Below are 224,160 nucleotides of genomic sequence, written 5' to 3' on the forward strand. Positions count from 1 at the left end.
ATTTCCGCCTCCAGGCGTGCAGACGAAGGGGGGACCCCCGGGTACTCCTGTGACCCCTCTCTCGGGACCTACCCGTCTCCTGCTCAGAGTTACCCTGATCCTCACTGATGGCAGAGTCTGCCAGACCCAGAGCTCCAGGAAGCACGTGTTCCTTATCTCTTTCCTCCCAGCCTCTGCTTTGTCTTAAAAGAGGGATATATATAAGACTAATGTATTCTCCAGGTCAAAATGCTTGGTGGATTGAATCAATGTTAGAGGAGCAGTGGCAAAGAGGGTGGATTCGGAGCCGGGCCTGGCAACTAAAAAAATTGTCACAGCCTAAAAGTCGTGGGCTTCCTCTGTGGCTCAGACTGTAAAGAATCTGCCTGCAATGCAGGAGACCCAGGTTCGATCCCTGGGTCTGGAAGATCCCCTGGAGAAGGAAATAGCAACCCACTCCAGTATTTTTATCTGGAGAATCCCAAGGACAGAGGAGCCTGGTGGGCTACATACAGTCCATGGGGTCACAAAGAGACAGATATGACTGGGCAGCTAACAAAAGTTGAGAGTTAATGTTTTATTTGGTGGGAGTTTTTAGGACTTCGAGTCTGGGAGACAGCATCTCAAATGACCCTGAGAGAACTGCTCAGAGGAGGCGGGGGAGGAGTCAATTTACATAGAAGTTTGCAGCAAAGGGCAGGGTGTCTGAACATCAAAAGTATTTTGTGAATTAAAGAAAACCAGATATCTCAAGTTGAGGAATTTAGTGCTTTTCTACGTATGGGAAGATGCAAGAGTCTAGGCTCAGTGAAATCGGTCGTCTCATATGCATCTTCCCTGATGGCTGAGGTGGTAAAGAATCCGCCTGCAATGCAGGAGACCTGGGTTTGATCCCTGGGTTGGGAACATCCCCTGGAGGAGGAAATGGCAACCCTCTCCAGTATGCTTGCCTGGAGAATTCCATGGACAGAGGAGCCTGGCGGATTACAGTCCATGTGATCACAAAGAGCTGGACATGAATGAGTGGCTAACATTCACACAAGCATATGCATCTCGGCTACCTGGGGCCAGTATCCTGTGTTTTGACATCCTGAGTTCCTCAGGGCTCACCATAGGGAGTGGCTACAGCCCGAGAGCTGGCTGTCAGATAGCGCAGGTATTCTCCTTCCAGAGTGCCCTTTGGGCTCAGGAATTCACATTTGGAGGGCTGGAGTCACTGATGACTGTGACATCCTTGTCTACTGATATGGCAGGAAATAGCTCCTTTTCACAACTTCCTGGGTTCAAACCCTGGCTCAGGCACTTCTGAGCGCTGGGCCCTGCAACCAGCTGCCCTCTCTGGTCCTCAGTGTCCTCATCTGTAAAATGGGGGTTATAGTACTAACTATTAATACCTCATAGGCCAAAAAAAAAAAAAAAAAATTGGAGAAGGAAATGGCAACCCCCTCCAGTATTCTTGCCTGGAGAATCCCATGGACAGAGGAGCCTTGCGGGCTACAGTCCATGGGGTCACAAGAGTCAGACACGACTGAGTAACTTTCACTTCACTTCACTAGGCCAAAAATGGGTTAAGATTGCTAAAGTGCTTAGAATAGGGCAGGGCACACGTTAACGCTATCCAAGCAGTTGCTAAATCAGTGACACTTTCCTCTTTCCCTCCTGAGTTCAAGACCAAGTGAGAAAGACACTGGAGATTCAAATAGCAGGTTTATTATGAATAACACTGAACATGAGTAGAAGGCTTGACTCACGGCCACCATTATACACCCTGGTACGAATTACACTTGGTCACGCCCCAGGCTTCCCAGGACCTGTCCTATAACCCTGCATTGTCCACTCCTCCGTCTCCTGTGACCAGAGGGCAGGGTGGGCCAGGCAGAGAAGGAGAGTGGGAAGCAAGCCTGCTCAAGGCAGCGGCCAGCCTCCTCGCTCCTCGCTCAATGGGAAAGGCTGCGGAGAGGCCAGAGTTGCCCCAGCCCTTGTTTCAAATGCCCGGATGAAGGGCGGGGGGTAGGAGGCAGACGGTCGGGGAGTTTTCCCATTTGCCGAGGACCAGTCATGGCTGTCATTTGTCAAACGCCTTCTGTGCACCTCATGTGACCTTGCTCCCTCCTCATAACTGTCTTAAAAGAAAGTTCCACTAATTTTTCATGGGACTCAGAAACCTTAGGTGACTGTCCAAGGTCACACAGTTAAGAAGCAGCGAAAAAAAAAAAGAAGAAGCAGCGGAGACAAGATGCACTCTTCCCCTTTGCCAGGCTGGCTGACTCTGGCTCCCCGGACAGTTGCGCACGGCTGGTTAGCTATGGTTCTAGGGGAGGTAGTGGCTTCAGTAACTGGTACCCCCCGGCAGCAAGGACTGTCTATTTCCTTGGGAGAATCTGCCTGGGCACTGACGCTTTGTGAGGCATGAGGTGGGTGCAGGTGACGGTTTTATCTACTGCCATCGTGCCTTAGGCATGTCTGGGCACAGACTGATGGGAGGGGTGCTCGTAGGGCCCTGAGGGGCTCCTGAGAGGCAGAGTCCCCCACTGAGTTGACCAGACTGAGTCACAGAAGCCTTTCTGCCTTTGAGATCTGGACACGGAGTGACTGTCGCTGTCCTAAGGAAGCAGGAGGAAGAGTGAGGCAAAGAGTGAGAACCCTGAGTCTGCCAAGAGACACAACGACTTGCCAGGTGGCCAAGCTTGGTGAGGGCTCGCTGTGCAGGGGGCCTGAGAGGGAGCTGATTCTGGTCATCTGGGCACAGGCAACAGAAAGGGACTCTGGATGACTTTAGTGCAAAAGGAGTGTACTGGACGGATACAGATTAGCCCCCATGTCAGGGGACGATGCAGAGACCCAGGCCAGGAACCACACTGGCCCTGGGGAATCCAGGTGGGTGACCACCTAGGGATGAAGACAGCGGGATGGATGAGAAAAGATTCTGGGGGTAAAAGAGACAGAGACTGGTAATGGGTTGGGTGGAGGGAACTGGGGCAGAGGGAGGAGTTGAGGATGCAGGACAGAGGCTTTGAAGAGAGGCTGTTCCAGGAGCAAGGACCACCTGGTGCGAGAGGAGGGCTTCCTTTTGGGATACGTCAAGTTTGATATGCCCCTTGGCCTCTCAGCTAGGCATTCTGGCCAAGAGCCTGGTCCAAGGTGTCGATATGAGGGTCGCCCCGCAGAGTGACCATGGAGGCTGAGTGAGAACCCACAAGGAGCCACAGAATGGAAGGGGAGGGGCTGGGCCGAGGACCGCGCCGCTAGGAGCGGCTCCCGCCTGCCCCATCCCACCAGCTGGTGCCCCTGGGGTCCGCACAGGCCTTGGGCACTGCAGGTGGCGGACTTCCTTGTCCTTCCACGGCACTCGGCCTAGCGTCTCACACCTGGCAGGTGTTCAATGAATGTTTGTAGCTCAGTTTAACAGTTGGAAGGAGAGCTGGAAGCAGAAGTTGCCCCAGGTTTGACAGGCCTCAAGGATGACACAGAAGGCGGCGTCTCAGTGGTGCCTGGGGTCCTCGGAGGTCACAGCTTCTGCTTCCCGACCCTTCAAGGCAAACGACCAAGCTTCTGTGAACGGGAGCCCTTGACTTGGGTATCGGTGCCCAGAGAGGAGACAATGGATGACACATCCCTCCAGCTCCAAAGCCTCTGTTCTCTTGAGGAATGCAAACAAATCCCCATATTTAAATACAGGCCACCCACTTGCATCAAAGTGGGTGGATCCCCTGGGAGATAAGTACACACGGTTCTGCCTGGGTTTACATCAAAGTCCTTCCCACAATCCCTCATTCACGGCCGCGTTGGCCTGCCACGGTCCTAATTCAGCATCCTTTGTTCCAGATGCCCGTGTCAAGGTTGCCTTCTCATGGGCCGATTTGGGGCTCTGGTCTAATCTGCATAAGACCTCAGCTGGTTTGTAACATCAAGTGCCTCGTGATTTGTTTGTCCTCGAAATCTGCCCGCTGCCGCAAGTCAGTCCGGTGGAGGTGTGGGAATTTTCTTAGAGCATTGTTTTCAAGCAGGCAAAATGGCTTATTTATGGAGCACTCACTGCCGGCTTTGTGATTTGTGTGAGAACAAGGCTGTCCTTGCCCCCGGAGAGCTCCCTGTGGGGGACTGCTAATGCCTGTCACAGACTAAATGTCACCCTTTTGTGAATTCACAGGATTTCAGAGCTCAAGGCCTCCCCCCCTCCCCACCGCCCTGGAGCTCACGGAAGTCCATGGACAGAGGGGGGCTGAGGGACCGCTGGGCGGGAGAAGCAGCTGGCGGCTTCCATGCTGTGCTCTTTCCTGCAAAGCACGGGGAATCCGCGTTGACATCCCCAGGGCGCTGCCTCCAAGGTCCCAGCTCTTTTCCTGTCCCCGAGGCATAGGTGGCATCTCCACCCAGCTGAGTCACCAGGGTTTTTTCCAGGTGGAGATGGTAATTACCAACCCAGGCCAGCCTGGATGTCCTCAGCCCCTAGTGGAGGCATCTCTGGGTTGCCAAACGAGTCTCTCCGTGTCAAAATGTATCTTCAGAGCCCATTTGTAGGTGGTCAGAGTCCTGGGCGCTGTGGATGAATCACAAACTATGGACACAGTAAAGCAAAAATGATGATTGCTAACATAGCATTCCTGTGTCCATCCAACAGGAATTTTAGGTGCCTCCTATCAGAGGGCTTCCCTCATAGCTCAGTCAGCAAAGAATCTGCCTGCAATGCAGGAGACCTGGGTTTGATTCCTGGGTCGGGAAGATCAACCCAGGGGGATGATCCCTTGGAGAAGGAAATGGCACCCCACTCCAATATCTTTGCTTGGAAAATCCCATGGACAGAGGAGCCTGGTGGGCTACAATCCATGGGGTCGCAAGAGTCGGACACAACTTAATGACTAAACCGCCACCTATCAGAGGATGTCATGCAAGCGAGAGGTACCATGAGGAAGCCAGGAGTTCTTTCCCACGCACATGTGGTCCACTCGTTACAACACCCCTCGGAGGCGGCTGGGACAATGGTCTCCATTGTGAAGACAGAGGAACTCCCTTTTCTTTTTAGGAAGTTCAAGTCACTTTGTTTCTCCTCCTAAGGAGTTTACAGCTTAGGCAAGTTGAGAAATACAAAGTCAGAGCACCTAAGTTCAGTCATTCAGGAAACACTGGGTTCAGCATGAAGTGATCCCTGTTCTTGGTTGGGTTTTGCCCATTTCTCTTATCCCCCTCGTATCTCTGGTGCTAATTTGCTGATGCCCTCAGGGAGCCACGGGCCTTGCCCGGCCTCAGCCTCTGCTCAGAGTGACCTCACTACCAGCTATACTGTTGACAAGGAGGCTGTAAGAACCAGGGGATGGCGTTTGTGGTATGCATCTTCCGAGGGTGGGGGCAGGCCTTTCTCCTGTTACTTAGCTTTCGCTCTGATACTTGTGAATACCTTCCAACCCCGCTGCTGAAGTGTGTGCAGGGCCTGTGGGTTGTCACGCACATTCATTATCCATTGAAGGTTAGAGAATACCACTGACTTTGGCTTGATAACTTTACAGAAAAAGCCGTTATCGCTGTCACAGTTAAATGCAAGAGCACAAAGCTGGAGCCGATGAAAAGGAAAAGAGCCTCAACCAAAGGATAAATGACATTTCAGGAAAAGCAGAAGCGGTAGATGCGAAGACCCATTGTAATTCAAAGCAGTAACATGTCCGATGACTTTTAGGTGGTTTCGGGTTAGAAAGGGGCAAGTACACGCCCAGCCACATGGGGGGCCCTGTGGCAGGAGCAGATTTGACCTTGGGCAGTCTCGCAACCTCTCTGTGCCTGTTCTCTCCTCCATAAACCGGGATAATAATAACATCTAACTTGAAAGTGATGATAAGAGATTATGGATTCATATGCCTAGTATCTAACAGATGCTTAAAACTGTAGCATGATTATTAAGAGGCTCACTAAGAGAAAGCAAAAAGTGGGTACAGAATTGACAGGTGCTTAGAATGAATTTTGTTTTGTCAGACTAAAAAGAAGCTTTGTTTTTTACATCCTCGTGTTATTTGTTTCCAAATCCTGACAATATCATCTCATCAGATGGAACAGCGTATACACAGAGAGTGGTGTGCTACCAAGTGTTCAGCTACAGGCTCCTGGGAAGGGGAGAACCCTGACTGGCAGGGTTTGCCAGTTTTCACGGTGTAACTATTCCCACCATGGCCGAATTCAAGTTTCCAGTGTAGTGTCAGGAGACGATAACTAAATGCAACGTGGGTTCCCACAGGGGACCCTGGAACAGAAAAATGGAGAAAACAAAGGAAGTCTGAATGATTATGGACTTCAGTTAATAACAATGCATCAGTGCTGGTTAACGAATTACGACAAATATACTAATGTAAGATGCTAATAACAGGGGAAACTGGGCGCAGGGCATATGGGAACTCTGTTCTATTGTTCTGTAAATCTAAAACTGTTCTAAAAATCAGACCCGAAGAAGAAACGATGTCAAAAGACACTTTGGGAAGAGACAGTAGTGTTAATATTTATTTTTAATTGAGGGCTTGCTGTGTGTCCGTAATTTTACATGCTGACTCTGGCTCACGTAAGGGAGGCATGAGCAGCACATCCCCAAAACTGAAAGAGGAACGGCAGGCTGGTCAGCAGTGAGCTGTCTCCTAGGCTGGGCCTGCTTCCCACTCTGTTGGATGCCAGGGCTATATCCTGGGAGACAGCCACCCGCCTGGGGAAGAGGGGACCACAGTCCCCGGACCATGTGAAATGTGGGCAGTGCGTGTCCTGAGGGGCAAGCGGGGTCCTATGACCAGAGGAGAGGGGTGAGGAGGAACGGTTGCTGTTCTGCCTGCTCACAGCCCTTCCCTTCGCACCACCTCTAGGTCTGGTTTGAGCGAGGCTGCTTGCTCTCCGTTCCGTGGTGGGCATGGGACCTGGCAAAGCCTGGCCAGCCAGACCCATTGAGACTTGGGTTGAAACTACAGGAAAAGGGGCTGGCTCTCCTCCAGAGTTTGCTGAGGGGACAGGAGGGGACCACTTTGCTATTACAACAGAAAACCTATGTGAGACCAGAACCTGGAGCTGCAAGGCATAGTCAGGCCTCGTCACCCTGAAGCTGCAGTTTCAGGACCTGAAGTGAGTCGGATCCCTCTTTTTTTCATGAAAAAGTATAATTCAATGTCTTTTAGTGCCTTCAGAGTTGTGCGATCATCTCCCCATCTCAGTGTGGTATTCACAATGGTTCACAAAGAGGTTGAAGAATACTTTGCCATATTCCATCATTTCTGGTACTCTAACTGTGTAGATGTGTGTATATGCAGATATCACACATGTTGAATGGATGCAGAAGCACCGCATATCAAAAGAGATACCAATTGTTTATACTGGTGACTGGAAGAACAGGGAAAATGTACATATTCTTTTTTGGATTCTTTGCCATTACACGTTATTACAAGATATTGAATATAGTGTTTGGTGCTATACAGTAGGTCTTGTTGTTTATTTTATATACAGTAGTATATGTCTATTAATTGGGCTTCCTAGGTGGCACAGTGGAAAAGAATTTGCCTGCCAATGCAGGAAACACAAGAGATGTGGGTTGGATCACTCAGTCAGGATGATCCCCTCGAGTAAGAAATGGCAGCCCACTCCAGTATTCTTGCCTGGAGAATCCCATGGACAGAGGAGCCTTGTGGGCTACAGTCCATGGGGTTGCAAAGAGTCAGATATGACTGAGCATGCACACGCATTTATCTGTTAATCACTTATTTCTAATAATTTATTTTTGTTGCATTTTACAAAAGTATCAGTTCACATGGATTGGAAGAAAAAAAAGCTGATCTTTTACTTGAGGTAGTTTTCCCAAACTATTGCTCTGGATCACTGAGAATTAGCATAAGTCAAGATCTTGATGGAAATGGAAAATATGAGCATGGAGCTGGGAACTCAGTGCCTGAGAGCAGCTTCAGAGCCACACAAGCTGGTTTGGGTCCTGTGTCTGTCACTTACTTGCTGGGTAGACTTGAGCTGGGTAGCCGTCCCCTTCTAGCCTCAGTTTATTCATCTATAAAATGCACTTACTGGGATGTAGCCAAGGTGGTTGTGAGAATTAAATGAGATGATAGACAGTCTGGGAGCAGAATTTCCCAGGAAATATGGCCCCCTTTCTTCTGTGGAGGCTGGTGAGGGGCAGTAGCTGGGGCATGGGAGCTCTGGACACTCTGATTTGAGCTTTAACTGCCAATTCTGGGCCAAAGGGCTATCTCAGGTCAGGAGGGGCAAGGGGTTGTCCCTGGCCTGGACCTGTTCAGCACCGTACAGGGGAAGGGTGTCCCCTCTGTGTGTGTGTGTGTGTGTGTGTGTGTGTGTGCCGTGGGGGTGGGGGTTGGGAAGTGAGCAGGGGGCCCAGGCCTGAGAGCAGACGCCCTGGGATTCGGCACCACACCTGTGTCCGCTGCTGGACGCAGGGTCCCTTCACTTTCACTAACAGGGGAGGCTGAGGGTGTGGAGTGGAGGCGGCGCCTGGAAGAGGTCCCGCTAGAGCTCCTTGTATCAGAGGAACCAGGAACAGCCTGAGGGTGGGGTGGGGCGGGTGATCTGTATGAGCAGGGGGGCTGGGGCGCCCCTAACTTCAGCTGGGGACACTCCTCCCACCTGGGATGAATTGCTCCCAGATGCTCACAGGAGACACGTGCCCACTGCAGGCACTGCTGGGGGGCATGACCCTTTCTCCCCACCCTAGTGGTCGAGAAGAACCCCACATGCCTACTTCCTACATTAAATTCCCTAGGGAAGTGAAACCTCAAACATGTAGTAAAACATGCGTACACTGTCTAGGTGTCCCGTGAGCCCAAAAGTTTCCTGGCAGGAGAGCCACACCCTGTGGTGGGGGCCCATCTCGTCTCTACTTCGGTCAGAGCGTGGAGGACGGACTCTGCCTTCTGGCCACTCGTGTTGCCTCTCCTTTGGCCTGCTTCCCTTCGGGACGTCTTTCCTAGGGATACCCCCGACCCTTTCCTTCTGGTCTTGCAGTTGCCTCCCCTCCCCATTTTACAGATGAAGAGGTTGAGGCAAAGAGGTTGAGTGGCTACTTTAGGACCATTGGGTAGTCATGTGGGGGAGCTGGAATTTGAACCCAGGTTTCCTGGCCTCGTCTCTTCTTCCCCTGCTTCCTGCTGCCTGGTCCCTGAGTAGTCTCCGATCCTTGGCACTCCAGGGCCAGGCCCACAGCTCCCAGGGGCACATCTTAATGGGCCTAGTGGTGGGCCAGACACCTGTCTTCCGGGTCCCACTTTTTGTCACCGCAGCCTCTTTAGGCAGATGGCAGGCTGGTCAATGCCACGAAGTGGGCAGAAACCTGGGACTCGGTCATCAGCTTGTGTGCTCTTGTTACCATGCATCCACCTTCTGACCTTAAATCTGTTTCTGCTTCCCTGTGGTGAGCGAGTCCCTCCTGGGGGCAAGCGCCCTCCAGATGAGAGAACCGAGGGGCTTCTCCAGGGAGACCTGCTCCCAGGGTCGGTGCAGCTGCTCTGCCACCACACAGGAAGCCCTTACTGAAAGCTTCCCACACAAGGTCAGCGCTTGGCCCATCTGGCACAGTGCAGAAAGGGAGAAGCCAAATGGCATTCTGTATTTTGTTTTTTGTACAGGGCCGAGTGCAGCAGAGGCTCGCGGGGCGAGGGAGGAGCACAGACTTCACAGTTGGACAGATTGGGGCTTTGAATTCCAGCCGTGCTGTTTGTCTGATGGCTTCGCTTTTTTTCTGAGCCACAGTTTTCACATCAATAAAATGGGGATGATGATCACAGCATCCATGGGGCAGAGTTGCTAGGAGGTTTGGAGAGTGTCTACAGGATCTGACTCACAGAGCCCAAGTACAGTTGACCTTTGGCAACATTATGCTCTGTGGGGTCCTTTGGGTATCCTGTCTGTGATCAAGATTGGTAATCTGTACATTGATGCTGCAGCTAAGCAAGAACACTCGCTGAGGGTATACAATGCCAAGCACTTTGCTGAATGTTTTACAGGATGGTCCATTTGCTCCCCATCCTTTGTAAGCCCCGGTTACAGAGGAGTGAGGCTCAGAGATGCTATGCAACCTACGGCATCAGACGCTGGTGAACTTGAGCCTGGGTCAGCTCTGTTGTTCCTCCATCTCCAGAGGTTGAGCACTTAGGCACCGCAGGTATGCTCCAGGGATAAGAAGCGTCTGTTAGACAGTGCGTTCCTCACTATTTACCTTCCTCCTTTTGTACCTCTTTGCCCTTCTTATTTGCATTGCTTCTTCCTCTCACCCTTTCCCTATTTTCTTTATTAAGTGAGAGTTAAACATCAAGTTCAAACATATCATGATAAAGTTGAGGAAACAAAGTATCAGTTGTCTATGGCTGTGTAACAAAATGAGAGACTTAAAACCACAATATTTTATTTTATTGGCTTATAACTGTCTGGCTAGGCAGTCTGGGTGCAGCTGGAAGTTCTAGGTTTCTCTGGGTCTCAGGTGGCTGCAGTTGTCAGACAGCTTCTCTGGGGCTGGGTGGCCCAGTGCAGCGTCATTCATCTTCCTGGTGGTTGGCAGCCTGTTGGCCTGGGTGCCTCAGTCACCACTCAGTAGGCACACTTGGGCTTAAGACAGTGAAAACTGCATGGCCCCTTGAGGCTTCAGCTCAGAAATCATACATCACCTGTGACACATTTTAGTGGTCAAAGCAAGTTAACAAGATCGGTCCAAATGCATGCATGCTCAGTCGCTTGTCGTGTCCGACTCTTTGCGACCCTATGGATTGTATCTTGCTGTGCTCCTCTGTCCAGGGGATTCTCCAGGTAAGAATACTGGAATGAGTTGCCATGCCTTCCTCCAGTGGATCTTCCTGACCCAGGGATCGAACCCGTGTCTCTTATGTCTCCTACATCGGTAGGCGGGTTCTTTACCACTAGTACCACCTGAAAAAGTAGATTCCACTTCTTTCAGGGAGAAGTATAAAAAATTTGGTGCCCATTTTTAGTCTACACACTAAGCACAATCCCCCAAAGATATCATTAATATAACTCCTTTTTGTCCTTCAGTCCTCTTCTATTCTCATTCCATCCTTATACTTCTGAAAATAATTCCTTACTTCACACCACGCAAAGCTTCATTCACCACTCAACAAATATTTTATTATGTGCCAGGGTCCCAGAAGTGAACAAAACAAATCCGCTCTAGAGAATCTACTATTCTAGTGGAGGGAGGAGACAATGCAGAAATAAGTAAGCACACACTGTAGGGCTGTGATGTCCAAAGCACAGAGCACATGAGGCGGTAGAGCCTGTGTGTCAAAGGGTGGGGGGTGGTGGGTGGTTCCTATTACAGAGAGAGAGGGTTGACATCTAATGAGGTGACATCTGAGCCTAAAGGAAGTGAGGGAGTAAGATCCAAGCAGAGGGGAAGATTTCCAAGTAGAGCAAACAGCCAGTGCAAAGGCCCTGGGGCTAACATCAAGAGACACCATTTCTTAAGATCTTAAATGTAGTTTTAAAAAAACCTTACATATTCACGAAAGAACGATAAAAGGAAACGTTTAAAAATTGCAGAACTCTTGCTAAGCGAAAGCATTTTATTCTACCTGATTTAGTGATAACGGGATTACAGCTTCTCAGAAGGGAACAGAGGGTCACCTCTCTGAGCTTCAGGGAGTTCACCTTTCAAAAGGAGAACTGTGTGCCTATCCCGCCTCTCGCCTTGTGGCGGGGATCAAAGGGACACTATGAAAAATGAAAGTTGCTCTGCTTCTGGTTTCGTTTCCTACCGCAAGGGTGCCCGTGATTTTTTTTTTTTTAAAGAACACAAATCAGATTATCACTTCCGCTTAAAATCTTCCAAAGGATCCCTGCTGCCTAAAGTATAGGAGATCCAGGTACCTGAGCAAGATTGCGAGGCTCCTAGCCATCTGCATTTCTTACCCAGCACCCCCACCCCGCCACTCCACACCCCCGTCGTACTCCTGGCAAAACCTGCTCTCATCGCAGCTGCCTCCCTGCCATCCCCTCGTGAGTCTCAAGCCTCAGCCCCTCGGGGACCCGCGCCATCGGGGTTCCGGGCCCAGGTCAGCGCCCCGCGGGTGCTCAGGCAGAGGTCCACCTTCCAAGATCAAACCTGGGTCCGCCCAGCACTAGCTCTGACGCCCCTGAACCCGCTCCCTCTCTGCAAAGGGTCCCCAGTAGGGTGGGCGTGAAGCCTGGAGGGGACCCGGGCCGGCGCGGGCACACAGCGGGGCTCCACACCCGTGCCTCGGCCCCTGGGGACCGGCTGTGGGGCTGCCGACCGGGGGAGCGGTGCCTCCAGAAGGGCTGCGTCTGGGGCTCCGGGCAGGGAAAGGGTGCGAGGGCTCCCCCGTAGTCCCCTCAACTCCGTCGGCCCAGAGCTGCTGCCTCGGGGCGTCCGCTTGGCCGGGTGCCGCTCCCGCCCCCAGCCAGGGCTTCCCCCGGGGCTGCCGTTCGGGGCCGCAGCCACGCCCGCGGCCGCCCGCAGCCCGGCTCCGGCGTCTCCCCAGCGCGAGCCCGGTGGGTCGAGCCCGGCCGCGCGCTGGGCATGCGCGGGCCGCGGCGCGCATGCGCGGTACTCCCGGGAGGCGGAAGCTCGGGGCAGGGACGCGGCCGAGCGCGCGCAGCGGCGGGGGTGGGGCGGGGGCGCGCCTCAGCCGGCCGCCGCGCACGCGCGGCCCGCGCCGACGCAGCACGGCCCCGAGGGCGCGAGCCCGCCGCCGCCGCCGCCGCCGCCGGGCCGGGACCGCTGTGCGCCCGCGGCGTGAGGCGTGGGAGGGAGCGCGGCCCGTCAGCCGCGGCGCCGCCCGGTCGTCGTCCGCTTTCGCCTGCCGGCACCGCCGCGGTCGGAGTGAGTGAGGGGCCCGGGCCGGGGCCGGGGCGTGGGGCCGACTCGCGGAGCTGCTGGTTGGCAGGGCGGCGGCCCCAGGGCTGAGGGGCCGAGCGGGGCCGGACCGCCCTGTCCCGGCGGCGGGTGCGGCGGGGACAGGCCCCTCCCGCGCCGGCCAAGGCCCGGGGAGGCAGGGGCGTGAGGGAAGCCGGGGCGCCCCGGCGGGCCGAGGGGTGCGGGGCCCGGACAGTCTGAGGGTCTCCAGGCCAGGGGCTGGTGGGGGAGGCCGGGGGCTCCGGGAAGCATGGGCTCTGGGGGGGCGCAAGGAGGCCGGGGGTCCGCGGGCTCGAGAGTCCGAGGGTCTGGAGGCCGTGCGGGCTCGGGAAGGGAGGCCGGCTGGCCTGTGCCGGAGCGGGCCGAGGGCCTCCACAACAAAAGGGCCGGGAGAGGACTCGGCCGGGGCCGGGCCGGGCGGGCCTCGAGCCCGCGTGCGGGGCGGCCGGCCGCCCGCGGCCCCGCGGCCCGCGCTCAAGTTTTCTGCCGCCCGGAGCTTTTCCGGCGGCCGCCGTAGACCTGGCCGGACTCGCTGCGCTTCCCAAGTTTCCTCCTCTTCCCGCCCCAGCCCCCAACTCCGCTGCGAGCTGGCTCTGTCTCTGTGTCTCTCTCCGGGTCCTTCCCTAGCACCTCTTTCTTCCTCAGAGGAGGATGGATGTGTGTGTGTGTGTACGTGTACGCTGCTATTAATACTTGGTTTTATTTGACTGCAGCATTTTGTAGCTTAATGCACTAAGGGTAAAGGTTTTTTCCTGTTGTTGATGTTGTTTTTTGAGCCATTTCAGCAGTCTTCTTGTTCAGTTAGCCTGCAGCTGGGTTTTTGGCAGTGAGACTAACATAATAGTAATATTGTGGTAATATGGGAACCGCTTGAAATACGGTCAAGTTGAAGGCTGTGTCAGAGTTTGAGAATCTGCACTTATCTGAATCTGCACGACCATCATTGGGATTCTTACTTAGGATGTAAACTTCTTCGTGGTTGGAAAAACAGGCCATCACTGTTCGAGATGAAATACCAGAGCCTCACCCTTAAAACTTTTTGTCAAACGGGTAATGAAAATAAGTCTCTTCTTTGAAATGACGCAGCCAAGCCCTCAGGTTAGTCGTCCTGTCTTTTGACAACCTCTGAAAAGCGGGAGGAAAGTATGTGGATGACGTGATTTAAGGTTCACAGTAAGTTAGCATTCAGCTTACTTTGTTGAGCTGTAGTCTGGATAATATTTTGGTCCAATTGTGCTGTTCAGTTAATTTTTAAAACCCTGTAGTATTTAAACACATGAAACTTTGAAAGGAAGTTTGTGTTTCAACTTTCAATTCATAAAAATACTGTCTCAGTATCTTTATGAGTATATAGTTTCATGTTTTTGGCTGTCTTTGGAGGGGAAAAGCTAGGCAAGTTTACCATTAGCATCTTCTGAACACTCATGTACTAAAGATAAATATTATAGATTCTTCTCGAGAATTTTTCAGGTCATTATCAAATAATCCAGTTTAATGATGAGCACCGGAAAATACTGTTTAAAACACATGTTCCATTTTAAACGCGCCCGCACATAACACTTAAGGAAAGGACTAAACAGAAGGACTTGTACATCATTCAGAGGTGATGCATTGAGGAGCAAGTGCTTGGCTAAATAAAGACCCTGCATCCAAAACTTAGTATTTATGAAGCTGAGGCCGTGGGTCCCCGAAAGTGAGTCATGAAGTGTTAGATCAGGAGTGATGTTCCACTAGTGTAATGGTCTAAAGTGTCTGGGAAAGGTGGGAGTTAGGAGTAGCAGTAAGGGTCATGAAAATGTTATTAGTGAGTAGTGAAAGTCGCTCAGTTGCGACCCCACGGGCTATACAGCCCATGAAATTCTCCAGGCCAGAACACTGGAGTGGTGGCCTTTTCCTTCTCTAGGGGATCTTCCCTACCCAGGGATTGAACCCCAGTCTTCTGCATTGTGGGTGGATTCTTTACCAGCTGAGCCACAAGGGAAGCCCAAGAACACTGGAATGGGTAGCCTGTCCTTTCTCCAGCAGATCTTCTTGATCCAGGAATCGCACCAAGGTCTTCTGCATTGCAAGTGGATTCTTTACCAACTGAGCTATCAGGGAAGCCCAGTTTAGTTTTTAACGAAACTCATTTCTGTAACGCTGTGTCCTTTGTTGGAAAGTACAGACATTAATGTTCCAATTCTCAAAACTAGGTTCTTCAGCTAGATAACTTTTCTTACTAGAAGGTTGGCAAAATTGTCTAAATAACAAAATTGTATTGTTAAAGCCTACCCTTTTAAGAGAAATACTGGTGAGTTCCCTCAGAAGAAATTACTCTGTTGTATTTTGTGATACATATGTAGTCTGTGATGTAATAAAGTGGTATGGATAGTAAAAGAAAACTTTGAAAGTTACTGTCTTTGCATGTTATTTTGAATTAGGGAGGTGGGATCTTAGCTCATATCTCTAAAGGTTTTATGGAAACCTTTTTTCATGTACTTTGAGGTGTCTTAATTTTCAAAAAAATAATTAAATATTGTTTTAAGGATAACAAAAGATGCAATTCAAGTAGCTAATACAATATATAAATCTTTAACTTTTAAAATAAAACATTTTCAGTTTAGATATATTTTCATCTAGAATAAATCTGGTTTTAAATTTCAGTGGCATGAAAAGTTCTATTATTTTTTATTACTGTAGCTTTATAGTATAGTCTGAAGTCAGGAAGCCTGATTCCTCCAACTCTGTTTTTCTTTCTCAAGATTGCTTTGGCTACTTGAGGTCTTTTGTATTTCCATACAGATTTTTAGAATTTTTGTTGTTATTTTTGTTCTAGATCTGCAAAAAATGCCATTGGTAAAACGTTCTGTTATTTTTATCATATTTGTGAAATGAGGTTTTTTTTTTTTTTTCTGGCTAGTAAATCAGAAAAATTTAGTTTCTGAAGTACTTTACTTTGCCTTAATGCTCTAGTTTAAGAACATATTTTCATTAGTTTTCCCCTTACTAAAATCCCTTAAATAATTAGCAAGAAATTACTGTAGGAATCTTTGAGAATTTTCAATGCCATCTGTATAGATTATTTAAAATGTTCGCGTAAGAAAGTTTGGGCAAAGCAAATGGCCTTACTTGAGTCGATAGTACTAAGCTCCAAGAAGTTTATGTACGCACAGAAAGCTTCAGATGCTGCATTGCTCACCCGTCCTCAGAAGGACCCTGGGTGAGGGAGGTGGGGGGAGAGCAGGTGTGGGTCCCCTTGGGCCACCTGTGTTTTTCTCGCTCACCCAGCCACGTTCAGGAGTTAGGGTTTTTTTCCCCCTTCTTTTCAGTGTTTGCTGCTGCTGCTGTGTTGCTTCAGCCGTGTCCAACTCTGTGTGACCCCGTAGACGGTAGCCCACCAGGCTCCCCCATCCCTAGGATTCTCCAGGCAAGAAAACTGGAGTGGGTTGCCATTTCCTTCTCCAATGCGTGAAAGTGAAGTCCCTCAGTCATGTCTGACTCTTCGAGACCCCATGGACTGAAGCCTACCAGGCTCCTCCGTCCATGGGATTTTCCAGGCAAGAGTACTGGAGTGGGGTGCCGTTGCCTTCTCCATTTTCAGTGTTTACTAGTGGATTTATTTGAGTCTTTTATTGCTTTTTCTCTCTACTGACATTTTGGCAGATTTTTTTTTTCCCCTTTTTTTCATGACTACCAAAAGACAACTCAATGCAAGAGAAATGAAATTCATGTCTACCAGTTTCTGGTATTAATTTCTAGGAATTCTGCCAAATCTTACCATTTAGAATTACACAAGTGTGTTTCTGATTGGAAATCTGTAGAGGAACCCCCTCTGTTCATAGCTATAACAATTGCATTTTTTTTTTTTTTGATTAGGCTCAATGATGGAAATAAAATTCAGATGCACAAATACAGTTACAATTTCAGTTTAAATAGAATTTTTAGGGAGTTGCCTAGTGGTCTAGTGGTTAGGACTCCATGCTTTCACTGCAGAATACCTGGGTTCAGTCCCTGGTCAGGGAACTAAGATACTGCAAGCTACATGGTGTGGCCAAAAAAAAAAAAAAGGAATATTTTAGCAAAACTGTTAAGTCTAGTGTGCTTTGCGTAAACACTAATGAAGTGATTTATAGACAGAAGTAGGAAGTGTTTCCCCAAGTGGCACCGTCGCCACTCTTCAGCAGTTGGAAACCTCAGAGGGAAACGCTAGTGGCATCACCACAAGGACATGAAGGATGTGCAGGCTTTTGCTTACACACTTTGCATTTAACTGAAGCGGCCCTACCTAAATCTTACTTACATACCTTGCCGTGTACTGTAAACTCATTTTTCAGATCCAGAAGAATGACTTAAGTTATATATTTGAATATTATCAGTGAGAGGGGGAGAACATCTCTGGGCACCTGGTGGGTGCCCATGTTGTTGGTGGGTGTCACTGCCTTTTTATAGATGAGTTAAGTACTGGAGAAGCTCTGCCCTGTAAGCTGCACGTGTTAGATGCCGTGTGCCAGGGCAGAGCCAAGTGCTGTAGTGCTCTATCTGCTTTATTCCTTGAGAAAACTAGAGCGGTACTTGGGTCTGCAGCTTCCTTTTGCAGATGAAACAGTGGAAGCCTAGAGGTACAGTCGCTCATTGTGGGTCTTCAGCCCACAGGGGTGGACCCAGCTTGGCTGGACCTGGGGGACTGCAGTGTGAGCTCCTGACAGCCTGCGTGCAGCCTCCCTGGTGGGAAGAGCAGCAGCCAGTAAAACTCTAACCCGGTCTCCTGCGGTGGGAGTAAATAGAGTGCTAGTGTAATGACCACGTCTGGGAAAGTCTAGGTAATTATATTTTCACTTGAACCTGACACTTTGGATTATGAAGTGCTCATCTGGTTAACATAGTGTAAGTAACCATTTTGATGAATATACCAAGATTGTTTCATTATTTGACATCTGTTTAGAATCTGGTAGATAAAATGTATAATGCATGATGCAGTGACCGATCCTTCTTATTTATCAAAGGATGTGCGTTAGTAACCTCCACGTTTACAGTTTTTTCACTGGTGACTTTTTTGAAGGGTGGGTGTTGTTTGAAGACAGTTTTGTGGGAAGCAAGGGGTATGTAAGGGAAAAACAAATTGCACATTTCTCACACAGGTATGAGCCCCTTGTGGTAATCCTGGTATTTATAATCTCTGACACACTGCTGCTCTATAAATGTTTCTGAAATTAATGTGCTCATTCTCACCAACTTAGAATTTTCCATTCTTCTTTTAAGAGTCGGCACATACTCTGCTCCTTTATTTGGGGCCTGTGAACCAAAACCAAGGGTTAGAAGGACCTAAGCTTTCCTGTCTGTGGGCTCTCTGTGCCTGGAATCTCCTTTCTGCCTCCATTGTCGATACTGAAAGTCCTGTAGCTTGGATTCTGCTGTGAGCCGTGGTGCTTGTGTCTACTGGTAACCAAAGCACCGTGTAATTGTCTTTGCTGGCCTGAAGGAAGAGCTTACAGTTGTACACATTATATATATTTAGTGGCTTGTGTGTCTTCTCATGAGAATTGAAGCACCATGAAGGCAGACACTTGGTTTTTCACACTGTTGGGTCACCAGTGCTCAGCACAATATTTATTGAGAAGAACTGAAACTTGTTAATAGTTGTGTGTGTGTGTTAGTCACTCAGTTGTGTCCCACTCTTTGCGACCCCATGGACTATACCTTGCCAGGCTTCTCTGTGCATGGAATTCTCCAGTCAAGAATGCTGGCGTGGGTTGCCATTCGGTTCTCCAGGGGATCTTCCCATCCTAGGGATCAAACCTGGGTCCTCCACATTGCAGGCGTATTCTTCACCACTGAGCCACCTGGGTTGGAGGACAGCTATTACATCAGCCAGTCATCTGTGGCTTTGCTTGCCTTGGTGAAGGACCTCCCTTTAAAACCATGTAAAACTCGATACTAGGGAAGAATTGGATTATCTTTGTTTCACTTCCGTCTGCTTTATTTTAGATTACTGCTATCATCATACTTGGACTAGGGAAAACATACTGCTGTTCCCCTTTACGTTTTTGAAGTGTTCTTTTATAGAAACTGATCCTGTATTAATTGATCTTGTGTTCATTAGGAGGCATCCTAAATTCTGCAGGCGTAGAAGACTACTCAAGGTGACACAGAATGAGTGGGGTTTATAAAAGCTCCTTGATTACTGGTCCAGAAGCTCTAGTGTGTCTTTTACTAATCAGCTGGATTCATTGGCTGCCGTACAAGAGTTTTACATTATGCCCTGAAACCATTTTTAAAAACCCATTTCCTGTTGCTGCCTGCCGGTTATATAGTATGCCAGCTTTTGCTTGCCATGACAGGTCCCTTACCTTTCGGTCATTTGGGGTGTCAGCATTTGGATAGCAGAGAGTAGTTTGTTCTGCTTCATCGAGTTCCCCCTTAGTCCCGCTGTACCGTGGGGGGAAACACACACTTGCAGGGTCTGGGGAGCTCCAGGTTGTTGGCAGTGCTTCTCAGGGTTGTCCCAGGTCAGAAGTGCAGAGGCTCCAGCCTGATTTCTGACCCACTGACTCCGGCTCTGGGGGCAGGGCCGGCTGTCAGTTCCAGCTTGCTGTGCTTTCGGTGCGTGCTGTTTGTGAACCACTGCCTTAGAGGGCTTAAGAGAAACACAAGTTGTAGCAGGCAAACATAAGCCATAAATGGCAGAGGTATGTATGAGTATGGTCTCTTTGACCTCTTTAGATTTGCTAACAAGGTTGTTTTCCGAACAGTACTCTTATATATGTTTTTGGAGTCTTGAGAAGACCTCATAGTTCCTTTTGTGTAGAGATTTTGAAGGTTTTCTGCTGAGCCCACTCAGTTCTTTTGAATCCTTGTGTGGATTTTAAATGAACAATCTCGTGTTGCAGTAGCAGTTTGTATGGCTCCTGGACTTGTGGCTTTTGGCAAATAGCAGGGGAGTGTGTGCATGTGAGTGTGAAGGCTCACGTTCCTTGGTGGTTTTGTTTTGGTGCTGAAGAACTGGCTAGCTTTTGCTAGAATCAGGGTGATTGCCAAGTCTTGGGGTGACTGATGAAGTGGTATTGTGTGAATTGATTCTATGCCTAGCATTACATTTGTACCTGAATTTCATGAATTTGGTTTTGCCTCTCTTTTTTCTTGAGAGGCAGCCTGAGTAAAAGTTAGTGTACCACCGTGGGATCGACCCTGGGCCTTGTGCAGAGTTAGATGCATGTGTTGGTAAATAGCATATTGTCAGCCTGGGAACAAGGATTCTCTGTTGTCTTTTCTCGTGCTACGTGGTCGGTCAGTAATTGTGTAATGATGGAAGGAGGGTACCTCCTGCTGGGGTCCTGGGAGGAGTCAGTCACCCAGACTAAACCAAGTAGCTCTGTTGTGGGGGCTTTGTGGGAAGGGGGTCTGTAACTGTGAAAGTTGTTACAGAGGTAGAGAAGCACTTATCAAAGGCGATGGAATTAAATGTAGTCTCAGAACACTGAGGAGGTTGTTTGCATGTGAGTTCTGTCCCCTCCCTGATCTTTCAGTCAGCTGTGCAGCTCCATGAAGGCAAAAATAATAGAAATGAGCTGGTGGAGAGAGCTCTTTGGAACAATCTCTGTCTCCTTAAAATTGGCCAAGTGAAATTAAAGTTCTCGTTAGTAGTCTCCCATTAATGTGACTCTGGTTAAATGTACAGCTGCCCGCTCCTGGGTATCCGAGGGGTTGGGAGCAGGACCTTCCTTGGATACCAGGTTCCTTGGGTGCTCAAGTCCCGTATATACAACTGTGCACACCGTCCTGTGTACTTTATAAACGTCTCTAGATGACTTACAGTACCTGGCACAGTGGAATGCTGTGTAAATTGCTGCCAGTGCGGCAAGTTCAAGTTTCCCTGTTTGGAACTTTCTGGGCTTTTCCCCAGTGTTTTCAGCCTCACATGGAGGACCTGAGGTTGTGGAGAGCTGACTGCCCTTGGCATGCCTGGCTGAGAGCAGCTTCTCAGTGGGTGTCCGTGGATGGCCCTCCTGGGCCCCTGAGCAGCCTCCCCTCTGATGACAGCGTGGGCTCCTGCCGGCTCCCCTACCCGCCTCTCCTGGTGGCTTCTGCAATATTACCGCCTTGTGGTTTTAAACAGCCTTTTCCTGGTTATAATGAGGTTACACATCTTTCTATACATTTACCGGCCATTTGGATTCACTGTTTTGTGAAGTGCCTGTATTTTTATATTAGTTTTAAAAAATTTATTCATAGACTTTTTTATATGTTCAGGACACAGGTCCTTTGTTGGTTATATATTTTTCCACTTTCTCTCCCCACTTTGTTGTGCAGTTTCACTGACACAGTGGGTTTTCTTTCTTTTTTTCTTTTTGTCTTTTGAATGAAGAGAAGTTCTTTTTACTTTTATTTTTTGGCCGCACCACACGACTTGTGGAATCTTAGTTCCCCGACCAGGACTTGAACCCCGGCCTTTGGCATTGAAATCGCAGAGTCCTAACTACTGGACTGCTGGGAAAGTCCTCAGACATTCTTAAGTTTATTGTGGTTAAGTTTATTACTGGGAATTATACTTAATTCCCAGTGATCAAGTTAAAATGTGAGTTTTCAATTTTATTTTAAAAACTTTGTGGAAGTTTTCAGACATATGCAAAAACAATGTTGTAATGATCTCTCCATGTTCATTACCACGTTTAATGATGGTCTTCATTAAGATTGTTAACTCGATCGGTGGTACTGGTTTACATTTAAAAGACATGAAGGAACTTGCTTTGAACACATATGCTTATGTTGGCCAGATATCATGGCTCTTGCTGAAATGTGACATAACAATTTATGACACATTTCTTTTGGAACAGAAAGGGATCAAGTGTCACTGTACAGCTTTTTAAAGTTGGTGATGCTCAGAGGCATCTAATAGTCCTAACCAGCTGGGTGTTAAGCAAGGCCGTGGATCTCTCCACAGCCTCAGAACCTGGGGTGGAATGGCCCCTCCTTCTTTCTTCCCTCCCTCCCTTTCTCTCTTTCTTTCTGTTTTTCTTGTACTTGAGTCAAAATACACGTCGCTTGCTTTGCAGTGTTCGTTTAATGCTCCTGATGGCAGTGTGTCTTTTTTTTTTTTTTAAAACTTAGTCATTAGGATCGAGAAGCAGCATGAAGCTTTAATAGAGCAAAACTCATCAGAGAAATGCGCTTAGTATGTTAGTCCTTTTCAGGAGATGCTTTTGTTAAACATTGAAGAGATAGAGAAGAACATGTGTGAGGTGTGAGTAAGCTGTAGACTAAGAGTGCTCTGACCTCCCAGAGAAAGGCGCCCGAGGCCACAGAGGTGCCGGCCGCTCTGGGGGAAGAGGCCGAGGCAGGAACATGTAGGCTCTGAGGGCATCTAGGCTTCTGTCTGTGCCCAGGACTCGGCCCTGCTGTTGTGGTGCGAAAGCAGTCGTGAACTCTGGGCAAAGGGGTGAATGGTCTGTTTTCCAGTACAGTTTTATTTCTGGACCCTGAAATTTGAATTTCATGTCATTTCACATGCAACAAAATGTTATTACTCTTTTTTTAAAATTTAAGTTTACTTTTGGCTGTGTTGGGTTTTTGTTGCTGTGCAGGTTTTTCTGTTGTAGAGTGTGGGCTCTAGAGAACAGGCTCAGCGGTGTGACTCCCGGGCTCTAGGGTGCAGGCTCAGCGGTGTGACTCCCGGGCTCTAGGGTGCAGGCTCAGCGGTGTGACTCCCGGGCTCTAGAGAACAGGCTCAGTGGTGTGACTCCCGGGCTCTAGAGTGCAGGTTCAGTGGTTGTCACTCCTGGGCTTAGTTGCTCTGAAGTATGTGGGATCTTCCTGAATCAGGGATTGAACCCCCATCTCCTGCATTGGCAGGAGGATTCTTTACCACTTAGCTACTACGGAAGCCCGTTATTATTTTAATAATTTATTTAATCATACGCAGTTAAAAACCGTTCTTAACTCATGGGCCGTACAAAAACAAACGATGCAGCCACCCTGGTTTAGAGAAGAAAGCTAGCCTGGCAGCTGTGGGCCAGCTGCAACAATGGAGAATCCCCTCCCGCCCTGAGCCCACCTGTTCCCTACCACGGCCCCCTCTTTGTAAGCCTGTGTAGCCGTCTTCCTTCAGCCTCCTGAGCTACCACCTCCTTCTTCAAGCCCTGCTACCACTGTTATTTTACTCACCTTTATTTTCTTTGTCACTTGACCGTGACAGAAGATCTGAGAGCAAAATGTTCACTACTGTATCCCCAACGTTTAAAACAGCGGTCACTGAATGAATATTGCATTTATCATTTCTTTGTGTCAGTTTTGTTTGTGTTGAACTCTCTACTAGGGAATCACACTGCATTTGTTTTTCTGCGACTGGCCTTCTTTCCGCTCAGCACTGTGGTTAAGACCTGTTGGAGGGCTGTCCGTGGTCAGTGTTGGTTCACTTTCTCTGTTGTGTAATGTGGTCTCCAGTTGATGGGCATTTGGATTGTTTCCAGCCTCTACTGCCCACGTGCGTGGATGTCTCGCCTGCCCACGTGGGGTGTGATGCCGGTTCTGGCTGGCCAGCCTTCAGCTTGCCTGCTTCCTGCCAGATTGCTCTCAGGGTACCCTGCCAACTCGCATCCCACTGATGCAGGGAGGTGACTCCTGGCTGCTCTGCATTCTTGGCAGTGCGCTGTAGCTGATTCTGCCTTCTTCAGTTTTGCCGTTCTGGTAGTTATGTAATAGTGTCTGTTTGTGGCTTTACATTAAATTTCTCTTTGTACTAATTAGGTTAATAATCTTTTAATATATTGGTTATATCTCTTTCTTATGAAGAGAAGACATTGGCCTGATTTTCTTCTTACGTTTTTCTTATTGACTAGTAGCTGTTTTACATGTGTGGATTACTGTCCTTTGTCACTGTAAGTTGTGAATATATTTTTCCAGTTTGTGTTTTATCCTTTTGAGATGTCTTGGAACTAAGGTTCTTAATTTTAACATCGTTGATTCTATCAGTCTTTTTCTTTATGATTAGTTTTTTTGTCTTATTTAAGGAATTTTTCTTTACTGAAGGGTTACAGTTTGATATGAGATATTTTTATTATTTATTCATAAAGCATGTATTGTTCCATTCAGTAAATATGTTTGATATTTAGGTGTTTTTTCTTTTTTTTTTTTTGGCCATGCCACACGTCTTGTGGGATGTTAGCTCCTCCACCAAGGATGCAGCCGAGGCCCTTGGCAGTGAAGGTGCCAAGTCCTAGCTGCTGGACCACCAGGGAAGTCCCTGTGTTTTCTGACTTCCATAAAGATTCCTTTGATAACTTATAATTTATTTTAGTGTTTGATAAATTCCAAATGAATGACTGTTCTTTGATGTACCTTGCTGTGATTTATTTCTAAAATGGGACTGTAGTAAGAAAATGTGTTCTGTATGGAACCATGTCTTTGAAATTAATGTTATCTTTAATAGATCCATGTGTGCGCTCAGTTGCTTAAATCATGTCTGACTCTCGGTGACCCCGTGGATTGTAGCCCCCAGGCCCCTCTGTCCATGGGATTCTCCAGGCAAGAACACTTGCGTGGTTGCCATGCCCTCCTCCAGGGGGGTCTTCCCCACCCAGGGGTCGAACCTGTGTCTCCTGTCTCCCACTCACGCCACCTGGGAAGCCCAAAATCCTAGTTCAGTTTGGCTGTATCTTGACCCTAACTCTCAAAGTTCTGGACACTTAGGTACATCTCACTTTTGAAAACTCTGGAAACACTTGTTTTATTTCCAGCCTGAAGTCGAGGTGTTAGTGCACGGTAGCAGCTCTTGGACTCTGAAGCTTGAGGACAGGTGACTGCCTCGACTGCCAGTTTGTTTCAGCTTAGCCGAGCGGCGGGGGTTCACGCTGTGCCTGCAGCTGCTTCCTTTCAGTGGCATTTGTTAATTAAGCTGTTTAATTTTACCTTCTCAAGACTGAAAGAAAGAAAAGGAAGAAAATTTTAGTTTGTGGTTATAGCAGGGTCTTTTAGCCAAGTGCTTACTTTGGGTATTCATTTCATTTTTGTTTACAAAAAGTAGCATTGACTTGAAAAGTATCAAAATTAAATAATAGGTCAGAAGTTAAATTTTATTCCTCCCCTAATGTCTCAGGTATTGGCAGCTGAGAGGTTTAGGCATCATGGTTTGTGTAGAGAGGCAGCTCTTTTAGCAGGAGTCTCTCATCTGGGAAGCAGAAAGGCCTGGGTTCAAATGTTACCCCTATGCCTTTTGTCCTGTGACTTTTGACTAGTTGTTTAGTTTGTCAGAGTCTCAGTTTCAGATAGCCCTTATCTATAAAGTCTAGTGTCTATAATCTCTGCCTTTGCGGGTATGTGTGCGGCTACTTTGTAAAGTGAGGCAAATGTCAAGTGCCAGGATCAGGGTCTTTTTCAGACTTACATAGTGCTGGATCACTACAGGCCTAGCCTTTCCACTCACATGTTTCCCTGGCTGCTTCTTGAACGGGTCAGTTGAACTCATTCATTTGTTTAGCATTTGTGAACCCCTGCCTGTGCCTCGTGCAGCACTGAGCCCTGGTGATGCAGGCGGGTGGCGTGGGGCGGGCTCAGGTCAGCGATGGGCACGGCCGGTGCTCCGAGGGTCGAGGATGCGGCCCCAGTGCCGGTGAGGCTCCGGTGTCGGCAGACTTCTCTGTTCAAGGCCAGGCAGTGGATGCCTCAGGCTTTGCAGGCCACAGATGGCCTGCCACATATTTCTTGAATTTTCCTCTTACAAAGGTAAAAAATACATTCTTAGCGCAGGGACCTTACAAAACCTGGCTGTGGACCAGATGCATTGGCCTCTGCAGGTGTCTGAAAGGATCTGTAGGAGTTCAGTGGAAAGTGGGAAGCAGGAGCGCCCTGTGCAGAGGCGTGGAGGTGTGAGGGCCGCAGGGGTGGAGTGGGCTGTTCCTGTCAGATCTGGAGCTCAGCACGGGCTGGGGAGGAGGGCGGTGAGCTTGGTGTGGAAGGCAGGATGTTTGCACTTGCTTCTGATCCAGAGCAGATGTGTGGGGCCGGAGGAGGCTGGGACGGGATGAGCGCTGTGGCCCTACAGAGATGTGCTCTGGAGGGGAGGCAGGAAGCAGGCGCTTGTCACTCAGGAAATGGCTGCCCAGCTGGCTCACTTGGAGGGGAACCGGCGGAGGGCAGGGTTCAGTTTCAGTCTGCGCTCCTTTGATCATATAATGATGTGGTACAAATAAGTGAGGAAAGCCTCGATCAAGGGTGCAGCTGAGTAGCTGGAGAGAAGGGGGTGATTTGAAGCCGTTTTCTGAGTTAATCTCTGGGTCCTGACCAGGCGCATGGCGTGGCCGGGCGGCAAGAGGGGTCCCAGGTAACTCTCCTGAGGTGACCCGCTCATGAAGCTCTGTTTGCTCTGAAATACGAGCAGCCGCGGTAGCTTTGAGGAGGAAACATTCTTTCCTGGGTCCATGAGCCCCAGAAATTAAGTTGTAAGCAGAATTGTGTGTTTTTCCCTGCAGAGAGAACTTCAGGGCTCTTGGATTACTGAGGAGGAGCCCAGCACCCAGGGGAGCCACTTCTTAATAGATTGTGTACATCTGGCGCTCCTCAAAGGTTTAGGCTAATCATCCGAATCATGGTTTTACTTTCCATGTAATGCATCGCAAACTGCCAGGTAAACCCCAAATGCATGCAGTCCCATTAGACTCCATATAGACCCATCTCAACTGGCTGTTAGAATGTTCCCCCACCTCTCCTCTCCTCCAGAGACAGACAGCAAGACATGTATTTGGTACATAGGAGGCCGACCAGGTGTGTGGGACTCTGACAGGCACAGAATGTTTTCAGCACGCTGTTGTAAGGTGGGCAGAGCTGAAGTTTACAGTTAGGCTTCTCTTCATAGTCACATGCCTGTGAGAGGTGGGCACGTGTCCCTTTTAAGTAGGATTTGCCATTACCAAAATTGAGGGTAGTTTCTACCTAGGAATGTGTGACCTCAGGCCCAGCTAAACTGCGGCAGCCTCATCAGGCAGGAGGTGCCGGGGCGCAGAGGTGACTTCCTGGGAGCTGTGTGTGGCCCTGGCCTTTCCTCTGGTGAAGTTCACCCTTTACTGTGTGAAGCCTAATTATCGTTAGACAAGTTAATTATTTCTGTCATGACTAGGGAGTTCAAGAAATTACTGCTTTTAGGGATACGATATATGTTGCAACCACATGTGGTATAATTTACCACAAAACTAGAAAATCAGAATTTCTGCTCCTAAGTGAAGATGTCTCCAAAAGTGTGCCACACTTGACACCTGTCCTAATGTTTTCCTTTGGAACTTGAATAAAGATCAGGAGTCATGCTGGGAGATAGCTCATTTTTAGAATCAGAATTTTAAAATATTTTGACAGGTTGTAATGAAGTGCTAAAATCATTAAGGTAAAATTAAAATTTATTAGGAATAAATGTAAAATGGTAGACTTAAATCAAAAAGAAAATCAACGGAGAAGGTTGAGGGTGGGTGAAATATGTCCTAACTGTTCCTGTGTGCAGAAGACGGGGTGGTGGAGGATGTTGGTTGACTAAAACCGGGATTGTCAAGCTTTTATGTGAATGGGCACATGAGAAATAGTTTAGGTTTTCCAGACTAATAGACAAAATCAAGGATATTATGTAAATACTTCTATAACAAGAGAGAACACAGAATTTTTTTCTTGGACAGAATCCAAATTATAAGTGCGCATGATTTTTTATGATATCGGTCCCCTGATGAGAGAATGGGATTCTCTTTCAGGGGCGGAAGTGGAGGGGGGGGGGGTAACACTTTTTTAAATTGAGTTTTAAAGCTAGTGCTGCCTGTCATCAGAGTCAGTCACACATGTTCGTCTCCTAATGCTGATCTAACAAGGAGGTATTTCATCTTTGAAAATGTCTTTATGCCGATCGGTGCTCTCAGATCCTGATACCGTGCAGGAGTATATCATTTTAATTGAGCATATTCATTACTTGGAAGGCATTTATAGAATTCTCTTAGATTCTTCTTGATATTTGCCTTTTAGCGTGTCGTCGTATTGCAGATTAATCACTTCCGGTTGATGGTTGGAAGGGGGGGCCTCAACTGCATAGTTAAATGGATTTTGAAATATGTAAATTTTCATTATACTTGCATCAAGGTTCAAAAAATGCTGCTGGAACTGTAGCTTAAACTCAGAAAATACATCTGCTGTGAATTTGTGTGGGAATGGAAATCTCACTTCTCATAACTTCTGGTAGCTTGGGGAGTGTGTAAAGAAGCGTGGTGTTCCTTGTGATTCAGATGTTGGCTGTCATTGAAATGACTTTACTGCAGTAGAAGGGCCTCATATAAGCAGCCTTGGAATTTTAGGTTGGGTTCATTAAGAAATGTTATCAAGTCTTTTGTGCATGCTAAATAGCTTCAGTCGTGTCCAACTCTGCGACCCCATGGCCTGTAGCCTGCCAGGCTTCTCTCTTCGTGGGATTCTCCAGGCAAGAATACTGGAGTGGGTTGCCATGCCCTCCTCCAGGGGATCTTCCTGATGCAGACATAACCTGTCTCTTAGGTTTCCTGCATTAGCAGGTGAGTTCTTTACCACTAGCGCCACCTGGGAAGCCCTTAGCCAGTCTTTAGTTAAAGCTAATTTCATTGACTGCAGTGTTCAGTAACAGTAGTAGTCGACGGAGGGTCTCTTTCAGAGCAATTTCAGTCATGCTTCTGAGGTCAACAAGTCACAACAAAACCTACCCCAAACTGCTAAACTGCTGTGTGGAAGGACAAGTCAGACTATTTCAGTGAACTTTGCTGTTGATGCTGCTGGTTCAGCAACACACAAGAGATTAGAAAACTTTGCACAGGGTACCTGCAGATGAAGAACCCAGTGAATAACTGTAGTTGAAATAACCATGTTTAAATGCTTTAAACATCCTAACGTTTTCACGATCTTTGTAAATTTGTCCAGCCAGCCCTTTTCCTGCTTCCCATGTACTTTCAGTCAGCATTTGTATTCTGCTTCAGGTAATACTAAATTTAGTGTTTTGTCCAGTTCTTTGAAAATATTCTCCCTTGTAGTCCACATACATTGTTCTTGGAAGCCAGTTCCTCAGGACCATCGACTCCTTGAGTAACATTTGTTGACAAGCAGCCAAGGAAAGCCCCCAGAGTTGTTTGCCTTGTTCTGTGACTGACTGTTGTTGCTGTTTCCTGCACCCTCAACTCTGAGCATCTGTTCTTACTGATAGTCCTGAGCAGGTTTTTTCTCAACACATTTCTCTGACCGTGCGAACATCGGTGTAAACCGAGGAGCCATCTAGGATTGTGAGCAGAGGCGTAGTGTGTCTGACTGAGATGCCGAGTCACCTACTGTGTTGAGAACAACCGCTGGGGTGGCTGGGGCAGGCGCAGGGGTCCTCTGTTCCGCGCTGTTCCTGCTCGGGTGAGTGATGACGGCAGCTCAGGTCGGCATAGTGCTGGTGGCCATGGCACCAAGGGCAGTTTCTGGGCATGTTCTGCAGGAAAAGCCGACAAGATTGGGTGGGGAGTGTGGGAGGAAGGGTCAGGGGTGGTGTCCACTGTTTGTGGCCTTGGCCGTTGGAAGGCAGGGCTCATAAACGTGGAGGACTGCACATGAGGTTCGTGAGGGAAGATCAGGCCTGAGCTCTGTTGGGCATTTTGAGCAGTTCCCTTGGGCAACCTTTCGCTTCTCTGAGCAGGCTTGCAGCTGGTCCCAGATCCAGTATATCTGTCAGGGTTTGGTCAGGAACTCAGAAGCCACTGTAGATGTTTTTTCAACATAGGAATTAGAAGCCATCACTTGTGTTGGAAGGGCTGGCAGGGTCAAAGGTCAGGGAAGCAGCCCTCACACTGAGTGCGTCCCCGGGTTCCTCCGGGCTCCGCGGTGATATGGACAGTTGGTGCTGCTGCCACTGAACTCAGTGTGTTGAGGCAGGTGGTTCTTGGGGTCTCTCTCTGGGGCAGCTGAAATTCTCCTTGGAACGTACCTGAGGTCTTGGCTGCCATATCAACCTGCAGCTATGCTCCTGCCCACAGCTGCCTCTGGGGAGTACTTTTCTCCTTCATCTTATCAGTCTTGCAAGAGTTTCCTCCAGCCCTGAATTGGGGCAGGAAGCAGTTCTGGCTTCTCTGTGGTGCTGGGATGCAGGGTGACAGCAGTCAGTCCAGGACGACAGCCAGGCAGCGGGTCTGAGCGAGAAACACACATTGTAGAGCTGTTGGCAGGAGACAGCACTTCTGTTCAGCTTGCCTGAGAGGTAAGCTCGGCCAGGAGGAGAAAGGACAGCGCCTTGGGGGCTCTAGAATGGACTGGTTAGAGTGAGCAGGAGCCATCTGAGCACTGAGAGGAAAGTGGGGCAGTCTGTTGGTGGTGTTGTGAGTGTTGGTTTTTCAGAACTTAGTAACTTCGCCTCTTATTTCCTGTTACTGTGTTCACTTAGTGCTTAGTACAGATGGATGGCAAACCCTGTGTTCAGCCCTGGCGCAGATGCCCGAGACATGGCATGCCCACCTGTGAGCAGCGCCACCGTGCAGTATTAGAGTATTTTTGGCTAGAAAATTAGTTTGAAGCGTAAAGAAGCTTTTGTTTGCCCAGATGATTTTCATAATATATTCACATTCTTTATATATTTTTGGTTTTTAGAAAGTTGGTTCTGACCTTTTTTTTTTTTTTTTTTTTTTTAAGAATACAGGTTCCAGCTTGCCTAAGTATGAAACTGTTGGTAGACTGAGCTTAGAGGAAGGGCGATGCACATGAAGAGGTTGTGTATTTTGGACATTGGAGACCTTCACAGTTAACTCACATTATTGCAGTGTTGTGGGTTAAGAAATGGTGGGTTTGGGCCTTATTTAACACTTAGCATCAAAAAGACCAATTCTCCTCCAGGGGTGCAGCCTATATGTTCGATTCGAGCCAACTAGAATTTGTCAGTGTCGTGTTGAATGTTACTGAGCTTTAGGAAGAATTCTCTGTCGTGGTTGCTTTGGAAAGCCCAGATCTTGTTCATTGTTTTAACAGTAAATTAATCTGATTACTTTGGGAAAGCACAATAGCACCATCAGTTTTAAGAGTGCTGGTAAGCTAGTTTTGAGCTTCCCTTGTGGCTCAAACGGTAAAGAACCTGCCTGAAGTGTAGGAGACCCAGGTTTGATCCCTGGGTCGGGAAGATCCCCTGGAGAAGGGAATGGCAACCCACGCCTGTATTCTTGCCTGGAGAATCCCACTGACAGAGGAACCTGGTGGGCTACAGTCCATGGGGTGGCAAAAAGTCAGACACGACTGAGTGACTAACACTTTCAAGCCAGCTAACGCTTGAATCCTGATTGCTCCCTTGCTTGCTGTGTGACCTGGAGAATTTAATTCGTTAAGACTTAGCTTTCTTATGTGTAAAATGGGAACACTGATAGTAACCAGTTAGGACTGTGAGGAGCTGGTACTTGCAAAATGCTCAGGAGAAAGGCTGAAACTAACTGTATGATGATCAGGCTTGATTCTGAGGCTTAGTGAGAGGTGGGTGTCAGAAAGCTGGCCAGGTTGGATTGTGCGTTGAAATGAGAACAAGATGAGCAGGGTGGTAGAAGGAAATATTTTACCTGTTATTGAAACGTAGGTTTAGAGTGTGTGACTGGTGGAAAATTTTAGTTCACATTGTTAGAAAGGGAAAGGGGTTCAGAGTATCCCAGGTGTCTGTTTATACCCATCTTAAAACACCTGTTCGTGCCAGAAAGGTGTAGCTTATCCACCTTACAGCCATCTTCAGGGACCTGGTAGTATATTTTATTATATAATGAGGCAAGTTTAGTTTCTCTTTATCTGTCTGGAGCAAAAGATTTTACTTATGCATTTTAATTATACAGCTTGGGAAATGTTTGATTTTCTGCTCTTATTGAACTAGTTCAATTTTTATGCTTATATTTTATCAGTTTTGTATGTTTGCTAAGATGCAGAGCTTCATATTCTTAATAAAGATAGATTAGCTCATGGGATAAATAGGAGTGGGGGCACACAGCGGGCGCTGAGTCGCTCACTACTAACATGACAAGTGAACAGCCCTCCGGTGATAAAATGGAATGTTGTTACCTACTTGAATTCTCCTTACAATGAAACAAAGAGCAGTTGTAAAGCACTCAAAAGTCAGTGCATCCATTCATTTATTCATGCATTGTCACTCAGGCATCAAGCATATGTTTATTGATTAAGTGCTCTAGGTGTTTGATACAGTGTATATTATCGGGGTATACAGTCGGGAACAAAAACCAGACCTACGGAGTAACTGGGATGTTTTGCCTTTCACAGCAAGGAGAAGAAAGACAGTTGCAGGAGACTTGCATTTTAATGAATGATGTTTTCAGGTTTGTACTCCTTTAACAGAAAAGAAGCACGCCCCACCCCACCCCGCCTCCCCACCCCGCAAAAAAAAAGAAAAAAAAAAAGCAGAGAGCTTCTAAAGAGCACATGGGTTTTTTTACCTCTTGCAACCAACTGGAATCAGAACTTCACTCTGGCTTTATTTAATAGTGCGTAGGTCCTGAGGCTGCAGAGTTGAAGGAGGCTGTGTTGCTCCTAGAATCTCGTATTTGAGTGGAGGGAGGGGCCGACACGTGGGGTCGGATTTGACATCCACACTAGTGGGTGACCCCTTGTGGCTCAGATGGTAAAGGGTCTGCCTGGGGTTCAATGCCTGGGTCAGGAAGATCCCCTGGAGAAGGGAATGCCAACCCACTCCAGTATCCTTGCCTGGACAATTCCATGGACAGAGGATCCTGGCAGGCTACAGTCCATCAGACTGTAGAGAAATCAGACACGACTGAGTGACTAACACACACGTGTTAAACCAGAAGCTACACCCCAAGGGTGCTTGGGCGCAGAACCGTGTCTCTGCTGTTCACTGATGTGTGCTCCAGTGCCTGGTGCTGTGCACGGCCCGTCAGTGACTCCAGAGGCCCCTCTGGTGAGTGACAGGACTGGGGGAGCGCAAGAGAGGGGCGTGGCCCCCTCCAGACACGCTCCTGTTCAGTGCGGGCAGGAAGGCCCTGGTGGACGGACTGCCGGTGGCACAGAGGTGTGAGGGAGGGCGCACGTGCTCTGTAAACTGAAGTAGCTTAACTTCGCCCGAATGTAGGCTTCTTCAGAGACACCGATGAAAGATGTTAGACTCTGGAGAGTTAGACTGGGCTTGATCCAGAAGGGTCTCAGGCCCTAAATACAGGAAGCACGTTCCCACTTGAGGTCGACACTTCATATTACACGGCACATGCCGTGTCAGAAAAGCTCCATTGTGTCTTGGGGTCCCATTCTGTTAGTGGTAGCTGGAGTACTGAAATTCTGTGAGCCACTGGTGAACTTTTCATCTTTGGGGGAAGATGAGGATATAGGATAAATAATTGTTTTCTCAGGAATAAAAATAGTCTAAACTCTTGAAGGACAGGAGTCTTCTATTTCTATGTCTTGAGTTCTAGTTCCGTGGAGGAATGCCAGGTGTGTTGAGTAGATTCTCAGTATGTGAATAAACGAAGAACACCCTTGGCTCTTGTGTGCACTGTTGTAGCGAGCGTTGTGGTGGGTTCTGGAAGGTGACAGCTGAGAGATGGCCTTTGGCAGGTCTCCAGGTGAGCGCGGGGCAGAGGAGTGTGGGTCACTGACGACAGGACGAGGGTGAGTGCTGTGGACAGACCACAGGGAGTGCGAGGGGTTATCGCCCCCCTCGGAGCACTCAGTCCCGGGCTCTTAGTTCTCTTTATACCTGCTGCTTATTTCCACATCCTCTGTGGCAGCCTTTTAGTAAACCTTCCACAGAGTCAGGCGCACGGACTCTCCATGTCCTCTTTCTGGGCTCGGCTTCCTGGAGGTCTCTGTTCTCCCGTGTTCTCAGCTGGCTGTTCTCGTGCCTTCCCTGCAGTGTTGCCCCGGTCGTCCTTTGCTCTTGCCCTTCGGCTTCTCTCCAGGGTTGGGTTTCATGTTTGGGGTACCCTTTGTCTTCGTCTTCCTTGACTGACTTCTTTGTCTTGGTCGACCACTGCGTCCAGAGGTGAACCACTTGAGAAGGATGATCGGGGTCTTGGGGGGGGCCGGGCCGCCTCCCACCTTCCCTCCTCCTGAGCCTCTCTGCTCCGACTGTCCTCCTCTCCTGGCCCACAGGAGCTCCTGTTCTGGAAGCTCCTTCCACCGTCAGGTCCTTGCTGAAGCTCCTCTTCTCCTGTGATTGCCTCCTACTTCGTTATGCTTACATTTTGGGGGAGGACCTTCTCCAGTGGCCTCCTGAGGTAGGACGCTTGGGGCAGAAGGTTAGGGCGTGAGCGTGATTGAGGAGGGTGATTAAGGTGTGGCTGGTGTGGAGTTCTGTTGGCATCGCTCTGATCCATTGCTTCCTGTGCTCCATGTTACTGGTTTTCAGTTCAGAAGCTTATTCTAATTTCTTATTCAATGTAACTTTTTCCCCTCCCATCTTTAGAAGCTTGTAGGAATTTAAAAATTCGGCCAGCTCTTTTAAAATGCCATGAAGTGTGGGTTTCTTTCCATCTACTGTTCTGCTCATTCACTGGGGACCTTCATTCTGGTAACTTCATTCCTCAGTTCTGGGAATTTCAAGTGATTGTGCTGATGCTTTTCTCCTTTCTGTTTCCTTGTTCTTTTTTTCTGGAAGTGTTGTTATCCACGAAACTGTCTTGGCTGATGTATTTTTCTTATTCTTTCTCTCTAGTATACTTCTGTCCCACCGTCCTTCCCTTTCTTCCTTCATTTTTTTATCCTGCTCTCAGGGAGCTGTCTTGAATTTAACTTAACCTTCTTTTTAGTTTTTTGCTTCTGTGTTCAGGTTCTTGAATATTCATGAGTATCCTATTTTTGTTTATTGATTGCAGCATCTTCTTACCTCTAGGTTTTTGATTGTAGAGTTTCTGTTTCTCTCAAGTATTTCCTTACCTCCCAATCCTCCAGAACCCTTTCCTTCTGTTTGCCATGGGGAGGGCCTTTTGACTTTTACATCAGGGTATTAGGGGTGGACGATTTGTTGGGGGATCCCCAGTGTATTTTCAGGTCTTTCTTCTTGGTCTGATTATATTCCCCAAGAATATTCTCTAGTCTCTTTCGTGTGGAATTCTGACTACAGAAATCTGGGGGCTGGGTGGGTGTGTGAGGGGTGGGGAGCGCGAGGACCCACCGTTGAGTTTTGTATGGTGATGAAGTTCCCCTGTGTGTAGTCCAGCTGGGCAGGGGGCCTTCAGTTGAGAGCCACTCTGCTTTTCCTGGGAGCGGCCATCAGGGATGGGGCAGCACTCGGACGCCTGGGGCTGAGCTTCTGGCTGCGGCTTGAGCAGACTTGCTGCTCCCTGTGGCCAGGCCCTGGAGAACGCAATGGCAACCCACCCCAGTACTCTTGCCTGGAAAATCCCATGGACAGAGGAGCCTGGTGGGCTGAAGTCCATGGGGTCGCTAAGAGTCGGATAAGACTGAGCGACTTCACTTTCACTTTTTACTTTCATGCATTGGAGAAGGACATGGCAACCCGCTCCAGTGTTCTTGCCTGGAGAATCCCAGGGACGGTGGAGCCTGGTGGGCTGCTGTCTATGGGGTCACACAGAGTTGGACACGACTGAAGCGACTTAGCAGCAGTAGCAGTGGCCAGGCCCTGTCCTGCCCGCCCCGGTGCTGCCCGCTCTGAGCCTTCTGGGACACCCCTGTGGAAGTGGAATCGGGTCTTAGTTTTTCCACTGCTGGCTTAGAACCTGGCTTTCTTGGCCTGCTGAGTCATTTACTATGCTTCCAAACTTTCATAGTTTCTGTTTCCTCCAAGTTTTTTTTTTTCCCCGTTTTTAAAAAATTTGTTTTCGTCTTTATCTTCCGTGTGAGAAGCTTTTCTCACAGGCTCCAGAATTCTCTTTTTCCCCTGTCAGTTCTGCCTGAGCTGTGTTTTGTTATTCAATTTTTTTTTAATACCTCTTTAGTATAATTTTAGTGGGAGAGGGTGAAGTAGATGTATATATTGTTGGTGATCTTTCCCTGAGCTTACTAGCTAACTCTGTGTCATATTAATGCGTGCTTGTTGATACGTTTTAGTAGTCTCCAGGTTTTCACATGTATTTTCTTGACTGAAATGTAGGTTTGAAGACAGGGACTTGATGGCGTGTTTTTACCCTCATGTGTCGTAGGTGATGAGACTGGCTCTGAGAGGGGTGAACACAGTGGCTCTTTGAAAAAGTGGTGGAGAGGTGGTTTTGTAAATGCATGTTGTCTCTCCTTGTCAGGTTCTCGGTGACTGCTATGGAAAGAGGAAGGAGAAAGGAGGAGTGTTTGTAAGTCATCGTGCGACTTCCTCACGGAGTTTTGGTGGCCTTCTGAACTGTGAGTGATTCTCTTGCTACACTTGTGTCTTGGTGTTTTGTTTTGTTTTGATTTTTCTTTCCCCTGTCATAGGGTTTTTTTGACACACAGTGGAAACAAGCAAGAGGTAGTGAATTTTGCAGAGAAGGTGGGAGGAAAAATAGAAGTCATTTAGTCCCTTCTATATGTGTACCTTCTGTACTTTATATACCTTTTTGTATATATGGTTAACAACTACAGTAACATCACATGGTTTAGAATAGGGCCAACTCTTTGCAAACCCATGAACTGTAGCCCACCAGGCTCCTCTGTCCATGGGATTCTCCAGGTAAGAATACCGGAGTGGGTTGCCATGCCCTCCTCCAGGGGATCTTCCTGATCCAGGGATCGAACCCATGTCTCTTATGTCTCCTGCAAGTTCTTTAGCACTAGCGTCACTTGGGAAGCCCGGAATGGGGTCTGGTACCTTATAATACCAGGATATGCCTGCTGATGGGTCCTCTCCCCTCTCACATTTGCGTCACTGAGGGACAGTGAGGCTACAGGTCCCAGTGCAGAGCTGGGATGCACACTGTGTCTGACTCAGCCTGTGCCCTGTCCTCTGATACCTGGTTCTCAGGGGCTCTGGATTCAGATGGCAGCTTAGCTACTTACGCTTTACTAACTGCCTACACCTGGCTTTCCCATCCAGCAGGGCGTGATGATAGCCCTTCCCCAGGCACAGGAGGTGAGAGGTATGTGACGTGCTCACAGATGTCAGCAGTGGTCACTCCCTGGGAGGGAAGCTGGGCCCGAGAAACTGGGCTCTTTATGATGTGGCCGTTTGTAGCTGTGGGGTTTGTTTCATGCCCCACAGTGGGGAAGTGGTAGAGTTGAGGTTCTATCCCAGTTTGTCTGATGTCTGAGGACTGCTCTCTGGTGAGTCTGGTGGTGAATTGAGGACAGGCAGCCAGAGAAAATGAATGTGTGTCTCCTGGGGTGCTGGCGTTGGTCAGCACTCTGTTGTACCAATATGTTGTGTTGGTAAAAGCCTCATGAACTTGAACTTGATGGATTCAGACCTCATGACAGTTTATAACTGTGTTGAATTCCACTTTGGCCAGTGTCCTTGTGTTGGATGTCCAGGTGGCAGGGCCCTGGTTAAAGTTTTTCCACTTTCTTCTGAGGGTCGGTTCACTTTCCTGCTTTGTTCTCTTTTCCCCCAAGCAGCTTCTGTCTCTACAGAGGCTAGGTATTAGGGAAGGGAAATTATGTCATGCAGTTTCAATTTCCGAGCAAGGCCCGGAAGTCTTAGTCCTGTTTTTCCAATTCGCCCCGCTCTTTACTGGCTGTGGGAGGAGCCTGAGCTGCGTGCTGTGATGGTGTTGCAGGTCATGAGGTCACAGCCCAGCTCTTTGCATCCCCCTCCATCCAGATGATACGTTTGTTCCTGTGACTGTAACGTCCATTTGGGTGCAAATCTGTTTCTGAGAGTCTTGGAAATAAAAAATTTATTTCACTTCTGCATCTTTTGTTTGATTCATAGGTGGTTTGTACTAAATGCTGAATGAAGGAATGTTTAATGCTTGCCACAAAATAACTTCTTTTAGTAGATCCAAATAAGGCAGAATATCAAGTGTAGCTTTTCAGCAACATTAGAGCTTAAAAATACCTCATCTTGGTACAGGTACAGCACAGGGGACAATATTTACATGAGGGCGCAATATTTAGTAGAAGGCACTCAGAATTCTTCTTGAAATACGATGGAGCGGAAGAAAGGCCTGGTGGGAGGGCAGTGAGACGTCAGGCAGGCCCCTGATGAGCCAGGGGCCTCTTCCCCAGCTCATTGGAGCTTTTAGCACCAGGACTGCTGATAATCTACTGATTCTGGCTTGTCCCCTCCCCACCAGTATTTGAAAATACTTAAGCCCAGAAAGATAACCGTCTAACTGGTGTTGCTCCAGACAGATGGTCAGACAGTAGGAGTCCGTCTTGCCTCCCCCAAAGTCAGCCTGGAGCTGCGATGCTAAGAGCCAGACCCCCATCCCCCTGAGTGTTCCATCGTGAGCTCCTGGTCTTCCTGGGCCCTGCAGAGCAGCTCTGCTTCTGGAGCTGCTTTGCCAGAGTTGGTTCTTGGTTCTTGTTTGATTTGGTGTGTGTGTTGGAGGGCAGGAACTTGGGATGGAGGTGTTTTGCAACCTTAATTCTAGGAAGGTGCAGAAAAGTTTTGGAGGAGTTGAATCACTGAAATATGTGTGGAGATCATTTTCAGGGTTAACGTTTGTGGGAAGGTGGTAGACAGGAAGGAAGGCTGCCTCAAGACCCTCTGAAGACCCCCATTTTGTTAATAAAGATGTCTTTTAAGCATCAGGACAAGTGAGTACAACTAAGATAGATTGGACTCTGAGTTCTTGGGGCCGTTTACTCAAAAAACCTGTTTTTTAGTGTCTGGAATTCCAGATATCGTCCTGAGACTTCCCTAGGTGCTAAGCAGGATGGACATGGTTCGTGTTCTTGTGTGACACCGGTTTTGTTGGGGTGCTGACCTCTGCCATGGGGGGAGAGTGTGCAGAGAGCGCGGGGGTCCGTGCTCACAGGCCCGGGACCAGCCTGGTCGGCACAGGCCCCCAGGGGCTGCAGTGCCCACGTGGACCCCGGAGGATGAGAGTGTGTGGCCCAGCACACAAGTGTTCAAGGAGCGAAAACGTCTCATGCAAAGGCCCAGGCGAGAGAGCTTGGTCTTTGCGGATATGTGAGTGTAGCTTACTTAGAGCAGTGATTGCAGGTGTTGACAGGTGAAGTGTGTGCAGGTGAGGCTGGAGGGTAGTCAGCAGCCTGACTGTGAAGGAGGGTGCGGAACCCAGGTAAGGAGCTGGAGCTTTATCCTCAGGGCTGTGGGGAAGGACGGCAGGGTGGATTTTTGTTAATTCATGTAATTACCAAGATGGTAGCAGGCGAGATCATGCTGGAAGCAGTGGTTCCCTAGCCTCCCCAGCCCCCAGCTCCACTCTGCATCACCCCCCTTTGTAACTGTCTTCCCTTGTGGACTTTCTGGAAGTTACCTCCGAGACGCCGCATTCCATGTGGAACCGTGTCATCTGCGGCTTCAGCGTTGGGTGGTTTGTTCGTTTTCTGATGTGGGGTGTGTGACTGAGCCTAGTGGTGCTGTGCGGAGCACGGGAGAGTGCCTTCCCAGAGGGGCCTGCAGGAGGATAGGAATGGCTGGCTGTAGCAGGGGTGGGTGCTCGAGGGAAGAAAGTGCACAGAGGTGGAGCTGGACGGTGTGGAGACTGCACCCTTCAGAGATGGAAGCAGGCTTCATGGGAAATGTGGCATTCTGATTGTTTAACATTTGTTATACATTTTTAATGTCCCCAAATCTGAGCCTAGGAGACACCAGAACTCCTGAATCCAAGTGATAATCTGAAACTGTTGATTTTGTGTATTGACTCCTGGGGAAAAAATCCTTATAGAACACCTGTCACAAAAACTTAATACAGTTGGCATCTGTCTGGCTGTACAGAGCAGTCATTGGAGCCAGGCTGTGCTATTGAGCTGCTCTGGTTGTCAGGCATGAACAGGGCATTTAAGAAGCTGCTCCGTGTTTGGCTTCACCAGGGCGTGTGGGCATCAGAGAGGTTGGAGATATCGCCAAGGTGTGTGAGCACCAGTCCCACCTGTGTGGCATAGTCGTAGCATCCTGGAGGGAAGGAAGCGTTCATGACGAGGCCATGCAAGACCCAGGGTGGTTAGATTGGAGCCTTTTGAAAGAAGTATCACTGCATTTGAAGTGCTGAGGCAAAATCTTGACAAATAAGGTCCACAAAGACTCTCAGTGATTGCCAGCTCCAGGGCAGCTCTTCTGAAAATGCCTGGCGGTTCTCGTGTATGATCAGGACCCTGCGTTGAGTTCAGTGGGTCCTCTGCGTGCACGTTACCTGCTGTGTGAGGCCTCAGTTTAATGCTCATACCTCTGTGAAGAGTGTGTCTTTATGTTTCCAGTCTTACATTGTGATTCAGAACTTTGGGTGAAGGAAATAGTCATAATCATAATAGCTGCCCTTTATGTGTCAGTCATTGTGTCAGATTAGTATTTAATTTTTTATAATAGTTCAGTAAGGTAGCACTTACTGTTCCCATTTTATAGAGAAACTGGACTTGGAGACGTTAAGAAACTTTTTGCCCAAGGTTTCATATGGTGGTCATCAAGTTTTCAAGTTCCCATGCCCTGATGGTCCTGCGGTGGGTCTTGCTTTCGTAGCGGAGAGTCGCAGACCCTTCCCTAAGCGCCGCGCCTCCTTTCTGTGCTGTCAACCGCGCATCGACCGTGGTGCGTGTTTTCGGCGTGTCTGTGTCGCCTGTGCTGACCTGCATCACCGCTGTTTGTACAGAGCTCTGCAGGTGGTTCATAGTCCGGGGTTCCCGGCTCAGACTGAGCAGAGAGGTGGTTTCATCAAATACTGGGAAAACTAGGGAAATGGGTCCGTTCCTATCCCTAGAAGTGGGGAGACAACTTTTCCTGTGGAAATTTTTATAGACTTTGGTCTGCTGCTGCTGCTGCTTCTGCTAAGTCGCTTCAGTCGTGTCCGACTCTTTGCGACCCCATAGACGGCAGCCCACCAGGCTCCCCTGTCCCTGGGATTCTCCAGGCAAGAATACTGGAGTGGGTTGCCATGTCCTTCTCCAATGCTTGAAAATGAAAAGTGAAAGGGAAGTCGCTCAGTCCTGTCCGACTCTTAGCGACCCCATGGACTTCGGCCCAACAGGCTCCCCCGTCCCTGGGATTTTCCAGGCAAGAACACTGGAGTGGGGTGCCATTGCCTTCTCTGAGACTTTGGTCTACTCCTCATGAATTCTGAAGTCAAAATATACAAACTCCTCAGCATTTCTTCTTTAATTGTCTATTAGAAAGGGTAGACGGAGAAGGCAATGGCACCCCACTCCAGCACTCTTGGCTGGAAAATCCCATGGACGGAGGAGCCTGGTGGGCTGCAGTCCATGGGGTCGCTAAGAGTTGGACACGACTGAGCGACTTGACTTTCACTTTTCACTTTCATGCATTGGAGAAGGAAATGGCAACCCTCTGCAGTGTTCTTTCTTGACTGGAGAATCCCAGGGATGGGGGAGCCTGGTGGGCTGCCACCTGTGGGGTCGCACAGAGTCAGACACGACTGAAGTGACTTAGCATCAGCAGCAGAAAGGGTAGATGTCTCTTAAAAGAACATTTGCAGCAAGGTGGATGAACTTGGGAAGTATTATGCTAAATGAAATAAGTCAAAGAAAGACAAGTGCTGTATGTTATTACTTATAGGTGAAACCTAAAAGTACAACAAAGTAGTGAATACAGCAACAAAAAAAGCAGACTTACAGAGAACAAGCTGGTGGTTACCACTGGAGAGAGAGGGTATTGGGGAGGGACAGTTGAGGGCTGGGGGTGTAAGAGGTACAAACTATTAGGTATAAAGTAAGTTGCAAAATGAGCAATGTAGCCACTGCTTTATAATAACTATAAATGGAGCATAACCTTTAAAAATTGTGAATCACTGTATTGTACACCTGTAACTTAGATAGTATTGTACAGCAACTATACTTCAGTTTTTTTAAAAAGTTCTATTTTTTGACCATATGACATGTGGGCTCTTTGTTCCCCAACCAGGGATTGAACCTGCACTCCCTGCTTGGCACGCACGAGTCTTAACTGGTGGACAACCAGGGAAGTCCCTATAATTCAGTTTTAAAGAAAAGATCTCAGTGAAAATTTCAATTGAAAATATGGCCAAAAGGTTTGAGTAGGTATTTCGTTCATTTCATAGGATAAGAATAAGCACACAGAAAGATGCTCAGCACCGTTACTCACTGGGGAAGGGCAGACAGCAACTACGTTGAGGGGCCATTGCAACGCAGTTAGAGTGGTTAACAGTAAAACTAGACGGCACGAGGTGACAGTGTCCAGTGACAAAGATGTGAAACAGGACTCTTGCCTTGCTGGTGGAATGCAAAGTATAACCACTTTGGAAAATAATTTGGCAGTTTCTTATAAAGTTGAATATATACTTATCATACAATCCAGTAATCCTATTTTGAGGTATTTATCCAAGAGAAATGAAAATTTATGTCCGTGTGCCTGAATGTTTATAGCAGCTTTATTCATAATCGTTTAAAATGGAAAACAACTTGAATGCCCATCAGCTGGAAAACGGATGAGCAGATTGGGGTCCACCCCTGCAGTGGAATCCTATCCAGCAGCAGCAACAGGAAGGAACTAACTACCAACATAGGAGCAAAGTGGTGCGTCTCCAAAGCATTTTGCCCGTTGAGAACATGAAGCGCTCGTGTTGCTGGGGTTCCATTGATGTAACATTCTGGTTAAGGCAGAGCTCTGAGAGCAGAGATGAGGTGAGTGGCTGCCTGGGGCTGCCAGAGAGAGACTTGTTTTCCGGGGACATGAGGACACTCCTCTGGGCGACAGAAAGCGGCCGTTCCTCCGCCTGGCGGTGGCCACGCCACAGAGGACGTTCGTCAGACCTCCTGAGCCGGAGGTTTTCCTGTATGGAAATTATACCCCAGGCTTCAAAGATAGGTGACTTCTGTGTGTATACACACAGATACTGTACGCACCTGAGCTCAGGTTTTCTTTCAGGCTGGATTAAACTTTATTTTTCTGGACAAGGTATCCTGGAAGTTTAAGTGAAGTAGATTTTAGCCATAGACACAGCTTCTGAAACCATGTAACCTTGAAGTCCTTGGCTGAGTTTTGTATGCTAAAGCCTTTGTGTGTAGTTTATCTTCATGTAACATGATTGTCTATTACAGATGTGGTGTAATTAGCATAAGTTAAAAGTGTTTTAAAAGTTAAATTATTTTAGGGGATTTCAAAGTTCTTGTAGCTCTGGAGAAAAATAGTTTTACCAGTGTTTACAATTAATAAATAATGTTTTCTCTGGTTAATGAGACAAATTTATGTAGTCTTCAGCTGTTTTGTTCGGTCAACTGTAATTGTAGGATACAGGTATATTTTACACTGCTAGAAATACCAAGAATGCACACAGAAAATGATACACATAGGCTTCGTTGAGCTTAAGACTTGCAATTGAAGTACAGTTTTTAGAAGCACGCAGGAGAGTTGCTTGTTACTGCTCTGTGGTGCTTTCTGATGTCCTCCAGAGCAGTTATTCAGCACTTTTTCCCAGTAGGCCCTTGTTTATGTATAGAGTGGGGAGGGAAATTAAAGTGGAAGTTGGTGTGTGAGGGTTTTAATTTTTATTTACAAATCAAAATTTGTTTGATTTTGGAAAGTAAGAAGGCCACTATTTTAAATGATGACTTCATGGTTTTATGACGGGAGGTGCCGCTCTGTGTGGTCACAGCAGAGTCAGTGGTACAGCGGAGCTGGCTTCTGCCCCTTGTTGCACGTGCCCCTCTGTGTTTGCGGCCCTCCTTGCTCTCCCCTGGACACGTGAAGCTTCCCACCGTGTGTGTCCAGCCCCGCTCACCGCAGCTCCCGCCTGCCGCCCTCTGTACAGTGAGCACATGGCCCAGATCCGCTAGTGGCCTCTTGGCAGCACACTGAGAGACAGAGAAGAGAGTGGAGTTGTCCTGCTTACTTTTTGCTGTCTGGCTCCATCCTTGTGTCTTCCTCTGGATCCCGCGGTAACTTAATCCTGGTCCAGAGGCCGAGGAGAAGGCTGGGGTGTTTGCTTCAGTTGATGGCATTTCCAGGTGCTGTGGGGCTCCTGTTGCATGAGCTCGGGGATGGTTTGCGGGGTGTTTGCTTTGATTTGGCTCGTGTTGTTGCTGCACACGTTTGGGGTGTACCATGCAGTGTCTCCTGAGAGGTTTTGGTATGATTTGCTTAAAGTTACTGTATATGCAGAATAGGAAAAAAATAGTGGATTATACACTTAAAAAATATGTAACCGTGTTTATTTTCCTATGTATTTCAAAGGATACTTACAGGTCTTCTTAAACAATGTACTGAAAGTCATCAGACTCACTTTTAGCCTTTCTGGGTGACTTGGGATCTGCAGTGTGAACGCTTGTCGCCTTCAGTGTGCGGTAGCACAGCTTTTGCCTTTCTGTCTGCGGTAAACCTGTTTCTCTCCCTCGGATTCCAGTGTTCTGGTTTGCTGGGCCTCCCTGTGCTATGGGCGCGTGAACTGGGCTCAACAGCAAAGTGACAGTGGTCTGCGCTGGGCTGACTGCCTCAGAAACCCTCCAGCACCCTTTCTAGTTTGCTGCTCCTTGGGTTTTGGTTTTTAATTGTTTAAAATTGCAGTATAGTTGCTTTACAGTGTTTCAAGTGTACAGTGTGTTTTGTTTTTTTAGATGAAAAAATTTTTTTCTTTTATAGACAAGTTATAAGATGTAGTAGTATAGGGAACTCCTGAATATGGCACTTCACCTAGATTCACCAGATGTTAAACTAACGTTCTGTTGCCTTTGCCTGCAGGCCCTCCCCAACCCTGTTTTCCTCTTCTCTCCCTTCCCCCACCCCACCCTCTCTTTCCGTCTTTCCAGGTACGTGCACACGTGTATTTACTGTGAGAGTAGGTTGCTGCGCTCACTCCCTTTACCGCTTAGATACTGCGATGAGTCGGGACTGGGGAGACAGAGACGTGGGAGGGCACAAACAAAACCTTGTGTGCACCAGGAGAAAGGAGCAGTGGCCCCACAGGAGACTGAGCCAGCCTTGCCTGTGAGTGTTCCGGAGTCTCCGGTGGAGGCGTGGGTCCACAGTACCTGCCGCGGGGCCAGGGACACTGACTGCAGCAGGCCTGGGAGGTACAGGGTGCTGGCATAGGCCCTTTTTTAGGAGGTCACCGTTACCTCTGCCAAAGCAGGGCTATAGGGAGGGAACAGCCCCACCCGTCAGCAGAAGATTAAAGATTTACTGAGCATGGACTTGTCCACCAGAGCAAGACCCAGTTTTCCCCACAACTAGTCCCTCCCATCCGGAAGCTTCCACCAGCCCCTTATCCTCATCCATCAGAGGGCAGACACAATGAAAACCACAATCACAGATAACTGACCAAACTGATCACGTGGATCACAGCCTTGTCCAACTCAGTGAAACTGTGAGCCGTGTCACGTGGTCGCCCAAGATGGATGGATTGTGGTGGAGAGTTCTGCCAAAACGTGGTCCACTGGAGAAGGGAATGGCAAACCACTTCAGCCTTCTTGCCTTGAGAACCCCATGAACAGTATGAAAAGAACAGAATGACCACGATGTAATTCATGGAATTATCAAATTACCAAATTTACAAAAGTTAACATTGCCTTTGCAGCTCATACACTTACCAAAATGTAGACACCATTGTCATTTTCTTGTTGAACCCAAGTTTTTGTGCCTGACGCACACGGAGGCCAAACAAACTAAAATGCTGGAATTTGAAGGAGAGAAAAGTTATTGCAGGGCCAAGCAAGGAGAATGCTCAAAAGACCTGAATCCTGGGTGGTTCTTGGGGCAAAATTCCAGGGGAGAAGGCGACTGCAGGGTGTGTGGCCCTCCTCTCATTGGCTGGCGAGAGGTAACAGGTTGTGTTCAAGGAATCTGAATCATCAGTCTTCCGCTTCCATGCAGTTTGGGTTCTGCTCAGCCTGAAGTTACAGTCCTCTACCTGGGTGGGGCCCTTAGTTGCTGTAGAAGACCTGTGTCAGATGTTACGTGTTATCTACCCTTTGAGGAGGAACCAGGACCCTGCTTTATTCACACACTGATCTTTCTACTGCTCCTCCTCTAGTTCTGCATTCCCCTAATTAGTAACTGTTTGAATCTGCCCTTTGCAACTCAGGGAAGGTTTTGGAGGCTGAAACAAGAAATGGAGGACACAGCAAGGCTTTATAGTGCCTGGGAAGGGCCCCAGGGCCCCAGAAAGTTCCTTCATGCCCCTCCATGGTCACAGTCCCTGCCCCAACCACTCGCTGCTCCCCTCCCCCCATAACTTCTGTGTTCCTTCCACTTCAGGTCACTTTTGCCTGTTCTAGGAGCTCATGTCAGCAGAGTGGTACGCTGTGTATAACTGTGAAAGGTGATTTTTAGCCCCATGTAGTAGAGATTCATCTATATTGCTGTGTGGTTGGTTCCTTTCTGTTGCTGAGTATAGTGTTCCCTTGCAAGAGTCTATCCTGTTTTGTCTATCCATTCTTTCTCCATCAGTTCAGTTCTGTTGCTCACTTGTGTCTGACTCTTTGTGACCCCATGGACTGCAGCACGCCAGGCTTCCTTGTCCATCACCAACTCCCAGAGTTTGTACTCAGACTCATGTCCATTGAGTCGGTGATGTCATCCAGCCATCTCATCCTCTGTCTTCCCCTTCTCCTCCCACCTCCACCTTCAATCTTTCCCAGCATTAGGGTCTTTTAATTTTTTTTTTTTTTAGGGTCTTTTCAAATGAGTCACTTCCTCGAATCAGGTGACCAGAGTATTGGAGTTTCTGCTTCAGCATCAGTCCTTCCAATGAATATTCAGGACTGATTTCCTTTAGGATGGACTGGTTGAATCTCCTTGCAGTCTAAAAGACTCTCAAGAGTCTTCTCCAACACCACAGTTCAAAAGCATCAATTCTTCGGTGCTCAGCTTTCTGTATAGTCCAACTCTCACATCCATACATGACCACTGGAAAAACCATAGCTTTGACTAGATGGATCTTTGTTGACAAAGTAATGTCTCTGCTTTTTAATATGCTGTCTAGGTTGGTCATAACTTTTCTTCCAAGGAGCAAGAGTCTTTTAACTTCATGGCTGTAGTCACCATCTGCAATGATTTTGGAGCCAAAAAAAATAAAGTCTGTTATTATTTCCATTGTTTCCCCGTCTGTTTGCCATGAAGTGATGGGACCAGATGCCATGATCTTCATTTTTTGAATGTTGAGTTTTAAGTCAACTTTTTCACTCTCCTCTTTCACTTTCATTAAGAGGCTCTTTAGTTCCTCTTTGCTTTTGGCCACAAGGGTGGTGTCATCTGCATATCTGAGGTTACTGATATTTCTCCCGGCAATCTTGATTGCAGCTTGAGCTTCATCCAGTCCAGCATCTTGCATAATGTACTCTTTCCATACAAGTTAAATAAGCAGGGTGACAGTATACAGCATTGATGTGCTCCTAGCTACTGACTTTACTATCTACAGAATCTCAGGCAATTTCCATTTTGACAGAGGGAAGCTTTCTTTTTTTTGGTTTAATTTCCATTTTGTTTTGTTACTGTACTGATATGGGATATTTGGTGTATTCTGCATTGTGTTTCATGCGAAATAGCTTTTCCTGCCTGACTTAACACACGCTGTGTTGTTTGTCCTGAACATAACCGTTAATCCCAGCTCCTTCAAGCAGAGGTCATTTTCTTCCCGCCACTTGCCCATCCGTCAGTGATGTGTTAGTGTAGTGAGCAGTGAGTGTATCGGGGCCTGGTGAATGAGCGTGAGAAGGGAGATGCCTGAGATCTTCATTGGCCAGCAGAGTGCCCAGCACCTGCGTGACCCCAGTCCTGTGCTCTGCACCGCTGAAGGAGAGGTTTTCCCCCAGTCTTGCAGATGATTGGTTGAAAATTTGGAATCATTTTTGGCTCTTCTTACAGTTTTTGATGTACATTTGAGTAACAATGTCGCCCTTAAAAAATATCTTTGTTAGTTTATGAAATTGAGATTAGTACAGCGTAAATACTGATTTTTCATTATGTGAGCCTTATGAAGTGACGCGTCATAAGATGGAGTGTGTGCCTACTGCGTAGCTTCTGCCTGCTGGTGACAGTGGTTTTGAAATAGAAAAGCTTGATAGAATAGTGGTGTTTGGGTGTATGTATGGCATTTTCTCATAACCTCTGTATCACAGTAGACATATCCTGGAACAGACTCATTCTTTAGATTTAAATGGGAAAGATTGGGGGGTCTTCCAGTGGTAGTTTTCTTCTGGACCTGCAGCATTGATGCAGGCTGCCTGTTGCGTTTACGTGGAAACTCTGTCACGCGAGTGTACGTTCCTCGGTTCTTTGTCTGGTCACAACAAAGATTTGGAGCTCTCAGGTCTTGGACAAACCGTGTTATAGCTCTTAGGCAAATCAGTGTTACAGCTCTATTTTATTTAGAAGATAGCAGGAGAGAGAGAGAGAGAGAGAGAAAGAGAGTGCACGCACGCGGGAGAGAGTCCGTGAGAAAGCGCTTTGGCTCCTCCTTTTATATGTTTTTTCCTCCACCTGGGCCTACCCTATGCAAATTGGGCTTAGCCAGGAGTGCTGTTTGTTCTGCCTGAAGTCTTCACTCTGGTCCTCGGACCTTCCTTTGACCTTCCTTGTCTTTTAGCCACCGCCATTTTGGACTCCTTTTCCCTATTCTACCTACCTAACACTCTTGATCCTAAATTGATCCTCTTTTGGTAGCTGAGGGCAAGTGAGACTTGGTCAGTCTTGGAGCTGCATTTTCACTGTTCAAAGCTGAACTTCACTGCCTTGTATGTCAGTAACAGGGATATTTAACATGTTTGAGAAAACGGATCACATATGTGCTTAATTTTGTCATAATTTATAAAAGATTTAAAAAATTACTAAAAATGTACTTGTTCACTTGAGTGTGACTTTTAATCTTCAGAGTAAATCTTTAGTTTGGGCTTCCCTTGTGGCTCAGCTGGTAAAGAATCCTCCTGCAATGCAGGAGACCTGGGTTCAATCCCTGGGTTGGGAAGATTCCCTGGAGAAGGGAATGGCTACCCACTCCAGTTTTCTGGCCTGGAGAATTCCATGGACTGTATAGTCCATGGGTCACAAAGAGTCGGACACGACTGAGCAACTTTGACTTGACCTGACGTAGGTGCGAAGTTCAGCATAAACTTGCACTCATTGGGCACTGAGGAGTTTTCCATGTGACGCATACTTCTAGATGGCTGAAGAAAACGTATCTGCCTTTCTTTTTTATCCCAACCCCACCGGTTCCCCAGACCTTACTTTTATTCAGGTAAGAAGATGGGAAAGGGAGCAGGGTGTAGCTTTTCTTGCAGGATATTCTGATTGTGAAAGTGGTGTCAGTTCTTAAGTGGATTTTATCTGGAAGAGGGTAGAAAGCATGGTGTTTGCATGGCATTTGTGCAGTGATCATGATGGTGGTGTTACTCCAGGACACGTTGCGGCTGCTGTCAGGAGCTTTCCCAGACGGCAGAGCAGAGTGGTTTCCTTAGCTGTGCAGCAGACGCCAAGGGTGCCTTCTTTTTGCAGTGCCTGACTCTGTAAAGGAGACAAAAATGGGTTTACTGTGGATTGTGATAGATGTACAGAGAGGAGATTGTGTACAGAAAGGAGACTTGGGTTTCTTAGACAACTGTGAGAGTGAGGTGGAGATTGACTAAGTTTGTGGAATGAGATTGTCCTGAGTATAGTTTTCAGCAGAAGAAAGAATTTCAGTCAGCAACTGTGTGTAGAGATCATATTGTAGCAAGTATAGGTGGTAACTTCGAGGTCACATGGAAAGAGCTGTAAATGCCCTGGAAATCTTGGGACTAGGAATGTGTAATTACATTTTACAGGAAACGCTGCAGGTGGTGATGCTGTTATTTTTGTGTTCTCTTTTGTTCTTGTTAGATGAATTCATACTTCTATTTTTTACTTAAAGATAATATTTGATTTCCATTTAAGGCTTGGGACATATACATTAGGAAATTCCTGTACTCTGAGTTCTTAGGTGGTAATTCAAGGATCCCAGTGAGAGGACTGTGCTTTAAGCCACCTGTAATCATATCCAGACTGTGTATGTAGAGCAAAAAATAAATGCATGTTCTTTCATAAATTCTTTAAGTGCATTTTATACAGACATATTTATTTCATAACTTTTTTTTTTTTAAAGCAAAATCAGATTTGGAGTTACTTACAGGCACAACTCGGAGAAGGCGATGGCACCCCACTCCAGTACTCTTGATTGGAAAATCCCATGGACGGAGGAGCCTGGTGGGCTGCAGTCCATGGGGTTGCTGAGGGTCGGACACGACTGAGCGACTTCACTTTCACTTTTCACTTTCATGCACTGGAGAAGGACATGGCAACCCACTCCAGTGTTCTTGCCTGGAGAATCCCAGGGACGGGGTATCCTCGTGGGCTGCCATCTACGGGGTCACACAGAGTCGGACACGACTGAAGCGACTTAGCAGCAGCAAAGGCACAACTGAAGTAATTAAAATCTCCCCAGGAAATAACTATAGAAGTATGCAGTAATGATTATAAAAAGAAAATTTAAAGTATTTTTGCAGATTTTTGGCCCTTCTTCTCCCAATTGCATAATGGGAAGCAAAATAGATTTTTTTAAAATGTGTAAATTTGATATATATATATTTTAAGTAACTGTTTTATTATAGGAGACCCGTGTTCCTATGTTTTATAATTAGATCTCATGTTTCCCCTACAGTCAGAACTCGAATGTCTTCAATTGTTCTTGTTAGATACCTTTTCATCTGTTTCTGATGTTTAGCTTTCTGCTTTTGAGTGAACCACTTAATATTAGTTAAAGATGTGTGCACAGGGCATATTCCCAAAGAAGAATAAGCTGTATAATGGCTTTATTTAACTGAAGAAATTTCTTCTCTAAAAGATGATCTTTCTAGGAAGTTTTTTTAAAATGTTCTCTAGAATATCTTATGGATTGAAGAGCTGTAGGTAAAGGTAAAATGTTTAAATCATTTTTTAGATTTAAAACTTGCGTGGGACTTACGTTGAAAATTTTATACAGTGTTCAGTATGCACGTTAAACACTTTTACGCTGGGCTTCTTTCACTGAGCATGATGTTTTCTGATTTCGTCCACGTTGTAGCCTGTGTCAGTACCTTCCTTTCATTGCCGAGTGATGTGCGGCAGGAAAGACATGTTTGCTTGTAGGTTGTTAGCTTGCCAAAGCCTCTCATGCTTCTCTGACCCCTGGCGGCAGTTTTCTGTGGATGCTGAGCCAGGGTTCTCAGCCTCCTCCTTGTTCACAGGATTGGCAGATAAACACCAAAGTTCAAAGGAGCTGCAGGAGACCCGCTCAGCTTTGTGGTTCTTCGCCCTCTGAAGTCTTAGCCCCCCTTGTTCTCACTCCCCAGCATCTCTCTGATTACTGTACTTTATGCACTTTTCCTGTTTTTCTAGGGGACACACTGTTGCACCTCCCTTGGATTCAGACATCTCAAAAAAAGGGGGAAGGAGGAATCTTTGAATAAGTGAGTTGTTACAGACTCTCCTCTCCTGTGAAGCCGTCATGCTCTGCCCATGTGGCTTGTGAATTTGAGCGGTTGCTGTTCTTATTCCAGCTCTTAGGACCTAAATAAGAAGGGTTTCTGCTGTTTCTTAAGAGGTGCAAACAGCCTTAAGCAAGCATGGATTTTGCTTACTCATTTTTAGGGCTTGCCTCCTCCTTTTAAGGTCAGACATTAATGAATTCAGGAGTTTGTTGGTTCAGTGTAAAAAATGGCATCGCAACTGTTTCCAGAAAATAGATATGCTTTTACAGTTTAGTTACTGTCATTCTCGTGTTTAAAAAGAAGTATTGAATCCTTTTATTGTTCTCAGAGGGAACTTTTAAAGTCAAGTGACTGTACTTAACACGCCTTGGGCAGAAATGTTTCTAGTTTCACGAAGCTCTAGGTGATTGCGCTAGATGTGGGGAGCCTTGGGATTATGGCGGGTGGGCCAGTGGGCGGAAGTGGAGCGTGGGAATGGGAAGGTGTGGGCAGGACTCTGGTAAGGCATTTCTCAGGGACCCCAAAACTCTCAGTCATCAAGATAAGTGATGTTTTAGCAGTATTTTTAGAAGTCAAGAATCAATGCAAAAGGTCCCTGATGGATAGAACCAAACTTTTAATGAAGACAGGGTCATTATTACTCATTTTTCCTTTTGCCCCAGCGCTGCTTCTTGTTCTGTCTTAACGTCTACTTACTTTGGGTTTAATTTGCTAATGCTTTTTCTCATTTAAGGTAAAAAAAAAAACCCAGAGAACTCATGTTTTCGCCCTTTAAATATAAATGCTTAAAGTTAAAAAGTTCCTCTGTATACTCTTTCAACTCCATCCTAAAGATTTTGATCTTCTGTTTTTAATTGTCAATCCTGTGCTGAACATTTTTTCAATTTCTCTTTTGATGTGTTGTTTGACTGTGTGTTATTTAGAAAAATAATGGGAATTTTACTAGATATCATTTCTTTAAAATAGTTATTTTTTGTGTTAATTTTTTATTTTTATTACTTAAAATATATATCTTGAAAATCCTTGCAGTTTAGAACTGGGAATTAACTTAATTCTCTATAGAACATGTTCGTTTTTTTAAAAAATTAATGAGTATTTTCGGTATCAATGAAAAATTTTCAGCAAACACCGTTTTTTTAAACACATGTATGTAGTCACTCATCTTTATTTGCTCATTCCCCTTCTGTCAGCATGGAGGCAGTTCCCAGTTGTTTGAGTTTTTCAGATAAACCTCTGAATTGTTTAAGCCTGGAATGGCACAGGAAGTTCACTGGGGGTTTCCCCAACCAGCCTGCCGGGGGCGTGCTTACTGGGACCTGTGTGTCTGTCCTCTGGGAGCTCTCAGCTCCCTGGGGACCCGGGCTCTGTCCTAGGCATTCTTGGGTTCCTGGCGATTCTTAAGTCACTGTGCCAGCCCAGAAGATGCAAAGGAATGCCCTGATGATGTCAAAGCCCTTTATGTGATGGTATTTAATTCTCCTAACAGCTGTGAATGGTAGATGCCATTTTAAAGTTCGTTTAACTGATGAGAAAACCAAGTCAAAGAGAAGTTAAAAAAGAAAAACAGTGCCCCAGGTCACATATCTACTGTGTGGCAAGGTCAGAATTCAAGGAATATTTCAAACAAACTGAATGGACAGCTTGGGGTTTCAGGCTTAAGGAGATGGAAAGGTGACTGTCTTGGCTTTGGAGTCACGTGTGGCCTTACTTTTACAAAGTCTCATCGGATCCTCTGTCCTGCACCTCTGTAAGCCCGTTTCCTCGTTCTTGCAAATGGCAACACTAGTGGTGATCCCAGGTTTTCTTCACGGGTGTTTTGTGAGCCGCGCAAAGCCCGCGTCCCGTGCCGCACCAGTGTCAGCACTGCTGGGCCTGTCTCCAGCCTGGTCCAGGATAGGCTGTTGTGTCTCTTTTTCCTTCCTCTTGCGCTTCAGGCTCGTTCTAATGTCTCCATACTTTCCCCCTTGTCCATACTGCTGCTGCTAAGTCGTTTCAGTCGTGTCCGACCCTGTGCGACCCCATGGACTGCAGCCCACCAGGCTCCTCCGTCCATGGGATTTTCCAGGCAAGAGTACTAGAGTGGGGTGCCATTGCCTTCTCCGTCGACAGGTAGACGTAATTGTGTCACGTTTGCGGATTTGTTGTAAAACGTGAGATGCGTTCTTTTAAAGTGGTTTTAACATTTTAAGTTTTTTATTGGGATAGGCAAAAAATACAGAACATAAAATTTGCCATCTTAGCTGTTTTTAAGTGTGCGGGTCAGTGGTGTTAAGTGTATGAACATCTTGTGAAACAGATCTCTAGGCTTATCTTGCAAATCTGAAGCTCTGTACCCCTTTTCCCCTCTTCCCCGCTTCCTGGTAGTCACTGTTCTACTTTCTGTTCCTATGAGCTTGGCTACTTTAGGTGCCTCGCATGAGTGGAAGCATACAGCACACACACAGGCCCTGTGCTCATGTCCCAGGTCACAGGGTTTCCTTCCTTTCAGAGGCTGAGTGATGCGCCGCTGTAATCACACTGCACTTCTGCGTCCCGCCATCGATGAACACGGCGGGTGCTTCCTGCTTCTTGACTGTTGTGGATACTTGCTGTGAACAGAGGGGTGCGGTCTCTTCAGGACCCTGCCTTCAGTTCTTTTGGATGTAGGGCTCCCCATGTGGAGCTGCTCGATCATGTGGTAGTTCTAGTTTTGACTCCTTTGAAGAACCTCCATTCTTTTCTGTAGCAGTTTCACCATTTACGTTCCCACTGATGTATGCAAGAGTTTCTGTCTCTCCACATCTCTGCCAACACTTGTTATTTTCATATTTTTTTAAAAAAATAGTAATAATCATCCTGATAAGGGTGGCGTTGGTTTTAATAACTTTTAAAAAACTGAAGTATGGTTGATTTATAATGTGCCAATCTCTACTGTACAGAAAAGTGACTCAGTTACACACATACATACATTCTTTTTTTAGTAGTCTCTTCCATTATGGTTTACATGGGATATTGAAGATAGTTCTGTGTGCTGTACACTAGGACCTTGTTTATCATTCTAAATGTAACAGTCTGCATCTGCCAACCCAGACCCCCCGCGGCTCCTCCCTCTCCCCTTCCTTCTGGCAACCACAAGTCTGTTCCCTGTGAGCCTTTTCTTTAGTAGATGGTTCATTTGTGCCATATGTCAGACTCCACGTGGAAGGGGTATCGTGTGGTATTTGTCTTTCTCTTTCTGACTTCACTTGGTATGGTCATCTCTAGTTGCATCCATGTTGCTGCAAATGGCATTGTTTCTTTCTTTTTTATGGCTGAGTTTAATAACTTTTTAATGATAAAAAATTTTAGGTAGAATTGAAAAAGTGACTCTCTGTGCTTCTGCTGAGTTGGAATAGTGTCTGTTGACACCAGTGTGACAAGACCAGAGGCATGGAGGCGGGAGATGGACAAAGGAAGCCAGCCACTGTGCAGCTGTGTTTGGATGGAGAGAAGCCTCAGTGATGCCTCTTACTCAGTATGACTGGAGGAATGACTGGATCCGTGCTGGGTGCTTCTGTTGGATTACACTGTAGAAACACCTTCTTTTTCCAGGCCACTGTGAGGGATAATTTAAAATGTCGGTGGTTGATGTGTCCCTCTTTATAGCTGAGGAATGTAGGTTGTAGAAGAGGCTCATTTACCACCAGGGGTCCCCCTGGCCCCAGCGCCCCCTTTAGCTACAGCCGTCTGCTCACAACCTGCAGCCGCACGGCCTGATTTCTAACCAGACGCCAGAGGTTCTCTTGGGCTCTTTCTGCTTCAGTTACCTAATTCGGGAGCCAGTGCTTTGATACTGTCACTGTTTGCTAAATAAGGTGAGTGGTCAAACTATGGATAAATTGGATTTGTAGGGTAAAAAACACATGGTGATGAAATGATGAGGTGATTTGGATATGCATATGCCTGTTCAATAAAAGTTTCACAGTTGAACAGTTTCAACATTTTAACTACTTGATTGCCTTTGATTATTCGTGTCTTTTTGGTCAGCATACACAAAAACTGCCCTCTACTTCATAACATGTTAAATATATTTAGGTCGAAAATTTCGGTTCGGTGAATGTCTTCTCTCATCCTGTGTTACTGTGCCTCTGCTGCCCATTGTATTTTGAAAAACTATAGCAGCATCTTCTCACACATTGCAGGGTCCTTTTTTTCCCTCATAAACTCTCAACTGATTCTTAACCTGGAATTTAGTGCTGATGTTTGATGTGGGAAAATAAATAAGGAATGGCTATGAACTAGTGTCTCTGGGAACTCTCTAGTTCAGAATTATTTAGATTAATAATAGGTTCAGGGCTTTCTGCCCTTTTAGAAGACATTTTCCCTCTGTCTCATCTCTTGAGTGTGGGTTCATCCATTAGGATGGGTGGGTGTCTCCTGGTGGTTTGGATGCGTCTCTCAGGTACCAGCTGCAGGCTCAGCATCTCGTCTGAGTGTGTTCTGGGCAGGATTGCTGACACCAGGGACCACTGTGGGGTGCTGTGTCGGGGAGAGAGGGGCCTGTCTGTCTGGTGTTCTGCCCCCAGGCACATTTCTTCTCCTCCTGCTTGTCCCTTTGGTCTTCACCGTGACCCAGTAGTCATCCTCCGGAGGCCAGGTGGGGCCTGCCTCCCGCCCCTCTCTGGAACGCTTTGCAGCCTCTGCAGGTAGCATCCCTGGGGTAGTGATTGAAGGGTGTGGTCTGGCTGGTATCCGAGAGCTGGTGCTATCCCAGCTCCACCCAGCTAGCCTGATGTTAGGTATGCTACTTCCTTTCTCTGCTCCTCAGTTTGTTCACGTGTCACTTGTGGATTTAAACATCACCTACATCATTGGTTGTGTTAATTGAGAAAATAGGTGTAAAGCACTTAGCCAGTTGGGCTCCCCAGATGGCACAGTGGTAATGAATCCACCTGCCAGTACAGGAGACGCCAGAGAAGCGGGTTCAATCCCTGGGTCAGGAAGGTCCCTTGGAGAAGGAAATGACAACCCACTCCAGTATTCTTGTCTGGAAAATTCCATGGACAGAGGAGCCTGGTGGACTACAGTCCATGAGATCATAGAGAGTTGGACATAACTGAGCAACTGAGCACGCATGCACACTGAGCAGATCGGCAGGGAACACAGACTGTGGGCCTAGCTGCCGAGTTTGATTTCCAGCTCTGCTCCTAGAAGCCCTGTGACCTGGAACAAGTTCTCTCTCTGTGCTCCAGTTTCTTCATCTGTGCAGTGGAGGTGATAGAGTCTGCCTCGTGGGAGTGGTTTTTAATAACTAAATAAGTCAGTATTTTAAAAGTACTTGGAACTGGGCTTGGTGCATAGTAGGCATTAACTTGGCATCCTTATTATCATATTTTCATTACTATTCGTGTTGCTGCTCTGCTGTTTTGTGACTGACATTTTCACGCTTCAGTAAGTGATAGTCGTTGTCCTTGTTTTTCAGGTGAACACACTGAGGTTCAGGATGGTGAAATGACTCTTTCTTTGTCCCACGGGTAGAACTGGGGCTCCTTTGCATCTTCCAGTGGCAAGTCAGTGCCTTCCTCAACTTCCCCAGAGCTCCTCCAGGGTATCGGAAGGGAGGTATGGTAATTGTCATGAAACTTGGCTGGGAAAACAAGTAATACCAGTACCATCACCTTTTGGAGTATGTTGTGTTTTGAGACCTATTGTCTGTTTGTCTTCAGAAGGTAATTATATCCATTGTTAAGACTAAGTTTCTTTAGTTCTTACCAAGTCATAATTTTTATTGATATTAAAACTTTAAGAAAAAATTTTTTCTGTGTTTGTGATGGAGACAGTGAGTCACAGTGACATTGAACAGATAATTCTCTGAGTCTGAATGGAAGTAAGCTTAGAACAGGCACCCAACTGACGGAAGTTGGGTATATTGTACTTATCAGTCGCTAATGGACGTACCATGTGGTAAAAGTGTTGATTTTATTTAAATCTGTAACTTTTGATTAATGAGGCATAAAGAAAGGCAAGAGAAGATAAATTTTGAATTGTGTATATAATGTGAATTACATTATATGTTTTTACAAATTCTTCTTGTTGGTTGACATAAAACCATTTACCAGTGCTTTACTCTTCTAAGAAGTACTGCCGAGGAGTTTTGGTCTAACCTAAGGCAAACTGTGGAAACTGTGAGAAGTGTATGAGAACTTGAACGTCAGGGTTGCATCTTTGTGAGCTGCTGTTGTGACGTTTGTAAGCTGTTTGTTTCTTAATAGTTCTTTCCCAGTGACTTTCTTTTCTTTCTTATTTTAAAGATTGTTTATTTCTTAAAAATTTTTTTTAAATCTTTTTTTGGCTGCACCATGGGTCATGTGGAATCTTGGTTCCCTGACCAGGATCGGACAATAACGCCCCCTCCCCGGCATGGAAAGAGCAGAGTCTTAACCACTGGGCCATCAGGGAAGTCCCCCCTGGTGACTTTCTTATTTCAGGCCAGGTTTCTGTAGGGAAGCCAGAGTGGGCAGACCTACACAGTATGTGAAGTGTTGTTTTGCTCACTAACTTTGTTTATAGCATTCTTTGCTAGCCTTCCGGTGGTTTTATCTAATCTTACGCACTAGTATCATTTGGTTCTATTAACAGCTGCAGTGGAAGTTCTGTTCAGAGTATCAGAATACTTCAGTTGTGTGGTTTATTTTTTATGTCAGATGGGGAAGGACATTTCCATATGGTTTTCCTAAAATTCATATCAGTTTTTCTTTTTCCATTCTTATTGGGAGGAAAAGCAAGGTTTGCAACAAGTATGATGCACGTATTCATTCTGTGGATATTTTTCAAACCCCTGTGCTGGGTCTTGGAGGTGAAGCAGTGCCCAGGACCAAGGCTGGCCATGCTGTCACGGAGCTTAGTGTTGGGCTCTGACACCTAGAACCTAGACTGCCCCTCTGCCATCTCCTCCTTACCTACGGGGTGAGAAGGTGTGGAGTGTGGCCTATACATTGTACTGACCGTATTAGCAGTGAGGCCCTGGGGACAGTGCACAGACTCAGTGATGTCCTTCCCCCTGTGGAGAGCACGTTGTGGTGGGGTAGCTGGGCAGGGGACAAAGGGCAGGAACAAGTCACGGGGGGCTGTAGGAGGTGTGTATGCTTTGGGGCAGATGGAACTGGAGTTAAGAGTATGGCTGTGGACTTTTAGACGAGGTGAGTGGAGTGAGTAACATTTGAGCCTTGTGGTTATCTGAGACAGGAGTGTCCCACCTAGAGGGACAGGCCGTGTAAAGGCCCTGAGGTCGTGCACGCCTGGTGTGGGCTCAAGGCAGAGTGGAGGTCAGTGTGGTTGGAGCTGAGAAGACCCTGGTGGTGGGCTTGGTGAGGACCCCAGGTGTGGGTGGGAGGGCAGCCTTCAGGGTTTTGAAGACCATGCTCAGTGTGTAGGCTACCTGCTTGGGGATCTGGAGAACTTTTGGTGAGTTTTAGCAAAGGAGTGAGAGAAGGCAATGGCACCCCACTCCAGTACTCTTGCCTGGCAAATCCCATGGATGGAGGAGCCTGGTGGGCTGCAGTCCATGGGGTTGCTAGGAGTCGGACACGACTGAGCGACTTCACTTTGACTTTTCACTTTCATGCATTGGAGAAGGAAATGGCAACCCACTCCAGTGTTCTTGCCTGGAGAATCCCAGGGATGGTGGAGCCATAAGACGACTGAAGCAATTTAGCAGCAGCAGCAGCAGCAGCAAAGGAGTGAAATGGTGTGCTTGATTGTTTTGAAAGGAAGGGTCAGTTGCAGCTGCTGGGTTGAGAGTGGAGTATGGGGCAGCCGGATTGGAGATGGGGGAGCGGGGTTGGCCTGTGGCTTTGACCCGTGTGCAGGTCGGCAGCAGACATAGGGCAGTGGGCAGGGAGAGGTCATGGCCCAGGTATAGTGTTAAGGCAAGGATAATGGGTTTTGCTGATGGATTGCTTTGATCCTCAGAGACAGAGAGAGGAGTCGGGGTGACTAAGGCTTGGGGCCTGAGCAAATAGTAATCTTTCTTGTAAATTTTAATTAAGAGTTTACTTGTTAAGTGGACTTACACTTAACTAGTTGTTCTTAGCTGGACAGATACTACAAAGAAGTTGTTTTAAATATCAAAGAACTTTCTGTATTAACATGTAGAATTTCATAAATAAATCAGAGCTTAAAGGGATTGCTTACTTTTTTCACTTCTGTTGCCATGAACTATAGGCCTTTCCTGTTCTTTTCAAGATGTCACTGATTGGGAGTTTAAAAGCAGGAGTTGTTTTAATGTTTAGCAAAAAGAAGACAGGAGTAGAGATATCACCAACCTGGCTAGGACTCGTCCTTTTTCAGCTCTTCGGCCTGAGGCAGGTCCACCTGGACCTCAGGATCCCCTTCTGTAGACACGGGGGAGGAAATGCATTGTTGGGGTTGTGTTCAGGATTGAAGTCAGGCGTTTCCTGTGAGAGCAGCTGGCACAGGCCTGACTCACAGGTGCTGCCCTGCTGTTCCCAGAGCACCTGCAGCCTTCTCTGCTTTCATACCCTCGGCTTTTTCTTTTTCTTTTCAGCAGCCCTGAGGCTGCTGAGAACTTCCCTTGTAGCTCAGTTGGTCTGCCTGCAAGACAGGAGACCCTGGTTCAGTTCTTGGCTTTGGAAAATCCCCTGGAGGAAGAAATGGCAACCCACTCCAGTATTCTTGCCTGGAGAATTCCATGGACAGAGGAGCCTGGCCGGCTACAAGCCCATGGGGTCTCAGAGTTGGACACAACTTAGCGACTGCCCCCCCACCAGAGGCCGGAACTTCCTTGTAGCTGCTGCTTCGTCAGGCTGCCTCTGGTCCTGTCCTGGAGAAGTTTTGCTCCTCTGTATCTTTCCAGCTTTTAGACCTTGCACCCCAGAAGGTGACATTCGGATACTGAAATAAAGTATCAGTTAGCTTGGTTGGAGGGAGAGAAAGCCGCTGCCGCTGGTTGTCTCATCTGGACCATAGGCTCCCCCCTCACGCCCTCTCTCCCTGGGCGCCATGTCCGCCCCCCCCCCTCCCCCCGGCTCTGGACAGCTGCTGCCTCGCCTTCTGGGCTGTGGGTGGAGACCCTGTTCCGGGACGGCGGGTGGGCTCAGTGGCCGTGCCTCTGCCTGGTTGAAAGGCCCTGTCTTTACTCATCTTTTGAAGCAGTGGTGGCACTGTTTTTGCTTCGATGTGAAAATTAGATGTGATCAGTATCTGCTGTGTGGAATACAATTGGTGACAAGGAAAGGTAGCTTTGAGTTGTTTTTGACATTTTTGAGAATCTTACGTTCCAAGAGAGACTCCCAGTTTGCTCGGGCCATTTGTAGTCTGTTGGTTGATGGTTCAGATTAAGCCCTGAGCCCTGCTTGTGGGGCTGAACCGGACGCCCAGATACCTGGGATGTGCCTCGACGCACCCGTGGCGGCAGTGGGCCTTTCTGTCCTCGGCTCGCCTCAGTAGCGGGGCAGGCTGGGCTGGTTTTCAGGACAAACCCTGGATCTGTCCGCCTCTTTCTTCTGCTCTCTTTCTGGCTAGCTTGCTTGTGTTTCCTGGAGCCCCCTTTCTTCCCACTGTTGCTTGAGTTCAGAGTTTTCTGTGGTAAATGATAGTTTTCACTGTGGAGTAGGGGCAGTCACTTGAGTTAGGCCTGCAGTTAGGAGCCTGAAGGTAAAGCCTGCAGACAGAACAGCATCTCGAGCTGTTGAAGCCCAGCACCCGGCCCTGAGGCATCCCTGGACACAGCCTTTGTTCAGTAACACCGCCACCCCCAGAAGTTAGTGAAGTCATAAGATCCTGTTCACAGTTAAGTAGAGTACTTGTCTTTTTATTAGCCTGTGGGGTTGTCTACTAACAAAATTACCCATATATTAAGAGGGCTAAACTGTGCTCAGGCAAGGTTCTAGGAGCCTAGTTACTTATTATCTTCCTGCTAAGATAATATTATCTCACTGCTCAGATACTAAGTGTGGCATGTGTTCAAATAGCTGGCTTTTTTAGATGACCTTGATTATCTCTCAGTTTGAATGAAGAAAGTAAGTAGCTTTGCATTTTTAAAGAAAGTTGCTCTTACAGGTTATTAGAGTGTTTTTCTCTCCTGCTTGTTCAGTATGAGTTTACCATTATATTTTAAAGCTAAAAAAAGAAATGCATCTTGGATCCCTCAATATTCCATTAAACTAATTTTGAAAGTACCTAGCAACCTCACATTCTTGTTTTTATGTGTTTTCTAGATAGTTTTTATAAATTTACAAACTTACTTTTCAAGTATCAATCTGAAGAAATACCTTAATCTCAAATATATTTGGGTTCCTATGGACATAGTTTTTACAGACTTGTTTTAGTGTTGATCAGGATTTTATTTTCAGAATTATTCTTACTTCATTAAGGTAATTATTTTTAACTGTAAGGTCAGAATTAGGCTGGTAAAATGCCAGAAGCACTACTTTGAAAACAAAAATGGTTTGCACAGGCACCTGAAGACCTGATCTGGGTCAGACTTGATTTGCAGCTTACCCAGTTTTAGAATCGCCTGTCAGTTCTGTAAACAGAAGTCAGCCAGATGAATTGAACAGAAGGGTGAGATTAGCATATTAATAAGGCGCAGGCTCCCGGCTGCCCGGGGCTCCTCCCTCTGTCCCTCCTCCTTCTGTCCCCTCCTCCCCGCCCTCTCGCCCTCCTTCCCTGAATGAATCTAGGAACTGAGATCCTTGGGGTCACGTTACTTGCTGGTTTCTTTCTGTTTAGGAGCTTAATCCGGCCAGGACGGTCTGTATTTCAGATTGCAGAAGCTTGAGAAGATTCTGTAACTGAGAGGCATTCTTCAAGCTGCTGGAAAATATTACAGAAGGAACACCTCCTAAATTTTGCCTCAAGCTCTGACAAAAGGAGCACAGAGGGGAAGCTTAGTCTTGAATGTGGATCGAAGCAAGTCCAGTGGGAGTGATGAGCCGGGACTTGGTGTGCGGACTCCTGGCATGGTCTCTCTAGGACCGAGCTTATGTTGTTGGGAGTGGCGGGACGAGGGGCCCTGGAACCCCAGGCGCTGTCTATGGAGAAGAGCGGCTGTAGTCCGTTTCCAGTGTGTTGGGCTAAAGGTATAAATAACTTAAAGATCTGTTCAGTTTAAGTTTTATTTAGATACATGCTTTTGCACTAAAAAGGTGGATAAGAGTTTATCAGGACTTATTTCAAATAGATTTACAGTTAAATTTAAGGAAAAATGGAAATTATTTGTTATGGGTTTGCAACTATTGCATAAAACCATTTAGAGAGCATTTCAAATAGTAAATAAAATTGTTTTTATGAAAATGCATTTAAGTGAGTAAAATATTTTTTTTCTATAGCCTGTCCTATGTCTCTTAAAGTTTCATGTTTTATTTTGAGTTTTAATTAAGATGTCCTCATTCATTCTTCCATGTGGAAGTTTTTAAAGGATAGAGACTAATTTTTAGTTTAAACAGGACTATAGGAAAAGGAATAACATAGATTTTCCTATTTCAAAAATTGGTTTCCTTTACTCACTGTAAAGATTGTATATTTATTTGGAAACTCCTTGTTGTTGCAAGGTGGGCTTGTCTCTAAGGATTGGCAGGGCTGTGAATAACTAGCTTTCCCTTGTAATGTGGTTAGAGGCTTCAGTTATATAAAAATCAAAACACAAAATGTAGCATTTCATTGTAACACGTGTTTGAGGAACACGTTTAGAAGTTAAGAATGCATATAATTCACATATGAATAAGACCAAAATGGGTACGCTGCTTTACTTTACTAGTGAATATTTTATTATTGAAAAAAAAAATCTAAATATCTTACTAGAAGTATGAACTTTGGAAGAGATTATAGTGTTTTTGCTTGTCCCAGAGCAATCGATTGCAGGCAGTTATTTTTCCATTATGTTTGCTGACTGCAGAGTAAATAAATAGAGGTGTTTTTATTGGAATATCATTCTGATAGAGGTGGGCTGTGGGTGTGAGAAAAGAGCTCACCTATACACAAGAGGGAAAAGGTAGAGAGGGTGTTGAGGTCAGGTCCGCCTGCCTGTAGGGCTGGAACAGGCATCTTCTCAGGTGGATCATTGCAGAGCAGGTTTTAACAGCGCGGGGGGCGGGGGCGGTGGGGGGGTTGTGCCCTGTCCACTCCTGGGACCGAGTCCAGGGCCCCGTGGGTATCAGCGCGAAGGCGCGGTCTCAGGACAGGCCACTCTGCCTTCTCTCCTTACTCTCTCACCCGTAGGTGTTCATCCCGATTATTTTTTGCTGTGTGATACAGACAGCAGTGTTCCTATGCAGGAATTGGCTGCATTGGTTATTTTCAAGTGTAAAATCACTACTTTTAGATAGAGACAGACCTCAAACCCAGAGACTGTGTATCCAAAGCTCGGTCTGCAGTTGGATGTCCTGAAGCTCACACTGGCTCTGATCGGTCACATTAACTTCATAGAACAGCCATGGCCAGATATAAGATGGGTGAGATCCTTACTAGAACAGGCTAAGAGTAATAGGACCCATATTCGTGTACTTTGACCTGAAACCTTTATCCTTAAAAGAGTCTGGAGTCTTTTCTGTAATAACATTATTGTACTGATGAAGTTAATGTTAGGGAACCCGCCTTAGATTGCACCCGAGGAAGAGTGTATTTTAACATGTTTTAACATATTTAAGAAGACGTTGTTATAAATTGTATTCAACTATGTCATAATTTCCTACGCTTGAAGACAGTTTGAATTCAGACTATTGAAGTAAGTGTAAATGTTTACAGTGCCGTGTAATTGGCTGCAAGGCTACTAAGCACAGAAAGTCCTCCTTGGAAAGTTCTTTGATTCGCTCAGTGTGTGCATTGTTTGTTTTGTCTTTTTGAAAGACTAGGAAGGATTGAGAGGTGTCAGATTTGGTTGTCAGGAACAAATGTGCTGTTGATTCCCCCCCACCCCTGTCTTTCAGTGGGAGATTGAAATTGAATATACTATTAATAGTTCCTTTGTGTGATTCTGGATCCTGTGGTTAAAATCATGTTTTTTCTATATCAGTATTTTAAACATCCATCTGTCCATCTCTGGGAATAACCCTTCTTCTCTTCTGTGTCTCAGAGTCCAGGGGTCAGCTGTCTCTTGATATCTACATGTTTTTCATAAGCATCTGATACCAGCCACAGAGGAACTTCTTATTTGTTGCCACTGAAATCAGTTCCTCCCCAGATCCTCTGTCTAATAAACGTGTCAAAGCTCCGTCCACTCAGTTCATCATGCCACCAGACCCAGGGTGCCTCTCTGATACCTTCCTCCGTGTATAATGGATCCATCTTTTTATCCTGACGGTTCCTCACCTTCCCCCGCTCTGGGCTGTGGAAGTTGCTTCCTGTCTGTCTTCCTATGTCCTCACATGTTCAGCCTTCACATACCTGCTGGAGGGATTTTGTAGAAACATAAATCTGGTGATATTATTAAAACTGCCTGGTGGCTTCTCTCTAGAATGAGGTGAAGCTGCAGCCCCTTCACCTGGCCTGCAGGGCGCCTCGTCTGGCTCTGCCCTCGTCTCCAGCTCTGGACCATTGGCCGCTCATCCCTGTTGACTGTTCAGCGCCCAGGACACCCAGAGTCTTTGCTCTCGTGCCTCCTGCACCTGCCATTGCCTCTTCTCTCGCCCCTCTGCCCAGCCAGCTCCAGCCTGCCCTCAGGTCTCCGCTAAACCAGCTTCTCTCTGATGCTGCCTCCTGAGTCTTTGCTTCCGTCTTGTGTTTACTGTTATTGATCATAGTGTATTGCACTTGTTTGATCTTTTTGCTGGCTGGTAAACTTCACAAAGTCAGGGGTTGTGTCAAGTTTCTTTGTGCTTGGCAAGTAATTGGCATACATAAATATTACCTAATGAATGAGCAAATTCTATGTAGAGTCAGCTAATCCACTTGCCTTAGAAGTTGCTCAACAAAAGCAGTGAATTGGTCTCTGCGTTTCCTCTTGTAGCAGCACACGTGCTGCATTCTAGTTCTCTCAACAGATGGGTCTGGGTCGGCTCCCAGGGTCTGATGGTTGCTCTGGGAATTACCTCCTGATCCTCTGCCATGCCTGTGGGACCACAGCCATGTGGTCTGACAGCTTGAGGAGCTAATTGACTTGTGGGGGAGATAGGTTAAAAGTATATTTTTATATAACTGTATAAACCATTTTATAGTTACAGTGTAACTATCTAGATATCTGCATGTTTACAGTCAAAGAAATCAGGTGCTTTCCAGAGGACACCTGAGTTTCTGAGTGCCCAGCACAGGGAGCGGTGCCCCCATGTAGCAGCCCCCAGTGCACATTGACCGCAGTGGGTCCCGTCCACCCTGCACATGCAGGAGGCCCTGCCCGCCTCTCCTCCGCTCTCTCTTCCCCTCCCCAGCTCCTGCAGGCCCCAGCCTCTCGCTCTGTGCGCACCTAGCTTTCTGAGAGGCCCCTGCTGGGCTGGCCTTGGTGGCCTCTTGTGCTGTTGCTGTTCCTGCTGGAACTTTCCTTCTTCACCCGTGATGCCTTCAGGCCTCTGCTCCGCGTGTGGCCCTCTGTCTCTCGCTGGGCCCTGCCCTCACACAGGGTGAGAGCTGGTGACTCACACAGCTCTGCCTAGTTGCTTGTCTCCTGTTACCTGGTTCTTGCAGCCAGGCTCAGGTCTCGTTATTTTTTGATTCTCCATGGTGGGACATATTAACAGCACTCAGCAGTTGTTTGCTTAGTGAAAAAGAAAGCTGAACTGGTAGAGTCTGGGGCATCTTTGATTCCAGCTGAGAGTGTGGGGAGGGTCCTCCGTGCTGTAGGGATCGCACACAGAGGCACTGAGAATGATGTGGGCGTGTTCTGGAGAGCCTGGGCTTCTCCACTGACGGTAGTTTGAGCTGCGCAAGGCCATTGGAGGGGGTGAGGAGGGAAGCCTTGCCCTGCACCATGTTTCTCTGAGGGCTCTCCTTGCTAATTCTCTGCCCACCTCTGAAGCCCAGGACTCCGTGGCCGGGCCTCAGGCCTTGTCGCCTCCTCCCCAGGCACCGTCCTCCCCTTACCCCACCCCACGGGAGGCACACACCGTCTGCCTCTGCCCCCTCACCCTCGGGCGCCATCCGCCAGTTCTTTGAACTCCTCCTCAGGTGTGGATGCGAGTCCCCCTCCTGGGACACGTCTCCGGTCACAGTTCCCTCTGTGAAGCCCCAGCCACCCGGCTCCGATTCCCTGAGTGTCTCCCTGGTGCTGGTCCCTTTCCTCGCTTCGTAGGGACTTCACTGTGTAAGTGTCGGTGCAGTTGTTTGTGTCCCCCGCAGGGAGCAGGTGTGTCTGGTGTATGGGTTTATGGTAAACCAGGAACATGACAGTAACAGGTTTCTGCTGCTGCAGGGAGGGCAGGGAGGGAGGGGACGGTGAGGAGCAGGGGTGCGTTCCGTGTCCAGGATTCTGATGTCGTGGCCGGAGCATCGCCGTGAACCCTCTTCACTCCCGTTTAGAGTCCTGTTGGCACTGCTTCCCTCACCCACAGGGCTGGTCCAGTGGGGATTCAGACCCTTCACTCATCCTCATTGTGTTTGGGGAAGGGGCCGCTCGTTCTTCCCAGGATTTTCTCCACACGTGGCTCTAGAGCTTTAGCAGGACATGGGGTTTTGGCTTAGATACGCCCTTCTCGGTAAGGTGGGGAAAGTGTGTGCCCCGGTTTATCTGTTTAACACTCACCACCCCCAGCCCTGCCAGTTCTCCTGGTTTGGGCAGTAAGACATGAGTGTACCCCCTTGACCACCTTGTGTGAAATGGGACCCTCCTGCTACTCCCCTGCTTGCCCTTTCACTCTCCTCACCAGCGCATGCTCCCCTGCCCCCCTGCGGTGAAATGCACACCTAGGAGGGAACCGGTCTGTCCTGCTCTCGGCCTCCTCCTCGCTCAGGAGGTCAGGAGCCTCCTGGGCAGGTGACTGTCTGCCTGCAGCAGCCGAGGTCTGCGTGGCCAGAAGCCTTGAGAAGGGTGGTGCAGAGTTTTTGAAAACTAAATAACTACTGAGTTCTTTCTAGTGGCTTTATGGTTAGTGATACTGATCTTTAAAAATAGTGTTTACAATTAATTTTTAAATAATACTTGTTATAGCGGTCATTAGCCACATGTGTGAGACAGAGTGTGTGTGTGTGTGTGTGTGTGTGTGTGTGTGTGTGTGTGTGTGCAGCTCTCCTAACTAGACTGAATGCTCTTCAGGTTAGAGTTATGGCTTTTTAAATCCATACTAGAGGAGAAGGCAATGGCAACCCACTCCAGTACTCTTGCCTGGAAAATCCCATGGACAGAGGACCCTGGTAGGCTGCAGTCCATGGGGTCGCACAGAGTCAGACACGACTGAAGCGACTTAGCAGCAGCAGCAGAAGTTGGCTCAGTAAATGTTTGTGCAGAACCCGTTACTCTCAGGGAAATGTGTCCCCTGCGTTTGCCCACAGGGGCCCGGCAGGAACAAGTGGCCGGGGCAGCTGGCTGTGAGAGAGCAGGCAGGAGCAGCAGCCCCCTGCGGCTGGCTCTCGGCAGAGCCTGCATGGGGGCGTGGGGGTGGCAGCGACGGAGGGTGAGGACGGCTGCTCGGCTGTGTGCTGCTGTGTTGCCAGGCAGCGCTGCGGCCTGCTAGTGACCGAGTTGTCAAGCGAGGGTGCGGACTCAGCACACCTGGGCGGCAGGCCTTGCTGAGCAAAGGCTTGGCCTCTGCAGCTCTCCTGCCTGGTTGAGCCCTGTTCACCAGGCCTGTGGGCTTGGGCAAATTGCTTCTCTCTTCCCACATCCAGAAAGTGGGGAATAGAAGGTTATTAAGAGGATTAAATGATTTAATTTTTAAGTGCATAGAACAGTCCTGGCATAAATGCGGCATGAATAATAATTGAAGTAAACCTCTGAGCCCTGGCCCCTGTCTCATGAGTGACCTTTACAATAGCATGTTTCAAATCAGACAGTCGAGATCAATCTCTGCATGTTATGACAGTCGCTCTTCATTTGTGAACAGCAGGTCAGCTCTAGACGGGGAGTGCTCGCCTCATGCTGTTTAGATTTGCCCAGTGCTGCGCCGCCCCCCCGCCCCCCACCGCCGCCGTGGGAGAGAGCGCACCAGCGGGAGTGTTTTCCCCAGGCAGGTTCACTCCTCTTCCTTAGGAGTGCAGCTGGGAAATCTGTTTGTGTTTTAGACGGCTTAGAGAACCCACATCACGATGTCCGAGGCGTGTGTCAGGCCCCCTTTCCCCAGCCTGTGAGCAGCTGTGGTGGCCCTCCCCTCATCCCGCTTCCAGAGGAAACGTCCACAAGTCCCGGCTCCCTGGTTCCCTCCTGTAACAGGAGGCATGAAGTGCCTCCTTCATCTGGCTTGTTGTTCCCAGTAACAAATACCAAGCGGAATTGAACTTTTCCTTCCTGCCCAGCCCCTCCACCAACAGGTCTGCCCCTCTTATGTTCCTTATCTCGGTGGAATGCTATCACCTTCCCACTTAGCTGCCCAAGCCAGAAAAATGGCCACTGTCTCCTTCAGTCTTAGAAATGCAGTTTGATCAATCCTGTCCTCTTGGATTTTTTTTATAGCTTTCAAATCTTTGGTCTCAGGCCATAGTCAGTCCTGTCTGGGTTATAACAGAAGCCTTCAGATTGGTCCGAACAGACTTGAATGCCTGCCCAGGTGCAAATCCTAACAGCGGCCAGGCTCTGAACCTGCCTCTGCAACCGGGCCTTGTCCTGCTCCCCTGCTGATTGAATTTGAAGCCTCTCTGGCCCCGTGTTGGCTCCCGGGGCGCTCTCGCCACACCAGCCACCTTGTCTTTTGTCAGGTTTAGGTTTTGATGCCCGCTCTCAGGACCCCAGCTTGGAACTCACCTTGTGTAGGAACCCTGACCATGTACCAGGTCTGAGCTGGACCTTTCCTTTCCCTGGCCTCTCCCCAGCACCGTGTGCTCAGTGCACTTGTCTGTGGTGGCTTTTCTCAGAGGACCTCTCGTCAGGGGTTCCTGGAAGAGTGCATTACATGTAGGGCCAGGGAAGGCCGAGTTCGTAGGTGGAAAGTACATGATACATTAAATAAAATTAGAAGGTAGTTCAGTGCTTTTGATGCAAGCAACCTAGCTGACCGAACTTGCCTAGGGATCGCATGGTGATACTGGTTGGCGTGGGGTCCATTTGGGCAGGGGCTTGCACACCCTCTGTGTGCTGTGCTGAGGCTCTGTGGCTCGCCCCTGGACCGGCTGGGATCTGGTGTGGAAGTGAGCATGCACACTCGCAGCTGTGTGACTTGGGCAGTTGCCTAACCTCTGTGCCTTAGTGACCACACATGTAAGTGAGGTGACTGATGGGCGCCACCGTGTAGGGCTGCCGTGCGAAAGAGACAAGTCAACTGTGTGAGAGGGGCGATCGGGTCATGGCGGTCCTGCTGTGTGAAGGACTCCTTGAGGGAATCTTTTCCTAAACAGGCGAAGCTTTTTGATGCTGTATGTGGTGTATTAGACGTGAACTTAGAAGTGCTGAAGGAATAATTTAATGTATGTTTTCTACATTGATTTTGATCATCTGCTTTGATGAATTCTACTTTAATTTACATCATTAAGTATTTTAATTATAAAATAATACAGAAAAACATTTTAACCATGTTTCTTTCATCTGGGAGATTTAGTGACAAAGAAGTGTTTGAGAAAGTCTGTCATGTTTAATGTGTTCAGTGGTAATTGGGAGTCACCTGGCTCCAGGGCGACAGGCTCAGCGTTGCTGTTCCCAGGAGACCTGCGGGGGGTTGTGTCGTGTGGCACGGGTTCACCCAGGCACCCATTCTGTCCAGCGCTCCAGCCAGCCACACTGCCGTCCGTTCTTTTCATCCCAGTAGCTGCTTATGGAATGCCACTGGCAACGTTGGGGAGATGGCCCTCCTCCTGTCGTGTGACTCCACCATGGCCAGTCGACACCAGAGAAGTTGTGGCAGACGTGTGCCTGTGACAGGAAGTGCAGTTCACAGGCTTTCTCCCTGACAGTCCTGTGCAGGCTGGGGTCCTGCTTCACACAACATTCTCCCTGTCATTCGTGATCCGTCGTATACATTCGGTGCTTGCCAGTGTTGTTGGGACGCAGTGGTGAAGAGCTGTGTGTCCGTGCCTGCTGAGAGCAGTGGACTGTGTCACTGAGCTTTAGGATTTTAGGGGCAGAGAATGTCGTTAGGCCACTTGATGGGCCCCTACAGCGTACCTGAACTGAAAGAGTTTTTCAGAGCTTCAGTCTCAGACAGTCACAACCCAATCACTGAGTAGCTTTGTGTTCCTGGACTATGGTGACTTTTATTTTAGGCTTTATACCTGCTAATGGAGCTAGGACTGTGCGCCTCCAACAGTTGTGGTGAAAATGAAATTAAATGAGACTCTGTGTTTATGCCTTGCATGTAGAGCCACTCAGTAAGTGGCAGTTTTAATTGTTTGTAATGAATGTTGGTACTGGCTAGACTGTTAATCTTAGAGCTAGGTTTCATGTGTCAGTTTTAAGGAAAAATGAATTTTGCAGCCACGTGTAAAAATTTGTGCTTATAAGTATCTTTGCATTTTTTGGCGATAGTGTCCCATATTTTTCAATAGAGTCTTAAAGACATCTGTCTTGAGTATGCGTACATGTGTATATGTAGGGCCATATATCATAAATGCAGTTAAAAACTCCTTTCATAAAAAGATGGTAAATGAGTATTTTCATATTTGCAAACATCACATATTTTACTTGTATTTCAAAATAGCACATTCATGTGCCAGTAAGAGAGTGGCAGAGGCAGAAATGCAGATATCGAGAACAGTTGGCATTTATAAAATGTGTCCATGTGAATTGCTTCTGTGCTGGATTTGTGACTGTGGCTCGAGCAATTAATTTTAACTAGTGTGCTTTGGCACTGCATGTTTCTTTTGGTCAGTTGTTGGATAAGAGTCTTCTGACAAACCTTTTTTGTTCTCATATTTGTAAATAAAGATGTGTAATTGAAGTTACAGCATCCATACAGTAAAGTACATAAATCCTACATAGCCTGGCCCAGGTTTTCTGCCCCCTTCCGAATCCGTGTTGGAAGGTTATCAGCTCCCCGCAGCCTCCCTTCTGGCCCCTTGCAGTCGGTGCCCCCGGAAAGGAAACCTGAGTTGATTTCTGTCACCACGACAGGTCACAGTTAAAATATAAACAAATAGGTTACCATACTCTGAATGCTTTTAATTTTCAATCTGAAATACATTTATCTTATCAGCACTCTATTAATTTGGATTTTACATATATGTTATATTTTGCCATTCTTGATTTCCTTAGGATTTTTTTTTTTAAGTCTCCAATATTCAGTTACCTTTAAGGTTTCTAACTAATTAGGGATCTTAGAAATTAAGTACACAGTATGGCAAAAACTTTAACTACCTGGTGGAAATAACTTGGTAGAACTCTAATCGAACATACGTGAAGTTACAGGAAAAATAGCCAACTCTAGGAATGTTGACTTTGCTTTTGAGCCAGACGTTCTGGATTTGCAGCCAAAAGAACTTAGTAAAGGTAGGTGTCTTTTATGTCTTATTGACTTAAGTGAAGAAAATAATTGTGACAGGAACAGATGTCACTGAGGAAGTGACATGGCAAAAAGTTTGCATTAGAGAAGCACTCAGGTGTTTCATGACATTGAAATTACAAAGAATAAAATGTAGAAGGAAGGTGACCCAAACTTAGGAAGGCATGTGAGATTTGTCCAGGCACTGAAAAGACGCTCACTCTGTATCTTTAACAGTGCAAAGAAGGAGGCAGGCATTCTGGTTGTCGTTTTATGTCCCACACTTCCAGGTGAAGGAAGAATCACTGCTGCATACGCTAGTTGAACATACACCGTATCACTTGTCTGTTGCTGAAAACAAGACTTCTGACACGTGATGGCTTCAGATGATGTGAGCTTTTTGTTCTGTTCAGGTCTGCAGTCTGGGCAGGGCTCAGCAGGGCCGGCTCGTCTCTACTGTATGGTGTTGTCTGCGGCAGCACAGCTGGGAGCCCGTGGGTCTTTCGAGGGGGCTCTGTCTCAGTTTTCCAGAGGTGATGCCGCCCATCAGTGGGAAGCTCAGTGGAGCTGTGGTTCTTGGAGCTCTGATCTTGGGTTGCTTGAACTTCTGTCTAGTGTGGTGGTGGACTTTGTGAGTGAGCATCCCAGGGCCACCGTGGGAACCTCGGTTCCTTCTTTCCTTTTTTTTTTTTTTTGGTGTTGCCTTTAATGACCTAGCTTAGGGTGTATCTTAGCCTAGTCTTAAGCCAGTTCAAGTTTGAGGGGAAGGAACATAGACTGTGCCTCTTGAAAGAGGCGTCAGAGTCACATTGGAAGAAGAGCACTGGGAAAGGGGCGAGTTTGAAAATACACAGTGTAACACACTGACATAATACCAAGTTCCGTTCAGTCCAGTCGCTCACTTGTGTCCAACTCTTTGTGACCCCATGGACTGCAGCACGCCAGGCTTCCCTGTCCATCACCAACTCCCAGAGCTTGCTCAAACTCATGTCCATTGAGTCAGTGATGCCATCCAACCATCTCATCCTCTGTTGTCCCCTTCTCCTCCTGCCTTCAATCTTTCCCAGCATCAGGGTCTTTTCCAATGAGTCAGTTCTTCGCATTAGGTGGCCAAAGTACTAGAGTTTCATATATATCCTTCCATGTTACAATATCAAACATTTAAATAATGTTAGCTTCTCTGTCTAGTAAAATCACTGTGGGACATTTAGGATACCCAGGTTAGTCATTTTATGAGAAAACAAACCCCAATCATGGGTGAAAGAACAAAATTAAGGAGAAAACTTTCACACTTGTCTAGGTTGTTTAAGGATTTACTTTAGGGTTATTATCAAATTCTTAAAACTTTTCAAGCTAGTTGATGTCATTAATTAAAAAAAAAAAATTTAGCTGTAGCAATTTGCGTTCTTCACTTCTCATAATTTGGCAAGCATCTCCAGCTTTATTAAAGGGCCAGCTCATCACAAGCTTACTGACATTACTCTCTTGGTGGGATCTTAGTATGTACAGTGAATGTAAGCCAGGCAGCTCCGGAGTAAGACTTGTTGTGGTCCTCGTCCTTTTCTTTCTTTTTCTAATGTGCTGTCTCACAGAGCGTTCATACTGGATTGTGCAATGAGCCTTGGGGTCAGTGCCAAGGCTTGTCAGCTCCTGTGTCCTCACACCTACCTGCCTTGGGATTGCCTTGGTTCTCCCAAGAAAGAAGTTAGTGTGTGAGTGAAAGGGAGTCCTGAAGCTGGAAGGTCGGCAGCCGCCACTGACAGGCCGTCCGCTTTCCCGTTTCCTAGTCCAGCGGGCGCTGGCCTCTTGCTGCCCCAGGCAGCCTGGTGCCTGAGCGGGGAATCGACTGATGGTGGCCCACAGACTGGGGCTCTGCTGGGACTGTCCACAGTGTAGGACCAAGTACGGGCAGAATCTGGCACAGGCGTCTGGAAACCATAGCAACTGGATGGTAGTTTTATGTTCACTGACTCTAATGATAGAAGTTTTGTTCTTGGCTTTTGTATGTCTTCTATTTTTAAATTTCATTTTTCTAGAAATTCCTCTCCATTGTATTTTACAAAGTATGGTTTGTGACAGGTTGGAAATGAAAACAAAGCTGGTCATTTACCACTGATGGTTTGAAGAATAGGGGTCTAAATTACACAAGTAAACCAACTTTAAAAACCTTTTCATTTCCTCTTTGATAGTTTTTTGAAAAAGATATTCAAAAGATATTAACCAGTTACAGGTGCCTGTAACAGGTTAATCTTGAAAAGGTCAAAAAAATGCAGCCAGCCACAGATTGCAGAGGGCTGCAGCTACAAACTCCAGTTGGAGCCCACCTCTCTGGTGAAGGAGGGTGAAGGCTCTTCTCACTTAGAGACAGAGAGTTGGCAGCCCCAGTTGTATGTCTTCAGCCATGGGCCAAAACCAAGTAGAGAACCACACCAACAGCAGAGAATTCTCTTACTTGTTTGGAAGCAGAGGAGTCAGTATAGCAGAGAACAGCACTTGGGACTGCTCTTTCCGTAGTGGGCACTGTCCCACAGACTGACCAACCCACATGCCAGGCTCTCTGAATCCTCAGTCCTGCAGAAAGACAGATAGGAACACCACCAGTAAGGGTGGGTGGTGGTGAACAGACTTGCACATGGAACTGTCCAGAAAGGTCGAGGAAGGCTTGATAAGGTGGAGGTGTTGGCCAATTTGAGAGTTTATAGCACAAATGGAATTTTGACAAGCAAGTCAAAGCTTGAATTGATAAAGCAGAACCACATTCTGTCATGGAAAGCAGCTTCTATCATGGTGACATCACAACGGTTTATCCTTCAAAAAACTTTAGACCTACTTTTTAGAGGTTTAGGATTTTGCCATTGAGTTTTGGCCACAGGGGTATCTGGATTGTGCATTGTTTCTGGTTTAGCGCCTCCCTGACACGCTCCCTATCGCGCATCTTGCTGACCCGGGAGCAGCGTAGGGTAAGGGTGCCAGCCCTCGTGCAGGGAAAGTCCGTGTGTAACTTGTGCTCAGCCCCCTGTGTGAGGGCTCCTCTGCACCTGCGGTTCCACTTCTGGGGATTCAGCCAACCAGGGATTGTGTAGGTCTGTAGTGTTTATTTACTATTGAAAAAGATCTGCATAGAAGTGGACCTGGGCAGTTCAAACTTGCCTTATTAAAGGGTCAACTGTAGTGATTTTTTACCATTAGTGTATCATTTCTTCTGACCACTCCAAAGATGGCATGTTTCTTTTCAGGAAGCAATTGATACTATATTTATTCATCCTTACTGTCTAATTTGGGGAGCAAAATAGATCACTAAAATAAAAGATTTTGAAAATAGGCAGTAAAATTAACACCTTTTGCTTTCCTATGAGATATTTCTGACACATTTAGAGTCTGTGATTTAAAGGGGATGGTGGTGTTACATTGTTTATAGATAACAGCAAGTTTTGAACAGAAGTGAAATAAGGTTCCCAGACTTGAAGTAATTTGTTTAACAAATATTTATTATGCTGCTGTGAATCAGGTGCTGCTCTGGGTGGAGGTGGGGGGAGTGGCGGCAGGGGGCTGGTGGTGGGAAAGAGTGATTATCCAGGTGCAGGTCTCAGGTCTCCTCAGGCTCACCTGCACACAACACATCATAGGGAGAGAGCAAAGAACAGTGTTGTTACATTAGTGTATCAGTAAAATCCGTTTTAACCAGTAGATTTCAAATATTCTACACCGATAAAACTTATTTTCTTTTCCAGAATATGACAGATACCTAGCATCTAGCAAAAGAATGGCTGCTGCTTACCTTGACCCAAACTTGAATCACACGCCGAGTTCAAGTACCAAGACTCACCTGGGGACTGGTGTGGAGCGTTCTCCTGGGGCCATGGAGCGAGTATTAAAGGTCTTTCATTATTTTGAAAGCAACAGTGAGCCAACCACTTGGGCCAGTATTATCAGGCATGGAGATGCAACCGACGTCAGGGTGAGTATGTTTTCCTGGGATACACCCTCAGTGTGTGTTTAGGTTAAATGTTAATGGCACACACCGAAAAGGCAGGGTAATAATTGTTATTCCAGTATATCAGCGATGCTAGCTTTTCTCTGTAGTACTTACTGAGTTAATATGTGACTGACTAGAGTTTTAATTTATGTAAAATTTCTTAGAAAAATAACTGCATCATATATAATGCCATTGACTTGTTTTCTTTCCTGTTTTTTAGAAAAAATTTTTTGAAGTATGTAAGGAAACAAAACAATTAAAATAGCCTCTAATTCTGTTAAAATAAATTGTTTTCTAGAAAGTGTAATTTTGAATCTCTTTGCACGATTCCAGACAGGACAGATTCTTAAAAAACAAATGTCTCCTGTATACACACGCCTGACGAGGTTCTGGGGATGTGAAAGACCCTGCCTGGATGGCCTCCAGTCTGTTGCGGGTGGGTCCCGGGGGCCAGGCCCGCGGGGCGTCACTGCATGTGAACGTGGGAGTCGCTGGACGAGCTCCCTCCGGGCGCTGGTGAGAGTGGGTGGTGAAGAGCTGTGGGGCAGCACTGCGTAGGCAGAGGTGGCTGAGAGGAAGGAGTGATCACCAGACTCAGAAAACCAAGTTCGGAATGCAAGCTGTCAGGATGTTTATTTGATCCAGTGTTGAGGAAGCCCCTCCTCCCTGCTGCTCCTCTGCTTAGTCCATATTCATCTTTAAGGAGGACAAGCATCCAGTGAGGAGGACCATCAGATATACTCCTTCCCTTTTATTATAACGAGATTAATTTACTACTCGTTAACTTACACGCCTTAACTATTTTTAAGTACAACAAAGGAAGTGGTAGAACTTAGACTTAAGGCTATATATTACGTATAAACTATATGTAATATTGTTACATCTATGGTACTGTAATACTGACTATTCAAATGGATTATTAAAAGAGTCATTCACTTAGGATTGAAATAGGCGTCACTATCTACCCATGTGCTGTACTTGAAATAGTCTCTTTTCACAAACTTGTTACGATACTTGCTGACTTTTTCTAGTTTATCTATAGCTCTGTTTCATATTTAACCTTATAAATGCAATCTCTGGAGAGGAAACCTTGTACATGTAACGTCTATGGGAAGGCTGTTAGGGCATTTTGTAGTTGTATAAATTTCAGATACAAGAGAGGAAATTCTTTAAACCATTGCATCAACCTTAATAGATTTCAGAGTATTGTGCAGGAGGGGAGCCTTTCAAAGGTTATGAATTTCCCAAGACATTTAGGAGATGTTAAGAGTTTCTTATATCAGGAGTTTCACTTTGGGAAGGCTCCGTGACAGATGTGCTGTGGGTTTAATATGCGTGCTACACATGAGAGGATTTATACCGTGGAAAGAACCAGTGATCACTGGGCACGTGTCGGCCTTCAGCCAGTGTTAGAACCTTACCAGCATCAAAACATTCGTATTGTGAAGAAAAATTTAAATCAGATAGAAACACATAAGTTATGAGAACATATTTCTCAGACTTCTGTGAAGATCAATATTAGCAAATCTATGAGGCCAAAGAGCAAGTTGTTCTACTTCACAGTAATTGATCAGTGTTTAGAATTTAGCAAGTCTTAGCAGTTGGTGATTGATTTTCAGCATGAGGCAGAGAAACCTCGATTGGCATGGATTGACCCCAGCCCTCCCCGGGAATAGCATGAAATCCACATGATACTGGATCAATGTGATGGCAGGTGGGAATTACTCATAACCCACTTTTATCTAGTGCTGTAACATCTGAAAATGCAGGATTTTCATGTAAATTAAGATGGATCTGAAGGCCAACCATTTTCAGAAAGGAGACAGCTTATCGTTATCTAGAGTTGCTTAGTAATTAGATTGAGTCTCAGACCCTGTCGTTGCACTGCCCAATGTGGAAGCTGTATGCCACTACTGAATACTTAAGTGTAGCTAGTCTGACTTGATGTTTTCTAAGTGTATTGGAAAGGACTGAAGCTGAAACTGCAATACTTTGGCCACCTGATGCTAAGAGCCGACTCAGTAGAGAAAGACCATGATGCTGGGAAAGATTGAAGGCAGGAGGAGAAGGGGGCAGCAGAGGATGAGACGGTTAGATTGCATCAGTGACTCAATGGACATGAGTTTGTACAAGTTCTGGGAGATAGTGAAGGACAGGGGAGCCTGGTGTGCTGCAGTCCATGGGGTGACAGAGAGTTGGACACAACTTAGCGACTGAACAGCAACAACAAAGTAAAAATAAACCCTAGATTTCAGAGATTTAATATGAAAAAGGAATGTAAAATATCTCATCAGTAATCTGTTAGTTTTGTTCTTGGCATACTAGGTTAAAGGAAATGTATCATTAAAATTAAATTCACTTGTACCTTTTTGCAGTTTTTTAATGTGGCCATTAGAAATTTTTAAATGGTGTACGTGGCCTGCGTTATGTCCCTGCTGGACAGCTATGCTCCGTAGAAAGTAGTTTTCTGAGAGGCTGCTTAACTCAGGAGAACCAAAACCTCTGCAGATTCCTTTTTACCAGGAAAACTCAGGATTCTTGTTATAATTCATTACAGAGGTTTTCAGTTCTTTAATTAACAAATTTTACTCCTATTACATATATATGCTAATTACACACTAATAATATAGTGGTTGCTGACAGGATTCACAGGCCTCCCCTGTGAATAGGTGGAGTGTATAGAGCAGCCACAGTAGGAGAACTGTGCTCATTGAAAGGCTGTGGACATCACAGGCCTGGGCCTCGTGGCCTTGACACTCCGGGCTGTCACCAGCCACGTGTGCAGCTCCTGGGTGTGAGGAGGTGGGGTCTGTGAGATGGGCACACGGGCACGCTCCGTCTCCATAATCAGCCTCGCCTGTGGCCATGTGCCGCCAACATCAGGTGCAAGTTGTAAATGCAGTCATGATTCCTAAGCAGGGGTACAGGTTCGTGTGTCCTGCCCGAGTAATCAGTAGCTCATGGTCACAAACATCACTTCTCTTGACCATAGGCTAGTGTCAGCGCCATGTTCCAGGCAGCTCTGGAAATAAGTTTGGGGTCAGTGCAGAAGAGCCAAGGTTAGTGTATGGAGAAGATCCAGATTCTACCAGAGAAGTCTCCTACTTAGGAAGAAGGGCGATGTTTACATCAGACTGTTACCAGCGATGCCAGATGCAGGGTAGCACTGAAACTGGGTCTTCAGAGGCCCTGGGGGACACACCTTGTGTCTCTGAAGTCTAAACCAGGTACATTGTCAGCCACCAACATGTGGGATGAAGGTGTCTATAAGAGCGATAAGGACGTGGAAAGTTCATTCTGTAGGCTGTCTTTGAAAACTCAAGTAAATGACATATTGGAGCGCAAAGAGATGTGGACCCGGAAGGAAGTCCTGTAGTGAATGCCAGAGGCTGGCCCAGGCCCAACCTGCCAGCCCCTTCTGGCCTCTTAGGTCTTTGTCAGTCCTTACAACCGTGGCCGTGGTTCCATCCTGCGCTCTGCTTAGTCCACACGGCACCGCGTTCTGGTTGGTCTCATCTTCAGTTGAAGACCTGACACTCCCAGACTGTGTCTCTGCCTCTCTTCTCTGTCTTCACTTTTCTTCTCCAGAAGAGCCATCCAGTGCTTCAGATGAAGGGTTTCCCCTTCTTTTAGGTAAGTAGGCCCTGTGCAGCGTCTTTCACTGCTTTTGCTCACACCCAGCGTCCAGTATGTTAGCTTGTCCTGTCCATGTTGTCTTTATATGTACCTGGAACCCACACCTCCCAGGGCCTCCCCTGCACACCTTTCTTGGAGCCCTGCGGTCTCCTGCTCGCCTTCCCCGTTGTCCCTGCCCCGTCTATTCACAGCCCGGCCACCTGAGCCATCCTGTTCACACGAGATCCAGAGCACATCACTCCTCCACTCGGAGCCTTCCACACCGTCCTCTCTGGAGTGAACGCCAGCCCTGCGGGAGCCCCGCCTGCTCCTCTCCCGCTGTGCCTTGCGGCCTTCTGTCCTGGCACCACCCCTTTTACTTCCTGCTTCCTGTCTTTCTCTCACGTGCCGGTCTTCAGTCTTCTCGTCAGTAATCTGCTCAAAAGTCCCAGGAGCTCCCTGTTCTTCAGGGGCCCCCAGGGACCTACGGGATTGGCTCCTTGTCACCTGTCCCGGACCTTCCAGAACACAGCACATCCTTGCTGATACCTTGTCTTAGTTCAGTGACAGCCACTTCAGATTTGTGATCTGCACAGCTGGACAGTCACACACTTGTGTTAGTTTAGTCCCTGAGTTTGTGGCCATTTGTTATGGCAGCAACGAGGAACCGAGGGTGACTGTAGATCATGAAAACAGAAGTGCCTGCTTTGTCCTGAGGACCGTTAGGAGGGCCCCGCGTCTGCTGCTGGACCAAGGGCAGGAGATGTGCTGCCTTCTCCAGAGCAGGGCTGGATTTCTGCATCTTGTTTTGCTGAGTGATGGTAGGTTCCGACCTGTACAGGTGTGGTCAGAGAAGATGGTAGGAACCTGTTGGTTTCCTGAATGTGAAGAGCACCTGAAGGAGAGCGCACTGAGAACAGTGACCGCTGGACATAATAAAAGACACGTCGTCCTGATGAGTGTACTTGGCTGTTCATAGGAATGATGAGATGGGCAGTGTTGAGAATTATGCTCATGGCCTCAGATGTCTCCTCTAATAAACAGTGAAATGCTTCAGGTTATCCATGAGGAGAGAGCTGAACGCATCAGATACCCCTTTTCTCTTGTTGCCTGCCTTACCTTCTTCACAGACGGATTCTCTTGCTCCGTTGTTCATTGTCACGTCCTTCTGCTCAGCTCTTGACTTTCAAGGGTCAGGCTCACATCCTGCCATCGTTGCATCGCTGGCACCAGACCAGAGCACCTAGCTCTCTAGGTGATCACTGAATGAGTAGGGCAGGGGCACACATCATGAGTAAATGGACGCGAAGGACAGAGCTGCACGAGTGCTCTCCACCCAAGGAAGGAGAGGGTCACTTCCTTTCAGAGCACTGTCTAAATGATAAGTGGCCAAGTTGAACCAAGCAAATCCTAACAGTAACTTCCAGAAAAAACAGAATGACAGCTTCATCTCACTAGTTAGTAACCTTGGAAATTAAAATTTTAACAACAAAACACCCCCCCCACCCAACCCTGCCAATCTTGGTCCATCAAATTGATAAACTTTTTTTTTTTTTTTTTTTTAAGTTTTTCAGTGTTCTCTTTTTCTCTCTCTCAGTATCATTTGCTATAAGGAGGAGACACTGTTTAGGTTAGATTCATAATACAATACACTTACAGAATTACAGAAAAAGTCTCCATATATGACTCAAAGGAGTGTAATTCCTTATATAAATGGAAATGATTAAAAGCCACAGGACCTAGCAAAGATGTTCACTGTTGTAAAGGAAAAAAACAAAAGAAGGGAAATTTTACAGAGTCTGTTTGAAGGAAGTGGTGGTTAAATAATAACGCTGTTTGCTGATTGTGCGCTACAAATTCAGCCCGCTTACGGAAGTGGTTATAGCTTCAGGTGCCACTGCCATTTTCCCTACCTTCTGCTTCCAGTTTCCAAACCTCATAAGGATGGTACTGTGTCTGCCTTCCTCAGAACCCCACATCTGCAAGAATGTTCAGACCAAGTAGCTATCAGTGAATCCTTATTAAATGAGTGAGTGACTAGAAATGCCCTGAGTTAGCCTACTTAATAAGAGTATACTGATCCTACCCTGTGATTAATCAGTTAACATACTTTCCTGAACTCCAGACCCATATAACCAAGTGCTTACTGGGCACTTCTACTTGGATATTCTAAAAAGCTGAATCCATCGAAATGTACTTGTCATTTCGCCGTCCTGTTTCCAAACCGCTTCACATGAGTTTGTGTTTCACTGAATGACATAAACATCTTATCTATCTGAGGCAGAATGCATTAATCTCCTTTTCTTTTATCCTCGTGTTGGATATCTTCTCAAGGTCACCAAATCTTGGTTATTCTACCTACAAAATATTTTTAAAGTACATTTATTTCTATCCATTTTTGTGTCTACTCCCCTTATTCAGACCACCACTTTTTCCCCTTAAAATGCTGCAATTATTTTTATTAGGTGTCCTTAACTTTATTTTTTAGCTATTTCTCCTCTCTAGAGCCAGAATGATTTTTACTGGGACAACCCAGAGGGAGGGTATGGGGAAGGAAGAGGGAGGAGGGTTCAGGATGGGGAACACCGGTATACCTGTGGCGGATTCATTTCAATATTTGAGAAAACTACTACAATACTGTAAAGTTTAAAAATAAAATTAAAAAAAAAAAGGAAAAATAAAATGTGTACCTGGGCATTTCTGTTTCCTCTTGCTTCTCTGGCAGAATCTGTCTCTTCTCTCATTTTCACACTACACCCTTGCCTTCCTGAATTTCTTTTTTCTTTTTCTTTTTTTATCAAAGGATAATTGCTTTACAGAATTTTCCTGTTTTCTGTCAAACCTCGACATGAATCAGCCATTGGTATATATATATCCCCTCCCTTTTGAACCTCCTTCCCACCTCCCTCCCCACCCCACCCCTCTAGGTTGATACAGAGTCCCTGTTTGAGTTTCCCGAGCCATACAGCAAATTCCCATTGGCTGTCTATTTTACATATGGTAATGTAAGTTTCCATGTTACTCTTTCCATACATCTCACCCTCTCCTCCTCTCTCTCCATGTCTGTAAGTCTATTCTCTATGTCTGTATCTCCATTGCTGAGTCTCCCTGTAAATAAATTCTTCAGTACCATTTTTCTAGATTCTGTATATGTGCGTTAGAAAATGATATTTATCTTTCTCTTTCTGACTCACTTCACTCTGTATAATAGGTTCTAGGTTCATCTACCTCATCAGAACTGACTCAAATGCATTCCTTTTTATATGACCCACTTTCTAGAGTAACAGAAATAAAAACAAAAGTAAACAAGTGGGACCTGATTAAACTTAAAAGCTTTTGTCCAGCAAAGGAAACTATAAGCAAGGTGAAAAGACAACCCTCAGAATGGGAGAAAATAATAGCAAATGAAACAACTGACAAAGGATTAATTTCCAAAATGCACATATATAACTCAATGCTAGAAAACAAACAACCCAATCAAAAAGTGGGAAAAAAACCTAAACAGACATTTCTCCAAAGAAGACATACAGATGGCTAACAAACACATGAAAAGATGCTCAACATTGCTCATTGTTAGAGACATGCAAAGCAAAACCACAATAGGTGTCACCTCACACCAGTCAGAATGGCCCTCATCAAAAAGTCTACAAGCAACAAATGCTGGAGAGGGTGTAGAGAAAAGGGAACGCTCATGCACTGTTGGTGGGAATGTAAATTAATACAGCCACTATGGAAGATGGTATGGAGATTCCTTAAAAAACTAGGAATAAAACCACCATATGACCCAGCAATCCCACTCCTAGGCATATACCTGAGGAAACCAAAATGGAAAGAGACACATGTATCCCATTGTTCATTGCAGCACTATTTATAAAAGCTAGAACATGGAAGCAACCTGGATGTCTGTTGTCAGATGAATTGATAAGCATTTTAAGATCAGTGTTGGCGTAAGATGAAGCACAGTCTGTAATGTTGTCAGTTGTAGTTGGTATAGTGTTGTTGGTGTGCAGCTTGGCTGTACTTATCAAAATATCACACTGTCACTAGCTCTTGACCCCGTGCATCTGTTTCTAAGCAGCACTTGTACATGTGTGTGGCCACAGCTGGAAGGGTGCTTGTGGCAGGATTACCTGCACTTCCATCCCCATTTTGCCCCAAAACAGGGAAGCTAAAAAAGAAAATAACCCTTCCCCAGTAGTAAAATGGCTGAATTGCTGTATTCGTGATGAGATGTGAGCACCATGCAGACACTGGCTTCTTTTATTTTCAAATTTGGGAAGAACCCTGTGAATATCTAACATGAGAATTCAGTCAGGAAAATTTATGTGTTTCCAAGGCCTGGGCTGTGATATAAATGAGTCAACAGAGGCTACAGAGTAGCTAAGTATTGTTCTGTGTATTGTAGGACTAGTTTATCATGAGCCTTTAAAGCCAGGATGAGAAATTTAATTTGGATCCCATGAGGGGCATATTAAAAGCCCTCATCCTGTCAGTGCTCCAGAGACAGTTCCTTTCCTAAAGATAAGTATTCCAGAAATCATACACACGTATACTGACGTATGTGAGTGTGTTGTGGATATGGTGGTGGTGGAGTATTTAGTTCTTAAGTTGTTCAGTTATCCAGACCGAATCGTTGGTTCTCAGAATTACTTACTTAGTTACTGAGTACTTACGTGCATTCAGCATCAAATATTTAAGTACTTCCTATACTCACAGTCTTGGCTGCTGTCCCTATGGAATGAGAAGTGACATTTCTGAGAGTCCTGGAGAATGAGAAGTAGAACCGAAATCAATATGGAAGCATAATGGAAAGCAAAAAGTGAAATAAAAGAAAATGTCTGTGTTTATTGCTCTTTTTTTTTTTTAGTGGAGAGTGAAATTGCTAACTGTAGGATCAGGTTTAGGTACCAGATCCTACAGTCTGGGGACTCTGGTTACACAAGCCTAGGCTTAAAATTATTCTGGTGTCTTTTGGCAGTGTGATCAAGTGAACTGACGGAAATACTGTCTGTTCCATTAAGACTTCAAGACTAGGAACCTACTTTCCCCCCTAGTCAGCACCACATTTTTTGGATCAAATCCCTGTAATTTACACCGCTTCTCTGCAGGTGGGCTCCAGTGTGTGTGCATGAGTCAGAGACATGAGGGTAACCTGTGCGAGAGGTCACCAGGGCAGACACCCAGGGAAGGTGGGGTTGCTCCTGGGGTGTCAACGGCAAGCATGAGTGTGAGGAATGGTTTGCACCCTGCCTTAACCCCCTGCGTCTGGGTGTGGAGGGATCGCCCAACCAGGAGCACAGCAACAGGACGAGAGGCGCAGGTGTGGTGCGGAGCCCTCGCAGGAGCAGGGCTGCTCTGGAGCTGTTGCCGCTGGGGGACGTAGAGTCGAGGGGCGACGGCCGGGTGACGAGAGTCTGTGTGCTCTCGGTAGTGAGCTGGCAGAGCAGCAGCAGGAGACAAAGGCACTTTTGTGGGAGCTTGAAAGAGGCGCCAGCTCCTGTCTTTTGCCCCCCAGGGATTTGGATGTTGGCAAGGAGAGGCTGCACAAGTCGCCTTTCAGAGAATTAGCAGAAAAAGATGTCCCTTCTGTAGACAGAGCTCACACCCCAGAGCACAGGTTTGCAGGCGAGCTTGGGGCTGGATCTGGGTTCTGTCCTCCCAGTTCCCCAAGTGCCCCTCAGGACGCCCTCTAGTAGTGCTCAGCCTGCACTGAATTCTCAGCGGCCCTGAATCCAGAAGCCAGAGGGATGCTTTATGCTCATCCCAGTCCCCCTTCCCTGGTGGCTCAGCTGGTACAGAATCCGCTTGCAATGCAGGAGCCCCCGGTTCGATTCCTGGATCGGGAAGATCCCCTGGAGAAGGGATAGGCTACCCACTCCAGTATTCTGGCCTGGAGAATTCCTTGGAACATATGGTCCATGGGGTCGCAAGGAGTCAGATGCGATTTTCACTTTCAGTCCCCCTGCTTGAGTTCTGTAGGCTATAGATCCAGTGAGAGTTCTTCTGAAGCTGTGGATGGCTCTTCAGCCGGGTCCTTTCTCTTCATCTTCCCCCCTCCCGTCCTGGGCTGCATACACAGCCTTGTGCTGGGGACTGAGGAGTGCATGAGGGCAGTCGGCAGGTGTGGGAACACGGCGCACACCCTGTCCGTGGTGTGGACTCCCTAGGTCCCTGACAATTTTGTATACAGGACATGTTATTGTTTATCTCTTCTTTGGGGTAGGGTTGGGAACACCCTTAATTGTTTTATCAACAGCATTGTGTCACAGAAAAGAAATACTAGTGTGTGCAGAACTTTTATATTGTAAGTTATATGATAACTTCAGTTAATTGCTAATTGTTAGAAACCAGTGCTTTCTCTAGTAGACAGTACTGATTTTTCTTAATAGACATTTTCTTGTTAATATCCGCATCATTTAAGAAAACTTATTAATGGCCTAAAAGATTGAGCAGAGTGCAGTGGACTGTGATTCACACGCCCTCATGGAAGGACGGGGTGTGGTTTCCGTCGTATTCCCAAGTGGGTCTGCCCACGTGTGCTGCCCACTTACAGACGTGTGCACACGACTGCCACAGCTTGGGATAAATGCCATCTTCTCTAGGGAGCGTTCTCTGATGCCCTCCTTCAGAGGTTGCCCCTCATCTCCTCTGAACTCATGGACATACATGTTGGAAGCATTAGGTTGGGGGCTCTTGGAGATTGCTGTATATTAACCAGTAGAGAGCAGATGGTTAGCCTCAGCTTGAGGTAGCTTCTTATGTGTCATCAATGTTATCAGAAATATGACTTTAGTTATGTATTCCTAAATATGTATTTAAAAAAACAAATGATACTAAGGTTGCAGCTTGTTCTCAGCAATACTTTGGTTTGGAAAGTATAACCCTCCCCAGGTCTCATTCTTAGGAAGCCCCCCAAGGGGTGGCCCATGTGGGTGGATGAGTTGGGGTGATGCAGTGGTGGAGCTGCAGAAGTCAGTAAAGAAACGGGCAGTGCCTCTTCTTGTGGTTTAAAAACACTTTTCTGTGTTCATAAAAATACTGTGTGTGAAAAAAGATTCCTAAGTAAAATTAAGTGATGTATTTAAATTGATGCTCTTTTTTACCAAAGATTTCTGATGATTAACTGAAAGAAATGAACATTGCATTAATTTCTAGCATGCAGTTTTTGTTTATAACAGTCATTTCTGTGGGGGGTATGTTTTAGGGCATCATTCAGAAGATAGTGGACAGTCACAAAGTAAAGCACGTGGCCTGCTATGGATTTCGCCTGAGTCACCTGCGGTCAGAGGAGGTTCACTGGCTCCATTTGGATATGGGTGTCTCCAATGTGAGGGAGAAGTATGAACTTGCCCACCCACCAGAGGAGTGGAAGTAAGATTACAAACCTACTTTGGGGCGACTCGGACGTGGTTTGTTTTGCATATAGAAGCACACATGAGAGGATGGTTATCTGTGTTTAATTTTCTCACTGATGGTCCCTGGGACTCCCGTACACATAGAGGTGGCCGGTACTTGTTAGCCAGCGCTCCCTTCTGCACTTCTGTGTAGCCCGTCTTCGGGCACCCCTGGCATGGGCTTGCTTGAGCCGTCTCCTTGCTTTCGTTATTCTGTGACGGTCTTTTGCCCTCACCCTCCTCTTGCCAGTGCTGCTCTGTCCAGCCTCTGCTCTGAGCACTGCCCACTCTGCCTCTGTATCTAGCCTCTCAGTGTCCAGCCTCTGCTCTGAGCACTGCCCGGGTCCTAGTGCTTCTACTTCCTGTGCTGCTGGCACCCTTCTGTGCCTGGAAGTGACCACACCTAATTACCGTATTAATGTGCTGCAGAGCTCACTCTGTCATGCCCAGTGATCGCAGCTCACCTGAAAGAGTCAGTGTCTGTGTGATGTTCACATACAACATGGATGCTGGAAAGTGAAGTCATACTGACTTCAATGAAACTAAAATCATTCGAAGTGAAATAAAAGAAGTCCCTATAATTGTCCTTTCCCTGGTTCTCTCCTAATAATTTTTTTTCACTTTTCAGTAAACCATGGTGTTTGTAGGAAATTGTGTACCTAAAACACTTAACGTTTGAGGGAAGTATAACGGAGCTCTTCCACAGGAGCCCCTGTTTTTACAGATAGTGCTACAGAAATAAAGATGATTATAGCGTAAAGAGGGCATTCAAATGTCAGTAACTTTCACTTCAAGGATCTAAATAGATAAGATGAGACATTTAAAAACAAAAACATTTTTAGGTGAGTAAATCTTTAGTTGAATAAAAATACTATCCCAATTACAGCTTATCAGAGAAATATAATTTTCAAATTTGTCAACTAGCTGGAACTGACCTAACAAAATAGTCTGTAAGAATATAGTTTGGTTACTTTTCAACAATGGCTGAAAAAGATTTGATCTCCATCTATTTGGTCAGTTAATTAAACAAGTGTTTAAAAACTAAGAATATCTAAAAGTTACCTGAACATATCTCTAGGTATTTTTAATTAAAACAATTCTGTTAAAAAAATAAAAAAATAAATAAAACAATTCTGTTAATGTCCTGAATTTATGAGACATGTCAGAGGCAGCCTTCATTATAGCAATAGTCTTAGTCCTCAGTAAATTGTTGAATGCAGATCCTGGGGTATCTAAGCTTTGTTTTCATTCTTTTAAGCCAGCTTATTTAACCTTAATAATAAGGATGTAGGCACTGTTTTATTCAGTGGAGCCTGGATCCTCATAAGTAAGGAAAATTTGACTGACCCTCCTCGAATGAGGGGTGGTGAAGATGATGACGTTGGTGTGTTGTCACCATCGAGTGGCTGTTAGGAGCCAGGCACTGTGCCAGCTGTGTGCTGTTATAATTCATAAACTCTGTATTTCATTTACCCAAACCCGAGGAGGTAAAGACTTGTTATTCTTATTTTGTAGATGAAGACAGAGGCACAACAAAATGGATTTAAATTGCATTCACATAGTTTGTGGCACAGGTTCCATTTGGATTTAGCCATCTGACTTCACAGTGTGGGTTTTTAGAATCAGCATGCCCATCTCAATGGGAATAATGTGATCTTCAAAACTGAGAGTGTAGCTGGGCTTCTGAGATGAGTGAAGGTGCACAGGTTGTCGGTGGAGGTGCTGAAAGAAGAAGATGTGATCAGAGGTACCAGTGATACGTGTGTGATAGCTTCAGGAGGGTGAGGATTAATACAAACTGTTCTAACATATTAGTGGGAATAGGAGGCTGTTAAAATAATCAAGCAGACTTGAAAAAGAACAAAACAGAAGTTCTGGAAGTCATTGGATAGATAAAGCAGCAGATTAGACATAGCTGAACAATTAGTAAACAGGAAGATGGAGCTGAGAAAACTTGCCCAAAACATAGCACAGAGATGAACAGATGGAAATTATGAAAGCAGATTTATGTAACATGAAGAATGAGAAGGTCAACCGTTTTCTAACAGGAAGTCTGAAGAAGAGAATAAAAAGAATGAGGAAGAGGAAATAATCTGAAGGGAAAATAGCTGAGAACTTTCTAGAATCAGTGAGTGACATCAGTCCTTAAATGTAGGATTAACAGAAAAATCTCAAATTGGGTAAATCTAAATGCATACTTTGACAGATTATAGCAAAATAGTGTTGTATAAAAGAAAATGAAAGGATGTCAAAAACAAGCAGAGAAAAATTAGACTTCTCACAGCATCATCGATGCCAAGAAAATGGTGGTATAATATGTTCAAAGTGGTGAGGAAATGTAACTGGCAGTCTAGATTTGTTTGCACAGTTAAATTACCTCAAGAACAGATATCAGTGAGCACTGGCTTCATGAAGGAGAACTAATGATAACAGATTATTTTATACTAAAAAAGTAGAGCTCAGTACTGGGTGCAGGTTGGAACAGGGGTGATAGAGCAAAGCTTTGTCAGCTAAATGTGAGGAACTGGAACGGCCCTCGGGCAAGTAGATAGTAGAGAGATGTGGGGGTCAAAAAGAAGGAAAGAAACAGAAGCGTGGGGAAGCAAGATGGGTAGAAATCACAAGTGAGATGCACAGATGCTAACGGTGAATGATTGTCAGAGGTTACTGCTGCTGCTGCTAAGTCGCTTCAGTCGTGTTCGACTGTGCGACCCCATAGACAGCAGCCCACCAGGCTCCTCTGTCCATGGGATTCTCCAGGCAAGAACACTGGAGTGGGTTGCCATTTCCTCCTCCAATGCATGAAAGTGAAAAGTCAAAGTGAAGTCGCTCAGTCGTGTCCGACTCCTAGTGACCCCGTGGACTGCAGCCCACCAGGTTCCTCCATCCATGGGATTTAGAGTGGATTAAAACATAAAATCAAGCTATCTGCTGTTCACATGATGTATCCAGACAGTGACGTTCAAACATTTTTCTCTGACTTGGAGGAAACCACGTGTTTTGCCGTGAGATCTAGCACACGTGTATGCCTGTGTGTGTGTCTCAGAGCTGTTTATGTGTCCCGGACCCACACATTTCACCAAACTATACTCAGCGCTGTTATTTACGCTGAGGTCTAAAGGCTTTCTCTGCAGTGTTCTGTTTTGTTCTACGTTAGTAAAATGAATTAATAAATGAATAGTGAAAAGAATTTTCCTGCCTTCTAATGAGCCCTGACTTTCAATTTGAAAAACTCACATAAAACTTGAGTATAAATATACCAGGCAAATAATAACCAGGAAAAAAAGATCAGTATTGTGCTGTTAACACCCTGTGAAATAAATTTTCAGGCAAAGAAGCTTTATTATGGATATAGAGGGCAACCATGTAACAGTAAAATGCTCATTTCACCAATAATTTAATAAGTATAGAAATAGATGTAGCTCTTAAACTTATAAACTCCTCAAAATATATAAAGCAGAACCAGTCTTAAAGGAATAAGACTTACCTTTTTAATAATTAAAGGGAAGAACACAAACAATAGTAAGTAAACAGTAGTTTTTAAGTTATGTATTTAACTGTTTTTTCTAATATAGAAATACAGGATCCTGCATGTAACTGTGTATTAAGCAACTTAAAAACATGTTTCTAAGTAATTTATGGTTCAAAGGAAAAGGCCCAGCCTCCTGACGGCCTGGCTTTGATGGGCTCTGCCCCTTCACTGTCCAGTCTGCCCTCTGCAGAACCTCCTGGCTACAGCCAGTCACTTAGTCCTGTCTAAGTACAGCCACCCCTCAGTATCTGTGGGTTCCCTGGTTCCACAACCAGGGAACCAGGCTTCAACCAACTACAGTTCCAAAATTCTGGGTGTGAGGGTGGCGGGGGGAGGGCGGATTCCAGAGAGTTCCAAAAAGCAAAACTTGAACTTGTTGTGCCAGCAGCTGGTTACGTAGCACTTACACTGTATATTGCATTGTAAATAATCCCGATGCTCTCAGTGTGTGAGGGTTTGTGCCACGTTGTGCAGCTTTCGTGCACAGACTGTACCATTTCACACAAGCATTTCAGGCTCTCGGTGTCTGTGGGGTTCTGCAGCCAAGCCCCTGTGGATACCAAGCGTGCTTTCTTCACTCAGCCTCCTGGATACCAGACTCTCTTCTGGTGAAGGTTTTCCTTCTGCTTCATTGACCGTCACTGTCTTCTCCTGCTGACCTTGATATTTGGGGCTGCTCCACTGACCTCTTCCTAGCCTCCCTAGACCTGCCTTTGGCGTTAAATTCACACTTTACTTGGATAAACTCAGGAAACCAATGGACAGGTTACTACAATAACCCAGGAAAAAGTCAGAGAAGATGATGGACCAGGAGAGTAGTACTTGGAGGAGCGAGAAGCAGCTGTACCGAGATACATTATAAGGTTGAGCTCACAGAATTTGTGAACAAATCTTTTAAAATGTAAACATCCAAAGAAATGTGTAAACCATTCCCGCTCAGAAACTTCCAGGAGCTACCCCCCCACCCCCTCCCCCAGCCCCCACTCACCTGGAGCTCACTCCAAGTTTGTGGTTACCTCTTGGTCTTTTCTCTACCTCTTGCTCCCCTACCTTCACTCGAGCAGCTGTGGTCTCTTTGAAGTTTCAGTGTTCATAGATACTCGGGTTGGGGTCTCATTTGATGGTCTCTTCTCTGTTGCCTGCCTTCTTGTTGAACAGAATAGCTCTTATCTCATTTCTGTCTCTGCCTTTTAATTTTCCAACTTTGCACTTGCTCAACCTTGGCCACACTGGCTCTTAAACACGCCAAGCGGATTGTCCCTAGTGCCTTTGAACTCGATGGTCAACTGCTGTATATGCTGCTCTGCTGTTGCTGGCATGGCTTGGCCCTCCCCTCGTTAGGGCAGGTGCTCCACTGTCGCGTCCTCCCAGGGCCTTCTCCAGCCTTTCTGTCTGCAGAGCCCACTGCCTGCCTGGGACAGTCTTTCTCCCTCAGGGCCTCCATCGTATTCACTGCTCTACTGCTGGGTTCTGGTCATGCCTGGGACAAAGTAGGCACCCGGTAAAATACAGTTTAAGTGGAAGTGAATCAATGATAATGAAATTACCAACTAGGAACCAAATAGTACTACTTAGTAACAGTCTTCTCATATTAGCTTGCTGCTTATTGGGCGTCAGACATTGTGTGAGAGGCTTGATAACCTGCCCACGGTCACACAGCTTAAATGGGTGGCAGAGTGGAAACTGGCTTCGTGTACCAGCTCTTCTCCCTGCCTGTGTTAGGTGTGTGACTACAGGAGACAGAGCATGGAGATCTCTTCTCTCAGTCCATGAGGGCGGCTGCAGCTCTGGCTTTAGTTCTGAGCAGGGCGTGAACCCTGAAACGAAAGTGCCAGGACTCATCAGAATAACGACGTTAGTTTCTACTCCTATGAGGTTTTTTAGCATAGATTTTTGTTTTTCGCACTACCTGCTATAGGATCTATTCATATTGTTAAGTAAACCTGAGATCTAAGCTTGTTTAATTGAGTCTTCAGTTCTTCAGATACCTCTGTAAGCACCTACAGCACACATTTGGTAGTAACTGTCTCAGGCAGGGTGGCCCTACAGAGTTGTCATGACATGTCATCGGGGAAGGGAAGGGCTGGTTTCATACATGGCTGTCCTCATAGGAAGAGGAACCACAGAATTAGATCCTGCCTTGAACAATACACAGAAATCCCCCTGAGGTGGATCAAGTTTTTAAAAAAGTTTAATGAAACATACAGTGAATGTGTCTTTAATGGGGCATATAGTGAATGTGTCTTTGGTCCTAGAGCAGGAAGATTTTCTTAATCCCCCAAAAACGTTCACTCTTAAAAGACGAGAATAGCAAATTTGCCCTTTATGAGATGAAAGCATTCTGTATATCAAAAGATGTATTTTTAGAAAGTGCAGAAAGGACAATTCCTCAGTGTTCCGGTGGTTTAGCTGCTTTTACTGCTGAGGGTCTGGGTTCAATCCCTGGTCGGGGAACTAAGATCCCACAAGTTATGAGGTGTGGCCAAAAGGAAAAATGCAGAAACAAGTTGCAACTCGTGTAATTGACAGAAGATGGTGTCAGGAGTTCTGCTGATAAATATAAGGATTGTAAATTCCTCAACAAATGGGCAAGAAACATGAAGGTATTTTCATAAAAGGGTAGACAGGTTTGACCTGTCATCACAGGAAGACACTGTCAGCTTCCTTAGTGCTCAGGGAGGTATGAATCTGGACCAGTAGATTCCATCTACACTGTCTGGTTAACGAAAAGTATTAATAAGTTGTCCAACAGTATTAATAGTGGGAAAGGTTAAGGATCTGATGATGATACTGAAACACCAGTCTGGGTGCCCAGCGCACTGTGAAGCCAAACAAACTGAAACGTCAAAGAGTTTGGAGCAGAGGAAGGCGCATTGAGGGCGATGCAAGGAGATGGGTGGCTCAAGCCTTTAAAACCCCAAGCTCTATGAGAGCTTTCCGCAAAGCCATTTTCTAGGAAAAGTGAGGGAGGGGCAGGGCTAGCAGCTGCAAACTGCGTGGTGTCAGATCCTTTGTTCCTGAGGTCAGGTTGTGGCCAGGTAACAATGCTCCTGTGAATCTCCACCAGATGAATGTTATTCTCTGTTCTGACAATAAAGGGCCAGGTTCCCAGGCACAGCTTTCCCTCTCCGAGGTCCAGTTCTGGCTAAGAGGAGGTGAGCCCAGCTGGTGGCTCCCTCAGGGCCAGGCCCCCACACCTTGCCCAGCTGTCATCACTGAGGGAGCCAGGTGCCCAGGACCCAAAGGGCCTTCAGGCTCCTCCGGCCACCCAAACAGGCAGGGAGGGGCAGGTCCTGCAGACTACATGCTATGCAGGCTGCTGCTACCATTAGGTCGCGGAGGCAGGGATGGGGGACAGGGTCGCTGCCACCTCAAGGCCTGGGCCCGGCCAGTGGGTGTCCTTGATGAGGACTCTGGAATCCTGCAGGACACAGCCTGTGGCCTACCCCCTGGGCCCCCTAGCTCACCATCTGGGCTGACCAGTGGCTGAGCGGGACCACTAATGGTCGCTCACTGACCTTTGGTCACCTGGGCCGGGGCCACTGAAGCACTGACCGATGGCTGAGCTGGACCTCTCGAGGTCGCTCACTGACTGTTGGTCTCCTGGGCCGGGTCCCACTGAAGCACTGACCATTGGCTGAGCGGGACCCCTTGAGGTCGCTCACTGATGTTTGGTCACCTGGGCAGGGGCCCACTGAAGCCCTGACCATTGGCTGAACTGGACCTCTCGAGGTCACTCACTGACCGTTGCTTGCCTGGGAAGAGGCCACGTAGTACCAACCAAAGGCTGAGTGGGACCACTAACAGTCACTAGCTAACGGTTGGTCACCTGGGCAGGGGTCCCTGAAGCACGGACTGATGGCTGAGCTGGACTATAAAGGTCGCTCACTGACCGTTGGACGCCTGGAGAAGGGTCCCTGAAGCACGGACTGACTGATGGCTGAGCTGGGCTATAAAGGTCGCTCACTGACCGTTGGACGCCTGGAAAGGCGTCCCTGAAGCACGGACGGATGGCTGAGCGGGGCCAGTAACCGCTGCCTGAGAGCGGGTGCAGAGTAGCATCAGGCACCACAGCTGTGTGCTCAGGGCTGCGTGTGGCTGCGCTCTTTCCAATTCAGGATCTTGCCTGCAGCTTAGCCTCCGCATGACATGGCCTCGGTCCTGCTGTTCCACTTCAGGTTCTGTCCTTGAGAGACTTGCGTTTCTATACTAGGCTGGAGACCCGAGGACGTTCATGGAATAGCCAGTGACAGAATATTCACAGTGGAGTGTTGCGCTAGTCAGAACGAGGAAAGCATTGCAACCTGGAACTCTGGACGAAACTTAGCCAGGTGACGGTGTGTGACAGAAGGCGGTCCCGGGGCAGCGTTGTGGGTGCAACTAAATACTGTTGAATTGCACACTTTAAAGTGGCTGCTTTGGGGGAAGTTAGGGATGCCATGTGGCTTGTGAGAGCTTATTTCCCCGACCAGGGATTGAACCTGGACCCTGGCAGTGAAAGGCCCGAGTCCTAACCACTGGGCCACCAGGGAATTCCCTGAAATGGTTGCTTTTTATGTGAATTTTACTTCAGTTAAAAAAACAAAAAGTAAGCCCCAGAGGATGACATACAGCATCATACACAAGTAAAAAGCAAAATAAACATAAAAGAATGTTGTTGGGAAAACATGAGGTGGGTGAGACAATATGGGGCATGTCGATACAGGGTCAGGAGGAGATGGTCAGTCCAGGGCTTCTGCGGGGACCGCGCCAGCCTCCAGCCTCGTGAGCGCCCTCAGGAGCCTGTGTGGAGCCTGGGTCTGTGGCAGAGCCCACAGCCCCTGTGCTGCACGCAGCCTGCTTCCTTCACAGTCTGCTCGCCTGTGCCCAGGGTCCTGGGAGATGCCGGCTGAGTGGGTGGTGGTTGCCAGGCTCTGGAGTCAGCCAGAGAAGTTCGAATACAATGCCCTTCCTAGTTTGTCGTGTAGCCAAAAGTGCCATGCAGTTTTGAGAGCTTTACCCCAAACAGATTTAAACTTTAAAGTTTCGTATCTAGATAATGGAATTCTAGCTAGCTAAATTTTGGTGTTCTGAAAGCATTTACACCGAGTGGTCGGACTTCTGAGCAGGTTAATCAGATATAAAGGGCCTGGTCCTTTTGGTGTGGGATTCAGGGCTTTGAGAGCCAGGCCTGAGAGGAGGCTCTGTTGGCTTTTGAGAGAGAACTGTGGGGCTTCTGCAGAGTGAGTGAAAAAGAAAGTCCTTTTCTTTGTTATCAGATGTGGTTCACATTCTCCTGTTCACGGCCGATGAACAGCTCCTCGATCTGCAGACATGATTCTTTTTTCAGACCTTTTGCAAGAGGAGGAAAATAAGTCTTTTATTTAGATGAAAGGTATCTTTTTTTCATAGATGACAAAAGAAAATGACTAATGATAGCTGAGGAAGTTTTAGATTGTATTTTGATAGTTTCCTGTTTTATCTTGAAATGACATTATCTGTGCATATACCTTAATTTGAAAGGCTAGTCTGTCATTATGACACTGAACTCAACAAGAGTTCTTTAGAATATTTAAATCAGTAAGACAGTAAATAGAGGAACATTCTGACAAGTTTGGAAGTGACATCTTTTAAAAAAACAGGATGGACTTCCAAATTTGCTGATTGATTAATTAAACGTTTACTGGATACTTCTGCACCAAAGCACAAAAATGAACAGATTTCTGGCTGGTCTGTGGCTACAAAAAGCTGATGTTCGTTGACCAGGCTGGTTTAAAACTGGCTCTGGTGGGTATTTTGTTAACACATCTACAGGACAGTCTGTCTTAAAGTTTGTGAGAATTTATTTATATTCTCAACGTGTTATCAAAAAGTTGCAAAAACAGTACACAGAAATCCTGTGTACCCTTCAGCCCTCCTCCCCTAAATGTTAAAACCTTAGTTAAGTACAGTTCAGTTATTGAAACCAGGACCTTAACATTGCTGCCGTAGTACTAACTGACCCACAGACGTCACAGGGTCCAGGGTGCCCGTCTTCCAGCCTGGGATCCCATCAGAGCATCGTGCACCTGCGTGTCCCGTCGCCTTGGCTCTTCTCCCATCTGCGGCAGGTCCTCAGGCTGCCTCTGTCTGTCGTGACCTTGGCCCTTTTGAAGTGCATTGGCTGGTGGTTGTGCTGTGTTCTTCAGTTTGGGTTTGTTCCCATGATTATATTGAGCTTAAGCATTTGGGGAAGAGCACCACAGTCAAGCTGTTGTTTTCACTTAGCATTTTATCAGTGAGTCTTTGATGATGATAAGATTCATTTTACTGGTGGCTTTAACTTGGATCATTTGATTTAAGGTGGTGGCCAGGTTTCTCTGCTAGAAGGTTGTTTTCCCCCCTCTTTGTAATTAAGTAATATCTTCTGAGGAAATACAGAGACTCTGCAGTTTCTCATTGTATTTTCGCCCACTCAACATCATTGATTCTTTTTTGCAGTATTATTAGTGTAATTTTTGCCAAATGGTGAATTTCTATTTCTATCCTCCCTTCTAGGCTTTTAAAATTGAAAGTTTGTGTAAGAAGAGCTGTCCACACCCCACTGTTTCCAAGGGTCATCTGTGTAGTTTCCTGAAATTGTACTTTTGTTTATTTCACTACACACAGTCTGACTAGCTGAGCCTTCTCAGTATTAGGGTTATCTGAATATTCATCCAACTCAACTTTCAAAAACATTTCCTACTCTTCCCCATCATTAGTTCATTAGTGAACTAATGGGTATCTTGGGGAACTTGTGGGTATCTTGGTGCTCACAGTTGGAGATAAGACTGAAGAAGTTAGGTGTTGGTAGCGTCAATGGTAATGTATTAACTTAGGCGACAGAGGATGAGATGGTTGGATGGCGTCACCGAGTCAATGAACTTGAGTTTGAGCAAACTACGGGAGATAGTGAAGGACAGGGAAGCCTGGCGAGCTACAGTTCATGGGGCCGCGAAGGATCAGACACGATTTCAGTGACTGAACAATAACAATTACTTAGAAGCAGAAGCCAAAGGATAGTCTTATCTGGGGCATGTTGTAGTTAGCCGCTGTTCAGAAATCATGGAGTGGCCTAGAGCAGGGACGTGGAAATGTTTATCAGGACACAGCCAGGCTCTTAGAATAGTAGTGGAAGTTTCACTATGAGGAAAATGGAGAGTTTCCTGGAGGAGAAAGGAGAGAGGATGCCGGCGCGGCTGGGCCGGGACGCAGTGGGCGCCAGGTATGGGGTTTAAGGACTGGGGTGAGGTGACTGGACTGGAATTGAACTCAGACTTGAGCGGAGTTCCAGTAGAGCTGTGAGGGAGGAAATGCTAGATTGTAGTGGGTTGAAGCAGGGAACCCGAAACCCCATCACAATCTAGAGACCTTGCCCAACCCCACAAGCAAGACCCAACCCACGTACACTCCTCTGTGTTCTAAGCATAGGTGTCTTCTCTTAGGTTCACGCTGCCTCTGGGCCTTCAGGCGTGTTTCTGCTGAAGTGGAATCCCAGGGCTGCCTGTTAACAGCTGTGGGACCTTGACTATTACCGGATGTCCTCAAAGTCTGTTCTCCCCCATCTAGGAAGATGGGGTGAACTGGACACCTGGTCACTATTACTGGTCCCTTCCCGGCCTCCTTGTGGCCCTCTTGTCTGCTCTTCACAGCCCCGCCTGGCTGGGCACCAGGTCTCTGCTGTTACTGCTCTGGCCACAGTGCCCCTGGGCCCCCTTTCCCACCAGGACGAGCCCCGGTTTGTGACGAGCAGGGTCCTGTGTGGCCTGCCCGCCTCTGTTCCCCCCTCCCTGCAGCCCTTTTACTCACAGGGGCTGCGGCTGCATTCCTCCAGGCAGCCTCTGGCCGCGGGGCATTTACTTGTTTTCTTCCTGCCCTTACTGCCCTGATTCCTTCCTGCCTTCCTTTAGATCTGTGTTCAGGTGTCCTGAGTCAGCCTGCTTCCCTGGCTGCCTTTACAGAATGTTGCTTCATCATCTGTTACTCCCCTTACCTCGCTTTTGTCTTTATCACATTACCACCTCAGAGATACTTAATGTATCTGCTGTCTGGCTGCCACCACAAAAATAGAAATTTTCTGAAGGCTGGTACTTCCTGCCTGTTTTATTCACCAGTGTCTTCCCAGACTCTGGAATTGCGTCTGTAGATGACTGGTGCCGAATTATTTGTTGAGTAATGGCTAATACGGTGGATCAGCCGTTGAGACGGCTGTGATGTGTGCAGTGACAGCCCTTTCACTTCTCCCAGCATCCTGACGAGGGCTTCCCTGTCGGCTCAGTTGGTAAAGAATCCATCCACCTGCAGTGCAGGAGACCCCAGTTCAATCCCTGGGTCGGGCAGATCCACCAGAGAAGGGAACGGTTGCCCACTCCAGTGGCCTGGAGAATTCCATGGGCTGTGTATAGTCCATGGGGTCGCACAGAGTCGGGTGAGGAAATTGAGGCGCAGAGAAGTGATGGCAGACAGCGAACAAGGAGTGGAACCAGAACCCAGGTGCAGGTGGTCTTGATGCAGAGCTTTCTTTCTGCTTCTCCTGGGGGTTATTGCTGATGAGAAGAGGTCATCTGGTTAAAATGCTTGTCATGACTTCTGTGACATCCCGAGTAGTCCCTGAACGTTATTTGTTATCATCATCATCGTCGTCGGGATGATGTTAAAAGCCTGGACGTGTAGCCAGGCTGCCAGTTTTTTTTTGTTTTTTTTTTCTTTAATCATTAAACTGGGGCAATGTTAATACCAAAGCCTCCTGCAGACTGTTGATCCTGGAGCTTCCAGCCTGGAAACTGGCTGCCTACTGCTTATTCTTGCTGAGTGTCATCCTCCTACTCTGCTGAATATGAATAATTACGCTCTTGTTCTCTGATTATTATGTCGATTAAGAGAAACGGTGCCTATAAGGTGCATGCTAAGTCCTAAACTCAAAATGAAATTATTCTGCTTCTGTCAACAGTTGTCCAATGAGAATGCCTGCAGAAAGTTATTGAACTCCTGAGATTCAAAGTACAGTGGAACTTTATTGTTTGACAGTTGTATATTTTAATAAGATAGACCCTTGAAAATCTCAGCAAAACTTGTGTATGTGTACCTTGCATTGAACCACTCTTAACTGAACCGAAAGAATTGTATCGATTCCTTTGTGTTCTTTTCCTCATGAGCTTAATACAATTTTAAAAGATCAATTTATGAAATTTTTAGAAAAAAAATCTCTAACTTTTGTGTAAGCAGATATTTTATAAACAAAACACTAAAAGAATTTACTGAAAAGAAAAAGATAAATAGGACTGCATAAAAACAAAAGATACCATTAAAATTAGAAGATTGAAAAAATAGGTTTTTAAATTATCGTTAAAATAGTGAAAGGCAAGCTATAGAGTGGGAGAAGATATATCTTCACTAAGTCTAACAAAGGCCTCACATCCAAAATTTGTAAAGAATACCTACCAATCAGTGGGGTGGGGGCAGACAGACAGCTTGGCAGGAACAAAGGACAAAAGGCCTAACAGACACTTCACTAAAGAAGATAACCAAAATGGCCGGCTGCCAGAGACATGCCCGTTCTTGTTATTACTGACTGAAACCAGGGTGCGCTCTTGCAGCGAACAGCAGGGCGACTAACATGGAAAGACTGGACGTTCGGGGAGAGGTGAGGGGTGTGGAACCTGAGCGCCTGTGCGGCTCCCGCGCGTGGAAGTGGAGCGCACTGCTACAGCCCTGCAGCTTGTTTTCCGTCGTGTCTGCTCTGCACAGCATGTGTGTTGTGGTCCAGTGATGTGTTGCTGGTGTACCCCCAGCAGAGATGCGTACGTGCCTGCGAGAGTGCATACGGGTGGACACACACATACATACAGAATGAGGTACAGAGACAGCGCTCTGGTGAAATTTGTTTTGGTCATTCTCGAGGTTTGGCTTCGTGAGCAAAATTGCTTTTTTAGAGGACTATAAAAACTGTTCATAGCATTATTCCTCATAGCCCCGAGGTGGAAAGTGCTCAGCAGCCTTCAGGGTAGCGTGGATGAGTCACTGGGGTGTGCTGCACAGTGCAGGGCTGGCGTGCTGCCGTGAGCAGGAGACGGAGCAGTCTCCTGAAGGGAGCAGACACATCCTGTGTGACTCCAGGCAGGGAGAGCTCGCCTTCAGGCGCAGAGCGTGGTGCTGCCCCCGGGTGGTGGGGCTGGAGGGACTTCGGGCGCCCTCTGGGTATCTCGTCAGGTTCTGTCTCCTTCGGGAACCTCGGCCTGTAGCACACTCACATGCACATTTTATTTTTTTATTTTTTGCAGCAAAAGGAAACATTTACAGATTATATTTAAACTTATTTGTAGAGTAATATTTCAGTAATTGGCAGTGCCATACTCAATATTGTTTGGACTGTGAAAAAGAAATGACCTATTTCTAATTGTTTTCCTTTGTTAATTATTTTTTAGATATGAATTGAGAATTCGTTATTTGCCAAAAGGATTTCTAAACCAGTTTACTGAAGACAAGCCAACTTTGAATTTCTTCTATCAACAGGTATAGAAGAGTGCTTTAATACATTTTTTTCCTTTGTTTCTTTGAATCCTGTTTATTTCGTGGTTTTGTTTTAGAACTAGATTAAGCCTAACATTTGGGAGAATATAAATTTGTCACTGTATGGCAGTGAGATTCTTATACCTCATAAGAAATTAGGAGTTTTGTTACTTTGTGAATTTTTGTATACTTGGGCAAATCTTAAGACTTATTTTAAGTAGAAACAGTAAGTCCTAAGTGATACAACCTTTGCTCTGTCTTTAATTCAAGTATAATTATGGTGCCTGAATATCAAGAAACTTGTCAGATGTTTATCCAGAGCCAGCTGTCCCCATTATAATTTCAGTAGCAGTTTGTGTAAAACCAGAAGTGACTTTTTAAACTAAAAGTAGCTTTCTTACTGCCCATAAGGGTAGAATACATACGCGTGGCGTAAATTCTGAATTCCCTGTCAGGTTTTAGTTAGGCAGTAAATACGCGTGGCGTGAATTCTGAATTCTCCGTCTAGTGGGCTTCCTGGAAGCGGTTGCTTTGTGTTTGGTCCTATGCTGTTGGCAAGCCCAAGTGACGTGACGTCCCTTGGAGGGGGTGCTGGCACAGGGGAGGTGTCGAGTCCAGGCGGCTCCCTTGCCAGATGTCGTCTAAGGAACTTTGTAGCTGAGGAAGAGATGAGCTTTATAAAACACAATACATTGAAATCTGTGCTAAAGTGGTTTGAAAGGAAATGGGCGAGAGAGCCGGGACCACACCGTGTAAGGAGAGGTTTTAGGTTCTCTACTCCAGATTGTTGGGAGTATTTATAGAATTTAAGTAAGGAATGTCTTGATCGGAATTTTTTTTTTTTTAAATAAGCCCACCCCAATATGGTGGCAGTACTCGGGGTGGATTGGATCTTAAAAAGGCTGCAAGCAGGTTGGGGGCTCTTTAGCTATTTAGGCAAGAAGTTAGAAAGTTGGGAGGTAGAACGGTGTGGTAGTAAGCAGATTTAGTGGGTGGATTTGATGGACTCAGAGACTGAACAAACTGGAGCAGGAAAGTAAGAAGGAAGAGGCTGATGGGTTTAGATAGGCGACATACTTCTGTTCTTCTCTCTTGTAGATGATTTGAATCACTGGTGTAATTTCTTTGAAAAATTAATCCACCCACTGAAGGCATCTGTGACTACTTCAGTGACATTGATTCCAGGATGCCTGAGATGGGCCTAAATAGCTCTCAGTTATTCCTTTTTATAATTTCTAGGCTAACCTGAAAGTCAGCAATGTTTTTGTTCCTTTCACACTGTTACTAGGTTGTCCTAGTTTTTCCTTTCAGAAGCCTTTGCTTCTGTGTATATGATTAAAAGCTAGCACCCGCGCCGGCCTATCCCAGATTTTCCCTTACTGATGGGACGTGTCTCAGTGCAGTCTCTGTGACTCAGGTGAGTGGTCCCTGTAAAGCCCGAGGGGTGTGAGGCGTCTTGGAGGTGTGCCGTGCCGGTCATACATGTCACAGCTCCATGATGCGAGGTGCCTCCATGAGTTTCTTCACGGGGTATATGACACCTCCTGAAGAGAGTCTTTATGTTGATGAAATGAGACCCTACTGTCTGCCACCCTGGAGTTCCGGTCTGTAGACAGGACCCAGCTTTGAGGACTCAGCACATCACGCACGAGTCCCGATCTGAGTGTGCGCAACTTGCTGTGGGATGGGACACACCTCGTCCTGCCCGTATGCTCCGCATGCACACCTTCCCGCCCCGCCACCCCGCTCTGCTTTCATCCATTCCTAGAGTTTCTCTTCAGCCTGAGGTGAAGTGAAGTCGCTCAGTCGTGTCCAACTCTTTGCGACCCCATGGACTATGCAGCCCGTGGAATTCTCCAGGCCAGAATACTGGAGTGTGGGTGGCCTTTCTCTTCTCCAGGGGATCTTCCTAACCCAGGGATTGAACCCAGGTCTTCTGCATTGTGGGCGGGTTCTTTACCAGCTGAGCCACAGGGAAGCCCAAGAACACTGGAGTGGGTAGTGTATGCCTTCTCCAGCCAATCTTCCTGACCCAGGTGTTGAATTGGGGTCTCCCGCATTGCAGGCGGATTCTTTACCAACTGAGCCACAGGATAGCTCAGTTGGTAAAGAATCCTCCTGCAGTGCTGGAGGCCTGGTTTCGATCCCTGGGTTGGGAAGATCCCCTGGAGAAGGGAACGGCTACCCACTCCGGTATTCTGCCCTGGAGAATTCCATGGACTGTATAGTCCATGGGATCACAAAGAGTTGGACACGACTGAGCGACTTTCACTTTCATCCTAATAATTAGTCTAGTCCCAGGTGGCTCAGATGGTAAAGAATCTGCCTGCAATGCAGGAGACCTGAGTTCAGTCCCTGGGTCGGGAAGATCCTGAGAATTCTTTTGTTTCATGTATGCTTTTATAATGTCCTACCAAGTACCTGTGATTTACAGGAAAATAGAAGCTAATGCCCCTTTCCTGTGTTGATGGCCGGTGTTACTGCTCATCTCGGCCCGTGGATCAGGCTTAACTGATGCTACGTGGGGCTAGGTAGATGTGCCGAAATTACCAAGATGGAAGAAAAAAGAAAAACGCTATGATTTGTCGGAACTAATGAATTGGCAAGAATACCAAGAGCTTTAAATAGATTCAGATTTGTATGTGACACCATTGACATTGACAGTTTTGTAAGTTAAGTTGCATACTGGCAGTTTCATAAGATTGGAACTAATAATTCCACTTCGGAGGATTCATTCTAAAGAAATAAGATGCACCTGTGTGCGTATGTGCAAGGGTGCTCATGGGCACATGTCAGTAACAAACAGGAAATTGGGACCGTTGTGTGAGCTGTGCTGACTCTTATTCACAGTGGTGTGTTTTCTTGCATGTGTTTTATGAACCTGGTATTTTGTTGAACTTCACGTGTGGGAATCTTTAGGGTCTACACTGGGAAATAGTGAACACTTCTGAGTGTTTTTTGTTATTGTGTTTTAAAAGAATTCAGTTTATTTCAGTTCAGTTCATTCGCTCAGTCATGCCTGACTCTTTCTGACCCCATGGACTGCAGCACACCAGCCCTCTCTGTCCATCCCAGAGCTTACTCAGACTCATGTCCATTGAGTCGGTGATGCCATCCAACCATCTCATCCTCTGTCATCCCCTTCTCCTCCCACCTTCAATCTTTCCCAGCATCAGGGTCTTTTCAAATGAGTCAGTTCTTCATATCAGGTGGCCAAATTATTGGTGTTTCAGCTTCAACATCAGTCCTTCCAGTGAGTATTTAGGACTGATCTCCTATAGGGTGGATTGGTTGGATCTCTTTACTGTCCAAGGGACTCTCAAGAGTCTTCTCCAACACCAGAGTTCAAAAGCATCAGTGCTTTGGCATTCCGCTTTCTTTATAGTCCAACTCTCACATCCATGCATGACCATTGGAAAAACCATAGCCTTGACTAGATGGCCCTTTGTTTGCAAAGTAATGTCTCTGCTTTTTAATATGCTGTCTAGTTTGGTCATGGCTTTTCTTCCAAGGAGCAAGCATCTCTTAATTTCATGGCTGCAGTCATCATCTGCAGTGATTTTGGAGCCCCCCAAAATAAAGTCTGTCACTGTTTCCATTGTTTCCCTATCTATTTACCATGAAGTGATGGGACCAGATGCCATGATCTTAGTTTTCTGAAAGCTGAGCTTTAAGCTAACTTTTTCACTCTCCTCTTTCACTTTCATCAAGAGGCTTTTTAGTTCTTCTTCACTTTGTGCCATAAGGGTGGTGTCATCTGGATATCTCAGGTTATTGATATTTCTCCTGGCAATCTTGATTCCAGCTTGTGCTTCATCCAGCCCAGCGTTTCTCATGATGTACTCTGCATATAAGTTAAATAAGCAGGGTGACAATATACAGGCTTGACGAACTCCTTTCCTGATTTGGAACTAGTCTGTTGTTCCATGTCCAGTTCTAACGATTGCTTCCTGACCTGCATACAGGTTTCTCAAGAGGCAGGTCAGGTGGTCTGGTTTTTCTTTATCATTTATTATTATTTTGGCTCTTTTATCAGAATAGAAAGAAAAGAATTATGTTAAGATTTTCTCTGTATCAGTTCCAGCCCATGAAAGAGAAAGAAAGCTTATAATAAACTACTGTAATTTTATTATTCCTGTTTTGAAGCCTTGCCCAAGCCCCTGCTCATCACGCCCCTTATTTTGGGTGGAGTCGTGAGGAAAGCGACGTGTCAGTGGACGTAGAGTGCCGCTTTCCTGGTGGGAGATCAGTCTGTGGATGCACACGGTTACATTTAAAGATGTCCTAAACGTGACTACAAGTGAGACATATCACAAATGAGCCACTGTGTGCTTTGACCCATTTTAGAACATTCTGAAAGATATTAATCAGCACACTCTAAAAATAAACTAGAATCTTGTTATAACCCTGTTCACTGTAGAGCAGGAGTCTGAAAAAATAAGTTTTCTTGGCTGCATGGCATGGCATATGGGATCTTAGTTGCCCGACCAGGGGTCAAGCTCATGCCCCTGTGCTGGAAGTGTGGATGCCGAACCCCGCCAGAGATTCTCTGATTTTTTTATTGTTTATTCCTAAACAAATAATTTTTTGATGCCAAAGCTGATGACTTATTATAAAGCACGAAAGTATGTTTTGCCTTGAATTTGAGTTTTTCCTTTGCCACATAACATTTTATTCTTCTTTATCTCTCTGACTTGTTAAAAGTGTATTTGACTGGCAACCTTTTGCAAATTGTGGTGGCCATTAGTTTGAAGGGCCATGTCCCTGTTCGGTCAAGAAGTTGTTATATTAACTAGGTTTGCATCAACAATGCTGATGTCATGTCGGACCCATTTGGCACCGCTGACACTTTGAGCTTCTGAGATGCCTGCGTCTGTTGTCACTGTTTCTTCCTACAAGTATGTTAAGATTTAAAATGAGTGTATCCATTTAGTGGCTCTTAGAAAACATTAAAGGTAACAGAACTCGTGGCTTATTTGGCAAGAAGAGTTGCAGTGGGAAGCTTTATGGTAATTTTATGGTTTAGAACCTAAACTGCAGAAAGGTGTGAGGGGCCAAGACACACTTGTTTTGTTGATCAACCTTTCTGATATTTTTACTCCAATTTTTAGTTTTTACACATTTTTATTCAGATAATTATCAGAAATGATTTTGTTAACTGTACTTTCTTGGCTGTAAAGCTTTCTGTCAGTTAAAACATTTTGAAATGGCAGCTGCAAGTGGGAAATTTTATTTTAAAACGTGAAATGTTCAATGTGGCAATTATCAGCTGTCCTGTTCCAGAAAGAAGTTAAAATTAAATAGAAGTCTAAGTCTGACTCATTAGAAGATGTATTTTCTGTACGTCTTTAAGTAGATTTAATAACGTACATTTTTTCCCTATTTTTCCACTCCTGTTTTTGGTGATTAACAAAGTTTTATCGTTGTCGTTAGGTAAACTCTGTCATGCTTATATTGGGTTGGCCAAAAGGTTCATTTGGTTTTTTCCATAAGATGGCTCTAGTACCACTTAGTAGTGTTTAACTTCATTCAAAAAAGTTTTGTTATGTTATATGTGACAGCTATCATATCAGCATGCATTTAAAAAAAGATAACCAAATTGGTGAATTTTTGTGTACCCATTTTAATATTGAATATAGAAGAAAAAAACAACACTTTCAGCATGTTATGCTTTATTATTTCAAGAAAGGTAAAAATGCAACTGAAGTGCAGAAAAAAATTTGTTCAGTGTCTGGAGAAGATGCTGTGGCTGATTGAACGTGTCACAAGTGGCTTGTGAAGTTTCTTGCTAGAGGTTTCTCGCTGGACAGTGCTCCACGGTCGAGTAGACCAGTTGAAGTTGATGGTGATTAAATCAAGACATTATTTGAGAGCAATCAATGTTATACCACATGGGAGTTAGCTAGCATACTCAAAATATCCAAATCAAGCATTTAAAGTCAGTTGTACCAGCTCAGTTACGTTCATCACTTTGTGTTCGGGTTCGTTCGGGTTCCACATAAATTAAGCAAAAGTAACCTCCTTGACCGTATTTCCACGTGCAGTTCTCTCCGTGTAATGAAAGTGTTCCATTTTTAAAACAAATTGTGATGGGTGATGAAAAGTAGACACTGTACAATAATGTGGAATGGACAAGATCATGGGGCATGCGCAGTGAAACATCATCAACCACACTAAAGGCCAGTCTTCATCTAAAGAAGGTGATGTTTTATATATGGTGGAATTAGAAGGGAGTCTTCTATTATGGGCTTCTTCTAGAAAACCAAATAATTAATTCCAACAAGTACTACTCCTAGTTAGACCAACTGAAAGCAGCATTGGACAAAAAGCAACCAGAATTAGTCAACAGAAAATGCATAATCTTCCATCAGGGTAACACAAGACTGCGTGTTTCTTAATGACCAGGCAAAAACTGTCACAACTTGGCTGGAAGTTCTCATTCATCTGCCGTATTCACCAGACATTGCATTTCCATTGATTTCCATTTATTTCAGTCTTTACAAAATTCCCTTATTGGAAAAAATTTTAATTCCCTGAAAGACTGTAAAAGGCACCTGGAACAGTTCTTTGCACAAAAAGGTAAAAAGTTTTGGGAAGATGGAATTATGAAGGTGCTTGAAAAACGGCACAAGTTTGTGAAATAAAAGGGTGAATATGCTGTTCAATGAAGTTCTTGGTGAGAATGAAAATGTGTCTTTTAGTTTTAGTTTAAAACTGAAGCACTTTTTTGGCCAACCCAATACTATTCAACCCATATTTTTTTGTGTATCTTCTCTATATAAGACTTTACAAATAGGAAGCAGAAATGATTATTCGGTCAGTCACTCTTCCCTGCTGGTATTTTTAGCTTGCCTTTAAACGACTACCTATTATTAATAAATGCTATGTGAAATGACTTAGTGAGTTGTTGAAAAAGCATTTGACTTATAAGATAGCATAATTCTTTATATATTTTTTAAGCTTATGTATTGAAGAGAAAGATCAAAGAATTTGTTTTAGTTGAGAACTGCCTTTGAGTTCCTTTGTACGCAGACTCTCCACCCTTCGAACTGGAAGAACACAGGGAGGAGTGCTTGACGGTCGAGCCAACTTGGCTGACGACCTGGGATCTCTCAGGTGGCGTAGCCCATGAATGGTGATGTGCAGCAGGCAGTGATGGTTCTCTGCACGTTGGTCTGCCCTCAGCCCCATCTTCTTTACACACGCCACTGAGGACTTTCAGGTCTGTGTGATAAATTCATGTAGCTGACAAAGCATTCAGAAGAGACCAAAATAAGACCAAAAAGAATCTCATGAGGTAGCCAAAGCATTGATGTGGTGCATGAAATAAATCATGGAGTAATTTAGGATTAGATGGAGAAGGCAATGGCACCCCACTCCAGTACTCTTGCCTGGAAAATCCCATGGACGGAGGAGCCTGGTAGGCTGCAATCCATGGGGTCGCTAAGAGTCGGACACGACTGAGCGACTTCACTTTCACTTTTCACTTTCATGCATTGGAGAAGGAAATGGCAACCCAGTCCAGTGTTCTTGCCTGGAGAATCCCAGGGACGGGGGAGCCTGGTGGGCTGCCGTCTATGGGGTCGCACAGAGGCGGACACGACTGAAGTGACTTAGTATAGCATAGGATTAGAATTTTTTATTAGTAATGTGAGAGGTTTTTATAGTAAAACCTGTGCTTAATAAGATGAAAAAGCTCATGAATGTAAATATAATACTTGCCCACAGAAGGAAGTCCAGATACATCCTGTTTTTTAAGTAGGAAATTGACATCAACATGGAAACAATTTAATACAGTAAACAACTTTGAAAGGTCTTTGCTTGGAAAAAACTTGCAAATTTGCTGGATTTGGAGTTCGTAAACAGTAGTAATCCGTGGTATAAGAGGAGAACACGATGGAAAACAAGGGGTAAGATGGAGTAGGAGATCGTGTGAAGCCATTGTGTTAGACTCTGGGCTAACGGGGCGATGCGCTGTGGTCCTCACTGGTCATTAATCTTCCTTCTGGTGGAGAATGTCTGCACTTTCTCAGAGTTCACAAGGAGGTGTAGGTACACACTGCAGCTTGAGTAGTGAGGGTCAGTGGATGGGTTTTGAGTTTTAACTTTAATGCTTGCTGTGTGACCTTGAGTACATTAATTTTGAGTAATTAAGTTTTCTGGTCTTCATGTATAAAATAGGACCAAAGCCTGTCTTAAGAAAGAGTCATTGTACAGACTACAAATAATGAATCTAAAACAGCGTACTACCTAGCCCCTGAATATAACACAGTACCTCTGCTGTCACCGTCAGTCTTCTTAGGCCCTTTCTAAGGCTCTAAATTGGGGATTATAGTACTGTCCTGCTCACAGTGATGCTCTGAAGATTAAATGAGAGTCATACATAAGTCTATCTGACGTGGCAATGAGTATCTTTACTCGAAGCAAGTATATATCACACACATGTAAATCTTCAATGAATTGCACTTATTTCACAAAAGAAAGCAATGAATTCTGCCGGTAGTTAGTAGGAGATGAAAGTTAGTCAAGAAATGCTTTGTAAAGAAATGAGCACTGAGTGTTAAAAACCCTACGTCTTGCAGAAAATTTCACGAGCACACAGCATCAGGTCGTGATGTGCACAGTGGTTCAGAGAACACACCCTCTGGAGCTGGGGAAGGGGGAGGCTCTTCTGAGATGGCTCATTCCACGTGGATCAGAACGCCTTGCAGAGAACACAGACTCAAACGGACCTCAGGCCGTGGGCACGCAGCTCTCAGTCAAGAGTAGTAGGTCATTGCTGTAGGAAAAACAACTCTCAGAAGTTTCAAGTCATGTTTGTACATAAAGGGGTTTTCCATAAAGATGGTTGAAGTAATTTTCCCTCTGTTTTTTTTCCAACTAATATGAGTGTGCTTTTGATGAATGAATAAAACATGTGATTACACTTTCCCACCTTTGAATAGCGTTTGAAAGTCCTAGTAATTTATCTTAAGGCAGTTTTGTAACCGTGTGTTTTCTTCAGCGTGCAGTTGATGCTCTGCTGTGGTTGCTTCCAGGTCTGCACCAAACCGTAAACTGAGAGCCCAGTGAACACGTCGCTCTGAACAACTGTGGTGTCTCTCTAACTCACATAGATACTGTTTTTATCTCTTCATTTTTTTGTGTTCAGTAATAAAACTCTTTATGAATTCAGACTTATTTTTTGCTGTATAGAAGAAGCCAGCTGAAGTGTAAATAGAGTGATTCTAGAATCAAAGCTTTTTACTTACTTTAGTGAGATGTTGAGTAATTCATTTCCATTGATTCATTCCATTGAATCATAGTAGGCATCATTAAGTGCCTGCTATGTATAAGGAACAGAAATGATCAATGCTTGTAACTCTTTCATGGAAAATAGCATTCACACACAGAGGTATCCACATCCCAGTTTGATGACTTTATTCTTTCATTCATGGGTTCTCTCTTCAGTCAGTCAGTATTTCTCGACTACCCAGGTGTGGGTGCTAAGGCAGAAAACAGAGCAGAGGTTTCAGAAGAAATGGTGTTTAGATCAGAGCCAGGTGGCTGCCTGCTGCTGGCTGAGCGGGCCTCGCTCCCGTCCTGGGAGAAGGCGTGAGTAGGTGAGCACAGCCGCCCCTCAGGTTCTAGGTGCTGGAGCTTTAAAGAGAAGACTTTCATTTTATCTTTAAGAAAGGGATGTGGCAGGTTGACTGGAGAAAATACGCATCTGTGTGTTGCCAAGCTTCATGGGCAGGCATCGCAGAGCTTCCAGGCAGTTTCTGGTGCCATTTGAGGTCTGTCATCATGAATTTAAAGCCAAACACACAGCAGGGCTTCTCTAGTTGCTCAGCAGTAAGTGTGCAGAGGGAGAGGGCGGTGGGCTTCAGTGTTTGCTGTTTTTACCAAGCAGTTAAAGTGAAGGGGTAAGGGAGATTGGGGAGCTGGGGGTCTTCTCAAGGGGACTTATCATGATGAACTGTCAGTACGAAGTGGACGGAGTAGTTAACTGGGGAGTAGAAATCTTTTGAGCAGGTGAACTGACAGGCTGGGTAGCAGTCGTAGAGGAAGAGGATCTTTGGAATTTTTCCTAGAGCAGAGATCAGCACTCTTTTTTTTCTGGAAAGGGCCAGAGGTGAATGTTTTAGGATTGAGGCTCAAGAGGCAAAGTAGAGGGTATCCTGAAATACTTGTGTAACGAGACAAGACTGATTTACACTGAGTTCTGTACTGGTGATATTCATAATTTAATAATGGAGTGCAGTTTTTTGTAAGATAGGCCTACTAACGAGAAGAACGAGTTCCTTGTGAGGGGAGAAGTAACATTTCACTTAACTGAGGTTCAAAATGAGTGCTCTCTGCCATCAAAGTCAGTTGCAGATGTTGGTCTCCTGATGCTCGTCTGTGAGATTTTACGTGTCTCATCTTTGAAAATACTTTCACACTGATAAGCACCCTCAGATACTGACCTCAGTCCCTCATAGTCATTGCTCGGAAGACAGCTGTCACTTTCTGTTAGAGCCTTCTCTTTATGTCCCACTTCAAGCACCAGGTTCACAAGTTACAGTTGATGGTTAGGTGGAAGCATGTCAGTTGCAGGATTCAGTGGATTTTGAAACAGTGTCAGATTTCCTTGCTCCTGTGTTGAGGTCCAGAAATGCTGCTGGGGCTGCAGTCTGAGTTCAGAAAATTTGAACACAAGTTTGCATGGAAAGGGACCTTCAACAACATGAGAGGGTACAGAGAACCGCTTGATGTTCCGTGATTCGGATGACGTTCAAGTGCTCATGGGTGATAAAAGTTCTTCATAATAGAAGACTGACTCACTGTTCTCTACATTGCTCATTGTACACCCAGCATCAGGGGTCATTATGGACACAGTGCGTATGAAGTGTGGGGATGATGCCCGCACACATTTACTAGGTCTGCAGCATACTCTTACAGTGACACTGTTGTACCCATTCCTTTCTGTTGTAGGTGAAGAGTGATTATATGTTAGAGATCGCTGACCAAGTGGACCAGGACATTGCACTGAAGTTGGGTTGTCTAGAAATACGGTAAGAAGATGACTAGACATCAAGGTCTTTATTCAGCAATGTTTTCCTTTATTTCTAGGTATTTTCCTTTTCCTCGTAAAGATTATCAATAAAATACTGAATAAAAACTTTGGTAAAATTTAAGAATATTCTGAATTAGGTTAAGTTGCTAATTCTAGAATCTTTTAAGATGATATTTCATGATAGTTAGAATGGAATGATAAGAGCACAAGTGTGTAAGCAAGTCTAAGGCTGAGCTCCCCAGGAGAACCTTTTGTGATGAAGGAAGTGTCTGAGATCCCCGTGCCAGCCACTAGCTGAGGCGGACACTGAGTACTCAGACGTGCAGCTTTACTGCTTTAAACTTGAACGTGAACCATCACCTGTGTCTAATGGCTACCATTGTGGGGAATGGGAAGCTGAGAATGCATTTCTTATTTCTGTTAGCATTTGTCATGTATTCTGTGCCACCATTTTAAACTTTGAATAAAAGAATATTTCTACCTTTGTCAGCTATGATTTTAATTAAAATTTACCCCAGGCTGCCAGTTTAAGATGAGTTGGTTAAACTAGCTAAAACTTGATTATGTGTACTCAAAACAGTGATACTTTTCCCAGGAGATCCCTGTTTTTTATATTGTATAAAGTTATGAAATAACAGTTCCTGTAAGACCCACAGATCATTAAGTATAAGTGTCAGCAGCTTCATGAACATTTGTTTTCAACCTTAATTATATATCCCAGGGGCGGCGGGGGGGAGGGGGGCGGAAGCCGTCTCTCACTGGTCTCCTTTACAGTTTTCTCTTGGAAAGCGAACTTGGACCCTTTCCTTCAGTGTGTTAGCTGATTGCTGCTGCCTAATGGAGGACGAGTAATGTGGAGACTCAAGTCTATTGTTTCCTGGTAGTTTACTGTCAGAATGTTTGTGACTGAGCTGCGCAGTAGTTTTTAGTCATTTAACATCGCAGACGCTCTCCACGCAGATCTGTGAGTGTCTCTCTTCTCTGCTTCAGGCGATCGTACTGGGAGATGCGCGGCAACGCCCTGGAAAAGAAGTCTAACTACGAAGTGCTGGAGTAAGTGTGGCGTTAGGTCTGCCCGTGCATGTTCAGAGCTGAGTCGTTTTTCAGACTTAGATTTTACTAGTTTATCTTTACTTAAAAAAAATCTATTCTTGAATTCTTGATGACATTAATCATTAATTGGGTTAGCGAACATTAAATTTGTTGATAAATGTCTTAAGACTTGTTAACAAGTCTTTGGCTTGTTAACACGTAAATAATAAACTTTTCTGTCTCTGTAGATTTAACCATATTGGGATGGAGTTTCACTTCTAATTTATACTGAATTATTATTTATAGTCTCTAAGTTTATTAAGTTTGTTTTTCTTTTTTGCTTAGTTAAAATATGGGAGTTATTTGTTGCTCGTGTATCAGAGTATTTAGGATAACTGAACGTTTTTCCAGTAGTGAAATTAGTGGGCATTAGACTGTTAGATTGTTTAAAATGCATAAAGGACAAAGTGGGGCTTATGTCTTGGGAAGCTGAAAGTTCTGCAAATTGTCTGTTGATAATTAATTCAGCAAAAATTTTTGGTATTTGTTATTTCCAGTTTTATTTTCATTAGCGATGGTGCAGCTTTTTGCCAGCACCTTTTCCTGCCATATTATTACTGAAATTCTTGTGCTGTTTGGAGGATGTTACTGCAGTGAAGTGAAAGGCTGTCCAAAAGACTTGACATGGCAGGTCAGCCAAGCTGTGTCACACTGTGAAAATGTAATCTGCCATCATTTTGGAAACAAGGTTTTACAGGGGAGATATGCTCATTTAAAATAAAAGTAGCAGTGAATGTTTGGGGAACTAGTCTTGAGCAGATAGAACCGTGTGAGATGATAGCTTGTGGTAGTAGCTGGGATAGTTATCTTGCAGTGCCTTTTTTGTATCAGTTGTGACAAATGAGTTAGCACCCCGAGCAGTTTGTCTTGTTTTAGTTGGAATTCATCACTTGACTTCTGAACCTAATATATTAACATTGTGTACTAAATATTTGTGGTTGTGTGTTTATGGATACACATGTCCCATATGTTCTGCCTCTTAACAAATTAAATAAGGACAGATAAGGATTGTGCTGTTTATTTCTTCAAGCTTTTCATGCCAGCCATTTTGTGTTCTGTATCTGACAGTGACTTTGGGGGGCTGGACTGTCTCGATCTGCTTCCTGAAGCCCCCAGGTGGCTGCTGAGGGGGCTCCAGCGGCGGTGGGGATGGGGGCTTCCGGTGAGAGCCAGGGCGTGAGTGGCACAACTGGACGTCCCGGTGCCTGCTCAGCCCTGGCGCCGCATCCCCGCCTGTGGCTGCCTTCCGCCCCCAGCTCTGTGGGGTGTCAGGAGGAGCCCTGCGGCCTGCTTGTGTCACTGTGTTGGCTGGACTCTGTCTTGTAGCTCAGCCTGTCTTCTAATAAAAGGACCCTTTTTCTTAAAGCACATTTTTTAGAATTTCTTTTTTAATGTGTCTTTGGAGGTGAAATTCTGCTTTTGTCATCTTGTCATTTCCTTTATTTTGCCTTGTTCTTGGAGGGTAGCTTTACTCTATTCACAGTTCAGTTGCTCAGTCGTGTCAAACTGTTTGGAACCCCATGGACTGCAGCATGCCAGGCTTCCTTGACCATCACCAACTCCTGGAGCTTGCTAAAACTTTTGTCCATCCAGTCAGTGATACCATCCAACCATCTCATCCTCTGTCATCCCCTTCTCCTCCCCCCTTCAGTCTTTCCCAGCATCATGGTTTTTTCAAATGAGTCAGTTCTTCGCATCAGGTGGCCAAAGTATTAAGAGTTTCAGCTTCAGCATCAGTCCTTCCAATGAATATTCAGGACTGATTTCCTTTAGGATGGACTAGTTGAATCTCCTTGCAGTCAAAGGGACTCTCAAAAGTCTTCTCCAGCACCACAGTTTAAAAGCATCAATTCTTCAGCACTCCGCTTTCTGTATAGTCCAACTCTCACATCCATACGTGACCACTGGAAAAACCACAGCTTTGACTAGATGGCCCTTTGTTGGCAAAGTAATGTCTCTGCTTTTTAATATGCTCTGTAAGTGGGTCATAACTTTTCTTCCAGGGAGCAAGCGTCTTTTAATTTCATGGCTGTCATCACCATCTGCCGTGAATTTGGAGCCCCCCAAAATAAATTCTGTCATTGTTTCCATTGTTTCCCCATCTATTTGCCATGAAGTGATGGGACCAGATGCCATGATCTTAGTTTTCTGAATGTTGAGTTGTAAGCCAACTTTTTCACTCTCCTCTTTCACTTTCATCAAGAGGCTTTTTAGTTCTCCTTCACTTTCTGCTATAAGGGTGGTGTCATCTGCATGTCTGAGGTTATTGATATTTCTCCCGGCAATCTTGATTCCAGCTTGTGCTTCATCCAGTCCAGCATTTCTCATGATGGTACTCTGCATATAAGTTAAATAAGCAGGGTGACAGTATACAGGCTTGACATGCTCCTTTCCCGATTTGGAAGCAGTCTGTTGTTCCCTGTCCAGTTCTAACTGTTGTTTCTTGACCTTCATACAGATTTCTTAGGAGGCAGGTCAGGTGGTCTCTTGAAGAATTTTCCACAGCCACAGAGTCAAAGGCTTTGGCAGAGTCAATAAAGCAGATGTTTTTCTGGAACTCTCTTGCTTTTTCAATGATCCAGTGGATGTTGGCAATTTTATCTCTGGTTCCTCTGGCTTTTCTAAATCCAACTTGAACATGTGGAAGTTCATGGTTCACGTATTGCTGAAGCCTGGCTTGGAGAATTTTGAGCATTACTTTACTAGCATGTGAGATGAGTGCAATTGTGTGGTAGTTTGAGCATTCTTTGGCATTGCCTTTGTTTGAGTTTGGAAGAAAACTGACCTTTTCCAGGCCTGTGGCCGCGGCTGTTTTCCAAATTTGCCAGGATGTTGAGTGCAGGCCTTTCACAGCGTCATCACTCTGTTTGCAACTCTAGTCTAACTGTGGTCTTTCCTCTGTTCTGTCTTCTGCTGCGGCCGTTGAAAGGCCCGTGCAAGGCTGTGGTCACGGTGAGGCCGGGGGTGGTGCTCTGTGCTCGCTGAGGCAGTCCTGCCCGGGGATGGGTAGCCAGGCGTCTGGCCGGTCGGCACCGTCCTTTCTACTGTGTTTGTTAGTAGCCTGGAGCCACTTAGAAGTGTGAATGTTTTTTCTCGGTATGGAAAAGAATTATACAGGAGTGCAGAATGTTACTTGTTCTTTATTAGTTTATTCTGGGTTCTCTTTTTCCTTACCCATAAGGAGAAAAACTGAAATAGTCCATATAGCTTCTTGGTTTCTGCCAGAAAATTTATGGACAATCTCAGTAATTTATAACATAGTGAACCTTCAACTTTACCACATTTCAAAATAGCTATTTTCAATTATGCAAAAAAAATCAGCCCAACTTTGGAGAGTGGGAAATGTAAAACTTTCTGTACTTTTTCTTTAAATCATCCAGAGAGTTAATCAGTGTTTTTTTCTATGTCTTTCCCACTCTGGAAGAGCCATGGTGCCTTTTCTGTAGGCAGAGGGGAACCCCAGCTCCCAACCCCAAAACTTGGCCTCCTGGGGTCTCACAGTGCAAGGGCGCATTCTGGAGTGCACACAGATGGTTCTTTTACTTATGTCTCTTATAAATCACAGACAGGAGTCAGATGGGATGTGTTAAGAAAAATGTTTTGTTATCTAGCTGAAAAATGGCATTGCTAACGATGACAGATGAAACCAAAATAAGCTAATAATACAGTGTTAGAATTATGGTTCCTAATGTAACATTGTAGAAGGAAGACTTACGTACCGATGATTCTTCTCCACAGTACAGAATTGTACTGTGCAAGTATTTTAAGTAAATCACGTAACTTTTCAGTTCTGCTCATTTCCTTATGAAGTGGTTTGCTCTTTAAAGAAAGGTGTCTTGCTGTAGTTGTTGGTGTGACTGTCTCTCCTCTGTTAGAGTAAGCTGTGTTGATGTAGGGAGCTCCTGGTGTTTCTGGCACTTTGCAGAATATTAGATATTCTGTTGCTATTTCCTCAGTGAATTGATTTAAAATTAGCTGAGGTTGATTCTAATGGTGCGTTGCTTTCATTTCTTTTTTAATTGTCCTTCTTGTCATTGGTGATCTAATGCTTTCTTTAGTTGGCTGTGATAATATATTGATGAAGGGAAAGCTCACAGATTTGGCATGAATTGATTGACAGTGGCTTAACCAGGATAGAAGGTTATTTCTCTTTGTGCCAGGCAATCAGTGTTCCTTATCACCAGGGCGCCAGGCCCCTTGAATCTTGCCAGCCATCCATCATCCATAGATGCCACCTGGTAGCCTAGGGTGAGAGGTTTGTTAGGAAGCAACGACAGTTTCTCGTAAACTTAGAGAATTTTAACATTTATCCATTTGTAAAAGACTGTAAGGTATCGTTTTAGAGGTTAAGGGACCTTAGTAGTATTCTTAATGATACTCAATTCTTGAGAGTTTGGGGATGAGGATAAGATAGGGATACTGTATGATAATCTGCATTACAGTTATATTTTAAAGTTGATTTTGGTTTGCTTTTTTGCCTGAGCTTTAAATCTAAGAGGAATGATGTCCACAAAGTATTAATTAAAGCAACAGACAAGGTCTGAATCTTCTCAGAAGTAGTGCCAAAGGAGAAACAAATTAATTCCTTGACATGAGAATTCATTTATAATAAGCTTAATGGCTTCCCTCATAGCTCAGTCGGTAAAGAATCTGCCTGCAATGCAGGAGACCCCAGTTCGCTCCCTGGGTCGGGAAGAACCCCTGGAGAAGGGAAAGGCTACCCACTCCAGTGTTCTGGCCTGGAGAATTCCACGGACTGTACAGTCCACGGGGATGCAAAGAGTTGGATACGACTGAGCGACTTTCAATTTCACTTTCACTTAATATGTGTGAATAAGGTTTTTCCAGCCTTGGGCCTCCCAAAGCTGGCCCTGGCCTTCCTCGTCTCCATGCATCAGCCTTCCCCGTCCCCATGCATCAGCCTTCCCCTATCACCTTTTCCTGAGCACTGCTTTGCATCCAGAGCACCTCCCAAGTCTGCTGTCCACTCACCCACCTGCCTGTGTCCCCGGTTCTTCCCCATTCCGCTCGCGGCAGCATTAGGTCACACCTGCCTCTGCTCAAGACCACGGCTGGTCAGGCACATAGACCAGACTCTCACCAGACAGCAGGGGCAACCGTGGTATTTCCAGAGGAGAGGAAGCTGCCCCCATAGGGTTCTAGGTCCCTAACACCTCCTCGTTCCTCTCAGCACCACTGTTGTCAGTAGGAGTTAGTGGGCCCCATGTTACATGTAGGTATCACCTGAGGTCGACAGGCATTAAGTCACAGCCCTTAAGATCCACCAGGCATTAAGATCCATCCTTCTGCAAAGCCGAAATTCCAGGGCAGAACTCTCTGCATAAAGCAAGTCCCTGACAAGGGAAACAGGGAAGAAAATGCTCTGTGGTGTTAGTTTATCTTTTATGTGCTTATTTTGCCACTTCCCATAGTGATTAGCTCCGAAATCCTTAGAATGCTAAGTTCCTGTCTTGTTAGGAGGCAGCAAGAGAGGGAAGAACTTGGGTGGACACTTTCCCCTTGTTCATATCTGAGAAGATAAGAAGGGGAAGTTATAAGCAAGAGTGATTAGAAGAATGGCAAGCCAAGAGTTATGTGAATTTGCTGATTAGTAAAACCAGTAAACAGTGTGTCATGGGAGCTGAGCAAGGATTTTGAAAGGATGTGCTAAACATCGTCATCGCCATCATCGTCATAGAATAATAAAAGGATATGAGATCTGAGACCAGGACTTAGCAAGGAGTTCGCTGGTTTAGGTTCTAACTAGTAGAGTGTGAAATAGGGGATTAAAATGTTTGGATATGCAGTCAACCACATAAATTCTGACTTGTTTTCTGTGGTTTTGTTTGTAGTACCTGCTCACTTATAGTTAAGGGTGAAGTCATCCTTGTTTTATTTTTTTATATTTTATATTCATTTTATTTTTTTAATGTAAAAGATACTTATATTTCATTTTTGTCCATGATCCTTTTATATCTTCTATGTCTCCTGATCATCTTTCATGTCCAGAGGCTTTGCTTTATCTTACTAGCGTGATTGCCACCTAGTGGCCAAAAAGCCTGGCTCACTTATATCCAAAGTATCAATAAGTAGAAACTTAGTTGTTGCTCAGTTGTGTCAGACTTTTTGTGACCCTATGGGACTGCATCTGGCTCCTCTGTCCTTCACTGTCTCCCAGAGTTTGCTCAGATTCATATGCCATCTGTGATGCCATCCCATCATCTCATCCTCTGTCGTCCCCTTCTCCTTTAGCCTTCAAGTCTTTCCCGTGAGAAGGATCCATTCTCTCACCTGTTTTCTCGGTCAGAATGCCGTGAGGCACTTGTTATTAATGGTTGGTTTTGTAGCCTGATCTAAAGAAAATCACTGGGACTTCCAACATGTCCTCACGTTCAGTTTTTTGACCTTAGGCCAATCACTTAATTTCTCTTTTTGTTTTGCTTTCTGTGTGAAACTTAGATTTTAAACATTGACTAATGTTTATTTTTAAGGATCATCAGATTTTAGGATTAATCTAAGGTAATTTAAGCATCCCTGGTATAACTCAAATCTTTTTCTAATCAGGCCAGCCTACTTTCTGTATAAATATAGCATTATCCAGCTGGAATTGAGGTTTATAAGGCTAACTTTCAAAGAGTGTTCAAAAAACTGCAGTTTATTTACACATTGTAAAAGAGGCAATATTTAGAGGGTTTGTAATAGTTAAGGGTTACAAAAACATTTTCTGCCTAAACCAACTTGTCTCAATGTTTTCTGCACACATCTAGAAAATTACTTGTCCCAAGTGTTCCATGACTATGCCAGTCATTTGGAGCTTTAATATATGTATTTCCTTCTTGAATAATGTGTGGAAGGATAAATAAACTTCTTTTATGTTCTTGCAACAGTGTCATTATATGTACTGATTTGGTGGTATCATTTGTTAATTCACTTCTTTCTGTATTTCAGGAAAGATGTTGGTTTGAAGCGGTTTTTCCCTAGGAGTTTACTGGATTCAGTCAAGGTAATTAGCATCGTCTTTATCATACTCAGATGACCGTGTTAGGCAGATACCTCCCCCGTGCCACGTGCTCTTCCCTCTTACCTGTAAAAGTCTGAACATAAGAAGCTGACAGTTACTCTAGTCGTATTCATGGGAAGTAGACTTTTAAAGGTGGAGCTTTCTCCCAGAAAACCGTGGTTTTGTGTCTTGATTGTGTGTGCACTCAATACAAAACCAGGAGCGTTGTGTTCACAGTGGTGAATGCATCACCTCAGTCTTCACAGTCTCAGTTTCAACTCAGAGAAGTAAAGCAGCAGCACGTGCAGAGCCACAGGTGCTGCTGTGTGTGTGTGCGTGCTTGCTTGTGTAGACGTGCACTCTGAAGGTCTGTCTTCTCTTGACTGGGGGACGCTCCTTCCTGTTAGTAACTTCTTGCAGAATGCCAGCTCCTGCCTCTGTTTGCAGCTCCCACCGCAGGGGAGGGGACATCGGGGATATGATGTGTGGCTCCCCAGCCCTTCCAGAACACGGTCGAGTGCGTTGTGAGAATAGAGCTTTGTGTCAAGTTAGAGTCCAGCTCAGAGGAGCTCTGCCATTTCCTAGCCTCATGATTTGGGACCTGGTTTCTTATTTCCACAACAAAGGAAATAGGGTAGGTAGGATTGCTGTGGCTTTTTAGCACATCAGTGTGTGTGTGTGTGTGTGCATATGTGTGTGTGTGTTAGTCGCTCAGTTGTGTCTGACTTTGTGACCCCATGGACTATAGCCTGTCAGGCTCCTCTGTCCATGGGATTTCCCAGGCGTGAATACTAGAGTGGGTTGCCATTTCCTCCTCCAGGGAGTCTTCCTGACCCAAGGGTCACACACACATAACACAAGCACCTGTCGCAGTCTAATTTATAAACTCTGGAACTGTGGCTGTTGCTGCTGTGACTTTGTGTCACAGAGGTCACGTTCCATGCTGGAGCAGCCGTGTGGACACCATCCCGTCCACTGACGCCCAAGCACAGTGGTTCAGAAGCTGGCTCTGGAGCTGGCCTGCGTTGGTGAAGGTTCTGACCTGACACCTTGAGTCGCGTGGGGCTCAGTTTGATCTGTAGCTTGAGGCCCTAGCATGGGCACAGAAGCTTGCCCTGTGCACCCGTCTGCCCTTTGCTGGGTGGACTGGAGGGGAGGTGCTCACGAATGTCAGACACTGTTCTTCAGGGCGTCTGCCCCGTCACTGGACAGAATCTCGCATGGCCCAGTGCAGCCTTAGAAAGCGGGAAGGGGTGTGCAGGTGGCTGGGTCACGTTGGTAGGCCCTCCAGTGGCCATGTGTGCATCCCGGGGCGGCCTCAGAATCGTGCAGAGTCTGGTCAGAGCTGTGTGCAGGGAAGCAGTTACCCCAAGAGGCATGGCTGCTGGCATTTGGGAGTTCAAGAAGTTATCCTGCTTTTAAAATGGGTCCTCATACTCAAAATAGGCCACCCCAGGTGCCGGCCTCAGGCGCTGCGATACACGTGTAGCTGAGGTGAGAGACCCCCGTGACACACCTTCTTGTTTCTTCTAGACTAACCTATAGAATGGCCTGATCAGTTAATATTTGGTTCTCCAAGAGCCACTTTGTCTTCTGTGCCTTTCCCCTTCATATCTGGATTTCTAGAAGATCCTTTGTAGTTAATGCTGACCCTGAAGTGTCAAAAGTTTACCTTATATTTGATGGAACGAGGCCTGGCGTGCTGCGATTCATGGGGTTGCAAAGAGTCAGACACGACTGAGCGACTGAACTGAAAGCTATGATTGATTGATTGATGGCAAATAGGATTGGGGTGTATGTGCCTGATTATTAAAATTAATTTATAAGATATTTAAAACTTCTCTCTCTTTGATCTTAGTGCCAGAGGCACGTTTTTAAAAACACCGGACCAGTAAAACTCAGTCAGTCGCAACATGAGGGAACTAACTGTCTACGAAATTGTGATTATTACTCTTCACAAGTATCAGGGAGCTGTGACAGCTGTGGGGGCGGGGGGTGTGCGTAAGTGTGACGTGGGGTCTGGGAGCAGCGGGGCGTCCGTGGGCAGACGGGAGCGTCTCAGAGAGGACCTCCTGGCAGCACTGCTTTCGTGTCTAACAGCTGCGTCAGTGTCGTGTGAGTTGTTTTCTTCAGGGCATGGGGTGGGGCGGTCGATGGGAATTCTGCACTGTCTTTACAGCTCTTCTGTAAATCTAAAATTATGTCACAAATAAAAGAGCCAGATTTCAGCTTATTTGAGTATAATTCACAGTAGAAATCTCATTTCAGGATTAGAAATGTTACGAGATCCACAGTTAAGTGTCTGTACTTCAGAGTAATAGAGTGATTTCCTAGGCCCCTCCCAGGAGCATTTAAGTTACTCATCATTCCTGTTCCAGTGGTGAGCACAGAAGTACCCGGCTCAGCACTCACTCAGCCTCTGACTCCTGGCCTCTGCACGGAGAGTGCCCCCCTGGTCTAGACCTCTGTAAGGAGGCTGGAAAGGAGGCATGCTTTAGACACACGCACGTGTGCACACACACACACACGCACGTGGAGGCTGGAAAGGAGGCATTCTTCAGACATACACACGCGCGCACGCACACACATGGAAGCTGGAAAGGAGGCATGCTTTAGTGACCCACACGTACACACACTGGAATATGATCAGCTGTAAAAAGAAGGAAATCTTGCCATTTGCAATAACATGGATGGTCCTTAAGAATGTTGTACTCAGTGAAGTCAGACGGAGAAAGTTATATGAAAAGAAAAAGAAAAAACATCAAGCTCCTAGATACAGAGAACAGGTGGTGGGACATGGGGGGAGTGCGATGGGTGCAGGGGTCACCAGGTGCAGACTTTCAGTTACAAGTGAGGATGTGATGTAAAGCACGCTGACTAGTTACTAGCACTGTGTCGCATACTTCAAAGTTGCTGGGAAGCAGGTCTTAAAGGTGCTCATCACAAGAAAAAAAAAGCGTAACAGTGTGAGATGGTGTTAACCAGACATTGTGGCAGTCGGTTCACAGTGCTGATGTGTGCAAGTACTGAATCGTTATGCTGTACACCTGAAGCTAATACAGCCTTGTATGTCAGTTACAACTCAATTTAGAAAAACACACTTGACACGCACTTATTAACAGACCTAGAGTTGGCATCTGGGAGAGGGGGAGATAATGTAACTCCTCGATTCCTGTTTCTTAGTGTATTTTTCTTTTCTGGCATATTTTCTTTAGGATTATATTAACCTTTTCATCCAGGAGGCCCTCAGAGGCCATTGTTCTACTAAGAGCAGCATCTGATAAATGTTGTTCAGAAGGCTGAATAGCAACAATTTCTGATGCTTCATCCTAGTAATACTGCCTTCTCTTTGTGTATGGACTTGTTGAAAACCAACTAGCTGTCACTGACAGATGCCTTGTTTCAAACACAGAGAGGATATTGAAACCCTGTAAATAGGGAGGTATATTTATTAATATCAAGAGATTCTAGGGAGTCAGTTTTTGTAAAACTTTTTCCTCACTGAAAAAGAAGGAAAGAACTGATGCTTTCTAAGACATCCTTCTTAGAAATGAATCTGGGGCTCCTCTCAGACAGCAAGCGTTTTCTAGTTCTTGCCCAGCACTGGTGCTGTATGTGAGATCTCTTGGTCCTCTTGGGTGGCCTCACTGAAGCAGAGACCCCGAGAAAGCTTAGGTACTCCTGACCAGGCGCCCCTCTTGGCTGGCGGGAAGCCAGGGTGTGGCCCTGTGTCCCAGGAAGCTAGCCCGAGCCGGCACGCCAGCTTGTGCAGCCGCTGCTCGCCACTGTGCCTCCCTGCACCTTCGCCTGGCGGCATGCATGCACAGCGAGCCAAAGCGAGGGCTGGGGTGGGCGCTCAGTAAGCATGCTGCGCTTCTCCCAGGTTCAGCTGGGCGAGCAGATCCGTAAACTATAGCTCGGACTGTCTGCTAACACTGCATAATTACTACTTTCAAACTTCTTTGCTCAGTTACTCGGAAGTTTTCTAGCAGGTTCAGTGATCAGGTGTGCTGTTAGTTGACCCCATGCGTGTCCTGTGGCTGAGGGTTTTGGAAAAGAGGACAAGCCATCGACTGGACTCTGTTTGGTGTGGGGCAGATGACTTCACCCCTGCTCGCCAGGGGCAGCGCACACGGCCCTTTGTGTCTCTGACATGGGGACACTGCAGCGGAAGTGGCGAGGGGGCAGAGCCGAAGAGGTTGGGCACCTCGAGGGACGTCAGGGTGCAGAGCCAATCAGCACAGTCTTGTTGGCCCGGCCAGTGGGGAGGGAGGTTCTCTTGGCGGCCCATCAGGTTTCAGGTGTCGTGGAGATCTCAGGTGGGTGAGTGTGATCCTCCAGAGGAGAGTCAGAGACTGTTTGCACAGCCTCGAGTTAGAACGGTGGTTGGACGCCATCTCAGCCATGGTGAGAGCGGCCCTTTGCAGGCCCTGGGTTTGTGGCCCAGAGCTTGGATGGGTCTTCCCCAAAATGCACTCCCTGGATTTTTTTTGCAGAGCGTCCACGACTGACCACTCACATTCTAGGCAACATCTGAGATTCAGTCCTTGCTGCCCTGGAACTCACTATGCTTCTCCTTGGTTTAGCCTCTGTGGCCTCTTCAGATTGCCTGGGATCCCATCCCTGGCTTGCCTGTCTGAGCCCCGGCCCTGGCTACAGCTAGCTGTCGGCCTCCTGTGCAGGCTTCCACCCACGCAGCTCTCCCGCGGCCGCTTTACCTGTGGGAGCACCTCGGCCCCGTGCGCCCAGGATAGACGTGCCGACCCACCCTGCCTCCCTCATGCGTGCCCCCCGCGTGAGGCCCGCCTCCTGTGCGCTCCTGTGACTGTGTCTCCACCACGCCGGGCTGTCTTATTTTCACGTGTGTGTGTGTGTGCCCCGACATGGGGTCCTCTGCACACTTCCGCACGGAGCCTCCTCATTGCTAGGTCTTCACCTAGTTCTTTCATTATTCCCAAAGGATAATCTCTCAAAGGCTGTAGTTGTAAGGTATTTGATTTCTGTTACCAGACTGCTTCAGAAAGGACGTGTCGACTGCCCGGGAAGTGTGGGGTGTGTGAGGGCTGTCATCCCCCTCCTCTGCCGACCGCAGGAACCCCCGATTCCGATGAGCCAGAGCTGAACTGTATACTTTAAAATAGTTGAAAGTGAAGTGTTAGTCAGTCGTGTCCGACTCTTTGCAACCCCATGGACTGTAGCCCACCAGGCTCCTCTGACCATGGGATTCTTCAGGCAAGAATACTGGAGTGGGTTGCCATTTTCTTCTCCAGGAGATCTTCCCGACCCAGGGATTGAACCTGGATCTCCTGCATTGCAGGCAGATTTTTTTTAACCATCTGAGCCACCAGATGGTATATTATATGTTGTGTGTATTTTACTATAATTATTTTTTTAAAAAGGACCAGACTCTGATAAATAATGATGTTTGGTGAATGCAGGTGGTATTACGTGGTGCTGGGGAAGAGATGTTCCTGGGTGTTGGGGGTTACTGCTGTGGTCTTCACTTACTGTTGACTCTGAAAAGATGTTTGTGGTTTTATCACACAGGCCAAAACACTAAGAAAATTGATCCAACAAACATTTAGACAGTTTGCCAACCTTAACAGGGAAGAAAGTATTCTGAAGTTCTTTGAGATCCTCTCCCCGGTGTACAGATTTGATAAAGAATGCTTCAAGTGTGCCCTTGGTGTAAGTATGGGGATTTGCAGTAGGGGACTCGGTGGAATCTCTGTCTTTTCCATGAATACCTCAGTTTCTGATTGGGATCTAATTTGTCCCGTGTTTAACACGAGAATATTGTACCACTCTACAGTGGGAGAACAATACAAAAAGAAAATATGTCAACGTGAGACTAAAACAGTCCTTTTTAATAGCTTGCCTGTGTTCATATTTAGATTTATTTTAATCCCATCCCAGCGATTCGTTGATTAACTGTTCTCTCAGGGCTAGTTTACCTACGCAGATAATCTTCCCAAAGAAACTGTTGGCTTGAGGCTCACCGGAATGAGCTCAGTCTGTCTGTCTCTGCTCAGGCTCAGCAGATGCTGCACCATGGAGTTGTACATGCATGTGTGCACGCTCAGTCGTGTCCAACGCTTTGTGCCTGGAGTGTAGCCCACCAGGCTCCTCTGTCCGTGGGATTCTCCAGACAAGAGTCCTGGAGCTGCAGGGGATCTTCCCACCCCAGGGACCGAGCCCCTTTGTGTCGTGTCTCCTGCCGTGGCAGGCAGGTTCTCCACCACCAGGGCCAGCAGGAAGGCCTGGCGTTGGGCACGTTCTGTGTTATTTGATGACAGAGATGAGTAGAAGCTTGTCTGGCCCCTGCTTTGGTCCTTTAATGTTTCAGTGGTTCTTCATCTAAAATACCTTTTTTTCCTCCTGGTGCCTTTGCCGTCACCTGTTTCACCTTCAAGTCAAGCTGGATTATTTCAGTAGAGCTGGCGATTGGCCCCGAGGAAGGAATCAGTTACCTCACAGACAAGGGCTGCAATGTAAGTGTGCTTCACCTCGGCAGGAAGGGGCTGGCACTTGTGTCCTGAGAGGAGGCGGCCCTGAGCAGGCCGAGAGTCTTGAGTAAATGCGTGGGATTTGGCCCTGCAGACTGACGGCTGTCATGAAATGCTTGAGGGTGGGGACTGATGGGCACGTTGTGTCTGCATGAGAAGAAAAGCCCACTCCTCTTGGGAAATGAGCTGGTGGTGTGTCCTTGTGGGAAGGGTCCTTTAGATGCCCGCTGTCTCCCCAGCACCAAAACCCTCAGAAGAACCCCAGAACAGGTCAGAGACGTTCCTTGCTCATGGTGTGTTGGGAGTGGGCATGGGTCCCTCTCTCTGAGAGAAGCAGGGCAGAATGCTCCCTGAGACCGAGACTGTCACCCGGAGAGTCAGGTCAGGGGCTCCCTCCCTCCTCTGCGTGTCTTCATGCTGGGGCACAGCGCCCCCTCGTCCAGCCCCTGAAGGTCGAGCACCCCTCTGCCTCCAGGAGCACAGAGGGCAGACACACCCCTGACCGTGAGGTGAGCAGGCGGCCCTGGCAGGTCCACGCCAGCTCCTCAGAGTGAGAAAGGCCCCCTCCTCCTGGGCGAGGTGGACAGTCAGGCTCCCCAGACACCCTGTCAGCGGGGTGGGGTGGGGACCATGGAGATTACACGGGATAGTGCACGAGTGTCTGGCATCTGTGGTCAAATGTTTGCCTTTTCTTCCCAAAGCCCACACACCTGGCCGACTTCAACCAAGTGCAGACTATCCAGTATTCAAACAGTGAAGACAAGGACAGGAAAGGGACGCTGCAGCTGAAGATCGCAGGGGCGCCCGAGGTAAGGGGGATAAAGGAGATAGCCTCTGCTCATGCTGTGTCTGTTCAGTCCTGTCTGACTGTGTGACCCTATGGCCCGTAGCCCACCAGGCTCCTCTGTTGATGGGATTCTCCAGGCAGGAATACTGGAGTGGGTTGCCATATCCTGAAACAATCATTATTTCTAAACTAGCCCTTTATTGAAAGGATTGTTTCAGGATATAGATGAAGTTTTCATGGATCATCAGAATCTCAGCTCTCTCTTACGTAATGAGCATCACATAACAGATGTGTGTGTGTGTGCTCAGTCGCTCAGTCACGTCCAACTCTTTGCAACCCCACGGATTGTAGCTCGCCAGGCTTCTCTGTCCATGGTGATTCTCCAGGCAAGGATACTGGAGTGCGTTGTCATTTCCTCCTCAAGGGGATCTTCCCGAGGGCTCAAATTTGTGTTTCCTTCTTGGCAGGCAGATTCTTTACTGCTGAGCCTCCTAGGAAGCCCTGCATAACAAATTGTTGTTGTTTAGTCGCTAAGTTGTGTCCAACTCTTTGTGACCCCATGGGCTGCAGCATGCCAGGCTTCTCTCTCCTGCACTGTCTCGCAGAGTTTGCTTGAATCCATGTCCATTGAGTTGGTGATGCCATCCAACCATCTCATCCGCTGCTGCCCTCTTCTTTTTTTGCCTTAATCTTTCCCAGCATCAGGGTCTTTTCCAGTGAGTCAGTTCTTTGCATCAGGTGGCCAAAGTGTTGGAGCTTCAGCATCAGTCCTTCTAATGAATATTCAGGGTTGATTTTCTTTAGATTTCACTGATTGATTTGATCTTGCTGTCCAAGGGACTCAAGAGTCTGTTCCAGCACCATAGTTCAAATGCATCGATTCACTTAAAAACTAATGTAGTCTTTCTGTGGAAAAACTAGAATATTATCATGAATTACCAAGAAAATCAACCTCTTAAAATTATATATATTCTGTAAACTGTGCTACTGTCTTATTTCCTGGATGGTGTTATATGTGATGTTCACTGTGGGGGGGTGGGAGCAGCGCACACAGGGTTACTTCTGCATGAAGCCCATTTGGGGCGCTGCCCTGGCCCCACTCTCACCCCTAGGCTCTGTGCTGCTGCCGCCCCTGCTAGGGCAGGTTTGTTCTCGAGGCTTCTCTCATCTCATTCTTGCTCCTCCTGCTTTGGAATCCTGGCATTTCTCAGGCTCTGGGCAGTACATTTGAGTCTCAGAATTATACCACTGATGCCATGAAATATTGAAACCTTCAGATTTCCTGAAAATCTCTCAGAAATTTCCTGTCTGCACCATGATTTTCAGGCTGTCCTCCTTTCTGTTTGCTGCCCTCAAACAATACTTGGGATGACTCAGGTGAGCTGAGTTGTTCCTTTAGAAAGAAGTTATGAAGACTATGTGAGTTAGGACGTAATTGTGTTTGAAAGTAAAAATACCACTCTGATTATCTCCTGGATAACATTTAATGACAGGTCTTTGAGGAAATGTATCATAATTGTGTGTTTTGCCTTGAAAAAAGTGATTTCTAAGCTCTTAGGTAGAGCATGCTCTGCATGCTCAAAATAATGAAATTCCACTAATTTTCTTTAAGGTTAGAAAAATTATGATGGATGGTTGATAAAAGTCTACTCCACACTTGTCTAGTTTCTAAAAGAAGCCATAATTGAGCTTACTAATTTTCTAAATTCTTAGAGTATGCCTAAGGAGCCAGACCTTCTGTAGGAAACATTTTTTTTCCCCCACCTCTTTGTTCTAGAAAGTGACTCTAAGCGATTTAAGTGTCTTTTTCTTTTTTGTCTGGCTTTGCCTTCTGTCACATATTCTAGAAATAAGATCCTTAAATACCACCCTCTCTTCTCACTGAGACCTGATGACAGATCTCATCTCACTCCCACTCTCCTCTGGGCTCAAGTGCTTCTCGATCTGATGTCACGGCACAGCTGGCCCTCTGAGGAGCGGAAGGAACAATGACCGCTCTCTCTGGCTCTTCTCCCCTGTCCAGCCCCTGACGGTCACGGCCCCGTCCCTGACCATCGCCGAGAACATGGCCGACCTGATCGACGGGTACTGCCGCCTGGTGCACGGGGCCACGCAGTCCTTCATCATCCGGCCCCAGAAAGGTGAGCCGCCCCTGCCCTAGCCTTCCGCGCCGCCGCCAGGCTCGCCCGCAGCCTGAGCCCGTCCTTCAGGCCACTCTGAACGTGAAGAGCGAACAAATAATTCAGCCCAGCAAATCTGTATTCCTGCTTTTCTAGGGCAGCGACTCAGCTCACAGCCTACGAGCTGGGTTTGGACAGAGCTTAAAGGACACATGGTTTGTGTTCAGACCCTTTTGATTTGAGCGACAGCCTTAAAGTATTGTCTCAGTTACCATTAGTGTTTTTTAAATAAACTTTTGGGATTATGTTCAAGGGATTTTTTTTTTAAGCCCCTATAACTCATATAGATAAAGTCTCCTATTTGTTAAAGCTCTCAAAAGCTTAGAGTAGTCAGAGAACAAACTCGGTCTGAAGCATGATGTCTTGAATCCTCGGAACGGGGCTGAGTCTCTGTAGCCTTTTGCAAAGGGTTAAGACACAGTGTTTCTGAGGGTCTGGATTTCTGAAACAAAGCAGGAAAAAACCAGGCTTTGGAATTACATTGACCGATGGGTTCACATCATGAGCGCGTGCCATCTGCTAAGTACTTAGCTTCCTGCGCCTCAGTTCCGTCCAGGAAGGCGAGAAGAGTGGTACTTGCTTCTGTGGTCTCTGCGGGAAGCAGGATGGGAATGGCCTCCATTGGAGGTGGCTCAGGGCACCCACAGTGTCACACACTTCAAAGATTCTGCTTGTTCCCATGTGATCGTGACGCACTGGATGAGCCTGGGCTTGGGGACTTCTCATCCTTAAGGAGGAGCAGTACCTGCTCTGTAGCGTGGGAGGTGGGTCCGTGTCCACAGTTGCCCCCATCAGGCTGCCGCTCTGGGCAGGCAGACACAAGATCCTTGCCAGCACACCCCCACCCCGTGGGAAGGACGATCAGAGGAGGAGTCGGGGAGACATGAGGGATGCAGATGAGGCCCTGCACTCCTGGTGTAGACACTGCAGAGTCGTGCTGCCCAGCGGTCCAGTTCTCTGTGCTGACAGCAGGTGGAGGGCGTGGGGGTGGGGGATGAAGCAGAGGCATCGCTGGAGTCTTTGTTTAAACCTTTGTTAGTGTCAGGATGTCATACTAAAGCCATCAGCCAAAAGGCCAGTAAGTGCATGAATTCCAGGACATGAATAATCTGGCAGAACTGTTTCTTTCCACCATGATCAAACCAATAAAATCTATTTATTTATTTTCCCCCTAAAATGGAGTGTGTGTTATGATAGCTTTTTTAAATGTGAAATACAGTAGTGAAGTTGCTTTTAGAAATATCTAAAGGCTCCTTTCATTTAAAATTTTTGCATTCATGAGCTCTTGAGTTTTCATTTTGTGCTTCATTTAAATGAAGGTATATACCTTGCAAGCATTGTTTAAATGTTTTGGGAAAGTTGCTTCACATAAAGATAGTATTCTGTTAAAAATGTTAAATGTACTATAGCACCTATCTTCTTTTTGGTAAATAATTGTTTTATTTCACCCTAATTTGCCAAAATATTGTTCATCAATTTGTTGGTATATGAAAAAATAACATTCAGACATTAGGCGTTAAATGTTTGAGGCTTTAACATCTTCTTGGGTTGGTTTTTAGTTGACTTTTTTCCCCTGTTGGAAGAAACATTTTGATATCAAATCTCATGAAATGAGACACATTAAATTCTTCATTCATATAAAGACAGCATAAATGAAATCGCTTCTCATAAAAACGTAGTGGGTCCGAGGCTTTTATCAATTTTATGTGGTCTTTATAGATGATTAAGCCTGATAATTTACTTTATTCTAAATCACAGCATATGTGCTTGTGACTATTTTATAATAGATTCCTAAAGTTAAGTTATATTGCCTAATTGAAATAATATTTATTTTTTTTAAATAATATTTAAAGTCAAATGTTTTTAATGGATTATAATTAGAAATATGTGGACAGGAGCATATGTACACTTTCTAATTTAGTTTCTTAAAATTTAAAATAAGTGTAAAATATGTTTCTACAACTCTGATGCACCATTTTCCTGGTACACGCGTTAAGGAACAGTTGCATACATACCCGTCTGTTCTCTCTAGGTTATGAGCTGCTTCATGGTAAGCAACACGCATGTGTTTGTGAGTGTAACAGTTCTAAGTGACGTCTCAGTTCTACACATGAGCGCTGCTCTGCCCAGGTGCACTTTGTTAGCTCTGTGATCCACCATAATTGCTTCAATTTAGAAAGTGCTTTTATAGGTGGTATCACTGGGGCAGAAAACTGTAAGAGTCAGAAGCCACGTGCCCGAACCAGCTTCTATCAGAGTTGCTCTGTTACCCCGGACCTTCTTGTGGGGCCTTACCTAACTTTTCCTTTAATTTAGAGAAAACTCAGTGGCAGTTTTTCAATTTTTAGTTAAATTCTCCTCAGAGGAAAGAATTGTGCAAATTAGGGTCATAATTTCACATTACCAAGACAAGAGTAACCCTTTTCCCAGGCAGCCAGGGGACTGGTGGGAAATTAACCTGGCTTTACCACCAGGTTAATCCAGATAAGAGAGGTTAAACCAGGGGCTCCATGCTTCCTGGTTCACTAAGGACAGCTGGGGAACGCGTCTCCCCAGCCCCTGAGCAAGTCCTGAGCTCCCCTGTGATGCCCCGGCCGGAGCCCAGCCGTCATCATGGGGGTCTGCCCCTGTGTAGGGGCCCCAGCACCTCCCCCAGCTGCGTCCCTGGGCCTCCTCAGGCTCTGAGGCTGCTGGCCCCTCGGCTGCCCGGGACCCACGTTCCTCTGGCAGCTACAGAGCCGGTGGGTTTGTTTCCTTTGAATTTCTGTGTTCCCTGTATAGGTTTTGGAGTAGCCAAACCTATGCAGGGTGTTCAGTCTTTGTAAAGAATGTTGGCTTTGATTATGAAAAATTCTTTCTTCTCTAACGTCTCCTGGGAAGAACAGCTTTCTTCTGTTTATCCCTTAGCCTGGTTTTGAGAGGCAGTGCCTTTCCTGTAGTCTGCACCTGCAGACAGCATGTTTGTCATAAATACTGAAAATAAAGCTGTGTTAACCCATCACAGGCATATAACAGCTGCGTTTAAAGGATTATTGCTAAAATTCTGGGATAGGACTCATCTTCTTTGGTTTCTACATACAGTCTTTTCCAAAGGAATCTCATCTCTCTCTTTTCATTTTTTTCCACAGAAGGTGAACGGGCTTTGCCATCGATACCAAAGTAAGTACCACTCTCTGTACCTTGTTAGTCCGTTGCATTAGAGACTGAAAGTCTCCATGCTTTATTTTACATTTGCCTGAGTAATGAAATTTCTACATGTATGATTAGGAAATCAGAAAGCAAGTATTTCCAGAAAGAAATCAGTTGTAAATCATCTAAAGTATTTAGGTTTTTTGTTGTTGTTGTTGTTTTAATTCATTTATTTTTTATTGAAGGATAATTGCTTTACAAGTATTTAGGTTTAGTCAGAAGTGTAAAGTGAATCTTCCCTTGAAGTTCAGTCAGAAGCTCAAGAATAGTAGTGATAACAGGAGAGGGGTCTGTTGTCAGATGGTTACTATATAGGCAACGGCAGTCTGCACAGAGACCTGAAAGTCAGTACCATTCTGGCTATTTTACAAGTGAGAAAATTAAAGATATGCAACTTAGGTTAATTTTAAAACATGTTTGTGTCACGGATTTCATAGTAGATACTTTAATCTGTAAAAGTGAAGAAGGCCCGAGCTTTTCTGTCCTCAGCCAGCGTGCTAGGGATTGGGGAGCACATGAAAGGCACCACGCTCACAGTCAGGTATGCAGCTGGGTGCCGAGAGCTCAGAGGGACGGACTTGAGGAGACGCCCCTGGCGCTGCACAGGGGCTAAGGGAGCAGAGCCTGGGCGCCTCTGACCTGTCACTCCCTCTCCTCCACTGCCAGTCCCTCCCTTTCTGCTTCCGAACTGTCAGGCCCATGCACTTCACCTGCCCACCACCCTCCCCGGTTGTTAGCTGTTAGCACCTGTCTGGGCTCTACTAGCAGACGCCTGTGTCGGGGTCCCCTGGACCACTTCGTGCAGGGATTCTCTAGAAGGAATGCCCAGGACTCGGCACATAAAGGCTCTCATGGTTGCGATGCATGACAGCCCAGGGAGAGTGCGACGGCCTGGTGTTCAGAGGGGCCGGGCAGCCCCGGGGGCCCTCTCTCAGGGGCGCAGGCAGGACACATGGAGAGTGGTCTCCCAGGGAAGCTCGTGAGAGACTCAGCGCCCCGCTTTTACGTGGGCCTGGTCCCGTGTGCACCCTGTGCTTGGCGTGTGCCCAGATTCCAGTCTCCCAAACGGAAGGCAAGAGCTCAGCATGGGCCATATGATTTGCACCATTGGCCTCAGGACAGGGAGCTGTCCTGATCAGTAGGGATGGTGGCAGCCCTCCTCGACACCAGCCAGGGGTTAGCCTCAGAGGACAGCGCCACAGACCCCTGGCTCCCATCCTCTGCATGCCTTTGCCTGTCTTCTCTGCAGCATCGGGAGGGAGCTTTCCTCTCAAAGTCCTGTGTGGATGCTGCTGCTCTTGGATAAATGCCCATATCCTTCAGCCGTCTGGGGAGAGGCTGTGCGGCCTCTCCAGCCTTGCTTCTGCTCCCACACTCAAGCTTCAGCCACACTGAATGCCCTTCGGCTCCTGGAGCCCACGTCCGTCCTTCAGCAGGGCCCTGCTCAGGTCTCACCCTGCATCACTTCATCTGAAAACCCCCCATCACTCCAGTCCTGGAAGCAGCCCTGTGTTTTTCCGTAACTTATCTGAGTAACAGTCACCTCTCTGCTGCTCTCACTCTTGGGCTTCACTGATGGCCGGGGTCAGGGGGCCTGTAGGCCTGACACGGGACAGTAGGTGGCACCCAGTAGGTACACAGTTGCTGAGCAGGCAAGTGGTGGGGGGGTGAGACCATTTCTCTCAGCTTTTAGGCATTGTTTCACAAACCCAACAACATTTAATAGATAATGTATTAATGTTCTGAATTAATGGATATTAACTAATTAAAATTATTAATGTTTATTAATTATAAAACCAGGCAAGAAATTCGTGCTCATAATAGTTTCAGTTGTAGAAAGTCTTTGAGAGATGACTTTGTGGATTAAATGCACAGGAATTGTAAATATAGACGTAAAAGTGAGGAGTAAGGGAGTAGATTAGAAGTGCTAACAGATACTAGAAAGGAGCAGAATTTCCACAAATCACAGAGCGGCAGACGTGTTGTTACCACTGATCAGAGAGGTGTTTGTGAGCAGGTTGATTCAGAAAAGTGCCCCAGCCGACAGCAGAGGACGACGCAACATGCTGTCTGTGGGACAGAGGCAGAGGACCGTGGCCTGTGGATGAGGAGCGTGCACCTGTGGCCTCCCACTAAATGCAGTTGAGAGGGAGTTACGGTCAGTCAGGTGGCTGCAGTGGAAGAGGAGCTGGCGGTTTGTTAGAACACTCGGGTTAAACTTTTATTATAGACAGAGCATTTCAAACGTGTAGCAAATTCAGTAAAAGACTGATGTGTATGGCTTTGTGCTGTAAACCTTCCCCGGTCACTCAGTGGGTAAAGAATCCACCTGCAATACAGAAGACCCAGGTTCAATCCTTGGGCCAGGAAGATCCCCTGGAGAAGGGAATGGCTACCCACTCCAGTATTCTTGCCTGGAGAACCCCATGGACAGCGGAGTCTGGTGGACTGCTGTCCGTGGGGTCGCAGAGAGTGACACAACTGAGCGACTAACACTTCCTAGAGGTTGTGCAGTTGCACATTGAATATTTCTAGTTCTCAGAAGGGATATATTAAGCTCCAAGATTTCCAATATAAATTCTGTTTACTAAGGAAAATTCCTGTTCAGTATTTCTAGAGTAAATATTTATGTATCAGAAAAAAAGTTTTCTTTTATGAAAAGAGCAAAATAATTTTGACACCTGAAGACTGTAGGGTTCCTTTTTCCTCTCTGTTTTATGCTTTTTCGAAAAGTTTGAATTGAACTATACTTGGATTTTTTTTTAATGTGCTTAAAACCTTTGACCAAAATATGATTTTATGGGGATGTGTGTGTAAAACACTACCATTGTTGAGCCATTTCATGAAATGAATAACCAGATGTGTTACCCTTACCTGTGTCAGTCTGTAAATAATGACAGTATGTGTCACCATCCTGCCTGCTCTTGATCACGCTCTAAACGGCGGCAGGGCCAGTGCCGTGTCCAGAGGACTCCTCAGTCGCGGGCGTCTCCCCTCGGCAGCCCAGCATCTGAAGTGATTCAGGCCATGCGCACCACGCTCAGCAGTGTTGTGGCTCAGCGTTCCTTCCCTCGTCGGCCTGCACTTCTGGTCTTTAAAACGTTAAAGCAGGCTTTAAGGACCTCGGGTGATAGAATCTGGTATTTCACAAAGTCCCCCTCTGGACTGTGCCGTCTCCCTGGGAGAGGGCACAGCCGTCCTGGTTCTGGGCAGCTGGCGTGCATGTGAATGCCAGCAGCGTGGTCTGGAGAGTGGGGCGCTCACGCTTTGTACCTCTGTTCCAGGCTGGCCAACAGCGAGAAGCAGGGCGTGCGCACCCATGCGGTCTCCGTGTCAGGTAAGAGGCCACATGGGCGGCAGCGGGGTGCCCACAGCGGTGGGAGGGGGCCCCGTGTGTCTGACCTCTGCTCATTCTTAGGAGGATTATGTCTTTCTAGGCTAGATTATGAATGTTAAAGATTAAAGTTATTTAATTTTTAAAACTTAAAAGTAACTTTAAAATTTGTATAATTTTACAGTAGTAGATTACTCACAAATTACTTAGAATTCCAAGTTATGTTTCAGTTTTAATGCCATGTTAATTGTAGAGTGAAAATGTTTGCTTTCGAAGCTGCCATTATAATTTATGCTTGCAGTTCAAAAATTAACATAATATGCTTTGTGTATTTATTATTTTTTGAAGTTCAAGAGATGTGGAATATTTATAAACAGCTTTTTTTGTTAACAATTAACATAAAATGGTGTTTGAATATTGCTTTTTAAAAGATACAGTTAAGATACTGACATAAGCAGTATCTTAACTATTTACTGGTATGATGAGCATGGTGTGCTTTCTCTGATATGTTTCTCAAAATACATGTGCCTTTTCCCCCCCATTTAAAAATGTAGAAAATAGAGGAAAGGTGGGAAAAAGCATCTTCTATGGACCCAGGTTTGGCATCTTAAAATACACATGCTAAACGTGTGTATATACATGTATATATACACATGTATATCCATATGCACACATATATAGTATGTTCTCATCTATGTCACATTTCTAAAATAATAGATTCCTAAAACTCTACTGTCTGACAGTCTGACTTAGAAGAAGTCTAATTCTTGTTAGTTTAATTTACCTTGAGTGAATTTTTACCTAAAATTTAGTTTTGTGCATTTGCCTAGTTGATGACTGAATTATTTGTTAATGTTCCAGCATACAAATATAATTGCTTATTTTTTTTATCATCCATAAACATCCAACAACCCTCTTCTCAAGAAATATTTGTGTTGGTATTCATGCTTTTGTGCTTAGCAGAGGTCCTCTAGTGAGGAACCTCGTGGGGCAGGTGTGTAGGGGGAGCCCTGCGGCTCAGGAGTCAACCCCTTCCTGATGTGGGGAGAGGCCTGTTCAGTGCCGGAGCTTGTGCTGCCGGGCGGTGCCGGACGCCGGCAGCCTCCCCTCAGCCCAGGGTGACGCACGGGGGCTGAGTAGCTTGGCATCTCCAGTCTGTGGTGGCGCAGGAGATTTGGCAGGCAGGGAGCAGGCCCTTCGGGGTTGTGATCTAGTTGGAGAGACACGCCACCGCCCACCCGAGTGGCCTGGTGGCGGAGAACTTGTCAGCATCAGAGGGTGTTTTGTACCGTGCTCCACAGAAGAGGAGCTATCCAGCCAGCGCTGAGTCATTCCTAAGTGCTCCAGTCCTTCCCCGCTGGACTGGAAGCGAGCCTGGGCGGCCAGCTGGGAGGCACCGGTGGTCCTCACCGACCTGGGTGCCCCTGTGCTCTGCAGGCGCTCTGTGCGATGCTGAGCTGACACACCCTGCCAAGCTCATCACAACTCCGGGTTGCGACAAAACACGACAGGCCTCACGGAAGCTTCGGGTCTCATTTCTTCCATTTCCTAATGTCCTCAGCGTTTTTCCACAGCTGCCCGTTAAGACACTTGTGGGTGTCACCTCTCCCAGCACCCCCATCTTGATCCGCCTTCACTGTCCTCCCCAGGCACCCTGGACTGGAGTTCACGCTGCAGCCCCTTCTCTACAGCAGCTCTCGGGATACTCCCCCCTTTACTGAATGTAGGTAGGCAATTCCCTTGGCAGAATCTTTCCTCAGCTTGGCCCCGAGGCTTCCCAACGTCTCTGCGTAGCCCGCCCCCGTCCTCCATACAGGTCTTCACACAGTTCTGTCGAGCGTCTGGCCCCTCTGTTCACCTCCTTCCCCCTGTAGTTCTGCTCAGACTGCTCCACCGGCCAGCACAGCCTTTTCATCATCACACGTCAAAATCTTTCCATTCTTCAGAGTCAGTGATGCTGTTCCACACGTGGCCACCACTTTGGTGGTTCACGGAACCACCAAACCTTCATTCACAGGCCACAAAGAACGTTGCATGTCCCATGAATATTTAGTGACTGGACGTACCTCTTAGATTCCTGTCACTCCTCCGTCACCCCGCTCATGACTTGCTCCCTTCCATGGAGTTGGACTCACAGCGTGCAAAGACTCTTGAACACGCCATCCCAGCAGTATGGCTGGCCAAGAGCTGCGCCTTGCACTTAGCTCTTAAGCTGTTAAGGTGACACCTAGATGACCAAGACTTCTGCCAAACCTCAAGATTCTTTTTTATCTGGTAGCCTGGAAACCACGCGGGTGTGCTGTGGTTAACCTCAGCCACCCGCAGACTCAGTGGAGCGCCACGCCGGTTCCCCACACCACAAGCCGATCTGTCTCCAGGATGGTGTGGTGTGGTGGCTGAGGCTCAGCCTGACTGTGGCCAGCAGTCATGACCTGCTTTTCTGTCATAGTCTATCCTGTCCCACCCCAGCAAACCCCTGCAAGGTGGCTATTAGTCCAGTCTTAGAAAGTCCATCATCAGGTGCTGCTCAGTGCCTGCTCTGTGCTAGGCCTTGTTCCAGATGCTGGGGTGCACTGGTGGACGGAGCCAGCTTGCTCCTGTGCGGACCTGATGTTCTGTGCAGGAGACGGAGACGCTGGATGGAAATCAAGCAGGCAGATGCAGAGTGAGGGTAGAGGTCCAGGGACGTCCCTCTGAGCAGTTGACTGAATACAGTGAGACTTGGGGCCTGCGGACACTGGGACAGTGAGCGCCAGGCCCTGCAGTGGGAGCTTGGCAAACTCAGCACCAGCCAGAGAGCTGAGAGGCCGGGGCAGGGCAGGCAAGGGCACACCCAGCAGAGAGGTGACAGCTCTCTCCTTATTAGGCACTCAAGGTGCAGTGCATAGCATTAGACATTACCTTGTTAATCCTTGTGACCACCTCCCAGGTCTTTATCGTCTCCCCATTTCACAGACAGGAGGAAAGACAGAGAGGGCTTGTTCAGTGTCACACAGCTTGAAAACGATGGAGCAAGGACTGAACTCAGGTCGTTATTGCCCTCTAGGTTATGTTGCCTTTCAGTAATAATTTAAGGGAGATGACCCCAAGTACAGATGAAGAATCAGCTGGGAAGATGGAGAAAGTGGGACTGCCTGATTCCCCTATTTTTTATACAGTCACAACTGAGAAGCTCTTCCCTAGTCTTTAAGGCTGGCTTCAAATGCCACCCCCTCCTGAAGCCCTCCCTGCCTACTCCAGGACCCTCCTTCCTCAGAGTTGTCTCGCCTGCCATACATGCCACTATTGTGGATAATCTTTAAATAGATACGAGCTTAGAAACCTTCTTATCCCCTAGACCACAACTCCATCATAGACAAAGACATGTTCTATTTGTCGTTCCTGTCTAGGACAGAGTGCTCAGGGATTGTTTTTAGGTGAATCGGCTGCCTGAGCAAGGTGCGGAGATTGGTGCTAGGGCTTGGAGGACTGCACTTTGGTGGGGGGACAGGGAGAAAGGCAGGGACCCTCAGAGTGGATAGTGGCCTCGAGAGCTGCTGGGCTCACAGACTCCCCAAGTGCTGGTCATGATGAACCCTTCTGCATGCACCCCTAGGCAGTTTGGGGCAAGGGGTCCAGAGGCCAGCCAGTGGGAAGGCTGAAGTCTGGATGTCAGCAAACAGTCCCCAGCTCATGATCACGGGTTCCAGGCCCTCCTGTGTATCTCTTTGTGAGGAAGTAGAGTTTCAGACCATCCTCAATAGGGTCCAGTTTCAGTCCATGTTGAATATACGCAGTCTTGTTTCTGAGAGCTGGAGTTTCTAACGTTAGTTTGAGATGAGCCAGTTTACAGTCCATGTCCAGTATATGCAGTCTCGTCTCTGAGATCTAGAGTTTCGCTCTAATGTAAGTGTGAGATGAGCCAGTTTACAGTCCCTGTCCAGTATATGCAGTCTCGTCTCTGAGATCTAGAGTTTCGCTCTAATGTAAGTGTGAGATGAGCCAGTTTACAGTCCATGTCCAGTATATGCAGTCTTGTCTCTGAGATCTAGAGTTTCGCTCTAATGTAAGCGTGAGATGAGCTGGTTTATAGAAATAGCCCCCAGAATAGAGCATTTCCCTGGGCACCTTCTCAGAGGGCCTAGAGTCAACTTTTCTAGCCTATGTGTATGATTTTAGGAACTGTGTTTCTTCTGGAGCGCAGTTAGCAGTACATGGAAAGGCCTTCGCTTGTCCTAAGGGGTCTGTGTGTGTCAGAGGGGCACCTGGAGTAGGTGGGGGGGTTGAGCAACGTTTGTGTGGATGAAGATTCCCCGGAATGCAGGTGCTTTGTTCACTGAATGAAGCTGAATTTTAAATATTCCAAAGGCAGAAACTTTGGTTTTTGGTTGTTTTTTGTGTTTCAAGGTTCTGTTTGTCTGTTTTAAATAACCAGGCCTCTAGTGAAGCATTGGACCTTAAGTGTAACAGAAATGCTGATGACCTGTGACAACCACTTCACTGTGCCCATGGCTCCTGTCACATGTCTGGGTTGTGGTAACGGGGCTGGAGATCAGAAGACTGTGTTCTCTCTTCTGTGTCTGTCACCACAACCAAGGCCATGACCTTTTCCTTTTGTTAGAAATGTTTGGTTTGATTGTCTCTGCTGAGCCCTTGGTGGTGAACACATGTATCACTCTGTAGTGATACTTTGCAATGGGATGTTTATTATAAATTAAAAAAAAATTTTTTTTGCTTTGTAACCGATTCTTCTGGTTTAGTTGTTAACCTTGCAGCATCATTCTAGCTATTTAAAATTACACATAGTGACTAAAAATTATCCTAAACTAAAAGTTGACAAATGTCATTTGCATTAAGCTGCTTCGTTACAAATTCTAAAGCAGCTACTTAATATATGTAGAAGTAGTTTGTGAAGTTCTGTAAAATATTAGGTGGTATGTGGGTTGGTGTTCAGCCGCTAAGTCATGTCTGACTCTTTGCGACCCCATGAACTGCAGCACGCCTGGCTTCCCTGCCCTCCACCGTCTCCCAGAGTTTGTTCAAATTCATGTCCATTGAGTCAGTGATGCTATCTTTAATAATTGCGTTTTTTTCTCCTTTTTTCTCACTGTCTCTGAAGCACTAAGCCTGCAATTCATTCATTGCGCTGCCACTGCTTTGTAAATACAAGTAGTTACTTAGCTATGAGTGAGGCTCAGAGATTATGCACACTCACAAGCATTGTCTTGTTTAAGCCTCAGGACAGTCTTCCTCCTTTTCCCACTTCACAGGTGAGCTAGGGTGGTGAGGTGTGGCTCACGTAGCTAGCCAAAGCAGAGAGTCTGGTGGAAACCCAGATCTGGGCTCTGAAACCCACTGTCTTCTCATCAAATCACACCGAGATGTTGGAAGGCAGGAGGTGTCGATGTGAGAAGGGAGGAGTATTTTCCTGGAAGAGTCTGAGTCCGATTTCAGGGTGGTTTTTCTTCCATTTATCAGGAATAGCAATAGCATAGTGTTGACTCATTTCTGACTGTTCTGTTGGAATCCAAATATCTGCCCTACCTGCAAGTTTGAATGAGTTTTTTTCATCTGGTTTACAGCCTAGTTTCACTTTTGGTAACTGATTTAGAAGGCAGTCTCCATCTATACTGAAAGCTTGATTTTAAGTGAAAGCTTTCAGGAATTGTTTAAGTGCCCTAATTTAGAGTACTGTCACCTAGTACAGGGGTCCCCAAGCCCCCGGGCTGCGGACCAGTCCTGGTCCTTGGGTCCTCAGCTTGTTAGGAACCAGGAAAAGGTGAGCCGCAGGCAAGGGAGCCAGGCTTCACCTTCTGCCCCCCTTCACTCAAATGACCGCCTGAGTCACCCCCTACCTTTGAGTCATAGAAATACCGTCTCCCTTAAATCTAGTTCTTGTTGCCAAAAAAGTTGGAGATTGCTGGCCTATTACCTGTGAGGCTAATTTTTGTAAATTATGTGTCTTATGACATAATTTAATCAAACTAATGCAACTGATGGTTTTTATGTGCACTGGTGGCTTACCTGGTAAAGAATCCGCCTGCAGTGAGGGAGACCTGGGTTCAATCCCTGGGTTGGGAAGATCCCCTGGAGAAGGGAATGGCTACCCACTCCAGTATTCTGTTCTGGAGACTTCCACGGACAGAAGTCCATGGGGTCACAGAGTCGGACATGACTGAGCGACTTTCATTCACCCACTCATGTGGTAAGTATTGGGGGTTTGACTTATTCACAGTACTTGTCTTACTGGAAATGCTTCTGATTCCGACAGTCATAACTAGAGTCCTGCGGTCAGTGTGGGGTTAGGAGAGACGTTTAGAGGTCTCTGGCTGGGTGGGGGCAGGGTGCTTGATCGTGTTGTACCTGAATGAGGAAGTCATGATCGGCAGAATACCTCTGCCCCCACCCCCCACCCCCTGTGCTGTCTCCTTCCTCCCAGGACCTCTCCTTGCACCATTGTTACAGCATCTGGACTCTCCCTCCTCGCACCATTGTTACAGCGTTTGGACTCCCTTTGCCTCTCTTGAGATTTGAGGCTGCTGCCTGATTGCAGCCCTCTCCTCTCTGGCTTCTACGAGAGTCCCATGGGTTCTGAACTACCCACAGCGTGTGTTGTAGGCTAATGCCCTGAAGAAGCACCCAGAGCCAGGCTGGTTTCCTGCTCCTCAGCTGCAGGCTGGAGATGGGCAGACACATGTAGGACCCCCCGCGGGGACACTTTCAGATGAAAAAGAATCCGAATGAGATCGGAGCAATCATGAGTGCAACAGAAATTTACAGAGGATATTTACTCGGGTAAACTTCCAGGCCACAGATCTGTCCTCAGGCCCTGTGGACGCAGTTTCCAGAGTAGAGTGTGCCCTGCTGCTCCTTGTTGGCCCCACTCAGTGAGGGGCTGTGTGCTGCTGCTTCCTCAAGAGCACTCGGACCTGTATGTTCCAAGCTCTGGCCTGTAGGAAAGCGTCCCTCGTGGTGGCCAGGGTTTGGGAGTATTTGGCTGATGAGCCATCTTATTCTCCTTGCTCCTGAGAAATCTGTATGCAGGTCAAGAAGCAACAGTTAGAACTGGACATGGAATAACAGACAGCTTCCAAATCGGGAAAGGAGTACGTCAAGCCTGTATATTGTCACCCTGCTTATTTAACTTATATGCAGAGTACATCATGCGAGATGCCAGGCTGGATGAAGCACAAGCTGGAATCAAGATTGCCAGGAGAAATATCAATAACCTCAGATACCCAGATGACACCACCCTTATGGTGGTGAAAGCAAAGAACGAAAGAGCCTCTTGATGATAGTGAAAGAGGAGAGTGAAAAGTTGCATTAAAACTCAATATTCGGAAAACTAAGATCATGGCATCCAGTCCCATCACCTCATGGCAAATAGATGGGGAAACAATTGAAACAGTGACAGACTTTATTTCGGGGGGCTCCAAAATCACTACATATGGTGACTGCAGCCTTGGAAGAAAAGCTGTGACCAACCTAAGTAGCATATTAAAAAACAGAGACATTACTTTACCAACAAAGGTCCGTCTAGTCAAGGCTATGGTTTTTCCAGTAGTCATGTATGGATGTGAAAGTTGGACTATAAAGAAAGCTGAGCACCAAAGAATTGATGCTTTTGAACTGTAGTGTCGGAGAAGACTTGTGAGAATCCCTTGGACTGCAAGGAGAGCCAACCAGTCCATCCTAAAGGAGATTGGTCCTGAATATTCATTGGAAGGACTGATGCTGAAGCTGAAACTCCAATGCTTTGGCCACCTGATGGTGAAGAACCGACTCATTGGAAGAGATCCTGATACTGGGAAAGATGGAAGGCAGGAGGAGAAGGGGAACAGAGGATGAGATGGATGGATGGTATCACCGATGCGATGGACGTGAGTTTGAGCAAGCTCCGGGAGTTGGTGATGGACAGGGAATCCTGGCCTGCTGCAATCCATGGGGTTGCAAAGAATCAGACATGACTAAGCGACTGAACTGAACTGAATGAATAAACTTTGATAATCTTAAAATTTATTATTATTAATACAAGAAGCCCAAGTATCATCGTATTAAATATAAAAACAGATATTGTCCAAAGACCCAATTTTGGGGATTGGTTGTTTTTTTCTTTTTTTCATTCATAGAGAAAAATTTTAAAGGAAGGCTTGAAACTTTTAAAATATAAATTCCGGAATTTGACCTCATGGCTTTCTAGTCATGTGTCATGGATGCATAATAATTGTGGGATTTATTAAAAATCAAACTGCATGATATAAGATAAAATGTATATGATATTTTTACATGCAAGGGATCATGTGAATGAATGGATATTGTTGTGCTTTTGAATTTTTAGCTTCTTAACTCTTTATCCTGGGAATTTCCAAATATAATACAGAAGTAGAGAGAGTAGAACGAGGTAGTGAATCTCCAGAAACTCATCACCCAGATTCAGTAACTAAAATCCAGTCACTTCATCCCTGCCTCCACCCTCTTATTCCTCATTGATTGTCTTCCCTCATAGCTCAGTTGGTAAAGAGTCTGCCTGCAACGCAGGAGACCTGGATTCGATCCCTGGGTTGGGAAGATCCCCTGGAGAAGGAAATGGCAACCTACTCCAATATTCTTGCCTGGAGAGTCCCATGGACAGAGGAGCCTGACAGACTATAGTCCATGGACTCGCAGAGTCGGACAAGACTTAGAGACTAAACCACCGCCTCTGATTGTCTTAAAGCACCTCTAAGGCATAGTCATCTGTAAGTGTTTCTAGAAGGTGAAGACTTTTTAAAAGCAGTTTTATTATACTGTAAGAAAGCTAACAGTAATTCCTTAATGCCAACTGTCATTCCGTGTTGTGATTCCTTAGTTTTAAGGCCTTGTCACTCTTGGTGGTGTCCAGTTGGGGGTCAGACAGGCGGTGCTGGATGAGCTTGGCTGTGTACCCCTGCAGTCTCTGTGCACTGTCTGTATGTATCTGTGAAGGAAATCACGTCCCTCACACTGCGCCCCACGCCCTGAGTCTGGCCGATTGCAGTTCTGTGACGCTGTGCTGAGCAGGTCGCTCTCTGGCCCCTGTATTCCTGAATTTCCTGTACTCTGGTCGTTAAGGTTGAGAGGAGTTTGGTCAGGGAGTTGGGTATGGGCTGAGGGAGGCAGGTGGGCAGATCTCAAGGACTCAGGTTGTTGAGATCACAACACACCCTGCGGAAATGTGACCAAATTGTTTCCATTCTTCTCATTTCCGCTCCTAACGTGGACTGATGGCAGCAAGCTGCCGCCATCCTCATCCTGACCCTGCCCTCCCCGGGCCCGCCCCTGGAGTCCTCACCTTTGTTGACGGGAGCCTGTGGAGCTGCAGCTTCTCCGTCACGTGGTGTCGCCCGTGCATATCAGAGGGTGGGGCCGCCCTTGTACTGACCCCACTGCCACGTGTCCGCTGTTGCCCTCACCGCATCGCAGTTGTCACGTCTCCAGCTCCAGGAGGGCTGGCATGTGTCTCGTTCATCCAGCAAGTGCCTGATAGAGAGTTGACTTTCAAGAGAGTTTTCAGTACGTGAATGACAGTGAATGAGGAGCGGATGCTGGTAGACGGAGGGCTTCGGAGCCTTGTGTTCAGATACCCTGGCTCCAGTTTTTTATGTGAAAGCAGTTTATTTGAGGTGTACACTTAAGGTCTGTGTCTTTGCTGATGGTTTGGGGGAAAGTGCTGATAAAGCTCTTTTACAAATCAAGAGCTGCTAGTTCTCTGCACTGTTCTCTTTGCAGTTGAACGTTAGCTGCTCACGAGAGCCTGTGTCCATCGGTCTCTGTTGCTTGTGCCGTTGTGTGTCAGCTTTATTCTTCGTAAAGGCATCTATACCTTTGCTCGCTCCGCTGGCTTCGTGGATCTGGCTGACCTCTTCATGTCTTGCTTAAAGTTTCAGTATCTAGTGCTACTCTTTCCTAAGAGAGAAAACTGCATTTTAAAATATTAATGTCTCTCAAGTCAATTATATTAAGAAATCAAGTGTACCAGTAGTCACATAAAAGAATTGCAACTTTGTACTTGTCTTTATAGCTATGCCTTACAATGTAACATAAGTTTTCTCTGGTATTGAAATAATGTGTTTCTGTTTTTCTCTTCCTTCCTCCTGCCTCTGTATAAGGAGTCAGTCACTGCCAACCTAAGGTTAAGAAGGCTAGGCGCTTCCTCCCCTTGGTCTTCTGTGCCCACGAACCTTCTTCTGCGGGTACTGCACTCAGCTTTTGCACAGGCTCTCCTCTTAACCACAGCTGATTACAGCGGCCAGGCGGCAGCCTAATGATGCTTATAGATGGTGCCTGCCCCGGGGTCAGTGTAGTGCTGCCCGGCAGGGGCTGTGGGCTGGGGTTCAAGGTGACTGTCTGTGGGCCGTCCTGATAGAAGACTCTGTTTGCCTGTTGGCTGGTGTTTAAATGCATGACAGGGCGAGGAGTCTCTTCCTGTGTGATCTCAGTGTTTTCCCAAAGGGGCTGGCAGGTACCACACCTTTGCCTCATGGGTGTCCTAACACAGCATGTGAGTGATGGAGGAGGATGGTGCCAGTGAGCCCTGGGGTCTCCTCGCCTGCTTCGTGGGCAGATATTCAGGGATGCTGCAGAGGACGGGCAGCCAGGGCCCCGGAAGCGTTATCTAGGAGAGGGAGATGGTGAGGGTGTAGCAACCTGGACGGTTCTTCTGCAGACGCTGTGTAGATATGAGTGGAAGTGCATCGGCAGAGCCCCAGGAGGAGCGGCCGGAGCCCCGGGGCTCCCTGCGGAGGCCTTCTGAGGGCTGTTCCCTGCGCACACACTAATGACCCGCGGTTCCCATTTCTGTCCAAGAGGATGCACGTTCCTTTGAGGATAGTAGACTTGTCTTTAACATTTAATGGTGAGAAGCAATCAAATTAGCTTTGCTTAATGCGGCAGAAATGCACCTAAACTGCTGTTTTCCTGGGGTAATGTGAGGAGGCTTCACACTTGCACTAATGCCCTCAAGTCAAGTAAACATGCTGACTCCTCCATCCTGCAGTCTTTCTTTTACCTTCTGAATTAGACTGGGGTGGGGGTGGTTTTTGTGTTTTCCTTACACTTTGATTTGCTTGTCATTTTAATAGTGTTTTCCCTTCTCTCCCCCTCCCTTCCTCTCTCTCCTCCCTTCCCCTTTCCCTTCCTCTCCCTTTCTTTGCATGCCACCCGGATCCACAGATGAAATTAGTGGGGACGGTAATATTTATTTTCACGTTTGTGTTACTAATGTGAGATGATTATTTATGGATATAAATACCACTCAGTTTTTAATGAAAGGCAAAATGTGGCTTAGATCCAACAGAGCATGTGTGAAACCAGTGATGGTGTGAACTGGTGATCTCTTTAGAGTTGCTCAGGGCTTCAACCGAAGAAGGGTCACCGTCGGCTTCTTTACCACGTCTCACTGGTAAACTTGAGTTGTGCATGTTCATAGAGAATTTTAGGGATCTCATTATTAGAACTAAAGGTAAAGGGAAATTGTCAAAACTGTTTGATTCCTCAGTAAATGGGAGAGGGTCACACACTTTACCACATTCGTGTGTATAGTTGGGAGTGGCGTGGCAGGAAGGACAGGAGGAAAAGTATTTCTAAGAGTCACAGAGACTGAAGCAGCTGCGGAACTGTCTGCAGCGGTTGTTTTTTCAGGCAGTCGAGGACACCACTCCATAAACTAGAAAGTTAAGAGTCACGTGCAGTGTCTTGTTTTCATTTCCCTTGTGTGCTGCCTGCATGAAGCTTTGTACTCTTTTATAATAAGGAGTGAGATTTTATAAACTAAAATTAAGGGGGATTACACTTTTCCTCACTATTCAATGAGAAAAATGCTTTGACTGAAGCTTCCGTCTGTGCTCCTGTCTGTTGGGTTGGTGACATGATCCTTATGGGCAAAGTGCTTGCAGCGAAAGGTCTGAGCTACGTGTGACGGGGAGGGTGTCTGCCTCCCGGGCCTTGCAGCCAGAAGCTCTGCGCTCTGTGTCCCGGCTAATTGCTTGGTGGTGGCTGGCTGGAAGCTCCTCCGTGGAGGGTTCCCTGTGTGTCTGCCCTTTATCTGTGTGACTGCCGAGTCCCCCAGCAGGGATTCCGAGTGTAGCTAGGTGTTGTCTTCACTGGTGAGCAGAGGGGTGAGAGACTGACTGTCCAGGGCTGCTGGATGGGCGGCAGGGCCCAGGCTGCAGCCTCGCCAGCTCACCAGTTGGGTGACCTGCAGCAAAGCACTTGCCCCCTGGAGGCTTCATGTGCAGAGGCCTCGGTGGTGGTTTGAGGATTACTGTGAAAACATACAAATTTAAACAGATGAGTACAAGCAAGTGGTTATTACCACGTTGTTTATCTAAAGAAAACTTTCTGGTGCACTTTCCCCACATTTGGATTTCCCAGTACTATGAATCAGGGTGAGTATTATCCTCATTTTACAGGTGAATCTGCTGAGCCCTAAGGGTTTAATCCCTGAGTCTAAGGCAGGGATCCACAAACTAAGGCCCAAAGTCCAATTATAGCCCACCCCTGTTTTTGTATTGCTCCTTGAGCTAAAAAGGATTATTATGTATTTTTTTTATTATGTATTTTTAAATGGTTGAGAGGAAAATCAAAGAATGTGGCATCAAAACTATGTGAAATTCAGATTTCCATGTCCATCAGTAAGTTTCATCGAAACACAGTCATACCTTCGGTCATGACCAGTCTGCTCACCCCTGCAATTTAAGCGGCAGAGTTAAGTGGTTGCAGTGGAGACTGTGAGCAGCAAGTCTAAAATACCTACTCTCTGACCTTGTACAGAAAAAGTGTGCCGACCCTGGTGCAGGTCACAGCGCTGGTTAACGTCACAGAGCAAAGCAGCACCCTTCCTGGCTTCCTGAAGGCCCTCCTCCCCCGGCCCCCACCCCCTCCGCCTGCTGTCCGTGCAGCCTCCAAGGCTGACCGCAGGTTCGCCTGTCCAGGTGGTGTGAGGAGCTGTGATCGCTCAGTCGCACTGCACTGCTGGGCAGTGGCGTCCCCCTGCACGCGCTGCTCTGGGGGCGGTGCGTCCTCAGGCCCCCTGAGGGCAACAGGCCCGGCCGGTGTAAGTGGGGACAGACTCGCACCGCCCGCCCCCTTCCCCACCAGGGGACTGAGGGCACCCGGGAGGTTGGTGGGCTGCAGATCCTGGTCCAGTTCTGATATTTACATCCAAGTGTCCGCTGCCCCGTCCCTCCTGCTCTCCAGACTGGCCCTTCCCAGGGCCTCCAGACGCATCAGGCCTTTGGGTGACAGAGCAGAACCCGTGTGCGTGTCCAGGTTTCTGGAGCGACTTTACTAGGTCTCGCTCACCATCTTTGAGAATGAGAACTTGATACTTTTCTTTCCTCATTTCAGTTGTCAGTTTCTGTCCTTTTAACATGTCTTCACATCATTTTTATTTTACCACATACTGTGAAAACAAACACTGTAAATTACAGTGTTATCCAGGGTTTCAGAGGTCACCATTTTTCAAAGTATTTATTTTGAAATATTCAACTCATGGTCTGAAAAACCTTTCAGATTACAGTGTTACCCATGGTTTCAGAGGCCTCCATTTTTCAGAGTGTTCATTTTGAAATATTCAACTCATGGTCTGAAATTGTCTCCCAAGTACACACACCCACAAAAGCCTACCTGGGCACAGCCCTGGAACAAAAGCTGGACCCACATTGGGGGTGAAGTCCCCAAGCACACTTAGGGGAGCGCACTGAGGTCTCAAGACGCAGGGGGTCTGGTCTCACAAGACGAAGCCCCCAGAAATGCGGAAGGTGACAAAGAGCAGAGCTTGGAACGCAGTGGCCCGGGCGCCCTCCTACAGGGCCCCTCCAGGGCCTCTGGGGGCCTCAGGTTCCAGCCTGGGAAACAGGATGATGAGAGCAGGACCCACCATGTACGATTTTCCCGAGGTTAAGCAATGGTGCGTGTATTGTTTGTGATGGTGTCTGGCAGGTGCCCAGGTCTCCGTTAGCCGTGGCCACCATGATTAAGTGGAGCACACTCAGCTCTTCCCTTCATTTGTGTCGAGATCTTTCAACCTGCCTCCTTTTCCCTTATGTTTTCCTCCTACTGTATTTGGGGGCCAGATGGTTTCAGAGTGGACTCCAGTTGTTCAGGGACCGTTGAGTATGAAAAAGTACCTCTCATATCAGTGTCGTACTAGCCCATCATCCTAAAAACCAGGAAAGAAAAATGGAAAGTAGAACCAAATCCATATCAAGAGTTCTTGGGGAAATCCGCCAAGTATCTCACTTGAAAAGCCCTACATAGAAGGTCACGGTAAACCTTTGTAGGTGCATGCGCCTTCACCAATGTTGGCCCTGCCCCGTGAGAACCAGCCTGAGAAGAACACAGCAGCGAGAGCTCCCTGTTCACCTGGTGTCACAGTATCCACAGCCACATTCATCACGAGTGATGCCCGGGTGTTTTGGATAATCCCCAGAGCTTTTTTTGTAGCATTCACATCACACCAAGACACAAAAACTGCAGACTCTTTCTTGTGATGGTGTAAACAAAAGTGTATGCAGCTTGTTTTTTTCCCAAATCAGTTTTGTGTGCCAGCCTGATGTATGAGCCTTCTTCTTCTTTCTCCCTGAGAGCAGTTCAGAGGTTGTCTGTTTGCCGAGGGTTTTATAAAAAGAGGCAGTCCTGGGAGCCGCTGCAGCCCCACCCAGAGGGCTCCTGCCAGGGAGGCCTCAGAAGCAGAGGGCACCAAGGAGATCGCAGCCCTCAGTCACCCGTCGTCTTCAGGGCCCACCGCAGCTTGATGTGTGTCTCTGTGATCCTCATGACAATCCCCGCAGGCAGACATGTTCTCATCGGACACGTGAGGGCACCGCTGAAGCACAGACAGGGCTGTGGGCGCCCGCATGCAGCTCTGCCTGGCCTGGCCCCGCCGCCTCAGGCTTGCAGCCCCCCTTGCGTGCCTGGAGTGCACGCCTTGTTTCTGTTCAGTGAGCGCTTGCCCGGCACCTCCCCAGTGCCAGCTCTGGTTTGCAGGCTGAGAACAGGACAGTGGATGAGCTGCAGCAGGGCCCGCTGCCCGGGGGCTCCGCTCCCAAGATCCAGAGGACCAGCAGAGAGCTGGTAGTGACAGGCCCTGAGCAGAGCACGTTGGGCAGCGCGACTGAGAGTGGCTGGGGGCCAGGAGGGGTCTCTGAGCAGACGGCAGACACTGTTCTTTAGGGAAACGAAGGACAGGCAGACAGTGGCCCCAGCGGCCCTGGGAAGCCCGCTGAGTCCTGGGCCCCTGACATCTTAGTGGAGCCAAGAGCCCAGGGCAGGGGCTGACGATGACTCCAGGGCAGCTGTGGTAACAGGGCGGCTGAGGGGGGAGGCACAGCCAGAGTTCTGGGCAGTTTTGCAGCAGAATCCAGCCTCCTCAGGGTCAGCTGATGTGTGTTGCCCCTGAGCGGGGTGGGTGTGTGGTGTATGTGAAAGAGGACCGTGGGGGTGGTCTGTGGGTGCAGGAGATCAAGTCGCCACACTGCCGACAGTGTGGACAGTTGAGGTCCGCCTGTGTGGCCTTAGCCTGACACGGTCCCCCACTTAGTCCTCTTCCTCACCCCAGCCTTGGCGGCACACTCTGTCCCCAAATTTCATTTCGCAGTTTCCGCTCAGCCACCTTACCCAAAAGCAAGGCTTTGGACCTAGAAACCACCACCACTCCTGGTATCCACTGAGAACAGGATAGGAGAGAGAAATGTAGGAATGTAAGGTGTGGGATAGATTAAGTATTTTTTTTCTTTAATCCTGAAAGTAGTAATATTTATAAACACATAAGAATAATATAAATTATCCACCTGTCATACAGGGCTTAGGAATAGGTCACATTTGCCAAATACCTAAAGGAATGCCTGTTTATGGACTTTATGTTCTGCCAGTTGAATTTGTTGTTACTTGAATTACTTTTAATAATGATGACAAATTGAGAAATGAATTCTTCGAACTACTTTTACATTTGATCTCAGTTGTTAGCATAGCAGTATGCAGAATAGTTGATGCTCTAGTGACTATAAACAGTATATAGTCTCTATTGTCTTTGGTTTCTATAATTTTAATATCTGAATGAAGTAATAATGGAAGCACAGAAGAGAGAACTTTTAATTCTTTAGAACTTATAGCCTCTCCTGGCCCAGCAGCTTAAACCCTGTGCACAGAGCTACTCAAGGTTTTCCTCTTTCCAGTACGAGAAAAACATAGAAGACCCGAGTGATTTTCCAGTGTAATTATTATCCAAGTGAGTTCGTGTTTACCTCAAAAGGAGTTTTCCCACCATTAATATGGAAATGGGTCGTTAAGTTCCTGCATTACTGAGAGGAATTGGTGGAAGCATTGGAACTTACACCAGAGAAGAACTCGGTTTCTATGCTATTCTGATTTTATTATTTTTGACACATCTTTTACCCTTTTGACATGAATAGACACTGTTCAAATATCTGAGTGAAAAGTTACAAGAGCAATTCCTGGGTTGCTTTCACCCTGAACAGATAAAGTAAGGTATCTCAAACGTCCACATGCCATTTTGTTTTCCGAAGAACATGGAGAATATGCTGTGAGGTCTGGTTGCGAATGAAGTCTGAGCTGTGCTTGGAGAAGCCCCAGCAGACGGCGGTGGGGCTCTACACGTGTGCTGGGTGTAGGGAGGCGGGCTTCACGGTCAGCCCAGCTGCTCGGTGCGTTTGAGTCGTGCACACAGTCGTTTCCTGTCTTCTGTTTTCCACAAGGGTTTTCTGTGTCAGTCTGTGTGCTCTCTGAGGAACAAGTCTGTGTATTATGACATGGTGGACCATGATGTCACCTTTATTTCCATAAATGACTCATGTGTGCACAAAAATTGAGTCATAGTGTTGTAAGAATATGTCAGCATAGCAGGGGATGCAGGCAGATCATTTTGCCTTCTCAAATTAGTTCAAGGCCAGGGGGTCGGAGATTTAACCTCTTCCAACATACATGTTTCCTGTCCTACAGAAACGGACGATTATGCCGAGATCATAGATGAAGAGGACACTTACACCATGCCCTCCAGTGAGTAGCTTTTGGTTTTGCTCCTGTTCAGATTTGACAGAGTTTTAAATATCTTGTGTTTAAATGTTTTAGATGTTTATTGTCCTTTTAATAGCTTATTGAGTTCATAGTAGAAATACTCTCTGCAGCCTTCCGTGCCCACTGCCAGGTCAGAAGCCTGAAACTCAAATATCTATCGTAAGTCAGTTCAGTTATGGGGATTTTGTAATCTTATGTTCTTGCTCTGTGATAATATATGACCTTTAATGATTAAAGCATTTCCTGTCTGTAGGAAATTAGTATTTAAACACACACACACATACAGTTCTTTGAATGCACACCTTTTAATGAATCACATTTCCCCTCTGAGGTTTCATTTCTTATTGCCCTTGACTAAGCAATTACAAAGAGCTTCCTGCGTCCAGTCCTTCCAGCTTGGGGTGGGAGGTGTGGGGAGAGCAGGATTCCTCGCCACCCCTCGCCCCGCAGCAGCCTGGCAGTGTCACCCTCTGTTTCTCTGCCATGCGGCATGCTGGTGAGGAGAGCCTGGGAGCCCCAGCTCTCCAGGTGGGGTGTATATAGTCCCAGCTCTGGAAAATTTCAAGGGCGTGTCTCAATTAAAAAAAAAAGTTAACCCTACCTGTTAAAGAGGCCTGACTAGGAGTCCTCATTAAGCCTTCGAGGCCTAATAATTCAGCATCTAATATCCTGGTTTTAGTAAAGCTCTGTGTGTTTGTAAAATGTTTCAGGTGCTTTACCCTGTTATATAAATATTTTGAAAGTTGTTCTCAATAGATTTCCTACACATGTTGAGATATACCAAAATAGAGAGAAATAGCCCAGTCCAACTCAACCCTGTGGGTATCCTGCGGGGAAAAAGGTGGGGGTGGGGGGGCTGAACTTCTTTCTAAGGGCTCCTGGGTTGGTGATTTGAAACGGAGGCAAGAGTTGAGACTTAAATGGGTTTACTGTGACTCACGGTAGCAATTTGGAGAAATGTTTAAATTTTGGTTTCAAGGTTTGGTTAGCCACTTAGTCTTTTGTACATTCTTGCAGACTATCCAAATTTTTATTAGTATATTATTCATAGTTGAGTAGTAGATGTCCAACATGATAACTTTTATCTAAACCCCAGAAAAACGGGTTATGGTATAAGGAGTTTGTGGGATAGAAATGCAAAGCCTTGCGTATCGTATTGTGTTAGCTTGAGGATATTGTGTTGTCACTCGTGTTTGGTCCTCTTTTTTAACTCCTGTTAGTAGTCAAAATATTTGACGAAGTAAATATTGAAATGTACTCTCCAAGTTTGTTGTTGTTAACCTGATTGCTATTAGTTATTTCTAAGCAAGGTCTTCACTTTTTTTCTCTCTTAATTGCTATACAGAAAGCTATGGAATAGATGAAGGTAACAGGATTCCTTTAAAATAACTGCATTTGCTTGCAATTGCAACCCATGGAATGATACGGGATGTCTCAGTTTCCAGTTAACTTTTATTTTTAAACTTTTTCATTGGTTTACTCATGCTGTTAAATCAATGGAACTACCAGCTAAAGTGATTTTAAAGAGGAAAATGACCATCTAAAATTTGGGTTGAATTTTCCATGTGATTTCTAATTTGACAAATTAGAAGAAATCAAAATACCAAGCAGGTCATTGGATTAGAATCATCACCTAGGTCCCCAGTGGGTAGTTTCTTTCCATGTGCCTCCAAATAATTGGATTTGTATAAATCATGACAATTGATTACATTAATTTGAGGCTGATGCTGTCAAAAATATAAAATACTCGTAATCTATTATGTGATACATTCAACCTTGTTCCCAAATTTTCTGACTTAAAGCTGGTCCTAGAAGCTACCTCTTTAAACTCGTTTAGCTCTGTGAATAATATAGATAGGATTATAATGAAGTGGAACACTCTTAAACTTTTAAAAAACAAACTTATTCATGCCACAATTTTTTCCTTCCATGTCTACAGACTTTAGTTACTTGTGAAATAATTGCTTTAAATAACCATTTTTTAGACTTCATATATTAATACCTGAACTAATAGTATATATTAATCAAACATATATAAACTTAAAATTGGAGCAATTATTTAGCAGACTATTGAATTAATCAACTGAATCAGACATTCAAAAATATGAAAAAAAAACCCTACCTTGTATAAAACTCATCATTTTGATAATTTAAGCAGTGCCGTAACAGTTACATAAATTCCTTTTAAAATACTCGTTTAAGAGAATTCCACTCTGTTTAAAGCATTTTCATAGAATGATGTGCCACCAGTGAAATTCTTACTCATCGATGGTGATGAAATGTGTCCCATGTTTTCTGCACTGGGAATGTTGCACTGAAGTGTCTTCTGGTGTGTGGATCGTGTTTTGCAGCCAGGGACTACGAGATTCAGAGAGAAAGAATAGAACTCGGCCGGTGCATCGGAGAGGGCCAGTTTGGAGACGTGCACCAGGGCACCTACACGAGCCCGGTAGGTCCTGTCGGGCGGCTCCCTGCCGTGCCTGCTCCGCCTCCTGCATGGCCTGCTCCTGTCTATCCTCATGAGGCCCTGCTTCTTCAGGGTATTTGCCATTGTCCTCTGCAAGGCTTATCATATACGTCAATTCACTTGCTATGTTCAGAAACCCAAACTGGCAAAATTAGCTCCTAAGAGCTGGGTCTGTCTTTTATTCGTTCTAATCTTTCATTCAGCCTCTGTCATCAGTAACAGTTCTATAGCCCTCTGCCCACATGCTGCCCCGAAATCTCAGGCTTAGCATCCATCTGAAGCCATGCATCTTTAGAGGGCAGTGCTTCTTTTGCATTTCTTTACTGTCTTAAGAAAGCACCATGTTCAATATTTGAGTGTGAATTGACAGGAGTGACTAATCTATGGTCTTACAAAAGTTTCTGTTGTTTTTCAGTTCTCTTGTAAAAATGGGCATTTTGTATCTTTTCTGAAATATATCAGTCAGCCTTAGGTTCACACAGAGGTAGAAGTCATGGTTCTGGTCCTAGAAGTTTGCCGTCTCAAATTCGGAGCAGCGTGGTGTGTCACTGGAGACTGTCAGAAGGCCCCAAGCTCAGGCGTTCAGCAGACAGACCTCTCCTCTGGGGGCCTGGCGACTGCTCCCTCCAGGGTGGTCCTGCCACATGGGCACACCTCCCTCAGGGTTGGAGAGGGACTGCGGTCCCCCGAGTCTGTGTTACAGTCTTGTGGCCATTTATGTCACTCTTGCTTGAGAGCATGTCCTAGAATCACAGTGTGCAGTTAGCATGAAATCTAAAACAAATTAATGCAATTGAGGGTACTTTTAAGATATGCAAAAAAAAAAAAAAAAGACACACCCTGGCCATGACTTGTAAGTGAGCCTTTCCATTTAAAAGAATAATATTCAAAGTGTTTGTTAATTCCACAAATATTTATTGAACACATACTATGAATCAGGTTGCTGTTCTAATGAGGAGGTTTTTTTTTTTTTGAGGGTGGTGAACAGGGCACCTGAAATAAGAGAAGTAGATGGTTCTGGAAGGGACCACCCAAAGCCAAGGATAGGATAAACACATACATTTCCAGTTAAAATCTTCCCTGGTGTTTTTTGAATTGATTTGCGTGAAGTGACCTCTTATTTCTTGCTTTTCTTTTGAACTTGGATGAGGAAGTTCAGCTTCTTTGGCTCCCAGGGTGACGTGTTTTCTAGGTTTCTCGCCACCCCCTGCACCTTGGCGTGTCGCCCCTCTCCCTGACCTCTCGGTGTGGAGGGGCTGGGGGGTGCCGTCTTCACACCCTTTTCTCCCTGTGGGGTTTGTCTAGCCTGTGCTTCCAACACTGTCTGAACTGTGGCTGCCTCCAGGACCCGTCCCTGCCCCACCCAGTGCTGACGCCCACTCCCCAGTGTGACTCGCTGTCCCAACCACATCTCAAGCCCGTCACATTCAGAGCTGGGCTTCTGGTCAGCTTCAGAGACCCCAGCTTGCCCTCTCCTGCCCAGCCTGGCATCCTCTCCCCCGTTACCCCCCAGCCCTCCACATCCACACCTCCCCTCACCTCCCTGGAGTGTTCCTTCCTGGCCAAGGTCAACAGGGCCCTCCTCTGCCCAGACCCTGCCCCGGGACGGGGAGCTCTCACTCAGGGTAGAAGCCACAGGGCCACCCCTGCCCCTCCAGCAGGCCTTTGCCCTTGTCCCCCCTCCGCTCTCTCTCCAGGAGCTTACCTTCTAACCTCTGCGACGTCTCAGCGTCTCGTTCATGGTGTCTGTCTGCATCCTCCGCTGGGACATCAGCTGGCGGTGCACAGGGTTGCCGGCCCTTGTTCCGGTGCAGCCTGAGCCCCTGCAGGAGTCCCGGAGGCACCATGGGTGAGGGGGGTGGGTGTTTGTGAGACATGAGTCACCTGCAGCATTTCACTTGCGTGTCTGCTTTCTGGGGATTTTTTACAGGGGATTTTAAGTGTTCCTCCCACTGTTAAGATTTTATAGTTCTGATTCTGTCTGATCCAGAATCCACAGAGTTGCAGAATAAACTGCCTTTCCTAAACGTGCCCACTGATTAACACAGAGACCTCTTGTTCCATGTGTCCCCATCACAGGAGAATCCAGCTTTGGCAGTTGCAATTAAAACATGTAAAAACTGTACTTCGGACAGTGTGAGAGAGAAGTTCCTTCAAGAAGCCTGTAAGTTTCTAGACATTTCTGTGGGACTCCATTTTGACTTTCTGTCTGTGAAATCCAAACGGTCTCTGAAGAAGTAAGAAAAACAATGTTTTTTACTTTTATGAGGCAGCTACATTTATTCTGTTGCCATGCAGTTCATACCTGTATTTGTTGAGGCTCATGGGTACAGAGTTCTCCAGGGCAGCTGTCACATTTGGGGTGTGAAGGCAGATTGACTAACTGCCCCTTCATCCCCTGGCACTTTGTACCGTAACTATCTCCACTCTGGGCTTGGGCAGACGTAGTGATGCCCGCAGGTCCAGGAGTTGGATGGTGAGCAGGACAGACAGTCCCTGCAGGATGGAACCCGAGGATGAGTGGGGAACAGGGCCCAGACCATCCTGAGGGCCCGCTGTAGAGTCAGGTCCTCTCCTGAGGACAGCCCTGTGGAAAGCAGGCCCTGGTCCTGCCTGTGTGCACCTGTAGGCTCCTTCCCGCCTGCCTCTGGCTGGGTCCTTCATCCTGCTTCCACTGGGCTTGTTCCTCCCGACCAGCAGAGTTGAAGGGTCTCTCGTTCAGAGGCTTTGTCACGGGAGCCTGGTCTTTCCCTTCCCAAGTGTCCATAATTAAATACACGATGCCTCTCTCTCCCTCTAGACTGTAAGTCCCAGTGGGGACAGGGACCGTGTTTGTTTTGCTCACGGCTCAGCCCCAGAGCCAACACAGGGCTTAACTCACAGAAGGTGGTTGTAGCTTTTGGTTGCATGAATGAATCTTGGTGTCTTTCATCACATGTACATGGAATTTCAATAAATAGTTACCACCCAGCAGCCCAATAAGTGATAAGTCATGGAATAAACCAGATGGTCACTTCATCAGTCAAGTCAGAGCAAGTCCTGATCCTGTTCTTTGATCTTTGACTGGAGTATGAGACAGGGCCTGGCGATGACTTCCATCTCAACTAGTGTGCTTCTTTAGGGCGTCGAGGCTGAGAAAACATAGACTGTGTATCAGCCATCATTACCTAACAGCCTATGTGCTTTTCCTTTGGTGGTAAAGTGCATTATATATTTTCAAAATTGCACATTTTTAAAAATTGCTTACCTTTCTCTAAAATTTTTGCGAGTAGGTATTGTGATTTTTGTAAGACTTTGGAATCATTATTACAAAAATCAATTTTAGCATTTTGTAAGTAGTCAGGTCAAACTAACCTTGTTCTTTCTGAAAGGCTGTAATTTCAGAGAAACATGCTACAGGCAGTATACCTAAAATTCTGTAGGGCTTTGACAGGCTGTACATGTAAGTGTGGCAGCGTGGACTAGATCGGGTCATTAAACTCTTTCTATAAAGCACCACGTACCAAATATCCTGGGCTCTGCAGGCCAGGTGGTCCCTGTCGAGGCTGCTCAGCTCTGCCGTCAGAGTGTGGAAGAGCCACAAACAACTCAAAAAGGAGCGAGCAAGACTGTTGCAGTGACTCTGGTTTGTGGAAGCCAGCAGCCACCCTGGCCCGCGCTCCTGGCCCTGGGTGAGTCAGACTGCTGCGCCTGGCAGGCTTCAGTCCCGCGGATAGAGTTTCCTGGCGGCCGCCGTGTCCTCTTAGCCCTGCTCTGTGCAGTGTTCTTAATGATTACCCCGAGGAAATAGAAAAGCTTGTTAACTATATGTTAAGGGTAGCACAAAACTGAAAGAGATGGTAAGTCAATTGAAAATAAGAGTAAATGTGCCGGGTTCCTGAACGTCTGTCCCAGGCCATCACGCTGCACTGAAGTGATGAGCTGTGCTGACGAGGTGGCTGTCAGCAGTACATTGTGGGTTTTGCACCAGGTATTGATGTGTGTGGTGTTTTTTGTTTGTTTCTCTGGTTTAAACTAACAGGTCCTATTTTGGGGATGTGTGGGAAAAATTGAGGGGAGAATACCTTAAGGGTTTGAGTTCTCTTAAGTGAGGGTGTGGTCAATCTGCAAGAAGAGCCAGTGTGGTCCTTGGGTGCAATGGCAGGATATCTATATCTATATCTATATAGATATAGATATAGATATAGATATATAGATCTATATATATATAGATATACAGTCTTCCATATCTACAAGTTTTACATCCACAGATTCAACCAACTGTGGGTTGAAAATATTGAGAAGAATTCCAGAAAGTCCCAAAAGCAAAACCTGGCTGTGCTGTGCTCTGGCGCCTGTACACACGGTGTTTACGTTGCATTAGGTGTTACAGGAGGCACAGTGCATGGAGGCTGTGCACAGGCTACATGCAAATACTCCGCTGTTTTCAGAAGCGCTTGAGCGTCCTCAGATTTTGCTTCCCCTCCAGGGGTCCTGGGACCCATCCCCTGTGGATATGGAGGGTCAGCTGTGTGGTGTGCAGAGTGAAAGCAGAGAGGCCTGTCTTCCCCAGATGGAGCCGGCACTGAGCTGCAGTCCACACTGGGCTCCGTACTAGAGTGGGTATGACGAGACAGTTTCTCCTGCTCTGTTGCTCGTGTCCTTGCTTGGCAGCATAAAAGTCAACCCTGAATTGGTCCCCAAAGTTAAAAAAAAAATTTTTTTTCATTTCAGTAGGCTGTGAAATCCAGGTGCTTTGGAGGGACCACTGCACTAGGTTGCCTGTCAGGTTGCTTCCAGGTTTGAGGTTCTATAGTTCTAGGAATGTTGTCCTGCATCTCAGTCATTCTAGCGTGCTGTGCAGGTGACTTCCTTAACCTGATGTTAGAAATGTGTACATGCTTAAAAATAGGTCCCCACATCTAGGTATGTGTACGTGTGCAGGGCCCTCTTGGTCATCCTAGGCTCAGCAAAGCAGTCACACTCACGTGACGGCCACAGGCCACGTCTGGCGTCAGACTTTCTGAGAGGAGTTCAGGCCTGGAAGCCACATGCTGGCATTTCCCCACAGGGAAGTCCTCACAGTGGTCCAGGAACTGCTTACTTAGCCCTGATAGTGCTGGGAGGTGATGCGGCCACAGCGATGGATGCCAGAGCCTCTCGGGTCAAGGAGAAATCCTCTCAAAGCCACTGGCATGGACTCTGGGGCCCTGCAGGGGACGCCCAGCGGCACTCACACTGAGGAAAGCGCCTGCTGCCCCACCAGCAATTTACCAATCAGGTGGTTTTACCATGAAGGGTATTTCTTAGAAAATGAATCACACATTCCAGCTCGGTCAGCTTTCCAGAGGAAAACCTGGAAAGTTAGCCTCAGGTCAGATTTGTCCCTGGAAAAGAAGAGGAGGTTTTCTGAGCCAGTGAAAAGCATTGAGTCCTAACCACTGGACCCCCAGCGAACTCCCGTTAGCCCCGAGTCTTAGCTGAACTCGTCTTCAGGAAACTGAAAGATCTTCAAAAGAATGACGGTGGACACCTGTTTCTCCCCAGTAACGATGCGTCAGTTTGACCACCCTCACATTGTGAAGCTGATCGGAGTCATCACAGAGAACCCGGTCTGGATCATCATGGAGCTGTGCACACTCGGAGAGGTACCCGCCCCCCACCTGCTGCGCCTGCACCTGCAAGGGAGTGCATGACATACACTCTCACAGTATATAAGAGTGTCTGTGTGTGTGCGTATACTAGTGCACACTCGGAGAGGTACCCGCCCCCATCTGCCGCGCCTGCACCTGCAGGAAAGTGGGTGACGTACACTCTCACAGTATACACAGGAGAGTGTATGTGTGCGTATACGTAGTATAGTAGTATGGTGTAATAGTGTAGTTGCTCAGTCGTGTCCGACTCTTTGTGACCCTGTGGACTATAGCCCACCAGGCTCCTGTGTCCATGGGATTCTCTAGGCAAGAATACTGGAGTAGATTGCCATTTCCTTCTCCAGGGGATCTTCCCGACCCAGGGGTCGAACCCAGGTCTCCCACATCACAGGCAGATGCTTTACCCTCTGAGCCACCAGGGAAGCCAAGGGTCTCCCCTGGTGGCTCAGACAGTAAAGCGTATGCCTTCGATGCGGGAGACCCGGCTTCGATTCCTGGGTCGGGAAGATCCCCTGGAGAAGGAAATGGCAATCCAGCACTCTTGCCTGGAAAATCCTATGGATGGAGGAGCCTGATAGGCTACAGACCATGGGGTCACAAAGAGTCAGACATGACTGAACGACTTCATTTTCACTTTCACTATAGTAGTATAGTATCCTCATTAAGTTCCCAAGTAGTCCCCTAGCTCAGTGCAGGCAGCAGGGTCTTCCCACCCCAAAGCTTTGTCAGGACAGGAAGCAGCAGGTGACCAAGAGGTTCTCTTTATTCCCTCTCTCTTGCTGTTGCCTAAAGAACACACCCACTGATTTGAGTGTGAAAAAAACAATGTTAGTGGAGTTTGGGTAAATGAGTGCTGAATTTAGGTAAATCAGAACTATTGCTTCATCTTTGGGGGAATTCACTTTGCAGTGTCTTTCAGACCAACTAACGTGAGTCCCGGTTTCTTAAAACGTAGCAGAGCGTGAGCAGATGTCCTTATTTGACTTCCTCCAGGATGCAGACGCTCCTTGGTGTGTCACCACCCCCTGGACGCGGGGCCCCACCCAGGCCACTGAGTCACAGATGGGCGGGCCGGCTGGGCCCCGCCCTCTGTCCGTCTCCAGGCTGCTCCCTGGGCCCTGCTTGGGGTAAACCTTCCAGATGTCTGCACGTGACGTTGGTGCTGAAATCTACTAGTTTAACCGTCTAACACATTGTGCACATTACTTGTTTCTGGAAGGACACCAGGCAGTTTTGCTTTTAGTGAGAATCGGGGTTTTAGTTTCCGGGAATCAGAGATGGCCTGGGCCCGTCGTCCTCTCACGATGGTGTCGGCCCTGCCTTCTGGGAACAGGGCGCTGCTGGTGGCCCCCCTGATCTCCTCCCCAGCTCTGATGACAGCTCTCTGAGGCTCTAAGAAGAAACTGTGGCTAACATTAGATGGTCTAAAAGACACTGCAAAGTGAAGTCCCCCAAAGGTGAAACAGTGGTTCTGATTTACCTAAATTCAGCATTCATTTACCCAAACCTCTCTAACATTGCTTCTTTCACTCTCAAATCACTGGGCATGTTCTTTAGGCAACAGCAAGAGAGGGGAAAAAAATAACCACTTGGTCACCTGCCACTTCCAGTCCTGACAAAGCTTTCTGGTGAAGGAAATATCTTAAGGCCTCTAGGATTTCTCTTCTTCCTTTCCTACACCTTTCCAAATAAAATGGAGTGTTTACATAGTAAATTGTTTTGTTCACATTATTTTTCTGCTTTTGTTTTTGGAGAATTTGCTAATTCTTCTGGCTTAGATCATTAGTAATGCTAGAAGGAAATGGCAACCCACTCCAGTATTCTTGCCTGGAAAATCCCATGGACGGAGGAACCTGGTTGGCTACTGTCCATGGGGTCGCAAAGAGTCAGACACGACTGAGCGACTTCACTTCACTTCACTTTAGGTGTAGGGAGATTGTGTAGGATTGGAGTTCATCTCCCTTCTTTGCTATATTAGCATTTAGCCGAATTAGTCCTGTTGGTCATAGTATGGACCCGTAAGCCTAGTGCTTAAACACCTGTAAACACGTAACCATTTTACCCTTCTTCATCCAAGATTCCCTGGCGGCGAAGGGGGGACTTCTTGCCTCCCCTTTGTCCTCATACCCTTGTGCTCAGGTCGGCCTGGGGCGTGGGGTGTTCTGGGGAGGTGGGCTGACCGTGGTTGTGGAGGAGGCTTGTTTTGTAACTAGATTTTTTTTTTGTTCTCCGGCTCTCATTATCTGGTGGTATTTTATACCACAGCTTTATTCATTCCCTGGAACCATCTTTCTGTATTTTTCCAGAAATGTGTCTGTAATCATGAGGACTCTAATTTTTGCAATTGGATCTCAAATGAAGAATAATTAGGCATGATTTCTGAGATGATGTGTCTCTTTCATTATGCCTGTTTTTTTGGGTTTTTTTTCTTTTCTTTTAGGATAGAATTGAAGGCATTCTCATAAAAACGCATTTGGACCTTTCCAGATCATTGTTGAATGTAGCTCTTCTGCTGTTGATTTTTAGTCTCTGACACTAATTATTTTTCTTGTTCCTTTTGGTCATTGTTGAAAAAGCTGCGGTCGTTTCTGCAAGTAAGGAAATACAGTTTGGATCTAGCGTCTTTGATCCTATATGCCTATCAGCTTAGTACAGCCCTTGCGTATCTGGAGAGTAAAAGATTTGTACACAGGTGAGACCAGTCATGAAGCTGGTGAGCTGCCTCTGAGTGGGGGGGTGGGCGGAAGGAGGTTCTTACGGTGCCTGAGACCCTTTGCCCCTCTTGACTCCTACACAGACGGCGCTGAAAGTCCTGCTGTGTAGTGCCATGGCATGGGACTCATGGAGTTGAGGGGTTTTCCTCACATGGAGTTGGAAGCACATGACTGGTTCCTTCCACAAATACTGTTGACAGCCTCTATGTGGCACTGTGGACCTAAAACATATTGTCATGGAACTTTCTAGGACACCATAGCGTCATAAGTAACATCTGTTGGCTTTGTGCAGAATTTCTATTCTTAATCTGGGTCTCTCATTTGAGTACAAGTGAAAGCCCTTACAGTTCATTTGCCTAGTATTTTTTGTTGGAAGTGTTCTGAAGATCATTTTAATTGTATTTAATGAGATTTGTTAGTAACAGTAGGGTTACACACCCTGCCCTGTACTGTCCATCAGTTATTGCAGTGGGCAGTGTGATTGTATGAAAAGTAGTAAGTGGTTTCATTATTTGAGAGTTTTCTTTGCCATTATTCAGGATACTAATCACCATATTATTGAGTGAGTAAATATCTGCCAAAAGGAATATATTTGAAGTAAAACAATAAAAGCATCTCTCTTTTTCAATGTATAATAAAGTTCCTGTTTGTATTATATATAAGCTGTCTTTCAGAGTACCTATGTGTCTTTATATAACATAGATCAATTTGTGGGGTTTTCCTCTCGTATTAAAATTTATTGTTCCACATTCTTCCTTATCAGGGACATTGCTGCTCGGAACGTTCTGGTGTCCTCAAATGATTGCGTAAAATTAGGAGACTTTGGATTATCCCGATATATGGAAGATAGTACTTACTATAAAGGTAAGAAACCAGAGCGACAAGTAGGAAGTATGTTCAGTGATTTTTAGCTCTTAAAAAAAGTACCTTTTAATGTGCTCGGCTGAGCTTTGACGTAGGTGTGTAGTCAGGTCCGTGGAGCAACGACAGCCTTTTCGGTGAAGGCGCTAGAGCAATTGGTCATCCCTGGGCAAGAAACGGCCCGCAACCTACACTCACTCTCCATTAACTCAGACCCATCATAGACTAGTTACAAGACCTAAGACTGTGAGACTTTTAGGAAGAAAAATAGAGGCAAATATTTTGAATCTAGGGCCAGGCGAAGAGTCCCTGGATTTGACACCAAAAACATGCATAAAAGGGAAAAAATAATAACTTGTTCCTCATCAGAAGTTAAAACCTTTTGTTCTGCAAAAGACCTGGGCAGATGGATGGAAAGACCACCAGTTACAGAGTGGGAGGAGATGTTTGCTAACCACATCCCCAACAAAAGACTGTTACCTGGGCTACAGAAAGAACGCTCAAAACTCACAGGTGAAAAGGGAAAGAACACAGGTAGAAAAGGGGCAAAAGATATGAAGAGAGATTCCTCCGCAGGCTATTCAGGTGGCACAGGGCACGTTACCCCTGGGGAAGTGCAGAGTGAGCCACTGGGGGTGTTGGGCACACCTGTTGGGGCGGCCATGGTCATAGTAGTGGTAACATGGAATGCTGGCAGACATGGAGAAGGCAAGGCGAGTTACTTGTGAATTGTTTGTGAGGGTGTTAAATGTCAAATGATACACCCACTCTGGAAAAGAGTTTTGCAGATTCTTAAAAAACTGAACATGCACTCTCATTTGACCTAGAAAGAGACACCCAGCCATCTCACCCAGAGAAAGGAAAGCCCACATTTACACAAAACTGGTGTTTGTTCATTGCAGCTTTATCTCTAGTTGCTGACAGCTGGGATCAACTCAGATGTCCAGCCCCCGACCTTCTGCCTGGTAGACACAGCTCGCCACCTCCCAGCGGAGGGGTGGGCACCCTGGCTCAGTGAACACAGTTCCTCCCAGCCTTCCTACAGAGCTCCAATCTACTGACTCTAGAGACTTCCATCCTTTAGTTTTTGAGCTGAAATTTAGCTGATGTGATTTTTTTCTTTAATTTTGCCAATCTCAGAATCAGATTGACTTGGTTCTTCAAGTTATTATTAATTTTCATATTCTTAGTACTTGAGCTAAGGTTTGGACTGTTAAGTCTGTTGGCTGTGAGCTCTTGGCTGCATCCTGCCCTGCTCCCCGCCTCCCCACATCACCCAAGTGACTAGCATTGAAAGGAAGGGAAAAGTGGTTCTCCCAAAGACCCCATAGTGGAAATCTCAGGTGGCTCTAACTGTGAGGTCCCTAAGCAGATAACAGGGAGGTTTTACTTTCTCAAATTAATCTTCCAGCTTCCAAAGGAAAATTGCCTATTAAATGGATGGCTCCTGAGTCAATCAATTTTCGACGTTTTACCTCAGCTAGTGACGTGTGGATGTTTGGTGAGTATTTGAGAACTTCTGTGGTTAAAATTACAGTTCGTATGTTCTACGGAATAAACTTCGCGCTGTCTGGTCAGAGTCGGAAGTTGGTCTGCCCTTCCCTGCCCGACCCCCACCATCACACACCGTCCTCACCCATCTAGCGCGGACCTCTTCCTCCCTCATGGGGTAAGCTCTTTGCTCCCTTCCCTCCTCTCTGCAGCCTTCTGTGTGGCGTTACTTTTACGTGAGTGATGTAAACGGTTGACCTGCCCGTCGGGTGACGTGATGGCCCCCAAATCCAGTGTGTCTGAGACTGACTGCCTTTCACCTCTCTCTGGAGTCTGACCTCCTTCCCAGCTTGTCTCAAGGCTTGAAAGCTTGTCTTTCGCGTCCTGTAGCGCTGCTGCTCCGATGTCCCCCCTGCCAGCCCCAGTGGTCCCTGCCGCCCCCCTCCTGCCCTCTGTGTCCCTGCAGAGCCCCCAGGCATGCGTGCGTGTGGCTGACGTTCATCCTGCAGCACTTCTTCCCTTTTCCCAGCCGCATTTTTAAATGACTCACCTTTTTGGTGTGGATGATGCTCCGTCTCCGCCCTACTTTCCAGACACCTCATCCTGACATCCTTTCCTCCCATTGAAACTGGTTCTGACCTTCAGGGTCACCTGACTGTCCCCTTTCCACGTGTGCGGCAGGTGTGCCACCCCGACGTGGGCTCCCTTTCTCCGCTCTCCCTGCGCCTCCTCTCTCAGTCACAACACTCCCGCGTCGATCCTGTGCGTGGTCCTCTGTGCGTATTTCCTCTGCTGGATTTCGGACAGCTTCCCAGGAGATGGTCTGTTAAGTTTATGCACCTTCTTTTTCCTGTAAATAAAAACGACTTTATGTTTCTCAAGTATGTGTTCTCATTTTTTTCTTCTGCTTCCTTGCTGTTGCCTTTCAACAACCATTTAGTGCCTTAACCCATATTAGGTGAAAGAAGGAATTCAGTCAGACAGGAGACGGTGCCCTGAGATTGGAGAAGGGGCTGCAGTCCAGTTGGCTTCAGATCCTAAGACCTCACTGTCTGCTCTGCGACCCATGGAGCAGGTTGCTTAACGTCTCAAGGGAATTCCTCATGTCGGGGCCTGAGATGCCTATTTGTTTTTTGTTTTTCTTCACATTTCTGGAACTAGGATTTGTGATGCATCAGTGGCACCTCACAGTTGGTGTCACTCGGGGTGTTTATGTGGTTACTCGCATGCACGTGTGTAGACTTGGTTTTGTTCATATCAGTGCTACTTTCTTACCTGAATGAGTTTAAAAGAGCTCTTTGGTAAGAGTAAAATAATTCTAAGAGGTAACAAAGGATCACATTATAATTTAGTTGGCAGCATATTCCCTCCTTTTCTGGTAATATAATAATGCATCTTAAAATCCATAGCATCTTAGATTTCATAAACAACGGTTTTTAAAACGATGTACGGTGTGAGGATTAAGGATGATGTAAATTTCAAAGAAGGGTTCCAGACACGCATTGAAGTCTCAAGAAATGATACCCGGTGTTGCCATTAGCAGTGATGCTGTCATAATCACTGGTGGGAAAAACAGAAGGAAGGCAGTTGTTTTGAGGGGGGTGGTCATACACTGTTCAAAATCCTTGGCTTTTGGCTAATTTCAGATCTAATTCACATTGACGTGAAGTTGTGCCTTCCTGTCTGAGGCACACACCAGCTTAGGTGCTGAAGATGCCGAAAGACAGTCACAGCCCCTCTGCCCCTGCCCTGGCAACAGGTGTACAGGCCACGCTTGTGGTGGGGCAGACGGGAGTTTCCAGGGTCGGGGGTGGCGGGCAGGGCGAGGAACTCACAAAGGCACCTGCAAGAGGAGAGCTGTGATGAAGATGATGAGCAGTGTTGAATCTAGAGAGTTCAGCACCAGCAGAAGCTCCAAGGGGCGTGTTCTCAGGCACATCTGCCTGGCCAGTGCGCCAAGTGATGGGGCCTTGAGAGGAATCTGAGAGTCTGAACGCGTTAAGACTTGAACTGTAGGGTTTTCTCTGTCAGGCCTCGGGTCAGCTGCTGTGGTTGTGAGCAGGTTGGACTAAAGTGGAGGGAAATCTAAAATGCATTCAGCCTCTTTAAATTGGTTCACTGAGGTATGCTGTGAAATACCACTGTAGCTGGGGGGCGGTGTGTCTTCTAGTGTAGATTTTTTTAGAGAGATAAACCTCTTACAAACCTCTTTTTTTTCTTGATAATACTGTTTCATCATTCCCATCCTACTAAACTAACATTCCCGTTTCTGTTTGATAGCAGAGCTAACTGAACGCTGCTTTACTTGGCCCGTGTGCCAGCTCTGAAGTCACTCCTGAAACATGGGAACTGCCCTCCTCCTGCTAAGTTCACGGCTGTGTTTTTGCTCCTGCCCCACAGGTGTGTGTATGTGGGAAATCCTGATGCATGGCGTGAAGCCCTTTCAAGGCGTGAAGAACAATGACGTGATCGGGCGCATCGAGAACGGGGAGAGACTGCCCATGCCTCCCAACTGCCCTCCCACTCTCTACAGCCTCATGACCAAGTGCTGGGCGTACGACCCCAGCCGGCGGCCCCGCTTCACTGAGCTCAAGGCTCAGCTCAGGTAGGAGTGGGGTAGGGGGCCGGGCTGGGGCAGGGGTAGGGGCAGGCCTTGGCCGCCTCTCCCTGGCAGATCCTCTTCTCAGTACATCTTGGGCAAGCATGATTACGTTACTGATTTGTGTTTATTTACACCTCGTTAGTCTTAAGCACGTGTCTTAGAGTCTTTCTAAAGTTGAGAAGGTGATCAGATCTCCTTGGCCTGACTGCTCAGCACCGCTCCTGGGTCCTTCCTGACCTGGTCCCCGCTCAGCTCTTCATCTCTCTGCACACACTCTGCTTTCCGCTCTAGCCGCACCCCGCCCCTGACCGCCTGGACCTCCCGCATTGTTCTCTGCCTTTCTTTCCACCCCCCTGCACCCCCATGGCCCCTGGGGTGCCCCTCTTCAATCTTCACAGCCCAGCTCAGGTGTCGCCTCCCTAATCCCACCCACCCCCAAAAGAGACAGGCCCACCCGTGTGGTGTCCTCTCAGAGCTTGTGTTATCTACCGTAGCTCAGACGCCCACCTTGCCCGCTCCGGGGCTGCCTCCTGCGGCCCCTGCTCTGTGCCAGGTGCCGCTAGACCCAAGCCTACAGCAGCCCCGTCCCCGGGGGGAGCACACGGCGCTCCTCAGTGTGCTGAGTGTCCAGAGGGGCTGTGCAGAGCTGACCGTCCACTGGGCGGCCTTTGTGCAGCTTACGCATTCCTGTAGCCCCGAGGCAGAGCTTAGGACCAGTACCTCATCCGTGCTCAGGAAGCAGTTGTTGAATTAAGTCTAGATTGAGGCTTAATACTTGAGTCAGCAGGACACTTTAATATAACACATAAGCCAGCCAGCCAGTACCATGGGTTAATGTGCCAAATCACCTGCCTCCTATTTGGGGTACTCCCTGATCTTAGGTAAGTTTCTTTATTTGCTGTATTTCAGTCTTTTTTCATAAAACTCACTGAATGTCAGGGTGCAGAATCCCGGGCAGCTCCTGTAGCCTGCCCTTACCACCAGGGCTTGAACCCTCCAGCCTGGCTCAGTACAGGCGGCTCAACACAGAAAATGATTCCAGGAGGGAGCAGCAGGGCCTGGGTGCGAGGTGGAAGCCAGTTGTCCAGTCGGCAGCTGTTGTGCTGTGTCTCCTCGTTCTAGGCTAGGCTCTGTGGGTCCAGAGGGAGCGTGCACAGTCCTGACCCCGGATCTTGAAGTCCGGCGGAGGCGGGGGCCGATGTCCTTGGCCACACCGTGACTCCCGCGACGCCCACCACCCACCCACCTCCGTCCTGCTGCAGGGCCTCTCTGTGATGGCCCCTCAGGTCTCTTGAGACAGCTTTCTCCAGGCTGAAAGTCTCCATACGGTTCAGCTATATGCACTGCCAGTGTTGGGGCCCACTTTGAAACATGCTGTATTTCATGATTTGCTCCTACATGTGTTTGGTTCCTTGTTGACCTTTTCTCAGAGTTTGACAGTTTCTGTCCCTGAACCTCTCCACTTTGATGCTGGACTCCGCGGCGCATCCTTCCCCGTCATTCAGGGTATCGACCAACTTCTCCTCATCCCCTGAGCCCCTTCTGGGTTCATTGTCTTAACCCCCTGTGGCTTTGCTCCCAGCTGCATCTGCCGTTGGCTTCTGTTCTACCTTTTCTCACTGGCCCCAGGCCTGGGCTCCCCGCTGCAGGGCACTGTGTATCCTGGAGCACAGCTGCTGTGGCTTCTCCTGCCTGGCTCTTGCCCATGCCTTCTGTGGGTCATGGTGGGGCCTTTGTCTCCACCAGCATCGGGAAGCCATCAGTAATTCCCTGCCTGCCTGCGCACACCAGCTGACCAGCTAGGGAATCCTCACCTCCGTGTCTACAGACCTACTCCCCTCGCCCCGCACGCCTCACCCGTCAGTCTTACCCGAGCTCCCTGCTTAGGACAGCTTTCAGTGGGTTCCTGCCACCCCGTCAGGTAGAGGCTTCCAGAGTAGCAGTTGGGGCTCCTCGAGTCTCAGCCGGTGCCCTCCTGCCCTTTCTCACACCGGGGCCACGCTAACCCACGTCTCCGCCTGGAAGGCACCTGCCCGCACCTGCCGAGATGGGCACTGGCATCCTCCTCGGCCTCCTCCCTGCTCTGCCCGCAGGCTGCCCGGAGTTCTGGCTGCTTCTGGCCATGCTCGCCCTGCGCAGCCCCAGGCGGCCGTGGCCCGGTCCAGCCAGCTGCCCCAACACTGGGCACCACGTGGCTGGGCCAGTGCTGGTCACTGGGCAGGAGGACCAGACACTTTTCCTGCCCTCGAGGAGCTCACAGTCTAGTACGTCTCATCCCCTACTAGACTGAAGCTCCTTGAGGACAGGGATCGTCATACTCACCTTGGTGTCGCCCAACCCCCAGGCCAGGCTCTGGGACCCAGTGAGGACCACACAGCCGCCGAGCCCATGCTCGGCACACAGCAGTGCTGACGTGGCCGGAGGATGGCATGAAGGTGGGGTAGCTCCCCAGAGCGTCCCGGGTGAGGGTTGAGGGCGAAGCGCAAGTATTTTATACGCACACACATGCACGTGTATAAAAACATCAGGTCCCAGTTTATAGATGTTTTCTTGTGAACAGGTAGCACAGGTCCTTGAGTATTAGTTTATCCTGTTTGTTTTGTATTAGTCAGAAATGAAACTTAACTTGTATTTGAAACATGTGGAATATGGCTACCAAATAAGCCAAATAAAATACGACTTTCTAACATAATAGCTTGCCTGGATAGCTATATGTAACAATGAATCACAAAAAAATAGAATCTTGGTGACTTTTCTGAAAGTTTTATTATGTGCAAGATTCAGAGAAAATAATAAATTTTGGGTAATGCTTATCCCAGGTCACTTAAAAATGTTCCCCAATCCCATTCTCCTTGTCTGCCGTAAGAGAAACACTGCAGACAGTCTCGGGTTCTCAGGGGCTCCTCTCCTCTGGGAAAGGACTGCTGCTTGTTTTCACTGTGTCCTAAGTTAAGAACAGTGGCTCTCAGAGACTCTTGTTGGCAGAGGGGACCTACTGGGATGGCTCAGCTCTGACCAAAAGGCTGGTCTTCCTCCTGTCCTGGGTCCTTGTTCGTAAATGTGCCTCACTGAGGAGAATGAGATCCAACTCTCAGCAGCCTGTTGGCAAGTGTAAGAAATCCCTCAGTAGGACATTTCTCATAGTGTATGCCCTAGCACTCCGCACTGTGTTCCTGACAAGTTATAAGAGTGCACTGAGTATTCTTTGAGTGAAGGAATCATTTAGTCCCTTGCTGGTTCAGTTCATCATGTGGCGGATGCTGTGCCGAGGAGACCACATAAACCTCGGGTGTATTTTCCCCTTTGGAGGTTATGTTCAAAGTTAGCATAGTGAGCAGTGCTCTGTGTGACTTAAGACATCTGTGCTTCCTTATAGGAAGAGATTGTCAGCTTTATCGCAGGAAAGCATTTAACGCGTGGCTTCTTAATCCCTTTTCGACAAATGAATGCAATAAATAAAGTTATCCATTTAAATTTTGTACCTTAATTTTTGTTATTTAAAAAATTTTTTGTTGACATGCAAAGATGCGAACTTAGAGACATGCCAAGAAGTAAACTTATTGAATTTTCATAAATTGGGCATAGTAACCAGAACAAGAAAACAGCACTGCCTGCACCCCAGAAACCCACTAGAGACCTCTTTCCAATTAGCGCCCCCTCCGAGGGTAACCGCTCACCATCGATTGGTTCTGCCTGTTTTGAGCTTTACGTAAATGCTGTCATTCAGTGTGTACTTCTTTGTTTATGACTTATTTTTGCACAAGACTTAGTTTGAGATCACTGTGTTATTTAGCTGGTTGTACCTCATTCTCGTTGCTGTATGTGCACCAATTATGACTACCGTAGTTTCTCTCTTCTACTACTTTGCATCTTGGAGCTTTGAGACACAGACAGCATCAAGACTGCTGCTGTGTGGACATAGCAGACGTGTCTTTGGGGAGCACATATGCACAAGTGCCTGGTGGGTGCATGTTCACGCATCTGCGTGCGTGCAGGCTGTAGCTTTATGTACCGACAGCGCCTGTTTTTCTAAGTGGATGCGCCTGTGCAGCATCCCCAGCAGTGATAAAACCTCCTGTTGCTCCAGCCGTGGTTTCTTTGAACCTTTGGGAATTGATCCTTGTTTCTAAGCATGTCACTTTCACGTGTGAAGGGTAGGTTAAACAAACAAATATAAGTGGTATGTAAACAATTTACCTGATCTTTTCGATCCTAAAGAACACTGCCCTAGTAAGTGTCTGCCGGGAAGGCTCCCCAGTCCCTGGGCGCTTCAGGAAGCCCGGTAAACCGACACTGTGTTCACTGGGAGCAGGTCTCCATCCTCTGCAGTCACCTGTAGAAATCACAGCGTTGAAAACCAGTGTGGACTGAGTGCCATCAACTCTCACACAGTACTTCAGCTGAACCCTCATGGTCCTTGGAGGTGTGGATGATGTTGTCATCATCAGTTTACAAGTGGGGAAATGGAAACAGGCCAGGTGGCTGACTGACCGCGGGTCACGACCTGGGATTCAAGGCAAGTCCACCTGAGTCTGGGGCACAGGCTGTCAACTGTCACGCTCTGCACTTTGATCTGAGATCCAGCTAAAGTCAGTAAGCTCCCTGGCTATGATTATGACTGGTGGGCAAACTCTTAACACTGTTTAGTTTAAAAGGAAAAAGAAGAAAGAAAAACACTGTTACACGGAATGCCTGCAGCTGGTTTTCTTAAATTTGCTTGAGTGTCAGAGAAAGTCCCGCAGAACAAAGGCAGCGTCTCTGGCTTAGGCACAGGGGCCCCCCCCAAGGACTTTGAAGGGTGGCATAGTTCCCATGGGCCATCACTGTTGTGCTGTTGCGTCTTGCGTGTGCTGCGCTTGGCTGCTGTGGCCCTCTGTGGTCCCCGAGTCCGTGGGAGCAGTGCTGTCAGTTTCCGTGAGGGTGAGTCTCCGGGGGCCCTGTGGCAGCTGGAGGCAGCCGCCCGGTGTGCGTCAGCCGGGGCCTGCACTTGCCTGCTGGGTCCTCATCCCGTGTCCGCAACACATAGCCTTGTCTTCAGCTTGGGTCTGGGGCAGTGCTGGCTGTTGTGTGTTTGTTGCTATAACTTGATATTGTCGTGTTTGCTTCTTAACTTTATTATACAAAACTGGCCTTCGAGAAATCTGTTTGACCTGGAGGAGGGCATGGCAACCCACTCCAGTATTCTTGCCTAGAGAATCCCCATAGACAGAGGAGCCTGGGGGGCTACAGTCCATGGGGTCACAAAGAGTTGGACACAACTGAAGCGACAGCACACATGCATGACCTTGGGCGAGTGACTTAGACTCCCTGGAAGAGTGGAATCAGGAGTCCTACTATACTCCAGAACTAAAGAAAGTCATCTAAAATGCATTTAGTTTTCATACTTGTGGTGGGCACACATACTTGGTAAGTAATAGTAAAAACAAAGCTTCATCTGAACATCCACAGGGGACCTGAAAGTCTTGGGCACAGAAAATGATCAGTTGCTGTTTTAAAAAACATAATTATTCACATTTAAAAGTGGTAGCTATTGTTGTCCAGATACCAAAATGCAAGGCACATCTTTTTGACATTTTGTAGATGTCTTATGGACGTCTTCTACAGGCGTAATTTTTTTTTAAATCCTTTCTGATTCTTCATTTATCCTAAAATGTGAACTCTAGATTAAAAACTCTAGGTTTGACTAATAACATGAGATTACTTGTGCTTCTTCAGTGTATTTTTCAGGTGGTTTTGTATCTGCTCCCAAAATTCCTCTCAAAGGTGGTGTCTGAATTCCCCCTTAGTCATCATACCAGCGTCTTCCTTCTCGTTGCCATCTTGCTGGTCTTGATCTTATCTAGAAGAGTAGCCTGTTTTTCAATTATTCCTGTATTTACAGTGTAAAGTGTCTGGGGCCTTAGCCTTCCCAGTAATAAAAAATAAATAGTAAATATAAACTTAATAGGAACTTAATGTACAATTTAAACTGTTTTCCATGAAAAATTAATCATACCTGTTCCTTCCCTGTGGGGACCCCATACCCTGATGTTCAGACCTTTACAGGTGTGGCTTTGCTTTACCTTCAGCTCCGCAGCTTGGTTTTGCATGAAGTAAACAAATTTCTGGTGAGATTTGAACTTAAATTTCATAAAAGTTAACCCTTTGTGTTTACGTGGCTTCACAGACCATTTACCTTGCTGATCTCACAATAATTCTCAAGGATGAGATACCGTTGCCCTTTTCACTCAGGGCTCAAAATACCCTGTGACTTGCCTGGATCATGCAGCCAACACAGGATGGTGCAAGACCCAAGCCCTCTTCTCCCCAGCCCAGGACCAGTGTCCTGGTCTCTACCCTGGGGTGGCCCCTCCCCACTAGGGGGGTCGCTGGCTGCCCCGCCCCTGCACTCCTCCTCACTCTGTTGGCTTCCCCGCCTGGTCTTGTTTGTAAGAGAACTTCGGATGAAGCTCCCCGCGCAGCTGGAATCCACACGTTTACCCGTTACTATCCGAAGGCCGCCCCTGGTGCCCACAGCGAAATCCTCACACTCTCGGGGCAGCTGCCGTCACCCCTCCCTTCACCCCTGTTTCTGGCACAGTTCTCTTCTCTCTGTTCCTAATTCCCTTTCCCCGAATGCCGTCTTCAGGGTTCTCCCTGAAAACCTGGAGAAGGGATGGAGCAGACATGGACATATGCCCTCCTGTCTGGACAGTGGAGGACCAGTGGCTGCAGGTTAAGGGGGCAGGCAGGTGAGGTGGGTGCAGGGGCTCTGGGACCAGTGGGAGCAGCGCTGGCTCCTTGTGGGTCCCGGGTCCCCGGGCACCTCACCTAGACTGGAGGACGCAGCAGCCCCTGGGGCACCCAGTCCATTCTCGGTGAAGGGGGCTGGTGCTGCAAAGCCACGGGCTTACCTTCTGCAACTCTTCCTCTTGTTTAACGCCCCCCCCTCCCAAACTTGCAATTTAGAAATACCATTTGTGTCAGACTTTAGTGATTGCTCTAAGTATTACACTGTACATCTTTAACTTTTCACCATCTTGTTGTTCAGTCACTCAGTTCAGCTCAGTCGCTCAGTCATGTCCGACTCTGTGACCCCGTGGACTGCAGCACGCCAGGTTTCCCTGGCCTTTGCCGTCTCCTGGAGCTTGCTCAAACTCTTGTCCGTTGGTTGGTGATGCTGTCTACTTAGACTTAATCTTTGTATTTCACTTGAAATTACCGCTTCAATTCTTTCTGCTCTGGATGTCATATATATTCATATTTGTTAGTAATCTCATAAGATTCCACTTTGTGTTTTAAATAGCATTTCAAGGAAAGTAAGGGGGAAATCGAGTGAAGAGGAACTAAAAAGCCTTTTGATGAAAGTGAAAGAGGAGACTGAAAAAGTTGGCTCAAAGAAATGAATTCAGAAAACGAATATCATGGCATCTGGTCCCATCACTTCATGGGAAATAGATGGGGAAACAGTGGAAACAGTGTCAGACTTTATTTTTTGGGGCTCCAAAATCACTGCAGACAGTGACTGCAGCCATGAAATTAAAAGACGCTTACTCCTTGGAAGGAAAGTTATGACCAACCTAGATAGCATATTCAAAAGCAGAGACATTGCCAACAAAGGTCCATCTAGTCAAGGCTATGGTTTTTCCAGTAGTCATGTATGGATGTGAGAGTTGGACTGTGAAGAAAGCTGAGCACTGAGGAATTGATGCTTTTGAACTGTGGTATTGATGCTTTTGAACTGTGGTGTTGGAGAAGACTCTTGAGAATCCCTTGGACTGCAAGGAGATCCAACCAGTCCATCCTAAAGGAGATCAGTCCTGGGTGTTCACTGGAAGGACTGATGCTAAAGCTGAAACTCCAATACTTTGGCCACCTCATGCGAAGAGTTGATTCACTGTGGGCAGGAGGAGAAGGGGATGACAGAGGATGAGATGGCTGGATGGCATCACCGACTCAATGGACGTGAGTTTGAGTGAACTCTGGGAGTTGGTGATGGACAGGAAGGCCTGGCGTGCTGCAATTCATGGGGTCGCAAAGAATCAGACACGACTGAGTAACTGAACTGAACTGAAGGGGGAAATCTTATATTTAACTCCAAACAGTGCTCTTTGTTCTTCCCTAAAGACCTTTCTTGAATTATCTATCAAAGAACTTCTTTAGCATTTCTTGTGGTATGAACCTGTTGGTTAATTTGGAGTGGTGGTTTTTTTTTTAATCTGAAAATGAATTGAGGTTCATTTCACTGTATACAGAACTCTGAACCGATGGCATTTTTCCTTTTTTTTTTTTCCTTTCACCACCTTAAAGCTTTCTTTCACTATCTTCCAAGGAAAAGTCACTGGTCTTTCAAATTATTCTTCAACTTATGTCATGTGTCATTTTTTTTCTGGCTGCTTCCGTGATCTGCTCTTTATTTTTGGTTTTCACCAGTTTATAACTAGGATGTGCTTGGGTGTGGTTTATTCACTGTATTTGGGCTTCACTGAACCTCTTGAGTCTGTAAATGTGTCATTTCTTCAGCTGTTTTTTTCTGTTCCATTTTCTCTCTACTTTTAAAACTCTGATTCTGTGTATGTTAAATCTTTTGATAGCGTCCTTCAACAGAGTCCAGAGACTCTGTTCTTTCTCTCTTTTCCCCCAGTCTTTCTCTAAGTCCCTCAGACCGGATAAATTTTGTTGATATATTTATCCTTAGTCTCCCTGACTCTCCTCTCATCTCCATCCTACTGATCATCCGGTCCCATGGAGATTTTATTTCAGATATTCTGGTTTTCGTTATGAAATTCTCATTTGACTCTTTTTTATAGTTTCTATTTCTCTGTTGACATTTCCTATCTTTTCATTAACTATGAACGAATTTTCCTATATGTCCTTGAAAATAACAGCTCTTTGAAGTCCTTGCTTGCTAATTCCAATTTCTGAGTCACCATTGGAGTCAGCTTCCTTTAGATTTCTTTTCCTGTTGGACTGGGTTACATTTTAGTGTGTGTTTGTGTATCACGTGGTTTTAGATTATGCCCTGGACTTGTGGCTGATAAGTTGTGGCAACTCCGGATTCAGTGTCATTCCTCTGAAGACCAGTTGGTTGGTTGACTTAGCAGGCAGCTAACTAGGCAGGTCTCAATTGCAAGCTCTCTCCGTTCTGTGAGCTCCAGTCTCAGTTCCGCTGAGTTCAGTCTCAGCTGGGCCGCCTGGAGCCTGCCCTATATGTGCATGGTACAAGGGTCAGCAAGTGATTCAGGCAGAATTTATACTCAGAATTTGAAGTACCCCCTCCCTGGCTGTCTTCTTCCTGGCATTTCCCCCCTCATTTTCCACCAGCTGTGGTGACCCAAACTCAGTCCTCTGGTTCTTCAAACCACTAGGATGGCTGCCGGTTCTTTGGCCAGCGGCCATCATCATGGGCCTCACCCGGTGCCATTCTTTCCTCCTAGCGTCCCTCCCCCCAGACCTGACTGCTCAGTGCTGTCTCAGGTCCTAGGTGTTGTCTAGGTTCTCTCTTCTGACCTAGTCTCTGCAAGAGGAGGGGTCACGTAGGAGCTTCTCCAACTTGCCCAAAATACCAGAGAGGTTACCATTTTAAAGTAAGATTTCTAGTAGAAATAACTTTTAAAAATTTTGAGACGTGTGACACAGTAGCCAAGCAGAAGTGCATAACTTCCTGAAGTTTGAGACACATAGTAAGTAGAGCGAAATGCCCATTTTGTGTTCGTGAAACGAGATGCTGGGTCTGCTGTGTGTGTTTATAAGAGAAGGAGAGGAGAACCCCGTGCTGCAGAGGTTACTGTGGCTGCAGAGACACCATCCCACAATCCCAGCCTCGTCTCAGGCCTCCAGACTTGTTTTCTGCAAAGATCCCTAGGCGGGGGTGGGGGGAGTGCTTGTTGAAAGGTCAATTCCATTCCTTTGTGGTGAGGCAGTGTTGGGTAATTATAAGAGATCATGTTTCAAAACTGGTATTCCCATGAACTTGCTAAAACAAGCCATTTCCCTCTTGGCTTTTTTTTTTTTCCCCTTCGGTTTCTTGGTGCTCTTTCTCTGGGTATTTTCCAGATTAGCCTAAGTAGCTATGAATCCAGACTGATTTTCTATCCAAAGCAAATTTTGTGATGTCATCATAAAATCATTATGTTTAGGTGATCAAAGTGCAATCTTTTTTTTTTTTTTAAGTTATTTAAGCATAGAAGAAATGTGGTTTCAAAGGAAAGAATAGCAGTGTAATCGCTATCAGGAAGAACACTGTAGAAATGAAATAGATTGAAAAAAAAAAAAAAAAAACAAGGCATGTAAAGATACAGAACTAGATAGCATTTACTGAAATGCCCTACTGGCTTCCTTCCCCTGCTTTCTCTCTCCATCCTAACAGTGAATGGGATGGGCAGCGTCGTTGTTCTTTATGTGAGGACACAAGTTGAGATGCCCTGGCTGCCTGTGGTTACCCAGCTCCCAGCTCTGTCCCTTCTGCTGGGATGGTGGGAGCAGCTGGTCCCCCCTCAGGACCGGTCACCCTGTCCACTCGAAAGCTCGCGCTGGAGATTTGCTTTAGTATCTCCACTTCGTGGTGGGAACGAAGTAGCTGTCAGACCTCTTTCTTGCTCTCCATGAAAATACCTTAGACGTGAAGTCACATCCTGGGAAAGCGCTCCACGGCAGCTTGCGGAGCCTGGGAGGCCAGGCTCGCAGGGGTGCTGCCCGGAGTCAGAGCGTGCTTTCACATGTTCACGTCCTTTTACTCTGAGCCGGCGACTGGTTTGACTTTTTTTCCTAAAGTGAGGAAAGTAAAAACAAAACTCACGTTAAATAGTTTTTTCCCTCTCTTCCCAATTCTCTTCCTAGATAAGGCTCGTGGATAAAACGAAGAATGATTATCACATGCTCTAATGTTTGTTAAATGAGAAGTCTTACTATCTTCTATTGCTTTATCTCTCGGCGGGTTTGAGACTTAGAAACCACCGTCCCAGGAAGAACCATGTGGGCTCCTTGCCAGTTCACATTAGGCAGCTAAAAGCTCTCAAATGGAATGTATTGCTACTAAAAATATTTGTAGTTTGGGAAAATATGTTTAAATTTGACCTCCTTGACACTGTGCGCATTCCAGTTTTTTTGCTCTGGGTTCCGCAGCGACTGTAAAGAGAAAAGCTCAGAAATGTCTTCATGGGCACTCTTACTCCATCTATGGAAGAGTCTTTCCCTTGTAAAACCAGATTCTTTATGAGTTATTTATATTCTGAGCTGCTCTAAGCAACAAATTACTTCTTCTCAGAAACACTTTGACATGTTATCTTGGTTACGAGGCCACCTGGTCACCCTGCGTTCCTGTCCAGTGTAGCGGGTGGTGAAGGATTGAGAAGGAGGACTCAGAAGGGAGTCAGTGGGTCAGAGAAGAGGGGCACCGTGAGTGTGGGTGCAAGGGTCGGGGCGGGGGGGCCCGAGGGGTCTCCCGACGGCAAGGGCCTCCCACGACCCATTTGGAGGTGTTTGTGGGGGGGCAGTCACCTTCAGGTCACGGTGACCCAGTCCAGAAGACAGACGTAGAGTGCCTTCATGGGGCTGTTTGAAGTAGAGTTCCCATTGCCTTTAAAAATATGTCACACTTGGCCTTCTCACAGCTTGCCTTATTTTAACAATTTGAGGAAGTTAGAAATAAGGACAGTTTGGTTTGCTTTTGTTTTTTGCTTGATTTTTTTGTTTTGATTTTTGGGACTTTTCAGCTGTTTAAAACTACAGAAATTTTGGGAATTCTGATTTGGAGTCTGTTACTTATTTTGAGGGTCAAGTGATTGAGAGCAGGGTGCTCGTGATCGGAGGGGGCACTCTCTCATGCCGGTGGACGCCTGCTCCCGTTGGCCTGCCCGTGTCCCCTGTGGGGCGTGGGCCTGAGGCGCACCGTCTTCCTCGATGGCCCACGCGCACACTCGGCCCATGCTGGCTTCAGTGCCCACCATCCCGTCGTCACTGCAACGGTGTGATCCAGGGTCTGTGCTCATTCTGGGCGCGTGGGAAAGGGGAGTTCTCAGTGCAGCAGGGGCCACAGCCTCTCAGACAGGCATACACGGCGCATTTTGACCCGTGAATCGTGGGATCTTAGCCAGGTCCCCACGGTCTTGGCTCTCGGGCACAGCGGCCTCGAGGGTGCCACCGGTCCTGCCCTGTCGTTTAAAAGTTTAGTGTTGTTTTCTCAGCCACGATCGTCTACATGGAGTGGGAAGGAAACCGAAATCATATTTTGAAGAGGGGATGAGCTCTTCTGACTAAATTTCGCTTTTCTCTAAGTGCTGATGTGGTCATTGAGGAAAACATTCCCTTCCCTTTAAAAAAAAAAACCTCCCATGTGTAGTGAGGGCTTGCTGACTCAGGGCGGTCGGGAGATGGATTGTGCATCTTCTCCTGCTGTAGCTGCGTGAGAAGCAGCCTGCCCTCACCTCGGGCAGGGCAGCCAGAGCCTCTTCTGCAAACAGGCGAGCGATTCCCAGATTAGAAGGGGAGGCTCTGGGGCAGCTGACTTCACCTTCTCACGGACGCCTCCCTGGGAGGCTGGGGCTGAAGCAGCCTCCATATGCAGCTGCAGGGTGGCTGGTGGGGGCCGCTGTCTGCGCCCGGAGGACCGAGGTCCCTGCCGCCCGGGGCCGGGGTGGTGGGGTGGGGGTGGGGGGCCGGCGCCTGGGCTCCGAGCCCTGAGCTGCCTGGCGGGTGAGCAGCCGCGAGACCCTGTGCTGAGCTGCGTGTGCAAAGGCAGAAGGAATTTCAGAAGAGTTTCCTTTCTTCCTGACGAGACGAAGTGCTGGTTAAAGTGAAAGCTGGCAGGAAGGTCGTCCGGGCCGTTTGGGGCGTGTCTCCTACAGCGCTGATGTGGTGCCTCCGTGGGGCTTGCCCGGGGAAGCAGTCCCGCTGAAGGGAGCTGGACGTCTAGACCGTCCATCCTGGCTCCGCTCTGGTTTTTCAGCTTCTCCCTTCCCAGCCAGCTGTCCTTCCTTACCTGGGCTGTGGCTGTAAGCGGACCTGCCCTTTGCATCCAGGCTTCTCTGGAGTCCTTCTGGGAAGCTGGAAACCCGATCCTCTCTCCCTTTCTCATTGGGGCTCCTGGCGGCAGGGCGGGTCCTGAGTGTTCAGCTCCTGGCAGCAGCTCCCTCACACCCTGTGTTGTCTCCCCAGCACAATCCTGGAGGAAGAGAAGGTCCAGCAAGAAGAGCGCATGAGGATGGAGTCCAGAAGGCAGGTCACCGCATCCTGGGACTCTGGAGGGTCCGACGAAGCGCCACCCAAGGTAGCGAGGCCCCCACCCCACCTTGGCATTCCTCCTGCTGACTCTTGAGGGTTTGGTGTAGGCAGCTGCGTGCTATCTGTGGAGAAAACCAAACAGCAGGTTATTCTAAGAGTCAGCACTGCAACTTTGGTTTCTTATTTGCTTCTCTGAGTACCACCCTCCTGTGCACTCATTTTCCTAATCTGTGCTGCAGCCTCCAGCTGTTTGAAGCCACGGATGATTGGATTAGATGTGACCTCCCAGCTCCCTGACCACCCGCCCCCCGCCCTCATCGTCAGGCTGAAGTGAGCATGCCTGGCTCAGGGGTTTCTCTTTGCAGAAGTTGGGGACCTAAGCCGTAAATGCTTTGCAGTTTGCTTTGTTTTGAGAGGAGTCTGCTTCCACCTGACCTTGTCCCTTGGGGTTTGGTTTTCTTCTGCTGAGAACCTGGAGCACATTTTCTGCCCTTTTCTCGCCTGTGGCCAGCAGCTGGGTTGTCTGTGGAGCAGGCAGCGCGTTGCATCCGCTTGTTGAGGTCGGTCAGCAGCATCCCGGCCCTGTCCTCCATCCTCCCGGCCTGCAGCCGGTGACCAGGCCTTCGCGCTGCACAGCCATGCTGGGGCTGGGAGGCCCTCGATCGTTCCCCTCAGGTCAGGATTTTTTGTCCTCCTTTTGCCGTGGACAGAATGGTGTTTTCACACACCAGCTTGTTTGCAGAGAATAATACAGCTCAGATCATTTTCTGGACAGTATACATAAAAGGCTTTTTTGCAGTTAATGGCGAACTGCTATTTGACATTTGATGAGCTAAAAATATATTAAAAGAACTCTGACAGTTCATTCCCTTTTTGAAAAGTGTTCAGAAATCTGTTTTAACACAATGTGCTAGTAAATATTGTACCTATTTTTTTTCTTGGTCATTGTTTTAAACTGTGTAACAGGAAATATTATTACACATTTACAGTGAATGCAGGTTATTGACCAAGTTCTTCAGAACTTTAGAGGTGAAGGGTTCTGTAGTCTGGCTTCCTCCACCAATGGGAGAACTGAGGCCCAGGGAAGGAGGGCCACATGCTTTATTCTGAGGGGTCCCTCTGAGGCAGTTAGTGACGAGACCAGAAAATTTCTGTCTCTCCTCATTTAGCAACAACAGGTACCCACCAGAAAGCTATAAACCCCAGCTCCTGCGGCCTCCACAGGCCTCCTGCATGTATAGAGGTTTGCCTGTTTTCTCAGCCACAGCTGTGGAATGGTTCGGCACTGGAGAGCCTCGGAGTTCATTTCTCAGGCCCGGAAATCAAGTGGATCTACTCACAAGTGGCTCAGATGACCGAGCAGGTTCCCTGCTTGTTCCCGGCCTCACTCTCTTCATCTGTGAAGTGGGGGTACTAGTGTTCCCTGCCTCTTAGGGGTGTCGTGACGACCAGATGAGATTGTGTGTTCTCAGCACGTGTTTTGGTTCCAGAAGTGTGAGGAACTCTGTGTGGATGGTGATGAGCACAAACAATACAGCAGTCCCCGAAAACTCACAGAATTGAAGAACCTTTTCCACCTAAACGTGATTTTGTATCTCAATCTCTGTGATTTTTAATAATTTTCACGTGACTTGAGTTTTGAAAGCTCGGCTAGTAAATAAGTTCTTGGGCAGAGGTGGAGGCAGTTTGGCTTCCTTGTATTACAGAATAAAGGTGAAGCCAGCTTAAAATTTTAAATAGCCTCACATTTCTTTCTTTAGGACATTTTCAAAGTGTATATTTTGAGGCTCTTTTCTGTAATCAGAAATTGTTCTAGCCTTTAACACGGGTCAGCAGACTGCCCCACTGCCTGTTTGCTGTTGATGAAAATTTATTCTGTTGTGTGGACTTACCCCTTCCCTTGTGTTTGTTCATGACTAGGTCCCCCTACACAGTGAACCTAAGTGGTCCAGTTACTGTGTGGCTCAAAAAGATTAAAAAACTACTCTATGGGAATTCCCTGGCAATCCAGTGGTTAGGACCTGGCGTGTTCAATCCCTGGTCAGAGAACTAAGATCCCACAAGCTTTCTTCCATTCATGAGTTGTCTTTTCACTTTTTTAACCTCGTTATTTATAATGCGAAAGTTCTTAATTCTGACCAAGTTCAATTTATCTTTTTTTCATTTGTTGACTAGCTTTTGGTGTCCATTGCCTAACCCGGGGTCACAAAGGGCTTCCCTTGTGGCTCAGTTGGTAAAGAATCCACCTGCAACACAGGAGACCTGCGTTCAGTCCCTGGGTTGGGAAGATCCCCTGGAGAAGGGAAAGGCTACTCACTCCAGTATTCTGGCCTGGAGAATTCCATGGACTATTTAGTCCATGGGGTCACAAAGCCTCGTGATTAGCGACTTTCACTTTAGGGTCACAAAGATTTACTCCTGAGCCGCCTTTTTTGAAGAGTTTTATCGTTTTAGCTCTTAGGTTTAGAGATATGATCCATTAGAATGAATTTCTGTGTATGTTGTGTAGACAGGATCCAGCTTCATTTTCACATGTGGTATCCTGATGTCCAGCATTATTTGTTGAGAAGACTGTTACCCCCAATGAAATGTCTTCACACCCTATATCATTCTTTCCAACTAAGCTCTTATATAAAATTGTTCTTTTCTGTTCTTTTTAACAAAAGGCAGATTCACCAAAACAATCAGAACACTGTTCATATGATGCTCTGTTGGTCTGTCCACAGCCCAGCAGACCTGGTTACCCCAGTCCGAGGTCCAGTGAAGGATTCTACCCCAGCCCGCAGCACACGGTGCAGACCAATCACTACCAGGTATGCGCCCACGCCAGGTGCCAGCTGCGTTCTTTCGTTCTTCACATTCAGAGTGGGGAGTACGCTATACACGCTGATGTTGATAGGTTGACATGTATATCTTTGTCATCAAACAGATGAACAATTCTCTGCCAAGCGCCAGGTTTCCTCACCTTGATAAGAACAGTGATAAGGCATTTCCCGCAGGCCTTTTTGCCTTGATCCTTTGCCATTTGATCCTTTCACGTGGTTAGGAGTTATATAGAAAAACTGCCTTAGATGGTTTGAAATCTCTTTGTTGTGAAAATTCCTAAAAGTTCTCTGGCAGTATTTTTTGATTAAAATATTCAAATAAACTGTGAGAGCTGTCTATATAAGTTATTTAAAAGTTTACTGAGTGTCATCAGTATGGAATTTTGATATAAATCAGCACCTAGAGATCTTCACTGAAGGATGTATTGATGTTTGGAAATGCAGACTTGACTGCACTTTATCTCATTAAAAAGTTGCTGACAGTCCTGCCATCCAGAAGCAGCCTGATGAGTTAGGGAAGCAAAAGGAGAGAGATTCCTTTCTCTCTCCTTCTTTTGACTGAGCGAGAACCGTACAGAGAAACGCCTCCTATTTCCTTCTGCCTTGCCGTTTTTCTCCACATCCAACTAAACACTCTTTCTCTGCCTGCGCCATCACTGTCAGCCTGTGCAGCCGTGTCTCTCCCACCACCTGCCCTGGTTCATGAGAGGACAGGCCTGCGGGGGTCTTGTTTCTTCTTCGCTGGGGGCGTCACGGTGAGCTGGGCAGGAAGGGGCCTATAGAGCGACAGCTTAGCCGTGTTTCTGGCCTCCTGTTGCTTCTGCATCCGAGGATGGTCTGCGCTCAGCATTGTAAGAAGTGTGCAAAGTAGAGAATGTGTGCTTTCCTAGTGTACATTTGCACTGGCTGTCTAAGCTAACAGATGACCTTTCTTGAGGCTATAGTTGAGAGTCCATTTCCTTGCTTTACTGGCTTTTAGAGGTACCTGCACTTCTGACTCATGACCCCCCTTCTTCCATCATCCAAACCCCAGTATCTCCCTGACCATTCTTCAGTAGTCACACCCCCTTTTCTTTTCCCTTCTGCTTCCCACTTGCATTTTAGGGACCTTATGATCTCCTTGGGTCCACTGGGGTAGTCCAGAGCAACCTCCCCGTCCCAGGAGTCCTGACTTATAATCACGTCTGTGCGATCCCTTTGCCGAGTAAGGTGTTGACAGGTCCCAGGGATCAGGCCTTGGACATCAGGCCTCTGGGGAGCCGTTTCTCCGCTGCCACACTGTCCTCTGCAGTCTTGGTTACTTCCTGTCACCTGGAAGCCGGACCATGCAGAAGCCACACTGTGTCAGAGCGTGACCTAGCCGCTTCGCTCATCCGCAGGTCTCTGGCTACCCTGGCCCACATGGAGTCACAGCCATGGCTGGCAGCATCTACCCAGGTCAGGCATCTCTCTTGGACCAAACAGATTCGTGGAATCACAGACCACAGGAGATATCCATGTGGCAGCCCAGCGTGGAGGTAAATTGGACGTCCTTGGGCTTTGCCTTGTTAATTGATGAGGCTGTACCCAAGGCACCTTTCATTCTGAATCCTAAGATTTCTCGGTTTAGATGATTCTAAGATCAGATGTTCTCTGGGTCTGTGAATCTTTTTAACTAAAAAATAAAGAGATGCTACCATCATTAGTCCATTCATTTGAAAAAACAGAGCCCTACATGAGGCCAGTGGACAGACAGAGCCTCCAGCTCAGCCACCCATGTTAATTTTTACTAAGTTTTCCTGGTGAAACCAAGAACCACTCCTGTAGTGTTAAAAAACACTTCTTTAAATCCAAGAACGTCTGTAGCTGTCTGCTGTTCATGTTCTTTCCCTTGGAGTAAACATGCCTTACACTCATAACATGCGTGTGTCACGTTTAACCCTCCTCCCACTGTTTTACTTCCAGATCGTTTCCACTTTTTTTGCTCTATTTAATGAAGCGTTCTGTGCACACATCTTGGATTACTTCTTTAAAATATATCCCTGCAAGAGAACAGTTGTATACCTGTTAAAGTTGTGTCAGCCACGTTAACCTGAAGCCCAAGGAAAAGCGGCTCCCACAAGCAGAGCATGAGAGCCTATTTCCCCCACCCTTGCTGCTCTGCTTAATTTTTTTTGGAAAGACATACAGAGAAAAAGTAAGAGCACCGTACGTGGACGCCTGAGAGTGACCCTCCTCACCGCCCCTCCCCCACCCCCAGGACTCGGCGGCGCTGGACCTGCGCGGCCTCGGGCAGGCGCTGCCCACACACCTGATGGAGGAGCGGCTGATCCGGCAGCAGCAGGAGATGGAGGAGGACCAGCGCTGGCTGGAGAAGGAGGAGAGGTTTCTGGTAACTGACGCACGCGCGATGCTTCCACTCCTCGAGCCCCGGGGCACCCGCTGTCCCGCCAGATGGCAGGAGGGTCCATCTTGTCCAGAGCAGGAGCGTTGGTGCCCTCAGACTTGTAGTAGTGGGTTGTTTGCTTGTTTGCTTTTTCCAACTGACTTTTTCCGGGTAAATTTCTAGGACGTCAGCAGTGGCATTGCGGGCTCAGACATAGAACCGTTTCTGTGGCTTTCCATGGCTGCCATGCTCACACAGAAACAACTCCCGCTAAAGCGGCCGCTTGCACACAAGACACTGCCTCTAGCCACTGCAGGCCGGTGGCTAGACGGGCAGGCCCCAGGCTTGCCTTCCTGGGTCCTCGAGTTCACGGTCTGAGGGGCACAGCCCTCCGCCCACACACCTCTGGGGTTCCTGGCAGGAAGCGTCTTCCTGGGACAGCTCTTGCCAGCAGCGCCTCAGAAGTCCCTGGGGACAGAGGAGTGGTGACAGCGGTCTCTGTGTGTCACGGGGGCCTCAGTCTCCCAAGCCCTCCCCTGTCAGCCCTCCTTCCCGAAGTAGCGGAAGAGAAGGATGGCTGGATGGAGCAGGACTTGGGGAGCCTTCACACAGCCCCACATCCGGGGGTCCAGGACTGGTCCCCTGGGCCGTAAACATCCCCTGGGGCCTCTCATCACCCTCTGTGCTGAGGGACAGGACACCATCGATGAGGGGGATACAGCCGTGTTCAGGACTCTGGGAGTCCTTCAGGCACAGAAACACTTAAATCAACAGCCAGTTGTTTATAAGACAGATAGCCTATTTGCCCTCATTGATTTGTATTTTAAAAGTGACTGTCACAAACTCTCCAGATTAAGCTGAATGTATTGCAGTACCGGTGTCTGGTCTGTGGTTGCTCCTGGGGGCTGAGGAAGGCCAAGGCTGTGAGCTGCTCTGAGCCGGGGTAGCCGGGGGCACTGTGTGGAGCTGGGTGCATGTGGTGCCCAGGCGCACACAGATTGGGGTTTCAAGGCGGACAGGCCCAGGAGGCGTGCTCAGCCTCGTGAAGAGCTGGTCTGTGGGGAAGCTGGATGCCTAAGCCCAGCTCCACTGTCTGAGTGATGGCAGGTGTCCGGAATCAAGACTGGAGACTCTGCCGGCTGTCAGCTGTTGGGTCTGTTCCTTCTAACTGAGATTTTACATACCACAGACATGCAGATCCTAGGTGTACAGTTGGATGAGTTTTGATAAATGTGTAAGTCCGCATACCCTCCTCTCCGTACGTAGAGCTTTTCTGTCAGTCCAGTAGCCTCCAACTCGTGTTCAAGACACATTAGTGAGCCGTGTAACCTGCGCCACGGGGCTTCAGTCAGTGCCGCGTCCTGTGACAGGCGTGGTGTCCTGGTCCCCTGAACTCATGACACTTGCGCCGTTTGTTCCTGACCCTCATTCCTCCCGTACAGCCTCGGAATCTCCTCTAAGTCCAGCTCTTGCCTCGCTAAATCACTGCCTGTTCATTCAGAGTTCCCCTCACTGGCAGCTTGGTGTCTCATTCTCACTGACTGTTGTTTTAGTCACTCAGTCGTGTCCGACTCTTGTGACCCCATGGACTGTAGCCCGCCAGGCTCCTCTGTCCGTGGGATTTTCCAGGTGAGAATACTGGAGCGGGTTGCCATTTCCTTGAGGGGATCTTCCCGACCCAGGGATCAAACCTAGGTTTCCTGCATTGCAGGCAGATCTTTACCATCTGAGTCATTCTTAGTTATTATTTTTGTATATGAATATGCATTGAGTTTTAGGAAGTTACCTTGTATATAACAATATTTATCACATGAAATCTTTTTGACTGACTTCCTTGGGCTGTCTGAATGCACCATTGTCACTTTTTAAAAACATTTTTTCCCTTTATTTTCAGTTATGTATCTCATATTGCCTGAAGCATCTGTTGCCAACTTTGGTGTTAAATAAGTCCTTGCCTGCTTTTCTTGCTTTTATTTTTAAAGTTAACGTCTATAATATAATGTTGGCTTTATATTTCAAAAAATAACTTTTAAAAACCTTTTAAAAGGTTTAACATGATGAAGTGTGTGAAGCATTTTGCTTGGTTTTATGCTGGAATCACATTCCAGAGAGGAGTCCCCAGTAAGTCGTGGTTGACATCCTTTTAAGGTCCTGGTTTATCTTGTTTGTGATGTTTCATTAGAGTTTCCTGTTGATCTTCATAAGCAAGAATGGTTTATCATTGTCACTGTTACGGTTTCTAGATCAAAACAGTGTTGGTGCCATGAGACAAGTTGCCTAACCGCCGCCGCATCAGCTCTGGGTCAGGTAGCGGGGTAGGGGCGGGGGAGCTGAGAGCAAGCAAGTCGTCAGCCTGGGTGACTGGTGGGCGAGGCGCAGCCCCACCGACCGGGGAGCAAGGTGAGGAGGTGGGGGAATGAATGCCACGCCTGGCCCCTCTGCAGTCCTGTCCCCTCCCAGCTGTGTCTCCTGCCCCAGCCGTGGTGATGTTTCTAAAACTTGGCTCTGATCCTGTCCTTCTCTGACTCAGAGTCTGCTGGTGGCCACCAGTGGGTGACCGCCCGGGGCCCTCCATCCTTCCTGCCGTCCGGGCCTACCCCCCAGGTCAGCCCCTGATTGTGGCAGAGAGGACGGAGCCGGGGAGGCGTGCAGGGCCGGCCTAGCAGCTGCAGAGCGTTCCGGGGCAAGGGCACACTGAGCGCAGGAGCCTAGACTCGGGGTCAGCCGGATGAGGGCTGAGAGTCCCAGTTGTTGTGACCCACATAGCTGTTTACCGCTTTACGCTTTAACGTATTCATCTGTGAAGTAGCTACAATGTCCTCTGTAAAGGGCACTTTTCTGTTGGGTGGAATTGAGGATTAAGCATGTAACCTGTGAACAGTGGAGCGGGGGGAAGTATGCCGTTAATCTCTCCAAGGGCTTTTCTATCAGCCGGGAGGCGGTGCTGCTGAGAGTCTGGACTGTGCACCTCAACCAGAATACCTGCAGGCCGCTCCCAACCTTTTTTTTTTTTCTAAACCATTATAGACCTGATACTCTAGTGAAATAAAAAGCAGTTACTAGAAAAAAGGAACATTTTTTAAAGATACAGAAAGTTTTATTTTGAGCTCCAAAAGACCCAAAAATTACTATTTAGATTGCTGTAGAAATTTCCGAAGATGCTCGTCCTCTTGCTTCTGTCTCATAACGCCCTGGTACCAACAAGTCTTTTCTGACCCACCCTGGTCCTCGGTCTGTGCCGGGTGCAGAGCTGCCGTGCCGTTCCGGGGTCAGCTTGCATCCTGGTGGAGGAGTCACCTTCTTCTTTGAAAACTTAACATTGCTTTGTCAGTAGTGATTCCCAGATTCTTTTCTAATAGATCAGAATCAGCAGCTGTTTATGGAAGCATCCAATTTTAGGCCCTACCTCATTGTGTGAGGTGACTTTTTATCGAGCACTTTGGAGAGTCGCGCATCCCTCAGGTCCCTCCCCCTCTGTTGGCACACATTTGTCAGGGTGGCAGGCTCTTGCCTAGAGCACAGGGCCGCGACCTACAGTGGAATCTTGGTGGCATGTCCCCACCTCCTTCTCTGATGTCATGCAGCCTGTGCAGTTTCTGAGATGGCTCCACGGCGGTGGAAGCTGTCCTGCAAACTGGCAGGAGAGAGCCAGCAGCCTTGATCAGAGCCTCAGCGCGCTGGGCGGTCCTGCTTTCCTCTTGGGTGCTGCTTTCAAAGAGAAAAGCTTTGCTCCCTGTTTGTTTTGCTTGCTGTGTGCACGGTCATTCTCTAATGCAGGGCTGTGCTGAAGGCAGGGTTTTAACTTTAAAATGAGAACGTTTTGAGTATATAAAAGCTGCTTTGTGTTCTGAGAAAGGAAATGAATGTTGGAGCTGTTTTCCCCCTCGTGGCAGAGTCAGCTAGCGGGAGTGAAAGATAAGCATCAGGACAGGGTCACAGGGTCCCAGACAGGACTCTGCTCCCACCCAGGACACAGCCCTCCGTGTTTCCTCCATGGTCCAGGTCTGAAGACAGGGTGGTGCACGGGGAGAGGACTTCAAGTTGGAAGCCTTCCTTCAGCACATATTTGCTAAACATCTCATATGTGCCCATTTCTGTGCCAGTTCGTTCAGTTGTGTCCAACTCTTGCATCCCCATGGACTGCAGCACACCAGGCTTCCCTGTCCATCACCAACTCCCAGAGCTTGCTCAGACTGATGTCCATCAAGTCGGTGATGCCATCCAACCATCTCATGCTCTGTTGTCCCCTTCTCCTCATGCCCTCAATCTTTCCCAGCATCAGGGTCTTTTCCAAGGAGTCACTTCTTCACATCAGGTGGCTAAAGTATTGGGGTTTCAGCTTCAACATCAGTCCTTCCAATGAATATTCAGGACTGATTTCCTTTAAGATTGACTGGTTGAATCTCTTTGCAGTCCAAGGGACTCTCAAAAGCATCAATTCGTCAGTGCTCAGGTTTCATTGTAGTTCAACTCTCACATCCATACATGACTACTGGAAAAACCATTTCTGTGCCAGACACTTACTTAGTCCTTGTAATAATCATACAGGTGAACTGGATCAGGAGAAGTGAAGCCCCTTGTCCGTGGCAGCTTAGCACCTGTGTGGTGAGAAGAAGCAGGCGTTGTGCCACGTAGGGAAGGGGCGGGGGAGTCCCAACAGGTGGCACTTCGCTTGTTGACTGGCCGCGGGTTTTCAGTGAAGTCCAGCGGTGCTGGGGCACAGGGCCTCATGGACAGAGGCAGGCGCGGGACAGAGATGCAGCCTGGTGGCTGACACATTCTGTTTTTCGCATGTTCAAACCCTGTGGCTCAGTAACTCAGCTGTCAGAAACATGTGCCCAGGAAGTGCTCAGGAATTTAGTCAAAGGTTTGTACACAGAGCTGTTCACCCAGAGCCTGTTCATGCACGTGAAATTTTGAAAACGGCCCAAATGTTCAGCAAACAGCAGGTGAGCCGTTTTATTGTGCTTCACACATACGTGGCGGTCTCAGTGCTTTGCCAGCACTACCTCGCTTAATCTTGACGAGGATTGGGGTGGTAAGCAGCGAGTGGTGTCACCTACTACCCGTGTTACAGATGAAGAGGTTGAGGCCCAGGTCTCACAGCTCGAGAGCGCAGGGGTCTGACCCAAGTCCCACACCCTACATACATACATTGCTCTGCTTTGGTGGCATTTTCTGCTCTGAGGACAGTGGAGCTTGAGTACTTTTTTTCCTTTGAGAGTGAATTTGTACATCAGATGGCTAGTGCCAGCACCCAGGCTGCTTCCACCTTGTTCTGTGTGTGACAACATTCACACTCTGGAATACTGTGCAACATTTCCCATGTTTGCCAGTTTCCGCTGTGTGATGTCATATGAAGGCTCCGGAATTATATGACATGGTTTCACTTTTGAAAACACATCTAAGTAAAGTGAGAGACCAAGCTCATCTCTCTGTCACCACCTCTAACAGGCGCCTGTGGCTAGTGTCCTCAGCACCTGGCCCTCATCAGGACGTTCTTTCCTTTACAAGAGTCGTTTTTCCTGTGTCATCTCTGCCAAATACAGGGTTTCTGAAAGAGACGGTGCACTGACGGAGACCAAGAAATGAGTGGTCAGCCTGGAGAGGGCAAGGGGAACGTACCTTGAGATGGGCTTCGGCCAGTGTGTCTGGCACAGAGGGGCAGGTGTCGGCGCGTCTGCCTGTGGGCTGCGTGAAACCCGCACTGTGGTGGGGCAGGCTGGGGCCACTGCGCGGCGTTGTTTCCGTGAGGAGGAAACCAACCAGGCCCCACACCCTCACAGCGTGTGGCCTACTTTGTTTAGGCTTCTGTTAGTGACATTCACCCACTCTTACTAAGTCGAGATTCCTCTGTCTGGTTTCGAATTCTGGGTGCACCATGCGGTGGGGGGTACCCGTCACCGGACCATTTGCTGGTTTGGCAAGACAGCCAAGTAGGAATAAGCCTCCACCTGCCGGGAAGACGTCATCGGTGCCTGCTCCCGGGGCAGGGGTTTCTCGGGAAAGAAAGCGTGCTGCTAGGAAGAGAGGTGAGGCCCACATCTTCGTGTGTCACGTGGGGCGGGGCGCAGGCCAGTTCTGTTAGCTGTGCACACGTGCAGAGAAGGGGGCTCTGCTGGGCCCGCTGACTTGCACTTGTCACCCATGGGCTTTGAGAGTCTTTCTGAAACTCTGGAACTTTCAACTCTTCAAGACACTTAGTACAGAAGTACATCAGTGGTTTTCAAGCCGAAAATGAAACTGTGTGGTTTGCTCTTGTTTCTCCAGAAACCTGACGTGCGGCTCTCTCGAGGCAGCATCGACAGGGAGGACGGAGGTCCTCAGGGCCTGGTAAGCAGCTGCCTGCATCCTTGTCAGGACTGGGACCTCTTTGTGTCTTGGGGTGTCCACGCTTTTTAGTACTTGTCATACAGAACACAGTGACTCGTTCCGTAACTGAAACCGGCATTCCAGCCAAGGTTATTAAAACATACAGTACACAGAATTTCTCCCCATCACTAACACAGTCTTTTCAGTAGTAAGCTGAAATACTGAAATACGTGCACACGTTAATTGTTACTACAAGTTGTCATCTGGCCAAATTTGTATACTCTTATTTCGTGTTTTATAAAAGTTTCCACAGTCAGAGAAAATTTGTTCAATCAGGAAATTTTTCTCCTGGATGTTGTAGGAGAAAATGCCTGAAATTCTCTTTGAAGACCTAGCTTCTTATTATTCTAAATACATTTAAAGCCTGCTAGAAATATTCCCTGTTCTTTAGGGGAGAGTAGTTAAAATTATTTTATTAGGATTTCCATCAATAGATATCTGGTTAAAATAAGAGAAAAATAATAATAAAAGAAAAAACTTAAATTCCCAGTAAAAAAGGGAAACTGCCACTTGCTGGGTAATGGAATTAAGGAGATAAATTTCCACCCTAATAAGGCTTTTGGGTATATATAAACCACTTCATTTCTAGACACATGCCTGCCTACATACATACACACATGTGTGCATACATATGTAAAAACATACATACATGAGACCAGGTTGTCAGCCAGCTGGAGAATGCATAGTTTTCCCTAGTCTGTGCTATAAAATCCAGCTCCCCTAAGACCTGGCCCCTGGAAGATGTGGCCAGTCACCAGCATGTGAGGGTTTGGCCTTTCCCATCACACACACGTGTGCACACACACACACACACACACTGGGCTCTACAGAGTGTTTGGTGTTCACACACACACACACACACACACACACACACAGTGGGCTCTACGGACAGAATGTTGGGGTTCTTTAGTCCACGTGTGCAAAATCACACAGTCCCCCATTTAACATCTCCACACACAGGGCTCCTTCCTTATGTTGAAAAGATGACACACATCTGAAAGCATTTTTCTCTAAGATCAGAAACATGACGAGGATGCTTACTTTCCTCACATTTATTCAACATAGTATTGGAAGTCCTAGCCACAGCAACCAGACAGGAAAAAGGAATAAAAGGAATTCAGGTCAGTAAAACTGTCACTGTTTGCAGATGACATGATACTATACACAGAAAATCCTAAAAATGCCACCAGAAAGCTATTAGAACTCATCAATGAATTCAGTAGAGTTACAGGATACAAAATTAACATAGAGAAATCTGTTGCATTTCTATACACTAAGAATGAGCTATCTGAAAGAAAAATTAGGGAAATAATCCCATTTACCACCACATCAAAAAGAATAAGATACCTAGGGATAAACTTAACGTAAGGAGACAAAAGACGTGTACTTTGAACACTAGGATGCTGATGGAAGAAACTGAAGACAATACAAATGGCTGAAAAGACCCGCTGTGGGTTTGGACTGGAAGAAGTGATGCGGCTAAAACGACCAGTGCAGCCCCTGTCAAGACACTAATGGCGTTGTTAGCAGACCCAGGACAGATACATTTAAAACATGTATGGAAACACAAATGACCCTGAGTAGCCAAAACAGCCTTGGGGAAGAACAGAGCTGAAGGAAGCACCTTTCTTGGCTTCAGACTATACTGCAAAGCTGCAGTAATCAAAACAGTAAGGTCCTGGCATAAAGACAGACACGTAGGTCAGTGGAATAGAACAGAGTACCCTGAAATAAAGCCCCATACTGTGATCAGGTCGTCTTCAAAACAGGGAGTGTTCAGTGACCTGGCGGGAGCTGCTGCGATCCTGGGTGAGGAGCAGTTGTGGCTCTGTGTGCTGTCTCCTGATCCTTGTGTTTTAAAGAAGTGGGTCTCTGCTCAGTAAAAAGGAAAGCACCTTAAAATACTTGTATTGTAGCCAGTTTATTGTTTTAGAGTAACCAAGGCAAGTCTGTCTTCAAAAGTAGGGTAGGGTTCTGAACATACTTCTTTTCATTCAGTCAGCCTAGGATAGGTGGCTCTGATCGCAGCTGTAGGCACGGCGGTCTAGACGAGGGCTGGTTGTCTGTGCGCCTGCCTGGGGTGGTCTGGCTTCCTGGCTTGGCCTCTGGCTAGTGCAGAGCAGAGGGCGTGTCACCCCAGTTCCTTCAGGCGATAGTGACAACATAGATGTCCCAGTGCTGTGAAACCTCTTCTCGTTGCTGTCCTCAATAGCTCCCCTTCTTGTGATGGGGTGGGGCGCAGGGGGCCGTGCATCCAGATGCAGACACAGATTTCACACTCCTGTAGGCCAACTGGAGACGTCTGTGGACATAATTTCTTTAAAGAAATGCTGAAATTGTGACCACCTTGACCCCACACCCCCTGGATGTTAGGTGCAACCGTCTCGTTAGCCTTTGAACCCAGTGTTTAGCTCAGGCGTCCTGGACAGGGCGGCTATTGCCTTGTGGCGCAGCACCCTACTGCACTGACCCCGTGTCTTTTTTCCCCACAGACTGGAAACCAGCACATATATCAGCCTGTGGGCAAACCAGGTAAGTTAAGAAATGGATTGCGCATCACACAGTTTGTGTAATTTGAAGGGAGTGTAGTTTCTTAGCTTTGGAATGCCTCGTGATGTGTTCATGCTTCTCCCGCTGCAGACCACAGCATGTGTGATGTTTACCAAATTCAGCCCACGCCTGAAGTACCGGAAAACAGGAGTTACAGCTCTAATGCGCCAGAAACACCCCACCCCCACCCCTGCAGGGGGCCCTCTCTCAGACTAGCGCCTGTTGTAATAACTCCGTTTATTTGGGAGTCGTTTCCATCCTTTCCATTAACGGACGTTACTCAATGGGGCTCATTCCTTTACCAGATCCTGCAGCACCACCAAAGAAGCCGCCGCGTCCCGGAGCCCCCGGGCACCTGGGCAGCCTGGCCAGCCTCGGCAGCCCTGGGGACAGTTACAACGAGGGCGTCAAGGTGAGCAGCTTTCATCCCAGGTGCCGACCCTGCAGTGATGTGCGGTGGGGTGGGGGGCTCCTCCATCAGCTCCAGACCCCGCTCGGAGTCAGGACCAGCCTCACTGGGAACTCTTTTTCTGTGTTCTCTCACGTGATAGTCCAGGGCCTCAGTCAGACCCTATCTCAAGAGTGTTTTCTTATCAGACAGGATGTTTCTTTGAGGTAAAGTGCTAGGATACCTTCTGATGGTACAGAGGAGTTGAGCCAGACACCTGGGGGACGCGAGACCTTGAGCAGGCACAGTGTCTCCAAGTCCGTCCACGTGGCTTGGGGCGGCGGGGGAGTGGGGTGTGGGTTTCAATCCTTCCCCGACCGGAACCGCAACTGTGTATGCCCAGCAGCGTGTGCTGCGGCTGCAGCTGCCTGCTGTGTGCCCACTCAAGCGGAGGGGCACCTCCACTCCCCATTAGGTCAGTTATCTCTCAGAATATATCTCTAAAATCAAGGTGGTGTGTTGACTGGTATTTTTTCCTTCTTCATGGTGCCTAGAAAAAGGTACATATTAGAACCCAGTAGCTGTGATCCATCCTGATAAGCTGTGTTTCATTGACAACCACCATTTATTGAGTGCCAGCTGCTGTGGCAGAACTTGTCCTGTGTAGTTTAAAGCTCACATCAGCCTCACGGGATCGGTGGTCTTACTGTTTTTCTCAGCTTTCACGTGAGACACCCCGGTTCCCAGAGGTTAAAGGGCATTTCAAAGGTACAGCCTCCCTATAGCTGACCCAGCATTTAGCTGCAGACCTGACTTTCCATCCACATGCTGTGTGCTGCCTCTCCAGGTTTACACCAGAAGCCAAGGGGCTGATTTCCTCATAGAGGCAGGAGAGTCAGAGAGGTTGTCCAGGCAGAGAAAACGTCATGTCCAGGCGCGCATCTGCCTGCAGCCTAGAGGCTGCTCTCTCGGACCACCCTGGCCCCTGCAGGGGCAGTGTGGAGGTTAGCATGGGCCCAGAGGCACCCCTGTCCAAGGACAGGTCACCAGCTCCCAGAAACCAGAGTGCTGGTCCTGGGGACGGCCCGGGGCTTGGCTTCCCCAGCTGCCAGGCCTCCGGGCCCATAACTCCGCTAGCAGCACAGAGGAGCAGAAAAGGACAAACCCTTTCCTGATGTGGTTTATTTACATAAATTTTAAAAACGAAGAGAGAAATTGGGTTAGGGAAATTTTTTCATTCTCATAAGCAAAAGAAGAAAATTTCAAAATGGCCTGTATTGCAGTGAAAAACCAACTTTAAAAGTAGATCAGACACCAGCTTAGACCTCTGACCTGTGTTCATTTTTAACATGTGGACTAACATTATGAATAAATATAATGGGGAAACAACCTTGTTACAGGGTATATATAGGATATTGAACAAGTAGAAGTCTTTGTGGAAAGAGTGTGCTTACTTAAAATACACTCTGATTGATAAGTGTGAAGTATTTATCTCTATTATCAAATCCAGTCTGAAAGAAGCTCTCTCTTTAATACAGAAATGCTTACCTTTACCTGGTATAACTGGTATTCATCCAAATAATAGCCAGAAACCAGTCTCAGTTTCTGCTTGGTGGCTTTACATTTCGGCTCTGAATTACCAAAGTCTTCCAGGATGACCCCTCCCACCGCGAGTGGTTGGATTACCTGTGTCTCTGTGGGTTGGTGGTGTGTCCTAACCTTCTTCCAGGGGCCTCCAAGTGGTCAAGCTCAAGAAAATAGGAGGCCAGTGTCAGCTGTCTGCAAAGCAAGCTGGTGCTGTGGGAGGGTCCCCGGGAGTGGCCCCTGGCAGTGTGATGACAGTGCTGCCCTCACAAGAGCTGGGCAAAGGATGAACACAAAGGAACGAGCTTTGAACAGAGTAGGACGGACCGCCCTCTCCTCCAGGAGTCCAGTCGTGGTTCTTTGTCGGAGCCCCGGCTGCCACACCTGAGGAAGCCCCCCTCTCCATCCTGATTTTTTCCCTTTGAGCCGGCTCTCCCGCCACATTCAGCATCTCAGTGCCAACGCTTCTGCTCTCGGAAGTGATGCTGTTACTAACAACTTCCCCCTTTCCCGCGCACACAGCGTGGAGGATTGGACCTCAGAATTTAGGATTCTGCTGAATTTCTATACCAAAGGGTATAGAATTCAGACAGTTCTAAAGAAAAGTCAAGAAATCCATATTTCTCTCAGTTAACTTTGTCGGTCATATTACAGTAGAATAGCTCTAAAGCTATAGAGAAAAGAAAACATTAAATAAAATTTCTAGACTTAAAATAAAGGAAGAACCCAGCCATAAGAACTGGTTCAAATGAGGGGTATTTTTTGTTCGTTTGTTTTTAAATGAAGCTCCTGGTATCTTTAAATACAGCCCCCAGTCGGGCATCTCTGTCACAGCGGGACGGCTGGGTCGAAGCCTGTTTCCGAGGATGTCGGGTGTCGGGGGCGCTCAGGGACTGAGGGTGTGCCGTTCCTCCTGAACCTCAGGAGTCCAGCGGGCAGTGTTGTGTGAACACAGCATAGATACGCCTCTTTCTTTATAGAAGACCCCCAATTCTGTGGATCCTTGCACGGCTGCCGGATTGTCACGCTCGGGCTTTGCATGTTGTTTTCCTCATTTATTCATGAAAGCAAGCATGGTGCATGGCAGGCCCCTACTGAGTACGCGGGTGCCCTGAACAGACCGCCCGGCGGCTGCGCTTGGCTGGCCCGCGAGCCAAGCAACAGGCGGAAACCTGCTCCTCTTGTTCTGCTCGTGTGTTTTTACGGGGGTTTTGTCTGCTGCCTTTATTAATACTGTTTTTCTTTTTTCCCTCTCTCTGACAAATTCCTTTAACTTGTCCTCACCTTCCGTTCGACAATAGCCATGGAGGGTAAGCACATGGTGTCTGCGTGTCTGTCCAGCTCTCCGTCACACCCTGCTCTGCATGCTCATCTGGACCAGGAGGCGGGAAGCCCGGGGAGGACGCGTTCGCTTGGTTTGCCCCCAGAGCAGCACGTGTGTTTGCCGCAGAGTGACCACGAGCATCTGGGCAGTGGTGGAGCACTCCTTCGCTTTCTGTCCCGGGGTCAGAGATGGCTGAGTGCTGGCAGCAGGTCCACACGGGCGAGTGCTGCTGCTGCCCCTCGGTCTCGTCAGGATAGACGCGTGCTGTCCTTCCGTGCCTGGGCGGCCGGTTTGACTTTTAACGCACTGGCGGTTCCTCCGGGGCCTCAGCGCAGCCTTCAGGGCTCGGGTTGTCTTGGGTAGCACTTGCTGAAGCCTGTGTGCCCATGCCCTGTGGTGGGCACCTTCACATGTGCTCCTTCGTTTCACCCCCATCTCGACTGTGGGTGAGGGAACAGGGGCCCCCCACAGAGCAACACCCGCACAGCTCCCGCTGCAGCAGCGCTCAGCACACAGAGGTTGTCCGTTTAAAGGAGACTTGCACTTGTCCACTTGTGATAACCATAAGTCCTCAGAGAGGCGTGGGGTTCCCGGGTTCTTCCTCTTCTGGTGAATGATTTTGGGGGTTCAGGGTAGTGAATCACCTCTCTGAATGAACTGGGGCTTTGAGTACAATGCGTGCGATTCCCTCTCATTTCCTTTAACTGAGCTCAAAGTTAGAAAAAGTTGTGCCTTAGTCATTTGTCACTTGGATGAACTGCTTTCCATCATCCTCAGACTGAAGTGTGTCCCCTAAGACAAGATCCCTTAAGTGATCTGCTCTGATCTCAAAGACCCTTCCTAGCCGCATTGCGGTGATACGTTGCCATCTGCTGGACGAGGGAAAGATAACTGGCTTCTGTATTGGCAGCTTCAGCCCCAGGAGATCAGCCCCCCTCCCACGGCCAACCTGGACCGGTCCAACGACAGGGTGTATGAGAACGTGACAGGCCTGGTGAGAGCGGTCATCGAGATGTCCAGCAAGATTCAGCCCGCCCCGCCGGAGGAGTACGTCCCCATGGTGAAGGTGAGCTAAGCCCCGTCACGCGCACGGCTGCGGTCCCTGCGGCCCTCAGGCCAATCCATCCCGCCGCTTCAGAAGGCCCATGCCGCGCGGTGACCACTGCTGTTCCCGACCTCGGTCCCGGAGCATCCTGTGCAGAGGAGTCATCAACAGCGGCTGCTGGTTCAGGGGGTCTCGGGTGAGAACAGCGGCAGGAGAACGCCGACAGTCTGGTGCCGCCATGGCAGGGCAGGTGGTTACGTTTTAAAGGGCCAGACAGGTAATCCGGGGAGACCCTGCTTTCAGCTCTGTAGGGCGTTCACCTAGAAGTGGAATTGCTGGATTGTGTGGTCATTCTGTTCCCGATTTATCTTTTTTGGAGAAATGTCTGTTCAAGTCCTTTGTTCATTTTTTAACAGGATTATTCCTTTTTCTGTAGAGTTCCAGGATTGAACAACCTTTTTAGTGTACCAGTGAGCCATCTCTGGAACAGCTGTTTTTAAACCCCAGTGTGGAATAGCTGCTCGGAAGTCGTGCTATTTTGTGGGCAGCCCAGTTAATCCATTCTGGCTGAGTTTGTAGCCTACTCCCATAGCAACTGTAGGCAGTGTTCTTAAGGGTTAACTTGCAGGAACCACAGGCATTTTTTTTCCCCTAAATACTAATAAACTCAACTGTATACAAAAGCAGCCAGGATTTGGTACATAATAAAGCTTTTTAGGGTGATTTTATAGAAGCTGCATCTTACGCTGTGTGATACTTCTTGTCGGTTGATCGAGCGGTAATAAGCAGCCTGTCCTCACTGGTCTCACCATGCTGCGGGCATAACCTAGCACCTGAGTCCTTCCGTAGTTGACCCCGTGGCGTCATACCACCTTTGATTATACTTGATCCCTTTAAACCCTGAGTGGCCAGGGGAGGGCTGTTGTGCCCCGTGTGCACAGTGGACGAAGCCCCAGGGTCAGCGAGGCCCCCAGAGCTGGTGCCACCTGGCATTTGCTCCCACGTGTAGCAGCAGCCACAGCGTTCCCGGCTGGCCCCTGAGGCTGCGGAAAGCACCGGGGAGGGAAGAGAGTCTCTCTGCACACGCGGCCCGCTTTCCCTGCCTGAGCCCCTGTTCCCCGGACAGGACAGCAGTGGGTGTCCAGAGATCTGAATCTGCCTCATAACGAGATCAGGCTCAGGACTGTGGAAAAGAAATACAGAAATTTCCCCCAAAGTATTGAAAAGGAAATGAAAGTCCTGTCGCTGGAAGGAGACACCGTCACGGCTGGCGTGGAGCTGCCTGGTGTGCATCCTAACGCTGGTGTGGTCTCCTGTCTGTTAGGAAGTCGGCCTGGCCCTGAGGACGCTGTTGGCCACGGTGGATGAGACCATTCCTGTTCTGCCCGCCAGCACCCACCGAGAGGTAGGGCCTCATCCAGGGGGCAGCGTGTGGGCCCTGGGGGGCTGTGGTGACTGCTCTGCAGGGCGTGACCTTCCGGCCAGCGCCCCAGTCAGGGACTCTGAGGACCACCCGTCCATCCTGGGGGCTGCGATGGGTGACTGGCGCCCACGCCCTGAAGAACGGGCCGTCCTGAGGGCGGGTAGGAGCAGGGGTGCAGGACTGCGGGCCCCGTGGAGTCCTCGGGAGCACAGACGGAGCAGCGGGCTGGGCGGAGTTTCCTCGAGTTCCTCTGTGAGCGGTCCTGGATTCCCGCTGAAAGCCGCGATATAAAACCTGTGACCAGTAAATAAGTAGCGTCTGGGGACCCGCACCTGGCCCTGCTCACTTCCCATGCCTCGCCGGCCCTGTCTCCTGTGTCCACTTTTCTGCTTTCTGTCTGGGGGCCCATGGTCTGTCCTTCAGCCCAGCAGGCCTTGTTTTTGTTTTGTTAGTTTTTTTCTTTACTTTTTATTTTGAAATGATTTCAGACTTACAGAAAGTTTCCAGAACAGCACCAGGAGTTTTCAGGTCCCCCCGCCCCAGTCTCCCCGTTGGGCCACGTTTGCAGTCTCTGTGTGTCTGCTCGCTGGCGTCTGCCTCTCTGGGGCCCCCTGGGAGGGGCTGTGTCGCCCCCCTGCTTGTGGTGTTTCCGCTCGCCTTTCCTGACAGCGGGGCTGTTCTCTTACTCGGCACGGTCGCCACGACTGGGGTTTCACACCTACTGGCAGGCTCGCGTTCTGGCTTCTCCCTCTGGTGGGCGACAGCCCGGGGCTCGCGGGGCCCCTGACCCCAACGTGTCTGTGTGCTTCTCCTGGGCCAGCTGCTCAGGCACTCGCTGTCCCCCACGACGGGACCAGGCCTCAGGGCTGGGGGTCCCCCCTCCCCGCTGCATCCCCTCGGGAGGCCATGTCCCAGGCAGGTGTCAGGATGTGCGGGGCAGCTGGGCACAGCTCCTGCGCGGGTCTTCTGTACGTGACATCGATTCCCTTGCACGACACCACTTAATATCATTTTGGAAAATGGTTCTGACCGGTTGTCACCGTGTAGATTTATGTTTCTCTCCAGTTAGATTAGCTCTTTTGTCTGCTTTATTAGAACTTTAATTGGTTTTCTACAGTGAGCAAGAATTCTGCATCAGAATGAGGAAACTCCAGGTACCAGAAGTGAGGAAACAGTAGCCTGCCAGGCTCCTCTGTCCCTGGGATTCTCTAGGCAAGGATATTGGACTGGGTGGCCATTCCCTTCTCCCGGGGATCTTCCCCACCCAGGGATCGAACCCGGGTCTCCTGCATTGCAGGCAGATTCTTTACCGCCTGAGCGCCCGGGGAGGCCCCACATGACCAGGTCTGACCGCAGCCGTAGCTGCCAGGCCTGCCACGGCCCCGCCCTGTCGCTGGCTCTCCTGTGCACAGCTCCCTGCCTCCTGCTCTCCTGCTTCCTCTCCCGCCTTCCCACCCGTCTGCCTGGCCGGGTTCTTCTGGACCCAGTGTTAGCATTTATCTACTTCTCCTGCCGGGGATCCTGGAGGCCACCCACCGTCCCCTGCCCCCAGTCCTGACTCCCTGGTGAGACCCCTGGATTTCAGAACTTCCCTGCTTTCAACCTTGCTTGCCCCCCACCCCCACAGCTCTTCTCTGCTGCCTTGAGTGTGACCACCCCAAGCTGCCCGCCAGTGTGAGTTCACAGACACCTTTTCTCCACGGCAATTCTCCCGACACCTACAGGTCCCGATGTTTCAGAGCCACCGCTCTGCTGTCGGTGGGCGCCCCCCGAGCCCTGGGCACCGGCTCTCTGCGGGAGTCTGCCCCTACCGCACGTTCTTCCTGCGGCGTCAGTGGGACCAGTGTGCACCCTCCACCCTGCCCAGCATGAACCACACATGCACGTGCACACACACGCACGCACACGCACACAGACAGCCTGCTGTCCCGTCTCGGGTCAGGCCTTGCTTCTCCTCCTCATGGCCTCGCCCCTCTTCCCTGAGGAGCCACAGCTTCTCTCAGCTGCTTACGCTGCCTCCGAGCTCTCCCCACCTCGGTTCAGTCCCTTCACGCACCAGCGCCCCTTCTGGGTTACGGCATTCCCCCTCCTGAAACCCCTTGGGCCTCCCCCTGCTGCGTTGCGCAGGAGCACGGTGAGTGGGGGGCCGTGAGCCCTTCACGGTGGAAGCCAGCAAGCGGGTGCAGTCCCGGCCGGCTGAGGGGCGCGCCCCCCGAGGCGTCTCTGTTGCTCTTCAGAGCTGGGACCTGCTCTTCTCCGGGTCCGTCTCTGTGGGGTGGTTTCTCTCATCGTCCCTGTGTCCACAGCTCCGGGGGCCTTGTACACAGGAAGTGCTCGCTGACTGTTTAAAGAGCAGATGGATAGATCACTGCGACCCCCACTTCGCCCTCTGATCTGTTCGGAAGGGTCTGGAGTTGACATCCAAGTGGGGCGGGCCTCCTGACACCCTTGAACCACCTCCCGGGGAGCAGAGGAAAGTCCCGCGGCAGGTGCAGTAGAGGCATGCAGGCCTGGCGGCGGAGACCCGGTTCTGTCTCGTTTCCAGGGAAGAAGGAGTCTCTTTCTTAGGAGGCACCTAAGAAGAGCTCCTGAGACCCCTGAGCAGTGGCCACAGGCAGCTCTCCTGACCCTCTTGTCCTTGCAGATCGAGATGGCCCAGAAGCTGCTGAACTCCGACCTGGGGGAGCTCATCAACAAGATGAAACTGGCCCAGCAGTACGTCATGACCAGCCTGCAGCAGGAGTACAAGAAGCAGATGCTGACGGCCGCGCACGCGCTGGCCGTGGACGCCAAGAACCTGCTCGACGTCATCGACCAGGCCAGACTGAAGGCCCTGGGGCAGCCGAGGCCGCACTGAGCACGACCCGCCCTTGCCCCACCCGCCACGAGGCCACCCGGCCGGCGCAGGCACACCCAGCGCCAACGTTTTGACTGACGGCTGCTTGGAAATCTCACATAAGTTTAACTGCGTTTTGATTTGGGTTGTTGTTGTTTCAGCTCTTTAATCATGGTGTTCAGAAAAGTCCGGGATCCACAGCGCAGCATTTTTCTGAGAGTAAAAGTTGTATGTGAGAAGCTCTTAAAGAACGATGAAGGATAGGCTGTGCTCACGTCAGGATACGCTTTCGTGGAAATGGCCGAGGCGGTGACACGCTGATTCCTGAACTGGCCAGACCTCGCTTTGGAAGAAGAGGAGGAAGCGGAGGGTTCCAGGAACCACGGGGCTGAGAAGCCCTTTGCCAACCGCAGACTTGCTATCCAGACTGGAGTTTTGTTGTCAGAACGCTCTCCAGTTGCAATATGCTAATACCACTTTACAGAGGAAGGATATAAAAGCTATATTTTGAAGACTTGAGTCATTTCAGAAAAAAAAACTACCCTCTCCTCCTTCCTGCCTTTTACTTTCATGTGGGTGTGTGAAACATTTGGTTGGAAACTAGCTGTAGAACACACTAAAAACTTTTGTCTTTTTTCACCAGAATAATGTGCCAGTTTTTTGTAGCGATGTTATTTCTCTTGGAAGCAGAAATGCTTTGTACCAGAGCACCTCCAAACTGCATTGAGAAGAAGTTCTGGAACCATCCCTGTTTTCCATTTTTATATAATTTATAAAGAAAGATTAAAGCCATGTTGACTATTTTACAGCCACTGGAGTTAACTAACCCTTCATCATGTCTGTCTTCCCAGGAGAGAATCGGGTGAAACAGACTTGGTTTCCCTTTGATGTCCAGTTTTACCATCCATTCTGTTACATAATTTTGAAAAATACACCCTCCCTTTAGTTTGTTGGGGGATATAAATTATTCTCAGGAAGAATATAATGAACTGTACAGTTACTTTGACCTATTAAAAAGGTGTTGCCAGTAAAGTTCTTGGTGTAATATCCTTTCTTTTGGTTCTGTTCCTTCAGATCGTTTGAAATTTCTCAGATAACTTGTCAGATCAAGTAATATACAGGCAAGCTCCCAAAAATTATTCATTTCTTTTACTCTCTGTCCTCTTGACAAGTCAGGAACACCACTCAGAAGAATGGCCCGGCCTAAGTTAAGCTTTTCCTCCATCTTCATGGTGAAACGGGAAATCAAGCTCTGCAGGCTGGCCGTGCCTACCACCTGTTTAGCACTGTCGGGAATCTCGCTCTCTCAAGGGGACCGTCAGCATGAGGCCCCAGGCCCAGCCTCATCTCCTGGAGCCTTTGGGCTGCCAGACTGGGGTTTGTAGTGCTGGGGACCCCAGGGGAGAAGGCAGAGCCCAGTGCGGGGACCCGAGGGCCCGGCAAGCAGGTGGACGCAGGTCCCTGGGGTGTGGCAGGTCCCCGGGGCTCGGCCCCTCCCTCTGGGCTGCAGGGCGTCCTCCGCACCTGGAAGGAAGGTCAGGGATGTTGCCCGCCAGAGTCTCTTTCGGGATCTTGAGTCCGCACGTCCTCATGTTTAAGCTGGTGATTGTAAGGTTGAATACAACACGCCGGGGTGGTCCTGCCTGCATCTCGGGTTCAGCGGCGGGGCTGTGAGCCCGGCCACAGCGCTTGTCCTGCGCCTCCTGGCCTGAGTGTTCATCCCTCCAGCAGCACGAGCTGCAGGTGAGTCTGGAGAGGTCCTGTCGGTCAGGAGATCCATCTTGTTTGTGAGAGTGGGTGGAGACAGACTGTGGATGTGTTGGGCGCCTGCTCGGGGCCCTGAGGTTAGAAGGCCTGTCCTGGGACTCAGCCTCACTGTGCTGCAGGCAACGGCTGCCTGACCAGGCAGCTTGATGCTGGTCCACACTGGGCGGGAGAAGCAGTGAGGGAAGTGAGTACGCACCTGCTCACAACCTCACCTCTTTCTCCAAATGCATGTGTTTTAACGCTATTTTAATTAAAGAGTAATTTAGATGGAGAAAAGGGCACAAATACATTGAGGTTATTGAATTCTTCACAAAGGAGCACGCTGGTGTCACCGACACTGAGACTCAGGAGCAGGACAGCACCCCAAAGTCCCAGGGCCCCCCCCAGCCACTGCCTCTACAGAGCGGTTACAGCCCCCCGTTTTCGGTTCGACTCTTCTCAGACATAACCACGCACTGTCAGCCCGCTGAGGGAATAGGTGGAGCGCTGTCTTCAGACGAGCACATCCAGCCCCCCGGGCAGCCGGTCCCCACACCCCCGAGGCAGCGGCTGGCCAGGTCTCCTGCACCGGAGAGCTGGTCTTGCCCTGCATGTAGCTTCTGGAACTGCTGCTCACACCCTTCGGTCTCTGGCTTCTTTCCTCAGAACCGTGATTTAGGATACTCCTGTCGCTGCTCATCAGGGTTCGTTCTGTTTCTGATGATGCTTCGTGGTCTGACAGCCTCGCAGCTAGTTCACCTGTTCACCTATTGGTGGAGGAGACATCTGAGTTGTTTTCAGTTCCCAGTTCTTTTTTTGGCTGCGCCACGCGGCATGTGAGGGCAGAGTTCCCCGACCAGGATGGAACGCGTGCCCTGTGCGTCGGGAGCGTGGAGTCCTGACCTGTGTGGACCACCGGCAAAGTCCCGGTCTCTGGTTACTGTGAATGAAGCCGCCGTGGTCGTTTGCATACAAACACGTGTCTTTTCACTTCTCATGGGCAGACGACTGTGAGTGAAACCTCTGGAACTTAGGCTAAGTGTGAACTTGATTAAGAGCTGCCAGTCTGTTTACCGTGTAGAAACCGTTTCCACCCCAGCCAGATACACGCAAGGCTTCCTGTGTTCCATCTCCTTTTAGTTTGTGTTCATGTATGATAATGTCAAGCAGGCTCTTCCTATACTTACTGGCCGTTTATATATCTTTCCTGGGAAGTATCTGCTCGGATATTTTGCCCTGTTTAAAATCAGGCCGTTTGTCCTTCTGCCCTTGGGCAGTAGGGCTTCACGGGTGTCCTGGATACTCGTCTCTTAGATTCTTGTGCCCACACATTTTCTCCCAGTCTGGGACATGGCTGTTTACTTTCTTAACTATACGCCAGTGTCAACTTACCCAAAAATTTGGTGAAAGAATGGTTGTCGTTGGAACTATATTGACTTTATAGGTTAGTTTGAGGAGAATTTTGTCTTCAAAAAATGTGAACTTAATATGTCTGTTTCTTTAAATCTTTGATTTCAGTAACGCGTTGCTATTTTCAGTGTGAATAGAGGTCTTAAATACCTTTCGTTAGTGTATTCCTGTTCTATGTTTCTGATGTTGTTGTTTCAAAATGTTCTTATTCTTACTTAACATGGGTGTGCACATCGTGTTTTCTGTTCCCTTTTTTAATTGAAGTATAGTTGATTCACATTGTTTCACACACAGGTTGTTATTGTTGAGTCACGAAGTTGTGTCGGACTCTTTTTCGACCCCATGGACTGTAGCCTGTCAGGCTTCTCTGTCCATGGGATTTTCCAGGCAAGAATACTGCAGAAGGTTGCCGCTTCCTCTTCCAGGGGGACTTTCTGACCCAGGGATCAAAGCCACGTCTCCTGTGTTGGCTGGCAGATTCTTTATCACTATATATGTATTCTTTTTCAGATTCTTTTTCATCACAGGTTACTACAAGATACTGAGTATAACTAAGATAACAGTGGGTCCTTGTTGTCTTATCTATTCTTATGTATGAGAATCCCAGGGACGGGGGAGCCTGGTGGGCTGCCGTCTATGGGGTCGCACAGAGTCGGACATGACTGCAGCAGCAGCAGCAGCAGCAGCAGCAGCAGTGTGTCTCTATTAACCCCAGACTCCTAACTTATCTCCCCTCTGGTGACCGTAAATTTGTTTTCTAAGTCTGTGAGTCTGTTGCTTTGTAAATAAGTCCATTTGTATCACTTTGGGGGACCCCACATGTAAGCGATGTTACACGGTGTTTGTCCTTCCCGGTCTGACTTAGCTCACTTAGAGTGATCATCTCTAGGCCCATCCACGTGGCGGCAGATGGACTTTTCAGTTGTCGGTGGCTCGGCTCACAGATGCGCAGTCATTCACCCTGTATCCTCGGTGGGCCAGCTCTTTCCTGCTGCCGCACGCCTGCCCCCGCCTGGAATGGTACTGCCCCTCAGACCAGAGAGCGGGCACCCTCAGAGGAGGCGGGCTCAGCTCAGCCTCTCTGTGCGGGGTCCCATCGGTGGGGCTGACTGCCATGTTCCGAGCCCAGGTCTGACCAGGTTTGTGTACCACCGATGAGGGCTGTACATCTGTTAAAGCTTTTAAATCATACTTGACATTAGTTTGTTATTTTGCTGAATTTGACAATAAAAACAGACAGTCGTTTTTTAGGTTCTTTTCCCCTCTGGAGGAAGGACGGTCTTTCAATTTACCCAAACATTTTTAGGCGTTGACTTGTTTTTAGAAATTCATCTCTCTCTTTTTTTTTTAATTACACAAGTGTATGAGTGGTGCATGTACACTGAAGAAAATGAGAAAATTTGGCCAAATCAAAATATGTTTAATTGCCTCAAGGTCAGGAACAAAACAAAGATGCCACTTTCATGACTTTGGTCAACCTGGGGCTAGAAGTTCCAGCCAGAGTGGTTGGGCAAGAAAGGAAATACAGGGCGTCCAGGCTGGAGAGAGGGAAGCCACTCCAGCTCTCAGGTGATGTAGACACAGAACATCCTGAAAGGCCCGCAGGGACTGGAGACAGTAAATTCAGCAAATGGATAATCCACGAGCGCTGTGTCCACACGGTGGGGTGTTATCAGCCATAGAAAGAGAAGAAGCACGACATGGGCAGACCCAGAACACATCAGGTTGGGAAAGAAGCCAGACAGGAGGCCACAGAGATTCCATGTGACTGTGTGATTCGTAAGGAAGAGCAATTTGGGACTCTTCCTATGATTGAGTTAAAGGTATTGATACGGATCTATCACCCTGGACTGTGGGGCTGGACCCGGTGTAATTCAGGGGCCCTTACGAGAGGGAGGGTTTGTCTACAGAAGGCGCAAAGCCAGTGTGACAGCGAAAGCGGGAACTGGAGTGGGGCACCCACAGGCATCCTGGGCGACTCTGGAAGCTGCAAGAGCTGAGCGAATTCTCCCCTGAGCCTCCAGAAGGGGCCCTGCTGGCCTGGCCTGCATTCCCGCAGGACCAAGCGCAGACTGCTGGCTTGCACTGTCGGAGAAAGCCTGTGGTGGTCTAAGCCAGCAGCACCTGGGGTCTAAGGTGCATGGGCTGCTGTTCAGTCACTAAATTGTGTCTGAGTCTGCAACCCCATGGACTGCAGCACACCAGGCTTCCCTCTCCTTCACTATCTCCTGGAGTTTGCTCAAACTCATGTCCATTGAGTTGATGGTGCCATCTAACCATCTCATCCTGTGTCAACCCCTTCTCCTTCTGCCCTCAATCTTTCCCAGCATCAGCATCTTTTCCAATGAGTATTCAGGGTTGATTTCCTTTTGGATTGACTAGTTTGATCTCCTTGCAGTCCAAGGGACTCTCAAGACTCTACACGTGGACATCACTAGGTGGTCAGTATTGAAATCAGATTGATTATATTCTTTGCGGCCAAAGATGCAGAAACTCTATACAGTCAGCAAAAACAATATCTGGAGCTGACTGTGACTCATATCATGAGCTCCTAATTGCAAAATTCAGGCTTAAATTGAAAAAAGTAGGGAAAAACACTATACCATTCAGATATGACCTAAATCAAATCCCTTATGACTGTACAGTGGAGGTGATGAATAGAGTTGCCCTTGGACGAGTGCAGCCCAGCTCCTCCCTGCTGCACCTTCTCCAGGCCCGGGCCCCAAAGGACCAAACCTCCCCATCCCCAAGCCCTCACCTCCCCAGGGATCCCCTGGGGGCACTCAGATACTCTCAAAAGAGACCTCACTTCCATCCTTCGTCTTCCCATCTCGCCCTCAGCTGGAGTCACAGCCCTCCAACAACTCGCCCCAACAAGGGAGGGGGCTCCTGGCAAATCGCCCCTCCCGCAAGAAGCCTCATAATGGAAGAATAAGTCAACCTCCCTGGGTCTCAGCCAGGCCACCTCCACCGCCTGGCTTCCTGCTCGGACCCCGGCTTATCGGTTTCCCAACCTTGGGAAGTAATCTGGAGAAGACGGCTAATGAGTCACTTCCCAGGAAGTTATGAGACGTCTGCTGCCAGAGTGAGTCACCGGAAACGAGGTGGGGGAGTCGGGGGGTGACCCCCAAATGCACACGCGCAGTCACTGAAAACCCAGTGCCAGCTGTGAGGGCATGAGTGGGTCACTGTGAGCGCGTGAGCGGTGCCTGTGCCTTCTGCTGTGATGTCTCTTTTGAGCTGTCTTCTCTGCTCCTGATGGAACATTTTATTGGAATTCAAAGTCCCAAATCTTTTTTTTTTTTTTTTTTAGCTCTTTAAGGTCAAAAATCATTGATTTTTCTGTTTACTTATTCTTCCATTACTTTCAGATATTACTCAGCTACAAAATTCCTACTTGGAATCTTAGTTTTTTGAACTCCATGTCAAGTCTTTCCCAGTCTTGCTCTGAATGACTTCCCAGGACCTTCCCTTCTGGTGGTCCTGAGATGCTGTCGTTCAAGGCCACGGAGACTGCCGTTGCCTCCCTCTCTCCTCTGCCTGCCCCTGCCTGATGGACCCGGCTGCCCGGCTCTGAGGGGTCTTTCTCTAAGACAACCCTCAGGGGCAGGTGTCTCAGGGGACAAGGGTCATCTTGGAGCCTGTGGGGCTCCACCCCTGCCCCTGTTGTTGGGGTCCCTTGGGATTGGGGGTGGGTCTGGAGAGGGCAGCATCATATCCAGTGCACACCGCTCAAAGGTGGGGGGCTTCACCTCCTGTGACCCCAGGACAGGTCAGATGTGGCCAGACTTAGGTCCCTGTTCCTCTGGGCAAGAGCAAGCCAGGCCCGGCCTTATCAAGACTGTGGACCCAGGACAGCCCTGCCCCCAAGCTCACCCGGCCCAGATTCCACTCTCAGGGATGGAAGCTCTGCTTTGCAGCTGCTTGATCCACATGCAAGCAGGAATGGCCCTGACACTTGCCACACCGGGTCTTATTAGTAACAGACCCTGAATAAGAAATGATGGGAATCCCTGGCTCCTTGGGCTGAAAGAGACCCGAGTGCTCAGGCTGGTTCACTCAGCATCGTTTTCCCTCACGAAGGCCAGAGAGACTCCAGAGCTGGGCCAAGCTGCTCCCAGCCCCTGGATGGTGCCCTTGCTGGACGTCCTGGGCGTGTGACGGGCGAGGGGCTCTGGGTGCTGGACCCGCCTTCACCTCCGTCACAGTCGCACCTGGAAACCAACGATGGGCACATCACCCTAGAGATAAAAAGGGCCCTCAGGACGCCAAGGGTCAAGTTATGGTCCGTGCCAGGAGGCAGGCACACGAGGCCACACGCTCCACGACTCCATCCACACGCCTGCTCTGCAAGGCTGGACCCAGAGAGCAGAGTAGCGGTTGCGGGGCTGGAGCGGGTGTTGCTGAGCACAGGGTTCCTGTCTGGGGCGCTGACAGAGTTCTGGGCCTAGACAGAGTGATGGGAGCACAACGTGATGAGTGGACTTAATGCCGCCGAACGTGTACTTTGAAGCGGTAGCTGTTACATTATGTGCACTGTGTGTTCCGTGCACTTTACCACAGTAAGAAAAAGAGAGCAAGTGCGGGGGACTGAGGCTCACGGTCACGGGTGTCCCGTAGGGATTCACCTGGGAACCGACCCGTCTGCGTGGCCCAGACCGGGCCCCTTCTCTGTCCGCCACCATCTTGGAAGCGCTGGGCACAGCTGTCCCAGCCCTGTCCGGTCCTGTGGATAAAGTTGGAGGCAGAAACCTAGCAGTTAAATTTCCCGGATGTGGGTCGTCATAACACTCAAGTGCCCTCTTCGCATCTTGTGTGGGAGACACGGACCACAGTCCCTTCCAGCAGCGACGTGGGAATGGCTCGGAAGCCTGCGTCTCGTGCGTGTGGCTCCCACATTTCCTGACCCGGGGAGCCTCGTGCAGTGTCTCCAGGGCATCGTTAGTCTGTGTCCCAAAACCTGGATGAACCACAGTCTCTGAGCTGGGGGATAGCGCTCTGAAGGCCCCTTCCCGAGGCTCCCCTTCCCCAGACGCTTCTCCCTGTGAAGAAGGAAAGCCCCTCACCAGCCCAGGTCCACCCCAGGCCTGGACTTGAACTCAGAAGACTGTTCACCACCAGGCCAGGACTGGGGGCCCTGGGATCCAGACTCTGACGTGTCCGGGTGCCCTGAATCCGGGGCGGTGGTGGAGTGGGGCTGGGGAGGGGTGACCTGGACTGTTGTCCTGGTGGCCCCAACATGCCCTGAGGGGCATCTCATGAAAGCAAAGCAAAGACATTGATAAGGAGTGTAAATGCCAAAAACGCCTTTGCAGATGTTTGTCAGCAATTCTCTTTTTTTGCTAACCTGAGGACTCATCTCAGTTGGCATGTCCTTAGGTGGAAAGAGAAGCCCCTTCACAGAGCTGGGACAGTCTGTGATTAAGCTGGAGTATTTTCTGGAACTATCCCAGTTTTCAAGATCCACTGAGTAAAACCCACATAAGATGTCTGCACAGTCTCTTTCATCGTGAATGAGCATTAGTCCGTGAGGTAGCTAAAACCAATTTATTAAATCATTTCAAGAACTTCTCTAATTTTGATCAATCCTCATCTCGTTTCATTATCTCCAACCTTCCTATTTCCCATTTCCAACAGCAAAAAGAAAACACAGCACGTGAGCTGGTAAACTGATTGTTTTCAAGCAGTACATGCCTTTCTCTTTCTTTACATTCATAAGAAAATCTGATCGTGATGTTTGACAAAATAAATGGCTTTATTTCTGGTTTTTATACTCGATCCTCAATCTCAAAAGCCAAACAAACACATATCAGTATACACGTTCACACACATTTACCTGAAGAATGCCATGCTTCCTGTCAAGCTCCTTGCCTCATAAGTGCCTTATCATGCTAGGTACACGTCACATGGTATTATTATAAATTAAATAATATTAGAGAGCATATTGGGCTTCCCAAGTGGTGCTGGTGGTGAAGAAGCCACTGCCAGTGCAGGAGACATAAGAGACAGAGGTTTGATCCCTGGGCCGGGAGGAAGGCATGGCAGCCCACTCCACTCCAGCATTATCCACAAATCCACTCCAATATCCACAAAGAGCATATTGATCCATAACATAGACACATTAGTTATATTAGACCTTTATCAGTTTAATTTTGACTACTCTTAGTAATCTGTCTTACAAAATGCATTCCTTAATTTCATCCTCGGTGGGTTCTGTAATATTCCTAGAAACACGTATTAGCATTTGAATTGTGAAACGAACGAAGTCACCTTCTGACAGCAGCCTGCCTCTTTGGCCAACAGATCTAACAAGGAGGATGGGCTCTACCAATCAGATTCTACAGCAAATTTTTGCATAAAATGAATACACTAAATCTCCAGCTCTGAGTTTGACAAAAAAATTTATTTAAAGAAGTGATAAAAATTGTTTAATTAAAAAACATTTTATTGGCAAAAGTGTAAATGAATGAACAGTATTGTATGCCCCTCAAACCTTGAGTTGAACTTGGTGCCTCTAAGAGAAAGAACAGTCATCTTCTGCCTGGGCCATGTCACCTGAATGACTGTCACTTTATAACCAGTGTTGAAGTTACTGGCGTGAGTCACCTAACCTTGTTCTTTTTTCCGGGTATCTCCCTCTGGCTCTTCTAACTCATGTTCAGTTATATATAAAATCTGAGGGCATTCTCTGGGAGTCCAGTGATCAGGACTCCGGGCTTTCACTGCCGAGAGCCCGGGTTCAGTCCCTGGTCAGGGAACTAAGATCCAGCAAGCCGCATGGTGTGGCCAAAAAATATGGAATCAGTTTGTCAGGTTCCCATTTTTAAAAAGCCCCTTGGGGGTTTGAGTTAGCTTTCATGGTGGAACCTCACTCAGGCAGTGCACAGCTCCACACCAGCTGGCGGCCAGCTGAGCCAGCTCCGCTTGGCCCGGAGGCTGCTCGGCCACCCAGGGGCCAGGACGTGGAGCAATCCTGGGCACGTGGTGGGGCGGGGGTCAAGCTCCAGGCCGAACCCCACAGCCGCACCTCAGGCCTCTTAGGACAGCTCTGCTGACATCCTGGTGGCCTAAGCGGGTCACGTGGTTGAGCCTGGCCTCCACGGAGCGAGAAACACGCCGTCCCGTGGGAGAAGGTCCGGGAGTGCTGACTTTGGTCGGTGTCCGGGCCCGCCAGGCCTTTCGTGCAGCCTCTGCTGACAGAGTCGTAAAGGCCCCCGTGAAAGCCAGGTGCTTTCCAGCCCGGGGCTTTCCTCACCCTGAGGGCAGAGCTCACTGAAGGGCCAGCCGGGGACCGTCGCGCAGAACTGTCGCGGGGAGGTCGCTACTCGACTTCAGCATGTCACCTGTGAGGGGTCAGGGCCGCCACGCTGCTGAGAGAGCGCTCTCCACTCGCACCACTGACATGGACAGTGTCGGCACTGACCGCTCCAGAAACGAGCCTCGTCTCAGTCAGGCCAGCAGTCCTTCCTGGGTCCTGGAGCTATTCCCAAGGGAAGCCCCATTCGTTGCTTTAAAAGACGTGTTTCCATCAGGAGTGCGCTTTTCATGGCTAAGAAATACTCCTCCAAATGTATGATATACTTGTGTTTTGATCGGTTGTGAACTGATAATTGTGATGATCAATAAATCCAGAAGAATTGTGTGTGTGTGTTTTTTAACACTTAGAGCCTCACAGGAACTAAAAAATATTCAACATTTCAATTAATATACATGTTTGTGTTGTAAAGAAGTATGTCGTAGAGTGAGCCATATGACTCTCAAATAGTAGAGATGATTTCTGTGGGTAACAAAGATGTGGCGGGTCTGAGCGATGAAGAGGTTCCTTGTGTGCTGTTTGTAACGTATCGTGGTGAATGTCAAATCGATATGGTATTCATATCCCATCTGGTTACATTTAAAAGTGATACGACAGTTTTATTTTTAAGTGTCAATATTTACAGTATGCCAGAAATTGTATTCTTTGTAGCTATTTAAACTTATGCACTCTTTTAGGTGTCAACTTAATGTGTGAAGGGGATAAAACATATTTTAAATGACTTTAGGGAGTATGTGAACAAAACTGGGGACCAGTGCGTCAGTGAACCTCATGGTCAGAGGAGACCAGGAGACGGGCTACGGACCCCTCGGCGGGACAGCCCCTCCACGGCTGCTGTCAAGGATCAGATGAAGCCGCTTAGTTCAAGTTTGGCCTGAGGACTGAAGGAGGAGATACACGTGGTGCCAAGAACAGACCCTGGGGCCGGAGGAAGCTCGCAAGGCCGGGAGGTGAACAACAGATCTTCACTCAGCTCTGCTTTCTCAGGAAAGGCAGAACGAGACTCTTCTCCTCAACTCGAGAGCCCAGCAAGAAGGTGGATTGAGTCCCTGTCCTCTGTACTGCGTCCAGACGTGCCCCAGTTCTGGTCGGCCGGTGTGCACGGCCGTGGAGAGAGGAGGACACAGGGGCCTTCTGGTGGGTGCCGGGGGACGGACCATGACAGAGCGCCCACTGGCATTCCAGGCCCCACAGTAGGAACAAAATCGGTGTCCTCTCGCCATTGACCACACCAGCCCAGGAGGTCCCAATGGGGATGCCACGCTAATCCCACCAGGTTCAGGGTCCATGAGGCTCCACCCACGGCCTCTTCAGAGAAGACAGGCCATCTAGCTTCACCAGGATGACCTTCAGGAGACAGAAACCCGAGCACGGCTTGAAAGTGAAGGTGTTAGTAACTCAATCGTGTCTGACTCCTTGCAACCCCATGAACTGTCGCCCACTGGGCTCCTCTGTCCATGGGATTCTCCAGGCAACAATACTGGAGTGGGTTGCCATTCCCTTCTCCAGGGGAATTTCCCAACGCAGGGATCGAACCCAGGTCTCCTGCATTGGCAGGCAGATTCTTTACCAATTCTTTACATTGACAAAGAGCCTGGTTCTAGTCAGAAGCAGAGGTGAGGTTCTAGATGTGGGCAGAAGACAAGCATGTGGGCCTGTGACTTCCTCCAACGTGAACACCCAGATTTACCTCTGGGCTCACTTTTCCTAACTCCCTCAAACCAGGCTAAGAGCAGCATGAGGGCAAGCAGTAAGGGCGGTCAGGATGGCCCCACGCAGAGCAGGGTGGAGGGCTGAGGGATGTTCCCAAGGAGGCAGGCCACACCCGGCTGTGTCTTTACCCCCACCAGCAACAGGATGGCATGTGAAGCTTTTCACGCTTTGAAAAGTGTGACGGCTGGATGAGGGCAGGCCCAGGGGCCTCGGGGGCCGATGTCAACAGGTAGGCCAGGAGTTCTCTGATGTTGAAGAGCTGACTTCTTCAGTCATAGAGATGGGTTGGCCAGTGATAGAGAAAAATGTCTCATATGAAACATTAAGGGAATTCCCTAGCGGTCCAGTGGTTAGCACACAGTCACTGCTGGGGGCTTGGATTTGTTCCCTAGTCTGGGAACAGACCACAAGCCGTGCGGTGTGGCCAAAAAAAAAAAAAAGAAAGAAAATCTTTATCTACCCCATGAAAACAGCCTCCTGTGTTGCTGTGTCCGACTCTTTGTGACCCCATGGACTGCAGCACGCCAGGCTTCCCTGTCCTTCACCACCTCCCGGAGTTTGCTCAGACTCGTCCATCGAGTCAGTGAGGCCATCCAACTTCACTGTACTGTCTTACAAAGTTGTTATTATTTCACCTTCCATGTGAGTCTGAAATGTCCCTGGAATTGAGTTGCGATGCATTTTTCCTTGTGGATCCCTAACTGTCCCAGCGCCGTTTATGAGAAAGCCATGGTCGCCCAGTGCTCCGTGGTGCCCGCTTCCCCATCAGTCAAGCCTGCTCACGTGCGGCTGCTCTCTGTCTTCTCCCATCCGTCTCTGTTGACAGGGCAGTGCCACTCTGTCTTAATCACTACGGCTTCATAGTAAGTCCTGACCTGAGAGAGCAAACCCTGCCACCTGGTTCTTCTTCTCAAGAGTGACGCGGCTGTTTTTGCCCTTAGTGTTTCCATACAAATTGCGAAATAAGCTTGTCAAGGCCCGTCCCCTGCCCCCACCCCAACAGCAACAACAGGAACAGCCCACTGGGATTGCGGTGAATGTACAGATCGGTTTGGGGACAAGTGACATCTTTACGTTAGTGAGTCTAGGAAATGCTGTCTTTCTCTATTTATTTAGGTCTTACTAAATGTCTCAGTCACGTTTTACTGATTTCTGATGTATTTTGCACATCTTTTATTACATGAATTCCTAGATTTTTTGATGTTTCATTCTGCTTACATTTAATTTTAAAAATTGCCCCCAGTACATAGAATTGTGGTTAATCTAAAAATACTGACCTTACAGCCAAAAACCTTGGTGAATGAGATAGTTCATCAGTAGATTATTTCGAAGAAACATCACACTAAAGGATAAGAATGAGAGTCTAAAGCTGTTGTGGTGTTGAGTTAAAAATGTATAGTTGTTAGCACTTTATGTGCTTTAATGTTTGCTAAATGGCTTCTCCCTATAGGAAAAATAGCTTGTATTTGTTTCTTTTGACTCCAGGAAACGCTACAGGTTGCATACACCACATCCGTGTTCACCCCCAAGGTCTTGGGAGAACATGCATCAGAAGTTGCAGCAGAAATGAGTCAGTGGCCTGGTGGGGACACGGTGGTCCTCTCCAGACACCTGGGCTGTCCTCAGGCTGGGGCCAAGGGAGTCAGGGCCACCCACACCTGGCAGGTGGGACCCGGGCTCCTTCAGAGAGGACCTGGATCTTGCATTATGTTGAAGGGGTGTCAAGTAAGTGTGCCTGCTGGAAGGTGGAGATCAGTGGACATCAGCGAAGATCAATGTCCATGTCAAAAATGCAGCAGCTTAAGGAGAGACCGTTCATAAAGCCAAAAGGACTCACCTTGTCTGGGGAAGCAGAATGTGAGCTCACAGAGGGCAGAATGTGACGTGCAAGCCCTCTACCCCGTCCTGCTAGGCACCAGGCCGTCAGACCCCCAGAGCGTGGTGGTGGCAGGTCAGAAACAGGCCCTCAGCGTGTCACCATGACACCAAGTGGTCACCTCCATGGTCTTCCTGCTGGTTCACCTCCAGGCTCTGTGGGGTGGACAGAGCTGAGGGCTCTGGAAGGCTCCCGTTGCCCAACCCTCTTGTCTCTGGTCAGACAACGAGGCTATCTTTCGGCCGCTTCTGTTACCCTCCTAATAAAGGTGGCAGTCGGGAGAATACAGCCTGCACAGTGTACTAAGTAGCCGCGCGACACTTTGGGATGTCACGTATAAAGACATGCCAAACATCACCTGGGTCGCTGAGCAGCTCAGCTACTAACTTAGTTCTTCCGGGAGAGCATGGCATCCCCGTGGCGTTTCAGCTCTTTTCAGATGATCAGCAGTTTGCACTCGATGGGTAATCCCATAAGACACCCAATGGGTCTGTTTAGTATTTCAGTGACAGATGAAGGAAACCAACAAATAAACAGGTAGAGCTCTGCCAGTGCATGTATGTTCCTGGTATTTTTTTTTCCGATAGTCCTTGATGGTAGGGATGGAACTGGCTACTTGAGCAGCGGGGAACGGGGGTTACAGAGAATGGGGGTGACAGGGTTGGTAGTTGACCTACAGCCCCCATCCTTGAACCTGAGGGGGACCACACAGGTGACACGCACACAGCTTCCGGGAAAATGACCTTGCTTGGGAGTTTGGCTTGTACTGTAACTCCCCAGAAAGTACTTTCAAACATCTTAGAAACTGTTTTTTTAGAGGTTTAAGTCTGGGACCTGACTTCTCCAGGCAGGAAAGAGACGTTTCTTGCAAGATGCACTGGCATTAATCTAATTCTGTCCTATGGTATCTGTGTGTGTTTGCAGGGGTGGGCTTCTAGCACACAAGAGTGTTTGTATTATTAACCTTTTTGCTTTGAGATTATTGTAGATTCACGTGCAGCTAAGTAAGAAATAAAATGGAGAGATCCCAGGTACCCTTTATCCATCTCCCCAAGGATAATAGCTTGCAAAACTACTGTACAATATCACAGCCAGCATATTAACCTTGACAAAGTCAAGATGCAGAACTTTTCGACCACCAGAAGGGTTCTTCAAGGCACCGTTTCATAACCCACCATCTTCCCTACCACCCGTCCCTTTTCAGCTCCTAGCAACCACTAATCTGTTCTTCATTTCTATTATTCTGTCATTTCAGGAGTGGCATATAAAAGCAATCATACAACATGTACGCTTTTGGGATTGGCTTTTTCTCCCTCTACATAATTCTCGAGAGTCCTCCAAATGGTTGTGCATCATTTGCTCCTTTTTACTGCTCAAGAGTGTTCCATGGTGTGGACCAACCACAGTTAGTTTAGCCATTCATCCGCTGAAGGACATCTGGGTTGTTCCCAGTTTTAGGTTATACAAATAAAGCTGCTATAAATCTTCATATTACAGGTTTATGTTGTAAACACGAGTGGTCACGTCTCCGGGAGAAATGCCCAGGAGTTTGACTTGCTGGGTCATGTGGTAGCCGTATGTTTGATTTTTGAGAAACTGCCAGACTACTTTCCCTGAAGACTCTACCATTGGACGTTCCCACCAGCAAAGCAGGACTGATCCAGTTTCCCAGGTTCTCCTTAGCTTTGTCGCCGTCACTGTTTTTAATTCCGGCCACTCTGATAGGTGCACGCTGTTCTCCTATTGTGGTTTGAATCCCAGTTTTTCTAGTGGTCAGTGATGTCGAGCCTCTTTTCGCGTGACTGTATGCACGGGCATCGCCTCTGTCGTGAGCGTCTCTCCGTTTCTATCGCCCACCTTCCACGTGGATTGTTTGCTCCTCTACAGTGGAATTTTGAGAGTTCTTTCTATTTCTAGATCCTACCCTTTGTCAGATGTGCGCTGTGCAAGTATTTCCTCCTACTCTATAGCTTCTCTTTTTATGCTTTTAACAGAGGCTTTCATAGACCTTTAATTTTGATGAAGTCTAGGGTATCCACAGTTATTTTTATGGATTGTCCCTAAGAACTGTTTGGCTAGCCATAGAGCCCAAAGATTTTATCTCTCCATTATTTTTAAAGTTTTATAGCTTTATGTTTACATTGAAATCCTTCCTCTTACTTTGAGTGAGTTTTTTCGTGTCAGTGGCATCCTGGCTGCTCTTTCCTCATTACGTGGAGGAGCAGACATGCTCCGCAGTAAAGTTGTGTCTCCTGGACACAGATTAGGTCATAGATTAGGAAGCCCAGACTTCCGAGTTCCAGGGGATGACAGCTGGCAGTGGGTGCTGCAAGGAGGTGGCCCTGCTCGTTTGTGTATGCAGGATTCTTGACTTAGCCTCTGTTGAGTGCATAAATGACAAAAGTGATTTATGTATTCACACTAACTGGTTTCCGTTTAATGTCGGGTTAGTGTGATGAAATTGCTTAGGAGTGTAAGCACATTTTTCCTGAAATGAAAAAATGTGTTTCATTTGTTCCTGAAATGTTTCATTTGTTCATTTTCCCCCCAAATGAAACAAATGTGTTTCACTTATTCCTGAAATGATAGGATTCAGGGAAATCCCTAGAATCAAAACTCAACACTACATTCAACGCTCTGAGAAGGGCCGCAGCCAGTGCGCCTAGTCAGTGTTGCTTAACTCGGTGCTTCCCAGTTTATGTAACCTCCTAACCCCTCATTTATCACAGCAGAACATGTTTTTGGAAACTGTTTTATTTCAGTGCCCACGCTTTAGTCTTGAAGAGACAAAGGAACCCTGCATTGAGCGCCTATGGGCCTGATGACCACAGCAGCAAGCCTGGTGTTTACTGAGTGTCTTTTGCTTCCCTGCGGGGTTACTGCTCCAGATCCAGTGACTCCCACATGCAGACCTGGGGGATCCCTGGCTGTGACTACAGCCCTGCAGGTCTAGCCAGGCAGAGGGATCCATATAGGATTCAAGTATGTAGGGAGCAGTGAATTACATCAGGGAGAAAGACTGGGCCCCAGAAGACCCGCGAATCCACCCTGTGTGGTCAACACCCAAATGTTGGATGAAGACCTGGAGGAACAGAGATGGGCCTAGAAGCGTTTCACACACAGCTGAGTGGACTGGACTAAGTGGGTTAAGTAAACTCACTCCTCAGGGGAGAGGCAGAAGGCAGAGGGGCCTGGATTTTTTTTTCCCGTGGATGGTGAATACTGGCGTACTGGGGACACAGGAGAAAGAGCTGGGAGGAGGAGATAGGAGAGGGACGTGGCTTCACGAGGTAGGCCTGGAACTAGTGGGACACAAGGAGAGAGAAAGCAGCCGGATGCCCACCACCCGGAGAGGTGGGCGAGGGGGTCCCCTCGAGGGGGAGTGGGAGTGGTGGGCAGACTTGCGCACTCTCTGCGGAGAAGGGCTCAGGAGACCTGGTCTGGCTGGACTTTCAGAGGAGCCCTTGCAACAAAGTTACCGAACACAAGCGATCAAAGAAGCGGAAGGCAGAGCTCAAAGGAAGGGAGGCCGAAATTGTAGCAGAGTGGTGAGGCCTAGGAAGCTGAAAATAGTGCGGTGGGAACTCGAGGGAGCCGGGCGGAACCGAGCAGTACTAGGCGTGAAGGGTTCCTAACTAGAGTGACAACATTTATGATTATGATTTTTAAATGTCTTTATAGTGGAGAAGGCAATGGCACCCCACTCCAGTACTCTTGCCTGGCAAACCCCATGGACGGAGGAGCCTGGTAGGCTGCAGTCCATGGGGTCGCTAAGAGTCGGAAACGACTGAGAGACTTCACTTTCACTTTTCGCTTTCATGCATTGGAGAAGGAAATGGCAACCCACTCCAGTGTTCTTGCCTGGAGAATCCCAGGGACGGGGTAGCCTGATGGGCTGCTGTCTATGAGGTCACACAGAGTTGGACACGACTGAAGAGACTTAGCAGCAGCAGCAGTGAAATATAGCAAAGGTACAGAAAAGTATATACAAATAAATGGGCAGCTTAAGAGACTTGCATAATGAGCAGTGCCGTCAGGGGCAGGGCGGCTTCAGCCCACAGCCCCAGGCCTCTAGTGGTCTCAGCACCCCTACCCCTAGAAGGACCCCCGTTCTAACGCTTAGGTAACCACCTTTTCCTTACTTCAGCGTTTTGCTGCTCAATGATGCTTCCCTGAACGATGTAGTTCGATTTGCCTAGTTTTAGAACTTTCATAAATGGACTCATGCAGTATCTTTTCTGGCTTCTTTCACTCAACCTTGGAGAGATTCATCCACTTTGTCCTACTTCGATGAAGGGTGTTCATTTCCATCGCTAGATTCCACCCGGTGAGCAAACATCACCTGTTTTAAGGCTGATGGCACATCTGGGTGGTACCCAGTCCCACCCTGGCGTGCCTTCTTACCCAGGCTACCTGGGCTCCTAAACACACATTCAGCTGAGCGAGTAGCTGCCTAGGGTCACCGTGGATTTGTGTTTCCACAGCATGACGGTCAGGTGGAGAGGTGGTCTGGGTCCCTATGAGGATGCGGGTGGTGGACAGAGGATTAGACAGGGAAGAATGGACACCTCTGAGGCTGATGCCATGGGACCCCTTCATTCATATCAATTATTTGGTGAAGATGGAAGCCCTTTTAAGTTTCTTTCTGGAGGACAGGTGGATTCTCTTGCATTTATTTAAGAATGTCCTTGAGCATTGCAGAGAGAGAAACAAACCTATTGGATGCTTGCAGGCAGAACTCCTGTTCATCTTTGTACCATCCTAGGCCAGCGGAACACACGGTCACAGGCACTGGGTGTCAGATAATACTTGCTTACCCGAGGAAGAAAGGAGCAGGCAAGTATGTTAAAACGATGACAAGCAATTTCGGATTGTATTTCACCTTCCGGTTTCTAATCCCTCATCAAGCAGGGGAGAAAGGTGTTGACCTATGGCTGGCCTGCCTGGAAATGGCTCCGAAAAGCAGAAACTGGATGCAGGGGTTTGGCTGGAGGGAGAACGTTTCTGCACGAGGGGGGCGAACACAGAGATGTACGGGGGAGCACGAGGGGGTCCGATATAGGGTCCCAAGTAAAGGAACAGGGGAGGCCCCGAGGGCTGGAATGAGGAGTTACAGTTTGATCTGATCACTGATAGCGGCTAAAATTGACCAAAACCTGAAGCTCTTTACAGGAATTCTCTAGGTAGGTTCTTCGCCGGGAGGTGGCGGTGTGGTAGTGTGCTAGGACCCGGGCGCGTTCAAGTTCAAGCTCCGGGTCCGGAGGAACCTTCGCGACATTCACATTTCCTTTATTGCATAAAAGAGCCCAGCTGCGATGCCGGGGCGCCGGGGTGCGGGCGGCACCGCGTCCACACGGGGCCCCAGCTCGCCCGGCGCGGCGGGGGCTCGGAACGGGGAAGGGTCGGCTCGCGCGCGCCGGGGAGGGGAGGGCTGTGTTTTCTTTTCTTTCTTCCCGGTCTCGGCAGCGGGGGTGGGGGGGCAGCGCCGCGCCGCCCGCTCCGCCCAGTCGGAGAAGACG

At 47.5% G+C, this 224,160-nt stretch overlaps 1 protein-coding gene across 20 annotated transcripts; it reads left to right on the forward strand.

Moving 5' to 3' along the window:
• Nucleotides 1–12,665: 12,665 nt before the first annotated feature.
• PTK2 (protein tyrosine kinase 2) lies at nt 12,666–205,613 on the forward strand. Of its 20 annotated transcripts, none has more exons than XM_070802371.1 (37): nt 12,672–12,805; nt 36,016–36,112; nt 56,697–56,836; nt 61,967–62,316; nt 75,453–75,679; nt 86,517–86,683; nt 100,660–100,747; nt 111,701–111,780; nt 112,773–112,835; nt 119,823–119,877; nt 125,422–125,562; nt 126,288–126,365; nt 127,082–127,189; nt 129,191–129,308; nt 132,476–132,506; nt 135,821–135,873; nt 145,977–146,060; nt 147,040–147,057; nt 152,827–152,883; nt 154,247–154,267; nt 155,253–155,350; nt 157,448–157,532; nt 160,895–160,995; nt 163,578–163,693; nt 164,479–164,579; nt 165,988–166,077; nt 168,468–168,672; nt 181,804–181,915; nt 184,596–184,682; nt 186,074–186,211; nt 186,934–187,065; nt 193,330–193,392; nt 195,924–195,963; nt 196,287–196,393; nt 200,188–200,343; nt 201,647–201,727; nt 204,390–205,613. In XM_070802371.1, exons 4-37 carry the CDS (start codon nt 62,220–62,222, stop codon nt 204,600–204,602), a joined length of 3,411 nt encoding a protein of 1,136 aa, XP_070658472.1. In that variant the 5' UTR covers nt 12,672–12,805; nt 36,016–36,112; nt 56,697–56,836; nt 61,967–62,219; the 3' UTR covers nt 204,603–205,613. The 20 variants fall into 20 exon arrangements, with proteins under 20 accessions (XP_070658490.1, XP_070658472.1, XP_070658484.1 ...); XM_070802373.1 differs by lacking the exon at nt 12,672–12,805 and adding an exon at nt 32,106–32,124; XM_070802383.1 differs by lacking the exon at nt 186,074–186,211.
• Nucleotides 205,614–224,160: the final 18,547 nt, after the last annotated feature.

This window comes from Bos indicus, chromosome 14 (genome assembly GCF_029378745.1).
Source record: "Bos indicus isolate NIAB-ARS_2022 breed Sahiwal x Tharparkar chromosome 14, NIAB-ARS_B.indTharparkar_mat_pri_1.0, whole genome shotgun sequence".
NCBI classification, from domain to species: Eukaryota; Metazoa; Chordata; class Mammalia; order Artiodactyla; family Bovidae; genus Bos; species Bos indicus.

Excerpts from the sequence above, each read along its gene's own strand:
- PTK2 (XM_070802371.1), top strand. The coding sequence starts at position 62,220 with ATGTTGTTGGGAGTGGCGGGACGAGGGGCCCTGGAACCCCAGGCGCTG. Across the intron at positions 152,884-154,246 it reads CACTTACACCATGCCCTCCA|AAAGCTATGGAATAGATGAA; the intron begins GTGAGTAGCTTT and ends ATTGCTATACAG. Across the intron at positions 196,394-200,187 it reads GTTACAACGAGGGCGTCAAG|CTTCAGCCCCAGGAGATCAG; the intron begins GTGAGCAGCTTT and ends CTGTATTGGCAG.